At 42.8% G+C, this 242,364-nt stretch overlaps 2 protein-coding genes across 2 annotated transcripts; both read right to left on the bottom strand.

Moving 5' to 3' along the window:
• Positions 1 to 43,110: 43,110 nt before the first annotated feature.
• Positions 43,111 to 44,049, bottom strand: tas2r203 (taste receptor, type 2, member 203). The gene has a single exon (XM_077215118.1). The coding sequence runs from the start codon at positions 44,047 to 44,049 to the stop codon at positions 43,111 to 43,113; it is 939 nt and encodes a 312-aa protein (XP_077071233.1).
• Positions 44,050 to 45,883: 1,834 nt separating this feature from the next.
• Positions 45,884 to 204,636, bottom strand: cntnap5a (contactin associated protein family member 5a). Its single transcript, XM_077216325.1, has 24 exons — positions 204,164 to 204,636; positions 176,771 to 176,881; positions 175,316 to 175,509; positions 164,036 to 164,183; positions 147,487 to 147,690; positions 144,934 to 145,118; positions 142,956 to 143,099; positions 131,563 to 131,836; positions 127,132 to 127,275; positions 126,102 to 126,273; positions 103,348 to 103,454; positions 102,792 to 102,911; positions 91,611 to 91,811; positions 79,206 to 79,362; positions 78,020 to 78,147; positions 77,654 to 77,824; positions 73,656 to 73,874; positions 73,257 to 73,496; positions 57,457 to 57,681; positions 55,554 to 55,687; positions 55,200 to 55,284; positions 54,532 to 54,735; positions 52,415 to 52,489; positions 45,884 to 48,077 (listed from the first exon to the last, which is right to left on the bottom strand). Exons 1-24 carry the CDS (start codon positions 204,243 to 204,245, stop codon positions 47,881 to 47,883), a joined length of 3,921 nt encoding a protein of 1,306 aa, XP_077072440.1. The 5' UTR covers positions 204,246 to 204,636; the 3' UTR covers positions 45,884 to 47,880.
• Between the last annotated feature and the right edge of the window lie 37,728 nt (positions 204,637 to 242,364).

Below are 242,364 nucleotides of genomic sequence, written 5' to 3'. Positions count from 1 at the left end.
TTGGGCACATATCCGAGCCGGGGTCTCAGGATCACGTGAGAGTAAGCCGGCCCGAATTCCAGGCACGCTTCGTCAACGGAGAATGCGTGCAGGTCCCCTACCCTCTTGATGGAGGCCAATGCAACCAGGAGCACTGTCTTCATAGACAGGAACTAAGCTCCACTGATTGCAAAGGCTCAAAGGGAGCACTCTGCAGGGCGGTTAGAACCACTGAGAGGTCCCAAGAGGGAACGAGAGGAGGGCGAGGAGGATTCAGTCTCCTCGCTCCTCTCAGGAACCTGACGATCAGGTCGTGCCTTCCAACAGACTTACCTTCGACCGGGTCATGGTGTGCGGCAATAGCGGCAACATAGACCTTAGGGGTGGAGGGAGACAGCCTTCGCTTCAGCCTATCTTGAAGGAAGGAAAGCACGACACTAATCGAACATCTCCGGGGGTCTTCTCGGTGAGAAGAGCACCAGTTGACGAAGAGGTTCCACTTCAACGCATAGACGTGTCTTGTGGACGACGCTCTAGCGGAAGTGATGGTAGCCGCCACCGCTGGTGGTAGGGTACTCAAACCTGCCTCGTCCCGTCCAGGAGCCACACGTGGAGGTTCCAAAGATCGGTACGAGGGTGCCATAGGGTGCCCCGTCCCTGAGAAAGGAGGTCCCTCAGGGGAATCGGCCAAAGAGGTGCTGTCGCGAGGAGTACTAGTTCGGAGAACCAGGTCCGGGCAGGGCCAGTACGCCGCGACCAGAATTACCTGCTCCTCGTCCTCCCTGACCTTGCGCAGGGTCTGCGCAAGACGGCTCACTGGGGGAAACGCGTATTTGCGGCCCCGCGGCCAGCTGTGCGCCAGTGCATCCGTGCCGAGCGTGCCCTCGGTCAGGGAGTAATACAGGTCGCAATGGGTCGAGTCGTGAGAGGACAACAGATCTATCTGTGCGTCCCCGAACTGGTCCCAAATCAGCTGAACCGACTGGGGATGGAGTCGCCAATCTCCCGGGAGGGGCTGAAGCCGTGAGAGCTCGTCGGCTGCACAGTTCAGGGCTCCGGGGATATAAATGGCATGAAGCGACCTCAGATGCTTCTGACTCCATATGAGGAGGTGGCGGGCAAGTTGCGACATACGGTAGACCATCTTGATGGTTGATGTACGCTACAGTGGGGGTATTGTCTGAACGGTAGTACGTGTTGGTTCTTGAGCACGACCCGGAAGCGGCGCAAAGCAAGACGTACGGCCAGCAACTCGAGGCAATTGACATGCCAGAGGCGTCGGGGTCCTGTCCAGGAGCCCGCGGCAGCACGTCCATTTCACATGGCACCCCAGCCCGTGGAGGAGGCATCTGTCGTTACAACAACATGCCGCGAAGCTCGTTCCAGGGGCACTCCGGCCCGTAGAAAACTGAGGTTCGACCACGGGGTGAAGGTCTGACGGCAGGTCGGAGTAACTGGTACTCGGAGGGTGCCGTGTTGCCATGCCCACCTCGGGACTCGGTCGCGGAGCCAAAGCTGAAGCGGTCTCATATGAAGCAATCTGAGCGGCGAACGAGGCTGCAGATGCCATAAGCCCCAGGAGCCTCTGAAGAAACCTCAGTGGAACTGCACTCTTGCGCTTGATAGTCTCAGGCAAGTCAGCAATGGCTGAGTGGAGAAGGCGACCAAGTCCACACCGAGAAAAGAGCTCCTCTGCACGGGGCAAAGTTTACTCCCTCCCCGGTTGACCCGAAGGCCCAGACGAGCTAGGTGCCGTAGCACTGGGTCCCTGTATTCGCAAACCTGGTCTCAGGAGTGAGCTTAAGACAGCCAGTCAGCCAGGGAGCGTACGGCCACTTTCGTCGCTCGGAGAGCAAGGTCAGTGACGGCGCGCAGCTCAGTGAAGAGCCCTGGGTCAGTCCCGCCCTCGTGCAGGTCCATGAGCATCTGGGTCAGGTGGACCAGCAGAATGACCATGGCATGCAGTGAGGCGGCTGCCAGTCCCGTGGCACTATAGGATCCCGCCACAAGCGTAGACGAAAAACTACAGGCCACGGGCGGGTGCTTAGGATTGCGCCGAGAAGAAGCACTCTGAGGACACATAGCATCGCAACAGAGCGTTCAGCCGGGGGAACCCCAGTGTACCCAAGGGCAGCGGCCCCATCGAGGGGAGGAAAGGTGGATGAGATCAGCGAGCGGTCCAGAGAAGACAAGGGGGTCTTCTAGGACTTCGAGATCTCATCATGCACGTCCGGGAAGAGAGGTATTGGGGTTTGCCGCGGACGAGGGTCGGCGGCCTTACCCAAAACCAATTGTCCCAGGAAAGCATGGCCGTCATCTCCGGATCAGACTCAGGCACAGCTGTATGCACACCTGAAGGTGGCAGCTGTGACGAGCCCTCACTTCCAGAAGACTCAAGCTCACCTAGTGATGCTGCAACAGACATGGCATCTTCCTCTGTAGCTTCAACTGAAACACGCGGGCCACCAGAGGGTAGACTCGCGGGAATCAGCAGTTCACTAGCGGGCACCGTCATTGAAGAGGGGGGCTGGGGTCACGGACACATAGTCGGCGCCTTGTTCCAGACAATAACCCTCAGGTCACCCTGGCCACCAGCCGAAGATCGGGGGGTGGATGAAGGGACTCTCACTCTTGCGAGTTCACCGAGTCTCGACCTATATATGACGCGATGATCACGTTCCCTTGCGAGAACATGAGTCACCCACGAGCGCTGTTCAAGCATGATCAAACACACTAGACAGCGCTCGTGCCCATCAGAGTCCGATACCAGTCCGCTGCAACCAGAAATGCACGGGCGAGCCGTCTTTAAAAAGACGTGCCGCGTGCGAGCTCTTTTATGAGAGGAGAGAAAAAACTCTGCGATGTTGAAGCGCACAGGGAGACACACACACACTGGCAGATTACTGCACAGATCAGCAGGCACTGTGAGCTCGCTGCAGATCGCCGTCACACCAACACCGGAGAGAGAAGCTCGTCTCGTAGAGCGAAGTCAGAGATGACTGTGGAGTGAAGAAATACTCTTGGCTCCGAAGCGAAAACATATCTGCTTGTTGCCGGCTTCCTCCTTTTATACCCACGAGGTGGGGCGGAGTTACGCCATGCAAATTCCGCAGACCCATGGCATTTCTTTGCCATTGGCTCGTTTTGTAATACTCGAAGTCGATAGGTGTTCTAAGCGAAACCCCATTCGTCGTCATCCGACGTAACTCGGAGTGACAACGAAAGGGAACTGTAATTCGCTTCTTGCAAGATAATCAGCGAGATTAATTCCTCTCTTCTTAAGAGATTTGGAGATTTAAGAATATAAAGTACATTAAGGCATTTACACAGCAAGAAGAAAATATAGTTGACAATGCTGCTGATTCCAAATCTTATTTGTATTAAATAATAATGTATATATTTATATTCATTTTAACTAAATGCTATATATATATCATCATCACTATAGCCAGACTATTTTGTCTTTAAAAATCTGTTACTATTAATCTGTTTCTAGTGACCTTTAATTTGGAGCAAGAGAAACCGGGGGAGTGACTTTATTGCATCAGACATGTGTCACTTTGCTCACAGCTGATTGGTCCAATTTCGGTTTGACATGTCTTACATAGAACATAACCTGGCCCGGAGCAAGTTAGCCGTGGAGCCTTATTTATGATGATGAACACAGCTAAAAGCCGAGCCATGCACTTCCATGTGTTTAAAACCCAGGGTCGGTACCAACTAAACTGAAACATATATGGCTAGGCACTTAAACCAACTTCATGGTATAAGCCCCTGCTCCAGGCAGGATATGTTCTGGGCATATACATCAGACTCTAACTTCAATGTATTTTGAATGAAGCAATTCATCTTAAATGCGATTATTTCAGCTAGTTAAGCACAGTGTGACTATTCATAATAAGGGCTATAATTATTCATCAAATTGCAACACCTATGGCATGCTAAGCAGCAGTATATGTTTAATTAAATATTATGAAATTAAGTATACAATATCCTAAAAAACTGTGTGATCAGTATAAATATTTATAAACAACTTAATTGCATTTCTGTTTTCAATTAATTTCACTTCTTGAGGAGAGCCCAAGAGTCTCAGTGTCATTTCGATTGACTGTGATGTTGTGATATGAATTCAGCTCAGTTATGTCAGAGGAGACTGGGATTTTAATTGCTGTCTTTTTCCTCACTAAAAAATGAGGGGTGACTTGTGACTGCTGGATAGAACATATGCTGTGCAAACTGTTTTTCCATATCTGCTTTGCATGGACCAGATGCTGTCCCATTCTATCCCTGAAATCCATCAATGAATTGACAACATTTCTTCTGCATACAGTACTTTCTTGAGGAGTGCATATCTGTTTAAAGACTTCTTAATTTACTGTTAATTAGCACAGCAAATCTAACAGAATAAATTAGATTGACTAAGAGAACTGAGACTTCCTGACACAAACTATAAATATAGCCTATAAATATATACCTTTAAAGATTTATCACCCTAAAACAAAAAGAAGGGAAAAAGGAATATTCTGCCACCATTTACTCACCATCACGTCATTTCAAAATCTGTATTAATTTTCTTGCTTGGATCACGAACTAAGAGATATTTAACCAACTGAGGCCCATTGGAAAACGTATCTTTGGCAACATTTCTGCTAAATGATATTGTGTTGCTTGCATGTTTTGCAAGTGAGTGGCATTAAAAGTGCTTCCAGTGCATGAATCTGCGACCCCAAACATAACCGATAGTTTTAAAAAGCAAATTTGAGGGAAAGCACATTTGCTGAGGCAACAATGCTCTTCAGCTTCCTTCTACGAGTTTCTGAGATCTTTGATTTGTTTCACTGGACTCATAACAGAGCATCAAAAAAGCCATACATATGGACCTGCTTATGTGATGTAAGATTATCATAGTTTACAAACTGTGCACAATGGTCACATTTATTTGAGGTCATGACAGTATTGTGCAAGAAAGCATGCAAAAGTAAGTGTTTATTAACCGAAAATATGTCCCTGTAATCATAATTTGTGTGAAAAGGAATAAAAGTTGTTGGTGTTTTACTGCCCTGAATGCATACATGTAGGTGCATGGAGGCTCCCCCCCCCCCCCCCTGTGGGCCAAGATTGGACATTAGAGTCAGTCAGGGTGACATAATTTTCATTTTTGTTTTGTCTGTTTTCATTTTACAGATATAGTAAATGTGTTGCAGATGTATTGTGTTGTAATTAATAGGTTCAGTAAGTTCGTTGTGCTAATTAGAAGTTAAATCAGACAACCTTAATGATATATGACACAAATAAATCAATAAATTCTGAAAACTCCCAGCAAGAACAATCGGTTGTTTGGATAACCAATCCAGCCTTCAATTACACGTTCATGTTCTGGTAGCTTTGCATTTCAAAAAAATGTGTATCGTTTTCAGCCATACAGTCACCACAAAACTCCCCAGAAATCCTCAGGTGTCACCTAGCTTTTGTGACAGTCATTCTCTTCCATTATGGGTGTTCACAGCAATTACAGAGAACAAGATCTCTCATTCTCTAAGCCAAGAGTATTTAGACAGACCTCTGATTGGCTGCCAGTGAGAACATTACAGTCTCCTCACACACAGACAGAAATCAATGGTTGGGAAATTGAGCAAAGAAATAATGCTGGCACAAGGTGTTATTTTCCATGGTAATGAACTGAATTATGGTCTGATGTCTTCAGCAGAAATTGGATGAGAAAATAATATTAGATAAAAATTAAATTGGCTTAATATCTGCTAACTCTTTATTGTGTTGGTCCCCCAACTGATATTCTACTGACTAACTTTGCAAGTATATGTCAACTTATTCTAACCTTAACCCGTCTACTAATACTCTAATAAGACTCTAATGAGAGTTAGTAGACATTTAGGTGCAACATTACTTATAGTCATCAGAATGTGTTAAAGGGGCCATCAAAATAAAGTGAAACCAAAATAGTATTTCAGTAAATGTAGCATTTTTAATGTGTTAAATTACTTGAATTTGCACTTTGAGAAAATAGAGCAATTTCTCTTTAGAGAACCCAACTTTTTCATATTCACTACAACACCCCACAACAAACAACCTTGAGAATTTTTTTTTTTTATTGGTTGTGTCGACAAACTTCCTCTCTTGACATTTGTTTGATGGTTTTCAATCAAGGACAGTCAATCTCCTGCTGTTTAAACTGCATCCGAGAGAGTGCTTGAGTGTATACCATGATCAAAAGCTGATCATAAATAGCAACGAAGACGAAATATCATAAACAAACATTGATGACAACATAAAGACTTTTCAGGTTCCTCAAGGAGAGACTAAAGTCGTCAAATTACTGACAGACATGAGTAAGCTATAGAGAATCAGGAGATGTGCCCAGTCAACCAGAGCGAGTCGGTTCATCAGCGTTAACAACCCAGGACTTTAATGAGGTACTAACTTAAGACTCCGTTTGGATTTCACCTGCATTCATCAGCTTCTCTGTTTCCTAGCATTGATAGGATCTGGAAAATCAATCTACATCACCAAATTCACTGAAAACATCACCAACAGCAACAATGCAACATGCAGCTAACTGTTATTATGCACCCAATAGGGGGTGCACTGGTTCCTCATCACAGAACCAGGTTATCATAATTTCACTTTAACTCTATTCTGAGTACCATTCTATTTTATTCAAATTCTATTCTACTACCAAGATAAATTTTTTTTGCTTAACTCAAAAATTAGATGTATTCAAAAAATTGTAAAATAGAAAACTGACAGCATTAATGTCTTGAAGGGATTGTTCAGTCAAAAATGAAAATGAAATAATTGTTCCCCTTCGTTGTCACTCCGAGTTACGTCGGATGACGACGAATGGGGTTTCGCTTAGAAAGCCTATCAACTTCGAGTATTACAAAACGAGCCAATGGCAAAGAAATGCCATGGGTCTGCGGAATTTGCATGGCGTAACTCCGCCCCACCTCGTGGGTATAAAAGGAGGAAGCCGGCAGCAAGCAGATATGTTTTCGCTTCGGAGCCAAGTGTATTCTTCTCTCCACAAGCCATCTCTGAATTGTCAGCTTTACAAACGAGTACCTCGAGTGTTGGTGTGACGGCGATCTATGGCGAGAGCGTCCTTCCTGCTGATCTGTTGCAGTGGTCTGCCAGTCGGTGCGTTTCTCCCCGGGTGCTTCAACACTTGAGTTTTCTCTCACTAAAAGAGCTTACACGTGGCACGTCTTTTTAAAGATGTCTCGCCCGTGTACTTCTGGTTGCGGCAGATTGGTATCGGACTCTGATGGGCACGAGCGTTGCATAGTATGTTTGGGCATTGATCATGCTAGAGCAGCGCTCGTGGATGACTCATGTTCTCTCTGTGGGAACATGACCATCGCGTCATTACGGTCGAGACTCCGTGAACTCGCAAGAGTGAGAGTCCCCTCATCCACCCCCCGTCCTGCGGCTGGTGGCCAGGGTGATCTGAGGGTTACGGTCTGGAACAAGGCGCCGACTATGTGTCCGCGACCCCAGCCCCCCTCTTCAATGACGGTGCCCGCTAGTGAACTGCTGATTCCCGCGGGTCTACCCTCTGGTGGCCCGCGGGCTTCAGTTGAAGCTACAGAGGAAGATGCCATGTCTGTTGCAGCATCACTAGGCGGGTTTGACTCTTCTGGAAGTGAGGGCTCGTCACAGCTGCCACCTTCCGGTGTGCATACGGCTGTGCTCGAGTCTGATCCGGAGATGACGGCCATGCTTTCCCGGGCAGCCGCGAGCATCGGACTTGAGTGGAGGCCTCCACCCTGTCCTGAGCGCTCGCGGCTGGACGATTGGTTTTTGGGTAAGGCCGCCGACCCTCGTCCTCGGCAAACCCCAATACCTTTCTTCCCGGATGTGCATGATGAGATCTCGAAGTCCTGGAAGACCCCCCTGTCTTCTCGGGACCGCTCGCTGGTCTCATCCGCCTTTCCTCCCCTCGATGAGGCAGCTGCCCGTGGGTACACTGGGCTTCCCCCGGTTGAACGCTCTGTTGCCATGCAACTATATCCTCAGAGTGCTTCTTCTCGGGGCGAGCCTAAGCACCCATCCAAAGCCTGTAGATTTTCGTCGACCCTGGTGGCGAAATCTTACAGAGCGGCGGGACAGGCGGCTGCTTCACTGCATGCTATGGCCACTCTGCAGGTCTACCAGGCCCAGATGCTCAGAGACATGCACGAGGGTAGGACAAACCCAGGGCTCTTTGATGAGCTGCGCGCCGCGACCGACCTTGCTCTCTGGGCGACGAAGGTTACCGCGCGCTCCCTGGGTTTGGTGATGTCCACAGCTGTGGTCCAGGAGCGACATCTGTGGCTGAACCTGGCTGACATGCGGGACGCTGAGCAGACCCGTCTGCTTAACGCCCCCTTGTCCCAGGCCGGCCTCTTCGGCGGTGCAGTTGAAGACTTTGCCCAACAGTTTTCAACTGCCCAGAAACAGACCGAGGCCATCAAACACATTCTGCCCCGCCGGCCCGCTGCTGCCTCCACCTTGCCGGCCGGGCAGACGCCTCGACCTGTTTCCCGCCGAGGGCGCCCTCCTGCGGCTCCCGCCCCTCCCGCCCGGACCACGCAGCAGCCTCCACCCAGGGCCGGTCGCGGAGGAAGCCGTAAGAAGGCGCCACAGCCCTCTCCTGCCCCGCCCCCCGCTAAACGCCGGGCCAAGCGGCGCTCCTGAGACGGGCTGCTCAGGGATGATGATTGTTTCTCAGGAGGTGGTAGCAGGACCACTCCTTCCCCCGGTGGAGGGCCGGGCGGAGAATCTTTTGTTCTCCACTCCCCGCTGCTCACCCACGGGTGGGCAGCACCCTAATGTGGTTAAAGACAGAAACAATCCCCTCTTCCCTGAGCTCACAGAGTTCTCGGGCGACACAGAGCGCCGCCCACAAGCCGTGCTCTCCTCGCCCCCCTCTGTCCCAGAGGCGGTTGACACGGCGTGCCGTCCACGGACCGCTTCGCCCCTGTCCCCCTCTGTCGCCAGACCCCTGGCAGAGCAGGCCCCCGCGGGACGACCAGCCTGGTCCTCCCCTGGCCCCCTCTGCCAGGGTGCGGTTGCTAACTGTGCCCCCTCTCCGGGCCGCTATGCCGTCCACATCTGGGCCAGTTACTCCGCCTCGCTGCCCCTCCGGGGGGACGCCTGTGGCTCGCATGATCCCGTTGGTTCAGTTCCTGGGAGCCTGGCTAGAGCTTCCCCGTCTGTCCCACTGGATCGCGCGTACCGTCAGGCTCGGCTATGCGATTCAGTTCGCACGGTCTCCTCCCCGCTTCAGGGGAGTCCGCTCCACTTTGGTCGGTGGCAATGCCCCTATCATGAGAGCAGAGATTGCCAACCTGCTGGCGAAGGGTGCAATCGAGACTGTCCCTCCAGCCGAGATGAGGTCCGGCTTCTACAGCCCCTACTTCATTGTCCCCAAGAAAACCGGTGGGTTACGGCCAATCCTGGACTTGCGCGTGCTGAACCGCTCCCTTCACCGGATGCCGTTCAAGATGCTCACCGCCAAACGCGTTTTCGAATGCATACGGCCCCAGGATTGGTTTGCAGCGATCGACCTGAAGGACGCCTACTTTCATGTCTCCATTCTTCCTCGACACAGACCGTTCCTCCGGTTTGCTTTCGAGGGGCAGGCATACCAGTACGCGGTTCTCCCTTTCGGGCTAGCCCTGTCTCCTCGCATCTTCACGAAGGTCGTCGAGGCGGCCCTTGTTCCCCTTCGAGAGCAAGGGCTTCGCATCCTGAGTTATATCGACGACTGGCTGATCCTAGCTCACTCTCGAGATCAGGTTTGCGAACACAGGGACCTAGTGCTCCGGCACCTAGCCCGTCTGGGCCTTCGGGTCAACTGGGAGAAGAGCAAACTTTGCCCCGTGCAGAGGATCTCTTTTCTCGGTATGGACATCGACTCGGTCGCCATGTCCGCGCAGCTTACGAGCGAGCGCGCGCAGTCACTGCTGACTTGCCTAAGACAATTCGAGGGCAAGAGTGCGGTTCCACTGAAACTTTTTCAGAGGCTCCTGGGGCATATGGCATCTGCAGCCGCGGTCACGCCGCTCGGATTGCTTCATATGAGACCGCTTCAGCTTTGGCTTCGCGACCGAGTCCCGAGGTGGGCATGGCAACACGGCACGTTCCGAGTACCAGTTACTCCGACCTGCCGTCAGTTCTTCACCCCGTGGTCGAACCTCGATTTTCTCAGGGCCGGTGTCCCCCTGGCACGAGCTTCCCGGCATGTTGTTGTCTCAACAGATGCCTCCACCACGGGCTGGGGCGCCATGTGCAATGGACATGCTGCTGCGGGCTCCTGGACAGGACCCCAGCGGCTGTGGCATGTCAATTGCCTCGAGTTGTTGGCAGTACGCCTTGCCCTGCACCGCTTCCGGGCGTTGCTCAGGGGTCAACACGTACTAGTCCGCTCAGACTATACCGCCACTGTAGCATACATCAACCATCAAGGTGGTCTACGCTCCCGCCGTATGTCACAACTCGCTCGCCACCTCCTCCTATGGAGTCAGAAGCATCTGAGGTCGCTTCGAGCCATCTTCATTCCCGGAGCGCTGAACTGTGCAGCCGACGAGCTCTCACGGCTTCAGCCCCTCCCTGGAGAATGGCGACTCCATCCCCAGTCGGTTCAGCTGATTTGGGACCAGTTCGGGGACGCGCAGATAGATCTGTTTGCCTCTCACGACTCGACCCATTGCGCCCAGTTCTATTCCCTGACCGAGGGCACGCTCGGCACGGATGCTCTGGCGCACAGCTGGCCGCAGGGCCGCAAGTATGCGTTTCCCCCAGTGAGCCTTCTTGCGCACACTTTGCGCAAGGTCAGGGAGGACGAGGAGCAGGTCATTCTGGTTGCCCCTTACTGGCCCAACCGGACCTGGTTCCCCGAACTAGTACTCCTCACGACAGCACCTCCCTGGCCGATCCCTCTGAGGAAGAACCTTCTTTCTCAGGGACGGGGCACCCTATGGCACCCTCGTCCCGATCTTTGGAACCTCCACGTGTGGCTCCTGGATGGGACGAGGCAGGTTTGAGTACCCTACCACCAGCGGTGGTGGCTACCATCACTTCCGCTAGAGCGTCGTCCACGAGACACGTCTATGCGTTGAAGTGGAACCTCTTCGTCAACTGGTGCTCTTCTCACCGAGAAGACCCCCGGAGATGCTCGATCAGTGTTTTGCTTTCCTTCCTTCAACAGGGGCTGGAGCGAAGGCTGTCTCCCTCCACCCTGAAGGTCTATGTTGCCGCCATTGCCGCACATCATGACCTCATCGAAGGTAAGTCGGTAGGGAAGCACGACCTGATCATCAGGTTCCTGAGAGGAGCGAGGAGACTAAATCCTCCTCGTCCTCCTCTCGTTCCCTCTTGGGACCTCTCAGTGGTTCTAACTGCCCTGAAGAGTGCTCCCTTTGAGCCCCTGCAATCAGTCGAGCTTAAGTTCCTGTCTATGAAGACAGCGCTCCTGGTTGCACTGGCCTCCATCAAGAGGGTTGGGGACCTGCACGCATTCTCCGTTGACGAAGCGTGCCTGGAATTTGGGCCGGCTTCCTCTCACGTGATCCTGAGACCCCGGCCTGGATATGTGCCCAAGGTTCCTACCACTCCCTTTCGGGACCAGGTGGTGAACCTGCAAGCGCTGCCCTCGGAGGAGGCAGACCCAGCCTTGGCACTGCTCTGTCCAGTACGCGCTCTCCGCGCCTATGTAGACAGAACGCAGTGTTTCAGGACCTCAGACCAGCTCTTTGTCTGTTATGGTGGGAAGCTGAAGGGAAAGGCTCTCTCCAAGCAAAGGTTGTCTCACTGGATAGTGGACACCATTGCTTTGGCTTACCAGCAGCAAGGTCGACCGTGCCCCCTTGGTGTGACTGCCCACTCCACCCGGAGTGTGGCGTCCTCTTGGGCTCTAGCGCATGGCGCCTCGCTAACAGACATCTGCAGAGCTGCAGGCTGGGCGACACCTAACACATTCGCCAGATTCTATAATCTCCGAGTGGAGCCTGTGTCCTCTCGTGTACTCGCTTCAACCAGCTAGTACCGGACCCGCTCAGGTGTCTTCGCTTGCTCGCCATTCCACTCCACGGACTGGATACGTGCGATATTTTTCTCAGGTGAGCTTCTCCGAAAGCCCTGAGCTCCTCCAGCACTCCTGACGTCGGCGCCAGTGTCTATTGCCTGTGCGTCGGCTAGGTGCCTCCCGTGTGCATGGTCCCTCCTCTGAGCGACCCCCACATGTGTATTTCCACTGTAAGCCTCTCTGAGCGTGTGTCTTTCCCTTGGCAAGCCACCTTGCCACCCCTGGGGTTGAAATATTCCACCTGCGGCTGGACACCCCAGTGTTTCCCATATGCTTCCTTCGGGTCATATGTGTATTCTCTAAGTCCCCCCCCTCCGGGCTGGCATTAATTGCATACTTCCCCTAGCTTGGGATATGCTTCCCAGTGTACCTTGGTATTCCTGTGTTATATGGAGTCCTTTGTCCAGGCTGACAGGGATCTCGATTTACGCAGGGCACTGGAAGACAGCTGAGAAGGTGGCGTGATTAGACTGGTAACCCCATTCGTCGTCATCCGACGTAACTCGGAGTGACAACGAAGGGGAACGTCTACGGTTACGTATGTAACCCTCGTTCCCTGAGTAGGGAACGGAGACGTTACGTCTGCCTGCCACTTTCCGCTGTACCGCGGGGATCGCCTGAGCTCAGTCTTGGCTCCTCAGCGAAGAAACATATCTGCTTGCTGCCGGCTTCCTCCTTTTATACCCACGAGGTGGGGCGGAGTTACACCATGCAAATTCCGCAGACCCATGGCATTTCTTTGCCATTGGCTCGTTTTGTAATACTCGAAGTTGATAGGCTTTCTAAGCGAAACCCCATTCGTCGTCATCCGACGTAACGTCTCCGTTCCCTACTCAGGGAACGAGGGTTACATACGTAACCGTAGACGTTTTCACTCTTATGCCGTTCCAAACCTTTATGTCTTTCTTCTATGGAGCATAAAAGAAGATATTTTGAGATATGTCTCAATACAGATATGTCTTTTTTTGTTTATACAATGGAAATCAGTGGTTACCCAAACTGTTTGGTTGCTAACATTCTTCAAAATATCTTTTGTAAATAAAGTAGTTGAAGACAGTGTTAATTTTTCGGGAAACTATCCCTTTAAAGTCAGTATGAATTATTTTTTTGCAACCCATTTTCCTTCCATATAATTGCCAACATGTTTTGCAATAGAACAGGATATTCAATAATAAAAAAAAATTGTTGGCATGAGCTTGATTTTATCAATTGACTGAATTATGAAAAGTGGACATTATGTACTAGACTGAATCCAGTTTTCTAAAACACTGCCTAAATAGCAGGCTATTGGTTAACACTATCAATGTCAATGCAAAAGAAAAGTAGTTTCGAAGGACAAATTAATTACGAATAAATATTTATTAGATTAAGGAATATGAAGACTTAAAAGACTTACATTTACATACACTTTACATACACTTTACAGACTTACAGCAACATACACTTTCACAATAATAGCAGGAATGTGCATTAAAGAAATGGCAACAATTTCAACTTGACTTTAGTTTTACTAGGCTGCTTGCAGGTTATTATCCTTTGTGACCTGTGAAGGAATCATTACATAACCAGTCGACTTCCCCTTCAACAATCTAATTATCCTTGCCAGTGTCCTTTTGTCTTCCTTTTCCCTTTCCATATTCCCTGTCCATACCCCCGCCAGTTCACTTAAATCCCTCATTTCATTTATTTTCATTGTCTCTCTCTCTCTCACTCTCTCACTCTCTCTCTCAAACTTGCATGTACGCACGCACACGCACACGCACACGCGCACACACACACGCACACACGCACACGCACACGCACACGCACACACACACACACACACACACACACACACACACACACACACACACACACACACACACACACACACACACACACACACACACACACACATACAGCGAAGAGTCAAAGGACCAAAGGGCTAAAGGCAGATGACTGGAAATCTATGATGTTTGTTTTGCCGCAATGATGGACAACAGCAGCCAACACATGAGTGCCAGCACACACTCCAGACACTGGCTGCTGGAATGAAGATGAAGATGAGCTGTATGTGACTTTGTGGGTGTGGTTTATAAACTGGATTGACAACTGTACTGATACCCACAAAAAGTTAATATTGAATAGCCTAATTGACATTTTAGAGACAATATTGCCACTTTACTTTGTCTGTTTTTGATCCATCAACGAAAAAAGATCCAGGCGAAGCAAGTACAATCAAACCATTGTGCGTCTCTGAACAACATTCAGAACAATAGTTTTTGATTGAATCAGTGTTTTTGAATGAATCGGTTGAGTGAATTATTCGCAAGTCGTAACTCTTTGGCTACCTCTGAAAACTGAAAAAGGCTGCCTTCGGAGGGCGCATTCCATTGTAGGAAGGAATCAAGGCATGTCCAAATCCAAAGTTATCTTCACTTCCTGTCTCCTGAGATACCTTCATCTGATTGATTTTTGAAGGCAGGATATGTTTTTATTCACCTTTGATGTCCCACAGTCCTTTTAGACAGCTGAGCTAAAAAAATAAAGATGGCGTCTGAAAGTTGCATTTGGTAGTCAGTTTGTGTGTAAATGTATGTTTTTGACCAATGTTTTCACCTTCTGATATACTTTCTAGCGAGAAATCTTAGTAATTAAACATTTGCTCAGTTAAAAGAGTAATGACTGTCATTGGCCATGTACTCTGCATCAGTTCATTTATCAAAACCTAATTAACTTCAATACTATCCGACTAATAATAATTACTGTATGTCCCCTTAGTTGCCACAGAGTCTTGTGTCTCTGTGAATGTTCACTCACAACATGTCTTCCTGTCCATCATGTCCAATTCCTTCTGTTCATTTACTATCAAACACAATTAGTCAGTGAGTGACAAACACACTAGGTTCTAATTCTTCATACCTATGAGCTTCAGTTTAGCCACACGGGAGGCAGTCAAATCAATTACAGCATGTGTTTGTTCTCTCTGACACGGCATGGCTGAATAGCTGTGACCTTGCAGAGATATTCACTGTTCTTTGCCTCTATCTTTAGGGATCAGTAATCATTTAAATGGAAATTTCCTCCCAACAGTGTAAAAACTGGGGCAAATTGCTCTCTTCGCTTGACACCAAAGACCACCCAGTGGCTGGCACTGAGTCTTATAAATGTAAACTGCTTGGGTTATCAGTGTAGAAAAAAAAAGCTTTGTTATTTCTTTTTTTCGAGTCATTTTGTTCCCATACGACTAAGTTTCTAAGATTGTTTTTCACACTAGACTGCCCCCCAACATGGGTTAAAAAATCCTTTCTGTGCTCACTCAGAGGGACAAATAATATTGAGCATGTTCTGCAGAATGAAGGGAGGGTGAAACCTTTCATTAGTGCTGCACGGGGTCTCTGGAGCTGTTTAACTCATCGGTGACATCCTGACCTCAGCTTCCTTTCACTGACAAAGTAATTTCCGTCTTTAGGAGCAGTGCGAAATCACTGAATCCACATGTGACATCCAGCATGATATATTGACTATTTAGCTGAACTTTGGTTTTTGGACTTAATTGGATGGCGTGTAAAAGTATAGGTGTGAAACAACCTTTCACATAACATTGATTACCAATTAGGTCACATTCATATGATGTGGTTTTCAGCACTTTGCAGTTTCTTTGAAATCCATTGACCAATTATTAAAACTCACCTAAGAGACATCTTCCCAGCTGCAACAATGAGCCATATATGTTCAGCATCTAAAATTTGAAAGTTGCTCCAGGTATCAGGCAATGTGTGATTCTATAATTGCAGGTGCATTTGGTGTCCAAAGTGATTCTTTTTCTGCTTTTTTTCAAATGGCTATATTTTTGATTATTTTAATAATTTGTTACTCGTTGTCATGGATCAAAAGATTTAACAGGCTATACCAATATAATATTTTCTGTTAAAAGTGTCTTATATAGCTGAAAAGCATGATTTTTTTTTATTTTTCAAATTAGTCATTTTTTTCATGTGGAGGGTGCTCTGGCAGTATGGGGTCCGGGGCCCTTTGCTAAAGGCTGTCCGGTACCTATACGACCGGTGCATGTTGGACTCTGGCAGGGCTGCCCTTTGTCACCGGTTCTGTTCATAATTTTTATGGACAGAATTTCTAGCCGCAGCCAGGGGCCGGAGGATGTCAGGTTTGGGGACCACATGATTTCGTCTCTGCTTTTTGCAGATGATGTTGTTGTGTTGGCCCCATCAGATGGGATGAGGCCATGGTTCTCAGTTGGAAAAGGATGGCTTGCCCACTTCAGGTTGGTGGAGAGTTCCTGCCTCAAGTGGAGGAGTTCAAGTATCTTGGGCACGAGTGAGGGAAGGATGGAACGGGAGATTGACAGATGGATCGGTGCAGCTTCTGCAGTAATGCGGTCGATGTACCGGTCTGCCGTGGTGAAGAAGGAGCTAAACTGCTGCAAGGCGAAGCTCTCAATTTACCGGTTGATCTTAGTTCCTACTCTCACCTGTGGTCATGAGCTGTGGGTCATGACCGAAAGGACAAGATCCCTGATACAGATGGCCAAAATGAGCTTTCTCTGGAGGGTGGCTGGGCGATCCTTTAGAGATAAGGTGAGGAGCTCGGTCACTCGGGAGTAGAGCCGTTGCTCCTCCACATCGAGAGGAGCCAGCTGAGGTGGCTCGGGCATCTGTTCCGAATGCCTCTTGGACGCCTTCCCGGGGAGGTGTTCCGGGCGTGTCCCACCGGTAGGAGACCCCGGGGAAGATGCTGGAGGGATGTCCCCCGGCTGGCCTGGGAACGCCTCGGTGTCCCCCCGGAAGAGCTGGAGGAAGTGTCTTGGGAGAGGGAAGTTTGGGCATCTCTGCTTATACTGCTGCCCCCGTGCCCGGTCCCGGATAAGCGGAAGATGATGATGATGAAGATGATGATGATTTTTTCCATCATGTATCATTGTGTAATCAAAATATTTTACTTTACTTTTCTTTGGGTAATATTTCATTGATTTTATTTATAAAAGCCCTATATAGTAACTTTCCTAATTCTACAACATTGAATTGTTTAAAACTAACTTATTTAAAAATATAACTTATTCTCATCTTATAAAAAATGTTTGTCCAAAAATCTTGCATCAATTCTGTTACCGTACCATACTTTGCCTTGGAATTGTGGAATTATCTCCCACATGCACGGTACATGAAATGATGACACTTTTCCTCACTGATAAGATCTGAAGCACAGAAATGTATGTGTGCTCTCTCTGAGAAAATATTTTAATCTAAAAAGTTATTTCACCAAGAATCATTTTGTAAAACGTCAAAATTGTTACCACAATATCAAAAGGGAAATAATTTATCACTGATCACACAGTGCAGTGGGTTGTTTAAAAGTCTTTTAATCATGGTTTCATTAGTGCCATGTGCTCTTAGCAGTTATTCTAGCAAGTGGAGTTTTTAGCTAAAACGTTTAAAATTATCTTATTGCCATTTTAAGCATTTTGCAAGGACAATGTCAGTATTTGCCTTTGGCAAGAACATTAGCCAAGAGAAATTGAAAACTGTCCTGGAATGTATCTGATTAATTACACCCTAAAAGTGACCTTTCAGTGACTCCATTGAACTGATTTGGGGAGCTGATCCATTCTGAGATCTGTTGATTTCTCACAGCAGATGTCAGCTGACATTGCACGACTGATTCTGTCACACCCTCAGTTAAACATGTTAGTCTCTCTGTGTCAGCTTTGTTCAAAGGAAGGAGGAAGTCAATGCTTTTAGAAAAGGGAGTTACATCAGATTTGCATTAAAAAGGTTTCAGAGTGTCTGTGTTAGAAATGGAGCAATATAACTAACACAACTGAGCCCAGTGTGTTAGCACACCATATGTTAATATGATCAAAAGTTATTGCCATGCTAATTTTCCAGAAAACTGTCCGTCCATCTTAACTAATAATGTGTTATATCTAATATATATTGTCGAGTTATCTGGGAATTTTGTGCATCAGTATCTGCTTCTAACTCGAAAGAGCATCAGCCAACCACAGGGGACACAGGGAACAACTCCAAATCACTTTTCAGAATGATTTATTAAGGTTGATAACCTTAAAGAGAAGAAGAAAACAAAGAAAAAACAAAGAAAAGAAAAGGATACATCATTATTTCTGATTATACTTTCAAATGTGAACAAATACAATCCAAATAAAGATTTTAACACATAAAACTGTCCAAATTTTTTCATTCACATATTTAAGCTTCCTTTCTTTCCTTATTAAATATACACAATATTATCAATTTCCACAAACTAGTTAGAAAACGTAGTACCCGTCACTGTTGCATTTCTACTTAACACACATGAGAACTGTGCGCCATACACTTAAAAACAACCAAAGCATGACATTCACTGTTCTCCTCTATACTGTACATTATAATAGTCAAATAACACAGATTTAAGTGATAATCAGTACTTCATGCAATTAAAGAGATATGTTGTCATACCATCAGTGTCCCTGAGATGACCGAATGCTGATGCGTTTCCCGCCTTACGCGTTACTCTCCTCAGCCTTTTAACTTTTTAGCATGCGTCATCTTCATGCAGAAATTACTCATGCATTGAATTTGCGTCGTTAATGCACTGAAACGATCGCGTCTTTCACTATCTCTGCACTCTAGTTCTGCGTGCGTGCATCTGCATGTGAGTTTTTTTTTTCCTTCCGCCTCACTGGCCATTCTCCGCCACTCTTCGTCACTCAATTTTATATTCAGATTCTCAGTTTCGCCATTTTTATTTTAACAGTGCATCAATCTCAGACACAAATCAGCTTTTTAGCGTCACACCTCCCACTTGAACTACTGGTTCTTGAACCCAAGTAGGTCACACTTTCATTCTTCTCTGCTTGTTTGTCTGGCTGTTCTTCTGCAGGAATCAAGACGAGAAACCGCCTAACATCTCTATGGAGGATGGTTGCAGGAATTTTGTCAAACCTTTGGTGACTCTTTTCCCATTGTCTGTGACTTTCACTATGTTAGGTTTGATACTTGAGACTGGGTAGTTTGTAAAAACTCTAACATCCACGTCTCTGACAACACCTTTGTGATCAGGACTGACTTTGACTACTCTGGCCAACTTGTACTGACTTCTTAATGCGTTTTGGTCAGCCAACCAGACCACGTCTCCTACAGCAACATTCCGTTCCTTCGTGTGCCACTTGCTTCTCTCGAACAAGTTTGGGCCTGCTAACTGACTCCATTTCTTCCAAAATTTGTTAACTTTTCCCTGAATGATCTGTAATCTTTTGTAGGGATAACCTACGAAATCAAAGTCACCTGGGTCTCCCTTTGGACCTGACCTTCCTAGCAAGAGAGAGTTGGGAGTGACATACTCTATGCAATCCTCTCTGCTCTGGGTTCTCGCATCAATAGGTCTCTCATTCGCCAGATTGGCTGCCATGTAGAGGAAGGTTTGTAACTCACCCCATGTGAAGATACAATTGCCTCCCAAGTTATGAAGGGCTCGCTTTACTATGCGAACAGCAGCCGCTGCAGCCCCGTTCCTATGAGGAGAGTTTGCAGGATGTATTTTCCAGGACCATTCAGTACCATGTTTGGTAGCCTCTCCCACCAGCTCGGATTTCTGCAACTTATCCAAAAACTTGTAGAGCTCTGTGAGAGCAGGTTTAGCTCCAATGAAATTTGAGCCTGGATCAGACCACAATCTTCTCGGATGACCCCTCAGGGCTGTGAACCTCTGATAGGACAATAGGAAGCCTTCAGCAGACTGGTCACTTACAACATCAGTGTGCATAGCCCTGGACGCCATGCAGCAGAAAACAATTCCCCAGACTTTGAGTCGTACTCTTTTCCTCACTTCATCCCTTACTTCATAAGGGCCAAACAAGTCTAAAGTTGTGAATTGGAAGGGTGCAGCTGGCTCTGCCCTTTCAGGAGGAAGGTCGCCCCGGATTTGCTGACATCTTTTTGCTCTTGCTTTTCTACAGATCACACAGCTGTCTACTACCTTCTTGGCTAGTCTCCGACCTTTAATCACCCATGCTCTCTTTCTCATTCTGAGAAGTGTTCCAGCTACTGCTTCATGATTTGCACCATGAGCTTCCTGGGCCAATAACGTGGACACCCATGCACTGTCAGTTAATATTGGAGCAGGAACCTTTTCCTCAGTAAATATCTGGATTCTGCCACCACAGACTAAAAGTCCTGAGTCTTCTCTGTATACTGCCAGTCTATTAAGTGTAGTGTCAGGAAAAGTCACACCCTCCTGGGCTGCCAGAAAGAGCCCCCTTAGCGCATTCTCTTGTTCTTTTACAGTAAGCACAGCCTTTCTGGTTTCATTCTTCGTTGGCGCTTCCCATTTCCCATCCTTTGGGTTCTGACTTCGAGTTCCCAACCATTTCCTTATGCCACGCCATACCCAGCAGACGACTCTGACTATTTTGGTTAAGTTACTAAACTTTTCCACATCCACTAGTTTTTTGACAATTAGGACACCAGGTATTTCTCTAGGTACGTTTTCCGCAAGGTTTGATTCTCCCTCCTTCTTGCAGGTGCTTGGGTAAGAAGTGATGTTGGTTGAATTGCTCCTTTCAAGGCTTGGCACTTTGAAACTTCCTTTTTCTGTTTCTCTCAGGTCCTTCTTTGTTTGAGCTCTTGTCAGAACTGCTGAGAATGTCTTCCTTTGAAGTTTATTAACTCTGACCCTGGCATCAGCAGCAACCTCGAGAGCAGATTTCTTTGGCCACTGTTTTACAGGACGCCTAAGGAATTGTGGTCCCTTCTGCCATACAGAATCGTCTTCAAGATCTTTAGGAGTGCCATCCCTTGTGATGATATCTGCAATATTGAAGTCACCTAGAATCTACCACCAGTCACTGACAGGCCCAGCCTTTTGGATTTCTCCAACTCTATTTGCGAAGAACGTCTGGTACCCGTAACTATCAGGTTGAAAGGCCCCCAGCACGGTTTGACTGTCTACTACGTGGAACCAACGCTCAACTTCCATCCGTCCATGCTTCTCAAAGTACTTCCTAAGACATACAGCGAAAACTGCACCACACATCTCTGCCTTTACAGCATCTCCCTTCTGGTCCAACGGTGCTAACTTGGCCTTGGATTCAACTAATCTGACATCTATTCCTTGATTCGTGTCTCACCTTAGGTACAACACAGCTCCATATGCTTTGTCGCTACCGTCTGAAAATGTGATCCCCCATGGTTTTCCTTTCCAACCAACTGGTGTCAGACTTCTACAAAACTTAACTTGACCAAGCTGCACATATTCCTCAGAAAGTTTAACGGCTTCAATTCTGAGATTTTCAGACAGTGGTTGGTCCCATGTTTGCCGGGTTAAGCTCCCTTTTCCTGCCTCTTGGAACGCCTTCCTGACAAGAATTGCACCCTTTTGCTTGGCAGGTGTGACAAGACCAATTGGGTCATAGAGCCCAGCAACTTGGCTTAGCAGATGTCTCCTGGTCAAAGGGTTAGGCGCTTTCTCTTTCACTTCTTCCTTAAGGAGGTTCTGGCCCATTCTCATCTTCTGCTTTCTTTTTGAGAAGTTAATGGAAGTCATTATGTAGAGTTTGTCCTCCTCTACCAAGTATCCTGTGCCTAAAGCCTTGCTGTCTTCCTCTTTCATCTGGTTTGGGAGGATGATATCTTGACCTTGATTTTTCGCACCAGTGCCTTGCCTCCCACTTTGCCCTGACCAAACCCATGGCTTGAGTGCAAATCCGCCAGCCATCAGAATCTCTTCAAGTCCACTTATTATCTCGTTCAGTACCTCCTGGTCTTTGTGGGATGTAAGGACATCATTCACATAACTGTCCTCCTCAAGGACTCTGCGCTCCTCTCTTAAATGAGCAAACTTTGCTAGTCTTGGAGTCTCACGCGTAGCTAACTGTGCAATGCATCCAGCAGGGCGATCTCCGATGTTAACCCTTGTGATAGCGTACTCGCCTATTTGTTCTTCTTGAGTATCTCTCCAAAGGAACCTGTGAAGGTGTATTTCACGCTCCTCCAGCCACACAGAGTTATACATCTTTTTAATGTCCCCAAGAGCGGCAAAAACTCCCTTCCTGAATCTAAGCAAGACAGCCCTGATAGGGTTGAGTACATCTGGTCCCTTTAGCAGCAGATCATACATGCTCAGTCCTTTGAATTTTTGGCTACTATTCCAGACGAGCCGGACCGGAGTAGTAGTTGAGTGGGGGTTTGGCGCCACCAAGTGACTTACATACCAAATTGGACCATTCCAACTATCAATCACTTCCTTGGTGAGCTTTGTTGCCGCCCTTCTTTCCACCATGTCATGGACTTGAGCTGCATAAATGCCCTGCCACTCTGGCACCCTCTTGAGTTGTTTCTCAGTTCTTAGGAAAACACTTTCCACTCCACTTCTGTTGTACGGAAGGATGGCTGGGTCCTGCATCCATGGATACATTGTATCCCAGTGTGGGGACCTACTGTGGGAATCCTCTTCAACATAGGTGAGACCCTCTCTTATAATCTCAAGTTCTCTTTCTTCCACCAGGGTCATCTCCTTCCCTCCAGGTTGACATTTGCCACAGCGACAGCCTCCACACTTTGGCTCGCAGGCTGCACCAATGCTGTCCCATCTCCACCACTCAAGAAACTCCTGATTGCTTGCAAGTGAGCTTTTTGTGTCAGCGACGTGCTTTTTTCCCTTTTTGATCATCTTGGTATTACTAGGAGCTTCAGCTCTCTCAAAGATTTCCTCATATCTAACCGCAGCTGTCCTCATGGATCGAGCAAAATGCGTATTAGACTCATACGCTGCCATATCCACCATCTCCAACAACTCTGGGTGTGCTCCAGCCAACGTCTTCCCCAACGGGCTATCCCACAGGACGAGATCTCCCACGATTTTCAATCTTTGTGGTGCGAGTCTCCCCTCTCGATGGCTGATAAGAAGTTACATTTTCTCTGGTCTTTTCAATTTTTCAGAATGCACCTCTGGAAAGAATCTCCTGAGTTGCTCTGGAGTTACTCTTCCGTGAACTTTGGCGATTTCCTCCAATCCATAGCAGATCAACTGGTGAGCCTTCTCCGTCCCCCTGGAAGTTTGAACTCGAATCCTGAGGAGGTATCTTTTTGTGCTCACTCTAATGGCCATCTTGCCAACACCATGAACCACCAGGGTAATTTTCTCACCCCTCAGCTTGAGTCTGTCAGCAGCTTCATGGGTAATGTAATTTGTATATGAGGCCAGGTCTATCAAAGTGCCAATTTGCTGTCCAGCATTTGTGATTACTTCCATCAGCATCATGATAACAGGAAGCTCTTTCAGCCCACTCTAACCCAAACAGTCCCATCTGGTCTGTCCCAGAGCAGTTTATCATCTTAACTTTGTTGGTGAATGCCTTTTGGCATCTTTCCGCTAAGTCTGGAGAGAGCTCAGCCAAGAATTCCTCCTGCTCATCTGTCAGTCTGCTTCCTTTCTTACTGTCTTTAAAGACAGCCCTTCCTTCACTCACATTCTTGAGTTCTTTTGGACAAAGGAAGTAATGGTGGTCTGACGAGGCTCCTCTTTTACAATCTTTGTTCCTGCAAAGGTAGCTATCGCTGCACCTGTCGTCTTCCTCATGACATCCCAAGCACTTTTTACATGCTCCCAGCTTTTTCATTATAGACCTCTTCTCTTCTAGCTTTAGTTCCTTGAACTTTCTGCAGAAGAAAATTTTGTCTCTATGTTTTTCTGCTCCACACATGATGAACCCGCTTTCTGTAGAAACTTTCTTTGTCGTTCTGGTAAAAACGAAGTTCCTCTCAGATTTCCTTTCTGGTTTTTCTGCACTCTCTGAGATCTTGAGCTGCTCAAGCCTTTCAAGAATATCTTTGTAATACAAGCCCTTGTCGTGTGAGTGTGAAGGAAGGAGACCGGGGTCAGCTGGCTGAGACTCGTGGGTATTTTATTTAATAACTCAAAGCTCTGGCGCCACATGCGCACGTCGAACACAAATCTCATTCACAGTTTCAAAACACTCGAGCAGGTTTGTCTTTCACAAAGACCTCTTCCCATTTCCCACGAGACCTCAGCCCTTCTCTCTCCTCGATCGCTGGTACCAGTCTGCTTTATACGGTCTCCCCACGCCAATTACTGCAACGAGACACAGGTGTCAGTCATTTTACACTTTACCTACTTACCACCGCTTGTCTCTTCACTCTCTCTCTCGTTGCAGACCTCGCTGAACCACGCCTCCCCCGCCACATACCCCCACCGCCCGACTCAGGCCGGGGAGCCATCCGGCCTGCAGCCCCCCCCCCATTCCTCGAGAGGAAGTCAGCCACAGCCATCTGCACCCCCGGCCTGTGGATCACCTTGAACTTAAAAGGCTGTAAAGCTAGATACCAACGGGTGATCCGCACGTTGGTGTCCTTCATGCGGTGGAGCCACTGCAGGGGTGCGTGGTACGAACAGAGGGTGAACTCCCGCCCCAGGAGGTAATAGCGCAGAGTGAGGACCGCCCATCTGATGGCCAAACACTCCTTCTCCATGGTACTGTACTTAGTTTCTCTTTTTGAGAGCTTACGACTAATGTACAGCACCGGACGGTCCTCCCCCTCCACCTCCTGGGACAGGATAGCGCCCAGCCCCCTGTCCGACGCGTCAGTCTGCAAAAAAGACAAGGGAGAGAGAAATTAGGAGAGTGCAGGAGCGGACCGCCACACAGAGCAGCCTTAACTTGGGTAAAAGCCTGTTGGCACTGCTCCGTCCACTGGACCGTATCTGGTACCTCCTTTTTAGTGAGGTCAGTCAGCGGGCTGGTGAGTTCCGAATAGTCAGGAATAAACCTTCTGTAATATCCCGCCAGCCCCAAGAACTGCCTCACCTCCTTTTTGGACTTAGGGCTGGGACAGGTTGCAATTGCTGCTGTCTTGTCAATTTGGGGACGCACCTGCCCAACTGCACACTTCCTCGGGTTGGCCGTTAACCCCGCCCATCTCAGTGCCCCGAGGACGGCCCTCAAATGCTCCACATGCCGCTGCCAGTCATTACTGTAGATGATGATATCATCCAAGTACGCAGCGGCATATGGAGCATGGGGTCACAGAATTCTGTCCATGAGCCGCTGAAACGTGGCTGGGGCCTCGAACAACCCGAAAGGAAGTGTCACAAATTGGTGTAACCCGAACGGCGTGGTGAAGGCTGTTTTTTCTTTGGACATGGGAGACAAGGGGATCTGCCAATATCCTTTCGTTAAGTCCAGCGTAGAATAAAAACGAGCCGTGCCTAACCGATCAAGCAGCTCGTCAATCCGCGGCATTGGATAAGCGTCGAATTTCGACACTGAATTCACCCTGCGATAGTCCACACAAAACCGGACCGAGCCGTCCGTTTTAGGAACTAAAACTATCGGGCTTGCCCAGTCACTGTGGGACTCCTCAATTACTCCCATCTCCAGCATTGCCTCTAATTCCGTCTGAACCACTTTTTTTTTGTGTTCAGGCAATCTGTATGGCCGGCCGCGAACCACCACTCCCGGCTCTGTCTCAATATGGTGCTGGATCAGATTAGTACGACCAGGCAGAGGTGAAAACACATCTGCAAATTATTTTTGTAACCTTGTGATGGCAGTGAGCTGCGAGGGCGAGAAGTGATCTCCCCCCGGGGCCAGGGCTAGAGATTTCCCTTTGATGATCGCTTCTGGCCTGAGATCCTCCTCTCCACTCACTGCCATCGCAAGCAACACTGACTCCTCCTCACTCCATTTTTTTAGGAGGTTGAGGTGGTAAATTTGCCGTGAATCACCCCTGTCTGTCCATACAACCTCATAATTGAGATCCCCTATCCGCTGTGTGACCTCAAAGGGTCCTTGCCACTTCGCTAACAATTTCGACCAGTCCGTCCGTTTGTGGGTGATAGACACTGGTACGCACCGATTTAATGCCCAATAATTCATATAATTCGCTTAACGTGTGTGACATAAACGCGGTGCCTTGTTCCGTGAGAATCTCTTTCGGGATTCCGACGCGGGAGATTAAACGAAACAGGGCGTCTGCCACACTCTTAGCTGATATAGTGCGCAGCGCCACTGCTTCGGGATATCGCGTAGCGTAGTCTACTATAACTAACGCAAAGCGATGTCCTCGTCCGATCGTTCTGCCGATCGGCCCAATGAAGTCCATACCAATTCTCTCGAAGGGGACCTGCACAACAGGTAGAGGGCGCAATGGCGCTTTTGGGGTGGCCGGTGGATTTACCAACTGACATTCCCGACACGCCGCGCACCACCTGCACACTTTCTCGTGAATGCCCGGCCAGAAGAATCGGGTCATTAAAAAATTTAATGTCGCTGTCATCCCTAGATGCCCCGCCATCGTATTACAATGTGCCGTCTGGAAAAGCATTTCCCGACGGCCCCGTGGTACTAACAATTGGGTTATATCTTCTTTTGTCTGAGTGTCTTGGGTCACCCGATACAACCTGTCTTTAATAACGGCAAAATAAGGATAGGAGAGCGCGCGGTCAGGTTGGAGGATCTGCCCATCTATGGAACGGACCTGTTCAAACACATATTTGAGCGTCTCATCTTGGGACTGTTCCAGGGGAAAGTCATCGCGACTGGAGAGGTTTAACCTCGCCAAGCCGCTCGGTTCCTCTGAAACAGTTCCACTGAGTCCGGGAACAGCCTCTCCAACCTGAGCGCTCGCCCCCCTTCCCCGCCTTTTCTTTTTCCCAGAGGCATCCGTTGTTAAACATCCCAGCAATTGTTTAAAAGCTGGCCAATTCGTTCCCAAAATTAACGGATGCCGGAGGTGTGGGCTAACTGCGACCTCCACACAATGATTTTGTCCCCTGAATTTAATAGTGATGGCTTTTAAGGGGTACTCCACTATATCCCCGTGCACACAACTCACCTTAACCATGCGGCCCGTATCCAATGCTCCGGACTGTATCAGGCTTTGATGGATGGAGGTCTGGTTACAACCTGAATCCACCAAGGCCTGATAGGTACCCCCCTTAATACTCACAGGTATCTGGTATAACCCGGCTTGATCGGGGGCGGCCTGCGGAACGTCCGGGTTCCGGACCAGTGTCCCAACCTCCATGACCGGGCAGCGGTCCACGAAATGGCCCGGATCCCCGCAATGCCAACAGGCCGCCCCAGGCTTCCCCGCCGCTCTAGTGGCAGGAAGCGGGTCAAGGAATTGGCGTGGGGAGAGCGCAGGAACCGCGTCGAGCCCTTCAGGGTGTCCCGGCCCCCCTCCCCTGACGGATCCTCGCGGCCCGGCTGGGCCCTCGGCTCCCGCCTTCCAGCGGGGAGGTGCCCTCGGAGGTCCATTGGAGCGGGTCCTGGGGAAAGGAACGGGTTTAGGGGAATGGAGAGAGAGAGACACAGGGGGAGAGAGAGAGACAGATGGCAGGGGTTCGCCGACCCCGGAGCACGCCGCCAGTTGATCCTCCGCCAGTTGGATGGCCAGATCCAGCGACGCCGGCCGGTGGCACTGGACCCACTGGGCAGTCCTCTTCGGCAACCTGGAGACGAACTGTTCCAGCACCACCTGGTCGATGATGGCCTCGGCGTATATATATATATATATATATATATATAAAGTTATATAGTTACACTGTAGGAATACACTGTAAGTGGTAAATCATATATAATATCTTTTTAATCAAATGGCTTGATTATATTGCAATATAACTGCCTTTACTTCCTCAAAAACTGGAAGGCAGTGGGGATATTTTTGATTATGGCTACACAAGTCATTTAATAATACCAGTGAAACAATACTTTGTAAAAATGTGCAGTGTCATATATTTATGGTCATCATTTCTGCTCCGTGGAGTCTAATGTGTTTTTTATAATGACAAACACTGTATATAGAGTATATAAAGAACAATAATTTTACACTGATGCATTCCACACAAATTGTTGAAGAAGTGAAATAGCTTTACAATGAAACAATTTAACCTGATTTGTTTTAGCAAGAAAAGCAAAACTTTCAGTTTTGGTTATATAAAAGTTGAAGCTTTTAAATCCGCCGTGCTTGTTTAGGCTAAAATATAGGCAGCTATCCTTCCACTGTTAACAATTTTCTTGTATTTTTACAGTACATTACTCGCAGCACGGTTGCCAGCAAGTTGCTGTATTTCGATTTAAAGTAATTCACTTTACAGTACACAAGATCAGTGCTGTAATAAAACTACAAAGCACTTTACTGTATTTTTACTATTTTGTAATGTGGTCTGCTTCTGCTGTAACTAATTATACGATATTGTACTGTAATATCTATATTGATACATTTCTGCTAAATAATGTATCAATATATAGGGGTGGTGGGGTGGTGATGGTAAGAAAAATATTCATATTTAACACGTTACAAAGTAATATTGTTTTCTGGCCTTACTCCTAAAGCGCAACTTACGCAACTTGTGACATCGGACGTAGCATAAATATCAGCAGTACATTGTACTACTCGCATAAGTTGCGCTTTAGATTTAAGTCGAATCTGTATGTTCGTTTGGCCGGAAGCTAGTTATTTTACTTAATAAAGTTTTAAATATCGATATTTTTCTTACACGAACACATCACTTCTCTTCAGAAGGACTTTATTAACATCCAAGAGTCGCTTGGAGAACTTTTATGATGGATGAATGCACTTTTATGGACTTTCAAAACAGAAACAAACATTCACTGCCATTATAAAGCTTGGAAGAGCCAGGTCATTTTTTAATATAACTCCGATTGTATTCGTCTGAAAGAAGAATTTCATTATACACCTAGGATTGCTTGAGGGTGAGTAAATAATGGGGTAATTTTCATTTTTGGGTGAACCCTTTCAGTGTGATCAGTTGTAAATGATACAAAAACATATAAGATAAAGGGAACTTGAAGATTGGGTTAGGTAAAAGATTTACAAGTGACCAACAACAACTACAATAACAAGAAACTGCATGACTTGCAGCTGTAGCTAAACAAACTTTAAAACTTTACTGGGATGACTTAGATTGGCCAGATTGGAAAATTACCCAGAATCAAATGCAAATTGCGGTATTTTACTGTAATATAGAAATGCAGCATTGTACTGTAGGTTTTTACAGTACTGTGTTGCTAAATCTACAGCGACATTTAAGCTTCCTATAGTCTCTCCTTGCACTCTCTCTTTCTCTCTCTCTCTCTCTCTCTCTCTCTCTCTCTCTCTCTCTCTCTCTCTCTCTCTCTCTCTCTCTCTCTCTCTCGCTCTCTCTCTCTCTCTCTCTCTCTCTCTCTCTCTCTCTGTGGGCCATTTTCCCCAATGACTGCTCATATCAGTGCTTTCCCAACCCCTTTAATGGAGCCTGAATGGTCACTGGCCTGTTATTGACCACATGTGGACTCTAATAATCACAATGTAATATTTCTCTAAGGGGGCTGAAGGTGGGCTGTAATTCGAGAACTGTCAGGGATCTCTTCAGTAAAACCTTGAGGGTTGATGTTGGACCACATTTTTGTGTATTTCTCTCTGGCATCATTATGTTCAACTGTAAAGGACTAAAGGCACATTAGCAAAATTTTGCAGCCGAAAAATGTCCATTGTCCATCATAAATAGTGTAGCAATGATGAATAATGCACCCATTACTCAGAGGTGACTGCTAACTCCAAACTATTTGCTTTAAATTGAAAAGTGCTGCGACTTCACATGTTCAGTGTTTAACCAAATTGAATGCAATGAGAAATACGCATGGGAAAATGTTTTGCCTCACGCGAAATTCCTGATTGACCGAATCCCTTTCGAGATTAATGCATTTAGCTCACGGAATCTGGTTCTACAAAGATAAATGTGACCACACCCTTAGACATTAGAGTGTGGAAAAAGGTACAGTATTTTTAATGCATTAATACTGCAATACAATGAATTGCAGATAAAAAGATGGATTAAAACACCCCAACTTTTTCCGCTATTGGCAGCAGATTTACCCAACCATAAATACACAACTCAGTTGTTTGCAGTGGAACAACAGATGGAAACTCCACTAAACAGCTGTTATTTTATCCAAACAATATCAAAGCCTGCTGATGCGATGTTTACACATGTAACATTGTCCTAGGCTCTGTGATGAAGTGGTAATAGCCACTAAATGTCTTTATTTGAGTGTGTTTGAGGGCATATGTAACTGGTCCTACTCCGAGCAGGTTTGATGTGCAAGGCTTTAGCGTGTTCGCCTGAAATGTTTGGTTCATTTCAAGTCTGGTAGGGTAATAAATATTCACACACACAGCTCTTACTGGCCTATAGTCGGAGCAGGTCGAGTAGGACCGTTTAGATTTGGTGCCGTGACCCAGGTGGGAGTGGGGTTTAGGGGGGTGAGTGTAACAGACGAGGCCAAGCCACATACATAAAAATGTTGTTCCAAGCCCCACAAATTCAAGCAACAAATCTGTCCTCATCTAAATTCTTTGATAAAGACTTAATGTAAGCAAGCAATTCCCTTGCTCTTCTCTGAAATCTGTAACTGCAGCACATCATAGGGATGAAATCTCTCAGTCTCTCTGGCTGCACTGATGTGAAACTCAGGCGAACATCAATGAGGCTTATCAAGTCCCTGTGCAAATGTCCTCCTGTTATTATCGCTCACAACTTACACCATGACAGAACTCTGTGTTTTTTGAACACTTTGGTAACTATTGGAACTCAAACTCTCATGTTGTTTCAACTTCTCAACCATATTTACCTTTCACTGGTACTGCAGGGACGTCTGCAGATCACTTTCTCAATCAGACAGTCTTTACACTTAAGCTTTTGAGTCTGAAAAGGGACTGGGTAGGTTTTCACTTCAGGACTACTTCCAAATACTCTCTAAATGGTCTTACAGTATGATGCGTTGAGTTTTGGGAGACTTGTAATTTCAGTCGAGCTGTTTTACCATTGCATAATTGTGCCTGTCGACCCAGACGATGCTGAAATGTTCGGTTCATTTCAAAATTGTTGTTTGCTTAGATTTTTTTATGTCATTCTGAACAGTTAATATCTATCAATGAAATGTCTTAAAAATACCTGAAACTGTGACAATTCCTGATAAAACACAATGTGAGGCTGATGCCCATATAGCAAAAGGTACAATATCCCTCTTTTTATTCTCAATAATGGCCATTAAGGTGCTCCTCATCATTACACTTAAGCACACAAAGACCGAGCTTGGTTTCTCCCAAGGTTTTTTTTTTTCTCCAATCTGTAACCTGATGGAGTTTTGGTTCCTTGCCACTGTCGCCTTTGGCTTTTGGCTTGCTTAGTTATATATAAATGAAGTAAATAAATAACTTTTTTTACAACATAAAGGAACCATCACTGAACTTACTTAAGCTGGACTGTGACGCTATTTTCTTTTAGAAACAAAATTTGTTGCATTTTCCTGTTATCTCTGTAAAGCAGCTTTGAAACAATCTTTATTGTAAAAAACGCTATATATAGCGCTTTTTACAATAAAGATTGTATATATATATATATATATATATATATATATATATATATATATATATATTCACATAGACACCGTTGTTTTACATTGTAATAATATTTCACAATATTACTGTTTTTTTTTCTTGTATTTTTAATCAAATAATATTTCTGGCTCCCAGGTGGAAGTTGACGTTTATCTGTTCACCTTTATTTTCCTTCATTTGTTTTTGCTGACAGAAAGCTCTTCAAAGCTATAAGTGCTGACCATTGAGATGTACTTTGCTTGGAGTGTGTTGTCTTGGTAATAGGAAAACTACCATTAGAGATTCCCAGGTGGCCTGTCTGAAATGGTTTGCAGTGGAATACACATCTACATAACCATACATGGAGGAAAAGCCATGGTGTTGGTGAAGGATGATTGTTGGAACAATTTGAAAATTGAGAAAAATAACATTTTATTATGTTATTTTAAAGGTACACATGGTAACTTTTGGCCCTCTATCGGTTAAAACACAAAACTGCTTTGGAGCATTGTTTTGGTTGTGCTCTGAGTGACTTTGTGGAATTATGGTTCCCTTTCAAGGGAACTCGAGCTGCGTTTGAGACGCGATGGGAACGCTCTGCGTGATTACGTCGTGAAGCACGTGTAAAATCAGTCCAATGGAAGCCCACTACGACATAGGTGATGTCATAGACCAGGAAACTATATAGCAGCCCTGAAATCAGACCGCGACAGCTTCTGTACCTTCAGCAAGCGCTCTCTGTATATCTGTCCTTGTCTATTTATTGTTGTCTGTCAAGCCCAATCTATCATTATTATGGCGAGCAAGCAAGATTATAGACGGTGTGTTGTTCCCTACCATCGTTATATTACGGGTGGGGACACACATCAGCTTTGTGTTGCTTGTTTGGGAGTGGAGCATGCCCAGTCAGTCCTCGAGGGGGCTGATTGTGTGCATTGTATGAGTCTATCTATGAAGACGCTCCGCTCTCGCCGATCGTTCTTTGAGGAGAATGGTTCGGTTCGCGCTACCTGCGCGGGTCCCGCTGTTGCCTAGACACGGCGGCGACTCGCATTTTGGGGTTCGCAAACGGATCTGACAGCGTGGGTTGGGACGGGCTCCGCCCTATCTTAGCTTTCACCTGCAGATCCAATGTGCTGCGATTTCCAGTTCCGAGGAATTGGTATCGTTAGTGTTTTGTTAAGAAAAAGTGAACAAAACAAATAAAAGTATTAAGAAAAAGGCAGATGTTTGATTTTTCAATAAATGGGCAGCTCATAACTCTGTTGAGTAAAGATGAGCTTTTTAAAAGAGGTTTTTCTAATGCTGTTGCTAGTTAAATATTTACTGGACAGCTGAACATTATGAGAGTGAAAATAAAAAGAGTTTATTAGATGAAATGTATCTAAAAAAAACAGGAAAACTCTGTATCTCAGCCTCCTCGTCGGGGACTACTGGTTTTTCCCTATCTCCACACTGAGGTGTCGAGATCGTGGAATAAACCGGTTTCTATTTTATGTGTTTAATACCCAAACGTCTTAACTAGAGTAATGCTATGGGTATTAAGTATCATGGTATGACAGTGCCTTGGATTATAGAGACGCTTGCAAGCTTTCTCTCTCCCGAGTCGGCGTCATCATTTTTAACCCCGACGTTACCCATCAGCCATCTTTAATAACAAATAAGTTTTAAGAGGCAGTACTGGTGGGTAAAGTATTTAAGGACATAGATGAATGTGAGGATGTCAGCATTGACTCTATTCGAGAATATATTCGAGAATATATATATATATATATATATATATATATATATATATATATGTTTATATGTATACGTTTTTCTGATATAAAAATAAAGAAAAAGAAAGATAAAAATGTCTGTTCTTCTGGACGCTCCGCTTTCAAGAAAACTAAACCTTTCAGCGGCGTTCCAGAGGTTTCTTCCTCACCAATCTATGTTCCTTAAACTGGCATAGAGTGCAAAGAAGAAGACCTGATGCTGAGGCTATCAGGCTTCTAAGGGGGGTCCCCTCCGGGGTAGGGACGGTTTTGAGAAATCGTTTCTCCTCGGCGCCCTCTGGGGTGCGAATCTCTGAGGAGTCGACTCTCTGCCAGTTCGGTTGTTCCCTGCCGGTTCGCCGTTCAGGGCACCGAGGTGTCAGCGTCCCCATACGATCCTCCGAGGAGGGTCGTAGAGCAGTCAGTTCGGTCTCCCTGCCGGTTCGCCGTTTCAGGGTGCCGAGGTGCCTGCTTTTTCCTACGATCCTCCGAGGAGGGTCGTAGGAACTAAGCTGTTAGAGGTAGGCAAGATCTAAATAAAAAGAGGACTGTCGTCATCTCTAATAAAACTTAGACAAGAAGTCCTGTCGAAAAAATAAAAGGAGGGACGGTTTTGAGAAATCGTTTCTCCTCGGCTCCCACTGGGGTGCGACTCTCTGAGGAGGGTCGCAGCGCTGCCAGTTCGGGTGTTCCCTGCCGGTTCGCCGCTTCAGGGCGCCGAGGTGTCAGCGTCCCCGTGCAATCCTCCGAGGAGGGTTGTAGAACGGTCGGTTCGGTTGTTCCCTGCCGGTTCGCCGCTTCAGGGCACCGAAATGATTGTTCAAGCAAATCCAGAGGCCAGTCTCGAGAGACTGGTTCCCCTTATCTGAATTTCTGGCAGCGTGGAAACTTCTGCCAAATATTTCTCTATGGGTCCAGCACATAATAGAAAAGGGTTACAGCGGTTCTCGTCCGCCCAGATTTCAGGGGGTCCTCCCTACGGTAGTGGACTCACAGCAGGCTCTGGTTATGGAGCAGGAAGTGCTTACACTCAAACAGATTGTATCACAGATTCAGTCCGAGGACTGGTTTGTCACAATAGACTTGAAGGACGCGTACTTCCAAGTATCTATTCATCACAGGAAGTTCCTGAGGTTCGCTTTAAAAATGGGGCGAAGCATACCAGTATCGGGTTCTTCCATTTGGCCTAGGTTTATCACCCCGCACCTTTACAAAATGCGTGGATGCAGCCCTAGCTCCTTTGAGATTCCAGGGCATTCGCGTATTGTATTATATCGACGATTGGTTGATCCTAGCTCACTTTGAGCATATGGCAGTTCGGCATCGAGATGTCGTTCTGTCTCATTTAAAGATGTTGGGGTTGCCACTCAACGCCAGAAGAGTGTGATCCTCCCAGCTCAGAGGACCACTTTTCTAGGTGTAATATGGGTTTATCTAGGCCAGTCACTCACTGTGAAACAGTTTCAGACTGTGGGTCTCATGTCAGCTGCGTTCAACGTAATTACTTTTGGCCTTCTGTACATGAGACCCCTGCAGTGGTGGCTTAGGACCAAGGGGTTTTCTCCGAGGGGAAATCCGTTTTCACATGATCAAGGTCACGCGGCTATGCCTACGTGCCTCGGTCATGTGGAAGAACCTTGGTTCCTCACCCAGGCCCAGTGTTGGGGGTTTCTTGTCGACGCATTATGCTATCGACGGATGCTTCCCTCACAAGTCGGAAGTGATCATGAGTGGTCGCTCGGCGGAGGGTCCGAACAACACACTGACGATCTCGTAAATCAGAGCAGATATCCTGTTGAGGCAGGGGCTGAGGCCCCGGGAATGGAGACTTCACCCCGTGGTGGTGGAGCTCCTATGGGATATCTTTAGTCAAGCTCAGGTCGATCTTTTCGCTATGGTTTTCCCTCACATATCCAGCTCCTCTCGGACTGGACGCTATGGTGCAGGTGTGGCCGAGGCTGCACCTGTACACATTCCCCCCGTTATCAATGCTCCCGGGAGTTCTGCTGGGGTGCAACTCTCTGAGGAGGATCGCAGCGCTGCCACTTCGGTTGTTCCCTGCCGGTTCGCCGCTTCAGGGTGCCAAGGTGTCAGCGTCCCCGTGCAATCCTCTGAGGAGGGTTGTAGAACGGTCAGTTCGGTTGTTCCCTGCCGGTTCGCCGAAATGATTGTTCAAGCAAATCCAGAGGCCAGTCTCGAGAGACTGGTTCCCTTATCGGAATTTCTGGCAGCGTGGAAACTTCTGCCAAATATTTCTCTATGGGTCCTGCACATAATAGAAAAGGGTTAAACGGAGTTGTGGAAACGGTGGGCTTGGCCTCTGAGGGGGCCCAGCTCATAGAATCCGGTCTCTCGACTGAGGTCGTTGAGACCGTCCTTCAATCCATAGCTCCTTCCACGAGAAAACTATGTACATTGAAATTGAAACTGTTCTCTACATGGCGTGGAAAACGTTTTTTAAATCTTGTTAACTGCCCGGTTGGTACAGTTCTCGATTTCCTCAAGACCGTTTCTCTGCTGGATTATCTCCCTCCACCTTAAAGTTGTTCGTAGCGGCTATATCTGCTTATCACCCCTCTCGGGGCTTCTTCTCTTGGGAGAGATCCTCTTATTATTTGTTTTCTCCATGGTACATTGAGGCTCAGGCCTGCACTGCAATCTAGAGCACCGGCTTGGGATTTGGCCATTGTACTTGAGGGTCTGGCCTTGGCTCCCTTCGAGCCCATCGAGGAGGTTTCAGAAAAATTCCTCACTCTAAAGATTATATTTCTCCTTGCTATTTTGTCTATCAAGAGAATTGGTGATTTACATGCTCTGTCGGTTGCTCCTTCATGTCTGGAATTTGCACCTAGTATGGTGAAAGCATTCCTCTACCCTAGACCGGGTTATATTCCTAAGGTCCCACTAAATGTTGGGGGCCCAATAGTGCGGCAGGCCTTTTATCCTCCTCCCTTTAATACCCCAGATCAGGAACAGCTTAACCTGTTATGTCCAGTCCGGGCTTTAGATGCCTACATTCACAGAGCTTCTCTGTGGCGTAAATCTGAGCAATTATTTGTTTGTTTTGGGTCACTCAAGAGAGGATGCCCTGCATCTAAACAGGTGATGAGTAAATGGATAGTCGAGGCTATTCATTGGCTTATGAAGCGGCGGCACAGCCTTCACCTATGGCTGTGCGGGCCCATTCTACTCGGAGTATGGCGGCCTCTATGGCCTTAATTTCGGGAGTTTCCCTTCTTGACGTGTGTAATGCGGCAGGATGGTCCTCTCCGCATACATTTGTCAGGTTTTATGACCTTGACCTCTCCACTCCTGGGGCGAGGTTGCTTGCTTCTTAGTGTGCGCAGGACTTCACACAGAACGGGCATTTGTCACTATGGCGTAGTGGGTATGGGGTTCCCATCGCGTCTCAAACGCAGCTCGAGTTCCCTTGAAAGGGAACGTCTCAGGTTACGTATGTAACCCTGGTTCCCTGATAGGGAACGAGACGCTGCGTTTGCCTGCCATACTTCCTGCATGCCCTGATCGACTTGCTTCAGGTTTTTCAGAAGCTGTCGCTGTCTGATTTCAGGGCTGCTATATAGTTTCCTGGTCTATGACGTCACCTATGTCGTAGTGGGCTTCCATTGGACTGATTTTACACGTGCTTCACGACGTAATCACGCAAAGCGTTCCCATCGCGTCTCAAACGCAGCGTCTCGTTCCCTATCAGGGAACCAGGGTTACATACGTAACCTGAGACGTTTTTCCTATAACTTTCACTGTTCAATAAAATACCTTTCTCACATGTTGAGTAATACAAACGGTATCTCCATGTCACTTTTACAACATTTAAAATCCCTCAGTTCTCACCATCTCCGAAAAGCCAAGCCAATGTTAATTCTCGTTTTATTAATTTGAGCTCCGTCACATTCTCTTTTGCCAGCAGACTCTCCTCTGTTTGGTGTTTGTTTAAAACGGGTGATTCCCCGGAGGATTAAAATTTACTGTGCTCCATGTCAATCTTTCACATCCAGCATGCTCTGTGTGTTAAAACTGTGCCACATCATTTGGATTCTACGTGTGGAGCTGCCACTCTCTGCTTTAGTGACAAATGAGGATATCTCTCTACATGAGACTTGAGTGGCTTTAGGGCTACGGTGCGAAAGTCATGCTTGATAAACCCCGGTAAGAGGTGGTCATTTTAAACCCCTGACACTCGGTCTGCCATCACTGATTAAGGAGTGATTGACTGTCACTCACAGGCTCATCACATACTTGCACAGAGACCTCGTGAATTCCTAAGAGAGGTATTAAAATTCCAAAATCCCTCTGACTTGACAGTACAGTTTTATTTAATGCAATAATGTCAATGCTTAATCCACAGTAACAATGAAAACTCTTGATTGAGTGATTATGCCTCATTTTGAGAAAAGCTGATGCAACAGAAAGATGCAGATACATAAACTCGAGAAAAGAATGTTTCTTTGTGAAGCTTACCTCCATTTGACTGACACACAGTCTGCAGATAATAATCCACTGATGATGAGTATTATTTCTAATAGCTAAAATATAATGTGATATTATTATTATCAAAAAAGTCACAAGTTTAAGCAGAACAAACATTTTCAATTGTGATAATAACAAGAAATGTTTCTTGAGCACCAAATCAACATGTTTTCTAAAGGGGATTGAAGACTGCAGTAATGGTTATTTTAAACTGTAATAATTATGTTAATATTACTGTATTTTTATCATATACATACAGTCTTGGTGAGCATAAGAGACCACACAGCTGGAGACTTTTATGAGGCAATGCCATTGGCAATGCCATTATAGTCTAGAAAAGTCAAAGAAAGATTTGTTACATGCAGATAAGTTTTCAAGGGATTTCTGCAAAGTCCTCTTTCATTTTAAACTCTTGTAATTTGTCTAATGCAGAATAACTTTGGAGTATGCCAGCTGGACATTGCACCACATGCATCAAAGTTTAATGACACAAGTTCCTTTTTATAATTATTCTTACAATTCTGCCATAAATTTTCAGATTTTCTTGCATATGGAGAATGTATAAAATAACTGGCTATATGCTTCATATCAAACTGTCATTTTGCTTCTGCTATGGATGAAAAATGCCTGCCACTTCTTCATTCACCAGCTTTGGCAATAACAATTTTCTAATGTGGGGGGAAATCAATTTATCCACACCATTTTTCTCTCCAGGTAGCGTAAAAAATGATAGCATATGCATCATACCACTGAGCCATTTTCTGCCAGTCTCTCTGTTGAATAATCCATTTATTAAGCCCTGTGGATGTTCTGATCATTGCACACCTAAATGTATGGGTGGTTTCAATCTGAAGCACAATCCCTAATGTGTGGTGCTTGTTTTGAGTGTATATTTATTTTCAGGGATTTATAACAAGCTGAAGTCTCACATCTATTGAGCTTTCACCATTCGACATACTAATGGATATCTGAGTGAAATGAGAAACATGAAACTAGTATTGCTATTCAGGAGATTGTTTACATGTGACACAAGTATGTAGTTCTCTTTCAAGGGAACTCGAGCTGCACCGAGACACTGTGGGAAAGGCCCCCGCGTGATTGCGTCTTGAAGCACCTATGAAATCAGTTCAATGGTGTAGATCAGGAAGCTATAAAGCACCCCTGAAAACAGACCGCGCTAGCTTTTGTGCCTTCAGCAAGCGCTCTGTGTGAATCTGTCTCTGTCTATTTATTGTTGTTTGTCCACAAGCATATATATATATATATATATATATATATATATATATATATATATATATAAGGGCTGTCAGTTAAACGCGTTATTAACGGCGTTAACGCAAACCCATTTTAACGGCGTTAATTTTTTTATCGCGCGATTAACAGTCTTTTTGGCCTAGCAAACTTTGTAGTTTTTTTTCACATGCTTTTGCAATAGGACGCGGCATGGACGTTTTGAAAGCGCAAGCGGATCTAGCTAGACCGGAAACAAAACAACAGGCACGCCGCACACACTTGTTTGGGCTTGCGAGCCGGATGCGCGAGCGCGAATCTCTCTGCTCGCGCGTGGAATATAATGTGCGGAGCACGAATCTCTCTGCTCGAGTCGCGCGCTCTCAGATACACGCTGCTCTTGTTAGAATTTTCTCTGGGCTCGCTCAGACAATATGTGCCTGCACTTAAAACGTGTTCAGTGCAATCGCGAATCTCTCCGCTTCCCCAGCTAAAAATTGTAGGTTATAAGAACGTTTTCATAACGTTCCCATTAAGTTATAAAAACGTTATTTCTGAATGTTATAGGAACGTTCAAAACGTCCAGTTTTGAGTGGATGACGAGCGCGAGACACCGAAATGGATGCCAATAAGATTCTGAATGGAACGTTTACTTTTAAAAAGTTGCCAAATGGTTCCATTGACGAGACCAAAGTGATCTGTGTGTTTTGTCGTTGTGAACTGAGCTATCATCATCGCAGCACGTCCAGTCTGAAATACCACTTGATGATGGCCAAACACACACAAACACACACACACACACAGCTGATGCGAATTCTCCGCCCCCTCGTCAATATCAGGACCTCGTCAGTATTTCTTTCACCCTTTTATTGATGGACAGTGTTACATTGTGTGAGAGATTATTTGCTCCAAGTAAGAATGTTTTAGTGTGAAATTGAACACAATATATGCCAATGTTGTTTTCAATAAAAAACATTTGCACAAAGCAAGCCGATCCACTTTTCCATGTTGATAAGAGCATTAAAATGAGAAAAAATAATGGGACAAAAAGAAATCAAGAGACATTTAGAATAGATAAAAATGTGCGATTAAATGCGATTAATCGCGAGTTAACTATGACATTAATGCGATTAATCGCGATTAAATATTTTAATCGTTTGACAGCACTAATATATATATATATATATACACAGTAATGTCATGTCATATATATAAGTAATGCAAATTACTTAATTAGCCCTCTGTATATGCTGTGAGTTTGGGTTGCTTATGACGTTCATTTGGGATTGCAATGTGCGCCATTTCACCAGATTTGTAACGTAAATAATCTATAAACCTACACCAACACAGGAGAATACATCAATATGTTTCTATATATGCAAAATGTTAATTCATTGCGATTTCAAAATAAAAGTTTAAACCCTCATTAGTGTGCATGTTTTGATGTCCACATGTTATTATTCACGAAATTACAGTGGCTGTAACATTTCTATAGTAAAGAAGTGGCCGAATATGGATGATCTTCCATGGGTCCGCCATTAACGAAGTGGAAAGAGCAAACGTACGGACATTTTTGCGGTTTCTCACTAATGTGTCGCCCAAATACACACAAGAGAAATAAATAAACTACTGCTGCATTTAGAACCTTAATGCCATTTAACATGCACCATTTCACATGTACTGTATCTTGTCACACATTAAGCATGTGCATGCAAAGAACTCAAAATGGTGATTGAACGGTTAATGCAACAGATATACTGTTAACTATTTGACTAAAAAAAAAATAACAAGCAACTCGCATTGCCAGCGCGTTCACACATTACAATAATGCTTTTAACCAAAGCCGTCGAGCTTCTTGCAGCGAGCAGATAAGAGGTGCCCCACATCCACATTCAGTTCTGGTGCGTGGATTATGGTCAAAACAAATATCTTGCATGTATTCTTTAAGCTTGAACCAGCTATTATGGCACACCCTATTTGCGCAAAGGACGTCAGTCTGTCTGTAGTCCATATTAAAAAGTAGCTAGCAAATCAAAACTGCACAGTCGACGCATAAGTACGGGTTCACAATAGAACCGGCCGCTCTTGCCTGAAAAATAAGGTGAATATTATCATGCTTACCACTTTCACCTACCAAATCCAAACACTGCTGATCTAACATGGGTTGAGCCTAATTCATTAAAAGCAGATAAAAAAAAATTCTGCATCTCCCCATGATCTATATTCAGAGTTAATTAGCTGCTATGTTTGTGCACTCCTTAGTGGCCACTGACTCATGTGAGATTAGATAAAGATATTCTTCAGGAGAGAGAACAGTAATCATTGTGATCACTGACAGTTTTATTGTGGAGTGCTTGGCTGCACTGCATTATTGGTCTCAAAGGACAGATCCTGATAAAACCAAATGTGCTTTTCAGCTGTTTCATATCAGGTGTGAAAATATTTTTTCTTCATAAAACCATTTATTTTATTTTTTAATAACCAATCATGAAAAGCAGCTTGAGCCTATCATACTTCTTTAATTCTTCAAGCATTCTAAAGCAGACTGAATGAAAGACTGCAGTATTTCCTGTTTCCCAAGTTATTTTTGGAGTTTAAATGATTTACTGAGTGTTAGGACCCAGAGGGAATAATTATAGAGTTTTATTGGATCATCACTGGGAAGAGATAAGGCATATAATTAGATAAAATGCCAAAATTGTCCTTCAAGCTACAGTATTTAACCAGGGTTTTATAAGATGAAGACGTCTTCATCAGCCATCCCTGCTTAATTAGCTTTAAATACAGAGAGAAATGTTGGTCACCCCGGCACTTATTTAACAGATAAGTTTAAATTTTTTTTTTTTTTTTTTAGACAAGGTACATTTTCGGAATTCGCAAAAATGGGACACCGTTACTGTATGTTCCTCTATTTGATACGGACATATAAAACAAAAATAAAAGCAATGAGATTTATCAATATCTGCAATAAATGTCTTCGCCATTTTAATTGTTAAATTAAACAATTAAAGGATTTGAGAATCTGAAGCCATCAACCATAAAAACAGATAACAATATGCCCAGACAAGTGCAATGATTTTTATAGTTCACCATAAATTCAATCATGGCTGCACACTATTGTAACAAACTCCTGAGGAAATTGGTGAAACTTTTGTTCTTAGATTATCCTTAATAACGAGTCATGTGTACAGTAGAGGTTTAGAAAACATACAATATTCCATTGTAAAATAACAATGTGAATCTTCATGAGTGATGAGTTGTCTGGAATAGACAGAACATCTTTAGACACATGCATTATGGAGCTGTAATGGTTAATTTAACCCTAAACTCTCGTCCTCGATTTAAATAAAGCTATACAGGCAATATCACAGGCTGTTCAGCAAAACTTGTGCTACACACTCCCCCATCACAGTTAATGAGGCATACTGCAGGTGTAGTGAATGCAAATGATTCTCTCTTTGAAGAGGCAGTCATAGATATCACTATACATTATTTCAATCAAATTTAATGGTTAGATTGAATTCAGAGGTTACCATGTGCAGGATCTGATACACAGTAAATGTTCCATAAAGGACATTTTGCAGATGCAAATAAAGGGGTGTCAGCCCTTTCCTGTCAATCCTGACCAATCAGAGAGAAGCTCAGCAGAACAGCAGCATTTTCCAAGATATGTAAAAATATGCTGCTATTGTGGGACACATACATTGTCTGTATTTGAATTCTTACTTTCAGTGGTTGTTCAATGAAAATGTTATTTAATTTAATTCAAATTAAATAGAAGGTTACTTATCACAACATATTTATGCACAACATTTAAAACATCCACATTTTTCTAGTTCTACAATTAAAAGTGCTTATGATTACCACTGTAGGTTACAACAACAGCTCTTAATCTTGTCATTAATTAACGGATAAACCGTAGATTGTTAAACTATTTTAATTTGAAGCAGACAGATATGGGAATATTATATAAAAACTTGAGATATATAGCACAAAAAACACAGTTACAGACATTTAAATGAAATCCGTTACAACAATATTTTCACACACTTCTTATTTTTTTTTACCTTACTAGCATATGAGGGAAGAGTGGGCATGCTTGAAGCATATATAATGTTTACACCAGATATAGTATAATGATATCAAAATACAATGATAATAAACAGCAAGAATCCTAACACAAGGCATTCATCTTTATTCTCTTGAGTTTGTTAATCACACTTACAATTCCATGGCGAAACACAGACTGGGAGAATCCAAAACAAAGTATATTTCCCAAGCTGGATGCTGAGCAAAATGACATTGTGATAAATCTATCAGGGTCCACTTTTTCAAAGAGGTCTGTTAAGTATAAGACAGAAACTGCTACAGTCCACAGGCTGCTGGGCAGGAACAGGGCGGCCTGTACCATGCCTGTTACTGTGACCCGCATCTGGCTCTTCTGCTGGGGCTGGGAAAAAGATTCACTGCTCTGTCCCATCTTCTTCATATGTTCACGCAGATAAACAAAGGTTTTGCCCCAAGAGATTAATAACGTGATCATCGGACAGGTGCAATATAGCAAATACAAGAAGTTTGCCACATGAAATAAATACAGGTCTACCTCTAAGCTTTCTGCTGGTGATGTTGTGTTCAGTTCATGTGAGGTAAAATTCTCTGGGACGGGCTCAAGCAAAAAATATGTTACTGTCCCCAAAGACAAAGAAAATAGAAGCACTATCTGATTCAGAACGAAGCCGACATATAATATGGCTCTAATATTCCTCCTAATCCAGATAAAGATTGCACGATGTTGAGGAACAATTGACATGTGGTAGAAAATGCTGATCCAGGCATTGCATGAGAAGTTGCCGCAAAAAAATTGATAAATCAAAGCTCTGCATAGCGTTTGAAGCCAGAAAGGTGACTCAAAAAAAAGCATAATAATGGTAATTGCAGTGACCAGTTGTTGAAATGTTGAATTGATGAACACAACAATTAACAAGAAGCGCAGTGGATTGCGAAGCGTCACTCCAGAGACTGGTCGCATTAGGCAAAAAAGGAAGATGATGTTGAAAACGATGGCTGTGAAGCAAAGGGGACTGGAGATCAAAACAAATAGCCATGGCTCCATCTTTAGTGTTACCTCCAATCAGTTGTGTGCAGCAAATGTCCTGCTCTTTCTGATACACCTAGGCTTTTATTACAACATCACCAATAAATAAGGTGAAAGTAAAATAGGTTGGTAAATGTAATGTGGCTCAACGGCCAGCCATAAGCAAATCACACTCATTCTTACATGGATTAAAACAGATCTACCCACAAGCTCTTCTTGAAGTGTTACGTAATCAGTGCAACTGCAAATAATTATTGTTTGATATATATAAAACTTGATATGTAAATACTTTATAAATAAAACTGTGTTTCACTTTATTTTGATGGTCCCGTGAACACATTCTGTTGACTATAAGTGATGTTGCTCCTACATGTCTACTAACTCTCATTAGAGTGGGGTTAGTATAAGTTGACATGTAGTTGCAAAGTTACTTCTAGTCAGTAGAATGTCTGTTGGAGGACCACCACAATATAGAGTTAGCAGATACTACTCTAATGAGAGTTAGTTGACATGTAGTTGCAAAGTTACACTGCAAAAATGTTTTTTTCTTCTGTCGAATCAACTCAGAGAACAATATTTTGAGTTTCTGTTGATCTCCATTGTATTAACAATTTTTTTTTACAATTTCAATGAACTCAACATTTTAAGGCAAACAGGTTACTTACTTGTTAGTTAAACTAACACTTTTTTTTTTTACAGTTTACTGAGTCAACAGAATGTTCAAAAGGGACCATCAAAATAAAATGTTACCTAAAACTGTTTATAAATATTGTATACTGCAGATTGAAGACTTTTATATTTGTATATTCCCCGATTTGACCGATTTTATCTCCAAAATGTCATCTGATGTGTATTAAGAAAATCGGATATGGGGATATTATGATAAGCAGATTTTGAGATTGCATTATTTAATTAGTGGTGTTTAATACTAATAACTGTAGTTACAACAGGTATAGAGATTTGAACAAGTCTCTAAAATAAAATACAAGGTCAATATACAAATGATTTCTGCCTGGTGGACAAAACAAAACAAAACAAAACATATTTTACATTGAAAAAGGGACCCAAGCCATATACCTTACAGCATCTTGTGGGTTGGCTCTGGCCCATTAGTAACCACACATAACACACAAGCAACCACATAGCAAGCAGCTTATAGTAGTGGGAAGTTTTGCTCAGGTAAGCACAACAGTGTCCACCACTGTAAAACCTTAAGTAAATGTTCATTATTGTAACTCATCGTTCACTTTTGCATATGCATGATGCAGCCGGGCTCCTGTATTAAAGTGTTTAATTAACCATGACAAGATTATGCAAACCTTTATGTGATATTTGCATTAGTTAGGATGTTGCATGCAATGTGAAAGACAATAATGACTTTAATAAAAGGTCTATATTGGCACAAAGGCCCAATGAAGTTACACATGGAAAAAATGCTAAATAATTTTCTAATCTGGCAATTCTTTTGATAAACTATTTAGTTTATTCTGTGATATTAAAAAGGGGGGAAGACATAATCTCTCCTCGTATGAATGAAGGAAAGGAATAGTGAATAAATAAAGCAATCGAAATATTTATAATTAAAATAATACAGTGACAGCCACTTTAATGTGAAATGAGACTAAAAACGACATTACCGACTAGAGGTTTTCAAGACATATTATTGTGCTAAGATAAAGTGCAAACCATTATTTTCACATCAAGTGTTTCACTTAATGCTCTTGGACTTATCCTCTTCTTAAATTCCACAACTAGAACTGTAATCGCAAAGTACTTATTTCTGTTGAATAAAAATCTAAAATTTTCTTTAAATTAATTTAAATTTTAGTAATGAGTACTTGCACAAAAATGTGGCTCAATGATGAAAAAAGTCTTTTTTTATTATTAAACATGTATTTACAATATAGCTGTACATTTACATTCCTACAAAACAGCCCCTAAAATAATTAATATCAATAGATGTACAAAAAGTTTAAGAGAGAAATATTTCAAAGGACACTTCAGTTTCAAAAGAGAAAGATAAAGATCTGTCAGTCCAGTCCAACATAATACAACCACTTATTTGTGATAACTGGGAAGAAATAAATATTATCTGAGAAAACAAAAAAACAAAAACAATGCCACTTACTTTACAATGATTATCTTGTGTACTGGAGTAAAGAACAGAAAATATCTGTTGTGTTAATTTAATAGACTTTTATGGAAGAGGTTAACCTTCCTTAATCAGGTAAAAATGTATAAGCATAACAAAATCTTTTCTTCAGAGTCAATACTGATTTTGTATCAAAGGCAAATATTAAAGGACTAGCTGCTACAGTTACGACCTACTCAGAATTGTGTGTGAAGATTATCAGTTATCCAGATCATTGAAGGATGTCTAGAGATATTCTTGTCATTTAGACACTGTGAACATGAAATTCAGTGATACGACATAGACACCAGATATTATTCTCCGTCTAAGGTGATCTCATGTCATAACATGATTAAATTTCAAAGGAATGTTCTCTGATTTTTAGACTAGTGCTCAAAGTTATTTTAGTCAAACTTCAGATGTACTTCTGTGTCAGTTAGTGTAACAGAAATTCACAAGTCCTGTAACATTACTGTGTACGATGAGGTTAAATGCTGTGGAATTTCCATAATCAGTTCACATATTCATAATGTCAAGAGAAAAACATGTCCAGGTAACCTAGAACAACTCAGCCAATCCAGAATCACACTACTGTTCAAAAGCTTGGGGTTGGTACGATAAAAAAAAAGAAAAAAAGTTTTTGAAAGACGTCTCATATGCTCACAAGGCTGCATTTATCTGATCAAAAAAGACAGTCAAAACAGTAATATTGAGAAATATTATTAGAAACTAAAATAACTGTTCTATTTTAATATATTAATTTCTGTGATGGCAAAGCTGAATTTTCAGCAGCAAGGATTCTTTGATAGAACATTCATAAGTAGAGCATTTTTTCCGAAATTAAAAAAAAATATTTACTGTCTTTACTGTAGCTTTTGGATAATTTAATGCATTCTTGCGGAGTAAAAACTTGAATTAAAAAAATATTACTGACCCATTAGGATTTATCCATTATCAATATGGCAGATATTTCACATCATAACACAGATGGGTAATGTTACATTAGACAGCATCATGTTTAAATCTACAATATTTCTGCGCATCTTTTCAATTTCGAATTAAGTCACTTTACTGAATGAGTTTGGTCTCTGTTAGTAGATTTCTTGTGAAACAAAAATAATTTCTTAAGGACAATTTTTAATTGCTCAGCATGTTTACATAAACTCCTTTCCTTCTTAACAATGCTAAGACTAAATAACGTAAAATCATTAGCCAGGTTTGGACAAGCTACTGTCCTCGACCTGAAGCACTGTACTATTGAAACAGTGAACCAGGACTTCCTCTCACAATGTTGCCATTTCAAAGATATTTCTGGCAACCAAAAAAAATTCACAGACTTATATGTGTGTTCAGTTTGTCATTTTGTTTAGAGTATAATTAACACTTCAGAATCTGCATTCATGCACTAAAGATGAAAGTGTCATTCTCCATTCCAGTTTCTATCCAGAGGGCATATTATTCAATTAATACGAACACCTCCTAACGCACCACTCACATCCCATAAATTACCTAATGTTGATTGATCCAACACTTGGGGCAAGCACTGTGAAAACTACAAGCTACTACTTACACAGATCAGAAGATTCCGCTGTTCCCAAAGCAAGGAAATCTCCAACTAACGATCCTTACTGGATAGAAAGTGCCTCACGGCACGTTTGCTGAAGGAGACACTGGAGGAACTGATAGCTGAACTGAAAACTACAGGGTCGGATTGTCCATCAGATGTAGTACTCTTGCATGCTGTCTCTCATGGAGTTGTGAAGGTGAAACTCTGCCCTGTAAGCAGCTTCAAGGCTACGTTGGTGCTCCTTTTCTTGGAGTCTTGCAGTTCTTTGAGCTTGTCGATGTTGGTAAAGGAAACGGGTCATCACAGCCAGCACACAGAGTGTACTGAAGACTGCAGCTGTCACCACACCTGCGAATCAGAATGGACACTCAGCTTATTTGTGTTTTGACACCTTTGCACTACCATTGGTCCATGGTGATTACATAACAGGTAGGTGTGCGCGGAGGCTCTGCCTTCTTTCACATGGAAATCTTTTCAGGTTCATTTATCCACACGAGATCGTCAAGATCAGATGGCCGAGAGTAAAAACTTGAACACACCGGAGAGCCAATTTACAAGTGAAAATTAAGTTGTACTTCAGATGAAACAAGACACTGATACCGTTTTCTCAATTTTGTTGTGTGTTTACTTTGTGATTGGGAGGAAAACGTCCAGCACATATTTACATATTCATCTAACCGTCTCTCTCAGTAGTGTGGGGGGCGTCAGATGTAAGATGTCGGTAACAGTATATCGCTGCTCAAATATTTTGAAATTCGTTTTGAAATAGATCTTCGCCGTGAGTATATCGGGGCCTTTACCCGTTAAAAGAAAATGCCATGTTTAAGTTAAACTTAATAGGCAGCATAATGTCCATTACAGCAGAAGTTATGTAGGATTTCTAAAATAATATTATATAAAATAAAATAATAAAATAAATTACAATTAGGTTAAATGGGCAAGTGAATAAATACTCTAAGGGTGCAACGGTTCAAATAGCCCACGGTTCGGTTTGTATCACAGTTTTAGGGTCACAGTTTCGGTATGGTTCGGTATGTGCTATATTCAGGGAAAAAAGACTACTGTCAAATAAAATAAAGAAAATAAGAACAAATAATCTAACTACAAGCAAAAGCACAAATAAATACAATAGAGCAAAGATACTAATAAAATAAACTATGCTTTCCAGGTATGTCTAACATTAGTTCCCCTTCAGGGACTACCGCTGCGTGAAATCGCAGTGGGAACGCCCTTCAGCGTGACGCGTCTGAAGCATGAATGAAATCAGTCAATGGAGAGATGGAGCGTCATAGCGAGTGACGTCATCGACCAGGAAGCTATAAATATCCCCTGAGCACACAATACGCCAGCTTTTTGTTACTTCAGCAAGCTCTGTGTGTGTCTGAAATCTATCGATTGTGTTTGTCTGTTTAGACAGGAGTTTCTCACTATATATATATATATATATATACATATATATATATAAAAACCAATATGAGTGTTAAAGTGACGAGCGAGCAATATAGAAAGTGTGTTTCCCCCTGTACACGATACATCACGGGTGGGGATACACATCAGCTGTGTGTTGCTTGTTTGGGATTGCAGCATGCCCAGTCGGCTCTCGAGGGGGTCGATTGTGAGCATTGCGCGCGTTTTCCCTTGAGAACTCTGCGCTCGCGGCGATCGCTCTTCGAGGAGAGTGGTTTGCTGCGAGCTCCCCGAGGCTCGGGTCCCGCTTCTGTTGAGGCAGAGCGGCGGCGCTTGTCTTGGGGCTCGCAGATGGATCTCACTGGCGACGTTGAGACGGGCTCCGCCCTATCTCAGCTATCTCCGGCGAGATCTAGTGCCTCTCACCCGGCTCTGGAAGCACGCGCTGCGGCGGTTACTTCTGCCCGGGTCGGGGCACATGATGTCGAACTTAGATTATCCAGTTCTGAGGAGCTTGATGTCGAAAGTTTTGCATCAGAAGAAACTAACTCGTCACTCCAGCATACTGCTGAAGAGGGGCTGATAGATGTGTTATCTCGGGCTGTTGAAAAGCTCAGCATCGAGTGGCCAACTGATAGGCAGGAGTCTAGTAATAAAAGCAAATTAGATGATAGATTTCTGTCTGCCCGTCCTCAGCCTTCTCGCCGGTGCTTACCATTCTTCCCAGATCTTCACTCTGAGGTTTCAAAGACCTGGGTCAGACCTGTTTCAAGCAGAATTTATACTGACCAGTCTAATGCTTATGGAAACATTTTTGGTGCAAAAGCTTCAGGGTACGTGACCATGCCGAAGGCAGAGGAGATGCTTGCTAGCTATCTCTCTCCTGCTTCGTCATCTTCACTTAAAGCACTGGCTCTGCCCTCTAAGCCACTAAAAAAAAAAAAAAAACTTCTGTGTTAGTGGGGAAGGCTTACTCAGCGGCAGGTCAGGCGGCTGCATGTCTACACACTGTGGCCATTATGCAGGCTTATCAGGCTGACCTGCTTAAAGATGCTTGTGAGGGGGGTGAACTTTCTGTTGATATGATTAATGAGCTCAGGCAGACTGCTGATCTCACTCTCCGGGCCACCAAGGAGACCGCTAAATCTATCGGCCGGTCTATGGCAGCCATGGTGGCCACAGAGAAACACTTGTGGTTGAGTCAGACCTCTATGAAGGAGAATGATAAGACTCTCCTTTTAAATGCTCCAGTTTCGCCTGCGGGCCTCTTCGGTGACGCTCTTCACTCTGTCACGGAGAGGTTCCAGGAAGAGAAGAAACAGGCGGCTGCTTTCAGAAATTTATGCCCCTTAAAGTGCGTGTCGCTGGGGCTGCTGAGCGAGGGCAGTCCCAGCCGCCGAGTACTTCAAAAAGAGCGCAGCAGAAACGGAGTGTCGCGTCTCGTGCCCCCCCCGCAGAGAAACTGGAGGGACGAGGCGAGGCGCTCTCCGGCGCGACCTTCTCGGGGTAGGGCTGATCTGAGGACAGTCATTATCGCCAAAAAGGTCGCTTCGAAAAAATCCTGACGTACTGAACGTCAGGACCCTGAGGGTGGTCCCCATCGTGGAAGACTTGAGTTCACTGCACAAAAACACGGTGCCCTGTCTTTCCCGATGCCCTCAGGGGTCTGCTCTACTAACCCTGCCTATACAGGGCGTAGAGAGACTCGGCGAGCGATTTCCAGAGGGACGCTCGCCCCCTCCGAGGAGGGTTGTGGAGTGCCCAGACCAGCTGTTCCCTGCCAGTACGTTACAGGGCGCTGTGTCTGTCACTCGGGATGTTCATCCAGAGGCCAGCCTCGAGAGGCTGGTTCCCTTATTACAGTTCCTGGCGGAATGGAAAATTCTCCCCAATGTTTCTCAGTGGGTCCTGAATACTATAGAGAAAAAGGAGCTATAGAGCGGGTTCCTCCACCCAGCAGGGAGTTAGGATACTACAGCCGGTACTTCATCGTTCCGAAAAAAGATAGAGGGCTGCGTCCCTTTCTAGATCTGCGTCTCTTAAATCGCGCTGTTGGGAAGCTCAAATTCAAGATGCTCACTCTCAAGCAGATCGTGTCACAAATCCGATCCGAGGACTGGTTTCGTCACGATAGGTCTAAAGGACGCTTACTTCCACGTATCTGTCCTCCCTGATCACAGGAAGTTCCTGAGGTTCGCTTTCGGGGGCGAAGCTTACCAATATCCGGTTCTTCCGTTCGGCCTAGCACTGTAACCCCGCACGTTCACAAAGTGTATGGATGCGGCTATAGCCCCGCTGAGGCTGCAGGGCATCCGTATCCTGAACAACAGGCGGTTCGGCATCGAGATGTCGTTCTTGCTCACATCAAGAGGTTGGGGTTGAGGCTCAACGCCAAGAAGAGTGTTCTTTCTCCATTACAGAGAACCACTTTTCTCGGTGTAGTGTGGGATTCGACGACGATGCAGGCACAGTTGTCACAGTAGATCAGGTCAAGCTAGGCCAGTCATCCACTGTAAAACAGTTCCAGAGACTGTTAGGTCTCGTGGCAGCTGCGTCCAACGTGATACCTTTTGGCCTCCTGCACATGAGACCGTTACAGTGGTGGCTCAGAACCAGAGGATTCTCCCCGAGGGGAAATCCACTTCGCATGATTACATTGGCAAAGCTTAAATGAGTTTAGTTTTAAACACCAATAGTAACGTGTGCAGTTCAGGTCTCGTCTGCGCTCGAGCGCTATCAACTCCGGCGTAAATGACTGGTCATGTTCGAGCATTTGGCACTCACATTGAACAGAGTTTACAAAGAGAAAGTTTTGTTCACGTTTTTTTGATTATGTCTGTTTTACGCATTGTTATTTTCAACAAACCAGATTATAGATGCGTCATCAGTTTTGAGATCAAACCATGGATCAAACGTGGTGCAAGTGAGTTCTGAACAGGGGTGGAGAACGGTATGGTTCGATTTTTTACAGAGAACCGTTACACCCCTAGAATACTCACACATTCTACAAATTCTCTTTCTCCTTTAATGGAACATTTATGCTGCCTACAAATATCTAACAGTCAACAATCCCTTGTGACAATTTTAATGGAGATTTTATCACCATAAATTACTGCGCACAACAAATTACCAATACAAAGTCATTACCCGTTTCTGAAATAAAAACACCAAAAAGAAAAGATGAACATAAACAATACGTGTGATAGTGAAAGCTCATTTCATACTTCACTGACTGTTACAAATGAAAGAATGAAGCAGACTGAGATGGTAAAACAAACCTCCGATTACAGCTGAATCAGACTGGCTGTCGTCTTCACGAAGCCCGTTATCTTTTCCCACCTCCTCTCCATGATCTACAGGATGCATCACACAGAAATACAGCACAGATTGAACTCTAAAGAAATCTGTTTCCTCTGATAGTGCAATGTGTGCAATATGCAGTTGCTTTACATTTTAAGGGGTCATCCCTTTTGTTTTTAAATGCCCAATTAGACTTCCTTTTCATCACTGTTGGGCAAGTTACTTTAAAAAAGTAATTAGTTACAGTTACTAGTTACTTCTTCCAAAAAGTAACTAAATTAGTTACTCAGTTACAAATTATAAAAGTAACTAGTTACTTCAGAAAGTAACTATTTCATTACTTTCAAGTACATTTTCAAATGTGACCACACCTCCACCCCTCTTTAACGGAACTTAAAATACATGTGCATGTTCAATTATTTATGATAAATCTGAATATTATAATGAAATGGACACTTAATACAATACATTATTAAAAGTACATCCGTATCCTTTCTAGAACAGGCAAGAGCTTTCTAGCCCCGCAGCTCGCGTCAACAGCGCCTTGCATCACCCTAAACCTAGTGTTGCGTGTCCACTACAGCGACAAAACTCCGCTCAGTGACGTTGCAATGCTTTAACACCTCTGCTTTGGGGTGTAGGCCTACGTGTCTGTTGCGAGTGTGTTTAATCTGTGTTTTTTTTTTACACGCGGACAATATAATCATCAGAGATTCACGCGATTACGTTTAGAAATAGACAAGCCTTGATTCCAAATCTACCAAGCAAGTATATCCTGTCAATTTTATAAACTTTTATAAAACCAGCCAATATAATCACAATGAACACATCCAAAATAAAATTGCCTATTTAAGATATATAAAAACTGCACAGGTCTAATTTGTATACAAAATTATTTATGCACGAAAATCAGCATAAACTCCGGCACAATCTGCATATTTTTAAACTCTCAAGACAATTGTTATATAGCCTATATGTTAATATTTAATTTTGGATGTGTTCATTGTGATTATACTGGCTGGGTTTATAAAAGTTGTACAATTTACAGGATATCTTTGTTTGGGGCATTTGGAAACAAAGCTTGTCTATTTCCGAAAGGAGTCGCGTGCATCTCTGATGATTATATAGTGTGTGTTGAAAAAAACAAAGATTAAACACACTCGCAACAGACACACCCCAAAGCAGAGACGTTATAGCATTGCCAGCGGGAGTTTTGCCGCTGTAGTGGACACACACCGATAAAACAATAAGCGGATGGCGGGCAGGTGCGGCTTTGAAAATTGGTCAAAAACCGTTGGTGCGGATGGATGGCGGACAGATGATGAGTTTTGTGATGCGGTTGTGGATGAAATAATAGCCCATTCGCGGATCTCTCCTGTCCACTAACCAAGGAAGAACAGTAAAAAAAGTCTTTGCCTCTCTGCTCAGAGATCTAGTTGGTCTGATGAAAAAAAAACGCTTCAATTATATATATAATACATATATATATATAGTTAGGAGAAAATCTAACTAAATCTAAATCTAATCTAATTTATTTCAAATCTAGATCAAAAGTATATATATATATATATATATATATATATATATATATATATATATATATATATATATATATATATACTGGGTTAGATAGGAGAAAATCAAGGCGATTTAAAAGGCGAACACTTAAAAAAAGTTCCATATATATATATATACATAATATATATAATAACAACTAATATTATGTTAGATGAAGTTCCATATATATATATATATATATATATATATATATATATATATGGAAAAAAAATGTTTAGTGTTCGCTTTTGAAATCGCATCGATTTTCTAACCCATCCACAGGAGGTCTTTATCATGGAAATTGTAACTATAAAGCCAGGTGACCCACTGTCATCACAATTACCATGGTGAATTGGTAGATGTTTCCCACCAAACACATCCTTTTTATTTGTTATTTAGGTGATGGATATGATGTCAGACAACATTCAATACCAAAAAAAATCTTTCAACGAAATGCTACACATATGATGCAATCAAATGCAAAAACTATCTATTGTCAAACAGCTCGATCATTTCGTATTGATGTCTAAGAACTTACCTAAATGAGATACAGAGGTTGAAAGGTCAGCTAATGCTCCGCAATTTGATTCCAGTAAATGTCCTCGTATGCTGACCAGAGAGCTACCTCTGTTCAATAACACTGCCTTCAGTGGAGCAACGTGGTTATACTGGACAGATGAAAAGCAGCCGATGAATCCTTTGGACCCAGCATGAGCTACCTCATCATCCATTACATCACTTCCTGTTTGGAAAAAGAAAATAATAAAATGTATAAACGTCAGACGTTGTTTCTGTCACACACATTTACAGTAATTATTCATTAAAAACACTGCTTTCAGCTATTGTGAGCATTTGATTTCAAAAGTTACAATTACGGACAGCCACGAACATATTATGAAGTTTCACTGTTTTCAAATCCCTGTATATTCCAGAAGCAAGCACACTTCTGCTCATGTGTTTCATGATTGCTAGCAACCTTGAGTGACTGAAGGCTTATCTTTTTTCATTGTTGAATCACCCTTGTTGAATGTCTGGAAAGGGGCAAATTCAAACCCATCAAGCATCACGACAGGTTCTGAATAGTCAAGGCACTATGTAGTGGAAGAACTTCGGTATGTATCAAAATATGTATTTTTAATCGATATTACAGATAATGTAAAGGATTTAATAAGTGTCTTTTTAAATAGGATCAATTCATTTAATTACCTGTGACTTTTCCTAAAGTCAGTGACTTCATAGTGTTAAACGCTGCATCATATGAAAGTGTGTACTTCTTATTTTCATGGTCAACCTATAAAAAAAAACAAGGGCAGTTGAGTGAATACATGAAAATCTCAAAGAGCTACAGTACAGGTGAATCAAAAGGCAATGTCCTACATAACTATTGTATATTGACTGCATTTCACCTTTACTGCTTTGTGTATTGATCTTCCCCCCCCCCCCAAAAAAAATCAATGTAAAAAAGCAATTCAATCAACCATATTCCAGTTATGCAAAGTATTTTGTGTTCCTACATTTGCTAACCATAGCATGTTTCACGTATGCAGTGAAATATAACACCTGAACAAACACGTCCTTTCCCTCCCGCTGGATGTGAACTCTATGCAGTCGTCCGTCTGCCAGGCTGCTCAGGATGGGGCTGAACACATCCGGTCTCTTCTCCTTATGCAGTTGGTACCAGATTTGTAAACTCCCTGAGAGGAACAGATGCATTAGCAAATTTGGCAAAAGTTACTTATAGCTCTAGTCAGGGATGAATGATTTTGTTGTGAGCATGTTGTAAATCATTGTGAAAAACCATTTTATCATCCATTTGGTACTTGGATTAGTCAAGCAAAAATTTAAACCATTCACCAGTCATGGTGAATTATGTACGTTCCAATATAATAGTGAGTCATCCTGTAGCGTTCTTACAGAGCTCAGCATATGGATTTTACAGCTCCAGCTCCCAAGAAGAGGCTTGCATAAGTCTATAAGACAATGTATTTATATATAGACTACGCAGGACCTTAGCAGCTGCTCTTAAAGATTTATAAATATTAATTCCCTGGCAGCCTCTAGCCCTTTTTACTCTGTATTGAATTTGTCAATACACATTTATTTGTCCCTCCTACACACATATAGTGCAGATAAATGGTCAAGGTGCAGGTCAGTGCTGAGATTCCCTCACAAAGTTGGTACAGTTATATCTGAGACATCTCTTGACTTTCTTTATGTGCCAAAGATTACTGCACTTAACACTTTTATGTCAATATTTCTAAAACAGCATTGTGATTGGATTTTGCACAAAAAGAATGTGGGTGGTAATATTATGTGAGTGTTGCACAATAAAAATCCATATTTTGGTAAGCTGGGTGAAGGCATGACTGATCTTAAAATAATAGCTCTTTCGGCATTTTACTGCCTCTTCCATGGAACACACAACTTAGTTTAGTGGGATTCTGCTCTTTTCCACACAATGAAAATGAAAGGTGACCAAAAGGACAAAAAAGTCTCATAAAAGCACCATAAATCATAAATCGATTCATATCATACAGTTTTTGATGTTAGTTACGTTTCATGTTTTTATATATTTAAATATGGAGCATCAAGGTGTCATTGAGGTCAAATGTTCTCATTTTATCTCTAAAACTATTCTATGACTTAGGAAGACTTGGAATATAAAATAAGTAATTTGTACTATTGTTATGATATATTTGAGTTTTATTTTATAGTGTTTATTAATGTTTTGAACAAGCTATTATATTTATATTTTCTATATAAGCTATTATTTTATATTTATTAAAATTATGGTTTCAAAAGTTTTAGTTTGTCATTTTATTTTATGATTAGCTTTAATTTACTTTTATTTCAGGTTTTGTAATTTCAGTACTTCAACTTTATTTTAATTTAAGTGTTTAATTCATATTTTGTATAGTTTTATATTTAGTTAACAATAAAAACATATAGTTATGGTGCTTTTGTCATTGCTGGAGCTTGACGAAAGAATGTCATATGGGTTTGGGACGACATGAGAACAAATAAATGATGACAGACTTTTCATTGTGATAGTTGAGTGAACTATCTTTTTAGGAGATTTAATGTGACCTTGAAGAACAGCATGAAATTAGAAGCTTTGGTTATGTGAAAAAGCCTGATCTAGGTTGGCTGTTAATGTTTTGCTAGTTAATTGCGATTTACTGTTAATATGATTCGTACACCTTCCAGTGATCTACAAGGTGACAGTTAAAGAACCAGTTCAGCGGGATTAATCAACAGCCTTGTGGCCTTAATCTAATTAGAGAAGTACACAATCAGAGAACTATAACTTTTTATGTTTCTTTGAATTTAATCTCGTTGTACATTATCCCAGATAATAGGGGACGTGAGTAATTAATTTAATACTGCAATATCCCTATTATAGACATATAAACCTTTCATAAACTAATATGATCTATGACAACCGTTTGGACAGCCATCTCACCGTTTCGTGCTAAGATGATGGCTACATACTGCTGGCTGAGAGTGTTGACTGTGAGCAGCAGGGCAGGACTCTGAGTGGTCTGGAAACTCAGTGCCATGTTGTCTCTGGTCTTGCTGTATTGAGAGGGGACAGTCAGCACTGTGGCCGACCTGTTCTGTATGACGGAGAATGGCTCCTGAAATATGTAGGTGACCGACGCTCCTCTTTCAAAAGACATGGACACCTCTGTGGACACAAAAACACCAGATGGATATTGTCATTGGCTATAAATCAGACTACACCTGATTTCCTTCAAGTTTTGTTTAAACGCATTAAACACGGGGTATGTGACTATAGAAAATCTGTGAAGACAAACTCTGAATGTTGGCTTGATAATTCCTTGTCTGAAAAGTAAAAAAAGGGCTGCTCAGCTTTAAACTCAACATTATAGGCCATTTACAACTCACTTTTTTACCCATAATATGATGACAGACAGACAGAGGGAGAAAGAAAAAGAGAAAGAAAAAAGAAAGAAAAAAAGAAAGAAAGCAAAAAGAGAGAAAAGAAAGCAAAAAGAAAGAAAGAAGACAGAAGGAAATAAAGAAGAAAAAGAAAGAAAAAAAGAACAAAGAAAGAAAGTAGGACTCAAAGCATGTTTAACACAAAATTTAATATTCCAAATATTAAATATATTGCACTATTGCAGCAAGAATTAGAAGAAATACAGTGATGTGATTAAGTTAGGACACCCATGCTAAAGTTGCCTAAAAAGAGGAATAAAAAAATAATCTTTTGGAAATTGATCGTAATGCCTTATTTAAAAAAAAAAATGAGGAAAATCCAACCTTTAAGGACACCAATTTTCTTTGTGAATGAATAATGTATCATAAATAAATAAATGTTCTTCCTTAAAATACAGGGTGCATAAGTCAGGACACCTTTTAAAGGCCAGTTATTTCATGGATCCAGGATAATATGCATCCTGATAAAGTTCCCTTAGCCTTTGGAATTAAAATATCCCCACATCATCACATTCCCTTCACCATACCTAGAGATTGGCATGGTTTTACTTCAGTTAGCCTAATAGCTGGTTTGATTTGCATTGAAAGATGATGTGGGGATATTTTAATTCCAAAGGCTAAGGGAACTTTATCAGGATACACCCTGTTTTTTAAGGAAGAACATTTATTTATTTATGATACATTATTCATTTACAAAGAAAATTGGTGTCCTTAAAGGTTGGATTTTTCCTAATTTTTCCAATTAAGGCATTAAGATCAATTTCCAAAAGATGATTTTTTATTCCTCTTTTTAGGCAACTTTAGCATGGGTGTCCTAACTTATTCACATCACTGTACTTTGGCATTAATAATCATGTTTTCTTCTCTGTCTGTATTTGAACAAGTCAAGTCAAGTCAAGTCAAATATATTTATATAGCACTTTTCACAATACAGATTGTATCAAAGCTGCTTCACAGTATCAATCAAAACATCTTAACAATGTTTGTTTATTACTGGAAAAAAAAGACATCCAAGTTTGGTAGAGCTAATCAATGGTATGATTGGTTAATTAATTTGAATATCCCCAACTGAGCAAGCCAAAGGCAACAGTGGCAAGGAACCGAAAAACTCCATCCAGTGACCTAATGGTGTCCTAACACCCCATCAAATGACCGAATGGAGAAAAAAAAAAAAAACCTTGGGAGAACCCAGGCTCAGTCGGGGGCCAGTTCTCCTCTGGCGTTTATGAACTAGAGGCCGAATTTACAGTAACTGTAAGATAAAAATTTATATGAATGCCTGGCTAAATAGATGTGTCTTCAGTCTAGTTTTAAACTGGGAGAGAGAGTCTGAGCTACGAACACTATCAGGAAGGCTATTCCAGAGCTTCGGAGCTAAATGTGAAAATGCTCTGCCTCCTTTGGTGGATCTGGATATCCTAGGAATGACCAGAAGCCTCGAATCTAGTGATCTTAAAGAGCGCGATGGATTGTAAGGCGATAGAAGATCCGATAAAAACTGGAGCTAAACCATTTAGAGCTTTATAAGTCAAAAGCAATATCTTGTATTTAATACGGAACTTTATAGGTAACCAATGAAGTGATGATAAAATCGGTGTTATATGATCATATTTTCTTGATCTAGTAAGAACTCTAGCGGCTGCATTTTGGACTAACTGTAGCTTGTTTATTGAAGATGCAGGACAACCAGCTAATAAAGCATTACAGTAATCTAGTCTCGAGGTCATGAATACATGAACTAACTTTTCTGCATCAGAGACTGATAGCATATTACGTAGCTTAGCAATGTTTCTAAGGTGGAAAATGGCTGTTTTTGTAACATATGAAATATGCTTTTCAAAAGACAGGTTGCGGTCTAGTATAACACCCAGGTCTTTTACTGTAGCGGATAAAGTAACAGGGCATCCTACTATGTTAAAGTCGTGCTGTGAAGGGTTTTGTGGACGGTTTTTAGAACCGATAAGTATTACCTCTGTCTTGTCTGGATTTAATAAAAGAAAATTACGCGTCATCCAATCTTTTATATCATTAACACAATCTGTCAATTTGGATAATTTAGCGTATTCATCTGGCCGTGATGAAATATATATTTGAGTGTCATCAGCATAACAATGGAAACTAATTCCATGTTTCCTTAGAATATTACCAAGTGGCAGCATATATATTGAGAATAATAAAGGGCCTAACACAGATCCCTGCGCCACTCTATAGTTTGCCGAAGTTATAATCGATTTTTCTCCATTCAAGTAGACGAAATGGTAGCGGTCAGATAAGTATGACCTGAATCAGCTTAATGCTTGTCCTTGAACACCAGTGTAATTTTGTAGTCGATCTAAGAGTATTGTGTGATCTATAGTATCGAACGCAGCACTAAGATCAAGTAAAACTAGTACTGAGATACAGCCTTGGTCCGAAGCTAAAAGTAAATCATTTGTGATTCTAACAAGCGCAGTTTCAGTGCTATGATGTGGCCTGAATCCAGACTGAAACTTTTCATAGATGTCGTTTTCTTGCAAGAAAGAGCCGAGTTGAGCAGACACAACTTTTTCTAATATTTTTGACATAAATGGAAGATTCGAAATGGGTCTGTAATTTGCTAGGTTATTTGGATCTAATTGTGGTTTCTTAATAAGAGGTTTTATAACTGCCAGCTTGAACGTTCTTGGAACATGACCTAAAGATAAAGATGAGTTAATAATATTGAGAAGAGGCTCTTCCACTATAGGTAACACTTCTTTCAGTAGTTCAGTTGGTATAGGATCTAATAAACATGTTGTTGTTTTAGATGAAGTGATAAGTTTATTTAACTCTTTTTGTTCTATGGTTGTAAAGCATTGTAATTGTTCTTGCGGGGTGATAATTGCGGCTGAATTATAAGGCGCGAGCAGAGATCGAACGTTTACGATTTTGATTCTGATGCTTTCAATTTTCTCGGTGAAGAAGTTCATGAAATCATTACTACTAAACTGTAACGAGGTATTTTGTTCAGACGACGTCTGTTTATTTGTTAGTCTAGCCACGGTATTAAATAAAAACCTTGGATTATTTCGGTTGTTTTCTATTAATTTGCTGAGGTGCTCCGCCCTGGCCGTTTTAAGGGCCTTTTTATAACGTGACATACTGTCTTTCCACGCGATTCTAAAGACCTCTAAATTAGTTTTTTCCATTTACGCTCTAAATTACAGGTTTCTCTCTTTAAAACATACGTAGTATTATTGTACCATGGTGCTATACTTTTTTTCTCTGACCTTTTTTAATCTAATGGGTGCAACAATATCGTCCCGGGTTACGTATGTAACCCTAGTTCCCCGAAGGGACGGACGCTGCGTGAAATCGCAGTGGGAACGCCCTCAGCGTGACGCGTCTGAAGCATGAATGAAATCAGTCAATGGAGAGAATGAGCGTACGGCGAGTGACGTCATCGACCAGGAAGCTATAAATATCCCCTGAGTACAATATACGCCAGCTTAAAAGTTACTGAAGCAGCGACCCAAGGGGATGCCGAGAGTATGGCAGGACACGCAGCGTCCGTCCCTTCGGGGAACTAGGGTTACATACGTAACCCGGGACGTTCCCCTTCAGGGACTACCGCTGCGTGAAATCACAGTGGGAACGCAATACCCACATCCCCATACGACCAAATCCCCGTCGCGTGTCATTAGGAGACACAAACCGACGAGAGAACCTGAGCCCCGGGAGTGGAGCTAAGATCGAGGGAATAAAATCTAACGAAAGTGTGCGGTGAGGACCAGCCTGCCGCATCACAAACGTCCTGAAGAGAAGCTCCTGAAAGAAGAGCTGTAGAAGCAGCCATACTCCGGGTGGAATGAGCCCTTACAGCCAAATGTGAAGGCTGATGGGCCGAACCATAAGCAAGTGGGATGGCCTCGACCACCCACTTGCTCATCCTTTTTCTAGATGCAGGACACCCCTTCTTAGGTGACCCAAACAGACGAACAGTTGTTCCGATCTCCTCCACAGGGCAGCTCTGTGGACGTAAGCATCAAAACCCAAACTGGGCACAGCAAATTAATTTTCTCCTGGTCTGACGTCAGAAAAGGCGGAGGACAGAAAACCTGCAGAACCATAGGTCTAACTGAAACAGTTGGAACCTTAGGAACATAACCTGGTCTCGGAAAGAGAAAGGCCTTAACCAACCAGGAGCAAATTCCAGGCACGAGGGAGCCACCGAAAGTGCTTGAATATCTCCAATTCTTTTTAGAGATGAGATAGCGAGAAGAAGGATAGTCTTTAGAGTAAGAAACTTTTCCGAAACTTCCTCGATGGGCTCGAAAGGAGCAAGGGAGAGACCTTCTAAGATGATGGCCAGATCCCAAGCTGGTACCCTCGTGCGAACTGCAGGCCTCAGCCTCAAGGTGACACGAAGGAAGCGAGACATAAGTGGGTGTTTCCCGAGGGAACCTCCACTTGAAGGGGTGTGGTAAGCAGCTAAGGCCGCCACATACACCTTCAGTGTGGAGTGGGATAACCCTGTGGAAAGACGGTCCTGCAGGAAATCCAGGACTGTACCAACCGGGCAGTTAAGACCAGAGACCAGAATCTATGAGCTGGGCCCCCTCAGAGGCCAAGCCCACAGCCTCCATAGCTCTAGACAGGGGTGAAGGATCGACCCACTCGCCTGAGAGAGCAGATCTCTCCTGATCGGTATCTCTAGGGGAGAGCCGTTGAGGAGAGACACTAGGTCCGCAAACCATACCCGGGCCGACCAGAACGGGGCTATTAGCAGGAGACTGAGCCCGTCCCGGCGAACCCTCTCCAGAACTCCTGGGAGCAGAGCGATCGGGGGAAAAGCGTAAGAGCGTGACCTCGGCCACGGATGTACCATCGCATCCAACCCCAGCGGGGCTGGATGGCTGAGAGAGAACCACAGCGGGCAGTGTGATGTTTCTCGAGAAGCAAATAGGTCTACCTCGGCAAGACCGAAATGTTTCCATAGGAGTTCCACCACCTCGGGGTGAAGACTCCATTCCCCGGGCCTCGGCCCCTGTCTTGACAGGATGTCTGCCCCCTGATTTAAATACCCCGGGAGATAAAAGCTCTCAGAGAAAGAATTTTCCCCTGGGACCATAGAAGGATCTGACGTGCCAGTTTGTAAAGCGGGCGAGAACGCAAACCCCCCTGATGGTTGATATAAGAAACCACCGATGTGTTGTCTGTCTGGACAAGAACATGGTGGCCCCTTAGGTCTGGGAGGAAGTGTTTCAGAGCCTGAAACACCGCCAACATCTCTAGGCAGTTTAAGTGCCACAGATGATGATGGTCCTCCCACAGACCCTGAGCCGGGCGACCATCCATGATCGCCCCCCAACCCGTGAGAGAGGCATCTGTCATTAGCATAACGCGACGACAAGGAGCTCCTAACACAGGGCCTTGGGACAGAAACCAAGGATCTTTACACATGATCAGGGCGTGATGACACCGTCGCAAACTCACGATCATGCGAAGCGGATTTCCCCTCGGGGAGAATCCCTTGGTCCTGAGCCACCACTGTAACAGTCTCATGTGCAAGAGGCCAAGAGGTATCACGTTGGATGCAGCTGCCATGAGACCTAGCAGTCTCTGGAACTGTTTTACAGTGGATGACTGGCCTAGCTTGACCTGATCTACTGCAGCGAGAATCAAAGCAATACGAGCAGGTGACAATCGTTCCTGCATCGTCGTTGAATCCCACACTACACCTAGAAAAGTGGTTCTCTGTAATGGAGAAAGAACACTCTTTTTGGCGTTGTGCCTCAGCCCCAGTCACTTGATATGAGCAAGAACGACATCTCGGTGCCGAACCGCCTGTTGTTCCGATTGAGCTAGAATCAAGCAATCGTCTATATAGTACAGAAAGCGGATGCCCTGTAACCTCAGCGGGGCTATAGTAGCATCCGTACACTTCGTGAATGTTCGGGGTGACAGTGCTAGGCCGAACGGAAGAACCCGATATTGGTACGCTTCGCCCCCGAAAGCGAACCTCAGGAACTTCCTGTGTTGAGGGAGGATAGATACATGGAAGTAAACGTCCTTTAGATCTATCATGACAAACCAGTCCTCGGATCTGATTTGAACATCCCCAATGACAGACACAGCGCCCTGTAACGTACTGGCAGGGAACAGCTGGTCTGGGCACTCCACAACCCTCCTCGGAGGGGGCGAGCGTCCCTCTGGAAATCGCTCGCCGAGTCTCTCTACGCCCTGTGAAGGCAGGGTTAGTAGAGCAGACCCCTGAGGCCATCGGAAAAGACAGGGCACCGTGTTCTTGTGCAGTGAACTCAGGTCTTTCACGATAGGGACCACCCTCAGAACCCTGACGTTCAGCCCGTCAGGACTTTTTCGACGCGGCCTTTCTGGCGACAATGACTGTCCTCAGATCAGTCCTGCCCCGAGAAGGCCGCGCCGAAGAGCGCCCCGCCTCGTCCCTCCAGTTTCTCTGCAGGGGGGCACGAGACATGACACTCCGCTTCTGCTGTGCTCTTTTGGAAGACGAACTCGACGAAAGACTTTGCTCTGGTTGAACATTCTGCGTGACAGACACAGTGCCCTGTAACGGCGCACCGGCAGGGAACGACTGGTCTGAACACACTAGAACCCTCCTTAGAGGCGGCGAGCGTCCCTCGGGAAAGCACTCGCCAGACCCTTCTACGCCCTGTTTCGGCAGGGTTAGTAGGACGGGCCCCTGAGGGCGCCGGGAGAGACAGGGCACCCTTAAGGGAGGTGAACGCAAGTCTCTCTCGGCGGGGACCCCCCTCAGATTTCCTTTGAGCAGGTCGGCCTGAAAAGCCTGCATAAAAGTCATCGTATGCAAACATGCAGCCGCCTGCCGAGCCACCGAGTAAGCCTTCCCCACCAGCACAGAGGTATATATATTTATTTATTTATTTTTTTTTTGGTGGAAGAGCCGGTGCTTTAAGTGAAGACGATGAAGCAGGAGAGAGATAGCTCGCGAGCGTCTCCTCCGCCTACAGTATCGTCACATAACCAGCAGATTTAGCACCAACAATGTTACCATAAGCATTGGACTGATTTGTGTAAATTCTGCTTGAAACCGGTCTAACCCAGGTCTTTGAAACCTCAGCATGAAGATCTGGGAAGAACGGTAAGCACCGGCTAGAAGGTTGAGGTCGTGCAGACAGAAATCTATCATCTAGATTGCTTTTAATTCTAGAAACCTGTCTATCAGCTGGCCCCTCGATACTGTTATTTTTTTTTTTTTTAGCTTTTCAACAGCCCGAGATAATACATCCATCAAACCTTCTTCATTTGCAGTATAATGTGATAAACTAGTTTTCTCTGATGCAAAACTTTCGACATCCAGCTCCTCAGAACTGGAAAATCTCAATTCAACATCATCATGTGCCTCCACCCGGGCAGAAGTAACCGCCGCAGCGCGTGCTTCCAGAGCCGGGTGAGAGGCACTAGATCTCGTCGGAGATAGCTGAGATAGGGCGGAGCCCGTCTCAACGTCGCCAGCGAGATCCATCTGCGAGCCCCAAGACAAGCGCCGCCGCTCTGCCTCAACAGAAGCGGGACCCGATCCTCGGGGAGCTCGCAGCAAATCACTCTCCTCGAAGAGCGATCGCCGCGAGCGCAGAGTTCTCAAGGGAAAACGCTCGCAATGCTGACAATCGACTCCCTCGAGAGCCGACTGGGCATTGCTGCACTCCCAAACAAGCCACACTTAGCTCGTGTGAATCCCCACCCGTGATGTACCGAGTGCAGGGGGGAACACACTTCTTATACTGCTCGCTCATATTGGTTTTTTTATATAAAATATATATAGTGAAAACTCCTGACAAAACAGACAAACACAATCGACAGATTCAGACACACACAGAGCTGCTGAAGTAACTAAAGCTGGCATATTGTGTACTCAGGGGATATTTGCAGCTTCCTGGTCGATGACGTCACACGCCGTACGCTCATTCTCTCCATTGACTGATTTCATTCATGCTTCAGACGCATCGCGCTGAGGGCGTTCCCACTGCGATTTCACGCAGCGGTAGTCCCTGAAGGGGAACCGATGTTCTACAGAGAATGGAGCTCATAGTGCTAGTTAGTTCGTCTAGTTCATCTGTTTGTTTGGGTTCAGGCAGCAGCTGGGACAGATCAGATAAGCTATTTGAGAAATGATCTATGGTGGATGGACGAATTGTTCTACCTGGTCGATAACGTGGTGCAGCATGACATATTATAGCAGTGCGTAATATGCAAGTTACCAAGTAGTGGTCAGTGACATCATCACTTTGCGCTACAATATCTATATCGGTTGGATCGGTTCCATATGATATAATTCAATCGAGTGTATGATTAAGACGATGAGTTGGTCCGGTGACGTTTTGCTTGACCCCGAAGGAGTTTAATAAATCTGTAAACGCAACCCCTAACGCATCATTTAAATTATCTACGTGTATGTTAAAATCTCCAACAATTAATGCTTTATCGACGTTGACCAAAAGATCTGATAGAAAGTCAGCAAACTCTTTTAGGAAATTGGCGTAAGGCCCTGGCGGTCTATATACGGTAGCCAATACTAGAGATAATGTGTTTTTTTTTTCTTACATCTAAGAGCGTAACATTTAGCACAAGCACTTCAAACTAATTAAACCTATGACGAGTTTTCTGAGTAACATTAAGGGTATCTCTGTAAATTGTTGCAACACCGCCGCCACGACCGATAAGATGGGGCTCATGCTTATAACAGTATCCTGGCGGAGTAGACTCATTTAGACCGAAATAATCATTTGGTTTAAGCCAGGTTTCAGTAAGGCACAGAACATCGAAATTATTATCTGTGACCATTTCATTTACAATTACCGCCTTAGGTGTGAGCGATCTAATGTTTAGGAGACCTAGCTTTAGAAATTGTTTTTGTTCACTACTAGCGAGATTTTTTGTTTTAATAACAATTAGATTTTTTCTAGATCCCGCAGTAGATTTATTATTTGATCTTAGTAAACGAGGAATAGACACAGTTTCTATGCAATGTTCTACACTAGTATTAATATCAATTAAATTGGTGCAGTAGAGACTGTGATTTGGATTTTTGCTTACTAGTCAAACGGTATTTAACATCTTGGAGATGTTATCCGAACAATGTGCATCCTCACAGTGACAAGCACTTAGACACAGACTATCATACAAGTCAGACTTTCTCATCTTGTCCTCAGTCCCTTTGATCAGATCCAACTAAAGAACGCACATCTGACTGCAGATGTGTGGATTTTCCCCTCTAATTTACTGACAGAGATTATACAACCTAGGTTAATTTATATAATATTGTATAACTACATTTCTGAAAAGGTATTTTTCAAATATGTCTGCCAGTATGTCATAACTTTCATTAACAAGAAGCTAGAACATTCCACCCACACAAGAACAATGGCCAATTCAAACCTAGCAAGGTTAAGATAAGCCAATATTGCTTTGTTGTTCTGTACTAATGGAAGGGCAGCTTTTATTGTGAACTGTTGGTTCCCTTTCGTTGTCACTCCGAGTTACGTTGGATGACGACGAATGGGGTTTCGCTTAGAAAGCCTATCAACTTCGAGTATTACAAAACGAGCCTAAGGCAAAGAAATGCCATGGGTCTGCGGAATTTGCATAGCGTATCTCCGCCCTACCTCGTGGGTATAAAAGGAAGACGCTGGCAACATGCAGATATGTTTTCGCTTCGGAGCCAAGTTAATTCTTCGTTCCACAAGCCAGCTCTGAACTGTCAGCTTCTTACAGACAAGCGAGATTCTCTGGTGTTGGTGTGACGGCAATCTCCCGGCGAGTGCGCGCTTCCTGCTTATCTGTGCAGTGGTTTGCCAGTGAGTGTGTTTCTCCCAGGGCGCTTCAACACTCTCAGAGTTTTCTTTTCTCTAACAAAAGAGCTCGCACGTGGCATGTCTTTTTAAAGACGGCTCGCCCGTGCATTTCTGGTTGCGGTTGACTCATTTCCGATTTTGATGGGCACATTCTCTTCTCTGCGTGCTTGGGCTTGATCACGCTAGAGCAGCGTTTGTGGATGACTCATGTTCTCCCCGGGGGAACGTGACCATCGCGTCATAACGGTCGAGAGTCAATGATCTCGTTTGAGAGAGAGTCCCCTCATCCACACCCCGATCTAACACTCTCCACGTGAATTGCTACTTCGGCTGGTGGCCAGGGTGACCTGAGGGTGTTGGCGTGGAACAAAGGCGCCGACTATCCGTCCATGCCCCGCACCCCCCTCTTTATTGACGCAACCCGTGAGCGATCAGGGGGCGCCCGCGGGCCCGTCTTCGGACCCCCGCGGGTTTCCTTTGACGTTCCAGAATCGGATCTGTTGTCCATCGCAGCATCACAGGGCGGGCAAAAATCTGCCACTTTCGGGTGTGCATATGGCATTTGTCGAGTCAGATCCTGAGATGACGGCCATGTTTTCCCGGGACGATTGGTTTTGGGGTGGCCGCTGACTCTCGTCGCCGTCTAACCCCAATTCCTTTCTTCCCGGATGTGAATCTGATCATCTCGAAATCCTAGAAGACCCCCATGTCTTCCAGCTTCATTGAGCGGCGCGCCGCCATTGACCTTGCTCCCCCTGGGTCAGGTGATGTCCACCATTCAAGCCTGTGGCTTAACCTGTCCGATGTGCAGGATGTCCGGCGGACCCGTCAGCTCGACACCCTCATATCCAAGGTCGGCCCTTCGGCGGTGCGGTTGAGGGCTGTACAACAGTTCTCAACCGCCCATGAGCAGACTGAAGCAATCTGCCCCAACGGCCCCGCCGTCCGGTCAGATCCCTCAGTCTGCCCACCGCCGAAGGCGCCCCCCCGCGGCTCCCACCCCGCCCGTTCACCGGGGCTGGCTCTGGAGGCCGCAGGGGGACGCCACAGCCCTCTCCTGCCCCGCCCCCCGCTAAACGCCGGGCCAAGCGGCGCTCCTGAGACAGGCTGCTCAGGGATGATGGTCACTTCTCAGGAGATGGTAGCAGGACCACTCCTTCCCCCGGTGGAGGGCCTAGGGAGAATCCTTTGTTTTCCACTTCCCGCTGCTCACCCCCGGGTGGGCAGCACCGTATTGTGGTTAAAGAAGAAGTGACATGTTCATCCCTGAGCACACAGAGTTCTCGGACGACACGGTGTGCCGCCTCCGAGCCGTGCACCCCTCGTCCCCCTCTGTCCCAGAGCCGAATGACAGCCCCCGCCGTCCCCAGACCGTGCCGCTCTCATCCCCCTCTGTCGCCAGACCCCTGGCAGAGCAGACCCCCGTGGAACGTTCGTCCTTCCCTGGTCTCCTCTGTCAGGTCGCGGTCAATGACTATGCCCCGACACTGGGCCACTATGCCGTCCACGTCCGGGACAGTCATTCCGCCTCGCTGCTCCACCGACGGGAAGTCTGTGGTTCGCATGACCCCGCTGGTACAGTTCTTGGGAGCCTGGTTAGAGCTTCCCATCCTGTCCCGCTGGGTCGCGCGAACAATCAGGCTTGGCTACGCGATTCAGTTTGCGCTGTCTCCTCCCCGCTTCAGGGGAATCCGCTCCAATATGGTCGGTGGCAATGCCCCTATCATGAGAGTGGAGGTTGCCACCCTGCTGGCGAAGGGTGCAATCGAGACTGTCCCTCCAGCCGAAATGAGGTCCGGCTTCTACAGCCCGTACTTCATTGTCCCGAAGAAAACCGGTGGGTTGCGGCCAATCCTCGACCTGCGCGTGCTGAACCGCTCCCTTTCACAGGCTGTCGTTCAAGATGCTCACTGCCAAGCGCATTTTCGAATGTGTACGGCCCCAGGATTGGTTTGCAGCGATCGACCTGAAGGACGCCTACTTTCATGTCTCCATTCTCCCTCGACACAGACCGTTCCTGCAGTTTGCTTTCGAGGGGCAGGCATATCAGTACGCAGTTCTCCCATTCGGGTTAGCCCTGTCCCCTCGCGTCTTCACGAAGGTCGTCGAGGCAGCCCTTTTTCCCCTCCGGGAAAACGAGGTTCGCATCGTGAATTATCTCGACGACTGGCTGATCCTAGCTCACTCTCGAGATCAGGTCTGCGTACACAGGGATTTAGTGCTCCGGCACCTAGCCCGTCTGCAGTGGTGGAAAAAGTACTGAAAAAACATACTCAAGTAAAAGTACCATTACATTCCAAAAAATGTAGTGCAAGTAGAGTAAAAAGTACTTGTCCAAAAAACTACTTGAGTAAGAGTAAAAAAGTAGCTTATTTAAAAGTACTCATTAGTAGTGAGTAGTGAGTACTGAGCTGCAGATTCTACCCCTTATAATAAACACTGTGCACTACAATTTATAAATTAAAAAAATTGCACATACTGTAATTCACATTATATTTTGTTCTTTGTCAGAAGGATTGAAGAATATCTATCATCCATCTTTTTAAAATGCATCATATCAGTACACTCATCACCATTTAAATCATATTATTGGGGGGGGGGGGGGGAGCATTTAAAATTAGGCGAAAAGAAACTGGGCCTGAGCATGCTATTGTTGCACATAAAATATCAATATTCATAACTGTGCAAAACTAAAACTACTCAATAAAGTACAATTTCTGAAAAAAACTACTTAATTACAGTAACGTGAGTATATGCAATTCGTTACTTCACACCCCTGCCCGTCTGGGCCTTCGGGTCATCTGAGAGAAGAGCAAACTCTGCCCCATGCAGAGGATCTCTTCTCTCGGTATGGAAATCGGTCGCCATGTCCGCGCAGCTTACGAACGAGCGTGCGCAGTCACTGCTGACATCAATTGCCTCGAGTTGTTGGCTGTACGTTTTGCTCTGCACCGCTTTCGTGCCGTGCTCGAGGGCCAACACGTACTAGTCCGATCAGACAATACCGCCACTGTAGCGTACATCAACCGCCAAGGTGGTCTCCCCTCCCGCCATATGTCGCAACTTGCCCGCCACCTCCTCTTATAGAGTCAGAAGCATCTGAGGTCACTTCGTGCCATTTATATCCCCGGAGCTCTGAACTGTGTAGCCGACGAGCTCTCACGGTTTCAGCTCCTCCCGGGGGAATGGCGGCTCCATCCCCGGGCGGTTAAGCTGATTTGGGACCAGTTCGGGGACGCACAGATAGATCTGTTTGCCTCTCACGACTCGACCCATTGTGCCCAGTTTTATTCCCTGACCGAGGGCACGCTCGGCACAGATGCTCTGGCGCACAGCTGGCCGCAGGGCCGCAAGTATGCGTTTCCCCCAGTGAGCCTTCTTGGTGGTGCTAACCTCGCAGTGGTGCTAACTGCCCTGCGGAGTGCTCCCTTTGAGCCTCTGCAATCAGTGGAGCTTAAGTTCCTGTCAATGAAGACAGCGCTCCTGGTTGCACTGGCCTCCATCAAGAGGGTAGGGGACCTGCACGCATTCTCCTTTGACGAAGCGTTCCATGAATTCGGGCCGGCTTACTCTCACATGATCCTGAGACCCCGGCCTGGATATGTGTCCAAGGTTCCTACCACTCCCTTTGCGGGGCCAGGTGGTGAACCTGCAAGCGCTGCCCCTGGCTGCCTTGGCACTGCTCTGTCCAGTTCGCGCCCTCCACGCCTATGTAAACAGAACGCAGTGTTTCAGGACCTCAGACCAGCTCTTTGTCTGTTATGGTGGGAAGCTGAAGGGAAAGGCTCTCTCAAAGCAGAGGTTGTCTCACTGGATATTGCTTTGGCTTACCAGCAGCAAATTCGACCGTGCCCCCTTGGTGTGACTGCCCACTCGTGACTGTGGCGTCCTCTTGGGCTCTAGTGCATTGCGCCTCGCTGACAGACATCTGAAGAGCTGCAGGCTGGCCGACACCGAACACATTCGCCAGATTCTACAATCTCCGAGTGGAGCCAGTGTCCTCTCATGTACTCGCTTCAACTAGCTAGTACTGGACCCGCTCAGGTGTCTTCGCTTGCTCGACATTACACTCCACGGACTGGATACGTGCGATATTCTCCTCAGGTCGGCGCCAGTGTCTTTGCCTGCGCGTCGGTTAGGTGCCTCCCGTGTGCATGGTCCCTCCTCTGAGCGACCCCCACATGCGTATTTCCACTGTAATCCTCTCTGAGCATGTGTCTTTCCCTTGGCAAGCCACCTTGCCTCCCCTGGGGTTGAAATATTCCACCTGCGGCTGGACACCCCAGTGTTCTCCATATGCATCCTTCGGGTCATATGTGTATTCTCTAAGTCCCCCCCTCTGGGTTGGCATTAATTGCATATTCCCCTAAACCTTGGGATATGCTCCCCAGTGTACCTTGGGCTTCCTGTGCTAAATAGGAGTCCTTTTATCCGTGCCAGTTTCACGACAGGGATCTCAGATTTACGTAGGGCACTGGAAGACAGCCGAGAAGGTGGCGTGATTAGACTGGTAACCCCATTCGTCGTCATCCAACGTAACTCGGAGTGACAACGAAAGGGGAACGTCTCGGTTACGTATGTAGGGAACGGAGACGTTACGTCTGCCTACCACTTTCCGCTGTACCGCGGGGATCGCCTGAAGCTCAGTCTTGGCTCCTCAGCGAAGAAACTTATCTGCATGTTGCCAGCGTCTTCCGTTTATACCCACGAGGTAGGGCGGAGATACGCTATGCAAATTCCGCAGACCCATGGCATTTATTTGCCATTGGCTAGTTTTGTAATACTCGAAGTTGATAGGCTTTCTAAGCGAAACCCCATTCGTCGTCATCCGACGTAGCGTCTCCGTTCCCTACTCAGGGAACGAGGGTTACATACGTAACAGAGACGATACTTATGTAAAAAATAGCTTTGTTTCAAATTCTGTACATCAAGATGTTCAAAAATCCCACTCAACACATACGCCTCCAAGACTTCTGTGCTTCACTGCTCATACAGGCAACATCAAACCTTTGATAGAGCCCAGTTATTCAATGACTGGTAGCGCTTGCCCACTGACATATGGAGCAATTATTTTTACAGTAAATTATGCAAATACATAGACGTCACTAAGTCATCCATGAATTCATGTTTCATATTACATGGCAGTTTCATCATGTCTGAGATAAAGATTATGCTGTTGGAAGTATTCATTATTGCAGAATGACTTTCTGCAAAAACAATTCCAGGGTTTTAGGTTGCATCTGATTATTAAAAAGGAAATGCATTTCATATTTCATTAATTTATTTGATTATGTTTATTTGGTACTCACCAAATCATAGTAAAAAAGTAGATTCTATCAAATTAAGCATGCTATTAGTTATTATGAATAGTGTTTTTAAGTGCATTCCTTTTTTTCTTCTAGCTAATTGTAATTTTCTATGTTTTGATTTAACGGTTATGAAAGGTTTCATTTATTGACATCACTAGTTCAATTTGGAATATTACCTTCTGTGCAAGAGGGTCCCCCGTAAGCGGAGTGAGTGCAGTCGCACATGTAACCGCTGCTCTTCTCAATGCATTTCCCCCGATTGTGGCAGAGCCGAGCTGAACTGCTGCAGTGACCAGCACACCCTGAACTCACTCCAGGTGTCACTTTGGCCCGTTCCTCCATGTCAAAATTCACTCCATTCATGTTTAATGCCCGAATACATCCGAGAAAGCCTCTATGTGTTGTGGCTGTGCCCCCTGAGAGATGAGAGAGGAAATTATGGAAAAAAAGAGTAATCAGACATTTTTTTCAGAGGCAGATGCACTAAATGACAACTACTACTGGACTGAATGAAGAGTAACAAACAAATATAACTCTTTTCTTTCTGCAATGCACTTTCAAAAGGTCAGTTTTACCAACAAACAGCTGGTTTCCAAGCTGAAGGCGAAGGTGTCCGTCAGGTGGTGTTTTTGTGATCCGCAGGGGCAGCTGGTCGACCTGCAGGCAGGACTCTTTCACATTGCGTTCGGCACGAACCCAATGCCACTGCCTGTCGTTCAGTGGGACAGGAGATTTGACGGTCAGGACTACTGGCCCGTCGCCCGTGTTAAAGGAGAAAGTCACAGCTGAGGGAGCTGGGTGCACAGGAACATGAGGATTTGAAAGCAGTCTTAACAAGTAGAAAAAATAACACTTCTAAAACCGCTAACAATAAAGCAAAATCTGCCTGAATTCTCAACCCTGACCCCTGGAGATCCCCTTTCCGGCAGAGTTTAGCACCAACCTTGATCACACTGACCTGCCTGTAACTTAATAGTAATCCTGAAGACCTTGGTTAGCTTGATTTTAATTAACACTTCAGGAAAAATGCATCAAATTTATCAAAGTCAGTGAAAGGATTTTTAATATTACACAGGATTTCTATTTCAAATTCTGTTCTTTTGAAATAATAATAATAATAATAAATATTTATTGAAAAATGTAACCAACCTCAAAGCTTTGAATAACTGTATATTAATACATTTTTAACATTTTTAATTTGAATAAATTAACATTATTTTATGCATTATGGACAAACATGAATTAACACAGTTAACAATAATATATTTGTAAATTAAAATTAACACTTAAAATAATAAATGTTGTAAACATTTTTATATTGGTATAGTCATCATACCTAATGTTAAGAAATATAAACTTATATAAAAGTATTACCTATTACATTAACAATCAGCCAATCATAGTTCAAGGCCCTGCTTCCACTCAAATTTCTATCCCTCCATTGACAGTTATGCAACTACCACTTTGACATCAAAAAGATAAAGGGTTAGTACACCCAAAAATTAAAATGATGTCATTAATGACTCACCCTCATGTCGTTCCAAGCCCGTAAGACCTCCGTTCATCTTCGGAACACAATTTAAGATATTTTAGATTCAGTCCGAGAGCTTTTTGTCCCTCCATTGAAAATCTATGTACGGTATACTGTCTTTGTCCAGAAAGGCAATAAAGACATCATCAAAGTAGTCCATGTGACCTCAGTGGGTTAGTTAGAATTTTTTGAAGCATCGAAAATACATTTTGTTCCAAACAATAACAAAAACGACGACTTTATTCAGCATTGTATTCTCTTCCGGTTCTGTTGTCAATCCGCGTTCATGAGTCCGCTGACATAAGACGAGCTGACGTGTTATCTGGTGCGCCCAAGCTTTGTTTACAGTCTGAGGGAGTCAGGCACGCTGTAAACAAAACAATCTTTGCAAACATGTCTAAGGATTTCGAGACAGGGGAAGACTTGCATTTTTTTTAACCAGACATATTTATTTGAACCCGAATACACGGACGCACCAGATAAAATGTCAGCAGCGTCTTACGTCAGCAGCGTCACTGGCCTCGTGAACGCGGATTGACAACAGAACCGGAAGAGAATACAATAATGAATAAAGTCATCGTTTTTGTTATTTTTGGAACAAAATGTATTTTCGATGCTTCAAAAAATTCTAACTAACCCCCTGAGATCACGTGGACTACTTTGATGATGTCTTTATTGCCTTTCTGGACAAGGACAGTATACCGTACATAGATTTTCAATGGAGGGACAGAAAAATCTCGGACTAAATCTAAAATATCTTAAACTGTGTTCCGAAGATTAACGGAGGTCTTACGGGCTTGGAACGACATGAGGGTTTGTCATTAATGACATCATTTTCATTTTTGGGTGAACTAACCCTTTAATAAAGAGATCGGAAAACTAATCCATTTGTATTGAGCGGTTTAGTCAAAATTTTCTGAAAAGACACTTTTATACACTCTTTAAACAGTCTTTTATTTACAGATAAACATGCATCAACACACACATCATTAATGATGAAAGTAAGCTCAAGCATGTTTACTTGACGTGCGAGAACCAATGAGTAGTAGTAGTAAAATCTTTATTTGTCCCTTTGCAGGGCAATTTAATCAGCTTCAAAACTCACCAACATAATTTTTTTTAATACATCACAAAAACATCACAAACATCACATCACAAACCAGGAGTATTTACAATTCTTCTAGCTACTATTAAAGTTCACGGTACCTTTATCTTTGTTTCAGATAAGTATTTATACTCATAACTGCATTTGAATGAGGTTCAATTCTCGTGTGTTACGCAGCACGTTTGAGCTTCTGCAAGAACCAATGAGGTGGCATGTCAAGCAGGTTCAGTTGAGCTTCTGTTTATGTTCGTTGATCAATGTTTATATGTAAATAAAAGCCGACATTTAATCTGTTCATCATATAAAGTGATTGTGTCTCTTCAGAAAAGTTGGACTAAACCACTCAATTCATATGGATTACTTTTACGATCTCTTTATGAACTTTTTGAAGCGTCAAAGTTTCAGTTGTGTAGCTGTCAATTAAGAGTACAGAACTGCTCAGATCTTTTTCAGAATATATTCATTTGAGCCATGAACGTAAGTCTAACGGGTATGTAAAAATACAAGGGTGAGTAAATGATGATATAATTTTCTTTTTGTGGTGAACTAACCCTTTAATCTAAATTATTCTATTTTAGATTTATGCGTTATATTAAAGGGAATGAATTTCTCATGAATTGAGAAATCAAAATTTCTTTTGACATGTACGAGGTCATCATACTATAAGAAAATCAAAACTTAAAACGTCCTTGTTAGTCCAAAAACAGCTTTTATTGAAACCAAGCCAAGATAATTACTAGTCTTGAAATGTGCCTAGGTGAAAGACCGCCTTTGCAGACGATTAACACCTACTTCATCATCTCAACTTTCGTGTTAGTGAGATGACGAGGAGAGAAGAGCAATAAGTGGATCACTGGACTAAAAATAACATTACCTCCTAAAGGATCCTAATGCTAGGAATGTGGTTATTTACATTCAACAATGTGAATGTCTCAGTTGAGCATTATTTATTTTTATTCGGTACATTTCACCTATTCTTTGGTAAATCAGTCACAATTGTGGCACAGGCTTATCAAACAGACTTTTACGATATGGACTCGTCAGTAATGCCACAACATGTAAGTAACCAAGTTAATTCTAATTCCTGATCAGTGACTAGTGATTTCTGATACATGTATACAGTCAGAAGTTCTTTGTCTCAAAATCGTTTATTGCTGTTTGTGTCAGTAAAACCAGTGACTAAAGGGTCAACTTCACATTGTTTCTCTTAATAGGAAAAAAATAATCTGTTATTTAAATTGTGATTAATATATAGAAAATGATCAAAGAACGCTCTCTTACAATCGCTGGAGCTGTCAATCAAACAGTGCGAGTCTATCAGTGACAGTTCTGCACTCTCGCAAAAACTCCCGTTGCATTCAAAGAATCTTTTATTTACATCATGTTTGCACCTAGTTATGATGAAAGTATTCGTTAGTGTGCAGAAATCGACTTGCAAAGACGAGATCACTGCATTCATGCGCTCAACATATCTGTTATAGGCTACATGCTCATCACAGAAACCTTTCATGCCTTGAACTAATTATAATGCTATAATCAAGACTTTTTCTGATTAGTTAACCTTGAGAGCTGTAATAGTAAAAATGTGCCTAAAGTTTTTGAGAGTTCCACATGTACTAACACAGATGTTAGCCAATCAGCAGTGGGCACTGAAGTCTCAGTGACAGACAAACCCCTTCAAACAGAGTGTTCAAATCAAAGGCTAAAATCTCTAAAATCAGAGTGCTTTTTATTTTAAAAATGCTTTTTATTTCTAAATGATGACAATTTTTTATTTAAAAATCATACTAACATTATAAGTGCACCCAAGGAAACATTATAAAATAATCAAATAATGCGGTTCATGACCCCTTTAAATTATTTGTGCAATTATATTTCTAAAACAGAAACTTTAATATGACATTTCTACAGTATTAAAGTATGATAATGGGACTCACAGCTCAGCTCAACCCTAATAAAGTCTTGAATGCCCATGTTTTCCAGGAAGACCCCGGAGGGGGAAGCAGTCTTGAAGTAGAAGGAGACATCGAGGGAAAGCTCTGCCTGAAGAGCTGGGAACTGCAGACTTGAAGCCGCTTGATAAAAAGATACAGCATTCCACAGGGACTCTAACAGGGAGGAAGAAAGATAAATGTCATATATTTGATAGTCTGGACCTTTACCTATTATTTTTATAAATATAATTATCTGCTATTTGTAGTCTTTTTTCTTTTTCTTTTCTTTCTTTATCGTTTCCTCTTATTCTCTTTCAAACATCAAACCTTGGCATGTTTGACAACAACAGATCAGTTCAGTTCACGTACTGTCACCAGAGCACTGCAGGGGTCCTACGACATACATGGCTTCAGAGCCTAGTCTGAAAGTATCACCAATCACAATCTCCTGCACTGGCAAGTGCTCCTTATATGAGAGGACACCAGTGTCATTCTCCCTGTAGACAAAAGCACAAATTCAAAACAGTCCTATCAATATATGTATAAGGCAATGTATGAAGTCCAAAGAGACAGCATTTAGAAAAAAAAAAGACTGAACACAAATAGACAACACAAATATATGTATAGGCTACCATATGAAGGACAAGTGAATGTGATTCCATTGTCTATTTGTAATGCAGAAATCATGCAAAAATCATCAATTTACATCATCAAAGAATATGATTCCATTGTCTACTTTTAATGCAGTAATCATGCAAAAATCATCAATTTACATCATCAAAGAATAAACTAAAATGAATCATGAATATATTAGATATAAACTACTGTTAAAACAATTTGGGGTAGGTAAGATTTAATTTTTTGAGCGAAATTAATACTTTTATTTAGCAAGGATGCTTTAAATCGATCAAACGTGTGAGAAAAGAATGTATACAAAAATATATTTTAAATAATGCTGTTCTTTTGAATCTTCTAGTCATCAAAGAATACAAAAAAAAATGTATCACAGTGTCTACAAAAATATTTAGCAGTACAACTGTTTTCAAATGAGATAAAAAAAAAGAAAAATGTTTCTTGAGCATCAAATCAGCATATTAGAATGATGTCTGAAGGATCATGTGACACTGAAGACTGGAGTAATGAAGATAAAAATGCAGCTATGCATCACATAAATAACATTTTGAAATATATTAAAATTGAAAACAACAATTCCCAATATTAATGTTTTACTATAGTTTCAAGAAGAAGTAAAAACTTATTTTTAACATATAATATTTACATAATAAATAATAAATGTAATAAATTAGTGACCCTAAAATAAGTCTTATTTCAGAGTAAAAAAAACAAAAAAAAACACGGATCTGGGATAACTTCCCAAATAAAAGTAGACTAGGCTTATATTAAAGGTGTTTAATGTTTTTCATCCGGTTTTGAGCTTTGTCTGTGCGCATAATTACGCAACTTGTTATCAGTGAATGAGACCCAGTGTTAGTAAAAGTAAGGTCCATCATCTCTGTAATCTAACAGACATAATGAGTTGCATTTGCCTTGTTACCATGACACTCTGTCTGCATCACAGTTGCAAAAGTAGTTCATGTCGACACAGTTCTCTTCCAGACCGCAGGAGCACTGCTGCACCCCTGGCTGGTATCCACCCCAGTAAGTTCTCTTCTCTCCTTTGCGGTCCACCCACCAGGACAGAGGGGTGCCATCTGCAACAACACCAGACTTATTCAAGTAATGGAACCTGTATAAAGTAAGGCTCAAAAAAATGTAACATCGATATTTAATTAATGCACAACAAACTCTTTGCTTCCATTTAAGACCTGTACAATTCAGTCCTCTACCTCCTCCCAAAATAATAGACAGTTTCATGCATATTTTCGGTAATAGGCACAAAAATTAAAACACAAGGATAAAACAAAACTTTTTTTTAGCGTGTTAAATAATAATGTGGGATATAGAGACATAATTTCATATGCAATTGACCAATTCACACATTGACATTATAACGCTTTTTACTTACTGTTACCCCACTTACAACTAGCCTATGCAGCCTAGGCGTTATAAATGTAACATCAGATGACTTAAGTTATACATTTTATTGACATATAGGTAGTGATATATCAAAGATGTTAAGGTAAAATTTCAATAAGCAAATAAAAAATAAACCAAAAAAAATAAACCCCAAAAACAATTATCTATGATCCTCCCTACTGTGGTCCATTTTGAACACATGCAGAAATTGAAAGATGGAAACAATTTGTTAAAACTGAAAGGAAAGGTGGCAGTAAAAGTGACAATAATTACTTGATAACAGTGACTGGGGAATATGATACCCTTGATTTGTGTTAAAAAGAAGAGTTTGCACTCTCAAGTATAGACTTGGAAGAACTGACAGATCTTTAAACTGACATTTCAATTTAGCACACTAAATCAGAACAATTGTGATAAGGTGTTGTACTGTAATAATGACTTCCGATAAATCTTTGGTCTGCACTGCATATTACCGCCAAGTGGAATTTGATATGGGCAATAATTATGGTTTCAGACTGGGATGACTGCCAGACTGAAAATAAATATATGGATATTATTTCATTCTCTGCTAGCTTATGAACTACAAGCCATCTGTAACTTAAATAAAACTACTTTTGGGATTTCTCTTGTACATTTCAGTATTTGATCAAATCTATTGAGACCAGCCTCCTGAATGTGAGTGAGAAACACTCCCGCGGTAGTATGCCACGGTAATTACGTTACACCATAATAATTTACCCACTCCACTAAAATGAAATTAAAAACTTTGTCAAGACAACGACCCTCAAAATAAATATTTTAAATATGTTAAACAAATATGATAGAAAACAAGCAAGAAATTGTATTTTAAGTATTTAACATTAATATAAGTCTTTTACTGCTTTATGCAATTTAGATATCAAATAGAACATTTTCATCATGAATTATACTACTACTAATAATAATACTTCCAACATAACTCTATTAACATCTTAAAAATTCAATCTTTTTTTGTATCTGTTAAGAAATATTACACGGAATGTTCAACTCATATAATTATCCATTTCAGTTTAATTTAAAGTGTTTTTTTTATTCTTGTGCTGGGGTAAGTTAATTTAAAAAATCACTACACTTTAAAAGTCACTACAACGTAGGTCATGTTTGACCAATAGGAAATCTCGCTAGAGAGGCCAATCTACTTTGAATGAAACTAAAACAAGCCAATACACATTGGCGTGCAATCATTTGCATCAGCTGCGCGGCCTCGTTAGCGCGGGTATATAACGAGCAGCTGCTGCAATTGCACTTCAGTTTTTTGCTTCAGAGCCAACACTTCGATGCTGTTTTCAAGAGTGAATCTGAGAAGACAAGCCTCTTACAAAAGACCTCTTCACTTTGGTGCGGGCGTGACGGCGCAGCACCGTGAACGTTTTTTTCCTCTCTCTCTTTTTTTTACTTTCCTTATTTGAGCAAAGCAAAAAAAGCTGTTAAAACAGCTGGTAAGGTGCGCCTCTCAGAGCGCTCAACAGCTGTTTTTACAGCTGGTAAGATGCGCCTGAGAGCGCTCAAAAGCTGTTTTAAAAGCTGGTAAGACCAGCGCGAGAGAGACCACGCACAGACAGGTGCACATTCCTGTCGGTGTTAGCAGTGACTGTTCCCCTGCATGCCTCAGCACCTGTGAGAGCAGTTCCTAAAAGAGCTTACACAGATAGTTCACATCTTTTTCAAGATGACTTTCTATCTGTGTGTTTCTGGATGCGGTCTTTACCTGGGAATACGGGATGATCACAGTCGCTGCCTCGTGTGTATGGGCCTTGAACACGCTGAGGCAGCGTTCGTCGATGAATCATGTACCCATAGTGGGAAGATGACCATCTCAAAGCTGCGGTCGAGACTCTCGTTCCTGCAAAGGTCCCTGTGTGTCTGCCTTCGGGCAGTAACACGGAAGACCTGAGGATCACGGTAAGCGCACTTCCTTCGGGGAACCAACCCCCTAGGAACCCTCATCCCGCTCACGCTCTGCAGCCATTTGAGTTACCAACCGAACGTGCTGGACCGTCCTCGAGATGTGTACCAGTCGTTTCCTTTGGTGCTCCCCTCGACGACCAGTTGTCGATTGCTACATCGGAGGGTGGGTCAGACATCTCCGCGGACGACGGCTCAGAGCCGCTTCCTCCTCTGGGTGTGCCAGCACAGTCCGAGTCTGATCCAGAGATGATGGCCATGCTTTCCCGGGCTGCCAACAGGATCGGGCTCGAGTGGAACCCCCCACTGTGTCCCGAGCCCTCGAGGCTGGATGATTAGTATCTCGGGGTGGTGTGCGCTGGTTCTCAGCAACCCACCCCAGTGTCTTTCTTCCCAGAAGTGCCCGAGGAGCTCACAGGGATGTGGACGGCACCTTTTACTGCCAGAAACCGTCTCAGTGGCTCCTCCTCCCTCACCATCCTTGATGGTGGGGCAGCTAAGGGATACACGCGTATCCCGCCAGTGGAGCAGGCCGCTGCAATGCAGCTGTGCCCTAACTCCACTTGGCGAAGAGAACCGTGTCTTCCTTCCTAGGCCTGTAGGTTCTCATCCGACCTATTTGACAAGGCTTACAAGGCCTGTGGGGAAGCTGCCTCTGCCATGCACGCTATGGCGTTGTTGCAGGTCCATCAGGCCAAGGCACTGAAGGAACTGCACGAGGGTGGTCCTAATCCACAAGTTCTCCAGGAACTTCATGCCACGATGGACCTCGCACTTCGTGCGACGAAGGTTACCTCCTGGTCAGTGGGTCGTGCGATGTCCACACTAGTGGTCCAGGAACGCCATCTCTGGCTGTGTCTGGCCGACATGCGGGAGACCGACAAGCTCCGTTTCTTTTATTCCCCTGTTTCCCAGACCGGCCTCTTCGGCGATGCGGTCGAGAAACTTTGCCCAGCAGTTCTTGGCTGTACAAAAGCAGACAGAGGCTATCAAACACATTCTGCCACGGTGGTCAGCTGCTGCCTCTACCCCACCACCCGCAGCTCCTCAATCTGCTCGTCGCTGGTGGCATCTTGCCACTTACGGGCTACAATGGGCATGCAGTGTCAGGGGTGTGGACGGACCCCCAACTGCATTGGCACATCAATTGCCTCGAGTTGCTAGCAGTACATCTCGCTCTGAGCCGCTTGAAAAGGCCGCTACAGGGCAGGGACGTGCTGGTCCGTACGGACAACACTGGGACCGTTGTGTACATCAACAGACAAGGTGGTCTACGCATGTCGCAACTCGCCCGCCATCTCCTCCTCTGGAATCAAAATTATCTGAGGTTGTTTCGAGCCATGTATGTCCCCGGCGTGCTCAACCGTGTGGCAGACGAGCTATCACGAGCTGTGCTTCCGGGTGAATGGCGACTCCACCCCCAGGCGGTTCAGCTGGTCTGGAGAGAGTTTGGGGAGGCTCAGGTAGACCAGTTTGCTTCCTCAGAGACCTCCCACTGCCAGCCGTTTTAATTTCCTTCTTGCAGCAAGGGTTGGAGTGAAGGCTGTCTCTCTCCACCCTCAAAGTACATGCTGCAGCTATTTCAGCATATCACGGCCACATAGATGGCAAAACAGCTGGAAAGCACAACCTGGTCGTCACGTTTCTTAGGGGGGCGAGACGATTAAATCCTCCTCGACCCCCCTCCATACCCTCTTGGGACCTTTCCCTGGTGCTTTGAGCAATTTAAGATGCTCCCCTTAAGCCTTTGCAATCAGTAGACTTTAAGCTTCTTTCCATGAAGACTTTGCTATTGGTTGTACTGGCCTCTGTCAAGAGGGTAGGAGACCTGCACGCATTTTCGGTCGACGAATCGTGCCTTTGGAGGAGGCAGACCCAGCCCTGACTTTGCTCTGTCCCGTTTGCGCCCTGCGTTTGTACTTGGACAGAACCCAAAGTCTCAGGACCTCAGACCAGCTCTTTGTCTGTTATGGAGTCCAGCAGAAGGGAAAGGCTGTCTCCAAGCAGAGGTTGGCCCACTGGATAGTGGATGCCATCGCCTTGGCTTACCAAGCACAAGGCATGCCCTGCACACTCAGGTTGCATGCACACTCCACGAGAAGCGTTGCATCCTCCTCTGGCGCTGGCACGTGGCTCCTCGCTAACAGATATCTGTAGAGCTGTGGGCTGGGCGACACCTAAGACGTTCGCTAGATATTATAGCTTACGTGTAGAGCCAGTCTCCTCCCGTGTTCTCACCCTAAACGGGTAGAAGCACCGAGAGGCCCGGCTCTGTCAGCTTGCTTCACCCTACTGTGCACCCTTATTGCCTTATTACCCTTAAAACCTGTCAAGTCCTCCAACACCCTCGGCCAGGACATTGCGGAGCGTCCGTTGCCAGGCCTTTATCCGCTGAATCCTTGAGAGCCGAATCTGGGCTGGGTTCCATATCTGTGACCCTACGGGGATCCCATATGAGTATATTCTCCACGACTGCTCCTAAGACGGAAGCCTGTGTCTTTCCCTTGGGCTAAGTCACCCATTATTTCATATGCTGTACAACCTTTGGGTTAGTCCATATGTATTTTCCACATAATTCTTTGAAGAAGTGGGTTCCACAGCGTTCTCCCTCCTAAACAGAAAGGGCACGCTTTCCCAATGTTATCCAATATCTCACTGAATGGGTTATCTCGGAACAAAAGTGACAGATACACTCTGTGTAAGCCTCCTCTTATCGTCCTTCCAGGCAAGAAGGTGTAGAGGCTTGCACGGGGTGCTGGATGGGGTTCAGCGGCTGTGGCGCTTTGGTAGGGATTCCTATTTGTCAGTCATGACCTACGTTGTAGTGACTGACCGATAGGGAACGTCTCGGTTACCCTTGTTCCCTGGGGGAGGGAACGGAAACATAGGTCCCGTCGCCACATCTGCTCCCACCCGCCAGGGCGGCCAGCTTGTCAGGTTGGCTCCTCAGCAAAAACTGAAGTGCAATTGCAGCAGCTGCTCTTTGTTATATACCTGCGCTAACGAGGCCGCGCAGCTGATGCAAATGACTGCACGCCAATGTGTATTGGCTTGTTTTAATTTCACTCGAAGTAGATTGGCCTCTCTAGCGAGATTCCTATTGGTCAGTCATGACTTACTTCTCCGTTCCCTCCCTCAGGGAACGAGGGTTACCATATGTAACCGAGACTTTACTCGTTATGGAAAGTAATGCTTTACTTTTTTCACCAGGGCTGGGCTTGCTTGTTTGTTTGTTTGTTTTTCATATCAAACAAAACAAAGGTTCTATTTTGGCAAATGTAAAGGCCCTTTCACACCAGAAGTGAAATGAATAAGCCTCAGACTGAAGGAAGTGCAAATTCACGCCTGTTCAGTAGAGGGCGCAGCTCAAACAAACTTTTCTGCTGTGCTGCCATTCTGGATTGCAGAAGAATATGATGCAGGAGAAGACAGTTCAACAGTCTTACTTCACATTTTTTCAATTTTTAATTGCTAAAGTCATTTTTGCTTTTAGTCTATATTTAGTCTAGAACTACAATATCCATTATGTTTACACAGCGAACCAAATGCCTCTGCACTTACTCCTGATTTCTCTCATGGGGACTGGAGAGCTGTCAGTCAAAAATGGGAAAACAAAGTAACTTGCATTACTTATTTGAAAAATTAACTCAGTAGTTTTGTTGTAAATCTAAAAGTAATGTGTTACTTTACTAGTTACATAGTTGAAAAAAGTAATCTGATTATGTAACTTGTGTTACTTTATATTTACTAATGAACAATATTTAGAGTGAACAAGGCATTTGCTTACTTAGCTGACTTGTAACTAAGATATCACACTTTTAATAGCAAGAGAGGGACAGACCGAAAACGTCTCAGGTTACGCATGTAAGGCCACAAAACACATACTAAATATGTGTCCGAAAGACTCTTGACTAATGGGTGTTGTTGCCTAGAATTTTTGCTTCAAAATGATCTGAAAATCATCCTGCCTAATCATTTACACAAAACAATACATTGATTGAAATTTTATAAAACACCTTTTGTTTGGAAAGGCAATTTGCATATTAATTAGCCCTTTCACACAGGTGTGTCACTGGGTCCCAAAGAATTCAAGGACAAAAGAAATTATCCATATATACATATTTTACAATTAGAAATTGTAACCAATTACAAATAGGTTACAATTACAACAACAATTACAATTTTAACAATATTTCAAGTGTATTTCTTTGTAAAAAGTATACATTTTATCATACGTATTAAAAAAGGTAAGGATTCATTAGTTTGAATATTGGAACAAACACTATAATTACATCTTAGTTGATTATTTTTGACAAAACATCATACTATAGTATATTTAACTATGAGCAGAAATTGGTGAACAAAACCGTACCTATTTAATGTGACAGTAGTCTTTTTTTACAGTCAAAACTTTATAATCTATCCAAAACTAATCACAAAATCTTGTCTAAACATTCATATTTAGTCTTCGTTACAATATTTGTAACATATTGTGTATGATTAGCATATACATGTGAATTTGCAGTTTGTTGCTTATACAGACATTTTATTTAAACATATTTCAGTCTATTTTTAATCATCTTAGAAGGCTATAGCAATATAGTTTGGATGTGTTCATGTAAACATAACGTTTACTAATGTAGGTGCGAGAGTGAATGAACGGCACAGACACGCGCTGTATAACTGTAGTAAACAAAGCGCGCATGCGCCTGTGCCGTTCATTCATCATTTAGCCTACACACAGACACGCAATTCATATTTAAACAGTCTTTTTGCGGTTTACAGTCAGACACTATTCAATATCGCGATTAGAACAAAGCACTTAACTACATCAGCTGGATCCGTTGCTCCGCGAAATGAAATTACCAGCACTTCTGGTACATTTTCCAGGGTTATTAGATAGTATTATTCCTCACAGCGTAGGGATACACTGTGTACACAGCTCTAGTAAGATACTTACTGAACACGATGCGTTTTATAATCCAGCTGGTGGGCGTTGGCATGTTTGAATGGCTTGCCTTAGATCATTTGCGATTGAATACCGCGCGCTCTCTGTGGGCGTGGCACATTAACACGTAATCAGGTATAATGAGCTGGAAAGAAAAAGACTGACATCTCTCTCTTTTCATACAGATTACATAAACTGAGAATATTTGTTTTTTTATATAAATTAATTCATTTAAAAGAAGAGAGTTCAAGCTTCATTATGGAAAAACACTCGTGCCTGTATGACAAGTATTCGCGGAATTACAGTTAATTTTCGGACGCGTTTCAGAATGGACTTACCTGACAGAGAGAAGGCAGAACGCGCATCATGTTTGTTTTTCTTTATTTGGCGACAAGCACAACACTTTATTTTTATTGTGAGTATCCACAAAAAAATAGACAATTATCAGGATCTAATGATGTACAACACTTAATATGTAAGATCAAAATCAACAGAGTATTTTTTTAGTTTCTTTTGCACTGATAAGATAAAAAGCGAGACTATCACGCGCCGACCTCAGAGGGTTAAAGGTGGAGGACAGAAGGCCTGGAGCACAAATGACCCCCACATTTAGTAGGGAACTAAGAAATACAACCCGACCTGGGGTGAGGAAATACTACCATCAAACCAGGTGCAAATCCATGTACGTGCAGGCCTCAGCCTCATGTGCCACGGAGAAGACGAAATTAAGGATCTCTCCTCAGAGATAACCCAGCAAATAAACATTCATTACAGAAATCAAGTACTGTACCAACAGGGCAGAAACAAGATTCAGAAGGCGTTCTCTGCACCAGGCAGAGAACAGTTTCCATGTCAATGCATATTTAGTCTTCTCGTGGAGGGAGCTCTGGACTGGAGTATAGTCTCCACGACCTCGGTCGAGAGATCTGAATCTATGAGCTGGGCCCCCTCAGAGGCCGAGCCCACAGTATCCATAACTCAAGAGCTCCCAGGGGCAAAGATATCGGGAATGCGTACAGGTGTAGCGTCAACCACACCTAATACATCACGTCCAGTCCAAGCGGAGCTGGATGCGTGAGGGAGAACCACAAAGGGCAATGCATTGTACAAACTATGTGAAAGGTCGACTTGAGTTGACCGAAGTTCTCCCTAAGAAGCTCCACCACCTCGGGGTGAAGTCTCAATTCCCCGGGCACAGCCCCTGCCTCAACAGGATATCTGCTCTGATATACGAGACTATCAGTGTGTTGTCCGGACCCTTCGCCGAGCGACCATTCATGATTGCCCCCGACTTGTGAGGGAAGCATCCGTCGAAAGCATTATGCGTTGACAAGAAGCCCCCATCACTGGACCTGGGCGAGGAACCAAGGTTCTTCCACATGACCGAGGCATGAAGGCATAGCCGCGTGACCTTGATCATGTGAAAACGAATTTCCCCTTGGAGAAAACCCCATGGTCCTGAGCCACTACTGCAGGGGTCTCATGTACAGAAGGCCAAAAGTAACTACGTTGGACGCAACTGCCATGAGCCCCAACCAAAGACCTTTCACCGAGCGGCCACTCATGACTGCCCCCCATCCTGTGAGGGAAGCATCCGTCGATAGCGTGACGCGTCGACAAGAAGCCCCCAGCACTGGGCCCTGGGCGAGGAACCAAGGTTTCTTTCACATGCCTGAGGCACGAAGGCATAGCCGCGTGACCTTGATCATGCAAAAACGGATTTCCCCTCGGAGAAAACCCCTTGGTCCCGAGCCACCACTGCAGGGGGCTCATGTGCAGAAGGCCAAAAGTAACTACGTTGGACGCAACTACCATGAGCCCCAACAGTCTCAGAGACTGTTTTGCAGTGAATGACTGACCTAGTTTACATTCTTTACGGCTGAGAAACGCAGAAATACGTGCAGTAGACAGAAGTGCTTGCATGTTGTCGAATCCCATATTACACCTAGAAAAGTGGTCCTCTGAGCTGGGAGGAGTACACTTTTGCTGTTGAGCCGCAACCCCAACCTCCTTATGTGGGACAGAACGACATCTCAATGTTGAACTGCAAAAAGCTCGGACTGAGCTAAAATCAACCAATCGTCGATATAATTTAATACGCGAATGCCCTGGAATCTCAGAGGAGCCAGAGCTGCATCCACGCATATTGTAAAGGTGTGGGGTGATAACCTAGGCCGAATGGAAGAACCCGATACTGGTATGCTTCGCCACTGAAAGCAAACCTCAAGAACCTCCTGTGATGAGGATGGATAGATAAGTAAGCGTCCTTTAAGTCTATTGTGACAAACCAGTCCTCGGACTGAGTCTGTGACACAATCATATTTAGCGTAAGCATACTTTGAACTTAAAATTCTGAAACCTGCTGTTTAAATAACGCAGGTCTAGAGTAGGACGCAACCCCTCATCCTCTTTCGGAACAATGAAGTAATGGCTGTAAAACCCTGACTGTCTGCCGGGAGGAGGAACCCCTTCTACGGCTCCTTTTGCAGAAGTGTCAGTACTTCCTTCTCCATAACCAAAGCCTGCTCGGGGTCCACCACAGTGGGGAGGACTCCTAGAAATCTGGGCGGACAAGAACCGAATTCTGAACCCTTTTCTATAGTGTGCAGGACCCACCGAGAAATATGTGGCAGTAGTTTTCACGCTGCCAGAAATTCTACTAGGGGAACTCATAGAACCCACCAGCGCTGCCTAATAAAATTTATTTTTTTAAGATGGCTGGTGGGTAACGTCGGGGTTAAAAACGATGACGCCGACTCGGGAGAGAGAAAGCTCGCAAGCGTCTCTTTAACCCGAGGCACTGTCATACCATGATACTTAATACCCAAAGCATTACTATAGTTAGAAGTTTGGGCATTAAACACATAAAATAGAAACCGGCTTACTCCACGATTTCGACACCTCAGTGTGGAGATAGGGAAAAACAGCAGTCCCCGACGAGGAGGCTGAGATACAGAGTTTTTCTGTTTTTAGATATATTTCATCTAATAAACTCTTTTTATTTTCACTCTCATAATGTTCAGCTGGCCAGTAAATATTTAACTAGCAACAGCACTAGATAAACCTCCTTGTAAAGCTCCTCTTTATTTAACAGAGTTATGAGCTGACTTATTTATTTATTTATTGAAAACTCAAACATCTGCCTTTTTCTTAATATCTTTATTTGTTTTGTTCTCTTTTTTCTAAACAAAACACTAACGATACCAATTCCTCGGCACTGGAAATCGCCAGCACTGGATCTGACAGGTGAAAGCTGAGATAGGGCGGAGCCCGTCCCAACCCCCGCTGTCGGGGAGCGCGAACCGAACCGTCCTCCTCGAAGAACGCCCGGCGGGAGCAGAGCGTCCTCACGGACAGCTTCTCGCAATGCTCACAGTCAGCCCACTCGAGAACTGACTGTAGCATGCTCCAATCCCAAATAGTAACAAAAAGCTGATGTGTGTGTCCCCACCCGTGATATAACGTGGGCAGGGAACAACACAAAGCTGCTTGCTCTCTTTTGCCATAATATATATATATATATTGCAACTTGACAGACAACAATAAATATGACAAGGACAGAATACACAGATCGCTTGCTGATGGCACAGAAGCTGTCGCGGTCTGTTTTCTGGTGTGCTTTATAGCTTCCTGGTCTATGACGTCACCCGCCTATGACGTCTCGCTCTCCCATTGGACTGATTATACACGTGCTTCACGACGCAATCACGCAGAGCGTTCCCACCGCGTCTCAACGCAGCTCGAGTTCCCTTGAAAGGGAACTGATATTTCAAAAGCAATAAAACGAATTATGCTTTTCATTCAAGACAGCTGGATTAGAAGAAAGAAACAAAAACATCTATTTTATAATACAATAGGTAGGGAATAATAATCTTGTTTATAGTCTGCAGTGACATGATATCTGTCTCAGGGGAACTGAGATTCATAAATTTTTCGTAAACTGAGGAAAACTGCACATGACTCCCTTCAAGAGCTGCACAAACTGAAATAACAGCTTTTCAAAATCTCTCTCTTCCTTCCTGCAGACACTGGATGACCATTATGACCCTTCTCACATACGTTTGGTGAGATGCTAATGAAGCATAATTTTTTTTGCATGCCAATATTATCTAGTCCTGCACTTATTTTCTCATGATGCTTTGACAGACCAAAATGTATTCATGAAAATTCTCTTCAAGAGAGGCATGTCTAATTTGGATTCAGGTTACATCATAATTCAGAAAGAATAAAGAGAGGAAAGAATTTTTTTTACTATTAGCTTCAGCTAAAGTAACTGACAAAATCAATCTATTATGTCTAGCACTGATTGCTCTTTCAACAACATTGATGCACACTGAAACACTGAGGCCCTGTTTACACCTCATATTAAGATGCGTTTTGGTAGATCGGATCACACGTGGATGACGCTTAATACAGATGTAAACAGGGTCTAAAACATTTTGAGCTTGTCCACTTTCGACCACTTCCAGAGGTAGTCGAAACTGCATTAGACCTGAATGCTTTCATAGTGTAGATGCTCAAATGATCGAATGTGTTTGAACAGCCACAAAAGACCGCCTACTCTCCACCTACTGACCTAATGCATGAACATTATGGGAAGCTCGCTAGCCAGGCTGGATTTTAACTTTGTTGGTTGAAGACCAAAGTTTGGTTTGAAGACGAAAACGTACCAAGCACAACGTTCTCTCATTATTACTGATTTCTTACACACTCACCGGTGTTGGTGTTGTCTTGTAGCGGTCAGAGCAGAAACAAAAGCTGATGCTCTCTGTATGTTTTTCCATCATCTCCGGGCACGTTCATATGTAAATTGTACGAGCTTATTTTATCCATTAGATTGAAAGAAATCATACATTTACCCACCCATAGACCCTCACCAGGACAGAAGTGGTTGAAAGTTGACAAAAGAGACAGGTTAAAACACCAGGTGTAAACGGGAATGTGTCTCCCTTATCTACTTGGTCCGATCGACCAAAACGCATCTTAATGTCAGGTATAAACATGGCCTGAGAGACTAAAACCAGCACTTACCCCAGGGGTTAAAGAGCCGTGACCTTCTGCAGTGGTAGGCGACTCTCTGCTCACAGTGTTCTGACAGAGACACCAGGGCCTTCAGCTGTTCAGATGAGGCGCTATAATTGAACAATTTGACATGTGGCATCTGCTGTGTAGAGCCTCGTACTCTGACTGCATTCGAGCTGTTGTGACGAACCACCGTCCACACTTTGTTCCCTGCAAAATTTGACAAAACAAATTAGTTGTTTTTTATATATAATCAAAAAAATAGGAGATATAGGGCCAAACTTACTAATATGTTGTGCCAGCACAAACCCTCTTCCGGCATTAAAAAACTACTGTTAGGATTTAAATGCAGTGAAAAATTAGCAATGAAAAGGTATGGACAGTCATGTTTGCAGTATTACCTTACAGTATATACATTTGTAGGAGTTTCCCTTTTAAAATATGTTGGAGGAGAGAATTTAAATAAATCATGCAATGTGATTTACTAAGATTTGCGGTAGTCAACTTATTGGTATTTCCGCCGTTATTTAACGCTGAAAAATTATTATAACCCATTTTGCGCTTGACATGGCGGCGATTAATGGAAATGAGCTGCTGTGTCTGTGCTCTTTAATTACTGCATTGTCAGTAGATCACCCATAGACCTTTCCACTCCCATCTGTCTCCCGCTAATTTGCCGTTTAGTAAATCTGGCACCTAGTGTTTTTCCAACAATTGCAGTGATATAAAATGTACAAGTATCACAGAATAATGATTCGGTTTCTAAATAAAAACAATATATTCATATGTACTAAAATATATGACACACACACACACACACACACACACACACACACACACACACACACACACACACACACACACACACACACACACACACACACACACACACACACACACACACACACAAATTATAATAAGTTAAAATAAAACAAAAATATATAATAAAATACTCAAAGAAAAAACTCACTAAAGAGTGATAAAAGTGTTAAGTTCAAATCCTGAAGAAGCATTGTGGGGCTGTTTACAAAACACCATTTTCAATTAAAAACGTCAAACTTTTTATGCGTTTTGGCCATTCATTTACACGGCAACGGCGGTTTGGGTCCCTGAAAACGCAAACTTTTGAAAATGGGTTTCAAAGTGCAAGTTTTTGAAAACGGTCTCCGAAAAAACAACAAAACCATGAATCCCTGAAAACAATGATGTCATGCACATTACGTGATTAATCTATAGCGTTTGATCGTCATCTAATGGCCTGGCAGCAGAATGCAGTGTTTTAGTCGTTTTTGCAGATCTGTGTGAATGGGGGTCGTTTTGAAAATGGCGTCGTCTGTATGCGGAAAACTAAAAGGAAAAACTCCTCCGTTTTAAGCATTTTGTTGTCTTGTAAACATACCCTTAGCATTTAGTAAAACAGCAACTGCATGTCAGTAGATACTGTATACTATTCTTTTTCAAGTTTGGGGTGTATTTTATGTTGTATGTGATTAAAATGTTATTTATTTTATTTCAGAATAAAGGCCAGTTCAGAATTTCTGCTAGACAAAACAGAAATATCAGGAATAAACCAGATTATCAAAATCACTGCTTAGATTTAAATATTCTGAATCCCTTTTACAACATTCAATCATTGTTTGCAGAACCCATAAAAATAATATAAAATAGAAATAAAAACAAAATTCTCAGTGACTTCTCTTATAAAACCTTACATTTTCATTGTAATTTCCAAATATAGCTCACTCAAGAATTAATCTTCAATAGCATTTGTTTCCTTACAAAAGTCAGTGAACTGAATTCACTGTCTCTTCCCTTGACATCCATTCAATACGCACAAAGGACGAGTCATTCAGTAGGCTACTTGTCTTCTGAAGTTCAAGGCAGCAGTTTAAAGCAGTGAATATACAGAAAACTCACTTCAACAATGTGTTTGAATTTAAGTGTTTGAAAAAACAACTGTGTAAACAGAAAATGTATATTATCATATTTCATATGAAGCATTATTCAAGCCAGAAAACTGAGAAAATGCATAATCTTTCAGCCTAGTCACAAATATTTGCCCCAAGCTGTTGATAATGTTATTTAATGTTTTACAGTTTTTTTCAATTGCTTACACACTAAAATTAAAACTTTCCCACTATTAGCAAAACCTTCCACTCAAGGAGCAAAACACCAGCCTAGATTTGCACAATTGTAAGTACGTTGTCAGCTTCACCCTTTTTGCAAAACACTACACACACTGATTTGTAAAACTCTACACACATTTGCCATTGACCACACTAATGAATTAATTGGATATGCACATCCATCAGGCGTGGAAGCACACATGTGCTAATTTGAAAACGCAGCACTCAGGTGTGCTATAAAGGGCAGCAGGTGAGTTCACCTGTCTTCAACAAAAATGGAAGGAGCTAGAAGAAGAAGAAGAAGAAGAAGAAGAAGAAGAAGAAGAAGAAGAAGAAGAGTGAGAATAAGAGGGGGAGCTCAAAGATGAGATGAAGGAGGTAGAGGAAGAGGAGAAGGAGGTAGAGGAAGAGGTGAAGGAGGTAGAGGAAGAGGAGAAGGAGGTAGAGGAAGAGGTGAAGGAGGTAGAGGAGGAGGCCCAGGTAGAGGAAGAGGAGAAGAAGGGGCTGGAGGAAGAGGCCTAGGTAGAGGAAGAGGTGAAGGAGGTAGAGGAAGAGGAGAAGGAGGTAGAGGAAGAGGTGAAGGAGGTAGAGGAAGAGGTGAAGGAGGTAAAGGAAGAGGTGGAGGAGGTAGAGGAGGAGGCCCAGGTAGAGGAAGAGGAGAAGAAGGGGATAGAGGAAGAGGCCTAGGTAGATGAAGAGGTAGAGAAGGACTTGTAGAGTTGATAGCAGCCAATTCTCATCCCTAGGCGTCATGAAACTGACGCCTTGGGAATCATTTTGACCATGCTTCAATATTCGACGCTTTAGGCACCCTTTAGCGTCAGTTACATGACGCGATCCTAGGGCGTCATCTTATTGACGCTTTACCTTTAATGTCAGTTAGATGACGCTATCTAATCCTTACCCTACCCCAGACCTAAACCTACCCGCGTCATCTAACTGACGCTTAGGTAAAGCGTCAGTAAGATGACGCCCTAGGATCGCGTCATATAACTGACGCTAAAGGGTGCCTAAAGCGTCGAATATTGAAGCATGGTCAAAATTGTCATTTTAGTGACGCCTTGGGGTGAGAATGCGTTGTTGATAGAACCTGAACAAAGAAGACGAGGACCAAATTTGACTCAAGAAATCCGTGCAACACTTATTGACCATGTTATCAACCATGGACTGACACCGATGGAAGCTGGACAAAGAGTTCAACCAAATCTCTGGTTGATACTGTAACTGAATAGTTACAGTATTCTTGTTGCTTTTACAGTAGTTTTTCTTCAGAGTCAAACTGTATGTACTTCATTCAGTAATTTTTATTTGTCTACAGATTTTATTTTTTTCATTGATATCATTGTTGGTTGATTACTGTAACTCAGGGGTCTCCAACACGTCGCTCGCGAGCTACCAGTAGCTCGTGGCCTGATTGGAGGTAGCTCACCAAGGGGGCGTTCACATATCACGTCTTTTGCGCGCTCAAGTTCGTTATATCAAATGTAGGAAGCTCATAATTGAAGCGACGCTCATTTTTTCCAGGCGCAGTGAGATGAAAAATCCATTAGCTACTAAAACGTCTTTGTCATTGTGGAGAGCGCAGTGCATGGTTGCATAGCAACGACAGACGCCACGGGAAAATCGGACCTAGATTTACTATTAACAATGAAAGATAAGCTAATGTGCAGAACGTCAGTAATTTATCTTTTTTTACTCATTCTTTTTATAAAAATGATTTAAAGGCTGAAATATGCGAGCTTTTTATAAATCTTTTTTTGTCAAAACTTTATTTGAACTTGTAGGCTACGTGTTAAGTAGATAACGTCGCAAGACACTCCTTTAAAATCTGGACATCATTTTTAATGTTGTTATTTTGTTTATGTAAACAAAAAGTGCAAATGAATTCTAATTATATTTGTTATTTGCTGGTTTTCGACATAAACCTTGGTGAATTGATTTTATTGTGTAGTATTAGTACTTAGTATTTAAGGGTGACATATATAGGCCTACAAAAACTCTTTTAGGTCTAAAACAGTTTAGATAGTTGTTAATATGAGAGTTATGAGACATTGTTTAAGAGATTTAAGTATTGTATTAGCCATCATGAGTAGCTCTCGGCCACTATCTTTTTTAAAAAGTAGCTCTCAAATGAAAAAAGGTTGGAGACCCCTGCTGTAACTGATTATGGTGAGAAATACTGTAAATAAATACTTGAAATATGAGTCTGCAGAACTCAGTGTTGTGCAGTGCTTGGTAAGTTTATAGTAGGCCTATTTGTGTACATTCTCCCTATATCTCAAACTAATCATGAAGAATGTTGTTTGTTTGTCATAATTTTTTTTCATCTAAATTATCCCTTACATAACAATGTCTGGCCAAAAATCTAGCACATGCTATTTCCTAAAAATAGTTTTTTTACAAATGTGTTTTTTATTTATCACAGCAGTATGAAACTGGTTGCAATAGTGTCTGATCATTGAGGACTGTGTTGGTTAAATAAAAACTAATAGCATTTTCACAAATATGTGTATATCTTTTGACTGAAGTGTGTATGTTGTGACAAAAGTGTGTCATTTTGCAAACAATCTAGGAATTATGCCAATTGAGTGTGGTGTTTGGATAATTGTGATTACATTTTGAAAAAAGAACCCGGTTTTCAAAATTGCGTGTAAACAATTGAAAAAAACGTCTCAGGTTACGTATGTAACCCTGGTTCCCTGATAGGGAACGAGACGCTGCGTTTGAGACGCGGTGGGAACGCTCTGCGTGATTACGTCGTGAAGCACGTGTAAAATCAGTCCAATGGAAGCCCGCTACGACATAGGTGACGTCATAGACCAGGAAACTATAAAGCAACCCTGAAATCAGACCGCGATAGCTTCTGAAAAACCTGAAGCAAGTCGATCAGGGCATGCAGGAAGTATGGCAGGCAAACGCAGCGTCTCGTTCCCTATCAGGGAACCAGGGTTACATACGTAACCTGAGACGTTCCCTTTCAAGGGAACTCGAGCTGCGTTTGAGACGCGGTGGGAACCCTATACCCACTACGCCATAATGACAAATGCCCGTTCTGTGTGAGGTCCTGCGCACACTAAGAAGCAAGCAACCTCGCCCCAGGAGTGGCGAGGTCAAGGTCATAAAACCTGACAAATGTATGCGGAGAGGACCATCCTGCCGCATTACATACGTCAAGAAGGGAAACTCCCGAAATTAAGGCCATAGAGGCCGCCATACTCCGAATAGAATGGGCCCGCACAGCCATAGGTGAAGGCTGTCCGGCCGCTTCATTAGCCAATGAAATAGCCTCGACTATCCATTTACTCATAACCTGCTTAGATGCAGGGCATCCTCTCTTGAGTGACCCAAAACAAACAAATAGTTGCTCAGATTTACGCCACAGGGCAGCTCTGTGAACGTAGGCATCTAAAGCCCGGACTGGACATAACAGGTTAAGCTGTTCCTGGTCAGGGGTATTAAAGGGTGGAGGATAAAAGGCCTGCAGCACTATTGGGCATCCAACATTCAGTGGGACCTTAGGAATATAACCCGGCCTGGGGTAGAGAAATGCCTTCACCATACCAGGTGCAAATTCCAGACATGAAGGAGCAACCGACAAAGCATGTAAATCACCAATTCTCTTGATAGATAGCAAGATAGATAGCAAGGAGAAATAAAGTCTTTAGAGTGAGGAACTTTTCAGAAACCTCCTCGATGGGCTCAAAGGGAGCTAAAGCCAGACCCTCGAGTACAATGGCCAAGTCCCAAGCCGGTGCTCTAGAGTGCAGTGCAGGTCTCAACCTCAATCTACCACAGAGAAAGCGAGTAATTAGAGGGTTTCTCCCAATAGAAGTACCCCCCAGAGGGGTGTGGTAGGCAGATATAGCCGCCACGTAAACCTTTAGGGTGGAAGGAGATAACCTGGCCGAGAAACGGTCTTGCAGAAAATCAAGAACTGAACCAACAGGGCAGTTAACAGGATCTAACTGACGTTCAACACACCACGTGGTGAAAAGTTTCCATTTTAGCGCATACAGCCTTCTCGTGGAAGGAGCTCTGGATTGAAGAATGGTTTCTACAACATCGGTCGAAAGACCGGTCTCCCTGAGCCTGGCCCCCTCAGAGGCCAGGCCCACAGTTTCCACAACTCCGGCCGAGGGTGAAATATCGTGCCCCCGGCCTGAGACAGGAGGTCCACCCTGATTGGGATCTCCAAGGGGGAGCCGTCCAGAAGAGACACCAAGTCCGAGAACCAAACTCGGGTCGGCCAATAAGGGGCTACTAGTAGCAGACGAGCCCCTTCTCGGCGAAACCTCTCCAGAACCCCCGGAAGCAAAGATATCGGGGGAAAGGCGTACAGGTGCAGTCTCGGCCACACCTGCACCATAGCATCCAGACCGAGAGGAGCTGGGTGCGTTAGAGAGAACCACATGGGACAATGGGTTGAATCTGATGATGCGAAAAGGCATAGCCGCGTGACCTTGATCTTGCGGAACGGATTTCCCCTCGGAGAAAACCCCTTGGTCCTGAGCCACCACTGCAGGGGTCTCATGTACAGAAGGCCAAAAGTAATAACGTTGGACGCAGCTGCCATGAGACCCAACAGTCTCTGAAACTGTTTCACAGTGAGTGACTGGCCTAGTTTCACATTCTTTGCGGCTGTGAGAATCGCATAAATACGAGCAGGAGACAGGCGTGCCTGCATTGTGGTCGAATCCCAAATTACACCTAGAAAAGTGGTCCTCTGAGCAGGGAGGAGCACACTCTTTTGGTGTTTAGCCGCAACCCCAAACTCTTTATGTGGGACAGAACAGCATCTCGATGCTGAACCGCCACCTGCTCTGACTGAGCTAAAATCAACCAATCGTCGATGTAATTTAATACGCGAATGCCCTGGAGTCTCAACGGAGCCAGAGCTGCATCCACGCATTTTGTAAAAGTGCGGGGAGATAAACCTAGGCCAAATGGAAGAACCCGATATTGGTATGCTTCGCCCCCGAAAGCGAACCTCAGGAACCTCCTGTGATGAGGATGGATAGATACATGGAAGTACGCGTCCTTCAAGTCTATTGTGACAAACCAGTCCTCGGACTGAACTTGTGATACAATCTGTTTGAGTGTAAGCATTCTGAACTTGAGTTTCTGAACCCTGCTGTTTAACTGGCGCAGGTCTAGAATAGGACGCAGCCCTCCATCCTTCTTTGGAACAATGAAGTAACGGCTGTAAAACCCTGACTCTCTGCTGGGAGGAGAAACCCTTTCTATAGCTCCCTTTCGAAGAAGTGTCAGTACTTCTTGCTCCATTACCAGAGCCTGCTGTGAGTCCACCACCGTGGGGAGGACTCCTTGAAATCTGGGCGGACGAGAACCGAACTGAATTCTGTAACCCTTTTCTATTATGTGCAGGACCCATAGAGAAATATTTGGCAGAAGTTTCCACGCTGCCAGAAATTCCGATAAGGGAACCAGTCTCTCGAGACTGGCCTCTGGATTTGATTGAACAATCGTTTCGGCGCCCTGAAGCGGCGAACCGGCAGGGAACAACCGAACTGACCGTTCTACAACCCTCCTCAGAGGATTGCGCGGGGACGCTGACACCTCGGTGCCCTGAAGCGGCGAACCGGCAGGGAACAACCGAAGTGGCAGCGCTGCGGCTCTCCTCGGAGAGTCGCCCCCCGGAGGGTGCCAAGGAGGGACGGTTCCTCGGAACCGTTCCTCCCTGGAGGGGACCACCCTCAGAAGCCTGATAGCCTTGGCGTCAGGACTTCTTCTTAGCCCAAGCTCTCCTTGAGATAACAGTCCTCAGATCTTGTCTACCCCTAACAGGTCTGGGCTGCGAGCGCCACTCAGGAACCGTAGATTGAGGAGGTGCCCGAGCGGCGACGCTCTGTTTTTGTTGAACTCTGTGAGCGGAGCTCGTAGACGGATGAGGCTGCTCAGACTTTATACTACGAGCAGCCTCGGGGACAATAGACCGGCGAGGAAGAAACCTCTGAAACGCAGCCGCTTGTTTCTTATTTTCTTGAAACCTATTGACGACACAATTTATAGCATCGCCGAACAGACTTGTAGGTGACAGCGGTGCGTCCAGAAGAACAGATCTATCTTTATCTTTTATTTCTGATAAATTTAACCATAAATGGCGTTCCGTGGCCACCAAGGCTGCCATAGAGCGGCCAACAGACTTGGCCGTCTCCTTGGTGGCTCGGAGAGATAAATCTGTCGTGCGACGCAATTCTCGAATTGCGTCAGCACTAACTTCCTCACTATCGTCTATGTCCTTCAGCAGGTCAGCCTGGTACGCTTGGAGAATCGACATAGTGTGCAAACATGCTGCGGCCTGACCTGCTGCCGAATACGCTTTACCCACCAACAAAGATGTATTTTTTAATGGTTTGGTGGGTAACGTCGGGGCTTTCAGAGAAGAAGAAGACTCAGGGGAGAGATAGCTCGCTAGTGTGTCTTCAGCACGAGGCATAGTCAAATAACCATAATGATCAATCCCTTGAACTTTACTATAATTCTTAGTTTGTGGGTTATGCACTCTGAAAGACGCCGGTTTAATCCACGATCTCGAAACCTCGGCGTGGAGATCGGGAAAAAACGGGAGTTCCCGACGAGGAGGTCGTGATCTAGATGGTAAATAACGTTCATCTAAAAGACTCTTTATAGATTCAACATCGAAATCATCGGCTGGCCACTCAATATTTAATTTAGTAACAGCACGAGATAAAACCTCCATAAGATCCTCATCAGCAGGGGTATGAGCTGGCGAACACTCAATATCCCCCATACTACCGACATCCAGATCCTCAGAACTGGATAGCCGTAATATTGGTGCCTCAGCCTGGGAAGGAGAAGCCGCAGAGCGGGCTCCTTCCTGGGCAAAGACACCGAATCCAATAGGTAAGGGCTGAGAAAGGGCGGGGCCCGTCTCAAACCCCGCTACTAGATCCATCTGCGAACCCCAAGATGAAATTCGACGCTGTGCCTCGGCAGAGGCGGGACCCGCACCTCGGGGAGCACGAACCGAACCGTCTTCCTCAAAGAACGCTCGGCGAGAGCGGAGAGTTTTCATAGACAAACTCAAGCAATGCTCACAGTCAGCCCCCTCGAGGACTGACTGGGCATGCTCCACTCCCAAACAAGCAATACACATAGGATGTGTGTCCCCACCCGTGATATAACGAGGGCAGGGCACAACACAAGGTTTATAACTTTGCTTGCTCGCCATAGTGATATATATATATATATATATATATATATATATATATATAAGGGGCTTGACAGACAACAATTAATAGACAAGGACAGATATACAGAGAGCGCTTGCTGAAGGTGCAGAAGCTATCGCGGTCTGATTTCAGGGTTGCTTTATAGTTTCCTGGTCTATGACGTCACCTATGTCGTAGCGGGCTTCCATTGGACTGATTTTACACGTGCTTCACGACGTAATCACGCAGAGCGTTCCCACCGCGTCTCAAACGCAGCTCGAGTTCCCTTGAAAGGGAACTGTAAAGACATGATGCTTCTTGTCCAGAGAGCGACCCTCTTTACAGTTTGTTTTGCAAATTTTGGAAACTCCTGGTTCGAGGGAATAATCTATGAATCATAAGGCCCCAATTTGGCTAGACACTGTATTACCCGCCTGTCATCCCAGTGTATTAAAATCGGGTATCACACGGTTTTCACCTGCAGAAACGTGGGTTGGCAGGCGTTGAAGTGCCACTGTTATGCTATTTTAAAGTTTCCTAATGTTGTTTTGGAGTCTCCTACAAAAAGTTTTACATGCATCAAAGGTCAAAAAACTTTTTCATTTTCTCGTAATATATGCTCTGCTCTGATTGGCCAGACAGCTCAGTCTGTTGTGATTGGTCTACCGCGTGTCGAAAACAAAAACGCCCATTGCCATAACAACGTAAGGTTTCCTGAGGCTTACTACACCATAAACTAAACACAGTAATGAACGATGACGTCGATTTTAGCATATCAACCCAAGCGTGAGCCCAATAATAAAACATTGGAAGAACTAGTTATTCAACCCGAACTTCCATTGCAAGCACAACTCGAGGAAGGCCGTATCTCAGTGATATGCTACTCAGTTTGAGGTACATAATGAGATGTTGCAACTGTAATTCCTCACCATCAGCATTAACAAGTGCATGTCCATCAACAAACCAATTATTTTATTTATACTTACTTATTTACCGAGTATTTTTCTAATATATTGCGGTGAACACGTGGAACATGTATCAATAACAGTACATACTGTATATGCAATGTATATATTAGCTGAGCTCTAGGATGAATGACTGATGTAACATAAACGTTGGTAAAAACAAATCTTGCTCCATGCTTAATATTTCCTCAAAGTAGTGAGAAAGACAGACAATCTGCATTAATATGCTAATCAGTTGTGGGCCACTATTACCAAAACTGTGTCTAAGTATTTCAGTAAGAAATACAGTAACTATTTTGAACACCATCTTTCAAGAGCAAGCGTTTAGCGAATCCTGCATTGAACTCCGAGATTTGAGAAGGAGTTCTCAGTAAAATAAAGGGAAGACAGCTAAAGTTTAGGATTATACTGCTGTGGAATTGTGGTAAAGATTCATTTTAACCACTGATTCTTCACATGCCCGTCCTTGGGCAGTGAAAACTGGCTTTAACTTCACATTGTAGAGCACAGCGTCTTCTCGACATGATGCTATCCAGTATCCACAGGAATTAGCTGCAGTGTTTGAGGTTCAAGTTTTCCCTAGTGTCTGCGCGTGCAATAAGTGGGTGGGAAATATGCTAATGTTTCGTCTTGACGTCACAACGAAACGGCTTATGACTCGTTTGAAAACTGATTCATTTCATTGACTCAGAGTCGACTCTTACTTTTGAAAGACAATAAATCAAAAACTTTGCAGGATATTTTCATTCACTTAGAGCTATGTTACACACTCCATGAAAGTAATTTTCAAAAATCCATAATGGGGGCACTAAATTTCAAACCCTCTCTATAATGTATAAATATATACATTAATATATAACAGTTTTGTCAAATATAACATTTGAGCTGGGGACAGGAATAACTGACCTGTAATGTTGCAGTAGACCTGAATGGGATTAAGAGGGCCGCTTCCATCAGGATCTACAGAGAAATATCCAGAAGTGCTTCCTGCAAGCCTGTAGTGTTCACATGAAGCTTCATGGACGGCTAGGAATGCAAACAGAGAATAAAATATTTCATTAAAGCACCTGAATTATTTCATAAACAAGATCAAGGCCATTGTTTGAATCTGCTGTATGGTGCTGTCTAGATGTATGTACTTTTAACAGACGTTATCAAAAGATGATTCCTGTTAAAAACAGACTTAGAGGAAAAACAGGGATCTACAAATATAATGTATTTGATAATGTCCATATACTGTATGTCATGTTAGTTTCTGTGTCGTGTGCATGCTTTCAAAGCAAAAGCTCGAATTCAAATACCCAAAGGAAACTTTGATGTGTGACCCACTAATTGTTACTTTTTAGTTTATAAAGGTGTTGTAAATAAAAACTTCTCAGAAATGTTGTGTGTACATTAAATCTCATGTAATAAATATACAATATGTGTGTTTGAAATGTAGGAATCCATTGTGCAGACCTACAGTTATGGCACGTAGCTCCACTGTATCCTGTACCAGTGCAGTCACAGGTGAAAGAAGACCACGTCTGGGAACACTGGCTGCCATGCTCACAGAAATTATACAGACACCTGTCAGGGAAATGGAAGAAACATACTGTATAAAGAGATACACAAACATTTAGTTCAATACAAATACAATGTGAAAAGAATTAGAACAAACCCAGTGTGACCAAGGGTTACAATGCAGATTTAATTTAAACAGAATATAAGCAGTCAGCATTTATTTTTAACAGGCTCTTTTAGAATAAAAGTCCTCAGTCGACAAAGAACCTGCTACATGTCCATCTCAAGTCAAAATCAATTATATGTCAGTATTAAGTTGTCGCCGGCATTGAAAAAGACCTTAATGTGGCCTCGCCGCTCAGACGGCTTCGAACACTCTGTTAAATCAAGAGAATAGTTGGGTGTTTGACAGAATATTTAATATCAAGTGCAGCTGGATCTAATTTAGAGAGAGTAAAATTAATATTTTGATTTGTGTGAGGAGAGTATCAGAGATAGGGCTTATGTGATTGTCGCTTGACTGGAGAAAATGAAATTCCTTTTCAAGAATTGATTTGCTTTTCTATGAAAAGCACAGAGGTTTATAATCTGTAACAAAGGAATCCTTTTACAAATGAGAGAGCAAAAAAATAAACAAAAGCTTACTCAATAGAAGCATTCTGTCACGGTGTGGCTTCATGTCTTGTTCCTGTCTGTCCTGTGTTTCCCTTGTCTTGTGTGAACTTTAGTTATTTCCTGTTCTGTGTCATGTTTTGTAGTCCTTTGTAGTTTTTCTAGTTTATAAGTATCCCCAGGTGTTTCTGATTAACCACGCCCTCTTGTTATCTTGTTTAGCTCGTTTACCCCTGTATTTAAGCCCTGTGTTTCAGCCCTGTCTTTGTGAGTTGTTAATGTTGTAATGGTTGCTGTTTCTGTGTTCCTGGTCTGAGTTTCTTTTGTTTGTTTTATCAATAAATGTGCTTGCAATTGGATTCACTGCTCGCTTCATTCTTCCCAGATCGTTACAGAACAACTCACCAAATATGAATCCAGCAGCACGGATCTCGCATGATCTACACAACCTAGACCGGGAGTTCGCTGGACAGATCGCGGCCTTGGCCCTGGAAAGCCTTGATCTATTCCAGTATACGTGGGGATTTGTTCCTCTTGCTGCCTCCTGCTCCCTGGATGACGAGGCAATTAAAGTCTGTTACCGGCTGGGGGCTAAGGAGGTTAACCCGAGGGAACTCCCCAATCTCTCCGGTCTGGGCTGGAGAGAGGCGCTTTCCAGATGTTTGGAGAGCTTCATCCCGTGTCACGCCAGGCCTTTACCGCTGGTCCCTGTTCCGGTGGTCCCAGTTTCGGTGGTCCCGAATCCGGTGGTCCGGAGACGGAGGAGGAGGAGAAAAATGGCCTCCTCAACGACGTGTCCGGTGGCTCCTTAACCAAAGACCGTCCAGCCAGAGACTGTCCAGCCAGAGATCGTCCAGCCAGAGCTTCACGTCAGCCACGTCCAGCCAGAGCCAGTCTTCGAGCAAGAGCCAAAGCCAGTCTTCGAGCAAGAGCCAGAGCCAGTCTTCGAGCAAGAGCCAGAGCCAATCTTCGAGCAAGAGCCAGAGCCAGTCTTCGAGCAAGAGCCAGAGCCAGTCTTCGAGCAAGAGCCAGAGCCAGTCTTCGAGCAAGAGCCAGAGCCAGTCTTCGAGCAAGAGCCAGAGCCAGTCTTCGAGCAAGAGCCAGAGCCAGTCTTCGAGCAAGAGCCAGAGCCAGTCTTCGAGCAAGAGCCAGAGCCAGTCTTCGAGCAAGAGCAAGAGCCAGTCTTCGAGCAAGAGCCAGAGCCAGTCTTCGAGCAAGAGCCTGAGCCCGTCGCCTGTTCGCCAGAACCGGAGCATATCACCTGCCCGCCAGAGACTGAACACGCCGCACTTGAGTCTGTCCTGGAAGACACAGCGCTTATTGTGGTGTCCATGGCTGTTTTGTGTGTGTGGGCAGCACACACATCAGCGACAGCCCATGAACCCAGCCCAGAGTTTCCTTCGCCGCTGGTCCCGTCCAGCCCAGAGTTTCCTTCGCCGCTGGTCCCGTCCAGCCCAGAGTTTCCATCGCCGCTGGTCCCGTCCAGCCCAGAGTTTCCTTCACCGCTGGTCCCGTCGAGCCCAGAGTTTCCGTTACCACTGGTCCTGCCCAGCACAAAGCCCTCTGCCCTGCTGATAACGCCCAGCCCAGAGCCCGTTGATCCTGCGCCAGAGCCCGCCGATCCAGAGACTGTTCAAGTCACGTCTGCCGATCCAGAGACTGTTCAAGTCACGTCTGCCGATCCAGAGGCTGTTCAAGTCACGTCTGCCGATCCAGAGACTGTTCAAGTCACGTCTGCCGATCCAGAGACTGTTCAAGTCACGTCTGCCCATCCAGACACTGTTCAAGTCACGTCTGCCGATCCAGAGACTGTTCAAGTCACGTCTGCCGATCCAGAGACTGTTCAAGTCACGTCTGCCGATCCAGAGACTGTTCAAGTCACGTCTGCCGATCCAGAGACTGTTCAAGTCACGTCTGCCGATCCAGAGACTGTTCAAGTCACGTCTGCCGATCCAGAGACTGTTCAAGTCACGTCTGCCGATCCAGAGTCTGTTCAAGTCACGTCTGCCGATCCAGAGACTGTTCAAGTCACGTCTGCCGATCCAGAGACTGTTCAAGTCACGTCTGCCGATCCAGAGACTGTTCAAGTCACGTCTGCCGATCCAGAGACTGTTCAAGTCACGTCTGCCGATCCAGAGACTGATCAAGTCACGTCTGCCGATCCAGAGACTGATCAAGTCACGTCTGCCGATCCAGAGACTTTTCATGTCACTTCCTCCGAGCCAGTGTCTACGGACAAGATGGCCGCCTCCGAGTCAGAGTCTGTTCCTGTTCCCGAGCCAGAGTCTGTGTTGTCTGTTCCCAAGCCAGTGAGTGTGTTGTCTGTTCCCGAGCCAGTGAGTGTGTTGTCTGTTCCCGAGCCAGTGAGTGTGTTGTCTGTTCCCGAGCCAGTGTGTGTGTTGTCTGTTCCCGAACCAGTGTGTTTGTTGTCTGTTCCCGAGCCAGTGTGTTTGTTGTCTGTTCCCGAGCCAGTGTGTTTGTTGTCTGTTCCCGAGCCAGTGTGTTTGTTGTCTGTTCCCGAGCCAGTGTGTGTGTTGTCTGTTCCCGTGCCAGAGCCAGTGTGTTTGTTGTCTGTTCCCGAGCCAGTGTGTTTGTTGTCTGTTCCCGAGCCAGTGTGTGTGTTGTCTGTTCCCGAGCCAGAGCCAGTGTGTGTGTTGTCCGTTCCCGAGCCAGAGCCAGTGTGTGTGTTGTCTGTTCCCAAACCAGTGTGTGTGTTGTCTGTTCCCGAGACAGTGTGTGTGTTTTCTTTTCCCGAGCCAGTGTGTGTGTTGTCTGTTCCCGAGCCAGTGTGTGTGTTGTCTGTTCCCGAGCCAGTGTGTGTGTTGTCTGTTCCCGAGCCAGTGTGTGTGTTTTCTGTTCCCGAGCCAGTGTGTGTGTTGTCTGTTCCCGAGCCAGTGTGTGTGTTGTCTGTTCCCGAGCCAGTGTGTGTGTTGTCTGTTCCCGAGCCAGTGTGTGTGTTCTCTGTTCCCGAGCCAGTGTGTGTGTTGGCTGTTCCCGAGCCAGTGTGTGTGTTGGCTGTTCCCGAGCCGGTGTCTGCTGTTCCCGAGCCGGTGTCTGCTGTTCCCAAGCCGGTGTCTGCTGTTCCCGAGCCGGTGTCTGCTGTTCCTGAGCCGGGATCGCCCGAAGGGCCTTCTCCGCCGTGGCCGCCCGAGGGGTCTTCACCGCCGTGGCCGCCTGAGGGGTCTTCACCGCCGTGGCCGCCCGAGGGGTCTTCACCGCCGTGGCCACCCGAGCCGGTGTCTGCTGTTCCCGAGCCGGTGTCTGCTGTTCCTGAGCCGGGATCGCCCGAAGGGCCTTCTCCGCCGTGGCCGCCCGAGGGGTCTTCACCGCCGTGGCCGCCCGAGGGGTCTTCACCGCCGTGGCCGCCCGAAGGGTCTTCTACGCCCTGGCCGCCCGAAGGGTCTTCACCGCCCTGGCCGCCCGAGAGGTCGTCTCCGCCCTGGCCGTCCGAGGGGTCGTCTCTGCCCTGGTCGCCCGATGGACTGTCACCGCCCTGGCCGCCTGCGCGGCCTGCTCCACCCTGGCCGCCGCCTGCGCGTCCTGCTCCGCCCACGTCCCATGGCCCATGCCCGCCATTGCAAGGCTCTGGTCCTGTTCCCTGCGCGGACCTGGCCCTCCATCCCTGCCCCAAGACCGCCTCCACTTCACCACCCTCCTGAACTTTTTTTTGTTTGTTTTTTACGGGCGTCGGGAGCCGCCCATAGGGGGAGGGCTATGTCACGGTGTGGCTTCATGTCTTGTTCCTGTCTGTCCTGTGTTTCCCTTGTCTTGTGTGAACTTTAGTTATTTCCTGTTCTGTGTCATGTTTTGTAGTCCTTTGTAGTTTTTCTAGTTTATAAGTATCCCCAGGTGTTTCTGATTAACCACGCCCTCTTGTTATCTTGTTTAGCTCGTTTACCCCTGTATTTAAGCCCTGTGTTTCAGCCCTGTCTTTGTGAGTTGTTAATGTTGTAATGGTTGCTGTTTCTGTGTTCCTGGTCTGAGTTTCTTTTGTTTGTTTTATCAATAAATGTGCTTGCAATTGGATTCACTGCTCGCTTCATTCTTCCCAGATCGTTACACATTCATTGTAATATTGGATTACAATAAATGTCATCTTAACCCACCATAGACTATTTAAAAAATACTGTAGATGAACATTAATTTACAATATAAAAATGTTTAGGATTTGATTAGGCCAATTTCAGCTCATTTCATCCCTTCTGCTGCATGAGCCCTTGATTTATTCCTGACTGTTGTTTTAATGCAATGGCGTTTGAAAAACTAACATAGAGACATGCAAAAAATTAAAATGCTTTCAGGAGATGTGTTGATTAATAGCGTATTCATTTGTCTGCTTAACTTTCACAATTATCAGCCTTTTAGGCCTGCATATATTATTTCACAGAGCTCAGTTTGCACGTCTGGTCCCTGAAGAGCCCACTTTACGAGGCCTCCACGTGCAATACAGCCATTCAAACAGCCATTAACCACTACAGGGAGAGTCAACTGCAGGCTGGATACTGTTTCAGGTGATGATTTCATTACCTCAGTGCTATTTCTAGTCATGCTTGGAAAAGGGCTTTGCTGGACCATAAAATTATGCCAACCAATGTGCAGAACTGCTCTGGAGCAATAAACCGCCCAGTGAAATTTTAGTGATAGAGGTTGCTAGTAAGGGGACATTGTCTAAAGTAAAAGTCGATGACCTGAACACTTGTTGTTAGGTTTGTGATGTGGAAAAAACAGGATACTATGTGCGTTTTCAATGAATGATGGACAGTCATTCTCCACTGGTGATTTGAACTGGTCATATAAGTCCCATTAAGTCACATAACGGTCACTTTAATACTTCAGTAACATTAAAAATTTAGAACAGCATTAATATTATTAGCAATATAAAGCAATAAATGTAATATAGAGACATAAATCAAAGAACTAACACATATATCAAAATGGAAAATAAAAGATAATTGTGACATGATAATTAATGACCTAATTATCAATGGGACATGCACAGCAATGTTAAGGAATTTTGAGGGTTTCCAAACTGATGCCAAGAACCCCCAAATATGATGATACCTTTGCGAGGGTCCCTCTCTTCAAAAATAAAAGCAGCTATACACTACCATTCAAAAGCAGCACAACCGTTTTGAACTGTGATAATAAATGAAAACTGGAGAAATGGCTGCTGAAAATTCAGCTTTGCCATTACAGGAATAAATAACATTTATTTTAAATTGTAGTAATAATTCACAATATTAATGTTTTTCCTGTATTTTTGATCAAATAAATGCACCCTGAACATTTCAAAAATCTTACGACCACAAACTTTGAATGGTAGTGTACATTCATGCATAAAATGATTACTTACTAAAATCAGTTCTAGTATACATAACTATTTAAACTATGTGAAAAAAATATATTTAGAGATAATTCTTATTAAAAACAAAATCCTTTAATAGCATCCAGCATCCCCAGGACCCGACAAGCAGTTTTGATAACGGATATTTCTATAGTCTTTAACATACTTAGTTATTAAATATATTAAATTAACAGTATATTCAAGATTAACTTTAAAAAATGCTGTCAATAGAATAAAGTAATTGAAATTACTTGTGAGTTCAGTTTGAAAACCCCTGAACTAAACTTCACATTACTAGCAAAAACAATATCTCAAGGTATTAGGTAGAGGGAGGGGGAAATTTCTTTATAAATATGTATTATATATTAGCTATACTTTAATATTATTTACTGTATAATAGAAACAGAATTAAGTTACAACATTGGCACTTTTAGTTAGTTTGCTCATTTGCAGATATCTCACCCTGTATCGGCTTCCCATGTGTCACCACCTTCAGACAAAATAGGACTACATCATTAAAATAAAGAAATGGATGTCTTCCACTGAGGCTTCATTAAGTTCGAAAAATGTAAGTGCTTTACAAAAGAAAAGAAAAGAAAAAAAGGAAAAAATTTGTCTCCATGGAGAAACTCTCTTTGACAATATCCAAAACCCCAAAGAGGGCAAAGCGTTGCAGGGGTCAGCTATTTTGGCACATGATTATCAGAGACAGTCTGAGGCTGCATACAGAGGGGACAGAGACGGAGGAAAGGTTCAGTCTAGCAGCCAGGAGCATTCGCCCTCTGGCAGGCTCACAAAAACTGTCACATAGCTCACAGCGGAGCCCCTCAGACTACGACAGCTGCTCATGAATGATTTAGACTTGCCACTGATGGAGGGGTCTTGTCATGTTCATACAAGTTCACCATTAATAAAATCCCACTGTACAGACAAGCCAGAGGGACATGTCCCTGCCGCCGAATTAAAACATACTGAGAGACTGAATTAAATCTAGTACGGTGTATTGGTTAAAGGCTGGGTAAGTTATATGCTGGTTGAAAGTCTCTTCACATCTTGATAGCAATCACTAAGTGGTTAAGTGGTCTAAATGTATTTAAATTGTGTGTGAAAGGCTTAGGACCATAAAATGTTCTTCCAATCATAGACCTCATTCCGAGGACTACGAGATGTTTTACCTGCCAACGTATGTTTTTATATACCCTCACACACCGTTTGCGCAGACATCACACGTCATCAAGCGTGTGAGTTTTAAATGGCATCAATATAAATTTATAGTTTATAATTTTGTGTCCAGTGGAAGAACTGATTTTATTTATAACTTTTGGTTTTCTAAAGAATCTTTAAGGATAATTATGAGTGTTGTAAGTAACATTTGACACTAAAATCTGAAAATTTTAGGTCAGTAATTTTTTTGTTGTTGATAAATTTAATAATTTTATTCAGCAAGGACAGATTAAATTGATAAAAAGTGACAGTAAATAAATTTATTATGTTACAAAAGTTTTATTTTTCAAATAAATGCTGTTCCCTTTCAAGGGAACTCGAGCTGCGTTGAGACGCGGTGGGAACGCTCTGCGTGATTGCTTTGTGAAGCACGTGTGTAATCAGTCCAATGGAAGAGCGAGACGTCATAGGCGGGTGACGTCATAGACCAGGAAGCTATAAAGCACACCAGAACACTGTGGTGGACCCGAGGAGGCTTTGGTTATGTAGCAGGAAGTACTGACACTTCTGCAAAAGGAGCTGTAGAAGGGGTTACTCCTGCCGGCAGACAGTCAGGGTTTTACAGCCATTACTTCATTGTTCCGAAAGAGGATGAGGGGTTGCGTCCTACTCTAGACCTGCGTCATTTAAACAGGAGGTTTCAGAAACTTAAGTTCAAAGTATGCTTACGCTAAATATGATTGTGTCACAGACTCAGTCCGAGGACTGGTTTGTCACAATAGACTTAAAGGATGCTTACTTATCTATCCATCCTCATCACAGGAGGTTCTTGAGGTTTGCTTTCAGGGGCGAAGCATACCAGTATCGGGTTCTTCCAGTCGGCCTAGGTTATCACCCCGCACCTTTACAATATGCGTGGATGCAGCTCTGGCTCCTCTGAGATTCCAGAGCATTCGCGTATTAAATTATATCGACGAATGGTTCATTTTAGCTCAGTCCGAGCTTTTGGCAGTTCAACATCGAGATGTTGTTCTATCCCACAAAAGGAGATTGGGGTTGCGGCTCAACACCAAAAAGTGTACTCCTCCCAGCTCAGAGGACCAATTTCTAGGTGTAATATGGGATTCGACAACATGCAAGCATGTCTGTCTCCTGCACGTATTTCTGCGTTTCTCAGCCGTAAAGAATGTAAACTAGGTCAGTCATTCACTGCAAAACAGTCTCTGAGACTGTTGGGGCTCATGGTAGTTGCGTCCAACGTAGTTACTTTTTGCCTTCTGTACATGAGCCCCCTGCAGTGTTGGCTCGAGACCAAGGGGTTTTCTCCGAGGAGAAATCCGTTTTCGCATGATCAAGGTCACGTGGCTATGCCTTCGTACCTCGGTCATGTGGAAGAAACCTTGGTTCCTCGCCCAGGGCCCAGTGCTGGGGGCTTCTTGTCGACGCGTCACGCTATCGACGGATGCTTACCTCACAGGATGGGGGGCGGCCATGAGTGGCCGCTCGGTGAAAGGTCTTTTGGTTGGGGCAGTTGTCTGTCTCCTGCACGTATTTCTGCGTTTCTCAGCCGTAAAGAATGTAAACTAGGTCAGTCATTCACTGCAAAACAGTCTCTGAGACTGTTGGGGCTCATGGTAGTTGCGTCCAACGTAGTTACTTTTTGCCTTCTGTACATGAGCCCCCTGCAGTAGTAGCTCAGGACCAAGGAGTTTTCTCCGAGGCGAAATCCATTTTCGCATGATCAAGGTCACTCGGCTATGCCTTTGTGCCTCGGTCATGTGGAAGAACCTTGGTTCCTCGCCCAGGCCCAGTGTTGGGGGCTTCTTGTCGACTCGATAATGCTTTTGACGGATGCTTCCCTCACAAGTCGGGGGCAATCATGAGTGGTCGCTCGGCGAAGGGTCCAGACAACACACTGATGGTCTCGTATATCAGAGCAGATATCGTGTTGAGGCAGGGGCTGTGGCCCGTGGAATTGAGACTTCACCCCGAGGTGGTGGAGCTTCTTAGGGAGAACTTCGGTCAACTCAAGTCGACCTTTCGCATCGTTTGTACAATGCATTGCCCTTTGTGGTTCTCCCTCACGCATCCAGCTCCGCTTGGACTGGACGTGATGTATTAGGTGTGGTTGACGCTACACCTGTACGCATTCCCGATATCTTTGCTCCTGGGAGCTCTGGAGTTATGGATACTGTGGGACCGGCCTCTGAGGGGGCCCAGCTCATAGATTCAGGTCTCTCGACCGAGGTCGTGGAGACCATACTCCAGTCCAGAGCTCCCTCCACGAGAAGACTAAATATGCATTGACATGGAAACTGTTCTCTGCCTGGTGCAGAGAACGCCTTCTGAATCTTGTTTCTGCCCTGCTGGTACAGTACTTGATTTCTGTAATAAATGTTTCTTTGCTGGGTTATCTCTGAGGAGAGATCCTTAATTTCGTCTTCTCCGTGGTACATGAGGCTGAGGCCTGCACGTACATGGATTTGCACCTGGTTTGGTGGTAGTATTTCTTCACCCCAGGTCGGGTTGTATTTCTTAGTTCCCTACTAAATGTGCTGGTCATTTGTGCTCCAGGCCTTCTGTCCTCCACCTTTAATACCCCAGATCAGGAAAAACTTAATCTGTTATGCCCTGTCCGGGCTTTGGATGCGTATGTCCACAGAGCTGCTCAGTGGCGTATATCAGAACAATTATTTGTCTGCTTCGGGTAACTTAAGATAGGTTGCCCTGCATCTAAACAGATAATGAGCAAGTGGGTAGTTGAGGCTATCTTTTTTTTTTGTTGAGGCTATCTTGTTTTCTGGTGTGCTTTATAGCTTCCTGGTCTATGACGTCACCCGCCTATGACGTCTCGCTCTTCCATTGGACTGATTATACATGTGCTTCACGACGCAATCACGCAGAGCGTTCCCACCGCGTCTCAACGCAGCGTCTCGTTCCCTCTCAGGGAACCAGGGTTAGATACGTAACCTGAGACGTTCTTTGAACATTTTATTCATTACAGAATCCTGAAAAAAACGTTCCCATTTCAGTTTCCACAAAAAAGAAAAATTGTAGAACAACTGTTCCCTTTCGTTGTCACTCCGAGTTACGTCGGATGACGACGAATGGGGTTTCGCTTAGAACACCTATCGACTTCGAGTATTACAAAACGAGCCAATGGCAAAGAAATGCCATGGGTCTGCGGAATTTGCATGGAGTAACTCCGCCCCACCTCGTGGGTATAAAAGGAGGAAGCCGGCAACAAGCAGATATGTTTTCGCTTCGGAGCCAAGAGTATTTCTTCACTCCACAGTCATCTCTGACTTCGCTCTACGAGACGAGCTTCTCTCTCCGGTGTTGGTGTGACGGCGATCTGCAGCAAGCTCACAGTGCCTGCTGATCTGTGCAGTAATCTGCCAGTGTGTGTGTGTCTCCCTGTGCGCTTCAACATCGTGGAGTTTTTTTCTCTCCTCTCATAAAAGAGCTCGCACGCGGCACGTCTTTTTAAAGACGGCTCGCCCGTGCATTTCTGGTTGCAGCGGACTGGTATCGGACTCTGATGGGCACGAGCGCTGTCTAGTGTGTTTGATCATGCTTGAACAGCGCTCGTGGGTGACTCATGTTCTCGCAAGGGAACGTGATCATCGCGTCATATATAGGTCGAGACTCGGTGAACTCGCAAGAGTGAGAGTCCCCTCATCCACCCCCCGATCTTCGGCTGGTGGCCAGGGTGACCTGAGGGTTACGGTCTGGAACAAGGCGCCGACTATGTGTCCGTAACCCCAGCCCCCCTCTTCAATGACGGTGCCCGCTAGTGAACTGCTGATTCCCGCGAGTCTACCCTCTGGTGGCCCGAGTGTTTCAGTTGAAGCTACAGAGGAAGATGCCATGTCTGTTGCAGCATCACTAGGTGGGCTTGAGTCTTCTGGAAGTGAGGGCTCGTCACAGCTGCCACCTTCCGGTGTGCATACGGCTGTGCCTGAGTCTGATCCGGAGATGACGGCCATGCTTTCCTGGGACGATTGGTTTTGGGTAAGGCCGCCGACCCTCGTCCGCGGCAAACCCCAATACCTCTCTTCCCGGACGTGCATGATGAGATCTCGAAGTCCTAGAAGACCCCCTTGTCTTCTCAGGACCGCTCGCTGATCTCATCCGCCTTTCATCCCCTCGATGGGGCCGCTGCCCTTGGGTACACTGGGGTTCCCCCGGCTGAACGCTCTGTTGCGATGCTATGTGTCCTCAGAGTGCTTCTTCTCGGCGCAATCCTAAGCACCCGCCCGTGGCCTGTAGTTTTTCGTCTACGCTTGTGGCGAGATCCTATAGTGCCACGGGACTGGCAGCCGCCTCACTGCATGCCATGGTCATTCTGCTGGTCCACCTGACCCAGATGCTCATGGACCTGCACGAGGGCGGGACTGACCCAGGGCTCTTCACTGAGCTGCGCGCCGTCGCTGACCTTGCTCTCCGAGCGACGAAAGTGGCCGTACGCTCCCTGGGTCAGGTGATGCTCACCATTCTGTGGCTGAACCTGTCTGATGTGCTGGATGTCGCGCGGACCCGTCTGTCCGACATTCCCGTATCCCAAGTCGGCCTCTCCGGCGGTGAGGTTGAGGGCTTGACCAACAGGTCTCAGCCGCTCATGAGCAGACTGACGTTGATTCTGTCCCGACGGCCCCGCCGTCCGCCCAGATCCCTCGGTCTGCCCACCGCCGAAGGCGCCCTCCCACGGCTCCCACCCCGCCCGTTCACCCGGGCCGGCTCCGGGGGCCGCGGGCGGACGCCACAGCCCCTCTCCAGCCCCGCCCCCCGCTACACGCCGGGTTAAGCGGCGCTCCTGAGACGGGCTCCTCGGGGGTGGAGCAGACTGAGGTTGACTCTGTCCCGACGGCCCCGCCGTCCGCTCAGATCCCTCGGTCTGCCCACCGCCGAGGGCGCCCCCCCGCGGCTCCCACCCCGCCCGCTCAGCCGGGCCGGCTCTGGAGGCTGCGGTCGGACGCCAAAACAGTCCTCTACAGCCCCGCCCCCCGCTACACGCCGGGTTAAGCGGCGCTCTTGGGATGGGCTCCTCAGAGATGGGACTCAGTTCTTTCCAGGAGCTGGTAGCAGGACCACTCCTTTCCCCGGGTGAGGGCCGGGGAAGAATCCTTATTCTCCAAAGAACTGACTCTCCCGTCTCTGAGCACAGAGAGTTCGGACGTCACAGAGCGCCGCCCACATGCCGTGCTCTCCTCGTCCCCCTCTGTCCCGGAGGTGGTTGACACGGCGTGCCGTCCACGACCGCTTCGCCCCTGTCCCCCTCTGTCTCCAGACCCTTGACAGAGCAGGCCCCCGTGGAACGCTGGTCCTTCCCTGGCCTCCTCTGTCAGGGTGCGGTTTGACCTTGCCCCCACACCGGGCCGCTATGCCGTCCACGTCTGGGCCGGTCATTCCGCTTCGCTGCACCACCGGGGGGACGTCTGTGGTTCTCGACGCCGCTGGCACAGTTGGGAGCCTGCCTAGAGCTTCCCTATCTGTTCCGCTGGGTCGCGCGAACCATCGGCTCGGCTATGCGATTCAGTTCGCACGGTCTCCTCCCCACTTCAGGGGAGTCCGCTCCACTTTGGTCGATGGCTATGCCCTATCATGAGAGCGGAGGTTGCTACCCAACTGGCGAAGGGTGCGATTGAGACTGTCCCTCCAGCCGAAAGGAGGTCCGGGTGTACAGCCTCTACCTCATTGTCCCGGAGAAGTCTGGTGAGTTACGGCCAATCCTGGTCCGAACCGCTCCCTTCACAGGCTGCCGTTCAAGATGCTCCTGGCCAAACGCATTTCTGGATGTGTGTGGCCACAGGATTGGTTTGCAGCGATCGACCTGAAGGACGCCTACTTTTATGTCTCCGTTCTCCTTCGACTCAGACCATACCTACGGTTTGCTGTCAGGGCACGCACATATCAGTACGCTGTTTTCCCATTCGGGCTAGCCCTGTCTCTTCGCGCCTTCACAAGTTTGTTGAGGCTGCCTTTGTTCCTCCATGGGAACACGGGGTTCGCATCCTGAACAATCTCGGTGACTGGCTGTCTTAAGCTCACTCCTGAGACCAGGTTTGCGAATACAGGGACCCAGTGCTACGGCACCTAGCTCGTCTGGGCCTTCGGGTCAACCGGGGAAGGAGTAAACTTTGCCCCGTGCAGAGGAGCTCTTTCTCGGTTTGGACTTGGTCGCCTTCTCCACTCAGCCATTGCTGACTTGCCTGAGACTATCAAGCGCAAGAGTGCGGTTCCACTGAAGTTTCTTCAGAGGCTCCTGGGGCATATGGCATCTGCAGCCGCGGTTCGCCGCTCAGATTGCTTCATATGAGACCGCTTCAACTTTGGCTCCGTGACTGAGTCCCGAGGTGGGCATGGCAACACGGCACCCTCCGAGTACCAGTTACTCCGACCTGCCGTCAGACCTTCACCCCGTGGTCGAACCTCAGTTTTCTACGGGCCGGAGTGCCCCTGGAACGAGCTTTGCGGCATGTTGTTGTAACGACAGATGCCTCCTCCACGGGCTGGGGTGCCATGTGCAATGGACGTGCTGCCGCGGGCTCCTGGACAGGACCCCGACGCCTCTGGCACGTCAATTGCCTCGAGTTGCTGGCCGTACGTCTTGCTTTGTGCCGCTTCCGGGCCGTGCTCAAGAACCAACACGTACTAGTCCGTTCAGACAATACCGCCACTGTAGCGTACATCAACCATCAAGGTGGTCTACGCTCCCGCCGTATGTCGCAACTCGCCCGCCACCTCCTCATATGGAGTCAGAAGCATCTGAGGTCGCTTCATGCCATTTATATCCCCGGAGCCCTGAACTGTGCAGCCAGCGAGCTCTCACGGCTTCAGCCCCTCCCGGGAGATTGGCGACTCCATCCCCAGTCGGTTCAGCTGATTTGGGACCAGTTCGGGGACGCACAGTTAGATCTGTTTGCCTCTCACGACTCGACCCATTGCGACCTGTATTATTCCCTGACCGAGGGCACGTTCGGCACGGATGCACTGGCGCACAGCTGGCCGCGGGGCCGCAAATATGCGTTTCCCCCAGTGAGCCTTCTTGCGCAGACCCTGCGCAAGGTCAGGGAGGACGAGGAGCAGGTCATTCTGGTCGCGCCATACTGGCCCGCCCGGACCTGGTTCTCCGAACTAGTACTCCTCGCGACATCACCTCCTTGGCCGATTCCCCTGAGGAAGGACCTCCTTTCTCAGGGACGGGGCACCCTATGGCACCCTCGTCCCGATCTCTGGAACCTCCACGTGTGGCTCCTGGACGGGACGAGGCAGGTTTGAGTACCCTACCACCAGCGGTGGCGGCTACCATCACTTCCGCTAGAGCGTCGTCCACGAGACACGTCTATGCGTTGAAGTGGAACCTCTTCGTCAACTGGTGCTCTTCTCACCGAGAAGACCCCCGGAGATGTTCGATTAGTGTCGCGCTTTCCTTCCTTCAAGATAGGCTGGAGCGAGGGCTGTCTCCCTCCACCCTGAAAGTCTATGTTGCCGCTATTGCCGCACACCATGACCTGATCGAAGGTAAGTCTGTTGGAAGGCACGACCTGGTCATCAGGTTCCTGAGAGGAGCGAGGAGACTGAATCCTCCTCGCCCTCCTCTCGTTCCCTCTTGGGACCTCTCAGTGGTTCTAACTGCCCTGCGGAGTGCTCCCTTTGAGCCGTTGCAATCAGTGGAGCTTAAGTTCCTGTCTATGAAGACAGCGCTCCTGGTTGCATTGGCCTCCATCAAGAGGGTGGGGGACCTGCACGCATTCTCCGTTGACGAAGCGTGCCTGGAATTTGGGCCGGCTTACTCTCACGTGATCCTGAGACCCCGGCCTGGATATGTGCCCAAGGTTCCTACCACTCCCTTCCGGGACCAGGTGGTGAACCTGCAAGCCCGGAGGAGGCAGACCCAGCCTTGGCACTGCTCTGTCCACTACGCGCCCTCCGCGCCTATGTAGACAGGACGCAGTGTTTCAGGACCTCAGACCAACTCTTTGTCTGTTATGGTGGGAAGCTGAAGGGAAAGGCTCTCTCCAAGCAAAGGTTGTCTCACTGGATAGTGGACGCCATTGCTTTGGCATACCAGCAGCAAGGTCGACCGTGCCCCCTTGGTGTGACTGCCCACTCCACCCGGAGTGTGGCGTCCTCTTGGGCTCTAGCGCATGGCGCCTCGCTAACAGACATCTGCAGAGCTGCAGGCTGGGCGACACCTAACACATTCGCCAGATTCTACAATCTCCGAGTGGAGCCAGTGTCCTCTCATGTACTCGCTTCAACCGGCTAGTACTGGACCCGCTCAGGTGTCTTCGCTTGCCCGCCATTCCACTCCACGGACTGGATACGTGCGATATTCTCCTCAGGTGAGCTTCCCCGAAAGCCCTGAGTTCCTCCAGCACTCCTGACGTTGGCGCCAGTGTCTATTGCCTGTGCGTCGGCTAGGTGCCTCCCGTGTGCATGGTCCCTCCCCTGAGCGACCCCCACATGTGTATATCCACTGTAAGCCTCTTGAGCATGTGTCTTTCCCTTGGCAAGCCACCTTGCCACCCCTGGGGTTGAAATATTCCACCTGCGGCTGGACACCCCAGTGTTCTCCATGTCTCCTTCGGGTCACATGTGTATTCTCTAAGTCCCCCCCTCTGGGTTGGCAATAATTGCATATTTCCTCTAAGCTATGGGATATGCTCCCCAGTGTACCTTGGTATTCCTGTGCTAAATAGGAGTCCTTCATCCGTGCCAGTCTCACGACAAGGATCTCAGATTTACGCAGGGCACTGGAAGACAGCAGAGAAGGTGGCGTGATTAGACTGGTAACCCCATTCGTCGTCATCCGACGTAACTCGGAGTGACAACGAAAGGGAAAGTCTCGGTTACGTATGTAACTTTGGAATGGAAACGGATATGAGTATAGAGAGTACTTCACAAAAGACTAGTTCAGGTTCTGCAGTTAGCAAAGCCATTGAACTCCAAGCTTGTGTCTGTGGCTGGAGCAAGGCGACAACGGTCAGGGGTTTGAAGATTCATCAAGGGAAAATGAAATGCTTGAGGGAGAAGGGACAAGGGCCTCGCATTGATCAGTACTTCTTACGAAGTCAGTCAAGTCAGTCGAATGAAATCCAGCGACAGGAAGCAAACCACAGTTCGCAGGATATCAGCACCCCTGTCATAGAGGAGAGGAGGGTTTGCACAGTTAGTGATGAACACATTGATTCTTGTGAACCCGGTCAGACTAACCAGCATAAGAGAGAAAAGAACCTCAACGGGCATAGGCCTGGAGTTAGATGGCCAAGAGCTTGTGAGAAAACCGCATTGGACACGGTAAACACAGATCTATGCTTTGCATTAGAAAGATTAACTGGTACAGTTGAAAAGAAGCTGGATAAATTTGGGGACATCATTTACGCATATGGAAGTGAGAGGTTTGGTGTGAAAAAAGGAAGGAAAAAGTACAAACTACTCCTGGATTGTCTAGACGGCAGCAGAAAATTGAAGGGTTAGTTAGAGAAAGGAGACAGCTGAGGAAGCAATGGAAAAGAGCGGAACAAAGTCAGAAGGAGGGACTCAATCTCTTACAAAGGGCCATAAAAGATAAGCTTGCAACATTACGCAGAGCTGAGCGCCTACGGAAACGCTACAAAAAGAAGGAACGTGCGAGGGCTAATTTCTATAAAGATCCATTCAAATTCGCAAAGAAGTTATTCACCAGTGAGAAGAATGGCACTTTAAAAGCATCTAGGGTTGAGCTAGAGAGATATTTGGAGGAAACACATACAGATGCAAAAAGGCATAAGCCTATGTCTATTCCGTCAGACATCCCACCTGTCAATCCACCAGAATACCAAATGGAGGTCTGTGCACCTAAGTGGAAAGAGATAGAGCAGATTGTGAGAAAGGCAAGGGCTTCATCATCTCCAGGGCCTAATGGAGTTCCGTACAGAGTGTACAAGAGTGCTTCAGGAGTTCTACGAATTCTGTGGAAATTGATAAAAGTGGCTTGGGAAAAGCAGGTTGTACCTAGAGCATGGCGCAGAGCAGGGGGAGTCTTTATACCCAAAGAAAAAGATGCTACAAGCATCAGTCAGTTTCGCCCTATTTCACTATTAAACGTCGAAGGAAAGATTTTCTTCAGCATTATTGCTCAGAGATTGTCAACCTACCTATTAAAGAATGGCTTCATTGACACTTCAGTTCAAAAAGCGGGCATTCCAGGATTCTCAGGATGCTTAGAACACATCAGTGTTATCTGGCAACGAATTCAATCAGCTAAAAAGGAGAGGAAGGAGCTCCACGTGACATTCCTGGATTTGGCTAATGCATATGGTTCAGTGCCACATGAGCTTCTTTGGGCATCATTTGATTTTTTCAGGGTACCGATGTCGATAACAAATTTAGTGAAAGCCTATTTTGGAGATTTGCAATTTAGTTTCTCAACTCCAGAATTCAGCACTACATGGCAATGCTTAGAGGTTGGAATAATGGCAGGATGCACCATTTCTCCACTGGCTTTTACCATGGCAATGGAAGTAATCATTAGGGCATCAAAATGGGTAGTAGGAGGAGAGCGCTTGGCTTCTGGGAAGCGACTACCACCAATCAGAGCATACATGGATGACATGACAACCATGACTACAACGGTAGCCTGCACTAATCGGTTATTGGGGAAGTTAACAGATAATATTGAATGGGCACGAATGCAATTTAAGCCCTCTAAATCAAGGAGCATCTCCATAATTAAAGGCAAGGTAGTAGATAAAACATTGTTCATTAATGGTGAGGCAATACCAACAGTTTCTCAGAAGCCAGTGAAGAGTCTAGGGAGATGGTACGATGGGGATCTAAAGGACACAGTTAGAGTGGGAGAAGTTAGACGACAAGCAGTGGAAGGGTTGAAGAGCATAAACAGTTGTGCTCTACCAGGCAAACTGAAACTCTGGTGCTTTCAGTTTGGTCTACTGCCAAGGTTGCTGTGGCCACTGACTGTGTATGAGGTTTCTTTGACAACAGTGGATAAGCTGGAAGCGTTAATAAGTTCATACATGTAGGAAATGGTTGGGAGTTCCACGCTGCCTCAGCAGAGTGGGACTTTATAGTAAAGGAGTATTGCAGCTGCCAGTCTCTGCTTTAACCGAGGAGTTTAAGTGTGCCAAGGTCAGACTGGAAATGACTTTAGCAGAGTCACGCGACAAATGTGTAAGGGAGACAGCCCCTGTGGTAAAAACTGGTAGAAAGTGGTCAGCAAAGAAATCTGTAGTAGAGGCAAAGGCTGACCTTCAAATTGGGGATATCGTGGGACAGGTACAGCATGGAAGAGGGGGTTTTGTGCTCAGTTTAGCTCCTCCTAAATGGCACAAGGCAGGCCCAGCCCAAAGGAGGAAGCTGGTAGTCAACGAGGTGCGAAAGCAGGAGGAGAGGATGAGATGTATAAAGGCCATTTCCCAGGCCAAGCAGGGAGAGTGGATGAGATGGGAGAGTGTGGAACAACGCAAAATGGGCTGGCAAGACCTTTGGTCAATGGAAGAGAGTAGGATCAGTTTCCTTATTAGGTCAACATATGATGTTCTCCCATCACCGCAGAACCTAAACCTCTGGGTAGGAGAGGATCCATCTTGTCCTTTGTGTTCATCACCTGCCACATTAAGGCACATTTTGACAGGATGTAAGGTGGCTCTTAGCCAGGGTCGGTTTACTTGGCGCCATGACCAAGTATTGCGATGTTTGGCTTTAGCATTGGAAGGCAAGCGTAGTATGACCAATAAATTGCCGCCTGTTCTAGCAAAATATTACACGCAGAAGACAATATTCCTCCGCCCAGGCGAGCAACCACCAAGAAAAGGTGCTAACACCAATTCTCGCCCAGGACAACTGGAAGCTGCTAGGGACTGGAAGATGCTGGTTGATCTTGATCAACGGCTTATTTTTCCACCTGAGGTTGCCACCACTAACCTACGACCAGATATTGTTTTGTGGTCTGGATCAGCACGCATTGTTCAACTGATAGAGTTAACAGTGCCATGGGAGGATGCGGTAGATGAGGCATATGAGAGGAAGAAACTGCGGTATGCTCATCTGGCCACTGAAGCAGAACAGCGAGGATGGAGAGTCCAGGTTTATCCAGTGGAAGTGGGTTGTCGTGGTTTTGTGGCACACTCTACAACCCGGTTCCTCAGAGACGTCGGATTCAGTGGCCAAGAGTTGCGTCGTACAGTAAAGAACTTATCTGAAGCAGCAGAAAGGAGCAGCAACTGGCTGTGGTTGAGACGGAAAAATTCTAGCTGGCTGTGTACAGGCCGCCATGCTACGGTTTCGTAGAATTCTTGAAAACTTGAAAGGTCTGTTGGTTTATTTGTATAGGTTGTATAGTATTTACAGTCATTACGTTCCTGTGTATATTGCGTGAATGACGGGTGGTTGGGCAGATATTGTGTTTTGCGGTAGGTGGTATGCCATACGGAACCGTTGCCACTGAAACTGCATATTAACGCACCAGTGGGGCTCGACAGCCTTAGTCAAACGGGTTGGCGCGTATGGTTGGGTTGCGGAGAGATTGTGAGATTGTGGTTAGGTCTCAGCAGCAACTGTTGGTTTTTTTGTATAGGTTGTATAGTATTTACAGTCATTACGTTCCTGTATATATTGCGTGAATGACGGGTGGTTGGGCAGATATTGTGTTTTGTGGTAGGTGGTATGCCATACGGAACCGTTGCCACTGAAACTGCATATTAACGCACCAGTGGGGCTCGACAGCCTTAGTCAAACGGGTTGGCGCGTATGGTTGGGTTGCGGTGAGATTGTGGTTAGGTCTCAGCAGCAACTGTTGGTTTATTTGTATAGGTTGTATAGTATTCACAGTCATTACGTTCCTGTGTATATTGCGTGGATGACGGGTGGTTGGGCAGATATTGTGTTTTGTGGTAGGTGCTATGCCATACGGAACCGTTGCCACTGAAACTGCATATTAACGCACCAGTGGGGCTCGACAGCCTTAGTCAAACGGGTTGGCGCGTATGGTTGGGTTGCGGAGAGATTGTGAGATTGTGGTTAGGTCTCAGCAGCAAGAGGGAAGTAGAGGTCAGTAAGCTGGGCTGAGTTGAGTGGGGGACGGAGGGGGTGACTCTGGGACGCCAGAGTCACTGTCGAGCCCTCTTGAGGTGTCGTGGGCTAGTCGACGAAACACTGAGGACGGAAGGTCCCCACCTGAAGACCCTAGAGATGTTCCCTACTCCGCTCAATCCAGAGGGTTGTTATGGGGGGACCGCACTGTGGTTGCAGCCGTTGTGTGTGCTGACGCGCAATACACTGTATTAACACCAGACAGAAAATTCACGTCACCAGATGGAAAGAATGGATGGAGAAGCATAGGTTACTGTAAAGCTACGTCTTAGTTGGTGATTATCTTGGCGAAAGCCGAGTACAAATCAGCATGAAGTTTTAACATCTACTCTCGTGTAATGGAAATCATGTAACCCTCGTTCCCTGAGTAGGGAACGGAGACGTTACGTCTGCCTGCCATTTTCCACTGTACTGCGGGGATCGCCTGAGCTCAGTCTTGGCGAAGAAACATATCTGCTTGTTGCCGGCTTCCTCCTTTTATACCCACGAGGTGGGGCGGAGTTACGCCATGCAAATTCCGCAGACCCATGGCATTTCTTTGCCATTGGCTCGTTTTGTAATACTCGAAGTCGATAGGTTTTCTAAGCGAAACCCCATTCGTCGTCATCCGACGTAACGTCTCCGTTCCCTACTCAGGGAACGAGGGTTACATACGTAACCGAGACGTTTTCAACACTGATAATTTATTATGAATAACCTTTTAATTATATTAAAATAGAAAACATTTTAAAAAACAGTTTTTAAATTGCAATACTATTTCACAATACTATTGTTTTACTGTATTTTTGTTTTTCAATTAAATTTAGCCTGGTGAGCATAAGAGACCTAGCCTGGTAATACCAGACTCTGCTACTTCACTTTGCTTCGTACACAGAGTCTGGGATAGCATAATAGAGAAGTGTTTTCTCTCTCGCTAGGGGGCGCGTACTGAAGTTTAAAATCATTGGTTACCCGTAAGCCAATCAGATAAGTTTGTTTATGACGTATGTTATGCGCCGACACAGCCGCATCGAACCACAGACATTATGCATCGAACTCAAATCTATGATCGAACTTCCACTGTAAACACTTGATGATGCGAGCGAAATACCCGAGTGAACATGGCTGTAAACGACTTTTTTGATCTGTGAGTGATGTAATAGAATGACTGCTGCGCTTGACAGGGCACAAACGAGCAGAGAGAGAGAGAGAGAGAGAGAGAGAGAGAGCCCCGGCCGCGCGCACGCACTCCCACGTCTACAAACAACAAGAGCGCTGTCTTGCTCTCTCTCCCTCGCGCATATTCATAAAAATCAATCGACAAGATAGTAAGAGGTCGGAAGACCGCGGTTTCACGTGGAGCATTTGGAGATTTTTAGAGATTATAGACTCTAGGAACAACATCTCAATGAACAACATCTCAACTATAAAGGCCTGTCTCATATAAGTTAGACGCCTATCTCAAGTACAAGCCATGCAGTTCGACGATTTGGGCAAATAAAAGCCCGGGCTATTATTTGAAGTTTTACGGTATTTAAGACCTGGAAAAGAAAAGAGACACTGACCTGTCAAAAGGCTCCCCAGTTTCTCGCTGACGATCGGTAATAGTTGATAAATTAAACTTTTCCCAAAGGGAGAAGGGCCACAACATCACCTCCATTCAAAATGTTTAATACACACTCTTCGTGTTCGGGCTTCAGTTTGCTAATGCCGGGAATATTCTCCACAACAGAGCGAATTGCATCCGCGTCTCCATATCAGCGGTCGTTTTCGATTTCCCTGACCTAATCTTAAACACGGCGCTTACCGACTACGTCACGGCTTTCAGCCCGCCCTCTGTTCGTTGATTGGCCAGGCTGTTTTCAGGCCGGTGGAAAACAGAAAGATAGGCTGCTATCTCAGACTGACTACAGGAGCGAAATGAAATTAGCGGAAGTAGGAAGTCTGACGTAGTCAGGCTATAAGAGACCTTTTTCTAAAAAAAAAAATTTTTTTTTTTTACAAAATCTTACCGATCCCAAACATTTGTACATAAGTGCATATCCCCTTCATCTTCTACAGATCTATAACTAAAGAACCCACCATCCAATGTTGGCATTTATCTTGTTTACTCAAAAGAAACTTAACAAGCAGACAAGAGGAATCCCCCATTCTCCAAACAGGAGGCCTGTAGACCTTGGGACAGCAGAGGTCATGCGGCTCAGGGTCGATGAGGCCTTGATTCCAGTATGCAGTAATGAGAAGAAGTGCAGAACGCAGCACTGAGCTTGTTAGTGGCCACAACCTTGATTACAAATGAACTTCCTCCTGTTCTAATTAGGGCTCTGCCAATAGCTCAGACAGCACAACCGGAGGCCTTATTAATAACAAAGAACAGCTATGATATGTTCAAGTTTCCAAGGTGCCATGAATAAAATAAAATAAAATAAAAATCCAATGGATATTTTGTTGGTAGACAGATGTAAAACAGCAAAAGAAATATGGATGAGGCATATGTTCAACTCTGAGGAAAACTGCACCTGTCACGAATGCCACATAAGTCAAACTGCAGCTGACTGTAGCTTCCTAGATGGCCTTGCTGGACTGACAGAAGATCGACAGGTTGGTTGTTGACAAGGATGAGCCGGACGCAGCCTTGAAAGGCCATCGTGGGATTCAAGCAGCTGGATTTGTTTTGGGATACAGGACATCCTGAAAGAATAGATGAAAATATATATGTAGGTGTAAAATATGTCATTTATATCTTCACAATTTTACACATTATATTCTAAGGTTTTAATGTATGCCAACAAAATGCAGAAAGGCAAAATTAGTGCCATTATGAGTATTGCTATATATCATTATACAGTATTTATATCTATCTATATCTATACTATTGAATACATAAAAGAATATTTAATTTAATACATAATTACATCTAGCATAATTCATCTTTAGCTCTAGCTAAAATGTTATTGTTAACTAAAACTAAAATTATTTAAAAATAATTGTTTCTGGAAATTGATATGAAGCTGAAATAAAATACAAAAATATTAGATTAAAAGAAATGCTGCCTTGGCAAATAACTGTTAAAAAAAATAAGTTTAACTTGACCTACAACAATTACTAAAACTGAAAACTAAAATTATTTAAAAATAATTGTCTCTGGTAATTGATATGTAGCTGAAACAAAATACAAATATTAGATTCAAATAAATGCTGCCTTGGCAAATAACTGTTAAAAAATAAGTTTAACTTGAACTACAACAATTACTAAAACTGAAATAAAAATTAATCAAAGCTGAATACAAATATAAAAACATCTAATAAAAAAGACAAAACAGCACATTGGCTAAAATTAAAATGAAAATACAAAAATAAAAGATAATTCAAATTATTAATGAATACAATATTATATAAATAATATTAAAATTACCCTGGCTTATCTGATTCAGTTTCATTTTAAATGTTTTAACTTTGTGAGTTTTATAAATAAAAATATTGAATATGTAACTGTAACTGAAATCATCTTTTTTGGTCCTTTCTGGAAATATTTGCATACTCTTTTACCTCCAAAATAGTGTTTGTCTTTTGGTTCCAGGTAGTTGGTCAGATGGATGGTGGATGCGGGCTCACTGTCCAGGGTCATGATGATCTGCAGACCTCTAGTGTTGAGACTCACTGAATGCCACAAGCCATCATTCACCCGCTGACCTGTCAATCAAAATCGCCATGTTTTAAGGAACACACCAAGTGTGTATGACCATGAAACACCTTTTAGTGAAACATACATACCACATTCCCTTATGAAAAAGAAGTATACTTCAAGTTAATTTTATGAAGTATACTTAAGTAATGTTCAAGTATATGTTTAAGTATAATTATGTAGTAAGTATACTAATGTCAATATGTACAAGTAGTAAACTTGTAAGTGTACTATTTTAATACCGCTTGGGACTAAATTGTCCCACTTTTAGTATATAAAAGTATATGTTTAAGTGTACTATAAGTGTAATTTTAGTAAACTTTAAATGCACTACTAGTTCATAATTACGTTTCTCATTTGTACTGCAAGTGAACTTATGGGTATACTAGTTTACTACTTATAGTTTACTATTTATATATTTTTTTGCACTCACAGTAGGCCTATACTACTATGTTCAAATGTTATTTTTTTTATACTTGAAAAATACTTTTACCTGAACTTTAATTTTAAAAGCATTTTATTAGCTTCATGCATCCTTTTTAGCAACACTTGAATGTTGGTAAGTTTCAAAAAGAAAACAACATTTTAAACAAACAAGTTGAAAAAATCTAATTTTTGTCAAAGACTGCCTTGATCAGATTCAGAACGATGATCAATATACAGATGAAGTAGATCAAGTCCAACACCCCCAACACTTCACAGTCGTTTTCTCTTTATGTGTAACGCTTTATTTCATCTGGAAACATTAAGCAGTTTTGATTTACACGCTGTTTAATGTTTGGTGATCACATTATTTTACATTTGAGTAAGCAATCTTCTATCACTTGTTTTAGCTTCTTCTTCTCCTGTGTTTGATCCAGAGATTCTGTACTAGAGGATGTGTCATAGCGCCCCCTAACAGTGTAAACATGGATAGCTGGAAAATTCAGTCAATGGTGGGGACACAGTAGAGTAGAATTAAAATAAATTCCTATGTACACTACCAGTGGACTAGCCTATACAAAAATTCAGATACGCAGAATAGAAACATATCTGTTTTATATCAATATTTGAATCAATATTTTCAAACAATGTAAGTTTCATAAGACTGTATATGAAAAACGATGTAAAAAAAGCATATTTAATAGGCTACTGCTCGATCAAAAGAGTTAACACAACTACAAGCCAAGTGTACTTTGAATACTTAATTATACTTTTAAGTATATCTCGATCAAAAGATCGAGTACAAGTAGGCCAAATATACTTGGACTTTTCTCTCAGTATATGTCAAGTATTCTGAAGTGTAATTTTAAGTATATTTCTGAAAAGTACATTTCTGAGAAGTATATAAATGTAGCCTGAAAGTATGCTTTCTTATTTTTAGTTAAAAATAAGTATACTAATAGAACACTTGAATAAACTTATTTTTCGTAAGCGTTACAATGATGTTAAACGAACCAAACACACTATAAAGTCATCCAAGGCAACAATCAGTATGAACCTTCAACTCTCACACAAAACAAAAGTATGATGAAACAGAGAACTCAATATAACAATACAAAGTGTCAAGAAAGCTAATCTGCTGGCAAAATAAAAAACCTGCCCCCTCGACCCCCATCCCCAAAAGATAAATTCTCTTTGAGGTTTGATTTAATTAATTCTGGCCATTATATGTGAAGGGCGCCCAAGCTGTGTGCGACCACTGTGTGTCTACAGTCTCCCCTGTGCCAGCCATCTGTTTGTCGTTTGAACTCAAGCGTTTCACTTCTTCTATTCCGGTAATTACAACACTCTCTATTTCTGCCAATGCTCCTATGATGCGAGTTAGACCCCCCCCCCCAAAAAAAAGGTTTCAGGTAGGATAAAACAGCAGCTTTAAAACAGACTGAACCCTGCACAACAGATGGAGAGCGCCCTCCTTCCCCCTGCTGCGTGTCGATTGTTATTGAACATCAGGTTTTCTCACTAGACTGAAACACACAACTGTCGGTCTCAGACACTAATCTTGTTTAGACTAGCATGTGTGTGTCCTTTGATCTTTTGTCCAGAATGCTGAACAAAAATGACGTTATTGCCTTTTTTGGGTGACGAGATAAGCTGTAAGTGTTGCCTTTCAAACAAATGGTTTTGTTTTGCTCAAGCATCTCATTGGTGAGAAGAGGACTAGAGAAGAGGAGCGTGCCAGTCTGTGCTGTGAAAGTAATAGGATGCCTCTGCATTGCCAGGCTGGCTGAATTGAAAAACAGAGACATTTATACTCTTGGTCGTTATGTGCACATAATTGCTGAAACTGAGCAGTATTTCCAATTAGACTCCTCCAAAGCAGTAATTTCAGTGGCTAGAGTGTGTCATAGATAAAAGGGACAGCACTACCATTTGATCACAGTTGCATTTACGTGTCACTAGCTGAAGCTTTATACCTTTTACAATTTTCCTGGTGCATGTTAAATTGCTGAGCTGAAGAATGAATGTTAAAAAGAATAAACGCTATATCAATTAAATGATATAGCAACATAAGTGACTGGGTTTGTGTTGCTATACTTCTGTTTTTAATAGTTTACATCGGGCTAGGGGGGTACCTTGCTGGTCTTAGCTGATTTAAACTGGTCTTCCAGCCAGGCCAAGCTGGTTTTTAGCTGGTTTAGCAGTTTAAATTAACTAGCAAGTCACAACTGTTTCGCAAATAGTATTAACTTTGTCGCACATCTGTCGCTTTAACCACATTTGTTCAACATTATAGAATTGTCGTTTATGACGTCACACAGGTGGTGGAGTAATAACTTCTACTTAGGTTTAGAGCTGCACGATTATGACAAAAATCATAATTGCCGATTATTCCCTTGAAATGTAATTGCGATTATTAATTACGATTATCACAATTATCCCAATTTACATTGAATATATATAGGCATATTATAATACATGTTTACACAAAAATTGTAACCACATCAATGTGAGAATTATCAGTGTTGCCTTTTAATGTGGCACAGCTAGTAGTTCAAAATATTCTTGCCTTTCAGTTTGGTTATTTTATGCATGTAGTTACAGACAGCCATGTCAGAACTTAAAACTTAATGTATATTGATTTAAATTTTTACTTGTCATACACATAACTTGCCCTTTACTTAACATACACATAAATTGTAAGAATGACTCATAGTAAAGACTAGAAAAACATTAGGACTATGCTAAAGCAATTAAATAGCAGTCCCAAACTAGTTTGTGTTAATACAATGTTGATATGAGCCACCACAGTCATTTGATAATATAAAAAATAACACAAACTGAAAATAAAGTTATGGTTATGGAAACCACAGTTACCATGGTAAATACACAATACTAACAAGGACTGTTAATGAAACAGCTCCTGGTGAATAGAATGAAAATCATATCTGCATGCAAATCCTTCTCAGCTAACACGTGATTTATTGGTATTTTACTTTTATTTTGTGACTTAATAATTTACATTGTAACGACGCTGCATGCACGTAGTTTCTTTTGCACTTTATAGTGAAGAATTGAAGAGTGCGCGCTACGAGCACAGTATAACGGCTGACAGGACAGTAAAGTCCGTTTTTCTGAGGTGAAATACTTTTTATTTCAGCGTACACTTACGTCACTGCCTGGTATGTCATATTGTGCTGGGTTTTCTGAAGTAGTCATGATTCACCTCTCATAACATAAATATGCTCTGAACACACACGCAGAGTGGATTTTCTTTTGTAATCGCGGCTTTGAACGATTACGTAATCGTGGCATCCGTAATCGTAATCGCAATTAGAAATTCGATTAATTGTGCAGCCCTACTTAGGTTCCAGATCAAAGTAATGTCTGATTATTATTGTTGAAAATAATGAACATATGCATCTGCGGATTACTCTGCTATTTTTGTTCCCTGTTATTTTATTTACAGGAATGTACTGCATGTAAGCTTTCTTATTTTGTTTTAATCTATTTAAGTCCTAGCAGGTCATACTAACAAGAAACTATGCTTCTGACAACATGTTGAGAGCTGTAGTTCCAATCAAACAACTTTGCAAAGCTGTTTGAGAAAGTTCATTTGAATTACGTTTTTGGGAAACACCGATTTGTTGAACTGTGCTGCCAATGACGGACAATAGTTAACTTGTGACGCTTTTGGGACATTCACCCCAGGCTGAACTAAGTTCAGCAAAAAAACTTGACTGGTTTAAGATGATTTTCCTGCAGGGTTTGCACAAAGTTCCCTCAATGCAAGTACCGGTATCTGAACTGTATTTTTGAGAGAACTGGGATTTAAAGTCAAGCTAAAGAAGAGCCGAGACGGGTCTACTAACCAGCTGACACTTCTGACATCTTCAGAGTTGACGTCTGATGTGTGAGGTGGAGGCGCCCACTGCTGATCTGCAAAATCAGGTAACGTGGCTCCTGACCAGAGATCAGTGGACTGGACAGCAGCAGGCTATCAGGGTTCCAGGTGCGAAACTGCAGGCGCACCGAAAGGCCCTCCAGGAATGGTGCAGGTGCTGGCAGCGACAGAAAGCTGCTGCTGGAGCTCCGAAATGTGGCGGCCACCAGCTGCGGTTCCGAACAGGAAAAGGTCACGTTGCCCTGTGAGAGAAGGGAGAACGCCAAAGCAACGGTTTACATGCAAGCAGGGAATGACCAAATGGCAATGCAGCCTGCATTCAAATGACGCAATTGCATATTTACTGTAGCTGATTGCATCTACTCAAGATGACAGTGCTGAGGCCAAAATCATGCAATCACAAGATAGTGAAAGAGATACCGTTTAAGACTGACTGAAAAAAGAAAAGGAAAACTTCTTTTAAAATCTACTTCTCATAGAAATGTAGAATTTGCATTCAGGACGGTTTCAAGTTTCAAGAAAAGTTTCATTGACTCTAAAAAATTTATTTTTCTGTAATCAAGCCAAAAGTAATAAAATATTTGGCTAAAATATTTACTTTTCAATTTATGCACTTAAAAACATATTGCAAAGAATTTTAATACAGAGATTAAAACATGGTCGTCATAGAGATGGGGTATTCAAAACGTGTATATGAACTGCAGTTGAAAAACTTAAAGGAAAGAACAAAAAGAGTGTATTAAATGAGATGCAATTAAGAAAGCTAGCTAGGTAGCACAAAAGATTGCCCAAAAAAAGGAAAAGAAATAGGAAACAGGCTGAAGGGTTACATGAGAATTGGAGAGGCTGAGAGCCAGACAGGCTAAACCCACAAAGGCAGCAGGCAGTCTGGATAAATGTCACCAGCGCAGATCCACAGAGAGCAACAGAAACACAGAGAGCACATCCGCAGGACAGAAGCTCACGTAGGCGTGAAAAGGTTACTGCAGTGTGAGGTGAACACCTCATTGATCCCTGTGCCACAGGGCTGTACAGAAACCAGATCACTGAACTGAGGCCTCGGCAGACCTTCTCCCAACCTGACAGCCTTAAGCTGTGTAACGTCAGTGCTTAATTTGAGCCGGATCCTGTTGCGGAAAATATCAGATTTTGGATTTTTGCTTTCCGGCATTTGTTTTGAAACAATCCAGCATTAACAAGTGCATTACATTTTGACAGTGTGTGCGAGAGACAGAGCGAGACAGTGTAAGCACAGGTTTATGTAAACATATTTGGAGGCTATCTTTTGCTATTGGCCCTCAGCATATATTTTTGACCAATCAGCTTTCTTAAAGGGTTAGTTCATCCAAAAATGAAAATGATGTCATTAATGACTCACCCTCATGTCGCTCCAAGCCCGTAAAACCTCCGTTCATCTTCAGAACACAGTTTAAGATATTTTAGATTTAGTCCGAGAGCTTTCTGTCCCTCCATTGAAAATGTATGAACGGTATACTGTCCTTGTCCAGAAAGAAAATAAAGACATCATCAAAGTAGTCCATCTGACATCAGTGGGTTAGTTAGAATGTTTTGAAGCATCGGAAATACATTTTGGTCCAAAAATAACCAAAACTACGACTTTATTCAGCATTGTATTGTCTTCCGGTTCTGTTGGGGATCCGCGTTCAGTGACGCTGCTAACGTGTGTCTGGTGCGCCCGAGCTTCGTTTACAGTCTGAGGGAGACGCACGCTGGAAACAAAACAATCTTCACAAACATGTCTAAGGATTTCCCGAAGAGGAAGACTTGCATTTTTTTGCCCAGCCATATTTATTTGAACCCGAATACACGGACGCACCAGATACACGTCAGCAGCGTCTTATGTCATCAGCGTCACTGCGGACTCGTGAACGCGGATCCCCAACAGAACCGGAAGACAATACAATGCTGAATAAAGTCGTAGTTTTGGTTATTTTTGGACCAAAATGTATATGCTTCAAAACATTCTAACTAACCCACTGATGTCACATGGACTACTTTGATGATGTCTTTATTTCTTTTCTGGACAAGGACAGTATACCGTTAATACATTTTCAATGGAGGGACAGAAAGCTCTCGGACTAAATCTAAAATATCTTAAACTGTGTTCTGAAGATGAACGGAGGTCTTATGGGCTTGGAGCGACATGAGGGTGAGTCATTAATGACATCATTTTCATTTTTGGGTGAACTAACCCTTTAAGTTCAAAATCACTCTCATTGGTTGGTGCTTACAGCTAATTGACCCATCGCTAAGCCCCGCCCTCCCTAGTTACTGTTGCTACGCCTGTCAACCTTTCGCGCCTGGCACGTCTATTACAGTGTGTATGCACCGGTGTCAGACATTCCCAATGAGATAATTAGTAATTTTTGGCAAACATGTGAAATATCTGAGAGAGCAAGACAAAAGGGACTGCAGTGTGCATTCGAGGGATATATCCACAACATAATATGCAACCGGTTAGCGAATAATTTCATAAAAATTGAAGCTAACGCCTTTAGTCCCAGCGCAAAAAGCAGCCGTCTCATACGCTGATCATTCAAATGGGAAACAGACACACAAATTAAGGAACAGCTTTGTTTGTGCACAGCAGGGTAAGTGAAATGTGAAAATAATCTAATAATTATAAATCAAACAGTTTATCCATAAATTTTGTGGAATAACACTAACACCGGGAGAGCCGCGATCGGATTGGGTTAAAGTTACTCAGTCAGGGGTAGTAGACCGTCGATTAACAAAATGCTGAAATATATTTTAAAGTATGTCAGTGAGCCTCCGTCTTGTCTTTAATCGTCTTATTTTACGTTAAAATATTTGCATTATGAACAAAGAACCGTCATTATTCCCAACTTCCAAGCAATAGGTGTTTTTGCTAATCCTGTGGACATGTAGTATGAATGGGGTCTCCCACACTGCTTGATCCACGCACATCATTTCTCCCCTTGGCTTTTAGATTTTCGGGAAGGAAAAAAATTCCACTCCCCGTCCAAACTTTTAGGATACCGGGTATCAGATTTGCACAATCCATACGCACAACGCTTTGGCATGTTTCCCTCGCTCAAAAGCTTGCCAGACCTCCCGCGCCTAGTTACGGTTGCTAAGACACGATTGGCCAGTGGCAGTTTTCGGGCGTGGCTTAGCGAAGGGTCAATTGTTTTTCGCGCAGTAAAGCTATGTACATGTATTTAGAGCCATGCAGGAACCAATGAATGATGCTCTTTTAGTTGTACCATCACTGTTTACTGACGTCATTGTATGTTCTGGAAAAACTGAAGTTGTATAGTCAGTGTCAGTCACAGCACCTTTTAATTGCCGTTTTTGATCCTGCCATTATTCATTAAGCACTGTGTAACGTGAACACATATTTGTTTCTTACAGAGCTAGATGCAATATCATTCATCTCTACTCTGAAGTGATTGAGTCATGGTTGTCTTGTCATTTTGATTTAGGGAAATAGACAGAAGTGTGATGTGATCATTTAAAATATATTTCTGTCTTTTTAACAAGAAGGTTTTCAATATGAAGACAGAACAAATATGATTTATAAAACTGCTGAGAAATAAACAGGGTTCCCATTTTTATTCAGAGATCATTTTCCAGGACATTTCAAATTTATTTAAAAAGGGAATAAGACATGCAAAGAATACAGATTCATGGCTAAAATAATAAATTTCTCTCTCTATAGAAGTCTTAAAGATATCACAATTGCATAAATTATGCTATATGTGTGTGCGTTACAATGAAGCAGCGCATTAGTTCAGAACAGTGATTATAAGCAGTTTAAAACGTGCAATTCGACGTGCAATACGTCACTCGATCAATTTTGAGCATCCAGATGGTATAATCAAACATCACTTGTGGAGTGCTCAGTGTATGCATTTATTTGTAATTTTAAATGGAGCGTAAAAGTGAACTTTCTTATACTGTCGTGAACTCTATAATACCTTCTGCGCCAGAGAAACAAGCACACAGCCATCTTTAAAATTTTGTCTTTGAACTTCCATTTTGCGGTAACTCTGTATATTTCAATGGCATCGCAGCCGAAGAGTAATTAGCTTGGGAAGTGGATTTACTAACGAAAGTCATCATCAGCATTGTAATGTTTGAAGTGGATAACAAATGTCAGTAGACCGAGAACATTTTAAAATGAACAGTTTGTTCATAAATCCTTAAGATCTTACCTTCATGCTGTGGAAATACAAACCAGCAGACAGAACACAATGAGCGTAGTTTGCCGACCACTTGCATATACCATATACAAATTATTAGTTTGCAAAAAATTAAAATTCTAAAAAAGTTAAAATTCGCTGCAAACATTTGACAGTCTGTCTTTGCTTGTTTGCAATGCAAGGGTAAAGGTATTTTGCCTATGTCACAATAAGAGGTAAATCCGACCCTGAGTGCTCAAATGCAGCACTTGATTCACAATAGAGGTGGGGTGGAGTTAGGAGGGTTTTACTGACAGTTTGTGTCACAGTGTCTGGTTGTGTTTCCCTGGGTTATCACTAGAGGTCCTCGTTCTCACGGTGTCATTCACATTAGACTACAATTCCCAGCATTCTGTTCTGTCACTTATTTGATTATTGCACTCAGCTGTTTCCAATCACCTTGTTAGTTCTGTGTGTATATATTCCCTGTCTGTGTTAGTGTTTGTTACGGAGTCCTTGTTTAATGTCCGCACACTTCTATTCCTGTATGCTGCCTGCTCTTGTTCATGTTTTATGTTCTTGGATTGACTTATTGGATTTCGACCATTTGCCTGGACTCTTGTGAGTACGGATTACCCTTTAATAATAACTGCTATTGGATCTCTCTCTTCTGTGTGTGATTCGTGACAGAAGGACTCCGTCTCACCCAGATCCAGCGGTGCGTTTTCTAATATCTCTTCCCCAGCCACTGAGCGGGAGAGAAGGGAGTTTTTTAAGGGGACCCGGTTGGTCAAGTTTCGCGGGTCCCGTGGAGGTCACAGTGGAGGAGGTAGTCGGGAGATGATCCCTGTTCCGGTGGTCCCGGTTCCGGTGGTCCTGAGTCCAGTGGTCCGGAGAAGGAGGAGGAGACACGTTCCGTCTGCCCAGTCAGAGACTGTTCACGTTCCGTCTGCCCAGTCAGAGACTGTTCACGTTCCGTCTATCCAGTCAGAGACTGTTCATGTCCCGTCTGCCCAGTCAGAGAATGTTCACGTCACGTCTGCCCAGGCAGAGACTGTTCACGTCATGTCTGCCCAGTCAGAGACTCTTCATGTTCCGTCTGCCCAGTCAGAGAGTGGTCACGTCACGTCTACCCAGCCAGAGACTGTTCACGTCCCGTCTGCCCAATCTGAGACAGATCAAGAGATGCCCATTTGTGTGGTCGCCAAGGCAATGCTGGACTATCTGGAGCGTCTGGCTCGGATCCTGGACATGCCAGTGTCTGCTGTTACAGAGCCAGAGCTAGTCCCTGTTCCAGAGCTAATGCCTGTTCCTGAGCCAGTGCCAGTGTCTGTTCCAGAGCCGGAGCCAGTGGCTGTTCTAGAGCCGGAGCAGGAGCCAGTGTCTGCTCCTGAGCCGGAGCCAGTGTCTGCTCCTGAGCCGGAGCCAGTGTCTGCTCCTGAGCCGGAGCCAGTGTCTGCTCCTGAGCCGGAGCCAGTGTCTGCTCCTGAGCCGGAGCCAGTGTCTGCTCCTGAGCCGGAGCCAGTGTCTGCTCCTGTGCCGTGGCCGCCCGATGGGTCGCCTGCTTCGCCCTGGCCGCCCGATGGGTCATCTGCTTCGCCCTGGCCGCCCGATGGGTCTTCACCGCCCTGGCCGCCCGAGGGGTCTGTTGCTGTTCCTGAGCCGGGTTCTGTTCCTGTGCCGTGGTCGCCCGAGTGGTCGTCTTCGCCCTGGTCATCACCGCCCTGGCCGCTCGAGGGTTCTTTACCACCATAGCCGCCCGAGGTGTCTTCACCACCTTGGCCGCCCGATGGACTGTCGTCTTCACCCTGTTCGTATGCACAGCTTGCTCCGTCCTGGCCGCCCGTGGGGTCGTCTCCACCCTGGCCGCCTGATAGACTGTCTGTCTCACCCTGGTCGCCGGCTGAGCCATCACCCCCTGTTCTTGTTCCCCTTCATGGTCCTGGCCCTCCCATCCCTCCCTTGGATTTTCCACATTCCACCTTCCTCTTGGACTCTTGTGTTGTCTTGTGTACTGTCATGGAGCGTCTGGTAGCCGCTCCGTAGAGGGGAGGTTCTGTCACAGTGTCTGGTTGTGTTTCCCTGGGTTATCACTAGAGGTCCTCGTTCTCACTGTGTCATTCACATTAGACTACAATTCCCAGCATTCTGTTCTGTCACTTATCTGATTATTGCACTCAGCTGTTTCCCATCACCTTGTTAGTTCTGTGTGTATATATTCCCTGTCTGTGTTAGTGCTTGTTACGGAGTCCTTGTTTAATGTCCACACACTTCTGTTCCTGTATGCTGCCTGCTCTTGTTCATGTTTTATGTTCTTGGATTGACTTATCGGATTTTGACCATTTGCCTGGACTGTTGTGAGTACGGATTACCCTTTAATAATAACTGCTATTGGATCTCTCTCTTCTGTGTGTGATTCGTGACAGTTTGAGGATCCAATGGAGTTACGAGGTTTAGTCACAACACAAGCTCTGTTTAATACCTTTTGTTGGTAAAATATTTGTAAAACCCACAGACATACAGTATGTAAAGGATGACCAATAGCAATGGTTTACGAAAAAGAAAAAAGACGAAATATGAAGACACAAGGTTTCCGCCTGACAGAGACGATATTTTAAATTGTAAATTTTGTTAATTTATAAAGTAAATGTCTTATAGGTTTTAGCATTAGGGTGATATAACAACAATAATAATAACAATTTTAAATATATATTATTTCTCATCATTGTAATTGGGCCCCCTGGACTTGCAAGCATAGGCAAGTGTCGTAAGCCACAACGTCACAGCGTGTTTAAAACAGCGAGTAATGCAAAACACTCCACTCATTTGTCAAAACCCAGTGTCCCTGAACTACTAACGCTGCTTCGGACCAGTTGTAAACTGTTTGTTCTTCAATGAACAAGAACAATTAAAATTAAAGCTGCAAGCAGCATTTAGCGGTGTTCAAGCAGTTAAGGCATTTAAGATTTTTAACCACACAAGCATCAAAAGACATTAAGTTTTATGTAGCAAGCATTTAACCACTGACATCATAGATGGAATAGACCATGTTTTAGCATGATTTCCCATGCTCCAGTATGAATTACTATGAATCTAGCATGATTTACCACAGTTTACCATGATATAACAAGTTCCAGTATGATTCACCATGATTTACCCTGTTCTAGCATGGTTTACCACAATTGAACACATTCCAGTATGATTTAATATGATTCTAGCATGATTTACCAGTTTACCATGATTTACCATGTTATAGGATGATTTATCATGATATACCACATTCCAGAATGATTTACCAGGATTGTAGCATGATTTACCATGATTCATCACATTGCTAGCATTATTTGCCATGATACACCATGTAATAGTATTATTTACTATGATTTACCACGTTTCTATCGTGATTTACCATGGTTTACCACATTGCTATTGACACTTCACATCAATGCTAGCAATGTGGTAAACCATGGTAAATCACGATAGAAACGTGCAGAATTTGATTTGGGGGCCCCCTCCCACAACGCGGAGTCACCTGTGCTTGACGATTATTGACACAAATGTCACGCAATAATGATACATTATAAATGAATACAGTGAGGTTATGTATTAATACAAAATAAATACTTAATAAAAAATAGATGCCTACTTAAATAACAAAGTTTTAACTTTTACTTTACTCTTTTACTAACTCTGTAACTTCTTATAACAAACTGTCTCAAAACATATAAAATAAATTATTTGCTAAAATAATGACAAAACTGTCAAAACTGTCCAAATTTGAGCGCGCAGGGAGTTTCCGTTTTCGATTTATGAGTGAGTTTGTACTGGGAGGGCGTGGCCTAATGTTATACTTTCGTTTTCAGCCTTCCTGTGACACAATTGTGAATAATACATGAATTTTAACAAAATGTGATTGTAAATGTTAAAATAATGATTTTATAAAGTCTGAATATAAATTATACATAACAATATTAGGGAGTAGTATGATGAAATGACAGCAGGGGGCAGTAAAATACCACTTATTGGCTGTTATACACCCTATTATAGCCATCCAAATGAAGAAGTTAAAATAAGAAGTTAACAAGTATTGATAATTATTGATCTAGAGAGTCCAGAGAATTGTACTGCACTGGTTTTAAACATTATGATTTGAAAATTATATGATCATAGATGGAAAATACCATTTACAGCCAATACAGGCAATTTACTATAGGAAATATGGTTTTAAAGCTTTTTAACAGTTATAGCGCCACCTATGTTCCCATCTCCATGAAACTTTGCATGCTTCTTCACATTGTTATGACACATATGCTCAACTTTTGTGAAGTTCTGATTTTTTATTTATGATTTATAGGCTTTTGAGTGTATTTTGAGATGCCCATTTTCTAAATGACCCTGTTACAGCCACCCAAATGCAAAAATTCAACTTTTTTTATAACTATTCATCTAGAGAGTCCAGAGAATTGTCCTAGACTGGTCTGGTTCCGATCGGGCGAAAAACCTAGGACTAGTTCACAAAAGTAGGTTTTTAACATATTCATGAATATTTAATGAACGATTTGATTGACAGCAATGGTTCTAAAGGCAAAGTTGTTCAGCATGAGGAGATCTATCAAATGATATGCATATTGTGGGGATGTGTGCAACACCACGTGATTACGGAGCCGTAATACTCGTTAGCGCCAACTAGTGGCCGATTTCTTTCAAAACTCTTACAGACCTATTGGGCCATGAGTTGAACATGCCCACCGAGTTTTGTTCTGATTGGCCTCCGTTAACCTCATCTCATAGGTGCTCAAACTTCATTGACCGATGGCGGCCATGTTTTTTGAGATACGCTAATGTCCTCATACACATACATGGGGCCTTGGACCAAGACACTGCATACCAATTTTCAAGTCAATCGGACAAACGGTCAGGTGGTCAGAGCCCTATTTATGTATTTTTAATGTTATATCGCCACCTAGTGTTAGATCTACGCACTTTTTTTACTGTGACCCCAGAATGTCCTCATACACATGTGGGTCAAGTTTGGTGAGGATATCTCATTTACTTCTCGAGTTATAGCCATTTTAGTATAATAGGCTCCTCCCACAACGGGAGGTAGGTGGTCTAGGTCGGGAGTTACAGCCGTTCAAATTAGGATTTAATTGATCAAAATTCAAAATGGCGGAAAATCCGATATGGCAGAAATTAAATCGGAGATGTACGTTTTTTACTTCAGGTATCCAGCTTTCCAGTGATATAAGACACTTGAGTCTACGACATACGGTCTACGGTATAGCGTCACCTATGGGCCAATCGGGCTCATAATTTGATAACCTCTCCTCGATTTTCGTACTACCGTCTGACAAAGTTTCAAGTCTCTAGCACTTACGGTTTGGTCTGCAGAATGCGTTTTAGCAGAGAATAATAATAATAATAAAAATCAGTACAAATACAATAGGTTTACAGCACTTCGTAAAAAATTCCAGGACATCCAGATTTTACATGACATTTAATGTTTTTTCTCTCATTTTCCATGCGTTTTCCTGGGCTTTGTTTCCATATAACGATGGATCTTAGCACTTACGAGCATTTTCTACGAGCGACTTTACGAACGTTCGTGTTCATTTCACGTGCATTTCACAAAAACGCACTTAGCGCGATCGTGCGCAGCTGTGCTTTAAGTGCTACTTAAGAGTCGCTGTCCGTTTGTCAAGTGCTGAAATGTTACGCTCGTAATTGTAGCACACGCTTGTATTTTGAAATGTTTAGTCTAATTGTTTTCATCTGATGTGCATTTTCTATGAGGCCAATAATCTATAAAAGCACAAACCTAAGGGTGGAGACACCAGCAAAATGGCTGAACAAGAAAATACTTCTTTTTTTTTTTTAAGAGGATATTAATCTCATTTTAGAGGAGGTGGAGCTATACAATATATTTTATTCAGCAGGTTTAAGGGCAGTCATACAAGTAAAACAAAAACAAAAAATCTGGGAGATTATTGCTACAAAACTGACTGCATTAAAAGTTCGGGGAAGGAGGTCGGGAAGAAGTGGCAGGACTTTGCCAGCCTTGCTAAAAGGAAAAGGGCACTGCAGAGGAAAACATTTAATAAAACAGGTGGTGGGACCAATGAGTCCCCCCTTCTCACAGCAGAGGAAGAAAAGGCCTTGTCAATACTTGGCACAAGTGCTTCAGATGGTATTTGTGGTGGTATTGACATCCATGGAGGAATGGGGGTAACTCAACCTGAGCCTGAGTCAGGTCCTTCATGCTCAGATGAACTATCAGTTTCATCTGCCATCTCCAAGCATCTACCATCTCCTAGTCCTCCAAACAACCCTCCCAGGCCTCAGCCTCCATCTTCTGTTGTCCAGACTGCAGCCACAACACCTCAGCAGTTTGGGAAAGATTGTAATTGTAGTCAAGACATTTGAGAGTGTCCATACTTAACAGGGAGGAAGATGAAGAAGTGGAGGAGGATGAAGATGGCATGATGGGACCACATGATGGCCAACCAAGAAATGCCTAATACATGGCTGGGTTTCGTGCCCGTCAGCAAGTTATTGACTTTTTTTTTGTTCATCCCTATTTTCCCCAGTCTTTGAAGAATATTACATCTTTTATTTTATTTTTTGTTCATTAATTTAATTTAGATTAAAATTATTAGATTAAATTATTTCTATTTTTTCTGCCCGTTTTAATTATTTAATTTATACATTCATTTAAACAAAAAACTAGTAATGAAGCGTACAATAAAGTACAATCAAAACCGTAATCTGCCGGTTGTCCTGAAGGTGACGTCATAACTCTGTCTTCTTCCGATGCACTTGGGGATTTACGATTACTCCAGAGCACTCGTAGACCTACGATGATTTTCAAGTGCTACTTAAATTACGATGCTTTTGGGAAACAGAGCGTAATATTAAGATCAGTCATACAATCGTTTTTACAATCTACTTATGCTTACGATGCTTTTGGGAAACGCAGCCCAGGACTGATAATTGGTCATTCATTTTCCAGGATTTCCAGGTTTTCCAGGACACGTGAGCCCTGATAAAGTGTGAAACTTGGCACAGTTTGTGCGCACATTTCATGATTCTTTCTAATATTGAAGAGGCACAAGTAATATGTCTGGAGTCTGGACATGATTATAATCACAACATTACTAGGTCAAAACCCATTTCTCACAATAAACCAGCTGCTTACCACACTGTATATCTGAGGCTTTCTTCGTTTAGCCAGGTCAATGACATTTACTCCATTGTAGTAGAGGTTCTCCATGCAGCCATGAAAGTTACGTCGAATAAAGGTTCCAGGTTTCCCTGGCAGTGGGATCCCACCAAAGCTTAGCTGTTATAGAGAATGAATAAAACAAATCTAATTTCAAAACATGAACAAGATTAAATATGTTTGTTTTCATTTATATATATGCAATTTATTTAATATATTATATATCTACATCAAATTTATATTTATTTATCAAATGTATCCCTCTCAGCCCATACAATTAAACACTGCTTCTGACCATTGTCATGAGACTGGCACATTGTTGTGGTAAACAAAATGCCTGAAGTCTTTGGAATTTTGGACTGTCTTACATGATTTGTTTCAGGCCATGCCACAACATTTCAGTGGGTTTAAGGTCAGGACCTGACTTGGTTATTCCAAAAGAGCAATTTTTCAGACTTAGCCAGTACACTGTGCATTCTTTAAAGCTTCATTGTTACTCTGCTTGAGCCTCATTCTGTTAGGCTCCACCTCACATAAGGAAAATCTGACATGGTTCTGTACAATTTATGAATACAGTCCAGAATTAATTTTTCTATCAGTTACTCCACTGTACAGCACTGCTACAGGACAGTTTCAAACTATCTTGAATGCTTTAGATCAGGTTTTTTTTTTTTTAACACTTTTCTACATTCCCCAGTCCTGTGATGTTCCTTTGCAGAGAGCACTGGATTCCATTTAAAAACAGAAGGATTGTAGGAGCTTACATTTAAAAAATAAATATATAAATGAACAAGACAATCAAGTAATTAGGAAGCAAATAAACGACAACAGCAGTGTCCTTGCTGCTGAGGGGAATAAAGGTCAGTCTGTGGCCAGGCGGTCTCAGTGGCAGTCAAACTACGGTATGTCATGTCATTCCTGGATCTTGAGAACACCTTTACTGCTCATATACAGGACAGTGCCATCTCTCATAGGTGAGGTGAACTGCTGCATTTATAGTGCTATTAACTTCAGTGCACCTCATCAGCTGCACTCCAGTTAGCCTTTGGCTATTGGAAGTCTGGCTCTATGACAGCCAATGGACGCCTGGGGAAAAAGAGATACGAGGGGAGGCAGATAAACCATCACAGTGAATTTATGATCTATATTTTTCCTGCGATGATCAATAATGCACAATATCTTGTGGTAACCTAACACCACATGGCTATTAAAAAAATAATTTTCCTAGGCCTCCCAAAAGCCAGACCTGTGTGATGAAGACAATACAAATACAATTTTTTTTTCCTGTGGTACTGTAGTTATATTTATCTCAAACACCTGATATGCATCTCTTGGTTGGATCTTATTTGTATTGCGCTCTTTAAAACGCGTACAGTGATTCAATAACGTATTCAATTATTTGTTCAGTAAATTATTTAATTATACTTAGACAATGGGAATTATTTAATTTCAAAATTATATCAGTGTGTTTTATAAACACTACTGTTCAAATGTTTGGGGTCAGTAAGAATTTCTTTGTGTGTGTGTGGAAAGAATCGGTTTCCACAAAAATATTAAGCAGTACAATGGTTTTCAACAATAACAAATGAGAGAAGAAATATTAGAGTTAGTGTGAGCACTAAATTAGCACATCAGAATAATTTCTGAAGAATCGTGTGAGACTGAAAATATTATATTTTACTATATTGTGTTTTATAAATATATCATTTTATTTTTTTATTCAAATGAGACCCTTTTATCTCTCATTATAGCTATATAAAAACCAACATACATCTAGGTCAAATTAATTTAGTATAACAGGCCATTAAAAAGAGCTGACAAAATTGTTTGCACCCTTTTGTAGACTTGGATACAACTTTGACCACACCAGACAAGTTGCACAGGTGTAGATTTTACCACCTCAAAAGGCTTATCATTTTCAAAAAGATTAAAATAGGGGGTCCCAGAGACCTACCTCATAGTCGACCTCTAGAGAGTCTCCATCACCCTTGGTCCTAAAGTGCTGAGTGTGTCTATCCAAAGTGAAGTTGACCTGTTTGTTAAAACGTTCGATCAGAACAGAGTGCCAGTGCAGATCGTCCAGGATACTTCCTAAGGTGACCACCATACGAGCACTGCTGGATCTCACCCGGCTGTCATCTGCCAATGAGAAGTTTTTCCATATATGTTAATAGCCATGAATAACTTCCAGTCATTAGCATGCACTACCATTCAAAACTCTGGGGTTGGTAAAAAAAATAAAAATAAAGAAATAAAACTGCAATATTGTGAAACATTATTAAAATAATTTATAACAGTAATTAATTGCTATGATGGCAAATAATTTTCAGCATCATTACTCCAGTCTTACATGAAACTCAAGCACCAGATCATAATTTAGGAATGCTTTCTGAAGTAACATTTCTTATTACAGGGATTAAAGTGAAAAAAATTCTTCTGACTGAAAATTTTTTTCAGGCCAAGTCATATTCCTTTAACTTTATTTAAATAGTCGAGACCAATATCGTTTTAAGGGGAGATGTTTTAAACCGCTTTAATATTGCCAGTTTGCATATTTTAAAAGCTATTTTAATCTATGAAAAAAAATTACTTAGCTTGACAAATAATCAACCATCTACATAACTTTTCAGTGCATGTTTTTATTTATCTTATAAGACCAAACAATGCTAAATTATATTAATATATAGTTTGTTTAATGGCAAATCGTTTTGGCTGAGGGCAAAGTGAAGTTTCATAACTTTATATATTTAGGCTATTTAACTTTAACTGTGTAGCCTATTAGAGAGCTGACTAATGTTTGACTGAATTGTTTGCTTTATTTCTCATTGTATAGCTTCTTATAGCCTACATTTAGGCTACTTATACTTTTATGGATATTATTGATAATTAAAACTGACATTTAACAAAAAGCAACAGGGTTGTGTAATGTTATATATTCTAAAATATATAAAATATTCTTTATATATTTTACTATGCATTCTCTTGTATGTGTACATGCAAAATAAAATAAAATGATACAACCCTGTCTCTGTTTGTTAAGTTTGTCAGTTTTAATGATCAATAATGTTTCATATTTTTAAAATGAAAACAAAAAGAAGCAGGGTTGTGTTTTATATTGCGTGTTGTTATAAATATATGGAGTGAAGATAATCAATGTGCGTTATCTGAACCACATTTGTGTGGCCATATAGGCCTAATATGTTTATGATAATATGTTCATTTATAAATGAAAGGAGGTGTTTTGTATATATTTCGTTTTATTGTTGATGAAAAGAGGCAGAGTTGTATTTTATACCATATTTCATTTTATTGTTGACTAAAATATACATAAAGAGATAACCGGAGTAGCCAGAGCGAGATGAGTGACGAAACCAAGATCGGCGCGGATCCGTTTGCAGAATAACCGGACTCGCGTCCTCGGGAGTTCGTTCTCCCGAGTCGAACTTGCCAAGTCCGAACTATCAAGGACGCAAGTCCGAGGTTTGCGTAGCCTATTGGTATTGAGAAACGGACAATATTGGCCCGCGTTCTGTTTTCTATCATGCGCCGTGCACGTTTGAGATGACGTAATATGCACGCAAACGCACCAGGGTTCGATAGAATTAAGTTGAACGTGAAACCAGACCAACGCTGCGGGGGGCGCAGGGAACAAACTCGCTCGGATTCGGACCGCAGCAAACCAGCTGTAGCCTGACATGCACTTCTCCAAAACTAAGATTAATTGAGTGAACACGGAGCAGTTTTTCCGTGAGCGGGAATTGAAAACCCGGACTGGACCATAAGCGAAGTGATTACAGAATGTTAGAGTGGAGAGAGGAACGTGCTTTCGCTCCGATCCAGGCTTTATCACATCCCCCTCAGCAGGGTGAATACACCTCGTCTTTCCTTAATTTAAGACCTATTCAAACTAAAATTAAGACATTTATCACACTATTTGAGAAATGAAAGCCTATTTACGGCCTTAACATTATGAAAAGTGAATTTAAGACATTAAGGACAGACGGGAACCCTGCAATTGACGGAAATCCGTCATAGACTCGCTGCAATTAACGGAAATCCGTCGTAGCGACGGAGAACTTTAATCCCTGTTATTATTATCCATGTTGAAAACAGTTGAGCAGCTTAATATTTTTGTAGCAACCATGACACATTTTTCTATGATGAATAGAAAGTTCAAAAGAACAATTTATTTGAAATAGAAATCTTTTGTAACATCATTAATTTCACTTTGTGTAATGATTTTTTGATAAATTGAAAGCATTCTTGCTGAATGAAATAACGAATTTCTTCTTTCTTTTTTTTAAAAGCTTGCTGGTCCCTAACTTTTGAAAGGTAGTGTATGTATTCTTTATTAACACACTCTCATGAATTCCATCATAATTATTTTTGCTTTGTAACTACAGTACAAACACTACAATAGTCTCCACTCCAAAGTAAATATGGTTAAATATATGAATAATACTTCAACCCTTTGAAGTTGCTAGCTTCCCCCAGTACTGTAACTCACCCAGGTTTAGATGCAAGGCCAGCCTGCCACGATGAAGCTCCAGAGTGATATAATCCCCTCGCTGGCCTTCTCCATGCAGTAAAACACCTTCTGCCTGTCGACTCTTAAATCGCAGTGATATAACATCTTTCACCGTGCTCATAGACTTCTGGTTGAATCGGTAGAGCAAAGAGCTTCTGCCATCAAAATCAGCCACATACGATCCTATGGACACATTAGATATTGTATGACACTTACTATAGACAATCTCTGTGCACTTAAAATGTAAATAACAAACAAAATGATAGTACACAGAAAAACAAATTAACATTTAATTTCACATTAAATATTAATTACACATAAAAAAAATCATGATGAAACTAGAGGATATTGGCTAAACTAATAACGCTGTGATCTAGGGATGACACCACCTGAAACAACAAAAGACAAGGACTCTCTATTTTTAGGTTTCTGGTATTCAAGAGAGATTTGCAGGTGCCTTGAATTTGATTTTAGAAACGTGTCAGGAATCATTTTTTGCAGACTTCAAATCCAAATTTACAATCAAAAATAAAACACAATAAAAGTTAGCTGAACTTTTAAGTAAGTTCCGAACACAATAAATTCACGCAGAAATGTGCCTCGTTGCTAGGAGACGCATGACAAATAAGAATAATATGCGTTCTAAATAGGTATGAACTGATATGATAATTGTGCCAATAAGATAACTTTATATTTGAAAGCCAATAGCCGATATATTGGCCGATAAATCTAAATCCAATTTTTTATATAATTTTTGAGAGCCTGTAGTATTTTTGTAGTCTGATTACAAAAACAAAAATATCAACATTAAAGCTATGTCCCAAGCACACAATTTTAATGTTGTCATTATAATTGTATGTAGCTCATATGACATCCTTGCACTGCATATGTTGTACTTCACTGTATTTTCCTTTTCTGAAGTGACTCCTATCGTATTTCCAGCAATTCAAAACCATCATGGTGAACAGTGTGCATCTAAAGTGTCTCAGCTGAAGGAAATAATCCATTATGTATTGACTTTAATATATCGGCCAAATTTTCGTATGGGGCAGATAGCAATAACATTAAGAATGAACATATCGGCCGATACCGTTAGGCCGATATATCGTGCATCCCTAGTTCTAAAATCAAATGTAAATATCAAACATTTTTGAAATATCCTCACACTCGATAAAATCAGTCTGAAGCTAAAAAAAATCTGGCCAATCATTCACAACTAAATTTTCTGTGAAATCTGTCCACTGTCTAAATTGTGCAGATGGGCTCTGACTTTAAATCTGGGCAAAAGTCATGTAGTGAATTCCAGCCAAGAACAGGAGTTCTAATTGAGCTTAGAAAATGGTAGGCTATAAGAAAATGACTAACATTTCTGCAGATATTAGTAGAGTTCTTACAGGAGCACTGTTCCCCATTGAAGTTTTAAATGAGCAAGTTAATGGGGCTCAACAGCTCACAACACAAACGATCAACTCAGCGAATCAAGCATTTCACTAATGTTTAAATCTAGTGTCTGAATGCCATAACATGTCAAGAGATCAAATGCAGCATATTCTATATTACATACTGGTAAACAGAAATGTTTCTCAATTTTCAGATGACATACCTTGCTTAGAAAGTTAATGAAGTTTGTCTTGAGATAGTCAAAAAAGCTTATGACCTGATGGAAAGAATCTGGTATGACTCAATTCTCTATTACCCCTTTGAGCAATGCATCCAGTGTGACCCATTGTTCCAAGACAGAAGTTTAAACATTTCTTTATTTGTTGTCTTTTATAAACATTAGTTTGAAATTGTCTTTTTTAACTTTTTGATACACTAAAACAGTCTAAATATTCTTAGGATCCAAACACAAAATGTTATATTTCTCATGCTCATTCCCCGCAGCCTATGGAAAAATGAACAAAGGAGTGAGTTTAAAAAATATATCGAAAATTAATTCCTCCTTTTTCAGATTAGTGCAGCAAAGCAGAAAGCCTGTATATTTTCCAGCACTGAATATAATGACCTATTTTTGATAATAAGCAACCACTCCATTTGGAGCTATGAGGTACGTGGTCTGGGCATAGCAATCTTGCAGTAGTGATAATGACACTTATCTAGTATTGCACCATTCTCAGGTTCAGCTTGAGTTCACAACTGTCACAGCAGTCGGCTGATTAGCATTATGTGATATGTGGCTCAAGTTAATCTGAGCTGTTAGGTGCAATCACTGCACTTCCAGTGAGCACTAGCCGTCAAATCATGTATAATTAAAAGAACATTTATGCTCTTCTTTCAAGGTTATATTCAACACTCAAGATGCAGTGTACATAGTCAGACTAGTGCTCATAGATTCATTATATCAACACTCTATGTTCAGATTTGTCATGGGATTCACATCTGAATTCTTTAAGTGTCAGTGGTTGATTAGCCGAGACAGCTGAACGTTTATCTGCAAAGCACACATTCATCCGGGATGGCTGGGCGATACGGCCTAAAACAAAAAATCCCCGATTTTTTCATAAAAAACCCGATTTACGATTTAAATCGATTTTTTTTCTATTTTGATTTTTTTTTCCTACTTAAAATCAATCTGCAGACGACAAAGAAATTGTTCAAAACAAGTTTTAACTTTATTTTGTTTTAATATTCCCTTCTGGGATTTGATCTCGATTAAAGTGCAATCGGAAACAACAAGCCAAAAAGACAAGAGGACAGGCCCTGTCTTTGAAAACAATGAAAACGTAACATAAAATAAAATGGGTTGATTGGGATTGGGGGGATGAGTAAAAAAACAAAAAACTTGCATCACAATAACTGTATTGTGAGAATAAAATTGTTTAGTTACCAAATAATTTGACAAAGTTAATTAACCATGCAAACAATGTTTACATGGCACAATGACTGGTATGCTACTGTTTTTATTATTGCTTAACACAAATTTCACAATTTCAATTCAATTCTTGTGAATTGATTCTGATCTTGATTCAATATCAATTCCTTTGGATAAATATTAGGTACAGTAGATACGTTAATGTGGTGTTAATTGTTCTAAAAAAAATCACCTAATGCTGTAAACATACAGAGAGCCCTGTCAGCTGGTATTATTAAAGGTTAAAACTAACTCAAATTAAATATAATGCGTTTTTTATAATAACAACGTTATACTATTTTAATGATATAGGTAAAAATATAATAAATGTATAATATAGTTATCATATTTAGCAAAATACTCCTCTCTATAGCAATTATTTTAAGTCCACAGACCTAAAACCTGAGATCTGCCACGTCACATTTACAAGCGCCAAAACGGTGTTAATTGTTTGAATTTCGTAATAGAATTGACAGAATCTGAGAGCTGAGAATCTGTTTCATATCGATAGTAACCTGCTCTGTCTTGTCTGTCGGTGTCAGTGTCCTCTTTGCTTTGCGATTTTTCTCTGCGTGAGAAAATGGATGTGGCGTGAGAGCGTGTAAAAAGTGACAGAAGTGCGTCTCTCACAGTGAACTCGTGAGAGTTGGCGGCCCTGCGGATTCAGCTTGTAAATGTTTTCGGCGGGTGTGCTTCTGCTGCCGCGGTCTTGCTCATTTGCCATGTTGTTTGTGTATCTCTATCATGGCAAGCGCTGAGCCCGGTCGGAACTACGGGAGCCCAGATGGGAGCTTCGGCGGTTGTTAAAGAGAAACCCGATTTTCATTAAAAAAAATCGGCGTAAACTACACATTCGAGTTAATCGATAAAATCGATTTATCGCCCAGCCCTACATCCGGGTTTAATACACGGATCATGCCACAGAATAATGAGGAACCTTTACAAATGTCTATGTAATTCAACAATTGATCCATTTTGTGAATCTCGGTATCATTAAAAGGTACAATTCTTTTTTATTTTTATCTAACCAATACACTCTGCAAACCCAAATAAGTTGGTAAAACTTAAATTTAAGGCAATCAGTTGCCTCAAAATTTTTAAGTTAAGAAATTGAAAGTTTAAGTAAGCAGAACTGGCAGATTTTTATTTTGTACTCATACATTTTACTTGTTCTTAACTTGAAACGTTTGAGTAAACTAATTGTAGCGTGGCACACGTGCTAGGTCTGATGTGTCACACGTATACGGATCAATATGGGCCAACTGATCAGAAGGTAAGGATCAGCTACTGGAGAGAGGGAAGCAACACAGCATGTAGGTGAAAACCAAGAGCTCTGTTTACTGATTGGAATCTTGCATTCATTGGAAACAATTCTTAATTGCAATTCGTCTGGAGCATGTAAATCTCAATATTCTCATTTAACAACATACAATGTATGATAATGCTTATAATCAACTCTCTTTTTTTAATTTCAGGAAGCTGGACTCATTAACTCAATTCAACTCAATTGACAACAATTGTACTATACTTTGTACAAAAAAGAAATAAAATAAAACTTCTTAGAAAACTCAGACTCAGTTTGTTTATACCCCAATACAGTTGGAAGGAAACAATAAACAATGTTCTCAAAACAAAATATTACAGCTCAGTAATTCAAATCACTCTTTCCCTTCAAAATGCAACAGTCTTTTCAACCAAATGAATCAAATATATTAAAATTCACTGAATTGATTCAGTTAATATCAGTTCAGAATCAAATGACTCGGATCAAAAGAGTTGTTGACTCTTTAGAATCGTTCAGTTCAGAATCAATGTCTCTCTAGGAAAAATATGAAAAAACAAAGTCTCAGTTCCATTTGTCCAAAAGCAAAAGGAAAAGATATCTCATACGAGTTTCGATGAAATCGAGGTCAAAGTTCAACAATCAAATGGTCTCCGTGGGTGGCTCGCCTTTTACATACGTTCATGTGTGTCTCACGTTTCCAGGATGGTGATTACAATTTCTCAGAAGAAAACACAAACAAAACAAAAAACCCAGCCTTGCAAAAACACAAGGCAGAACAATAATTAATCTTCCATTCAAACATTTTCATTAACAAACATCATGTATACACTTCAAACAACATACTAACTCAATATCTTGACACTTATACACGGCATTGTCACTCTTCATTGACTCGTTTGCATCTTCACATGTGATTAGCTTTAGCCCAACGTGCAAATTAGCACTAGCTCACACACTCTGCATAAGTGGCCTATATGAACGCTAATATCACACTACTGATTTGCCGCTGAGTCTTCAACAGTCAATATCAAAAAAACAACTCACCAAGGCAAGAATTTTACATCTTATCCAATAAGAAGATAATTTGCGGTGCTTTTGGTGCTCCGTGTATCTACATCGGTTATTATTCTCGATTCTCTGCCTCGTCGTCTTATCACTTCGACGTCAGCTCTTCAAAGTTCAATCACTTTCACTCAAAAATGTAATCTTTTGACTGCATTCAAGTCTCTTTTTCTCAATATCTATATTTTGATGCGGAATATCTAGAGATCACTCAATGTGCATCTGTTTCATCTGACTCGCTCGCTCTCTCTCTCAGTGTCTCTGACACTCTGACACTCTGGCAGTGTCGCCGGCGCCGTCCCAGTGCGCTGCTACCATTGGCTCGTTGGAGTGTCAATCAATGCAGTGCGATCCATGATTGGACGAAACACTTTCTCTTCTAAAGCACTCGTTTTTCTCTCTTATTCTCTTTCTTAATTTTCTCATCTTTTTACATCTCTCTCAACTCTTCTACTGGTAGCCTGGATCACCCGGGTTACACTCTCCCCGCTTTGAAGATATGCAGGTCCCGCTTTATCCTTTAGGCTGCAAAGTCACTACAGTAGGATTCCCACTACACATTTTCAGAGGACTATCTCCAAGAGAATAGGGCTCCCCCAATGACACAGTGAAAGCTGTACTGAGCCCCTGCAGTAATGACTGCACAACCAGAGAAAGGGGATTACCCAACTTGGGGTTGTAGCCTTCTTGGCGGTTCACAATGCCTTTGTGAACGTCTAGGAACATCTTCCAAGCTCTGGCCATTCTCCATTCAGCTGCCTTGGGGACTCCTCAAATTAACAGATTCATTCTGTGTCAAGCCATCATTCTTTTCATCTTCTCCATCGAGAGTCCCAGATGGGGGTTTATCAGACTCCTGGGCCTGCTGTCCATTTTGCACAGGAATGTCACTTAAGACATCAGATCCTGTAGGGTCTTTCAACTGCAATCTCCCTTTCTCAGGTCCATCACACAGACATCCGTCTCCATCATCAGGTAGATCAGCTAAGTTTCCTTGTGACTCCACTGAGGTAGAAAGCCTGACGTCTGTACTAGTTGCAGTTTTCATTTTAGGAGAAACTTCTGACGTAACCCCAGTTTTTGACTGATCCTCAGGTCTACGGTTGGAAAGAATTCTGCTCTCAATGCTTGGCAAGTACCCAGGTACGTAACTTGCAAAGTCATCTTCAGATTCAGAATCCTGGGTTTCACTCTCAGACTCTCTTAACACAAGGTTTGCTCGAGTTCTGGGCTTGCGATGATTATTTGAAACTACAGGTTCCTCAGGCTTATCTTCCTTTTGCAGAAACCCACAGGGTAATAGCAGGTCACGGTGCAACGTACGGAGCGGCCCATACTTGCCCTCAGTTTGAACAGTATTGACTGTTTAGTCGCCAGCTTTCTTGATCACGACGTAAACTTCTTTTTCCCACTTATCTGCCAACTTATTCTTTCCTCTTAGTCTGACATTCCTCACCAGAACGCGATCGCCAACCTCAAGGAATGAAACAACCACTCGCTCATCAAACTCTTGCTACCCTGTAGCTCTCCTTCAGTCGATCCTTCAAATTCCTCACATAACTCGAGTGAGACTGTGATGATTTATCAGCAGGTAATCCAAAGGCCAGATCAACTGGTAGTCGGGGTTGCCTCCAGAACATTAACTCGTATGGTGAGATCCCAGTTGAGTCATTACGAGTACAGTTATACGCGTGGACGAACGGCTTCACAAAACTCTTCAAGCAGGTCTTTCCCTTATCATCCGGGGTCCCCAACATCTGAAGCAGCGTCCAGTTGAAACGTTCCACAGGGTTGCCACGAGGGTGATAAGGTGTCGTTCTCACTTTACGTATTCCTACTATGGTGCACAGCTCCTTAATCAGTTTTGACTCGAAGTCGAGCCCTTGATCACTATGGAGTTTCTCCGGGAATCCGTAATGGACTAGGAAGTTATCCCGCAGGCATCTGGCCACGGTTTCAGCTTTCTGGTTTCTGGTGGGGATCACTACTGCGTACCTGGTGAAATGATCGGTGATCACTAGGATATCTTTTGTACCACTCCGATCAGGTTCGAGTGACAGAAAGTCCATGCAGACTAACTCAAGAGGTCTACTTGTCACTATATTCACCAGGGTTGCAGCTCGCTCAGGAGGAGTCTTCCGCCTCACACAGCGCTTACAGGTCTTTATTTTCTCTTCTACAGTTGTCGCCATCCTTGGCCAGTAGAATCGAGATCTAGCGAGGTCCAGGGTTCTCTTGATCCCTAGATGGCCTGTGTCGTTGTGCAAGCTCATTAGCACTATCTCTCTGAGATCCACAGGTACCGCCAACTGATATAGCACACTTCCTCGGTCCTGCCTCCTTCTAAATAACATTCCGTTCTTGAACTCGAATCTGCTCCACTCTCTTAGCCATGAGGCTACTTCCGCATGTTCTACTTCCCCAACTGGTTTCTTACCAGACTCAAGATATTTGATAACTTCTTTGAGTTCTGGATCAGCCCCTTGGTGTCCCTTCAGCTCCTCTTCAGACATTCGGGGAAGATTTGGAAGACCATGAGCTTCCTCTTGCTAGAACTCTTGGAGTATTGCACCAACGCCGAGAGACAGCGACTCAAACACGGTAGGTTGGGGATACGACATGTCAGGATCAGTACAGCTCTGATACACTTGGTGTCTTTCGCAAAGAGCTTTCACCACTGCGGGCAGTATCATTGGTTGATCTGATTCTGCTAAATGGTGAAGGGTGAATTGCTTGATTAGGGGTTAGGGTTAGGGTTAGGGTTAGGCTCTTTTTGAGAGACTAAGTCATCCAGAGGCCTGTCATGAGGACGTCTCGAGAGCGCATCTGCATCGAGGTTTAGCATGCCTGCACGATATTGAATCTTGAAGTTAAATGTCGACAGGCTGGACCGCCACCTATAGCTGGTCGCGTCGAGCTTCGAAGATGTCAGAATATAGGTGAGCGGGTTGCTGTCCGTTATCACAGTGAACTCTCCTCCATACAGATAATCACTGAATTTGGTCGTAACTGCCCACTTGAGCGCGAGGAACTCTAGTTTATGTGCTGGATATCTCGTTTCACTCTTGGTTAAGCCTCTGCTGGCGAAAGCAATTACTCTCATTTGGCCTTCTTGTTCTTGATAAAGGGCAGCCCCAAGTCCAGTGGTGCTCGCATCCATAGTCAGCACATAGGGAAGGCTGGGATCTGCAAATCCGAGGACTGGGGCTGAAGTCAACTTCTCCATGATAGTGTTAAAGGCTCTTTGGCATTCCTGAGTCCATCGATCTCCAAATTGCTCTTTAGGATCTCGGTACGGTGTACTTTGCTTTGGGCTTCGTCTCTGGTTTTTCTGCAGAGGGGGATAACCAACAGTAAGGTCGTTGAGAGGTCTTGTTATCTTGGAAAAGTCTTGGACGAACCTTCTGTAGTATCCTGCGAACCCGAGAAAAGACTTGAGCTCTTTAAGGTTGCTAGGCTTTGGCCAGGTCTTGAGGGCTTCAATTTTGGCTGTTTCGACACCATTCTCAGACACTATGTGGCCCAGATATCAGACTGACGTTTGGAAGAACTTGCACTTTTTAGGAGAAAGCTTCAGTCCGTAATCTCTCAACCGTTCTAGAACTTGAAGGAGTCTGGCCTCGTGTCTTAGAAAAGACTATAAGATCGTCAATGAAAACTAGCACTTCTCTCCTGTTAAGGTCGCCAATGCACTGCTCCATTAGTCTTTGAAAAGTGCTCGGTGCATTTGTGATCCCTTGGGGCATTCGGTTGAACTCCCAGAACCCCAATGGACATACGAACGCTGTCTTCTGTTTGTCAGCCTCTTCCATCTCAATTTGGTAGAAACCCGATTTCAAATCAAGAACTGAAAACCACTTGGATCCAGTTAAAACAGAAAAGGCTTCCTCCAGATTCGGCAGAGCATACGAATCCTTTATGGTTTGGGAATTCAACTTTCTGAAGTCGATACACAAGCACAAATCGTTGTTCTTCTTCCTCACGACTACTATCGGGGAAGCGAATGGGGATTCAGATTGTCTTATGACACCGGCATCGAGGAGCTCTTTGAGGTGTCTTCTTACTGCATCCACATCTTGTGGGTGGATAGGTCTAGCACGCTGCTTGAAGGGTGTCTTGTCATTAAGATTGATATGGTGATTCACCTTATCAGTGTGGCCGTAATCTAACTCAGGGACACTCATGGGGTGTCTTCCTTCAATCACATGCCGGATGGCATGTACTTCGGCCAGTACTGCTCTTGGAGGGATTATTAAATCAGTCTGCGTCCCGTTCTTCAGCACTACTGGTATCCGGACATTGCGCTTCGGAGGTAAGGAGTGCAGACTATTAGCCACTAGCAGCCCACCAGGCAAGGAAGATGATGCTGACGGTTCCACTGCCACCCAAGTCTCCGACAGCGGCCCAATGATGTTGACACAACCGTCGAGAACTACGGTACTTCCGGCTGCTACAACTTCAGGCGTACCGCCTCCTTTCACTTTTACTTGGCCCAAGACACTTGCACTAGCTCGTCGTCTTGCTTCGAGGACTCTTATCACTGCTCGATACCCATGGTAATATGACTTAACTTGGGGCATGGTCGCTTGTGCATGATCAGCATACAGGACGTCCAACGTGTTGGTGCCTATGAGGATTTGGGGTGCATACGTCAGATCTGGGACCACTAGGGCCAATGTTGGAACTTCAGCTTCAATTCCTAGGAACTCCTGAGTCAATTCAACATATCCTAGATAGGGAACGGCCTGTCCATTTGCCCCTTCAACTTCTAACAGGTGCTTTAACGGTTGCATGGGATGCTGTGACAGGTGACTGTTGTAGAAAGACAGGGGGATTGTCATTACCTGAGATCCTGTGTCCAACAAGCAGTTCACTTTCTTCCCTTCTACTTTAATTTGTGCAGTGCATTTCATTCCTACCAGTCCAGCAGGTAACGTCAAGGGGCTTCTGCTATCGGCCTGCTTGTCAAACACTCGTTGATGCTTAGGGCATTGTCCGTTTTTCTCAGTCTCCATCAGCCCTGCGACAGAGACTGACTTTAATTTAAAGACTCTGTGGTAAGTCCTTGCTGGAGGTCCCACTCAGCCTGCCTTTCTCTCAGCTTCCTTCTCTTATCTTCAACTCTAGATGAATTTGGGGGACTTTCGCAGTTGATGGCTAGGTGGCCGTCATCCCCACAGCGGAAACAATACCATGGCCGAGGCCGATTGGTCTTAATCTCAGTCTGCTTTGGTCTTGCATGTCTCTCTTTGCTGTTTTACTCAGTGCAAGCTCTACTTAGGTTCCCTCTCTGACTGAGGGATCTTTCAGACTGGTATATCTGCGCTCCAGAAGCAGCAACTTTAACTTTAAGCCTCGCTATTTGTTCTTTCAGTTCCTGAAGATCACTCATCCCTGCTTGCTCTCTCACTTCCCAATGAGTAGCTGTTTTAATTGCTGCAACTTGGCTTTGGAGAGCTGCAATCTCTTTCTTCAGAATGCCTACTTCAACCATTTCAGGGAGTTGCACTTTACTCTTTTGCTTAGAGGCTTTCAGCTTGGGAGCAGCATGAGCAGGGGAATCAGTGTCTTCCTCCGATGTGTTGCAATAAGCAGACTGTTGGTGTGCAGCTGTACGCAGTTTAAGGGGAACTGATGGATGCTTACTCGTACCCAGATGTTTCCTCATTCTCTCCTCCTTTGATGCTTGCTTATCTTCCGCTGTACGGATGAGTATGGCTAATTCAGCAAAAGGAGGTGGGTCTGCTTTTCTCTTTTCGAGCTGCAGATCAGCTATCAGGGCATTGTCCCAGCACCCCCGGCAGAACTGCCTCAACAGACAACGGTCTCATTCATTCTCTGCAACTCCGCTCCGTCTGATGGCAGCACTCAGAATTACACGCAATCTGTGAAGGTAGGCGGACGACCTCTCGCCAGGATTCTGCAGGGTGCTTATGAACCTAGCTAATTAATTCGTCTCCATCCTCCACCGACCCATAGACGGACTCCAGCAGCCTAAGACACTCTGACGATAAAGCGTTTGGGTTCACATGCTTGAATATGTCTGAAGCAGGCGGTAACAAGCTGTCCAGGATTTTCCGCGTCTTTTGCGTCTTGTAAGAAGGGATGGATCATTCAGTAAGTAGTCAACACTTGCACTCCAGGTGTTGAAGTCAGGCTCGTTGTTTGGACGAGGGCTCCTCCCAGAGAAAGCTTTCAGGCGGAATGAAGCCGTGTGTGGGGACACAGGATCACTAGTCCTCACAATGTGTTCCATCACTATTCTCTGGATGCCTGAAGGGTTCATAGCAGACATGGGAAGCTTCACTGATATTGTCTCAGCAGAGTTGGCGTCTGCATCGTTCGAAAAGTGAGGCGACGCTGCGCCTATGTTTACCTTGACTGGGTTTGCAGGCTCTATTGTCAGTTCAGAGAGTGACTTGAATCCTTCCAACCGCGAAGGAGTGCTAGTCGCGCTTGTCAAGGGGCTTGTCTCTAGAGGGCCTTGCTCTTGCCCAGGTCCTGCTCTACATGACACATCAGCTTGAGCTTTCACTCCACTGACCTTCATCAATTCTCTTTGGAGGACATCTCGTAGGGTTTCCCCATTGGCGCTTGCAATTGCTTGTAGTTTCTCCAAGCACTCAGCGGTGTCGCTACTAGTGGTGGGGGTGTAAACCGTACCCAGAGCGCGCACATGGAACACAGTGTCTGCATCAGTAGGGCTCGCTGAGGTTAGAGGCAGCTGGGGCTCAAGATCGCACATGGCTGAACTGTGCTTGAAGTCCACTACTGCATTACGATGAAACTCAGATTGTGGATCGTCAATCAGTATATTGCGTCATATGGAGCCAAATCTCAAGAGGCATGTCTCTAGTGCTTGATCAGATTCAGTCAGTGTTATGCCACTAACGATTACTGCATTTTACACATTAACACCTTCCCGTTCCACAACATCCATTTCTGTCAGATAATCTGTACGTACTTATATCAATGATTATTCACCCCAGTCGCTGCTGTGCCCCCTCTCCTAGCTGGCTCGCCAAGGTTGTTGCGTGGCACACGTGCTAGGTCTGATGTGTCACACGTATATGGATCAATATGGGCCAACTGATCAGAAGGTAAGGATCGGCTACTGGAGAGAGGGAAGCAACACAGCAGGTAGGTAAAAACCAAGAGCTCTGTTTACTGATTGGAATCTTGCATTCATTGGAAACAATTCTTAATTGCAATTCGTCTACAGCATGTAAATCTCAATACTCTCATTTAACAACATACAATGTATGATAATGCTTATAATCAACTCTCTTTTTTAAATTTCAGGAAGCTGGACTCATTAACTCAATTCAACTCAATTGACAACAATTGTCATATACTTTGTACAAAAAAGAAATAAAATAAAACTTCTTAGAAAACTCAGACTCAGTTTGTTTATACCCCAATAGAGTTGGAAGGAAACAATAAACAATGTTCTCAAAACAAAATATTACAGCTCAGTAATTCAAATCACTCTTTCCCTTCAAAATGCAACAGTCTTTTCAACCAAATTAATCAAATATTTAAGATTCACTGAATTTATTCAGTTAATGTCAGTTCAGAATCAAATGACTCGGATCAAAAGAGTTTGGAGTCTTTAGAATCGTTCAGTTCAGAATCAATGTCTCTCCGTTCAAAGCTCAAGGAAAAATATGAAAAATCAAAGTCTCAGTTCCATTTGTCCAAAAGAAAAAGGAAAAGATATCTCATACCAATTTCGATGAAATCGAGGTCAAAGTTCAACAATCAAATGGTCTCCGTGGGTGGCTCGCCTTTTACATACGCTCATGTGCGTCTCACGTGTCAAGGATGGTGATCACAATTTCTCAGAAGAAAACACAAACAAAACGAAAAACCCAGCCTTGCAAAAACACAAGGCAGAACAATAATTAATCTTCCATTCAAACATTTTCATTAACAAACATCATGTATACACTTCAAACAACATATTAACTCAATATCTTGACACTTATACACGGCATTGTCACTCTTCATTGACTCGTTTGCATCTTCACATGTGATTAGCTTTAGCCCAACGTGCAAATTAGCACTAGCTCACAAACTATGCATAAGCGGCCTATATGAACGCTAATATCACACTACTGATTTGCCGCTGATTCTTCAACAGTCAATATAAAAAAAACAACTCACCAAGGCAAGAATTTTACATCTTATCCGTGTATCCACATCGGTTATTATTCTCGATTCTCTGCCTCGTCGTCTTCTCACTTCGACGTCAGCTCTTCAAAGTTCAATCACTTTCACTCAAAAATGTAATCTTTTGACTGCATTCAAGTCTCTTTTTCTCAATATCTATATTTTGATGCGGAATATCTAGAGATCACACAATGTGCATCTGTTTCGTCTGATTCGCTCGCTCTCTCTCTCAGTAGGCTTGTTTGAGATGAGCAAAATCTGCGCAGAACTGATCACCGGTGATCAGCGCGAGATGCATGACGGTTAGAAATGTGTCCGAGTGCGGTCCGCCTGGCTCTGATGTCATGCTGACGTGTGTCAAAAAGCTCTCGCGAGTGCAAGGCGCACGTGTCGGATTCTGCAGTCGCGTGCAGTTGCTCTCCACCGACTGCGCTGATCAAAAGCATGATGGGAAACAACTTGCTGACGACACAGCTTAATGTTGATTGGTTTAAACAACCGTGATGTATTGTTCTCTTTTAAAATGTTTTATTTTAAAACTCGGATATCATGTTTTATGTATATGTTATGTGTGAATATTCCCTCTCGACAGTGCGATCTCTATGGGTTATGCAATGTAATTTTATTATATAAAAAAAACACATAGCCTATGTCTGTATTAAAGAAAAAATGATTGATAAACACTTATTTGGAATGGAGTTAAATAATAAGTACTTGTGTCTTGTTCATTATATTTATTTTCATATAAAAGCAACAGAACTTAAACACTTTCTCTTCTAAAGCACTCGTTCCCTTTCAAGGGAACTCGAGCTGCGTCAAACGCTGTGGGAACGCCCCTGCGTTGTGCGTCATGAAGCACGTATGGAATCAGCCCAATGGAGAGATGGAACGTCATAGGCGGGTGACGTCATCGACCAGGAAACTATAAAGCACCCCATAAACACAAGCGCAACAGCTGTTTGTGCCTTCAGTCGTGCTATATGTGAATCTGTCCCTGTGTGAATATTGTCTGTCTTTACATACTCTGCACCACACAAACAATTTATATATATATATATATATATATATATATATATATATATATATATATATATATATATATATATATATATATTAAGAGAGATATGGCGAACGAACAGCAGTTAAGGAAGTGAAGTGTGTCCCTCCCTGCTCGCGTTATTTTACGAGTGGGGATACACACGTTCTTTGTGTTGTTTGTTTGGGAGTGCAGCATGCCCAGTCAGCTCTCGAGGGAGCTGACTCGAGTCTGCCATTAAGGACGCTCCGCTCCCGCCGGGCGCTCTTCGAGGAGAGCGGTTTGGTGCACGCTCCCCGCGGTTCGGGTCCCGCTCTTGCCGAGGCAGAGCGACGACGCGTATCGTGGGGATCGTATATGGATCTCTCAGTGGGGTTAGAGACGGGCTCTGCCTTATCTCTCCCTTCACCTGTGAGATCCAGTGCCACAGTCCCGTGTTCGGAAGCACGCGCTGCGGTTTCTTCCGCTCGGGCTGAGGCACCAGTTATAAATGAGGGAGATGTGGAGGATTCTCCACCTTACACTCCCGAAAGTGATGAGCTAGTGGAGGTATTAACCAGAGCTGTAGAAACACTCAGCATTGTATGGCCAGTGACTAGACAGGAGTCTGTTTCTAAATCAAAATTAGATGAGAGATTTTTGCCGTCACGAGTGCAACCTCCACGCCGGTGCTTGCCGTTTTTTCCCGATCTCCACACTGAGGTGTCGAAATCGTGGAAAAAACCGGTGTCATATACAGTGTTTAGTCCCCAGACTTCAACATATTCTAATATTGTGGAGGCAAAATCATGGTTATTCGGCTATGCCTCGCGTGGAAGAGACGCTTGCGAGTTTTCTCTCCCTCGAGGCTGCGTCATCTGTTAAGGCACCGGCATTACCCACCAAGCCTCTTAGAAATATTTCGGTTTTTGTGGGTAAAGCGTATTCGGCGTCGGGTCAGGCTGCGTCATGTCTGCATACTATGTCTATTATGCGGGCATACAAGGCTGACCTGCTGAGGGACGTGAGTGAGAGTGAGTAGGTCTGTGCTATTACAGCAATTAACATTAGCTTTTAGCATTGTTCTCAAACCAAGCCACTTGTCACCATGATGGTAACTCTCCTAAAAGCAACATTAACAGAAATTCTTCTTAATTAGCTTAGCAAAACATTAATCACTAATCTTACACTTTACATTAATCTTGCACAAAAAAAACATGATATTACACTTAATTAACATTTACCTTCCCTTTCGAGTACCATTGGCAATGCATGTTGGGAAATAGAAATCCCAGCCCAGTTTCAGTTAAACTTTACTTCGCCTAAATTAAAATAAATAATAAAAAATAAAAAAATGAAACGGTTCAGTTTCCTTAAATTATATCAGTTCTTTGACCTTGAAAGAAAAAGAAAGTAATAAATTAATCTAACTTGTATAATTTAAGTTGGCCCTACTCAAAAAACAATTAATTATTTTGAGTGTCAGGGTTTACAGTGGACTGGATAATTGTCTGATATGTAGACATGTTTGTCCGGTTTTGGAAAAGTATTATCAAAGAAAGTCATCAAACAACCTTCATTTAAATCATAAAATTGAGACTGCTGCTGTCATGCAATGAATTATCTGTGTCACCCTCAACACCTGTAAAACATACTGTGTGACTGGAAAAGGACAAAGGACAGAAGAGGCATGTGAAGATCTTCAGCAAGAATTATGGGTAATGTTATCACCTTCTATACTGTGCCACAACTATTTTATTACCCCTTCTATCAAGACTGCGGAAATTTGCAGTGTGAACTATCGGGTCTAGGATGCTTCTGTAATCTAACTCTGCAACACTTTTCTACTCTTTCCTTTTCAACTCTAACAAAAAAATGTTAAAAATAAAACTACATCTAAATAGATTTACCTGCTGTGTCTCAGAAAATAAAATGCCTGCTGGTCATTTGTAATATATATATATATATTACAAATGACCAGCAGGCATTTTATTTGCAGGCATTTTATTTTCATTATATATATATGTATGTATATATATATATATATGTATATATATATATATATATATATATATATATATATATATATATATATATATATATATATATATATATATATTCAACAATAAATATTCTGACTCACGGTAAGCACAGCCGTACACAGCCACTCTGAGGCCCACCCGACCACTGAGGCTCCAGTCCAGAGGCACGAAGCGGAGGAACCGGGTTCTGATAGACGGGCTCAGTTTATGGTGGACCACACTGTCTGGATTCACGTTTCCCACAATCCTCTAGAAAAAAGAAAAAAAAAGGAGAAGGTTTTCACTTTCTATGAAAATGGTACACGAGTTCCAGTAATTTTTTTGAAGCATCAGAGAGTAAAATCTCATGCTTTTTGTTGTGAGAATTATTACACACACACACACACACACACACACACACATATTAGGGGTGGAACGGTACATGTATTCCTATTAAACCGAATCCGTACGGGCGTCACGGTGCGGTGCACGAATAAAATTCGCTCAATTCGCGTTTGGTCTGAACGCAGCATAATGAACAGACTGCAATGTCAATATTGCAATGCTGAAGTGTGTGTGTGCGCACGCGAGAGAGGGAGAGGCGCGGGCGCGATCGAACTGTGTGTGTGTGCGCGCGTTTGTGTGTGAGAGAGAGAGGCGCGGGAGCGATCGAACTGTGTGTGTGCGTTTGTGTGTGAGAGAGAGAGGCGCGGGTGCGATCGAACTGTGTGTGTGTGTGTGTGTGTGTGAGAGAGAGAGAGAAAGAGAGAGAGAGAGAGAAGAGAGAGAGAGAGAGAGAGAGAGAGAGAGAGAGAGAGAGAGAGAGAGAGAGAGAGAGAGAGAGAGAGAGCGCGCGATCGAACAGTGGAAACAAAAAAATTACTCCGTAAATATAAAAGATTCAAATATACTGCAAAGTATATTTGTGCACACTCGCAATAAAACACAACATTGTGCTTTTGTCACACTCTCCTGTCAAACTGTAACCTACAACTGTCACCCAACCAAAACACACACACACACACACACACACACACACACACACACACACACACACACACACACACACACAGTTTTACTTTTAAGTTACACATTCTACATTGATTAAAACAGAAAATCAAATGTGGTTTTTTAATGGTAGCCTATTTATTTTACACGGAAATCAATTAGGCCTATTTATAATTCAGATGAGTATAAAGTTAGGGTTAATTAAAGTTAAGGATAACAAATATATTGATCTGAAATATAGCAAATTAATTTTTAATTCATTCAAACATACCAAAAATATCGCAAGGTGTTTTTTCTTTTTTTAAATTTAATTAACCAGTTAAACTAATTAAAACTAATTAAATTATATAAAACTATTGTCAGTGCACTAAAAATAAACTGGTTCTATGCCTATATTAATAAAACTTATTTAAAAAATACAAGGCTTAAGACATTTATAAAAATGCCTTCTGCATTTTTGTTTTGCTTTTCACTCCATTGTACCAAAATCGTACCGAACCGTGATGTCTGAACCGAGGTATGAACCGAACCGTGACTTCTGTGTACCGTTCAACCCCTAATATATATATACCTCAGTACCTCAGTATTGAAGTGACGGTTTGGTACAGATACGTAGAGCAGGGGGGAATAAACTAAACCCAAATTGCTTATTTTTTCTTATTTTTTATTATACAGTGGGTTATTGAACAAATTGTGTCTCTCTCTTTAAATAAATTAAATTCACACTCAACAAAACACTCAAAAAATAACAACTTGCAGATAAAATTGCACATAAGGCAGGTTTTGCATTAACTTTTCTAAATCATTTTTGAAATATAATAATTTACAGTTACTGTCACAACTTGTTTTCATGACAATTTATTTAAACATATAATAACAGAATTAAGACATTAAAGTAAATATAATTAATATATAAGCTAATAGTGAAAGGATCCCCTCCATACGCAACTCAGTTGACGCTGACTTACCAAGCTGCCGAGGAGAGGCTTCAGTGTAAGAATGAGCACACAAAAGCATGTTAACCAGATTAGCATGCTAAGCTAGCTTAATGCTAATGTAGCTTATGGTTAGCCTGATAGCTGAAGAGCCACATTAGAAAGAATGGCATCTGGTTAGCATGCTAAGCTAACTAGCACAAGGCAACAAATACAGGCTAAGTCGCGAATATCAAAAATCTGTTCAGTCACTTCTGTGCGTCTTGGTCCAAAGATCACATTTTGGACAAAATTGAGCAGAATTTGAAGGGGGAGTAGCAAAAAAAACTTCAAACTTCAAACTTCTCATGTACCTTCAGTACATGCTGTTGATTATTCCTACCAAAGATAAGGATATGTCAAATAGTTTAAAAGATATTGCAATTTATAACAAAATTCAAAATGGCGGACACGTGGTACATCCAATCCTGGCATAATCGGTATCCATTGATTTGGCATGACACAAGGAATCCATAAATACTATGATTTTCTGACAAACTGTTCAAAAGTTATTGGCCAAAATAGCCATTTTCCAGATCTCATGACCTGTAGGGGGCGCTGTTCCCAAATTTAGCATAGCGCCTCAGATCATGGTTCCGATGAGGCTTACTAATTTTCGTTTCGATTGATCAAACTTTGGCCGAGATACAGCCTCTGAACAAATGTTGGGACAACCTCGTTAAGATTGATAACTTTTGTAGCAAAAAAACTGAATACTGTACTTTTCAAAATGGCCACTACTGTAATGGGCAGAGTCTTAATGTAATATACTGATTGTGATCACCATAATGAGTGGAATCAGGTGTACTAAGTTTCATTTTTCTAGATCAAAGGGTTCAAAAGTTATAACCATTTCTATGTTGAATTTTTGAACTATAGAGCACTATAGAGTTGGTGCTAGAGACTCCAAAACTGGTACTATTCATTACCGTCACTACAAGTGTGCCTAATTTCATAATTTCAATGTTCCGTTGATAGGGCTGCCATTGACTCCCATTCGGGAAAAAAGGAAACTAACAGATAAAATAGGGGCTATCCCCTTTGGGGCTTGGCCCCTAACAAACAAAAGAAACATCACATTTCCATGTCTTATTTTATACCATATTTATGGAAAGTGCCTTATAATAATTAATAACATTCAGGTTGATCAGAAGTTTTTTGCAGAATGCCATTTATGAATACACAAATCCAATTGAATCCAAAGAGCAGTATTTTTTTCAAAGGTCTCAACAGTTTATGTAAATGTCACCTCGTTTTCGTCTACTAGCACATATAATTTGACAGTAATTTGTGTCTGACTCACTTCACAGTTGAGACTTGTATGGAACATAAGAACTGATGACCAAAACATCACATTTACAGATGAATCACCAAGAGAAGATGCCAGCTTTTTTCAAAGATAGACTTTTCCATGTCCCTTTGAGATAAATAACATCACAATATCATCACCTCCCCTGGTGAGACACTCGCAGCCCACAGATGCTGTTATGATGCCAGCAAAAACAGCAATCTTACGTTAGTGACTTTAAAGGTCCCGTTTTGTTTTGCTTTCAGACAGACTCTGAAGAAGAAACACTTGATTTTGTTCATTGGGAATTGACTGGATGGTTGGATGGTTGTGGTTTGCTATGTGATCTCATTTGAGTGACAGGTTGTCCTGCAATCACGCCAAGAGGCAAAGGGAAATTATTTTTATTAAAGAGGGCACATTTTCTATTTTTTGCCGTTTTATTTTTAATTTTTATTGACTATACAAAGATACTCTGATTCAAATCAAACAGTTCAAGACTTTAAGATATAATTTATGTTTCCTTTGTAAAGCAGTTTAGATATTGTTTTCCATTATTAAACGTATCAACTTGAGCATGTTTGTCATTACATCATACGCTGCTCATCGACACTCATTTGAGCACTCAATGACGACAACATCCTGTCCCTGACTGCTGCTTCCTCTCTCTCTTTCCCCCTCTGAGAGAAAAAAAAAGAAAAACAACAATACATCCATCCAATTACCTATCAGCTCACCTCAGCCCAAGGGCACAGCGGAGCTCCCATCAGATCCGGGGAGATGCCCAGGTTACAGGCTGCCCACGTAAACAGCTCCTCTCTACACTTCATTAACTCTATTCCTGTATCGACTCCTGCTAGACCTCCTCCTCATTCATTAAGTCCCCGTGGACTGCTAGCGTTATCAGGGACTCGCCACGGAGTGTTTCATCAGCCCTGTTACGTCTGCAACGGTTACATTCTCATGTGATTCACCAGTCATCGTTTCCTTAAACCCAGTGTGAATGCACATCAGAAAGAAAAGCCAGCACAAGATGAGCTCAATTGGGGTGGGTTTTGTATTTGCTAGCTGGCAGGAAAATGCTTGTTGGTGCTTGCTACTGTACAGTGTATGTCATTAACTAAAACATAACTGAAATAACAAAAATAAAGCTGAAATTAAATATAAATATTAGATTAAAACTGAAATCAGTTGAAGTCGAATCAATAATATGACTCACTGTAAATAAAAACTAGAATAGAAAAAGGAAATTAACTAAAAATGAAGGTAACATTAAAATGAAAACAGAAAAAAGCTACTTCAAAATATAAATAAAAAACTATAATAGTATGAAATAATCCTAAAATAACACAGTAGCAAATTAATGCTAAAAGATTTAATGATTACTTTTCATCAACAGGAAGTGGTTTCTGAGCTGCCAAAGTGTTGATCAGGCTTCCACTGACCCCTTCTAAACAAGAATTACACTCCGTCCCCGGAGAAGCAAGGGCCCGAGAGTGTCAGAAATAGACAGCACCTCAGTGCCTCTGTGACTGTGTTCAAACGAGAGCTAAGACAGCAAAACTGTCCCTAGACAATAGACAAAGAGTCTCTTCTTTTCCTGCTTTCCTCTCTCACTGTCACCAATGTGTATTGCCTGTGCCTGGAAACATCATAAATGTTTGATTTACAGTCGTTCAGCAGAGCAGAAAACAGACAAAATATCTAAAGGGATCTGAAGGCCTGGCAAGTGATGATTTCACCATTGTCTGAGAGCTGTAGGTGTGTTGCTAGCTAAGTGAGAAACTCACACCTGAGGTGATTTTTAGAACACTTCTACTGCGATTCTGATTCTGGCCCGTTACGGCTAATTGAGTCGCAGACTTTTACATCAATTACACTTTATGGGACCCAAATGGGCCAGCAGCCTCATGCTTTAAGCAAGCTAATCTGACGAAACCATGGGCCCTTCTATCGATTGCTTATGGGGCTGCTCAAGCCGCCGTGTAATGTGAGACCTGGGAGGTATGGATGTGAAATGGAGGAAGAGAAAGAGAGATATAGAAAGAAATTTGTTAGTTAGCACATGAGAACCAAATGAAGATGAACTGACAAGCAAAAACTATGCTGTTTTTTAGGGCTGTCAATTCAAAATGATTACATAATATGCAGATTAATTAAACAAATAATCACTATTGCAGTATTAGCATATATTAATCTTTTGCAGATAAAAGTCTTAAAATAAGATAATTAAAAGGTATTATTTTCTTGTTGCATATAAATGCATTGAAACATTACATTACAAAGTGACAAAGTCAAATGTGTTTGTTTGATTTCCATTTTTACACATGGATAAGGGGCATGATTAAATGTATATTAAAAAAAGAAGATTAACTTAAATGCACTATATTGACAGAACTATTTTCAAGATAAAAAATAGCAAATATTACCTTGCAAATAAGCGACTGAAAGAAAGAATGGGCTGTGTTTTATGTTTAGTGCAACGGAGTTCAAAAATAGAATTGTACTGTATTTGTATCAATGATAAAAGCATAGAGCATTTACTTGATGAGTTCAAAGACTTCATAGGACCTTATTGACAAGTTTTGAAGTTATTCAAGCACAACAACAGTTTTGCAGACATAAGGTAAAACCTTTATGGTGTTGATCCAATGATCTGATTGAAAGACCTGCCAGGATTTCACAAAATCTGTCCCCTTGAGCAGGCTACATGCACTCCGGATAAAAAAAAAACAATAAAAAAAAAAAACTTAAAGGAGTGGTTGATTGCGATTTCACTTTTTTCATTTTAAATAGTGTGTAATGTTGCTGTTGGTGCATGAACAGTATCTGCAAAGTTGCTGCGCTGAAACTTCAACGTAAGCAGAGATATCGTCTTTTAAAAATCAGGAAGTTTAATGCCTACAAAAACGACTCGAATGGGACTACAACGAGCTACTACCCGGGTTTTATACGTAACTAACGCATACATTTACATCAACCCTCCCTCCGGAATATGCAAAAAAGGGGGCATGGCCATATTTCTGTGGCTTTGCCGAAGAGGAAGAGTTATAGTGGAGAGCAGTAGCCATGTCGTCGAAAGTGTGTTATTTTCACCCAGCTGTCAGGTCTTCTGTGTTCGGGCCGCTGTAGTTCGTCAACAATGGCTACAATTTATGTTTGATTATGTTCCAGAAAATTACAATCGTATTTTAGCTCTCTGTGCTGCGCATTTTACGGAAGACAGCTTCCAGAATCTCCACGAATTCAATGCCGGATTCAACAAGAAACTGTTACTAAAGCATGGTTTTGTGTCCTTTCTGATTAAGGACTGTTAGGCCTGTTTCATTACATATAGTTCATTAATTGACATAAATGACAAGATTGTAACTAGAAGTTATCTATTTTCATTGTCATCAAATTTAATTTACATGAGGAGAACCATATTTTATTTTTTTACCATATTTCACAGAGTTCAGAAAGCTACTTTAAGTGTGGCAAAAATAGGCACAGCACTAACACTCAGCTCACACCTACTTCAGCTACATTCCTGCTAAGTGGTACTGCTCCAGTCATGCTCGCAGTGTGAATACTGTAACTTGTTAATATGGCTGCAAAAAAAAAATAAAAAAAAATAAATAAACTGTGTGTGGTGTGAATTAGGCCTTGGGTTATACATTCATGGTGAGAATGCAAGCTTGAAATCTCTTCTGAAAGACAAAAACTGTTCAACAATTGAATATAGGTAAGTTTCATTTAAAAAAAAAACAACAGTGAGCAAAAAGCTGAGGAAGTTGCGTTTTTGTCAAAGACATACATCTGAATATGGATCGGATTCAGAACGATGAACAAAACTTGAATGGAGTAGATCGAGTCCATCAACACCCCCAAAGCTTGCACAGTCCCGTAGCTCGTCCTGAGTCAACATTTCATTCAGTAACATTAAATGTTGTGTAATTGTTCTGGTTCAACTTCACACGATCAGCAAGGTGCGTGGAATAAAAAAACATTTTTTTTTTAAAACACAAAAAACACAAAAAACAAAAAACATGCGCACAGGACATTCAGAAACATTAGGCAGTTTTGAGGGGGTATAAAGAAAATAAACAAAATAAAAGGTATTTATGTCATTACAGTGCTGCTTGAAAGCAACATGATCCATCAGGTCTCCTGGATGTCATGACTATATCAGCCAGTTTTAACATCTGTCATATTGTTAACATTTTCCAGTTTGATTCCTGACATTCTAAATACCAGATCCTTCCTGTAAGATTCAGTCTAAGAAATTCTCCTGGTAACCTTCTCACATTACAGAGACACTTCTCTCACACACAAACTGTCTGTGGAAAGAAAATGACAAAGGACAGCATGAACACAGCTCAGTAGCTCGAAGCCCCACAGGCTATAAGATGAAAGAAATGACCGTGGTGAGGCCTCCACAAAGCTTCTGCAGTCAGCAATTTTCCCGTCAACGTAGGCGAATCCTGTTTCCCCACAAGGAAATTATGGCAATAAAAGATGAGAGAAGATGAAGACAAAGAATGAAATGTGTCAAGGAAACTCCAAAAAGATACATGTCGACAGCTATTTCTGCTTTGAAGGCCAGTGCTAGTCTGTCTTCAGCTCACCAGGGCCACAATTTTAAGACTTAATGTGACATAGGCTCTTATTTGAATCCCAAATGTTTAACCAAATATCAGCACCTGGATAAAAATTCCCAACACACTCTTATGGCAATTCATAACTATTTTACTTCTTGGCAATGGAAAACTGGTGGCTAATTCATATAATTGTATTCATACGTTTTGGAACTATCTGCTTACGGCCCAGTGACATTATGTTTACGGGTGGCCCTTCACTTTTTTTCAAAAAATCGTTTGTTTTCGTGCAATTCGGCACCTCGTAAAATAGTGAAGTTTTCTTGTGAGATCGGCTAGAACATTCTCCGTTATTGACTGCATGGTTATTGATTAAATATGCGAGAAATTCATGCTTTTACAAGACGTACTTGTTTCTTTCTCTCCATCCTCCTCAGTCTCACAGCAAACACTATTACGCATCACCACACTCAGCAGCAGCAGTGCAGACTGGAGAGAGAAATTATCAGCCACTTTGGGAAGCCCATTCACACCTTCCTACAGGAGGAACTTTTCTGACATACAGCGGAGGCAAACAAGCTCTGCGGATCTGCAGTCCTCTCTGCCCAAAACCTTTGGCAGCTTTCCTCACCACTTCTGATATAGTTATAGCACTCATCGAGACAAAGAACTAGTGACAGCAAATTAAGAGTGTTTTCTTTCTATTCTTTTTATTGACAAGTCATTCTTTTCATTTATCAGACACTTTCTTTTCAAAACCTTTTCACCTAAACATTGTGAATGTTAAACCCTTGTGAAAGGTGCTGACTAATACTCTTATTCTTTACTCTTGGCTTGTCACAGCTAGCTAAAACAAGAAAAGTTTAGTCGGCAGAGAAAGAAAGATAGGAAAAAGCAAAAGATTCAGACATGCAGTTTTGCGTTTACATTATAACATCTTATTAAAAGAGGCTTAGATTGCATTTCAAAGATGCTTTTATCCATGCATTTAGGAATGCTAATGCAGGGTCGCTGAGGATCTGATGACAGAAAAATATTTGTTCACTCTGTCTTTAAATTTTGCTGCTGGGAAAAATATCAGCCAAATGTACCATCTTTGCATAATGGATTTTCACAATAATGCCTAAAGTATGAGAATATTATGATGTCGTGCGAGAAATTCGCATATATTCGCGAGAAATATAACATATATTCAATGTCGTGAATATATAAGTCAAGGCAGCTGGAGTATTAAACATACACTACTTTTCAAAAGTTTTGAAAAAGAGTTAAAAGGGTCTGTAAGATTATTATTATTATTTTTAAAATGTCTAATACTCATCAAGACATGTCTATTATCTATTAATATACAGCTAAAAAACATGTTGTGAAATATCATTAATAAATAGCTACTTTCTATTTTTATATATTTTATTTAATATAATTTATTCCAGTAATGCAAACTGAATTTTCAGCATCATTACTCCAGTCTTCAGTGTCACATGATCCTCCAGAAATCATTCTAATATGCTGATTTGCTGCTAAAGAAACACTTTTTCTTACTATTAATGTTGAAAACTTTTGTGCTGCTTAATATTTTTTTATTTTTTCAATATTCTTTGATGAATAGAAAGTTCAAAAGAACAACATTTATTTAAAATAGGAAACTTGTGTGACATTTTTTGCAATTTTGATCAATTTAATGCACGCTTGTGTGAAAATGTGTAGATACATAATATTTAAATCTAATCATTGCTTGGCGATAAATGCAGGTGTTGCAATTTATTACTAAATGGATGTCTAAACTTGCATGATTACTATTAATTGCCATCGATAAAAAAATGTCTGTATATTCCCAATACCTCACTTGTAGGAATATATATTTATATTTTTTATATTTGTATTATATATTTATATAGAAATGCCTTTTCCATAATGCCTGGATGTATTTATGTATAAAAGGGAAAGGATCAAGCTTCTTAGCCTGTTGAATGACAATTTTTTGAAGAATGTAATTAAAATCAATCAACTGTACCAGTTGTATAAACATTTATATCAAAAGATTATTAAATCAATCCAATATGCATGACAGCACAGCGGGACTGAGAATATGGACCATTTCTGACTGTATATCATGTCAAACATTCAGAGCTTTATAATAAGCCAATTTTGTATCAAATAAAAGTGCCGGTGGAATATTAATAAAGCTGAGAGAGTCCTGACATTATCCACGTTCAAAAAAACTAAAAACAAACGAGAACCCCCCCCCCCCAAAAAAAAAAACCCATGAGAGTCTGACTAGGTAGTACTAAGCAAATCAAACCTGAAAAATGCAGAGAATTTATTACTGCATCACTTCACACTGCTGAGCATGTTACCTTTAGACTTCTGATCCACTTTATTCTACATTTCCACCACATTAAAAGCTAATTACATCTTACTCGACTGTAATCTTCTCTTTTCATTAAACACACTTTAAAAATGTCATTATATCTTTAATAAAGCGGCAGTCTCGTCGTTTGAATATTATTACAAAGCAGCAATATGAGACACTGAATATTTTTTGTCATTTACAGACATTATAAGTGTGGAGGCCAAGCCTGAGGACAAAGACAATAGATGCGTTGGTGTCATCAAGCCCTCTTCAAACACATGTGATGATTGAGAAGCTGTGGCAGGTTCAACATCATTAGTACATTGTATTTCAGGAATCTCAGAAATTGGTGGCAGCAATTCATATGTTTGTAACTGAATTCAGAGTTCAATTAATGGGATCAGAACTATTCAGCTCATGAAAATAAGTTGCACAGAAGATGTTCAAAACAAGACAATAATTTCCCTCTGCAGCAGCACAGGTGATGCATAATCAATTAAATCAGTAAATATTCAGCCTCAAAAAGAGATTGTCAAAAAGGATAATGACTTCATATGCTTTCTTGAAATTCAATCCAAATAGGGTGATCAGAACCCAGAAACAAAGCAAAGAGTCTTGTATCACCCTGAAGGGGTTTATTTTGCACTAAAGATGTGGTGAATGTACATTACGCCACTTATTTCTTACCAAATAAATAAATAAACTGACATGAAATATTGAGTTGAGTTGAAATTATTTGATTATGTGCAAAGAAAAAGACTGAGGAGTGATACAAAAATCACTGAACTACCACATTGTAGGAAATTGCTTGTCAAGGACAATGGTTAATATACAGTGAAGCAATAGTTACCAAAAAAAATATTCAACTGCAGAATGCTGTGACTGACCAATCCCAATTTAGTATTCCAGAGTGTGGTGTAATAATTTTGTATAATGACCACTAAACTGTATAATCTTCCATTGCCCCAGATAGCTGATTTCCTATAGCTATGCTAGTTCAATATTACTCTGAGGTAATATTTCTTCCAACATAATATAGATAATTTAGACCAAAATCAATATCTCATTTGCATTTCTACATTTATTACACAAGCAGCCAAGTGATAAGTGGGATAGCCTAATGCACAGACAGCCAGTCAATTTCACAAAGTAAGGCCCTTCAGGGTGATAAGGTAAATTGGTATCAAAATACACACACTTACCCCAACACTGTCCTCCAACATGTACTGTTTCCAGACACGTCCAGTGTCACTGTACAGGAGCATGTAGGCACTGACCCAGTCCGTGCTGCCGTGACGACCTTGTGTGGCCACTGCTGTAACCTCCATTCGGTCCTGAAGGTCAAGCTGCAGCCAGGGCGACCTGTCCCTCGACTCTGGGCTCCAACCACCTCCTCCTAGAGAACCCCATAATACCTCTGTCAATGTCTATTAAAATCTTATTCAACTTTGAGTGTCATATGGTGTCCTTGCTCAAAAGCAAGACATACAGGAAAGGAAACTGGTAAAGGTTTTCACTTAAGAAACTACATAAAATGACAAAAACTGCTTCTCAGTTGGTTTTGTATTCATGGGGTGAGCTGGTGTCAATCAGTAGATGGTTTCCACTCCAAAATAAGCCAAGAGCCTTAACCTCTTGACCTCACTTAACATGTACAGCATTCACTTCGGATCAGAGAAGGCTGTCGGCACATGTGCTCCATATAAAGATGCATTTCTGCCTCTACAATCCTCCAGCTCAGAACCGTATGGAGAAATTGGTCTAACTTGGGCAGAGAGGTTCATTACTCGAGCACTGCGGACACCACAGGAGCAGATCAGAGCAGAATTTTAAACCGGGGACCTCTGACTTGAAAGAAGCAGCGTTTACACAGACCCCCTAGAGAGAGGAATCATTTAGTTTGTTACAGATGTGTGCGGTAGAGGTTGGTCACATCTATAAATAGCTCAGGACATGCAGAGATAGGGCGAAAGCAAAAGCTCAATAATGTATCAAACCTGCAACTTTCTGAAGATGCAGTTTTCTTTTTTGGGCATGCATTAATTGCACATGGATGCAGTAAATATTTAATAAGTGATTTGCATCATTGCATCTTGTATTTTCTTCACCTTATAATTTATTCATATGTTTTAAACAAAAGTCTAGATACAGCGTTTATACTGATGATGATAATGATCTTAAAAATATAATATAAATATTTTAACCTGCATAAAACATTGTATAATAATTGTATAAGAATATTCTCACACAATATACATAAATACATGAACATGTACGCGTCGGTGGTTTAAAAGTTTGGGGACTGTAATATTTTTTTTTTTATGTTTTTGAAAGAAATCTCTTATTTGCATTTATCTGATTAGAAATAAAGTAAAAACAACCATATTGTGAAATAGTATTACAATGTAAAATAACTGAATGTTATTATTATTTTTAATCATTTCTGTGATTAAAAATCCAGTCTTCAGGGAAACATTTTGAATGGGACTTTTTGAAAACGTTTGTATAATGAAAAAATATAATAAAACATGACTCTAAGAAGGATTACATTTTCTAGGTGTCACTTCTGTTGTCTCCTTAACTGACCCAGTTAAGGAATTAACAAACATGAATGAATGAATTAACAAACAAACAAACAAACAAGAACTTAAACTTACCATCTCTTTTGTTTAGCTTGGCAAAGTATGCAGCCCGACTGTCTGAGAAATGAGAAGAGCTCTGAAAGGAGGTTGCAGGCAGAAAAGATGCTAGAGATCCATCACAGCTGTCTGGATAACACAACAAATATAAAACAGACAAATATTAGCTAATGTGAAAATAAACCCTTTTACCCACATTTTCTTCAGGCAAATCTTTTACTGTTGAGATAATCTTCCGTCAGACAGGTGAGATGGATCATTTCACTACTAAATCTGTAAAATAATCCTGATAGTGTGGAACTTCACGGCAAATCCATCTTTATGTTGATCACATCACACCTAGTTGTAGGCTAGTCTAAATATGAGAGTCAGAGTACCTGAGTGAACCTTTTTCTAAATAAATTCAGACCTGTGGATTTGAGGCACAACCTGAAAAAAAAAGGAAATCAATGTAAAGATCTCAGATGAAATTAATTTGAGAAATGATTTGAATAAAACTAAACAAGTAAAGGTTTGGCATTGACATGGTTTTACATGTTTCAAATGTTGTATAATAGTTGTAATGAAAGAAAATGTCTTAGTGTTCAGAAGCTTAAAAATTAGATGGAGAGAAAACAGGTTTCTGGGTCAAGAAAGCAACTTCTGAAGGTTATCTCTACGGTAACAGCAAAATATACCTCCGTACTTCAGTGAAAGCGTCATAATCAGGGTTAAAACTCAGTAGGGGTCTTGACTTTACTTTTTGATAGAAAAGGGTATGTGCTATATTTATCGTGTAAAGTTCACAGACAAGACAATAAATCACCTATTTGTACTATACTACAAAAAGAAAAAAGAAAAAAATTCTAGCTTACAAAATTTCAAAAAAATATATAGTACAAATCTTGCCCATAAAAGAAACATGCTTTTGCAAGGACAATGAAAGTTGCCAGAACTACTGCCCCACATGTCTGTCCCCTCAATGAGACCTCCAATGGCTTCAAGACACAAATACATTAAAACCTACAATTAAACACCACAAATGCCATTTTGAACCGTAAATACAAATGCATGTTTTTAATTAATGACTGAAAATCAAAATTAATTTAATTAGCATATTGACAAACCCATCTCGAACCTTCTCCTGGGTTTCTGCTAAAGACGCTCAGCTTCTTTCACTGTGGTTTTCATTACAGCACCAAATTATGTTCATTACTTCGCATTGCAAGCAAATGCCTTGAGGCAGGAAGAAAGATATATGAAAGAGTAATTAAATATCAATAATTACACATGGGATTCCTCGGTCAGCTCCCTACCGGTGTTGCATTCCACAAAGACATTTCCATTTAAAAACATTCTGCTGTACATTATGTTTGCCGTCCAGAGTTACATGTGTGAGAGTCAAAGGCTGAAAGGGCACTTAAATAAATGAATAGCTATAAACCTAATGAAATGATAGTCATCAGTTGTTGTAAGTTCGCAGGGTCAGATACTATGTATGAATAAGTACTTCAATCACAAAAAGCATCACAGACAAATGCTGCACGCTCCAGATACACTCTCCTTTTAAATTTAGACGACATATGTTTAGCTATTAACCTCCTGCTAAGCGCTAACCACTTTTGACCTTCATACGTGAAGTCACCGCAGTGTCTGAATCTCTCCTGTCCTCTGTATCATATTCTTATGTTCAAGCTCTCTTGACCTTTGCAGATTCCTAGTGAGACCAACAACAGCAGAAAACAAGATCTCTTTCCTGAAAGCTGTCATGAAACGTTAATCATTAGGAAATGAGAAGCTCTTATTTAAGAAGAAATTACAATCTCTCGTTCTGCATGTATTCCTAAGCAGTGATGGCGTTAATATAACAAAACCTAAGGTATTGCAGACTCTGATGACGTCATCCAATCTTACTCCCTCGAGGTGACAGTCCCACTTTCAAGTACTTCACATAACATTTTCCAGCATTTCAAAGCTCAAACGTCTGAATATTATTCAATTAAATTTGTATTTTTAATGTGATGATCAAAAAATTTTTTTGTTCATCCTTCAAAGATTGTCCTCATTTGTAAAAACTAAAAAGTGTTGTGATTAAATAATTTCTATTTTAAAAAGTATTTTATTTATTCTAAAAAGATGTTAAATTACCACTATGGCCAGCAGCATAGTGACCACCAGCAATCACTATTATAACTACTAAAAATCTATTTTTGTCATTTTTTGTACAGAAGTACGTAGGAAAAGTCACAAAGTCTAATGAAAAACAAAAACGTTTCTTAAAGCTACACTGTGTAACTTTTTAAGTTTATTCTTAGCTAAAAACACTAAGTTCTTTCAAAAATATATGTGCTCATTAATGTATATTTACTTCGTTCAAGTAATAAAGTATTCTCGTGAGTGTATAATATGCCATTGAAAATACATACGGGTGGCGATATTTTTTTTCACAGGATGGTAGGGGAAGACTCATGAATATTCATCAGGGAACTCATGCCTGATTGGTCTTAACCCCAGTGACTGGTAGGTTTAGGGGCGGGGTTAGGGGTAGGTCATCAGACCCCCAGTGACGGGTAGGTTTAGGGGCGGTGTTAGGGGGTAGGTCATCAGACCAATCAGACATGAGTTCCCTAATGAATATTCATGAGTCTTCCCCTACCATCCTGTGAAAAAAAATATTGCATACGGGTGGGGGGTTCTAATGTCGGTCGCCATGTTGCCCCTCCATCTTGAAAGTACATTAGCCAAAGAGGGACATACGGTTAATTCAAGCTTCACCCTTCACTCATGGACGAGGTCGAACTGGAAGCCATGCTAATCTTGGACTACATTGGCCACCGTAGGAGTTAAAACGAAATCGGAATTGAGAGGAACAGAAACTAATATTCACTGGATGGTCATATACCTTTTCACCGCTAGATGGGGGTAAAAATCACACAGTGTAGCTTTAAAATTGTGAATAAATTTAGACAGCGAATAAAGAGCGCTTCCTTTATAATCAATGAAGTTGTCAGTCAGTTCAGCACAAACTCATTGAGTGCGAAAACCCCCGTTTTAATCAATGAATCTGTCAAAACTGCACAACAAATATTTTATTTACATCGTGTCTCCACATTGTTTGTTATAAAAAGAGGATTTGGGCACTTCCAGATCTTAGTAAACTTGCGCTAAACATAAATTCAGCATTTTGAGCTATACTGAGTGGATTCTCACCACCAGTAACTTAAACAACTTGTTCATTATTTTCAACAGAAATCCCTGTGATTGGCTACAATGCTCAATGCTGCAAAATCTCATTATAAACAGACACATTGACAAACTCACATGACACAAAACCAGATCACTCTATTTAATTACTTTTCTGTTTTATTAAACAATACAAATTAAATTTTACACATAGTAAAACAACTCTGTTAATCCTGCAATAAAAACATATTACTTGCATTGACCTGACCAGTCGCCATACCCTGCCAAATCCAATTGACTCTCCTGTTTCTAAGATGCTGCATAAACATTACAAAATGTTCTACTTTGAATGTACCAATGAACATAAGAGTCTCCAAAAACTCCCTGGCATCTGAGCCACTGATGACATATAGTGGATGAATTGCATTTTTGAAGAAAATGTGCTGGAGAAGTTAGGTAAAGTCTTATATGTTTGTAGAAATCATTTTACGCTGGACTGCTTCACAAACGAGGGTCAGTTCAATGCTGGATTTGCGCAAAAGTTGATTCTAATAATAGATGGGTCAATACCAACTGTTCAATACCAACTGTTTGATACCAACTTAATCTCCAGAACAAGTAAGTAGTGCACTTCATTTTTTGTGCGAATGTTTCCAAATCATGTTTCTGAATGTGCTTGTTAGCATGCCGTAAGGCTAATGTGGCTAAAGATGATTATGCAAATTATAACCATAATTAAAGAAAATTATACCTGTCCAATCTCCCTGTAGCATATATTCTCTGGCTCTGTAGGAATCTTACTACAGTTCCCACATGATCACCTGTACAACAATTTATAGAGGATCATGACAGAACATACTTATCGATAAGTTGAATAAAGATAACTCCACAACAACTACATAAATTCGTCAACTAACCATTCAGAAACCCCCTGTTGCATTCTAAAAGTTACTTATTCTTGAGTCTCTAGTTAAAAAGCTGAACACCACTACTGACAATCTCTGGCATTTTGGCTGTGTGACCTTCTCCAGTTTTCAGAGTACCCAAAGCATGAGCTTTAAAGCAGGGGTGGGGAACGTTAATCCTGGAGGGCCACTGTTCTGCAGAGTTTAGCTCCAACCCTGAAAAAAACATTCAGCTGCCTGTAACTTTAGTAATCCTGAAGACCTTGATTAGCTTCAGGTGTGTTTGATTAGGGTTGGAGCTAAACAGAGTTGGGAGCTAAACTCTGCAGAACAGTGGCCTTCCAGGATCTACGTTCCCCACCCCTGCTTTAAAGGCTCCGAAATTATTTCAGCCTATTCCACCGTTCGGCTTGCTTTGGCTTCAGCCATTTATTTTTTCAAGTTGTGTGTGACGGTTGTTAAAAGCAAGTCGTTTAAAAAAGTTGTGTGAACAAATGATACTGTGGTGGCTGTTGCAGATCGCAAATGCAATGACGCTGGTAGTGATGATTCTCTCTGACCAATCCGTGATCTGCAGTGTTTACTCATCACATTTTAGTATCGGTACAGCACGGTTGGAGCCTCAACTGAGGTGGTACTATTTAAGCGAGTACCATGCAGTACCGTACCATGCAGCGGAAAAGTGCCAAAAAGTGAGCCGTACCAAACTGAACCATACAGTAGAAAAGTACCATAAGTGAGTCATAAAGCACTATTAAGATCAGCGATTTTTAATTAATATAAATTTACACTATAATAAGGGCTTAATTTGTAAATTGATAATTGCAGGATGAATCCTTTTTTTTTAAAGGTGCTGTGACTGACACTGACTATACAACTTCAGTGTTCCCAGAACATACATTGACGTCACTAAATGGTAATGGCACAACTATGAGCATAGGTTCATCATTCATAGGTTTCTGCACAGCCCTATAGCTACGTTGAGACCAAATACTATTCAGTTGATCAGTGATAATCACTTTCACCTTTGACGTTGTTGCATCTTCCATTCCATCAATTTCTGATCCTGACTGTCCCCTTGCTCGTGTCTCCCGCTATCCTGATTATAAGTAGTTAGCCTACATCTTCAGGATCGCTTTTGAAACACCATCAGCTTTATTCGTGAATATGGAAAATTTAAATATGTTATATATAATATATATAAAGTCTTTTTGACATTTTGGTGATATTAACTTATTTTTATTAGAATAAATCGTTAGGTGTGAACTGTTTCCCAAAAGCAGTGAGCAACAAACCAGTGGTAGTGATGTGGGCACGTTTGTTGCGGTCCGAGTTACCGTTGCGATTTTTACCGGTTTATTCCTTTTCTAATCCGACCGAGAGAACTTGTGAACACTTGATCGGATTGAAAACCGAAAATGAAGCTCTAGCATAACATAAGTTCTGCCGAGAAGACTCAATTGTTACGTCACTCATTACCTTCTCATCTATCCAATCGTGTTCTAATACTCGTGGTATATAAGATAGGTACTTACACATGTCTGAGTTCGCAAATGCTGACGCTTCCATTTACCTCCATCCTCCCCACCACCACCAAGACCGTTCCTTCCCCTGCATCCTCCCCACCACCACCAGGATGGTCCCTTCCTATACCTCCCAGGGGGTCGGCTGCGCCCCTGCCTTCGTCTTCAGTCAGGAAATGCAGAGTCCGGACCCTTGAGACCTATGGACGGGGCCTACGCCAAATAACTTCATTGCTTGCGGGGCTGTCAATAAATGTATAATTGTTACAGTATTTATTCTCCCGAGTCTTTCTGGTAGAACTGAAAGGACAGCGCATGTGCAATGACGTTGAAATAGCGTAATGATGTATGATGCGTGGAAAGAGCTGTTCCTCCTGTTGAATTAAGTGTCATATAAATGACTATCCCGTCATTCTAAAATTCTCCTTTCACTCCTCAGCGTCTGTGAAGTGGAGCAGGACAACGTCCAACCAGTCCCAGTCCGGATTCTCATCCACAGTCGAATTTGGGCATTTTTACTGTGTGATATAAGCAGCACGCACAACGGTTCATATGCTCATTGTCCCCAAATTACGACCAGAAATGGATAAATATTAAGTCTGCTGTATAAAACAAATAAATAACCAATGTAGGAGAATGGTTATTATTTAGGAAACTATATTTATGAAATGTGCGCATGTCAAAAAATGTATTCCGATTTAGACTAAAGCTTGTGACTGTGACATATAAACGCGCACATACACCCGATCACGTTTAGCGTTCTTGTACACACTACATTCAGATTCATCAATCGGAATCAATTCAGTCCCGATTGAAACAAAAGTTGTGCAAGTAAACGATGTGTTAGCATTAGGACAGCATGCCTTCCCGACTATGAAATAAATTGAAACTATGGATTTAAAAGCGTGCAGTGATGCCTGGAATCACTTTGATCATGAAAATACAGTTCAAGATATGCAGTGTCAAACTGCCACAACAGTATTGTAATAGAATGTTGTAATTCAATTCTTTGTCCTTTAGCCCGTGTATCAGCACGTTGTTGCGGGAAGAGTGCATCCACAACGGGAGTTACACATTCAGACAAGCACGGAAGTACATGTGTGCATATATACAAAACATTATAATGAGAACTCTACAGAATATTGTGAATTATTTGTGCTTTGCCCCTGTGTTGCCCATGTTTCAGCACATTGTTACGGGAAGAGCGCATTCACAAGGGAGTTAGGCTACTCTTTCTGGCTAGCCCGTAACTTAGTTCACTTGCATTTGTGTCATTTTGTGCAGATAGCCTAAGTAGTAATGTTATGTTTATGTTGTGTAGGTCAAGGATATGCTTAATCTCCTATAGGATGTGTCGTATAGGACGGGCTTCAGTTTACTGGTGTTCATTCACTCTTCAGATTCACCTCATGCAGCTAATTTTAGATGTTTATTTTTTGAAAACATTAATGCATTATTGATAATCTAGCAGTGTTTTTTAATTTTATTTTTATTATTCTTATTCCTATGAATTAATATAAATTCTAGTAATAATAATAGCAATAATTAATTCACAAGTAAGGGAATGAATTATTGTGTAGTCCGGTCTCTAAAACTGACAAATAGCGCAAATGTCCATAAAACTCAGAAACAGTCATCATGTTGATCCTCAGTGATAGATGGTATGTAGTGCAAATTATTGACCAAATATGCACCTTTTGATGAAAGGAATAAAAAAAACGTACAAGTTAGAAGACATCACATAATATCCACAATCTTGCAAGTACGATGACAAGAACCTTTTCGAGAAAGCCTGTGGCGCCCCGGGTCTCCCTGTTTGCTCGTTGAGCAGTGTTTAGGATTAGGCTACTGTGCCTCCATCGTGGAGTGGCAGATTATGAGTACAGCGATCTGAGTGTGTCAGCACTCACAGGCCGCTGATCCGGGATAAGGCAGGGGAGCAGATCTGCCTGGACTCCAACTCTCTCCTCCATTGTTCCACGTCTCCAGGCCAGTTGCTCAGCAAGACACTCTAATCTGCCGTAGAGCAAGCGAGGACACAGTGAAAACCGTCCGCCAAGCGATTACAATAATCACTGCATTCCAGCCATCTGTGGGTGGATAGTTGTGTTCATTTAGCGAATCCATTTGGTTTCAAATAGGCCTAGTGTCCACGACAGGCTAGAGGGAGCTGAACAATGTCTTCAGCTCGATGGAGAAAAAAAGGATTGAGTGCAGATGAGGTAAAATATCATTCCATTACAAAACCCCTCTGTGTGACCTGGCTTGACTGCACTCATATCATGTATGTGAAACAGATGTCTGTAATACTGATTTAACAGCCAAATGAAGAGGATCAAGCTGTTTTTATACATCTGAGTGTCTTATTCGCCCGCCGTGTATATTACATATCAGCCGTAATACATCAGAGCTCCTCTGGGATTATGCCGATGACACTGTCACAAGCTCTAATGGCACAATTCAAGCTCTTTATGATTTAACCTTTTCAGTCTTCCTGACAACGATCTCTATTCCTCTAATTTCTATCTACACCATACAGTCTCATTAGCTTTGAGAAATGTAATTCACATTATACCACTACACTTTAAACATTTGAAATCAGAATCATAAACAAACAAATATTTTTTTAATCTTTTATATTAAATGTTTTATTTTAGCTGTTTTTATTTAAAATGATTATTTTATTCTATGATTTAATTACTTATTAGCTTCTAATTAAACTCATGAACCCCTGCAGTTCCATCACAAACGCCAGTCTAGGAAAGGCTGCAGTGGCCTAATAATATTTAATGCACTTAATTTTGTTGAAAACAAAGAGTGGAATATATTTTCTTTCTCTTTCTCTTTCTCTTTGTTTTTGTTTAATTTTTTTTTATTTTTTAAATATCAATATGGTACAAGAAAATCCTATTCAAATCTATGTAATAAATGAGTTGTCAAAAGTAATCTAAAAAGTAACCCACTGAGCAAAGGTACGTAGCACAAAAGACGTCTTTTCGAGACGTCTTCACACATTGAAAAGTCGTCCCCTGAAGAGCCAAAATATTAACAAAGTCTACATTTGAACTAGTTTTTAACAAAGGTCACATGGATGTTAATATCGGACGTTCAGAAGATGTTATAAAAAGACATAATAAAAAAAATTCATTCTGGCTCTTCATGGATATCTTTTCAACATGTGACAAAGATGTCGAAAAGACGTAGCTTTGCTGTGGGAACCAAAAAGTAGTCAGAATACATTACCTAAAATTAGTAATCTATATTAAATTACTAACTACAATTTTTGTCATGTAATTTGGAATCTGCTGTGATGTCAGTCTGTGTTCCCCTGTCTTTTCATGTTTAGCAGTTCCCAGTCATGTTTATTTGTCTCACCAGGTGTTTCAGATTAACCACGCCCCCTTGTTATATTGTTTAGCTTGTTTGGCCTCGTATTTAAGCCAGGTGTTTTAGTCCAGTCTTTGTGGGTTCTTGTGTTGTTCCCGAGTCCTGTTCCCGAGTCCCGAGTCCCGAGTCCCGAGTCCCGAGTCCCGAGTCCCGAGTCCCGAGTCCCGAGTCCTGTTTCCCGAGTCCTGTTTCCCGAGTCCTGTTTCCCGAGTCCTGTTTCCCGAGTCCTGTTTCCCGAGTCCTGTTTCCCGAGTCCTGTTTCCCGAGTCCTGTTTCCCGAGTCCTGTTTCCGGAGTCCTGTTTCCGGAGTCCTGTTTCCCGAGTCCTGTTTCCCGAGTCCTGTTCCCGAGTCCTGTTCCCGAGTCCTGTTCCAGAGTCCTGTTCCTGAGACCTGTTCCTGAGTCCTGTTCCTGAGACCTGTTCCTGAGTCCTGTTCCTGGTCTCAGTCTTTGTATAGTTTTCAGTTTATTGAATAAAGTGAGATGCACTTGGATCCTGCTTCCTACTTGTTTCAACCACAGCGTGACAGAATCAGTAACTGACTAATTTGTAAGTAATCTACCCAGTACTGTGTATCTGATAAACATTTTATTAAATGTCTTTACTTTCACTTTTGTTCAGTTTAATGTGTATTTGCTGAATAAAAGCATTCATTTTGGTTTTGAACAGTAGTGTAATTTATAAATGAATAAAAGCTGTGTTTTTTTTATATAAAAAAGGGACACATTTCTAAATAAAACAAAAATGTCCAAATTTACACAGTCAAACTATATAGATAGTCAAATCAGTTAATCATTTTTGTATCTGTTCATTTGAAAAAACCTCACAAACGAACTGGTTCTATAGAAAGACTGAGAGGGGAGCACTATGCCGCAGCTTGTTGGAAGCTTTGTTTTTTTGTTGTTGCTGGAAATAGGCAGTTCCCTTTCGTTGTCACTCCGAGTTACGTCGGATGACGACGAATGGGGTTTCGCTTAGAAAGCCTATCAACTTCGAGTATTACAAAACGAGCCAATGGCAAAGAAATGCCATGGGTCTGCGGAATTTGCATGGCGTAACTCCGCCCCACCTCGTGGGTATAAAAGGAGGAAGCCGGCAGCAAGCAGATATGTTTTCGCTTCGGAGCCAAGTGTATTCTTCTCTCCACAAGCCATCTCTGAATTGTCAGCTTTACAAACGAGTACCTCGAGTGTTGGTGTGACGGCGATCTACGGCGAGAGCGTGCTTCCTGCTGATCTGTTGCAGTGGTCTGCCAGTCGGTGCGTTTCTCCCCGGGTGCTTCAACACTTGAGTTTTCTCTCACTAAAAGAGCTTACACGTGGCACGTCTTTTTAAAGATGTCTCGCCCGTGTACTTCTGGTTGCGGCAGATTGGTATCGGACTCTGATGGGCACGAGCGTTGCATAGTATGTTTGGGCATTGATCATGCTAGAGCAGCGCTCGTGGATGACTCATGTTCTCTCTGTGGGAACATGACCATCGCGTCATTACGGTCGAGACTCCGTGAACTCGCAAGAGTGAGAGTCCCCTCATCCACCCCCCGTCCTGCGGCTGGTGGCCAGGGTGATCTGAGGGTTACGGTCTGGAACAAGGCGCCGACTATGTGTCCGCGACCCCAGCCCCCCTCTTCAATGACGGTGCCCGCTAGTGAACTGCTGATTCCCGCGGGTCTACCCTCTGGTGGCCCGCGGGCTTCAGTTGAAGCTACAGAGGAAGATGCCATGTCTGTTGCAGCATCACTAGGCGGGTTTGACTCTTCTGGAAGTGAGGGCTCGTCACAGCTGCCACCTTCCGGTGTGCATACGGCTGTGCTCGAGTCTGATCCGGAGATGACGGCCATGCTTTCCCGGGCAGCCGCGAGCATCGGACTTGAGTGGAGGCCTCCACCCTGTCCTGAGCGCTCGCGGCTGGACGATTGGTTTTTGGGTAAGGCCGCCGACCCTCGTCCTCGGCAAACCCCAATACCTTTCTTCCCGGATGTGCATGATGAGATCTCGAAGTCCTGGAAGACCCCCCTGTCTTCTCGGGACCGCTCGCTGGTCTCATCCGCCTTTCCTCCCCTCGATGAGGCAGCTGCCCGTGGGTACACTGGGCTTCCCCCGGTTGAACGCTCTGTTGCCATGCAACTATGTCCGCAGAGTGCTTCTTCTCGGGGCGAGCCTAAGCACCCATCCAAAGCCTGTAGATTTTCGTCGACCCTGGTGGCGAAGTCTTACAGAGCGGCGGGACAGGCGGCTGCTTCACTGCATGCTATGGCCACTCTGCAGGTCTACCAGGCCCAGATGCTCAGAGACATGCACGAGGGTAGGACAAACCCAGGGCTCTTTGATGAGCTGCGCGCCGCGACCGACCTTGCTCTCCGGGCGACGAAGGTTACCGCGCGCTCCCTGGGTTTGGTGATGTCCACAGCTGTGGTCCAGGAGCGACATCTGTGGCTGAACCTGGCTGACATGCGGGACGCTGAGCGGACCCGTCTGCTTAACGCCCCCTTGTCCCAGGCCGGCCTCTTCGGCGGTGCAGTTGAAGACTTTGCCCAACAGTTTTCAACTGCCCAGAAACAGACCGAGGCCATCAAACACATTCTGCCCCGCCGGCCCGCTGCTGCCTCCACCTTGCCGGCCGGGCAGACGCCTCGACCTGTTTCCCGCCGAGGGCGCCCTCCTGCGGCTCCCGCCCCTCCCGCCCGGACCACGCAGCAGCCTCCACCCAGGGCCGGTCGCGGAGGAAGCCGTAAGAAGGCGCCACAGCCCTCTCCTGCCCCGCCCCCCGCTAAACGCCGGGCCAAGCGGCGCTCCTGAGACGGGCTGCTCAGGGATGATGATTGTTTCTCAGGAGGTGGTAGCAGGACCACTCCTTCCCCCGGTGGAGGGCCGGGGGAGAATCTTTTGTTCTCCACTCCCCGCTGCTCACCCACGGGTGGGCAGCACCCTAATGTGGTTAAAGACAGAAACAATCCCCTCTTCCCTGAGCTCACAGAGTTCTCGGGCGACACAGAGCGCCGCCCACAAGCCGTGCTCTCCTCGCCCCCCTCTGTCCCAGAGGCGGTTGACACGGCGTGCCGTCCACGGACCGCTTCGCCCTTGTCCCCCTCTGTCGCCAGACCCCTGGCAGAGCAGGCCCCCGCGGGACGACCAGCCTGGTCCTCCCCTGGCCCCCTCTGCCAGGGTGCGGTTGCTAACTGTGCCCCCTCTCCGGGCCGCTATGCCGTCCACATCTGGGCCAGTTACTCCGCCTCGCTGCCCCTCCGGGGGGACGCCTGTGGCCCGCATGATCCCGTTGGTTCAGTTCCTGGGAGCCTGGCTAGAGCTTCCCCGTCTGTCCCACTGGATCGCGCGTACCGTCAGGCTCGGCTATGCGATTCAGTTCGCACGGTCTCCTCCCCGCTTCAGGGGAGTCCGCTCCACTTTGGTCGGTGGCAATGCCCCTATCATGAGAGCAGAGATTGCCACCCTGCTGGCGAAGGGTGCAATCGAGACTGTCCCTCCAGCCGAGATGAGGTCCGGCTTCTACAGCCCCTACTTCATTGTCCCCAAGAAAACCGGTGGGTTACGGCCAATCCTGGACTTGCGCGTGCTGAACCGCTCCCTTCATCGGATGCCGTTCAAGATGCTCACCGCCAAACGCGTTTTCGAATGCATACGGCCCCAGGATTGGTTTGCAGCGATCGACCTGAAGGACGCCTACTTTCATGTCTCCATTCTTCCTCGACACAGACCGTTCCTCCGGTTTGCTTTCGAGGGGCAGGCATACCAGTACGCGGTTCTCCCTTTCGGGCTAGCCCTGTCTCCTCGCATCTTCACGAAGGTCGTCGAGGCGGCCCTTGTTCCCCTTCGAGAGCAAGGGGTTCGCATCCTGAGTTATATCGACGACTGGCTGATCCTAGCTCACTCTCGAGATCAGGTTTGCGAACACAGGGACCTAGTGCTCCGGCACCTAGCCCGTCTGGGCCTTCGGGTCAACTGGGAGAAGAGCAAACTTTGCCCCGTGCAGAGGATCTCTTTTCTCGGTATGGACATCGACTCGGTCGCCATGTCCGCGCAGCTTACGAGCGAGCGCGCGCAGTCACTGCTGACTTGCCTAAGACAATTCGAGGGCAAGAGTGCGGTTCCACTGAAACTTTTTCAGAGGCTCCTGGGGCATATGGCATCTGCAGCCGCGGTCACGCCGCTCGGATTGCTTCATATGAGACCGCTTCAGCTTTGGCTTCGCGACCGAGTCCCGAGGTGGGCATGGCAACACGGCACGTTCCGAGTACCAGTTACTCCGACCTGCCGTCAGTTCTTCACCCCGTGGTCGAACCTCGATTTTCTCAGGGCCGGTGTCCCCCTGGCTCGAGCTTCCCGGCATGTTGTTGTCTCAACAGATGCCTCCACCACGGGCTGGGGCGCCATGTGCAATGGACATGCTGCTGCGGGCTCCTGGACAGGACCCCAGCGGCTGTGGCATGTCAATTGCCTCGAGTTGTTGGCAGTACACCTTGCCCTGCACCGCTTCCGGGCGTTGCTCAGGGGTCAACACGTACTAGTCCGCTCAGACAATACCGCCACTGTAGCGTACATCAACCATCAAGGTGGTCTACGCTCCCGCCGTATGTCACAACTCGCTCGCCACCTCCTCCTATGGAGTCAGAAGCATCTGAGGTCGCTTCGAGCCATCTTCATTCCCGGAGCGCTGAACTGTGCAGCCGACGAGCTCTCACGGCTTCAGCCCCTCCCTGGAGAATGGCGACTCCATCCCCAGTCGGTTCAGCTGATTTGGGACCAGTTCGGGGACGCGCAGATAGATCTGTTTGCCTCTCACGACTCGACCCACTGCGCCCAGTTCTATTCCCTGACCGAGGGCACGCTCGGCACAGATGCTCTGGCGCACAGCTGGCCGCAGGGCCGCAAGTATGCGTTTCCCCCAGTGAGCCTTCTTGCGCACACTTTGCGCAAGGTCAGGGAGGACGAGGAGCAGGTCATTCTGGTTGCCCCTTACTGGCCCAACCGGACCTGGTTCCCCGAACTAGTACTCCTCGCGACAGCACCTCCCTGGCCGATCCCTCTGAGGAAGAACCTTCTTTCTCAGGGACGGGGCACCCTATGGCACCCTCGTCCCGATCTTTGGAACCTCCACGTGTGGCTCCTGGATGGGACGAGGCAGGTTTGAGTACCCTACCACCAGCGGTGGTGGCTACCATCACTTCCGCTAGAGCGTCGTCCACGAGACACGTCTATGCGTTGAAGTGGAACCTCTTCGTCAACTGGTGCTCTTCTCTCCGAGAAGACCCCCGGAGATGCTCGATCAGTGTTTTGCTTTCCTTCCTTCAACAGGGGCTGGAGCGAAGGCTGTCTCCCTCCACCCTGAAGGTCTATGTTGCCGCCATTGCCGCACATCATGACCTCATCGAAGGTAAGTCGGTGGGGAAGCACGACCTGATCATCAGGTTCCTGAGAGGAGCGAGGAGACTGAATCCTCCTCGTCCTCCTCTCGTTCCCTCTTGGGACCTCTCAGTGGTTCTAACTGCCCTGAAGAGTGCTCCCTTTGAGCCCCTGCAATCAGTTGAGCTTAAGTTCCTGTCTATGAAGACAGCGCTCCTGGTTGCACTGGCCTCCATCAAGAGGGTTGGGGACCTGCACGCTTTCTCCGTTGACGAAGCGTGCCTGGAATTTGGGCCGGCTTACTCTCACGTGATCCTGAGACCCCGGCCTGGATATGTGCCCAAGGTTCCTACCACTCCCTTCCGGGACCAGGTGGTGAACCTGCAAGCGCTGCCCTCGGAGGAGGCAGACCCAGCCTTGGCACTGCTCTGTCCAGTACGCGCTCTCCGCGCCTATGTAGACAGAACGCAGTGTTTCAGGACCTCAGACCAGCTCTTTGTCTGTTATGGTGGGAAGCTGAAGGGAAAGGCTCTCTCCAAGCAAAGGTTGTCTCACTGGATAGTGGACACCATTGCCTTGGCTTACCAGCAGCAAGGTCGACCGTGCCCCCTTGGTGTGACTGCCCACTCCACCCGGAGTGTGGCGTCCTCTTGGGCTCTAGCGCATGGCGCCTCGCTAACAGACATCTGCAGAGCTGCAGGCTGGGCGACACCTAACACATTCGCCAGATTCTATAATCTCCGAGTGGAGCCTGTGTCCTCTCGTGTACTCGCTTCAACCAGCTAGTACCGGACCCTCTCAGGTGTCTTCGCTTGCTCGCCATTCCACTCCACGGACTGGATACGTGCGATATTTTCTCAGGTGAGCTTCTCCGAAAGCCCTGAGCTCCTCCAGCACTCCTGACGTCGGCGCCAGTGTCTATTGCCTGTGCGTCGGCTAGGTGCCTCCCGTGTGCATGGTCCCTCCTCTGAGCGACCCCCACATGTGTATTTCCACTGTAAGCCTCTCTGAGCGTGTGTCTTTCCCTTGGCAAGCCACCTTGCCACCCCTGGGGTTGAAATATTCCACCTGCGGCTGGACACCCCAGTGTTTCCCATATGCTTCCTTCGGGTCATATGTGTATTCTCTAAGTCCCCCCCCTCCGGGCTGGCATTAATTGCATACTTCCCCTAGCTTGGGATATGCTTCCCAGTGTACCTTGGTATTCCTGTGTTATATGGAGTCCTTTGTCCAGGCTGACAGGGATCTCGATTACGCAGGGCACTGGAAGACAGCTGAGAAGGTGGCGTGATTAGACTGGTAACCCCATTCGTCGTCATCCGACGTAACTCGGAGTGACAACGAAAGGGAACGTCTACGGTTACGTATGTAACCCTCGTTCCCTGAGTAGGGAACGGAGACGTTACGTCTGCCTGCCACTTTCCGCTGTACCGCGGGGATCGCCTGAGCTCAGTCTTGGCTCCTCAGCGAAGAAACATATCTGCTTGCTGCCGGCTTCCTCCTTTTATACCCACGAGGTGGGGCGGAGTTACGCCATGCAAATTCCGCAGACCCATGGCATTTCTTTGCCATTGGCTCGTTTTGTAATACTCGAAGTTGATAGGCTTTCTAAGCGAAACCCCATTCGTCGTCATCCGACGTAACGTCTCCGTTCCCTACTCAGGGAACGAGGGTTACATACGTAACCGTAGACGATTTCTCTAAGGTTTTGACTTCTAAATGCATACAGACATGCACACATAAAAAACAAGAGAAAACAAGCGAAAAAAATAAAACATCTGACAATAAAGATGTTTACACAGCAATAAAGGTGTTTACGTGCAGACTGAAATCTGTGTAATGGGCAAAAATCTGTGTGCTGAACATGTTTCACTCCAATATTTTCCATATTACATCAATTTCACTCCACATGTGCACACCTTTAACAGCTTTCTGATGGTTTATTCAGTGTCTCCATGTCTTGAATCCATGTGTGTTTGTGTTTTGACATCAAAACCAGAAAAAAACTTGCAATTTTTATGTAAACATTGTAAATTCATGTGTGAATTACTGTACACTCTCTGTAATTCAAATCAGTCCTTTTCAGCTAGTACTTGTGCTTAGATCTGGTCTTCATTTACATGTTAGCTGGTAATTCAGTGTCTCTCTTGAACTCTGCTCTCATTTCTCATCATTTCTTTTCTAATCACCACAGGATGACCATTTTCATTAAACTCAAGTGGCATTTGTTTTTGTGCTGGAATCAGTGTGTTTGTGTTAGCAAAAGATTAATTGTCAAAAACAGTCCCTTTTTGATAATATGCATTTTATATCAATGTGATTGTATTATCCTGCTCTCAATGATAAGCATAAGATGCTTTCTCACTCATACACTTGCTGGGAAATGAAAGCCCACTAAATCTGATTCTATCCGCATCCATCTAGAGCGAGCCATCCATCTTTAAAATCATTGACTCCCACTGTCACATACTGCAGCCCAAACAGATGCTGGCAACATTCATTATATTTCACAATTGTCAGCAGATTAACGAGGACACTTGTGCTCACCAGCATGTCATAAAGTGTCTTGACTGCGTCAAACTGTAACAATCTTTTGACATTTGTAAGCATTCAATGTAGCCAAAAGGTCAACACTCAATGGTAAGGCTAAAATATCAATTTGTTGAGGCTTAAAAAAATTAAGTGAGACAGTATTCAGTAAAAAAAGAGACTGAATTCTTGTTGAGTTTTAGGGTACAACTGAGACCTACACTGATGGCATGTGAGCTGATTAGAGAAAGGAAAAGCTATACTGACAGACAATCTGAGCTTAGTGTTTTTTTTCCCACAGTCTCAGCACTGAAACGCAGGTTAAACAAAAGATGTGTGTGTGTGTGTGTGTGTGTGTGTGTGTGTGTGTGTGTGTGTGTGTGTGTGTGTGTGTGTGTGTGCGTGCGTGCGTGCGTGCGTGCGTGCGTGCGTGTGTGTGTGTGTATATATATATATACAGTATATATATATATATATATATATATATATACTGTTTATATATTGAATGCATCATACAAGTAAGAGAGCAATTTCTTTATGCACATTTTATATGCGCATGTATTATTATCAGTGACCAGGGAAGGGACTGCATTGCTGGTGTCGGCAAAATACACTGTATCTTTAGTGTCACCAGTGAGGTGAATTGTGCAGCCACAGTGGCTTGGGAAATGTGGCCAAAAGCTTATATCTCATTGGTGTCACAGTTTGTGTTCGTTTGTTCAAATTTACAGTTTGATTTTGATCTGTTCTGTTCATGTCTATTTCTTGATTAGTTTTCATTGTGTTCAGTTCATGTTCTGTGTTCTGTCACCTGTGTTTGGTTCAGTTCAGTTGTCAGTTGTATGTTGGTTATTCTGTTCCTGGTCCTTGTTCCTGAGATTCTGTTTTGTGAAGTTGAGTTTATTTCTAAATAAAGACTGCTGATCCTGTTTCATCTCTGCCGCAACCAACGGTGACAATTGGTCAGTAAGGTTTTTTTTTTTTTAATTGGATGAAAACAGTCTTTCGGTTCTCTCTGTCTGGGAGTGAAAAGGCCTTGAGATGGCCTTATGTTTTGGCAACATTCATGCTGGTTATGGCATGGCTACACAGGTTGAAATGGTCTACCTACAACAATAGCCAGAGTAACCAGCCTATAATAACCAGAGTATTCCTGTAACAACTTGTGCATGCTTGTGCCAGAAACAGAACAGCATCGCCCATCTAAAAAAAAGGTCCAAACTGTTTTTTCTTTCCTTTTTCTTTTCAGCAGTAGTGTGGGGACTGCCGTTAGTGGTGTGTGTGGTCTCTTTTTGAAAACGTGAGTTATGTCCTAAAGCAGCAGCTCTGCATGCACACCGACCCAGGGATTTGCTGGCCCAGCAGTAAGCAAGAGAATACTGTTCCATTGACAAACCATATGAGAACTTGAACTTCCCATGCAGATTGGGCAGGAATACTTTTTGTGACAGACATGCATCATGAAGTCTAATAGGAACATTATTCAATGCCTTTATACGTTATTCTATCCAATGATTTTAAGTAGAAATTGTAGCCAGGCCTATGAAACATTAACGCTTCTTTCAAAGTCAATGATAACTACTATCCATTTATTTATTTTTCTATACCTCCTTTAATCATCCCTTTAATACACAGCTTCAAAAAAATGCATTGCTTATGTGAAAAACTTTGATAGTGACCATACTGCTGCCTTCACTTAAAATAAAAGAGGTTCATGATTCTGTGCATATTTGCCAGAAAACTATAGTGACCGTATTGCCAAGACAACTGCTAAATTGATCGAGAGAAGGTCACCCAGCAGGAAACCTAGCCAAGTTAATTTTTAGCATCACCCAAGCTGTTGATGAGACTCAAGCTAAGGATGTAAAACAGCATGTTACACCCGGAGTGCACCATTGCTCATAATTAAAGGCAGTCAGAAAAGCCCCAGTATTTTACACAAGAGGAACCCCTGGTACAATACAATATATTGCAAAAAGCTTTTTTTTTTACATCTTTAGTGCAATTTTTCATCTGATGGTTTTCTGGAATATGCCCAGGAGCTTCATGCACTTTTTTTTTTTTTTTGAGGGGGCATCAGTGACAGTTCTGACACATCTTCCTAAAAGACATCAGAGTCAAGTAGTGTAATTTTATAGTGTGCATGGGGGTTGGGTACAAATCCTGATATAACATACATTTTTAGGTAACACTTTAGTTTGGGGACCAATTCTCACTATTAACTTGCTTATTAGCTTGCATTTTACTAGCATATTGGCTGTTTATTAGTACTTAAAAAGCACATAGTAATGCCTTACTCTGCATGACCATATTCCACATCCCTTAATCCTACCCAATACCTAAACTTAACCACTACAACAACGTGTTTATTGAGGCAAAAGCCATAGTTAATACTGAATGTGTTTTCCTCAAACTAAAGTGTGACCAATTTTGATAATAAACTAAACTCACCTGCCAGTGATCGCCCTGGATTTTCATCTATGGAAAACAGCAGATTTGGCTTTTTGATAACTCTGTGTGGCATAGAAAAAAATAAAAAATAGAAATAAACAAAGAAAAAACAAAGGCCAAATAAAAATAACTTGTTATTTTATATACACTAAGTTTTCAATTTAATAAATTCTGCAATGTTTGCAGACTCAGTTATATACACTTTTGAATTATGAACCGAAGCCTGAATAACTCATCCTGCAAGATACACATAGGTTTAATGTCATTTTTGGCGTCAAAACAGCAAAATTCTCTAAAAGATGACAACTTTGGACCACTATGAATTTTGTCAGTAATCACAGAACTTAATTATCAAATGTAAAAAAATATATATATATATTTATTTTTGGTCTTTTGGAAGTTGCATTCGAAACCTTGATTCCCTTGATTTGAATGGGCATGACGACTGAATGCCTGGCCTTAATGTGATAATCTCAGAACAATTCATTACTAAATTAATTGTCTTCAATTAGACTCTCACTTGCCCATATTTTTTTGTTATCGCTGAATACACTGCAGTACATTGCTAAACAAATTAAAGCATGATATTTTCGTAACGTTAATAGATTATGATGAATGTCTGTTGTCATTTTCCCACTTTCCACGCCTGTGAGATGAGTTTCGTTTTGGCTACTCTGCATCCCAGCTATCATTTTTCAGCATTATTGGTCAGCATTTCCTCCTAATAGCTTTTGAACAGCTGTTATTCGGTGGCCTCTGCATGCATGGAGCTGTATGGGAGATTGGCATCACTCGGTCCCTAATTAGGCAGCCTGCACTTCACCAAAAAAAAACAAAAAAACATTGCTCTACAAAGAGATCCGACTTAATGCCAACAAATTGCTTTCTGTCTCCCAGCAAAAACATTTCTGCCTCACGTCTCTGTCTTTGCCAGAATAAAGTCAAATGCCTCAGGTAGGTGTGTTGTGTTTTAATCTAAAAGAGAAGATTAGAAATTATAACTTTGCTATAATGCAGAACATGATGAACTGGATGTTGAAAAGATGGATTTTTTGAAACAGAGCTTATGGTTATGGTATATGAGATGAAACAAGTATACTGACATGCTTCTATAGAAGCTCTGAAGAGAAATGAATGAATTGAGGAGGCTTGCAACAGGAAGATCAAGCTCAGGGGTACATGGCAGAATACTATCCGGTCTTCTATCATGAAGCATAGACCTTTGATGGCAAGATCAGCCTTTTCTGCAATAGACACTGAGCATGAAAACCTATTGGAATGAAAATAACAGCTAGAAGGCAACATCAAGCATCATAGCACAAGGAAGAAAATAAAGATACAGAGTAGCATGAAGAAAAGACATGAACCACCAGACCAGAGATTATGATTTTATATCTATGATATCTTGTAAAAATGATGGGTAGTAAAAATGTTCCCTTGGCACACAATACCAGATTGAACACATGTGGAAAAAGTAGTTAAAAGACCTATATCAAATTCAGTCAAATTGTATTTTGACGGTGCCACACATTGGCTAAGTCACTTAAATCCTCTTCTGCTATTGATTCCTAGTCTGAAATTGGGAGTCTTGACGTCATGCAGTGCTAGATCATTGTTAACCTGTATGCTGGACAGAGTGAGGGAATGCCTGAGGTTACTGTCCTGTGAGCTTCTGGTGAATATCACATGTGTCTGCTTCCATCCCATCAGTCCAGATGGTGGGCCAGCTGGCTCATAGAAATGTCACAAGATTGGCTAGCATTTAGTTCATAATGGGGGGCATCAGTTTTACTTTTGCTGATGTTCTTTCTTTCAATCTCAAGTGTGAACCTTTATAGGACATGCCAATGTTACCACAACACAGTTTAAGAACTTTAGTGTGACATACTTTGGATTCTAGAACGAAATAAGGTTTTAAAGGGGAGAGGTTAAATCATTTGGAATGGGACACGATACGCTCTTCTTTTTTTTTACAAATTTTTAAAGCATGTTTTGGTAATCTTAACACGGGGAAGAATGTTCTTTGATGTGGAAATGTTTTTTTTTAAACTCTCATCAGGTTCTTCAGTTTTACAAATGGAGTGGAACAAGGCTTTTGAAAATCATTCCACTGGGCGTTTGGTGAGAGAGAGAGAGAGAGAGAGAGAGAGAGAGAGAGAGAGAGAGAGAGAGAGAGAGAGAGAGAGAGAGAGAGAGAGAGAGAGAGAGAGAGAGAGAGAGAGAGAGAGAGAGAAGCACTGAAGTGGCATATACTAAATACTTTTGACATTGCATAAGCATACTGTTCAAAACAACAGTATCTCTCTTTAAACACCCACAATGAGTTACAAGACACTTATTCATACCACACTTCAATACAATCACTTAATACAATCACTTAAAAGTGAATATAATTATATACAAATAATTAAATACTGTTTAAACAATATTTTCGCTGTTTTCAGCTGTCATCGCAGGAATGAATTACATTTAAAAATAAAGAGAAAAAAAACAGAAAACAGGTCATGGATTTGATTTCCAAAGAATCCATGAACTGAGAGAGAGAAAAAATATTCTACCTTGAATGTAAGCAGCCTTGAATAAATACATAAATGTAGCTATATCGCATGTGCATTCAAATGGACTAAAATGAAACACAGTTTATGTTTAAAGATAAAAACAGCACCCTTTTAAAGCTGGTATCTTAAGCTGTGTGATTGGGGAAAAAATAGCCACATTTTGGGAGGATTTTAAAATATTCAGAGGAAAGCTTCAGGATTAACATTCAGATGGAGCCATTGTTGTAATATTACATTTCTGTTCTTATTATTCCTGTGAACATCTTAGTACTGCAAACTGAGGCACTGTAATCAAAAGGCAAATGAAACAGTATCTAACGTTACTCTGACAATTTACATATTCATGTCTACATATCTTATCTGCATGTGAATCATGTTTTAATTGGAGAGGAATACTGAATGCACATGAAGGAAGATAGATTGCATGCATTATCATGGCTGATATAATTTACTAATATAACATTTACTGGAGTGCTGACTGTATGAAGATTTGAGATAAATTAATACTGAGAAAAATAATGGATGAAAGAATAGAGAATGCAAGATGTAAAGCATTGCAAACCACCATTTAATGTCTTCAAATAAATGAAACTAGACCAACAACAGTGCCATCCTGCCAATAGCTCACGTCAAGCCTGAGAGCAAAAGTCTAATTCATTTAGGACTGATTATTTTCCAGATTCTATCATCAAAAGATATCAGATGAAAGCAAACGAATAATGAGAGGCCACAGTCATATTCTAGTAACTTGTTTGTACTCATCTCAAACGGACAATTAAGACCGTTTTCAAAGCATCGCTCTAAAAGAGTTTATTTCGTATTAAAGTAGCTATTTCAAGCTTTACATTTAAGTAATATTTTGCACTGCATTGCGCCAGTTAATTCAGTTTAATTAAATCTACAGAACCAAACAGCAGAATACAAATACAAAATAACATTTGACCCTATTTTTCTTTTATAGCTTGGATTTACATTTCTTTAAATATATTGATTAACTTTCCCAGAAGAAATTTTACACATGCCAATACTGTAAACATTTCGAGAGAAAACTCTTTTAAATAAATCATTTTGTCTCTCATGCGTCATACTCTAAAAAGAACAAGAGAGCAAGCTCTAGACGAACTCCTGGGAAACTATCCGTTATACTGTATATCTTTTTGTGCATTTACACTGAGTGAAGAAAGTTATAGGAACAGCGTGATGGATTATCACACAGAGAACAAAAGAGCCATATGTGTGCTAGTAACTGTAAATGAACTGTAATATCTGCAAGAGCAATTCATTCTTGGACCAAAAAGCCACAATGACTGATCATGATCCAAAAAATGTTGTTCATCTAATCATAACAACCGTGTGATTCAGACAGCCTTTACAACGACTTATATTTACAGTAACTGGCTGAATGATTAATATGTTGACCACAATCCTCCTAAGAGGTCACAGCTCCACTGGGTATAGCTATAGCCTATATCTCAGATCATAGATAGATTAGATGCATGATCCACAGTAAGGCAGTCTACAATTATCCACTCTATGATGTAGGCATTGGAAAGCTACTAAGCTACAATAATTGCAGACAGAGCACATGTGTGTCAGTGTCAGCGTTTCAGGACAAGCGCGGGTTAATTAAAAATGTATCTTTATAAGATTGTGAGCAGAATATATCTGCTGACAATCCACTAACCTGCAGTACCAAAAAAGAGTCATAAGTAGTTTGTCAGCATCAGAAATTCAGCAAAATCTGTCTCATTCTGTTACGTGTATCTCCCTTTACAGGTGTGAAGCAGGGGATGCAGTGATTTTGGCTGAATAAAGCCTTGATTGATCAATATTTTCATGCTCTGATGCCCACACAGCATAAATCAGCATGGAGAATGAAGTCAAGTTTACAATATGGACAACACTGTCAATGCTCTTTGCCGCCTCTACCCTTCCAAGGTGATTTATGTACTATAATCTTCATGACATTCTCTCCATTGTCTCTTGTATCACTTTCCAAGATGAGTTAGTACAATTGATTATCTTTTTACATAAGTTAAAACAGAAGCAAGTTAGTTGTGCATCAAAATTTAAAAGAAAATCTGAACAGGTCCTTTCTCATTTACGCTAACCCTAGTGCCAAACTATTATACAGGAAATGGGGGGGATGGGGGGGGGGGGGGATCCTTTAAAGATTCCCTCCCCTACAAAGCCCACAGGGAATCTGGTCAGCTCTATAGGAGAGCTCCCTTCAAAAAGCCTCCCACGTTTGACCTCATAAAAAAGTTGAAATAAATGACTCTATCATGCTAATGCCCGACAAGACTCGGCTCTCCCCCACTGAGAGGGGAGTTGTATTTAGAATGTTAAATCAATCCACCTGCACCACAACAGCACTCTGACATGCATTCAAGCTGAATAAATATCTGTGTCCTGTTTGGGTCAATGCACACATTTTGCTCTTCAAACTTTGAGTCAAACTTCAAAGAGAGAATTTAGACAACTTTTAGCTTCTGTCAGTTATGGATTGGTTGATTGACAACACTGCATGATTTTTTCACAGTCTTGTTCTAATAACAACAGCAAGCACTCTTAAAGTCGGAATTACATGAAAATTCAACTTTTTTCTAAATGTACTGCCTACCATTAATCTTATTGTGAACAATTTATCCATGCATGATTTTTGATAAAAAATGTCATAACTTCTGAAATTACTGACTTCTCTCTGGTGACATGTAGTATGTCGAACTTCTCCATTCATTGAGTCCTCTTAAATCCCATCCTTTTTTTTTTTTACAATCCGTGTTGCCAAGTCCACGGTTTCCCGTGGAATTGGGCTACTTTTAAGTTGTTGCCGCGGTTACAAAACAATTCTGCAGGTTGATTTCCAACCCCCGTAAGTACTATTTCGGTGCTCCAACACCCCCAAGACACCCCCAGACGTACAAGTCCAGTGGAGAATTTGGCCGCCCGATGGAGAAAATCGCATTGAGCTATTTTTTGGGGTACTTTTGTTGCACAGACCTGGCAACCATGCTTAAAATCGACTGCAAGCTCTCAGATCTGCCTTCATTGACTAGACCTGAATACAACCGGGTCGCCAGTTTTTTTTTTTTTTTTCGTTCTGATGTGCATCACAATATGCAAAAAAACATCTATCACTCCGTCAATTTCTTTGCAACTTTAAAGAAATAGTATGGCTCTAATACAATTTAACCCAGAATTCTCCATTAAAAATAAATGAATTCTTTGTGAGGGTGTATAGTTCCATGAAGAACCTTTTAGTCTTAAAAATAAAAGTTTGGCATCTATATGGGTCCATAAGGAACCTTCAACAACCATGGAATCTTTGCATTGTACAAAAGGTTCTTTATAGTGGAAAACAGTTCATTAGATAAGATATTAAAATATTAACTTTTTAATAGATATTAAAAAGTTCTTCACACACACACACAAAAATCTTTTTTTTTAAAGAAATGTCTACTGGAAGGTTCTTTGAAGAACCCAAAATGGATCTGATATTTTAAGAGTGTACAGAACCTTCACAATGCACAAAAGTTCTTTGTAATAGAAAAATGTTCCATAGATTAGAGAATGTTTGCCATACTACTAATAAAAAAATATGGACCTTCTTTGTGGAACCAATTCTGCATTATCTCTACTTCTATTCTTTTTTTTAGGTAAAAAATGCTGGATATTTTTAATACATATTTTTAATACAATCATGTCCACAGACAATGTCAGAAAACACTGAGCCTCTAGGTCTTGCCTCAGTGTGCCCTAGCCAGGTGAAACAAGGCTTTTATCTTGTGTAATGTTGAGACCCTCCACTGTCCCAGTGGTCACAGTAAAAGGGATGTAGTTGTTCTTCCAGGGACACCAGATCTGAAAGGACATCCCCTTGTTATCCCTCTTTGAGAACAGAGCCAGGGGCTCCTGAGAGAGAGAGCACCAACCATTATCTCCGTTACCTGACACAGATGACAAGGGCATGATGGATCTCCAGCTTTATTCTGGTACCCCTGTGGTAAATATGAGAATATCCTTTTGCATGTCCTCAGTGAGGATTCACTTCATCTGATCCAGATCCACAGAGCACATCTCATGCTGAGCAGAGCCATGAATGACTAAGTAAGTTTTTGTTTCATATCATGTAATGATGCAAACGGACTCTGAATACATAGAAATGACAGATATCATTGCCTAGTGTAATCTACAGATACTTCCAGTAGCATAGTGTTTCTCATCTTAATAATACAGGAAAAGGTGGATCTATGAGTGGAACAATGTGCTCTCCTGATTCATGCATTTATAGCTGTGAAGGCACTGTGAGAACACTTTAAACACATCGAGCTTCACACACATGGCGATCATTCACAGTAATGAAAATATAATAAAGTGTGTTGGGATGTCACTGGAAATCATCCTGTGTGGCGCACATAACTCAGCTACAACTCTAAAATAGCATAGAGGAGAGCAAAGAACAGGTAAAACCATAAATTTAACTGATTAGAAATGAGCAATGGAGAAATCACATCATAAGACTGACACTCTCTTCAAAACAATTTTGAAGTAAGAAATAATAATTTCACGCTAGGTATATAATTAAATTTTTGGATCATGTCATTGCATAATGGATGTTAAATGACAGGACTGGAATCATTTGGATCAGAAGGGTTATCTTGTTTAATCTGATATACATGTTATAACTAGAATAACTAGAAATATCATGTTTGATCAGATGGGAGAGGTTGTAACATTTTTCAATGTACTTCAACTGGAAGCACAAAAATTTAAACAAGATGGTACAGTATATGTTCCTACATTTCTTATTAACAGAACTGTTATTTTTAGAGCTTTTTTTTTTCATTTTTAAATGTGTTATTTTTTTCCCAGCTACTGTGAATTAAATGCTTCATATACAATGTTTACTGGTAATGGGGAACTTGCCAAAATCAGTTAATGCACAAAATGTAAAATGTGCTTTATTAGTGTTACAACCCATCAGGTATTCCATATACAGTATTTAAGCGCACTTTGTACTTTATATTAATTTAGTCAGTTTAGTAATACGTAGTGTGTTTTTTAAACTACTTTATTTGGTAGCAGACACATATGGGAATATCATATAAAATTGAATACACAAATAAACAACGAGTTGCAACATTGCCCATCTCCTACTCAATCGAGAAATGATATACGTAAGCTGCAAATAACTGCTTTTTACGCCTCACTTTCCGTGATAACATTTGAAATGCACAATGTCTCACACCTGCTCCACTATCTTTTAGCAGATGCTTATGAGAAGTCGCATCGTGAAACGCGAATGCAGTCATTCAACACTGTTACAGGTTGCAAGATCCAGTGAAAGTTCACATTTGCAGGAATAGTCTTTAAATCCTCTGCATTCTTTCAATAATTAAATTAATTTAAGGATCTCCGTTTGTATAGTATCAGTATGAAACCATTGGTTCTAATAAAAACGCATTTAAAAAATATCACAAACCAAAGCAACTTTTAATGGGCTACAGTGCTCAACGGCACTGCATGTACTTACAGTGACTGGCGCACATTGCCGCGCTGAGAACGGAGAACAGCGTCACACTGACAGCAAAAGCCTGTGACTTTGGCGACTGCATCTTGTCCAGGTTTCCCGATGGCAGTATATCCTAAATGTGTATGAAAATAAACGTATTTCCAATACGATTTGCGCGTCTCGCTGTTCTCGTAAGTACTTCAGTGGCTCGTGCCTCTCTATCCTGACACCAGTGAGCATCTGAAAGAAGCTCTTAAAGACACCCACAGCTCCCCAAACACCGTCATCGTCATCCCTCTAACGCGCACACACTTACACATCGCGCTCCCTCTTTTACCACGCGTCGGTCATTTTCCAAAACAAACACTGGTTGAGCTCCAAATGCATCATAAGTCAGTCCCATATGACGTATAAATTTGTTTTGGAGGAATAGAGGCGAACGATGTGGAAAAGTGTATGTGGCATATTCATCAGGGCATAGTGATTTCATCAGTGAATTGTGAGCCGGTATGCTTTCAGCACCATGGACAGCTCCGCAGCTGCTTTCCCTGCTGTAGATGTTTAGGAAGATGCTGGTTCCTAGCTGGTCTAAGATAACCAAACTTAGATGGTGCAAGTGGGTCATTAGTTGGTTGACCAGCTCCAGTTAATGTCTAACTATATACAATAACAATATATGTCTAACACTATTTTAGACCAGCTAGCAACCAGATGTTTCAGCACAAAGCTAGATTGTCCAGCAGGTTGAATTCCGATTGACAACCAAACAGCAGTGAGTTAATTAAACCTAGTTAGTGTTCCATTGCTTTACAGTTGACATTTTTCCAGTTGGTCTATAAAGCACGAGAAAAACTTCCAGAGGCTATGCGCTCGAAATTTTTACAATTAAAACACAGAGTTCTGAATTTTTCCTACACCCTTTCTCTGTTGTCTGTGTAATTATAGCAACAAGAATTTAAAAAAATCAAGACATTTTTGTGAAAATTTAAATTATTAATGCTAATAACTATTAGTATTAGTAGTGGCCAAATTACTCATCATTAGATTATGAATGTCAAACCTGAATTTCATGAAGGGAGACTCGATGTAACTTAACAATAAACAGTACTTAACAATAAACAGTAAAGAAGTTGGCCATCAGTGCCACTGACCACTAAAAATTGTGAATAAAGATGGATGCTCAACATATTTTTTAAAGTGTTTGCCATCCTTTGAGCCTATCCATTTAGTCATGTGCATTATTTATTTATTTATTTATATTTTTCTTGGGCTGGTGATTGTAAACACTTTTGGATCTCATCCATCTTACTTTACTAGACAGCTGGTGACACCCATAGGCTTTAAATGGGATGACAACACCTGCCTACTGACTCAGACAACTGCTCTTCCATTTCCCTTTGTGGGGACTAAATGACACATGGAAAGACTGAACAGGAAGTGGTGTGAAAATCAGTTAATTATGTTCAAATGCCATGAAACAATACATAAAAAGCTTTCGTTTGGCACCTGATGCTTTTAAAGTCAAGAACCAAACTCAATAAAACCGGCTTCATTCGGTCACCTTTTCATCTTCATTTGGAGGTTATTCTCATCTGCTCACATTATCCTGACTGCATCACTGGGCAGATCAACAGCAGGTGAGTTAAACAACCTTAATCTAACCCAGTGACTGAAACTAAATCATCACAAGTGATGTGAAAGATTCTTGCTCTAAATATAGGGGTCAACTTTTTTCCAAGTGCAGTAAACAGGTGCTGTTGAGTGATATTTATTTTTATTATGTACAATTCTACAGCATATTTAAGCATTCAAACTAATACCAACTAGTGGAATTAAGAGACATAGATAGATAGATAGATAGATAGATAGATAGATAGATAGATAGATAGATAGATAGATAGATAGATAGATAGATAGATAGATAGATAGATAGATAGATAGATAGATAGATAGATAGATAGATAGATAGATAGATAGACAGACTGTGTGGACAGTTGGATGATAAGTATGTTTGTGCAACAGTGGCTTAATGTTGCGGTCAGGACTCCCCCTGGGAAGAGTGATAAGAATGTTATCGCATAAGAGAGTATAAACAGGTTTCACATGTGACAGAATGAAGAGGCGAGAACATTAATATTTAAAGTCTTACCCTCTCAGTTCAGATATCTGCTTCTCATGGGTCAAAATATGAAAGATTTAAATATTAAGGAAGAAGTCAAGTCAAAGCAAGCACTTCAATATCTCTTTATCAATTATTTATTAACTGAAAACCATGCATGGTGATATGTCAGATAATGTGTATAGATCGTATTGCTCATGAAACGGTTTGCTTAAACAAATGCATGACCACGCTTGCAGTTTGCAATGAATTGATTTTATTCATGAGCTGCAACAGTTTTTTCTATATTTGCACTACTTCATATTACATGGATCAATACTTTGATCAATACGATATGCTTTGTAGATCATCAATTGTGTGCAATAAATATGCTTGTGGTCTTATTAGTGCAAAAAGATTCATGATCTCACTGCCACAAAGATGCTAGAATTACGCAATCTATATCTAATCTCCATATGAGGACTTTTCAACCGTGCATGCTAGTTCCTGTTTTCTTCAGTGGTTGTGATGGGATTAGATTTTCAATGTGACAAGAGTCTCTAGAGAATATATTGCTGAAGTTATTGTTTGATAGACTGTCCAATTATAGAATCATTATACACTATTTAATTGATATTTAAAACAGTCTGTGTAAAACCACTTTAATGCTTTAGTATTAGAAGTTGCATTGGACTATTTATTAATGTGTATAATGGGGGGGGGGGGGGGGGGGGGGATGATTCATGTGCCTGCCTTCTACTGACGGCACTATTTCCACCATCTGCATAAATGCATTCAGTTCTCATTTATCTACCAGCTCAATAGACTTTCCTTTAAGGTCTTACCCTGAGCTTTTTCTTGTTGGATGTCAAGTTATGAGTCTGTACCGAATCGTCATTAAATTACAAGGCCGCTTTTGACACTTTCTTCCACCCATACAAATCCGATTCTGGTTGAACATCGCCTTCCTAAAGATTGAGAACCATGAAAAATGTATCATTTATTCTAAATGCTCAAAGGTTGCTGGATGTTAAATATTTCAAGATCTCTTACACCGCTACTCAGAAACGGATAGAATCTCACACCAATGAAGAATATGACTGCTTAAAGCTGTATAACAATCTTATATAATGTCCAATGATGCTGTGCGAATACAGCTCTTAGGTAATTTCCATATTGTCTTTCATCCTGGGAATACAGAATTCAGAGGTTGAGATTCTGGTTTGATAGATAGATTTATTTGGTGAACAATGGCTCAGCATTATTGCATTTAAAATGCTTATGTTTTTTCTCTGCACCAAACTAAAACAAAATATACAATAAATACATTTTTTACTCTGACCACAATTTTCTTATTGTAAGCTGTTTTGGAGTGAAATGGGAAGATTCTCCTCTAACTTTTGGGAGGAATGGATTTTTGTCTGCGCTGGTCTCCATCATTCAAGCTGCTTCATTACTCACACCTCTCCAGAAGAGTCTTCACCTTCACTGGCCCTGTCAGCACTGAGTCAGATATGTGTGAGGCTCGGAAATACAGACAGTACTCCAAAGGGTACATTTCCTTCATGAGACAGCTGTTTGTGTCTACCTTTAAAGAGTGAACATTTGTTACAGAGTGCTTCAGGTCTTAGAATTTGTTTTGTTAAATTTAAATTTAAATTTAACATGAAATATGAAAATATAAACTGCAAAGTCTTTAATCAAACTTATTCAAATTTATTTTGAGCAAGAGCTTTATTTTGCTCTAGTTCTTCCAAGCTTAATTTTTGGTTCTTTTTTTTTGTTTTTTTTTTTTGCTTTTGTTAACTAATATTTTATTTTCTCTTTAGCTTGTCTTCAAAGTTGCAGTCTTGTTTCTTTTGTTTTACTAGTTCCAGTTATTAATTTTATATCATTTATTTTATTTTTCCTTTACTATTGCACCAGTTATATTTAGTTTCCTATTGCTTTCTGGTGTTCTAGTTTTTGCCGTTTTTATTTTGCTCTTGTTTTTACCTCTTGTCATCTCTTGTTGTCTTGAGTTTTGTGTTGTGTTGGTTCCTGTGTGCTCGAGATTCCCTGCCTGCTGGTTCCTTCTGCCTGGCTGTTAGACTGGTTCAGGGTCTGTGTGCAGCAAGTATCAGATCTCTGCTTCATGGTTCCTTGCCCTGTCTTCACCACAACCATCTGCCTTGCCTAGTCCTCTGCAGTTCTTCGACTTGTTGTTCTCTGGAGTTGGATCCAGCAGTCACCCAGAGCTGTCCTGTCGTTGTTTCCTGTTGACCCTTCTGTTTGGATTGTTCCTGCATCACCCTATTTTGTACTGTCTTCTGTTACTAAATATCACTCTGCTCATTCTGCATCTGGGTCTTCCCTATCTGAATCATGACAGATATCCTCCAATAGAGGACCTAAATTTAGAAATGTATATTGTGGGCACGACGATCTGAAGTCCCACACAACTCAGTTTTCTCTCCCGCTTATATTAGTCACAGTGTGGATTCTGAATAAAACATTTTAGCACATTCAGACCAGTGCTGATATTAACAAACTATAAGAAAAGAAAAAAAAAATGATTTCAGTATTGAAACTGAAATAAATATTAGATGACAAACTTAGACTTAAAATCTTAAATAAAAATGAGAAATATTCCCTTGGCAGTTAACTGAAATAAATACATTTAAGTAGTAAATATATAACTAACATTTTAGTAAAAAAAACAAATAAAAGCTACAAACAAATATTGAGAAAATTAATTTCACAAGATCAAACATAATTACTAAAACTAAAATTGAGATGAAATCTGAAAATATAAAAAAAGGTCATTCAAATTAGTAATAAGTACTAAAATAAATTATACTAAAAGGTTACTCTTTATTGTAAGGTGTCATTGTTACAGTGTGATTATATAACACTGAGTTCTAAGTACTGAGTAATTTTAATTAACATGTACTTACTATAGAGTTAGGGTAGGATTAGGATTTGGTTAAGGGTTAGTTGCATGTACAGTAGTTATGCATAATTTACTATGGTAAGTATATGAAACATGGACACTATAAAATAAGGTGTTCACTACTAAGATATCATTGAAGCATTAATGAAGGCAAAGCCAATACATTTCTCAATTTGTCAAGTTATTTATTAACCACAAATTTAATATTATTATTATTATTATTATTATTATTATTATTATTATTATTATTATTATTAGTAATAGTAGTATTGGATTTATAATCGTGTTTGATCTACTGCAATTATATTTCCATGTGGCAATGACTTGATTAATTAACAAGTACATGTTAATTAAAATTACTCAGTACTTATAACTCAGTGTTATAATCACACTGTAACAATGACACCTTACAATAAAGAGTAACCTTTTAGTATAATTTATTATAGTACTTATTACTAATTTCAATGACCTTTTTTATATTTTCAGATTTCATCTCAATTTTAGTTTTAGTAATTATGTTTGATCTTGTGAAATTAATTTTCTCAATATTTGTTTCAACATTCCCTAATGAGAACGTTCCATAATGACAGAATTTTCATCACTGTGTGAATCATCATTTGGGAAACAAGTTCATGGAATGCATAGAGGACCAAAAAGGCCAAATTCTCATGTGCTGTATGTATGAGTATAATGTAGAACATTGTTAGTTAGTTGTCCTGTTGACCGATTACTGGCCTCACTGTGGTTGAATCAAAGTCGTAGTGATATTTGGAAAAACAGCAATCTCTCTTATGTAATGTTTTTGATATTGCTCAGTTATCATATCATTTACTTTTCCTGATGTGCAAGTAATGTAGAGCTTTAAGTTCATCAAGAAACTGTATGGTACATTTGTCATTTAATGGCAGCATTAGTCAGTGCATATTAGCCAGGTCATTCTTTTCTACAGAGATAATTACATCAGAAAATAAGCAATAAGACACAGTGATGATTGTGGATGTCAGGTTTCCATGGAGTTTTTCTTTTGTTGGTGCAGACAAAGATTGGATATTTTCTTTAATTTGAGGACAGCAGGAGGGAGAGAGAGACAACTCAAAGACATCTCTTTTGTTAGTTGTTTTTGCAATGAGATAAGTGCACACAACTTTTTAAATACTGACTTATGATTTTTGATGACAGAAAAGACAGAAAATCGACTAGTAGACAAATATATTAAAAGGGCCAATCTGGAGTTTTTCTTGCTTTCTTTTAATAATTACAAGATGATGATGTTGCATGATTCAGTATTCAGTGTATTCACCTTTAAATGTTACCACAGACATATTCCTGGTAATTCACATATCCAAGTGAACTCTGCACCAGAACAGTGTCTCTGAGAACCCTAAGAATGCCACAATCTCCAGCCTGACCATTCATAATATTTAGTGTCAGCCTGTAACAAATGTGTCTGCGCTCTGAAATAGCAAATGCATTTCGGCATTGTTTGAGCATTACTTCTTTCTCACCCTGACATCGGTCGTCTCGTGTGATGCTATCTGTCAGTAACTGCTATTACAGAAATGATGGGTGTCACTGGCGTTTCTATAAATCAAACGGATGAGTCCTTGCCTGAAATTTGCCATTGAGAGTTTGATTTCTCTCTTATTTTTTTAACCTAGAGTCACAAGTGAAGAATGACTGGATTATGTCAACAAACTCATCCTCCCCTAATGGATTCAGTTTGTTTAGTATGAAGTGGGAATGTATGTCTTACACAGAGCCATAGGCTCCGATAGGGCCTGAGGTGACTTGTGATGAAAGTAATTATAGGCAAAAGGTCTGTTTTGTATAATTTGTATAATGTTCTACATTATACTCATGCATACAGCACATGAGAATTTAGCCCTTTTGGTCCTCTATGCATTCCATGAACTTGTTTCCCAAATGATGATTCACACAGTGATGAAAATTCTGTCATTATGGAACGTTCTCATTAGGGAATGTTCCTAGAATGTTATTATTTGGTTCTCAAAATTTAATCAAACGGGAACCAAAAACATGAGAGGATCGTTCTGTGTTTGTTGGGTTACTACTAGTTAATAGTCACACGATTGAATGCTTTGCGCATCTCCGAACAGCACACAATAGTGGCGTGTGTTTGGTCTCCGAATGAATCCGCGTTTTTATGGAATCGGTTAAATAAAGGAATCAAAGACTTGATATTATTAATACAGACAAAACAACACTTTTCCCTCATCATGGCTTGAAACGTGAGCATTTAACCCTGTAAAGCCTGACATATTGATAGTTATAGTCAGAAAAATATAACCTTTAGACAATGTAAAAGAAAATCTTTAAAAACAAAAGTTTTTATGAAAAGCACAACTTTATTTTTCACTTAAAGAATAAAGAATATACAAAAAGAATAAACATAAATTGAATACATACTGTAAACACCAACAAATCAGAAACAAGACACCATGAGGAATCACACATCAATGTTTGCAGAAGTGTTTGAATGTATGTTTGCAGAAGACTTTATTTAGCATAATGTTTACTTGTAAAATAAGTTAATTCAATCTAATGGAACTGTTACATTAAAGAGAAGAGGATTGCTCACAAGACCCGCCAAAACGTAAAAATGGTTTTAAAGTAGTATTTAATTTTTGCTCTTTTCAAACACCCTGGAATAATTTGAACACTTCTGAACATGGAATTATTTGAATACAGTGTGTGCATTATGACTCAACAAAACCGAACAGCTATTCTTACATGCAGCATCCGTCTCTTCAGCCCCCTGCTCACATATCTGTGAAAGGCTTCCAAGTGTTTTAAAAACATTATGAGATAGGACAACATTTTATAAGTCAAAGCATTTTTCATTTCTCTATTTTCATCTCTCACAGAAGTTGAGTTTGGTGCGGGGGGACAGGTGGGCCGCCAGCTGTTCCTGGAGTACACAGCCATCACCCAGAAGAGCCAGATGGGAAATCTAAACACCTCAGAGAGAGGGCTCCCCTTTGAACGTGAAGGGCTCTCAGTGTCTGCAATGTGACAAATGGCTTTATTTATATGCAAAACTGAAAAGAAATATATTGGATCAGTTTTACCATGCTGAGGATGAGACCATCGCTAAAGGCAACCACGACATCATCCAGCACAGTGTTAGTGTTTTCACACTTCATTCTCCTCTGAGAAAGATTAGCAAGGTGCTGCTGGTGTCACAGTGTATTAACTACAGTCAGATGTGTCTACATGATGTCATGAATGACAGCCACTTTCTTGCGTAATTGCAAAATTGTTTCATTCATGTCTCTTTTGAGATCATTAAACTATTAAGCCCTAACTGAAAAACAAGTTTGCCGTTATCCAAAACAGCAGAAGCGTAATGTGTTGTTGTTTTGTGTGACCGGAGGATGTACTGAGGAATACTGTACATAATAATAATAAAAAAAAGCATATTAATTCTTCAAAATGTGCAAAAATTATTCAGAATTTAGCACCAGTGAACAAATGAGCCAAAAAAAGGTGGTAATTCTCTGAACCCTTTCTCAGATTAACTAATTAGGTTTTGCTCTGTGGGTTTTGCCTTTTCAGAAAAATGTAACATTCCTTTGGTGAAATGGATGTATGTGATGGAAAATGCTAGGGCAATTACAGATCACAATTACATTAACAAAACAATCATTATACATTTATCAGGATCATTGCTCATTAGCCACAATTGTGCCCAGAAAAATGAATCAAGATGCCCTCTGCACTTCATTATTTGTCTTTTGCTTGAGGGCCCACCAACAACCATATTCACAAACACCATTAATGTCACAAATTGTTCTTGGGTTTCATTTCCACTTGGGAAAAGGGCAGGATAACTGACAGGGCATGTGGGCCATTTCCCATCCTCCAGCACAGTGTCCCATTAACATATCTTGTTTTAACTGTGACTATGGCATTTCGGTCTGACCCTTAGAATAATGTTGATTTTACCTCTCGCTGTAGCACTCGTGTTATTCTTCTGGACAGTAAGCTAACAAGAGGATGCTGTAAAGACAGGTTAAAAAATACCAGTTGAAAGTTCATTTTAACCCCAAGAGAGCAACAATATAGATATCCTGACAGCAACTTTCTGGACACTATTAGCTGATCTGGATGTGAAGCGTAAAATGCCGCAAGCTGGGTTCATCAGGAGACATTTGCTGAATCAGGTGTATGTTGTGGGCGACTCTAATGGATAAAGTACCTGGAGCCATTTTGGGAATGAAACCACACAACTGAAGGCTGGAGGGAAAACTCAGGCTTTGTAGACCTGAACAATGTCAGCGTGGCAAGCGCAATGTGAAACAACTCTTATCTCGACATGATGGCAGACATAAATCATGTTGCTGACAGCCATTTGACTGTATAGTGATTGTGCTTTGGGTATAAGTGTTGTACATCAGTAGGTGTTGCTGCTCTATTATTGAGCTTTGTTAACTAAAACTGCATGTCACTAAATGGTACTGACAGATGCTCTAGAAACAGTTTAATAAAGCTAAACGGTGCCAACTCGTTGCATACCAAACATTCCATTATTCATTATTACTTCTGTCTGTATTTGTTACATAAAATAACAACAAATAAACAAAATAAAAGCTATATTTTAATCACAAAGTCAATGATTTCTGCTATTTATCCCTGGAAGAATATAAATAATTTAATTAAATCACACATTTTACAAATGTCTAGTGCTTGTATTCAATGAATTTCTATAGATTAATAAATGTCTTTAATTTTAAAAACAAAATGTCTTTATTGCATCTTTTGTTTATTCCAGATTTCCATCACCATAATTTCCAAAACATAATGAATAGTGATTTGTGATATTTAAACACTGAATTCTCCAGTGGTGCATGTATGCTGTATTCACTGTTGACATTGTTAGGTATGAACATTTGTTTTTAAGCATGTTTTATTTCTAAAAGTTGAAGTTGAGGTAACACCGAGCTCATTCTATATGCTACAGTACACACTATAAATACAACAACATATTTGCCTGTTAAAAACTCTTATGAGAACCCACTTCATTAAGCATCTTGATATTTTCTAAGTCTGTTGAGTGGATTTTTAAGTGCATCCAGATGTGGAATTGTGAAAGGGAATGACTGCATTCTGTCTTTAATTACCCGCATTAGCATTGGTAACCCAAATCATCTCTCCAAGAATGGCAAAGTGGGTTTATGGCTAACTTATCAGCCACTTTTTGTTTAGATCAGCACTGAACTCATCAAATTTACTTTTTTTACTTCACTAAGTAAATTTCTATTGAACAAACAGATGTGGGTATTTTCTGAATCAGTATGAAGTCCAATGTCTATTTTATGTTTCATTCTTTAATCGATTTGTAATTCTGGAAGTGTTTGATTCTCATCCTTGAAATGTATGTCATGTTTAGCTATTTGTGGATTTTGACTGAGGAATGGTTTTATTTCAGGTCAGATCTTTGCCTGAGAAAGCTTTAATTTTCCAAACTTTATATAACTTCCATTAGATTATTAGGTAACATAAGAACTGGTAATAAAAACAGTTTTAAAGCGAAAGTTCTAATTGGCTTGTTGTGAAAATATAGTATTCGAATGACTGTCTAGTGGGAGAAAGCTGTTACATGACATACACAAATGTGCAATCTTTAATTGCTGTAACTGTGAGGCTGTTAGTGATGCTAAAGCAAACAAATGCCCTCAAACAATTAGCAATGTTATCATATATTTCCGCATGACTCTGCACATATGTTTATAAACAGTAACTTAATTCTGGGGCTCGCATGGGCATTTTTTAATTAGGAAGTGCCTAGTATTAGCTTTAGACAAGGTTGATTTATCTTTACTGAAATGTGCAGATTGTTTCAAGACATCAATATGCCAAGGGCGTAAGTTTAATTTGAACAATTTAAAATAAATCAAATGTATATAGATGCACCTGGTTTTCTCTACACGGAGTAGTTGCCTTCTAGATCTGATAAGTTGTTCTTGTATAGAAAGAAAATGTGTATAATCATGTATCTGTCCACTACATTTTATATACTAAATGAATCATCCAGGTTCTTGTACGGCTCTTATTCAAAGTAAAAATAAAGACACTTTAATAGTATTTTGTGTTTAAGTCCTTGCTCATTTCTTAATACAATATAATATGTTAAAGGAAACATATTGATGCTGAAATGTAAACTTGAGCCTCTTTTGCAAACTACAGGTTGATCTCATACTTTCTCTGTACACCCCCCTGTAGTTTTGGGAGAATATCACCACCTTCAATGAATCAAGAGTGAATCCATCATACATAAACAAGGCTTTAACTTGCACTTAAGTATAAGTCTATAAAGGGAAATTCAGTACTTACATTTCATCAATGAAAACACAAAGCGCATAGATTTGCATGTTTGATTTGTCAAAGCAATCAAACTCCTGCATAATGACATAACCTTGATAAAGGAATGTCCCTAAAGTCAATATGTCCACATAACTCCACCACCATGCCTAATGCAAACAATATTTATATTATAATATGTGCAGTACAGAATCTCAAATCATTCATTTCTCAATATATGTGTGTTTGAATCAAAATGACAGATGACCAATTTCTGAATTGCAGCACTGTTACGTAAAGCAATGTTGTCCTTTATCATTTATCTCAGGGAGTAGTTTGAGGGTTCATGATCTTTTTTTAATTCTCAGATCACAGATGAGTGTTAGGACAGACCTCTGCTACACAAGCACCACAACAGAAGAGCTGTCAGTCAAACGCATACACAGTCTATGACATCAGAGGCCGGCAGCCCGGCACTGACAGATGGTCAATAAAGCTCTAATACGACCTATCATGCTACATGACAAGAGCAATGCATATGACACTAGCGGATTTTGTTTCCTAAAGGGCTCATGTCATAAGGAATCAAATCTGCCTTGATCTATTGAGATAAAAGAGTTCAGTGTATCATGAAAACATGCTGTAACTTTCAGAACTCAAATCTTCCTCCCCAGTGAAAAAAACTAACAAAAAAACAGTTGCACGTGTTCACACTTACAAATAATCAAATAGAGTACAGAGAATGCGTATTTGGCGTGCTGTCCGGGGTAAACAGTAAACGGGGTAAAAAATAAAGACTGTATTCACTTGCAAAAAAATTATAGTTTTTGGGGACGAGCGCAACGTTTCTCAGAGGAAGGCACAACTTTTGCATGCGAACGCAAAATTTCTCTGGGGAACGTCTCAGGTTACGTATGTAACCCTGGTTCCCTGAGAGGGAACGAGACGCTGCGTTGAGACGCGGTGGGAACGCTCTGCGTTATTGCGTCGTGAAGCACGTGTATAATCAGTCCAATGGAAGAGCGAGACGTCATAGGCGGGTGACGTCATAGACCAGGAAGCTATAAAGCACACCAGAAAACAGACCGCGACAGCTTCTGAAAAAGCCTGAAGCAAGTCGATCAGGGCATGCAGGAAGTATGGCAGGAGAACGCAGCGTCTCGTTCCCTCTCAGGGAACCAGGGTTACATACGTAACCTGAGACGTTCCCTTTCAAGGGAACTCGAGCTGCGTTGAGACGCGGTGGGAACCCCATACCCACTACGCCATAAAGACAAATGCCCGTTCTGTGTGGAGTCCTTGCGCACACTAAGAAACAAGCAGCCTAGCCCCGGGAGTGGAGAGGTCTAGGTCGTAAAATCTGACAAATGTATGCGGTGAGGACCAGCCTGCCGCATTACAAACGTCCTGAAGGGAAACCCCTGAAATTAAAGCCTTAGAGGCAGCCATACTCCAAGTAGAATTGGGCGCGGACAGCCATAGGTGAAGGCTGTCCGGCCGCTTCATAAGCAAGTGAGATAGCCTCAACTACCCACTTGCTCATTACCTGTCTCGATGCAGGGCAACCTTTCTTGGTTGAACCGAAGCAGACAAATAACTGCTCTGATCTACGCCACAGGGCAGCTCTGTGAACGTAGGCATCCAAAGCCCTAACGGGACATAACAGATTGAGACTTTCCTGATCTGGGGTAATGAAAGGTGGAGGGCAAAAAGCCTGCAGCACAATAGGGCCCCCCACATTAGTGGGGACCTTAGGAATGTACCCCGGCCTAGGGTGTAAAAATGCTTTCACCATACCAGGTGCAAATTCCAAACATGAAGGAGCCACCGACAGGGCTTGCAGATCTCCAATTCTCTTGATAGAAGAAATAGCGAGAAGAAATAGAGTTTTTAGTGTAAGGAACTTCTCTGAAACCTCTTCAATAGGCTAGAAGGGAGCCAGGGCCAGACCCTCAAGTACAATGGCCAAATCCCAAGCCGGTGCTCTAGAGTGCAGTGCAGGCCTCAGCCTCAATGTACCACGGAGAAAACAAATAATAAGAGGATCTCTCCCAAGAGAAGAAGCCCCCAGAGGGGAGCTATAAGCAGATATAGCCGCTACGTACACCTTTAAGGTGGAGGGAGATAATCCAGCAGAGAAACGGTCTTGTAGGAAATCGAGAACTGTACCAACCGGGCAGTTAACAGGATTTAAAAAACGTTCTCTACACCATGTAGAGAACAGTTTCTATTTCAATGAATATTGTTTCCTCGTGGAAGGAGCTTTGGATTGAAGGATGGTCTCAACGACCTCAGTCGAGAGACCGGATTCTAAGAGCTGGGCCCCCTCAGAGGCCAAGCCCACAGTTTCCACAACTCCGGGCGAGGGTGAAATATCGTGCCCCCTGCTTGAGATAACAAGTCCCTTCTGACAGGAATCTCCATGGGAGAGCCGTGCAGAAGGGACACTATATCCGAGAACCACACTCGGGTCGGCCAGTGCGGGGCTACTAATAATAGATGAGCCCCTTCTTGGCGAACCCTCTCCAGAACTCCCGGAAGCCATGATATCGGGGGGGGGGGGGGTGCGTACAGGTGCAGCCTCGGCCACGCCTGTACCATAGCGTCCAGTCCGAGAGGAGCTGGATATGTGAGGGAGAACCAAAGCTGACAATGGGTTGTATCGTAAGATGCGAAAAGATCTATCTGAGCTTGACCAAAGTTCTCCCATAGGAGCTCCACCACCTCGGGGTGAAGTCTCCACTCCCCGGGCCTCAGCCCCTGCCTTGACAGGATATCTGCTCCCACATTCAAACACCCTGGAATATAAACTGCCCTGAGTGACAGTAATTTCCCCTGGGCCCATAGGAGGATCTGATGAGCCAGTTTGCATAATAATCGGGACCTCAGACCCCCTTGATGGTTGATGTAAGAGACCACCGATGTGTTGTTTGTGCGGACAAGCACATGATGGCCTCTCAGGTCTAGCAGGAAGTATTTGAGAGCCTGAAATACCGCCATCATCTCTAGTCGGTTTATATGCCACGAAAGCTGATGGTCCTGCCAGACACCTGTCGCCAAGCGGCCACTCATGACCGCCCCCCAGCCTGTGAGGGAAGCATCCGTCGATAGCGTTACGCGTCGACAAGAAGCCCCCAATACTGGGCCTTGGGCGAGGAACCAAGGTTTCTTCCACATGACCAAGGCACGTAGGCATAACCGCGTGACCTTGATCGTGCGAAACGGATTTCCCCTCGGAGAAAACCCCTTGGTCCTGAGCCACCACTGCAGGGGTCTCATGTACAGAAGGCCAAAAGTAATTACGTTGGACGCAGCTGCCATGAGACCCACCAGTCTCTGGAACTGTTTCACAGTGAGTGACTGGCCTAGTTTTACCCTCTTTACGGCTGTGAGAATCGCAGAAATACGTGCTGGAGACAATCGTGCTTGCATAGTTGTCGAATCCCACATCACCCCTAAAAAAGTGGTCCTCTGGACTGGGAGGAGCACACTCTTCTTGGTGTTTAGCCGCAACCCCAACCTCTTTATGTGAGACAGAACGACATCTCGATGCCGAACTGCCAACTGCTCGGAACGAGCCAGGATCAACCAATCGTCGATATAGTTTAATACGCGAATGCCCTGGAGTCTCAGAGTAGCCAGCGCTGCATCCACGCATTTCGTAAAGGTGCGGGGTGATAAACCTTGGCCGAATGGAAGGACCCGATATTGGTATGCTTCGCCCCCGAAAGCAAACCTCAGGAACTTCCTGTGATGAGGATGAATGGATACATGAAAGTAAGCGTCCTTCAAGTCTATTGTGACAAACCAGTCCTCGGACTGAATCTGTGATACAATCTGTTTGAGTGTAAGCATCTTGAACTTGAGTTTCTGAACTCTGCTGTTTAATTGACGCAGATCTAGAATAGGACGCAACCCCCCATCCTTCTTGGGAACGATGAAGTAACGGCTGTAAAACCCTGACTCTCTGCTGGGAGGAGAAACCCTTTCTATAGCCCCTATTTGCAGAAGCGTCAGTACTTCTAGCTCCATGACCCGAGCCTGCCTTGGGTCCACCACTGTGGGAAGGACCCCTTGAAATCTGGGCGGACGAGAACCGAACTGAATTCTGTAACCCTTTTCTATTATATGCAGGACCCACTGAGAAATATTTGGCAGTAGTTTCCACGCTGCCAGAAATTCTACTAAGGGGACCAGTCTCTCGAGACTGGCCTCGGGATTTGGTTGTACGGACATTTCGGTGCCCTGAAGCGGCGAACCGGCAGGGAACAACCGAACTGACCGTTCTACGATCCTCCTCGGAGAATCGTATGGGGACGCTGACACCTCGGTGCCCTGAAGCGGCGAACCGGCAGGGAACAACCGATGTGGCAGCGCTGCGACTCTCCTCAGAGAATCGCCCCCCCGAGGGTGCCAAGGATGAACGATTTCTCGAAGTCGTCCCTCCTCGGAGGGGACCACCCTCAGAAGCCTGACGCCTTGGGCGTCAGGACTTCTTCTTAGCCCAAGCCTTCTTAGAGATGACAGTCCTCAGATCTTGCCTACCCCTAGCTGGCCTGGACTGAGACCGCCACCCAGGTTCCCCAGATTGTGGAGGAGCCCGAGTGGCGACGCTCTGTTTTTGATGCACTCTGTGCTGTGAGGAGCTTATACTCGGACGAGACTGCTCGGATTTAATAATCATTTTCCGCCCAGCAGTCTCGGGGACATCGAAACGTCGAGGAAGAAACCTCTGGAACGCAGCTGATTGTTTTCTCGTTTCTTGAAACCTATCGACGACACAATTAATAGCGTCGCCGAACAAACTTGTAGGTGACAGTGGTGCGTCCAGAAGAACAGACCTATCTTTATCTTTTATATCAGACAGATTTAACCAAAGATGCCGCTCCGTGGCCACCAGGGCTGCCATAGAACGGCCCACTGATTTGGCCGTCTCCTTGGTGGCCCGGAGAGACAGGTCTGTTGCGCGACGCAATTCTCGAATTGCGTCAGCGCTGACTTCCTCACGTTCATCGATATCCTTCAGCAGATCAGCCTGGTATGCCTGCAGTATAGACATAGTGTGCAGACATGACGCAGCCTGACCTGCTGCCGAATAAGCTTTACCCACCAGCGAAGATGTAGATTTTAATGGCTTGGTGGGTAACGTCGGGGCTTTTAATGATGACGATGACTCGGGAGAGAGATAGCTCGCGAGCGTCTCTTCAGCCCGAGGCACCGTCAAATAACCATAATCAGATGCACCCAAAACATTACTGTAGTTGGAAGTTTGTGAGTTAAATACTCTGAATGACGCCGGTTTATTCCACGATCTCGAAACCTCATTGTGGAGATCGGGAAAAAACGGGAGTCTCCGACGTGGAGGCTGTGTTTTAGATGGTAGAAATCTTTCATCTAATAAACTTTTCTTAATAACACTCTGAGAATCATCGGCTGGCCATTCAATATTTAATCTAGCTACAGCACGAGATAAAACCTCCATAAGCTCCTCATCATTACCGGAGGCATGAGCTGGCGAAGACTCAAAATCCCCCATATCAACACTGACGACATCCAGATCCTCAGAACTGGATAGCCTAAGCAGTGGTGCCCCAACCTGGGAAGGAGAAGCTGCAGCGCGGGCTCCTTCCTGGGCAGAGGCACCGGATCCAGCAGGTAAGGGTTGAGAAAGGGCTGGGCCCGTCTCAAGCCCCGCTACTAGATCCATATGCGAACCCCAAGATGAAAGCCTTCGCTGTGCCTCGGCAGCAGCGGGACAAGCACCTCGGGGAGCGCGAACCGAACCGTCCTCCTCAAAGAACGCCCGGCGAGAGCGGAGCGTCCTCACGGACAGCTTCTCGCAATGCTCACAGTCAGCTCCCTCGAGAACTGACTGGGCATGCTCCACTCCCAGACAAGCAACACAAAGCTGATGTGTGTCCCCACCCGTGATGAAACGAGGGCAAGGGACAACACAACGCTTGAATTCTTGTTTCGCCATAATATATATATATATATATAGATAGATAATGTGCTTGTGACAGACAACAGTAAATAGACAAGGACAGTATACAGAGAGCGCTTGCTGAAGGCAACAGAAGCTGTCGCGGTCTGTTTTCTGGTGTGCTTTATAGCTTCCTGATCTATGACGTCACCCGCCTATGACGTCTCGCTCTTCAATTGGACTGATTATACACGTGCTTCACGACGCAATCACGCAGAGCGTTCCCACCGCGTCTCAACGCAGCTCGAGTTCCCTTGAAAGGGAACACAAAAGTTTCACAAGTAAAGTTTTGTGAAGGAATTCAAAAATTTTTGATTAGTTTCACAGGTGAACGCAAAAGCATTGAAATATATAATTTCCTCCCATCTCGTTTTTTGTCTTTCCATTAGGGGGTCCATAAAATGGTGCTGAAGGCACAGTCACACTATAGGCTTTGAGTATGCATAATTTCTACGGACATTGCAACAGTCTTAATATGTATCACCATACGTCTTTTTAGGAGCGTATTTTTATTCTAGATATTAAACATTTTTCAAAATGTAAATAAAAAATGCAATCAAATCCATGCTTCAATCCTGCAGATTTAAAGTTTGCTTATTTTTAATTCAGCTAAGAGGTCTCACCTTGACGTAATGTTTTATTGGTCACACATTTTCATGTGACATAAATTCACATGGCAGAGTTCACTAAACTTGAACTTTGGAAATGTGTGAAATTCGCATCTGTCTCCCTCATTCACATGCGTAAAAATAAAGGTCAATAGAACGAAAAGTATAGTGTGACCGACCCTTGACAGAGGAACAATGTTTAGTGTATATCCAACAAAACAAATTCTACATTTGACCAAATGCCATTGGATTCCTTGCTATCATTTTAAAAAGGAACGCGTCAATCACCAGAAGGCGTGAGTGCTTCTAATATACTAGTCGCACATACAAGATTACATGAGAATCAATACAAGGTTACACGAGAACCAACTTTATTGCTTTAGTGCTATTACACATGCAGCAGAGACACTCAGCTGCTGTCTGCCTACATGCAGAACCTGAGAATAGTAAATGTAGGCAGGATTACATATATAACATATGCAAATCTGCCTAAACTGTGCACTGTATGCGGGAATATAAAACAAGGCACATTTGAAATGTGAATTTATCATTGTTTATGAAAGGCCACTGATGGTCAAATTCCTTCCCACAAGGACAGTGAGAGATCTGAGTGCTTCTTTGATGGTCCCATTGCAACTGTTTGGCATCTCATCTGTTTCAAGGACAGCAAAAAGAAAAAGAGAGATAGATTCTGAGTTTTGGTATCTTCAATTGAATTCCAATTTGAAACATTCCACTAATCTTCTTCTCTGATGTATTGCACAGTTGGCTCCCATTCACCAGGAGATTTGTCATAATACCCAGCCAGAGTCGGATTTATTTCCATCTTGTCGGTGGCCTTTTGTCTTGATCTTACACAACATCCCTTCATTAACATAACTGATCCTCACAGGGGGCGTTTTCCATACACGACTGAATGTCTTACTCACGAGCAGTTTAAACCAAAAGACTAGTCATAATATTTGACAGAGAATGCCTGAGACTATCCAAAATGTCTTGATAGACGATCAGATCATATTATGTTTAAAACAGTGGTAGAAACAATATGGATAATGATTTAATATTATGCACTAAATCTTTACTTCCTTCTAATTATGTCTTTAAATGAAACTAATAATGTCAGATTATTGTAATGTGTACAGTACAAAAACAGACAGAAATTATTTTCAGTTACATTTTTCACTGAAGTAATAAACCTTAACCTAAAAACGATTGAACTGGTGGTTGAAAAATAAAAGCGTTTATGAAAGTCTTTGCAGCATTAAACTGTATTCTTTATTAATAAGTTGCGACATTATTGCATGGTGGCACAAAAAAAAAATGCTGAGAGCCCAGGACAGCTCATAAACATGTAAGTGCCTGCCAAAGACACTAAATATCCACTGACTGCTCTGATATCAGAGGCAGCGGCTAATGTCTCAGCGGTCTAGAGCACAATGTGCAGATGTAAGCAGGTTTCGGTGTTTACTAGCCAAGTGAAGAATCTGACACTTCCATCCCAGAAGAACAGAATCATTAAGTTTAGAGCTGTTTAATGGACAAATTTTACTTAGCTCTGTGTTTGTGTTCATTATACTTAAACATGAGGAAATACGTCTGAAGATTTAAATCTGACTTTCTGCGTTTTTATAGCATTTTTATCATTTAAGATTGAAATAAGAGGTTTGATATCCAATGTAGATGTTCTATTGGCTGTTGTCATGGGGTTCAGCATTCTCTTTCCATGCAAAGTGAGGAGAAAGATCATGGTCTGTTTCACTGTCATTATGCTAAAAGGAAATCTGGTATGAAAGGCCATTTCTTTTTAGAGAATCGCTCTTCTTCTTTACTGGCCGAAGAAATATACTCAAACCATTTATTATCTATTTTCATGCAAGCTGAACTCTGTTGCCCTTTGCAATGATTAAGATGCAAAGGCACATTTTCTGAAAGGAGTTTTTATAAAAATACACTTGCTTAGAGCATATATTTGCAGTAATGTTCATGTAACTCAATTTCCTTGCATATAGTCTTAAAGAAGTTTGCATTAGTTGCTCAATGTCAGCATGTAACATATACTGCATAGGTTTTACTCAAATATGACATACAGTACCAAAAATAAGTCACTTTCGAATTGGAATTATGCAAAAGAAATGTCCATGAACCAATGGCATAAAAAGTGCATTGCTGGTGTGTAATTAAATATGATTTTAAAATCATACTTAACTATACACACCAGCACAGATGGATGATTATCAATAATCTTGTAGACAATATATTATACTAATTAATACATATGATTAATAATAATTATATTGTGGTCTAAATCTAATATAGTCTCTGACTACACTGGCAACACACCAGACAACAGTACCACAGCAACAGCAAACTTCTGCCTAAAGGACACTAATGAAAATGATAGTGATTCTGTGTAGAGAGTCAGAAGTACCTTGGCAGAAGAAGACTGAATACACAGTGAGTCATGGCCAAGCAGGGGGATTAATTATTCACTAGAGCAATGCATCAGTGGTTTATTAAATTAAATAAAGTCCGATGTTCCAGAGCGTTCCAGTAATCACTGCCGTTTCTGATCAATACCTCAACCAACTGCCATTAAAATGATTCTCATTCATTAGAGAAAATAGCCCTTCCTTTGAAGTGCCCTGAAAAAGAGCTGAGTTTTAGCGTAATGCTAGTATTAAGTATGGTAGTATGTCCAAGGGTGAGTATTCACTGGATAATAGGAGTGAGTATTCCCTGAAGGAGGGAACTGAGGACGTAGTTTAAGTCGACTGAATGGGATCACGCAAAGGAGCCAGTCATCTTCGACTATTGAACGAGCCAATGAAATTGGCGTGCGTGATTCGCATCACACACTCCGTTCCCACAGCGCGGGTATAAATACGGAAGTGGATGCACGCACTAGTTGCTTTTTCGCTGAGGCGCCAAGCGTAACCCGGAGTCAGCGGTGGTCCAGCAGTAGTGGCAAGGCGACTACGTCCTCCGTTCCTTCCTTCAGGGAACAGTGGGTTGCATACGGAACCAGTACGTTCCCTTTCAGTCGATAAAGTCAGACGCAGTCTACGTCTGAATGGGATCCACCATTGAAAACACCTAGAGCTGCCACCTTCCAGTGCCTAGACAAAGCCTCCAGATGCCCCCGCACTTAAGGTGGGGAAGGACAGGGCTTAGGCCAGAGAAGTCACTGCTCTTCCTACAGGACCACTGGGAAAGCGTACCCTGTACATGGAAGGAAGGGACGCTGCGGAAGCCAATCCTACCCGAAGGGGGGGGGGGGGGGGGGGATACACATATGAACTAGGCGGATGACCGGACAGTAAAACATATGGAATGTCACTGGGGTGGCTCCAGCCTAAGACAGGGGGGAGAACTCAACCGGACAGTGACGGCAGCAGACTCTGCCGAGGGAAGACACGGGCTTGCCGTAGGGAGCTGTATCGTGGAACAGTATGGGATCACCGTAGGGGCCGCAACATATGGACCCAGCCTAACACAGGTTCCACACTGCTAACGAGTGGTAGCCTCGTTCCGCCTCGTCCGATGTCGGAGGAACTCAACAGGGTTCGCTTAAGGGAAACTCAACTGGAGTAGAATGGTGCACGTATCCAGTCCATAGGAGGGGAATGGCGCAGCAAGCCGACACTTTGAACCGGGCTCACGGTGAAACTTGCTTCATGAGAAGGGAGCCCACGGGAAAAAGCGGTTCATGTATAGGTGTCGCCAAGCCCCCAACTCTAGAAAATCTGTCAGCAAAGCACTCTGTCAATGACTAGGCGGGAGCACACACTCATTTAAGAGGAGCTTACCACCTAAGTGGACATGTGCATCTCTGAATATTCACCAAGATGAAGGCAGCCACCATTCAGCGGGCCAACCTCGCTTTTAAACAGCCTTTCATCTCTGCTGATTTTTCCTTAACAGATAAGAGCTGGTCTGAGGTTCTAAGGCTTGCGTTCTGTGCATGTAACCCGCAATGAAGTGGACGGACAGAGAAAGCCAGGGCTGGGTCTGCCTCCTCCGGGACAGCGCTTGCAGGCTCACCACCTGGTCCCTTTATGGGAGAGGTAGGAACCTTGGGCACAATCCAGGCCAGGGTCTCAGCTCGTGAGAGTTAGCCGGCCTGAATTCCAGGCACAACTCATTGACTGAAAGCGAGCAAGTCCCAACCCTCTAGTAGAGACCATTCGAGCAGCAGAACTGTTTTAAACATCATTTTTAACTCACTGCCAGCAGTGGCTCAGGGGCGGTCTCTACAGTGCAGTTGCACCAGAGATAAGGCCCAAGGGAATAAAGAGGGGCTCAAGGATAGTCCCTTGCTCCCTCAGGAACCTGACGACCAGGACGTGCTTCCCAAGCTTTTGCATCATGATGTGCGTCAAGAAAAGAGGCAACATCATTTTGAAGGTGGAGGAACACTACCTCTTTCCAGGGGGTGCTCACAGAAAGGATGGTAATTACCACATATTCCTGCGATAGCCACCTGAACCTCCGCGTCCAGTGTAGGACCGGCCCGGAATTTCCAGGTGTCAGAACGCCGGTGCCATCATGCCCCGTCCCTGAAAATGTGTTCAGGGGAAATCAGGAAGGCTGTCGAGGGGAGCTAGGTCTGGTTGGGCCAATAAGGGGCAACTATCAAGACCTGCTCCACTCCTGATCTGGCACAGTAGGTGCAAGCGACAGGCGCACAAAAGACAGGAGGACTGCTCAACACTACATGTGAGGATCACTGAGCTTCAGGAGCATTTCTGCTCAACACTTGAGTGTGATGAACTTCACTGAGCTTCAGGAGCATTTCTGCTCAACACCTGAGTGCGATGAACTTTACTCAGTCCTTCCAGAAAGAGTTTTTTTGTGATTGTTGCTGGCAAAAATCCTTGATTATGCAGCCCGTTTTCTTTAAAAATGCGATGGAATATGCGGGATATTTATGCAATTTTATGGCATCAAATTGCGGGAACTTACAAAAATTGCAGGAACTTGCAAAAACTGCGGTTTGATGAAAAAGAGAAAAAAAGTGAAAAAGTGACAACACCCTGTTCTCACTAGGCTACTACCTTAATTTAAAGAGTCATTTCTTATTACTTCCTTTGATAAGCAAGCATACTACATCATATAAAGTTGTTCGTTTTATTTCAGACTGTAACGAGTGTAAATAAGGTGTGGCCCCTTTAAGAGCTGCGCGCTCCCTGTTGAACTGTCTGCAGTGTTATATTGTATAAGCGCCTCGAACACCCCATGTGTGCGGGTAATTTCTGTTTGATGCTACTTTTATCTTATTTTGTTTAAGTAACGATGTGACGGCAGAACGTGTGACAGACAGTTATACGAGTTCGATTTGGGAATAAAGAGCGAGTTGTGAGATGCCAATCGACTCCGAGAGTCTGTCTGGCATCTGCAATAACTTCAGCTGTGAGCTATCTACAGCGGTCTTCATGTGGAGGAAGCCAAGGGGCTGCATCTGCCATATGCCCCAGGACCCTCTGAAAGTTCTTTCAGTGGGACCTTTTCTCACTTCTACACACACCAGCCGAACACACTCTCGTTGGAGAGACATGTTGGACCGAGTCCACCTCCAAAACTGAAAGAGAGATACTCAACCCGTGGGCGAGATTGCTCTCTCCCAGTTGACCTGAAGACCAAACTGGCTATGGAGCACTAGAAGGGAAAGACTCTGTACTTATACTACAAACCCTCACACACACACAACACACAGGATGGCCTGTGGTGCGGAAGGTAGAGATCTGAAGCACATATAATTTAGGTCAGATGCTGCAGACCATCTTGGGCCAAGATGGTCACGACCCACCACCTAGTAGCATGAAGAACGAGTTTACAACAACTGGCCTTCATACCGGCTGGAGGGAGCAGCTATATGAAGTCCTTCGCCAACAGGACAAGATATGCGTAAACAAGTCAGGAGCACTGCTCAAAACTAGGTGTGATGAATATCACTGAGTTTTCTGGAGCACGTCTGCTCAAAAAGTAGTGTGATGATCATCACTGACTAAAGGGGGATAGCCGATCCTGAGGTGGGGCAGGAAAATTGGAGAGTGTGGTGTTAGTTTGCAGTGCAACACTTAGCTGTCTCCACTAGCGGCAGGGGGTGCGTGAGAAGGCGGATGACCGGGTCCTCGAATGCACCAAGCTGCCTGCTGGTGACCCGGGGGTGTGTAAGGCTATACAGGGTCACACACCGCCAGACTGGCCCTCTTGAGACCCAGGAACATATGAATTTGGTCTTTCTTTGAAGTGTGGGTACCGCTTTCTCCGCTTCTTTTGGGAGCCAGCGGCGGAACAGACACACAAACAAGCGAAGACTCCACCTGGCCCTCACTCGGGGGGAGGGAATGGATCGGTGACCAACTCCAAGAGCATCCTCCTCCATCCCTGGGCGGCCTGCTCCCGAATGCATTTGATGTCGCTTACCACCTGGCTTGGCAGCGCCTGGAGCGGGCTGGGCGGTCCTACTGCGGCCGGCTCCATGCTGAGGCCTGGCTGGAGGCTGCTGCGGAGGCCCAGCGGGAGCGGCGGCCGGGGAACGCCCTTGGTGACGAGCAGGCGGAGGAACTGCCACCGGCGGCGGGGTGGAGTCAGCAGTGGGCCGCCGGGGCAGGATGTGCCGGATGGCCTCCGTTTTCGCTTGGGCGGCAGGGAACTGTTGGATGCAGTTCCTCGCCGCGTCGCCGACAACCTGGAAAATTGGGGAGACCAGGAACCGAACCTTGTCCGCAACCGCCATATCAACCAGGCTGAGCCAATGATGTCGCTCCTGGACCACGAAGGTGGACATCGCCATACTGATCGCGCACGCCACGAAACTCGTGCCCTGGAGGGCGAGATCGGAGCAGTGCGGTGCTCACCTACGAGCATGTCCAAGGGTGCTCTGGCCTGACATGCAAGCAAGAGGAGGCGGCTTGCCCATAGGCTTTGTAAACTCTGCCCATTGGAATGGACGAGAACTCACAGGCCTTAGGGGGGGACAAGGAACCCTTCACCGATCCTCCATCAAGGATAGTGAGGGGGAAAAGCTATTCAGGCAGTTTCTGGCAGAGAAAGGTGCCGTCCACAACCTGATAAGCTCTCCATGCAATTCGGGAAAGAAAAGTACTAGGGCAGCGAGCTGAGAACCAGCGCTCAGGCAATGTTACACTCCCAGAGGGAGATAACACAGCCGAGTCGTCATCTCCAGAGGCCAGCTCACCCTCCGATTCTGCTATCGACATCTTATCCTCTGAGGGAACCCCAATTAAAACGGCTGATCGCTCCATTACAGAGGGACCAGCACGCTCAACAGGAATTCCATCGGTTGCGTTGTGATGGAGGAGTGAGGAGCCCACAGGGAATGGTTACCGGGCGAGATATCCATCACTATCCTCTGTTCACCCATCCCACACGGCACCCGGGGTTGGGGCATGGTAATGGGGACTTGTCTCGCTTCATGGACGAAAGCGAGTCTCGATCTCAACACCGCAACAGTCATAATCCCGCAATGAAAACATGAGCCGTCCACAAAAGCTGCCTCAGCGTACTGAACATATACGTATATATATATATATATATATATATATATATATATATTTACTTATGAACACATAAATGTATAGCTCATTCACATGATGCACCAATTGTGACCGTCAGAGAGGAAAAGGGAACGACCTCATCCAGATACGCACAGGTGGAATGACATCTTGAAAAAGACGCAAACGCACCCGTGTTGCTCTTTCAGGAAATAGGACCCATCACCAGTGCCGGAGCACACAGGGGAATGGACCGCGGCAACAGTAGGTCTGGGTAAAAAATATCGATTTCTCAATATTAATCGATTCTCATTTTTATGAACCAATATCGATTCTTAAATCTCAAGAATTGATTAGTCATCCTGTTTTTATTTGATGAATGAATGGAACATTGTAGTGCGCATCCCATCCAATAAATCGTAATAATCTTTGTGCTTTGTTACTATTTATATGAAATAAAGTCTTAAATTATGTCCATTTTATTACGAAGTTCAAAACATAAATAGCCTACAGTTTTGGTGCTGTGGCGTGAGATCGCTCTGGCGCAGCTCAAGAGTAGCACATTATCTTCTCTTCTGCCTTAATAATACCAGTTACAGCACAAAATAAACATGAATGAGCATCTAAAAGTGAGTTTGAAAGATAGAGAACAACTTATCGAAATCCGTGTAATGTCACATGAAATCGCTCAATCAGTGTTTCAATCGTGGAAAGACGTCAGTTAAACAACTTGTAAATGTCATGTAAGTCACATTTACCTCAGAAAAAAACATGTGAGACCATAAACTCCAGCCATCATGACAGCCACCATTAAAATGTTTATAATTAGGGCCCAAGCCCTGAAAGGGCGCAGAGCCCTACTGTTTTCCTTAGGATTATCAGGGCCCAAGCCTTGAAAAGGCGAAGGCCCTATTGTTTTCCTAAGGATTCTTCTTCTTATTATTATTTTACTAAATAAAGTATTTTATTTTTACTAAGTATTTTAATAATAATAATAATAATAATAATAATAATAATAATAAGAAGAAGAATAAATATAGCTGCGAGCAGCGATGAAGGGCCCGAGCCGGTGGCACCGCCACCGTGCCACCGGCTTGGGCCCGTAATCGCTGCTTGCAGCTATGTTTATTCTTCTTATTATTTTACTACCTTTCGGGCACTTTTGGGGCCCTTAACGTGCTTGAAAACTCTTGAAACTTTGCACACAGGTCAGAACCCGCGGCCATCAGGGCCGGGCTGAAGCTGGTACCTGGGCGTGGCAGGGGGGCTCGACAGCGCCCCCTGGAATGGAGTTTGAACACTTGTCCATATATCAAACACACTTGCATGTAATAATCTGAAACTCGGTACACATATAGATCTCATCGGGCCAAACAACTTTCGTGGTCTGTTTTACGTCAGCCCAACAGGAAGTCGGCTATTTAAGTCAAGTCACCTTTATTTATATAGCGCTTTTACAATACAAATTGTTTCAAAGCAGCTTTACAGAGATAACAGGAAAGTAAAGTTGTAATAGTATTGTTAAATTCAAAATTAAATGTTAAATGTCCCCAACTAAGCAAGCCAAAAGCCAATGGCAAATGAAGGCAAAAAAAAGGCGACAATGGCAAGGAACCAAAACTCTATCAGGTGACAGAATGGAAAAAAAAACCTTGGGAGAACCCAGGCTCAGTCAGGGGGCCAGTCCTCCTTTGGCCAACAAACGAACAGTGTATGATTATGATTTAGGCGGCATAATAGGTCAGAAGTAAGATTGGATCAGAACTTTCACAGTATTTATCCAGTTCATCTGGTTAGGGGTCGGAGTCATCACGCCGGTATGGAGATGAGTTTGTTGAGGTGTCCATGAGGCCTTCACAGTGTTGATGAGGCTGCACTTCAGGGATGCGTTGTCGTCGTGTCCATGTGATGGTCCTTCCTCAGTTCTAGATATGGCCTGGATCCGGCGGTTTGCGGTAAACCTCGGGATAAACAGAGAGACTAATATTAGCGTAGACGCCATCCTTCTTATGATGTACAAAGTACATCAGGATTTATGGGAAGTGTTCCCGGTTCTAGCTGATCTAAACTATGCAGCCTAACATTGAATTATAGCAATCTATAATGTGTTATGTGTATGCTAAGCCAAAGAGATGTGTTTTTAGTCTAGATTTGAACTGACAGACTGTGTCTGCTTCCCGGACAATGTTAGGAAGATTGTTCCAAAGTTTTGGTGCCAAGTAGGAAAAGGATCTACCGCCAGCAGTTGATTTTTATATTCTAGGTATTATCAACTGGCCAGAATTTTGAGATCGCAATAGACGTGAAGGACTATAATGGGTTAAGAGCTCGGTCAATCAGCAATATTTTAAAATGTATACGATGTTTAATAGGGAGCCAATGCAGTGTTGACAGAACCGGGCTAATATGGTCATACTTCCTGGTTCTGGTAAGAACTCTAGCGGCTGCGTTTTGGACCAGCTGTAGTTTGTTTATTAAGCGTACAGGGCAACCACCCAATAGAGCATTACAATAATCTAGCCTTGAGGTCATGAACGCATGAACTAATTGTTCCGCATTTGTCAATGAGAGCATATGACGTAATTTAGATATATTTTTAAGATGGAAAAATGCGCTTTTACAGATACTAGACACGTGACTTTCAAATGAGAGATTGGTATCAAAGAGCACACCCAGGTTCCTAACTGACGACGAAGACTTGACAGAGGGTTGTTTTTGGGTTGACTTGATTTAGGGTTGTATGGAAACGCACACCCGATCATCACTAAACTCTGTGTGCATGAAGTCAAGACATTGAGGATGAAAAATTGACAGGGGATTTTTGATATCTCGAACGGTTTGGCCGTGGCAAGGAAACAAATATATGACGAATAATGGAAACAGGAAGTGTGTTATAACTTCAGCATACATTAACTGATCTTGATGAAACTTCAGCAGTGTGTTGTAAGAGGCCGATCACATGGAAGTTTGTCACTTTAAAAATACTTTTAAATCACCCTCTTATTTTTACCCGATTTGCTTCAAACTTTATGTGTATAATGTAAACACACGCCAGATGTAGACCTGTGAAAGGATTATTGATATCTTACGTGGTACAGGGGCTCAGTAGCGCCCCCTTTTGACGAAAGTGGGGGGGTTAGTTTTATCTACAGTAACAAAACTCGGTATGTATATTGTACTCTTCAAGCCGGACAACTTTCTAATTTAAAGCCATTAGCTCCGACCAACAGGAAGTCAGATATTTTGGTTTGAATGTGGATTTTTCAAGCATTTTCTCTCCCTCTCTGTCTCTGCCTCTGCGTCTCTGTGTGTTTGTGCGTGAGATTTGCTTTTATTCTTGTTTTTCAAGGTTTCGGGGGCTTTTGGGGCCCTTAACATGCTCGAAAACTCTTGAAACTTTGCACACAGGTCAGAACCCGCGGCCATCAGGGACGGGGCTGAAGCTGGTACCCGGGGCATGGCAGGGGGGCTCAACAGCGCCCCCTAGAACGGGGTTTGAAAACTTGGTCCATATATCAAACACGCTTGCATGAATTAATATGAACCTCGGTACACATATAGATCTCATCGAGCCGAACAACTTTAGTGCTCTAAGTTTTACGCCTGCCCAACAGGAAGTCGGCTATTATGGGTTGTTTGGAAAACGCATGCTTTCGAATTTGAAACATTTCTGCATACACTAACTGATCTTGATGAAACTTCAGCAGTGCGTTCGTGGTAGGAGGCCGATCACATGGATGTGACTATTGTGAGTCAAATTTAAAGTGCCACCAACTGGCAGCAGGAAGTGTGACTTTTTAAATTCTTTTGACAAAAGTGGGGGGGTTAGTTTTACCCACAGTCACAAAACTCTGTACATATATTGTTCTCATCAAGCCGGACAACTTTCTTATTTACAGTCATTAGCTCCGACCAACAGGAAGTCAGATATTTTGGTTTGAATGTGGTCATTTTCTCTCTCTCTGTGTGTCTATATCTCTGTGTCTGTGTGTGTGTGTGTGTGAGGGGGGAGGGGGTTTAGATAAACCATTTGTGTATATATATATATATATATATAGAAATATAGCTGCGAGCAGCGATGAAGGGCCCTAGCCGGTGAGTTGCGCAGGTTGCACCAGGGTTGCGAGCCACCGGCTTGGGCCCGTAATCGCTGCTCGCAGCTATATTTCATATTACTTTCTTATTATAAAAATAAATAAAAGTGTAATTTAAATGTTTGTTTAGCTACAAATCCGTTATTTTTTACCTTCAATATTATAGTAGGCTAATGTACGCAGCCCCTGAGGGGACCTTTGCAAAAAAATAAAAATAAGGACTATTGCGTGCTCACGAGAAACTTTCGCCTGCGCACGAGATACTATCGCGTGCGAACGAGAAAACGATCGCGTGCGCGCGAGAAACATATCTCGTGCGCACGCATTACAATTTCCAGTTTGCGTTATAGACCTTATGCGCCAGAGAAAGCAAAGAGTATAGAAGAACGTCAATATATGTTCTTTGGAGAAAGGAGGGTGCAGCCATCTTTAGAATATTGTCTTTGAACTTCCGTTTTTGCGGTTGCTGTTTATATTTCTATGGCATTGCTGTCCAGGAGTAATTAGCTTTTTAAGTTGATTTACTTAATTTAAAGTTAACGAAAGTTATCATGAGGATTGTAATGTTTAAAGCAGATGTCTTAACAAATGTCAGTAGACTGGGGAGATTTTAAAACGAGCCGTTCATTCATAAATACGCAAGATCGCTATGAAAATGCAGACCGGAAGACAAAAGACAAAGAGCGCAGAGCTGAAAAGGGGCTACATAAGGTCTATAGCAGGGGTGTCCAAACTCGGTCCAAACTGTCCAGCAGAGTTTAGCTCCAACCCTAATTAAACACACCTGAAACAGCTAATCAAGGTCTTGATCAGCTGTTGAAGGTCATTTAGGCATGCTAAAAACTTACAAGCAGGTGTGTTGAGGCAAGTTGGAACTAAACTCTGCAGGACAGTGGCCCTCCAGGACCGAGTTTGGACACCCCTGGTCTATAGCATCTTTAATGCAAATGGAACTAGGAATGATATATACGGAGCTTATTTTTCATCAATAATCGCAGATCGCAACTTGGAAGAAGAATTTATTGAATTTATTATTTATTGCTATTCTATGATTTGTTTTTCAACTTAATTTAGAATTTTTGAAATGATTGAGTGGTTTTAAATTATGTTTTAAGGTTTTAAAGTTAGTTTACATTTTTATACTAAAGAAACAGGATCAAATTTGAGTTTTATACAAAAAAAATACATTGTTGAACTGAAAGAAGAAAGTGTATGTCTAGAATAGCTATGTTGTACGTGAGTTTATAGTTTGTATTCATTAATGTTACAAGGCAGTAGCAATTATATTAATATAAAATTAAATACCCTGTTAAATAATGTGTTTGAGAGCCGTTTAGCGCTTCGATCAAATATCCTTATAAATATCAAATATCCTTTAAACAAGGTGCCACCACCCAATCTATTTATCTACTATTATCTACTATTTATCTACACCCTAAGCACAGGTTGCAATAAGGCCAATAACTCATTCCTTAGATGCAAGTAGGCTACTTAGATGCAAGTACTTTGAACTTGAACTTGAAGTATAAGTCTATTGCTTGGCAGGGGCGTCGCTAGGCCCTTTTTAGGGGGGTATCAGCCCCCCTAAACTTCTGCCTAGCCCCCCTAAAAATGTGTGATTAATGTAGGCTACACAAATTCATGTTCGCTTCAGTCTTGTTATAATCAGATTCAGCGCGTTCTTCATCTTCCATCCGCAGCGGCGCCGAGCAGAGAGCACATCAGAAACAGAGGACAGGGTGTGTGTGTGTGTGTGTGTGTGTGTGTTCATCTGAGCCTCATTGGTCTGTCACTGCTCGTCAATGTCAGAATATTTGAGATGACCAATCAAATCAAAGTAGGCGGTCTTTATGTTCACAGACGCTGCTGAGCGCGATTTTTAACAGTGCGACTCGACGCTTACGATCAAGTGATAGATAAGATGGAAGTACCTAAACTTATTTCATATTTGACTTTTTTTTAGGTCATAAATGTTAAACAAATGACAAAAAATAATCAGGCAAACTAATATAGTTGTCTAATTTCGCCATTTTGAACTGAAAATAGGCCTATGTAACGTGACTTATGTATATAATGTAATAATTAGTTTACTGTCATTGTGTGAGGGGACAAGAAACATTAACAAAGCCGTTTTCATCATGTTAGGCACAAGATTAATAATGAATGTGTACATATTGAGAATATAATACAAATTGTAGCCTTTAGTAAATTAAAAAAGCTCAGCAGGTATTGACAAATAATCTACTGCCCAGTAGATTGACATGGTTTTAAAGCTATTTCTTATCCTTTTTTTTTTTTTGGTCTTAAAAACGTCTTGAAATGCACATATCAGAGAAATAAAATATTTGGACCCCCTACCAACCTCAAATTTAGGACCTCTTTGATTATAAAGCCCTGTATACGGCCCTGTATTAGGCATACGATCAATAATGAATGTGTAGCCTACATATTGTGAATGCATTTAATAAACTTAATTACCTAGCTTTAGTAGCTTTCAGTAAATAAACGCGTCTGAGAAAATAATTCATAGGCAAAATCAACCTATCGGTTGACCCTATCTTCACTGACAGACAAAAATGAAAAGCCTATATCAGACAAAGCTCAGCTTTAGGAGGGGAAGAAACAGGACAAGATAAAAACAAAGAGACAAAGAGTGTGATGCTGATGAGGAGAGAAAAATAATCAGCTGCCCACTGACATGGTTTTAAAGCTGTTATCCAATTTATTTGGCCTTCAAAACATCTTAAAATATGTAGATCAGAGAAATAAAAATTTTCTCGGGTAAACCCAGAACCCTCCTGCCCGCCCTACCTCACATTTGGAACCAGAGTGATTATAAAACCCTGCCTTTGCATGGTAATGAAACTGGTTAATAGTGAGCATTAGATCCTAAACTAAAGTGTTACCTTTTTTTATAATAAAAAAAAAAATCATACCCTCATTGGGGGCTTAGCCCCCCTAAAATGAAAATCCTAGTGACGCCCCTGTTGCTTGGTACAAGTCCTTTAGCAGCTCAAAGTAAGCTTCTATCATAACAGTATGCAAATCTCATAGACATCACTGTCACATGGTATAGACGGTCTAAATGGTCTCCTGTGTCCACCGCGACATAGTAGGCTAATGACAGTTGCTGCGTCCCAATTCGCATACTATCCGTCCTAAATAGTATTCGAAATTAGAATTAGTATGTCCCAAATCGTAGAATGTTGAAATGAGTGTTCCAAAGATACCCGGATGGTCTACTTTTTCCGGTCAGAATTCGAAGTGCAGATCGATGCGCACTCTAACTGTACGTTCACACCGCCCTGCCAGCGACGACGTGGAAAGATTCGTGGACGCTCTGATGCTCTGACGTAGATCGAACGCATGGTCATTTTTACAACTGTATTTAAAGGGACCACAAAGCATCAATCATGTCAATCGTTATTTTTGCAGAAAATTGATCGATGGAAAAAACGTAACAATTATAGTGACATGTTTGCTAATGAAATAAACAAATCAAAAGCCATTTGTGTGGTGTGGCTTTTGTGTTCATGGTTAAGTGCTATTATAATTTACATTCCTGCTGAAAAACAAGCGTTCTAGCGCGAAAATATTGCCTATAAATAGTGTTGCGCGCCTTCTTATCAAATTCAAATGATCAACCTCCTCAATTTTGCTTGGGAACTAATGTGGTCGGAACCAAAGTTTACAGGAATGCGTTCTCTGGACTCCTCTCAAACGGAGCACTTCTATATTCCAATTGGTTGCCGCCGAACCGCGTCATTGCTTATTACCATAAAGTTGACCTGACTTCAACTCTCCTCGCCGCTCTCACCGTCCAAGAGGCGCCGCGCCACTCTCGCCGGAGCTCGCCGCCGGCTCTCATGAGATATATCCAGCTGCAGACCCGCAGCACCACCAGTTTCAGAACCCCAGTGCCAGAACCCCAGCGCCAGAACCGGAAGTGAGGGAGGGGCGGAATTATTTACAATGACACAAGCATGGTTATTTTTGCAAGTATTTACAAATATTAAAAATTGTTGCACCTTTTAAATAATATTTAGGGTATGTTTTTATTACACAGTGAGTCACTGCTCGTTGTATGAACTATAACTGGTATGTGACAAATAAAGAGCAAGACAGTGCTCGTGTTGTTTGAAGACGTGAGAGTGCGCGCGCGCGGCCGGGGCTCTCTCTCTCTGCTCGTTAAGCGCCCTGTCATGCGCAGCAGTCATTCTATTCCGCCAAAAAGCGGACGATCTGACGGGTTTTAGAAGATTTAATACAACCTGAAACTAAAAAACAGACCCGACCTCTATTTGAGACCGGACTTATATTTACCCAGACCTGCAGCCACACCAGGCGTGTAAAGAGACAATCGTCTATTTGGGACTCGGCTATTATTTGAAGTACGGTACATTTTTATGGTTTCTTGTAAAACAATGCCGGATTTTCTCTCTCTTTTTAGATTTTTGACATTATTTTACATAAAGAAAAATGCATGCTGCACATGTTCTTGTGAAATAAAGTATATTTTATATAAAATGACCATAAGTTTCAAGCATTATTTTCACGATCAGGAAGTAACTCTCATAATACAATAAAACGGATAACTATATAGAATTATATTACACAAAATCAAGGTTTTAAATGCTTATTGTACTATACCTTAATGTATCATATTTAGTATAAATACAAGTATAAAGTATGACATTTCGTGTGTAATAATGACGTTTCGTGTCTAAGCAAATTACGCTCCAAAACGTTAGGTGGCGTTACTCGGTTTAGAACGTAAGCTCCGCCCCTCACTTCCGGTCCTGGAGCTGGTGTTAGAACGTAAGCTCCGCCCCTTACTTCCGGTTCTGGCGCTGGGGTTCTGAAACTGGTGGTGCTGCGGGTCTGCAGCTGGATACTATTGGCTCTCATTGAAAATGAATGACTTCCGGCCACTTTGACGCTCTCGCCGGCGGCGGTGTGAACGCACAGTAACGGCTGATATTGCCCACAACCCATCGCGCGTTGGACGAGGATTCGATTAGAACTACAAACACGAGTGAAAAGTGTTAAAAAACTACAGACATGGAGGACACGCAAGTCCGGTGGTTATGTAGAAAGGTTTAGATAAAGGGGTTTGAGTGGGTAATTATCAGTATCTAACGATACGAAAAATTATTTATTCAATGTTGTCTACATTATATTGCATCTGCAGCAGCATTGTGAACTTTTGTAAAGATACGTTTAGCCATTAACTTTTAAATGCATCATATTCAAATTGCAAACACATGAGGAGAGTCACCGCAATAATGACCCACGGCTGCAGACCAAGGTGCCACAACATTTCTCTCCGAAACGGTAGGAAATTAAATTAGATTGAATGGAGGATTTTAACTGTGACAAGATGGTGGACAGGGCAGTTTACGGTGGCTGGACGCACGCGACAGAGCTGTCCGTTAAAGATGACGAAGTGTCCCAAAGCTTGCCTACTCTTTTGCTACACACTCAAAAGTATGTACTTTTTCTTCACAAAAAGAGTACATACTTTTAGGTCGTAGTATAAGTAGGCGAATTGGGACGCAGCCTTTATTTTTTTTATTTTTGCAAAGGTCCCTTTAGGGGCTCCATACTAGGGATGGGCATGATTAATCGACGATCGATTATTGATCATTAAGAATTTCGTCGATCACGTTAATTTGTTATCGATTATCATTAAACGTATGCTGCTGCGTTGCGTAGTGTGAGTGGAAAGTGAACGTGTTCCCCGGGCTGGTCAAGTTAGCGCGGAGGTACCTGTGCATCCCGGCAACGTCAGTCCCCTCAGAGCGGGTGTTTTCAGCGGCTGGACTGAAGCCTTGTTAACACTCGACGCGTCCGCACGAGCGCGAAGGTGAGCGCGGCAAAAATGACGTCATTGCGGTATTCGGTGTTTCACAGGCGAGCGCGTCGAGTATAAACGCCTCGTCTGTTTGGGGAGGTGCGCGCGCAGTCTGTGGAGACTCGCGCTGCAGAGCCAGGCGAAAGTGTAAACGAGGCTTGACGGTCAGGTTGCGGTCGCGTCTGACCTCAGATCATGTCATCAACATGCTTATCTTTCTCAACAAAAATCAGTAGACTGGTATAGAAGTTGTATGTGAGTTACTAGTTATTTTTTATGAGGCTTTGTTAAGTAGCCTAGCCGAATTGATGGTTACAGTATGTAGGCTAATCTCTCTCACCCTCTTTCTCGACTCCGTTCTTGGATAGTTTCGAGTTACATTTTGACAAAACCTGTCAGATCTAAGTATTATTATGTTTTTGGTTAAGTTATTGTTTAACATGATTTTTTTTATTATTTATTATTTTGGAACAAACGAGGGTCTCTGTTTAAGAACGCCAACTCGCAGCTGCAGGTTCCGTTGCTTCCGAGCACCGCAACGCATATATCTTCAAGTTTAACCTAACCGAACGTCCAGTTTTACTGCCACAAGTTGATCATCTTGTAATAAAGACCTAATCGAGGAAAAACGCGCTGTATTTTTGTATTTTCATTGCATTTTTAATTTATAAAAATAAATAATGAATTTGAATATAAAAATATTAATGATTAATCGATAGTCGATCGTTAATTCTCCCGACGATCGACTAAGAAAATTTAATCGAATGCCCATCCCTACTCCATACTAATGAACTGACTCCATAGTTTACAGCATTAGTTAAGAGATGTGTTCCTTGAGGAAATTTGCCATGTATTGTACCTGATATCCAAAACAATCAAAATCGAATCGAATTGTGAAATTTGTGTCAATACCCAGCCCTACTGAACAGTGAACTGAAACAGTGAAGCACTCTCTTTTCCGCCCTCTAACCAGCCGTCAACACACAAAAACCTTTAGAATTTGTTGCTGTTAAAATAGCAGTTGAGAGCTCAAAGCTCGCGATCACCGCTGCACTCACGCTGTAGAAAACCACCAGCACGGGGAGAGTCTTGCAGAAGAACACCGACACACTCGCCCGTTGTAAACAACAGCACTTTTCAGAGACCTCAAACGATCGCTCCGAAGCGGAAGGCAACTACGTTCATCCACTTCCGTATTTATACTTTTTTTATTATTTTTTTTTATTTTTTTTATTGACAATTCAAAACAAAAGTATCAGACAATTGTTAAAACGCATATAGTCCGATAAAGCACCAAATGATACATAAAATATCAAGAATAATAACAACTGAAAAAAAAGTGACATAGGCCTACTTCAATTGGTAGTAGGCTATAGTTAGCATTACCTTTCATACTTTTAAGGCGAGACACATAGGGTAATTTTTTTTAACTAGCATATATCACCATGAAACATTGCCAGTTGATTCATAATTTAGATCTCCCACTCGTCGTGTGACCTCAAAGGGATTTCCTCTGCGAAGGTCCGTCCTCCCAAGCCTCTCTGAGACATTAAGATGAGAAAAAAATGTATTACAAGTTTTCTGTAATTTAATGTTTAAATATGCAAAAAAGACATTATCTAATTAAATAGGTGCTAATTTGCATATATTTTAAAAAACAAAATCTGAGTATTGGATAAACCCAGGTTCAAAATTATTTTTTCATTGTGTTCACATATTAGATGGGGAAAAATTACAGAGGGATGTATGGATATCTACTTGTTATCCTGTAAATCAGAATATACTGCCAATAGCCTTAAAAAATGATTTTCGCCATGTTTTTTGGAATAAAATGTTATGTAAATCAGGCTAGGAATAATATATTTACAAATCCCTCTGTAAATGTCTTAATATAACTAGGTACAAGACTGGAAAGTTTGGTGTATATAGGTGCTACCAGAGCCATATAGAGTCTCTATATGGCTCTGTGTGCTACCAAAGCCGTCTAGGAAAGCCTGTTCACTCCCTATTAAGCCCTATTGTACCGAATTTTGGTTGTAGTTCCACCAGAGTTCCACCAGCTTCTACTGGGGGGGGGTCGTCTAAGTGCAAAATGTATGGGAGTCTATGGGGCTAGACGGCTAAATTTGTCTCTTTCACCCGATTGCCGTTGAGAAATCTCAGATTTGAATGTAGATTTTGCAAGTTCAACATAGGTAATAGGTCCAAAGTTGAATGAACAAGTACTTATGTCCTTTCGATTTCTTACAGGTTGAGTTGTGGTTGCCCATAACACGCTAGCATTCTGCTAATGGACTTTGATTGGTCAGTGAAGGACTGATTACGTCCAGAGATACCGCTTGATGGCATCCGACGTATTTTCGGCGTGGTCTTTTAAAATAACAAAACAAAAACTCTTCTAGCACGTGTATTTACCTGTGTCAGCGGTGTTGTAGATGCCTCGAGAGAAAAGAAAGTGCAGATCGCGAAAGCACCAAAGTGACGTAAGGATTGACGTAAAGCAGTTCTCTGGTCGTACGATATGTATGACGTCATTGCCATTTTAAAAGACTTTTTAAAGCAAATAAGTGACTCTAAAAAATCTAACACCCAGTAATCTGTAATTTCTTTGCATCTCATTTCGAAAACAACATTCAAATTACTAGACAAAAAATTATATCCTGAGAAAAGTGGATTTTTAGGGGTATAGCTCCAGATACCTCCATTCATTCTGCACTCGTCCTGTGAGCGCCCTCATATGGAGCCAGAGTGGAACTGCAACCAGTTCAGAACCCGGAAGTTTACTGCCAGTGAAACTTCTCCCCATATTAGACAT

This window comes from Siphateles boraxobius, unplaced genomic scaffold (genome assembly GCF_051911475.1).
Source record: "Siphateles boraxobius isolate OS27281-9 unplaced genomic scaffold, OSU_SipBor_1 7, whole genome shotgun sequence".
Lineage (NCBI taxonomy): Eukaryota > Metazoa > Chordata > Actinopteri > Cypriniformes > Leuciscidae > Siphateles > Siphateles boraxobius.
The sequence above is the reverse complement of the archived record's forward strand: the minus strand, read 5'-3'. Positions and strand labels throughout refer to the sequence as shown.

Bases quoted from the DNA above. Each gene is read 5' to 3' on its own strand.
- tas2r203 (XM_077215118.1), bottom strand. From the start codon at position 44,049: ATGGAGCCATGGCTATTTGTTTTGATCTCCAGTCCCCTTTGCTTCACA.
- cntnap5a (XM_077216325.1), bottom strand. From the start codon at position 204,245: ATGCAGTCGCCAAAGTCACAGGCTTTTGCTGTCAGTGTGACGCTGTTC. The intron at 127,276-131,562 runs GTTAGTAGACCC...TTTGATTGACAG, and splicing joins GATGTCAGAAGTGTCAGCTG to GTCAGCGGGTGAATGATGGC. The intron at 91,812-102,791 runs GTCAGTTATTCC...CAAATTTTGCAG, and splicing joins GGTCTACTGCAACATTACAG to GGAACAAAGTGTGGACGGTG.